Source organism: Thalassophryne amazonica, chromosome 6, assembly GCF_902500255.1.
Source record: "Thalassophryne amazonica chromosome 6, fThaAma1.1, whole genome shotgun sequence".
In the NCBI taxonomy this organism is placed as follows: Eukaryota; Metazoa; Chordata; class Actinopteri; order Batrachoidiformes; family Batrachoididae; genus Thalassophryne; species Thalassophryne amazonica.
The window spans coordinates 86,006,766-86,246,431 of record NC_047108.1 but is presented as its reverse complement, the minus strand read 5'-3'; the positions used below and the strand labels follow the sequence as shown (position 1 = coordinate 86,246,431).

The 239,666-nt window shown below is 41.5% G+C and overlaps 8 protein-coding genes and 1 long non-coding RNA gene across 12 annotated transcripts; 2 read left to right on the top strand and 7 right to left on the bottom strand.

The window, feature by feature from the left end:
- Window positions 1–19,865: 19,865 nt before the first annotated feature.
- LOC117512569 (14-3-3 protein beta/alpha-1-like) lies at window positions 19,866–58,866 on the bottom strand. The gene is made up of 6 exons (XM_034172698.1): window positions 58,554–58,866; window positions 28,480–28,776; window positions 28,241–28,364; window positions 26,720–26,883; window positions 21,643–21,738; window positions 19,866–21,558 (listed from the first exon to the last, which is right to left on the bottom strand). Exons 2-6 carry the CDS (start codon window positions 28,771–28,773, stop codon window positions 21,502–21,504), a joined length of 735 nt encoding a protein of 244 aa, XP_034028589.1. The 5' UTR covers window positions 28,774–28,776; window positions 58,554–58,866; the 3' UTR covers window positions 19,866–21,501.
- Window positions 58,867–69,669: 10,803 nt separating this feature from the next.
- LOC117512559 (small integral membrane protein 4) lies at window positions 69,670–79,301 on the bottom strand. Its single transcript, XM_034172678.1, has 2 exons — window positions 79,039–79,301; window positions 69,670–70,072 (listed from the first exon to the last, which is right to left on the bottom strand). The coding sequence occupies exons 1-2, from the start codon at window positions 79,190–79,192 to the stop codon at window positions 69,981–69,983; spliced, it is 246 nt and encodes an 81-aa protein (XP_034028569.1). The 5' UTR covers window positions 79,193–79,301; the 3' UTR covers window positions 69,670–69,980.
- Window positions 79,302–83,581: 4,280 nt separating this feature from the next.
- Window positions 83,582–101,193, bottom strand: kctd6b (potassium channel tetramerization domain containing 6b). 2 transcript variants are annotated; one of them, XM_034172677.1, is made up of 3 exons: window positions 101,053–101,193; window positions 87,982–88,083; window positions 83,582–85,015 (listed from the first exon to the last, which is right to left on the bottom strand). In XM_034172677.1, exons 2-3 carry the CDS (start codon window positions 88,006–88,008, stop codon window positions 84,329–84,331), a joined length of 714 nt encoding a protein of 237 aa, XP_034028568.1. In that variant the 5' UTR covers window positions 88,009–88,083; window positions 101,053–101,193; the 3' UTR covers window positions 83,582–84,328. The 2 variants fall into 2 exon arrangements, with proteins under 2 accessions (XP_034028568.1, XP_034028567.1); XM_034172676.1 differs by having other exon boundaries at window positions 101,050–101,185.
- A 2,071-nt stretch (window positions 101,194–103,264) lies between these two features.
- Window positions 103,265–111,923, bottom strand: abhd6b (abhydrolase domain containing 6, acylglycerol lipase b). Of its 2 annotated transcripts, XM_034172674.1 has the most exons (9): window positions 111,497–111,923; window positions 111,221–111,352; window positions 109,497–109,653; window positions 109,232–109,345; window positions 108,999–109,131; window positions 107,748–107,905; window positions 103,973–104,027; window positions 103,786–103,886; window positions 103,265–103,595 (listed from the first exon to the last, which is right to left on the bottom strand). In XM_034172674.1, the coding sequence occupies exons 2-9, from the start codon at window positions 111,343–111,345 to the stop codon at window positions 103,416–103,418; spliced, it is 1,023 nt and encodes a 340-aa protein (XP_034028565.1). In that variant the 5' UTR covers window positions 111,346–111,352; window positions 111,497–111,923; the 3' UTR covers window positions 103,265–103,415. The 2 variants fall into 2 exon arrangements, with proteins under 2 accessions (XP_034028565.1, XP_034028566.1); XM_034172675.1 differs by having other exon boundaries at window positions 103,425–103,595; window positions 103,786–103,842; window positions 111,221–111,923.
- A 7,658-nt stretch (window positions 111,924–119,581) lies between these two features.
- slmapb (sarcolemma associated protein b) lies at window positions 119,582–145,112 on the bottom strand. 2 transcript variants are annotated; one of them, XM_034172671.1, is made up of 9 exons: window positions 144,971–145,111; window positions 144,726–144,773; window positions 135,100–135,228; window positions 134,678–134,980; window positions 133,356–133,626; window positions 133,068–133,239; window positions 121,426–121,560; window positions 120,193–120,280; window positions 119,582–119,844 (listed from the first exon to the last, which is right to left on the bottom strand). In XM_034172671.1, the coding sequence occupies exons 2-8, from the start codon at window positions 144,763–144,765 to the stop codon at window positions 120,197–120,199; spliced, it is 1,134 nt and encodes a 377-aa protein (XP_034028562.1). In that variant the 5' UTR covers window positions 144,766–144,773; window positions 144,971–145,111; the 3' UTR covers window positions 119,582–119,844; window positions 120,193–120,196. The 2 variants fall into 2 exon arrangements, with proteins under 2 accessions (XP_034028562.1, XP_034028563.1); XM_034172672.1 differs by lacking the exon at window positions 120,193–120,280 and having other exon boundaries at window positions 144,971–145,112.
- Window positions 144,492–171,369, top strand: LOC117512556 (ceramide synthase 5-like). Its single transcript, XM_034172673.1, has 11 exons — window positions 144,492–144,610; window positions 154,670–154,826; window positions 163,815–163,917; window positions 164,052–164,182; window positions 165,861–165,918; window positions 166,040–166,090; window positions 166,238–166,330; window positions 166,687–166,815; window positions 168,076–168,182; window positions 170,919–171,075; window positions 171,173–171,369. Exons 1-11 carry the CDS (start codon window positions 144,583–144,585, stop codon window positions 171,221–171,223), a joined length of 1,065 nt encoding a protein of 354 aa, XP_034028564.1. The 5' UTR covers window positions 144,492–144,582; the 3' UTR covers window positions 171,224–171,369.
- Window positions 171,370–171,619: 250 nt separating this feature from the next.
- Window positions 171,620–189,053, bottom strand: si:ch73-233m11.2 (NACHT, LRR and PYD domains-containing protein 12). Its single transcript, XM_034172669.1, has 10 exons — window positions 188,901–189,053; window positions 181,238–182,853; window positions 178,540–178,701; window positions 178,262–178,435; window positions 177,978–178,151; window positions 175,513–175,686; window positions 173,652–173,825; window positions 173,191–173,358; window positions 172,384–173,075; window positions 171,620–171,727 (listed from the first exon to the last, which is right to left on the bottom strand). The coding sequence occupies exons 2-9, from the start codon at window positions 182,836–182,838 to the stop codon at window positions 173,006–173,008; spliced, it is 2,697 nt and encodes an 898-aa protein (XP_034028560.1). The 5' UTR covers window positions 182,839–182,853; window positions 188,901–189,053; the 3' UTR covers window positions 171,620–171,727; window positions 172,384–173,005.
- A 1,278-nt stretch (window positions 189,054–190,331) lies between these two features.
- Window positions 190,332–206,367, bottom strand: LOC117512553. The gene is made up of 4 exons (XR_004561326.1): window positions 206,310–206,367; window positions 199,043–199,168; window positions 190,732–190,778; window positions 190,332–190,622 (listed from the first exon to the last, which is right to left on the bottom strand). It is a non-coding gene; the product is annotated as an uncharacterized LOC117512553 (long non-coding RNA).
- Window positions 206,368–207,997: 1,630 nt separating this feature from the next.
- Window positions 207,998–232,049, top strand: abtb1 (ankyrin repeat and BTB (POZ) domain containing 1). The gene is made up of 12 exons (XM_034172668.1): window positions 207,998–208,242; window positions 210,069–210,131; window positions 210,218–210,273; window positions 211,463–211,607; window positions 214,397–214,556; window positions 214,659–214,704; window positions 215,591–215,707; window positions 215,913–216,025; window positions 221,125–221,223; window positions 221,303–221,470; window positions 228,331–228,531; window positions 230,999–232,049. Exons 1-12 carry the CDS (start codon window positions 208,187–208,189, stop codon window positions 231,203–231,205), a joined length of 1,431 nt encoding a protein of 476 aa, XP_034028559.1. The 5' UTR covers window positions 207,998–208,186; the 3' UTR covers window positions 231,206–232,049.
- The last annotated feature ends 7,617 nt before the right edge of the window (window positions 232,050–239,666 follow it).

Genomic DNA, 239,666 nt, shown 5'->3' with positions numbered 1-239,666 from the left:
TTTTTATTACCTAACCCAGCAGGCATAGGGTGTGAGGCAGGGTATGCTAGTCTGTCGCAGGGTCACATATAGAAAGACAAATACATTCACACATGCACTCACAACCACGGTTAATTTAGAATCACCAATTCACCTAACTTGCATGCCTTTTGCAAGCAGGAAGCTGGAGCACATGGAGGGAATCCATGCAAACATGGAGAGAACATGTACATGAGTTATTTGATATTATCATTAGTATTAATATTTTCATGATGAGGGACACTAACTTTAGTTTACGAACCAGAGAAGCGGGAGATATTAAGGTTCCAGTTTACGGCAGAGATCCACGTCATTGTACCAGAAAAAAGGCACATTAGTGATGAATGAACAAAAACTGTGTGAAGTGGTGGACTATTCTCGCAGAAAAAAGTCCCGTTTAGACACTTTAATCAGCAGAAAAGGCAGAAATGGCTTTGATACAGGTTGATGAATAAATTGTGGACGCGGATGCTTCTATATCAGAACCAGCGGCTCCACAATTAACATAGAAAAATTATTTTCCCGTTACATCCTCAAAAGCAACGTCACGGCCCAACTGAAATGTAATTTTTTTTATTAACAGCGTAATGGACTGTTATGCTGTTATAATGCTGGTGAGAACCCTGATAAGCATACCAAACGGCAAATGTCAGCTGTCCCCAGTCGCACACACGCAGATATTTGTTTTTTCTGCATTCTGCTGCAAGCAGGTGCTTTTAATTTTTACATATGCGCAGCAACGGTGGCGAAAGACATCAAAAGCAATATTCTTTTGTCACATGGTAATGACAACAGGACACTTAACTAAACTGGACATAGAGAGGACTTGTGACCTTGCCAGAAAGATGTGTCGGCAGCAATTAATAGTCTCTGGTCCCCTCCCCTCCCGGGGTAATGATGAGGCATTTAGCAGGCTGGCATCTTTGAATAGGTGGCTTGCGCAATTTTGTAGATAACAAGGCTTTAGTGTTATTGATAAACTGGCCTTCGTTCTGGGGCCGCCGTGGCTTGCTGATGCAGGATGACCTTCACCCAACTGAGGAAGGTGCCGCCATCTTGTCTGAAAATATAGATAGAGCTCTACAGGGAGGGTAACATTAGGATTTTACAGCAGGCCACGGAGCAGGTCATTAGAGACCCTGGATGGTTTATGACAAAGGTGGGTGTGGAATCCATTAGCTTAGCAGGGAAATTAGTGCAGAAAATCCACTATGGTGATAGTGCAGTTTATCTGCCAGGGAGGGAAATTCAACAAGTTGAGACTGTGGCATGCTTCCGTAGACGTGTCCATAAAAATCGTACAGGGATATGCTTTGCAAACTTAATACCCATTACTACATTGGACATTGGCTGTTCCAGCAATATCAAAGATTTCGTGTCTGCTATTTACAACTCACCTAGAATGTCTCAAACCTAAACCTACTTCCAGACATCTTATATATGCTACTCTGGAACCACCCCTAAACCCAAACAGACCAACTGTCAACCCCACTGAGGTCCTTTGTCTGGGTCTGATTAACATAAGATCACTATCCTCAAAATCATTGTTGATTAATGATCTAATTATTGAACATCATTTAGACATGACTGGGTTATGTGAAGCCTGGCTTAAACCTACAGCTGTCTTCCCCTGAAATGAGGCATGTCAGACCGGTGTACACATTTAGTCACGTCCCTCGTGACGCAAAGCAAGACGGGGGTGTTGCTTATTTATAAATCTAGGTTTGGCTTATATTTGTGACCCCCAACAGCTAATTACTCATTTGAGCATCTGATTCTCTGCTCTGCCCACGATGCCACGTATTGCCAAGGTCAGAAGAATAAAAATCAGCTGTAGTACTTTGTCACTATATACAGGCCCCCTGGCCCATACCCTGAATTCTTAGATGAATTTGGTGTGTTCACTTCTAACTTGTCAATGAGTGCAGATAACATTCTGATTATTGGTGACTTTAACATTCATATAAATAAGCCTTCTGATCCCCTCTGCAAATCATTTATGGAAATTGTGGCTGCATTATGATTTCAGCAATGCATTCAGGACTCGGCGCACATTAGTGGAAATACCCCGGATTTGGTTCTCACATGTGGTATTGCTGTCACGATTATTGACATCATTCCACTGAGCTGGCCTCCTGCCAGCGAGCAGGAGGCCAGCTCAATGGAACAACAGGTGGCAGACTTCCTGCAATCTAAAGGTATTCAAATGGACTGTAATAACATTGAAGTGTGCCACCCCCTGCCCAGGAGAGAGGATGGAGACAAGCGAGCAGTTATAATGAGGTTTGTCAACAGAAAACATAAAATGGCATTGTTAAAACAGGGATGGAAACTCAAAGGAACAAAAGTATTCATCAATGAACATCTGACCAAAAGAAAAGCAGACATCGCCAGGAAAGCTCGTTTCTTAAAAAAGCAGGGAAAAATTCAACAGACATGGACATCCAACTGCAAAAACATTTATCAAATTGAATGGAACACCAGAACAAGCGAAGGTTATGGTAATCAGGAACATCGAGGAACTGGACAAATACGACCAATAAGGTATGAGGACACAAACACATCACAACACCACGACACAGACCAGAGGAACCTATTCATCTACTACATCATCTACATCTGGAGACAAGAAGGATATAACTCAAAGGATTGCTGATCATGGAAAAGTAGAACTGAGAACATTTAAATACACAGACCACAATGTACTGGACTTGGAGCACGATATAGACCCGGACAATAATTTCTTCTCAAATATCAATGACAGTTGTTGCTATTATACAGATGAACAGTTTAATCGGATCATTAAAACGGATAACAAATTATCAATAATCCATTTCAACAGCAGAAGTCTATATGCAAACTTTAACAACATTAAAGAATATTTAAGTCAATTTAAAAAAATAACATAATTGCTATATCAGAAACATGGATCAATGAAGATAAAGGAATGGATTTTGAACTGGATGGATATGAATTTAACTGTGTAAACAGAAAGAATAAGAGTGGAGGAGGAGTGGCTGTGTATGTGGATAAGAACATGGATTATAAAATAGTAGACAATATGACAACTGTGATCGATAACTTATTAGAATGTATAACTATTGAAATATATGAAGAAAAAAGCAAAAATGTATTAGTCAGCTGTATATATAGAGCACCAGGATCTAGTATTGAAACATTCACTGACTGTATGGGAAAAATGTTCTCAAAAACTAATCAAAAAACTGTGTTCATTTGTGGTGACGTAAATATTGATCTGCTCAATCCAAATAAGCATAAAATAACAGATGAATTTATCAGTATAATGTACAGTATGAGTTTATATCCAAAAATCACCAGGCCAAGCAGAATTACATCCCATAGTGCTACCTTAATTGATAATATATTCAGCAATGATATTGAGAATAACACTGTGAGTGGAATATTAATCAATGACATTAGTGATCATCTACCAGTTTTCATCGTTTATAATAGAAACCATCGGCGGAATCAGCCAGAGGAGAAAATAAAATACAGGCGAGTGCGGACAGAGGAAAACATGAACACACTAAAGAAGGATTTACAGGAGCAAAACTGGGAAAAGGTATACAGTGAAAGTGATGTTGATAGTGCATATGAAACTTTTTTACAAATATTTACATCATTATATGATAAAAATTGTCCAATTAAACAAGACTACAGAAAACAAAAAATCCAAGATCGACCATGGATGACGAAAGGGTTACGAAATGCATGTAATAAGAAAAATACACTGTATAGAGAATTCATAAAACTAAAGACTAAAGAGGCAGAAAATAGATATAAGAAATACAAAAATAGATTAACTAATATTATACGGGTATGTAGGAAGGAATATTATAGTAACATATTATATAATAACAAAAACAATATTAAAGGAATATGGGATATATTAAATAGCATTATCAAAAATGGTAATAAAAACAGAGTTACCCTCAGTATTTCATTGATAATAATGTCAAGAAGGAAAATAAGGATGAGGTAGTCAATGGTTTTAATACTTTTTTGTAAATATTGGACCAAGCTTGGCAGAAAAAATTCCTGATTCCCAACCTGAGGATTGGGATAATAATCTCATAGAAAGAAATCCCTGTTCAATGTTCCTCACAGCAGTGGATGGAAAAGAAACTATAGACATTGTGAATAATTGTAAATATAAAACATCTACCGATTTAAATGAAATTGATATGGTGGTGGTAAAACAGGTCATTGAATGGATTGCAGAACCATTAACATACATCTGTAACTTATTTCAAACCGGTAAATTTCCCAATCAAATGAAAATAACTAAGGTTGTGCCGCTGTATAAGACTGGGGATAGACACCACTTTACAAATTATAGACCTGTTTCTTTGCTTCCACAATTTTCCAAATTATTAGAAAAGTTATTCAATAATAGATTAGACAAATTCATAAATAAATATAAATTAATTACTGATAGTCAATATGGATTCAGAGCACATAGTTCAACATCACTTGCATTAGTAGAATCAGTTGAGGAGATTACAAACGCCATAGACCACAAATTACATTCAGTTGGAATATTTATAGACCTAAAAAAGGCTTTTGATACAATCAATCATGACATATTAATCAATAAACTTGAACAGTATGGGATTAGGGGGTTGGTGTTGCACTGGGTGAGAAGCTACTTAAGTAACAGAAAACAGTTTGTGAAGTTGTGGGAATATACATCATCATGCTTGGACAATGCTTGTGGCGTCCCACAGGGGTCAGTATTGGGTCCAAAACTGTTTCTAATTTATATAAATGATATTGTCAATGTTTCCAAAATATTAAAATTAGTATTATTTGCAGATGACACAAGCATTTTTTGTTCAAGGGGGAGTTGCAGGAGTTACTGAGGAGGATCAGTATAGAAATGGGAAAATTGAAAATATGGTTTGACAGAAACAAATTATCATTAAACTTAAGTAAAACAAAATACATGTTATTTGGCTATTGTAATACAGACATACAGGTTCAGTTACAAGTCGAGGGGGTAGATATTGACAGGGTACATGAAAATAAGTTTCTGGGGGTGATAATAGATGATAAGATAAACTGGAAGACTCATATAAAACATATACAAAGTAAACTGTCAAGAAGCATTTCAGTTCTAAACAAAGCGAAACATATTCTGGACCACAACTCACTCCGCATTCTTTACTGCTCACTGGTTTTACCATATTTACAGTACTGTGCAGAGGTATGGGGTAATACTTACAAAGGTACAACACAATCACTATCAGTAATGCAGAAAAGAGCTATAAGAATTATTCATAATACTGGTTATAGAGATCATACAAATCCACTATTTTTACAATCCAAATTCTTAAAATTCACAGACTTGGTTAATTTTCAAACAGTACAAATCGTGTATAAAGCAATAAACAATTTACTTCCAGCAAATATTAAAAATATGTTTTTTAACAGATCAGGGGATTGCAATCTGAGGGGGAAATTTAATTTAAAGCATCAGTGGGCACGAACAACATTAAAAGGTTTCTGTATTTCTGTCTGTGGGGTGAGGATGTGGAACAGATTGGGAGTGGGGCTCAAGCAATGTCCAAGCATGAACCAGTTCAAACAGCGGTACAAAAATATGTGTTTTTCTAGGTATAGGGAGGAGGACGGGTAATGGGGGTTGGGGTGTTTTTGTTTTTTGCTTCAGCTTGTAAATATATAGTATTTTGTATGTAAGTAGGTATGTGTAGGTGTATATTTATGTTTGCGTATGCGTATATATATATATATATATATATATATATATATATATATATATATATATATATATATATATATATATATATATATATATATTGATATCGGTTTAGGTGTGTAGGAATCTATGTGTATATGTGGCAAAGGGTATTACTGGTTGTGGGGAAGAAGGGGTAGGGATAAATAAGCTGATGCTTCACCCTACCCCTTTTCGGACATGTTGGGTACACAGTAGGAACTTTTTTGTTGTTGTCTTCACTGATCTATCTTGTAATTGTTGTTGTATCAAATGTTCGAAATAAACAGTTTTCATTCATTCATTCATCATGCCTCTTGCTTCACCGGTCTCTGACCACTCACTTATTAGGTTTACAGTTGTACTGCTGTGTTTAGTGGAACAACAGCCTTTTTTATCACTACGGCGATGCATCAACTCCTCAACTACAACTGAACTCAAAGCTAGACTGCCTGATATCTTAGCTTCACGTTTGGCAAATACCCAATCAGTAGACAGTCTTCTGGATAGTTTAAACTCAGTGCACAAAACCACACTCGACATGATTGCGCCACCTCTGTTACAACCAACCCCCCCCCAAAACACAGTTACCTTCAATGACCTCTTGCGTGACCGCAAGCGTAAGGCTAGAGGTCTAGAACAGAAATAGTTCAAAATTAGAAGTATTCCACCTCACGTGGCGTGATGCTATGTTAGACTACTGGCTACAAAATGGGCCTATTACTCTGATTTGATCAACAAAAACAAGCATAACTCAAAATTCTTCTTCAACACGGTGGCAACACTTACACATGGACAACCATGTCACTCTCCTTTTACAGTACACAATTTCCTGGATTACTTTGAGAAGTAAATAGAAGACATTAGGTTGAGCATATTCCAGCATGCCTTAACCTAGCCACTACACCCTGCTATTGAGATGGGTGCCATTACTGAGGTATTACCTAGATTTATAGGATTTCATAGTATCTCACTAGGTGTGCTGACAAAACTCGTAATGTCTACAAAAAGCACAACCTGCTTATTTGATTCTATACCAACAAAATGGTTTAAGGACCTGTGGCTCACTCTTGAGCCGACTGTGCTGGCAATTCTCTCATTAACTTCTGGATCTGTTCCTAAATGTTTCAACTCTGCAGTGATTAAACCATCCATCCATCCATTTTCTTCCGCTTATCCTAGGTTGGGTCGCAGGGGCAGCAGCTCAAGCAAAGCCCGATCCACACACACCTCCCCCGGAGGAGCTGGGGGAGGTGTGTGTGGATCGGGAGGTCTGGGCGGTGATTAAACCATTACTTATGAAATCTAATCTTGACCCTAGTGTATTGAAAAACTATAGGCTGATATCAAATCTATCATTTTGCTTGAAATTCTAGAAAAAGTGGTTTCACGGCAGCTTGTGGACCATCTTACTGAGAATAATCTCTTTGAGCCACTGCAGTCTGCTTTTAGAAAATATCATTCCACAGAGACAGCTCTCACTAAAGTGGTGAATGATGCTCTGCTTGCAATGGATTCAGACACCACTACAGTTCTGGTGCTGTTTGATCTTAGTGCTGCTTTTGATACCATGGATCATCATATTCTACTCGAGAGGCTGGAGAATCGTTTTAGGATTACTGGGAGTGCCCTTGCTTAGTTGACATCATACTTGGCCAGTCGTTCTCACTGTGGTTTATACAATAACAATACCTCTAACCTTAGTGACATGAAATTTGGGGTCTTATGCCCCTGCTTTTCTCCCTTTATATGGCACCCCTTGGGCACATATTGCGGCGTTTTGGGGTTACCTTTCACTGCTATGCTGATACTCAGTTATACATGCCGATAACTGCTGGTAATCTCATCCATATAAAATCCTGAGAAGATTGCCTTGCATCAGTGAGAAGCTGGATGTCTAGCAACTTCCTACTTTTAAACTCTGATAAGACTGAAGTGATGGTTCTTGGTCCAGTGAGACATCGGCATCAATTTGACCAGTCAGCGCTTGGCCTAGGCTTGTGTTCTACCGTATTTTCCGGACTATAAGTCGCACCGGAGTATAAGTCGCACCAGCCACTTTATCCATTATAAAGAAAAATAAACCATAAATAAGTTGCACTGGACTATAAGTCCCATGGACATACAGGTATGTTAACTTAACATGAAAAGTTCAGATGATAATATTGTGACGGCTACCGTTTTCAGATGCATATTTCACCAGTCGTAACTTACAATCTGCAGAGTATGATTTTCTTTTTGGTGGCATTTTTTCGGGCCTTCTCCGTTGTCTAGTTTAGTCGCAGGAACAGTCACACAAGCCTTGAGTGCCCTCTCGTGAGCTGCATTTTACCTACAGATATGTTTGTATTTTGCGGACCACATTGCGAGCCGAACCATGCAGCACCTACCTGCGCAGCTCATGACCACCCAGCGTTGTCGATCCAGCTCCTTCCAAGTGCAGACGCTAATCCTCCGCCGTCGCTCAGTGCTCCCATGCAGCTCTCAGCGTCAACTCTGCTCACACTGATATCCAAGGGTTGAAGCTGTTTTGTTAGCCGTCCTGGAATAAACACCATGTTCGTCTGCTTCAAACCCTATTCACAATCTTCGACGCCAGCTCCTTCCAAGTGCACACACTAATCCTCCGCCGTCGCTCACCCGGTGCTCCCACACAGCTCTCAGCGTCAACTTAAACACTCTGCTCACACTGATATCCAAGGGTTGAAGCTGTTTTGTTCGCCATGCCGGAATAACAGCAAGCACCGTATTCGTCAGCTTCACACGCTGTGGGTGGGGTGAGGAATACGCGCCCAACGTTCTGTTCTCTGATTGGTTATCGCGACCAGCGTGACTTATAGGACGGCCGCCATACTACAGTGTCCATGATGCATTGCATTTCCTTTTCTGGTGGCCATTTTAAAACATAGATCGACTCTGTCACGTAAAATTGTTTTGTTACAGTAAATTAATTGAGATCCTACCGGTATATTTTTCATTTATAAGTCGCACCGGAGTATAGGTCGCACCCCTGGCCAAAACATGTAAAAAAGTGCGACTTATAGTCCGAAAAATACGGTATATCACACTGAAAGTGAGGAACCTTGGGGTAACTTTTGATCCTACATTGTCCTTTGGCCTCCACATCAGAGATATTACAAGGAGTGATTTCTTCCACCTGCGAAATATAGCAACGATTGGTCCCATCCTGTCTATGGCTGATGCTGAGACCCTGATTTATGCGTTTGTCTCTTCTGGATTGGACTACTGCAATATTCTATTTTCTGGTTTAATGCAGTCCAGCATTAGGTGTCTCCAATTGGTTCAAAATGCAGCTGCCAGAGTTTTGACACGAAGCAGAAAGTTTGACCACATTACACCCATTTTGGCATCTCTTCACTGGCTTCCTGTCCCAGCGAGACCAGATTTTAAGGTTCTGCTACTAACCTATAAAATTCTTCATGGATTGGCACCTCCCTACCTAGCTGACCTAATTAAACCCTAAGTACCGGCCCGGGCTTTGTGTTCTCAAGCTGCAGGACTACTTTGTGTCCATAGTGTGAATAAAAAGTCTGCAGGTCACAGAGCTTTCTCTTATCATGCCCCTGTTCTGTGGAATGATCTTCCTGCACCAATAAAACAGTCAGATTCTGGAGAGACTTTCAAGTTCAGACTTAAGACACACTTATTTTCCCTTTCATATGCCTAGCATACTGGCATAGTATGTTTCTATGCTTTTTACTCTTTTAAATTCATTTTATTAGGAAACAGAGCAGACCGTGGCCTCAATTTTATCTAAATTCTGGGTCTTTTAGTGAACCTTGGGGCTAGTGGCAGGCGATCACCTTAGTATTTCTTCTGTTTTTCTTGTTGCTTAATGCTGACAAATTACAGTGTATTTGTTGTCTTTCTGAAGCTTGATTCTGCCTTTTTTTCTTTTCTCTCTGTTTAAGATGCAGCTCCATCCAGAGATGGGTGTGGTGTCTGTTCCAGAAACCATCCTGTGCACCAGCAACATTTCCTGTATGTTTGTTTTGTTAATTGTTTTGTAATTTGTGTCTGTAGCATGGCCCAAGCAGAGGGCCACCCCTTTGAGTCTTGTCTGCTTGAGGTTTCTTCCTCAGAGTTTTTCCTCACAACTGTTGCTCTGGGGGTTGGTAAGGTTAGACCTTACTTGTGGGAAGCGTCTTGAGGCAACTTTGTTGTGATTTGGCGCTATATAAATAAATGAAAATGTAAATGTAAACTGACTAAACCAATTGAACTACAAAAATACAATAAATCAATAACGCCAACAACACTTTTAAACTAACATGAACCACAATAACATTTAAAACCCCAAAACCCTGAACTCCCATGGTGAATTGCAGCACAATGTCCATTGTTTACTGGTTAGCTTAAATTGCTCATTTCTCCAAAAATATCAGTCCTATCAACTTTCTGTTTTCGCAACATTCATCCTTGGCCCAAAATACATAAACATTATAAATATTCCTTTGTATTATTCTGCTTCACATTGACCAATTGATGTCTGAGAAGTACTCATCATATGGAGCAAACGGCCCCTTACTTCAGGCACTTAGGAGCTATTAGCCCATTCAACTCATTTAAAATATGAATCGCTGCTTTCGGGCTTGTAGGAAAGTCCCGGCCACTTGATTAGTTACACTTTAGCCTGTCAGTGGTGAATGTTGCTGTCCCACAGACTGACACAGAAGAAGGGAGCACTGCGCAGACTGGAGCTATGTTGGCTGTATTTATTTATTTGTTCACTTGTTAAACTTCATAGTAACGCTATTTATAGCTCTTTGGACTTTTGTGTGCAGGTCATGTTGAAAGGTTATGTCAATTAAACATAAGCTGCAAAACACTTAAAGAAAGTTTAGTGTTAAGAGTGCGTTATACTAAATTTGACACTTTTTACTGCAAGAAAATATCGGTCTCAAATATCGGTATCACTCTTCAATCCTTGATGGTAATCGGTATCTGCCCTTAAAAATCCATCAGTCGACCCCTACTCTTAGTACAAATCTTTCTTTAAATGTTTTGCAGCATAATTTACAGAAGCTTTCAACATGACCGTCACAGAAAAAGTGCAATGAGCTACAAATAACATGAAGTTGAATAAATGAACAAATAAATAAATATATTCAACACAACTCCAATCTGCACACTGCTTCTGTGGCAATCAGTGGGACAGCAGCCTTCAGCCCTTCTCACATATCAATGGGCCTTTGTGAAGTGGAATAAAATAATTTAAGATTTTTAATGTTTTGTAATCAACTGTAAGAACCACAACTTCAAACAATTTAACTTAAATATGATGCATATTTCTGTTACATTTTATGTTATGCGCAGGTCATAAATGTTTAAAAGATTAAAAACACATTAACATTGGATGCACATAGCATTTCTTCATCACAACTACTTAATTTTTTTTCCTTCAACATCTTTGAGTGGGATTGGTTTTTTGTTTTTTTAACAATGTAGCCCCTTTAACAATGGTCTCATTTGAACACGAGCTAACCTGAACTGATTTTCATTGTTCAACTTTGTTTTTTTTTTAAAGGAGAAAAATGAAAAACATTCTGGATCATAGTTTTTCCACACTTTCATGTTCCATAAACATGAAGCTGTGTGCTGAAGATGATTGTTTGTGATCACTAGCTACTTTGAGCATTTAGCACTAAAGTCCGCTGTTCACACAAATGATCATGTGATCATTTGTAAACAGTTTGTACAGTTTTTAAAACAGTTAAATTTTGTTTTCATGTGAAAATGAGTAAAGCCCCCCCCCCCGTTTAACGCACAACACTTCTCCTCCTAGATCTGTTTGGAAACACGAAGTCTTTCATCTGTAAAACAAAACCACTAATTTCTAAATGTAACACCAGCTGCAGACAGGAAGTGCTCTGGATTATTTAATGAAGGATTCAGATGAAGTTTTTTCTTTCTGCAACTCTGAACTGAAAGACAACAGTCCTGCAGTGGGAGAGATGCTGCTTTCACCTGTGCACTGCAGTGGGGCTTCTCTCCAATGCAGCACACAGCGCAGAACACCAAACTGTTGACTGCCCATCTCTGTTTAAAAAATGTATACATGAAGGCGAACGTGGCGACCAGTGTTGCTACATACAGCACTGCAAAAATAAACTGGCATAATCAGCCCATACAGATACCCGCAAAAATGTTGGATATTGGCGCTGATAATCGGTCGACCAGTATTCCACAGATAGTCCAACTCCTCCAGGATGGCACATCAATACGTGCAGCGTGCTATTGCCAGAAGGTTTGCTGCATCTCCCAGAGCAGTCTCAAGAACATGGAGGAGATTCCAGGAGACAGACAGTTACTCTAAGAGAGTAAGACAGAGCTGCAGATACTCCTTAACCCATTTGCAGGACCGGTATCTGCTCCTTTGTGCAAGGAGGAACAGGATGAGCACTGCCAGAGTCCTAGGAAATGACCTACAGCACGCCATTGGTATGTCTCTGTCCAAACAATCAGAAACAGACTTCATGAGGATGGTCTGAGGTCTTTATGTCCTAAAGTGGGCCCTGTGCTCACATACAGCTCAAATGGAATTTGACATAACACACCAGAATCGGCATTTCTACCTCTGGCACCCTGTGCTTTTCACAGATGACAGCAGGTTCAACCTGAGCACATGCGACAGTTATAAAAGGGTCTGCAGACGCTGTGGAGAACACTATATTTACACATTATATACATATTACGCAGAAATGCCACCTGTGGGTTAGACTCCCACCTGTGGCATTTCTGCGTGGAGTTCGCATGTTCTCCCCATGTTTGCATGGGTTTCCTCCCACATGCAGGTTAGGTGAACTGGAAACTGAATTGTCTCCCTTGCAAAAGAGGTCTCAATGTCAATGGGACTAACCTGGTTAAACAAAGGTTAAACTAATGCGCCTGCAACATCATTCAACATGATGGTGGTGGGTCAGTGACAGTCTGGGGAGGCATATTATTGGGAGGACACACAGATCTCTACAGACTATACAACAGCACTCTGACTGCTATTAGGTATCAGGATGGAACCACTGTCAGACCCTACGCTGGTGTAGTGGGTCCTGGGTTCCTCCTAGTGAACAACAATGCCTGGCCTCATGTGGCAAGAGTATGCAGGTAGTTCCCAGAGGATGAAGGAATTGATACCAATAACTGGCCCCATGCTCATTTGACCTAAATCCAATAGACCACCTCTGGGACATTTTGGTTCATCCGATACCACCAGATAGCACCTCAGACTGTCCAGGAGCTAAGTGATGTCCTGCTCCAGATCTGGGAAGAGATTGTCCAGAACACCAACTGCAGTCTCATTAGGAGGACGCCCCGATGTTGTCAGGCATGCACACAAGGGTCATACAAACAACGGAGTACCATTCTGAGTTACTGCAATGAAATTGTCAAAAATGAACAAGTCTGCCACATCATTTTGATTTTCAGGGTCTCTGAATGATTTTGTTTCCCTTTGAGATCAATGCATTTTCCTTTAATTTTATTTCTGAGCAGTACGAGGTCTGTCCATAAAGTATCGTATCTTTTTATTTATTTTTTTTTAACTATATGGATTTGATTTAAAAGTGAAATCTGTCGGAAAATGGCTGATGTCCAGCTCTTGTGATAACCAGAGAAAGAGCACACGACGGTCTCGTATCCACAGAGCCATCAGCTCAGAAATGGTCCGGTGGCTTGTGCCGTGTCGTCGCAGCTCGGAGCGCGGCGCGCTGAGCATCCTTAAAGGGGTCCTTAAAGCTGTACTACCAGACCTTATTCTCTGTGAAGCCCGTAAAATTTTCACCGAAAGCCAGATAAATTTTTCGAATAGTTTCCAGGTGCCAGTCTCTAACATCTTCTGAAAAAATTGTGATGGAAAAAAACCCAAATCCTTCCGCCATTTCCAGACAATGAAAATCCGACGACGGGGCAGGACCACTCCTTCCACAAGGCGTGCTCACAGGCGAATGACGTCACCGACAGGTGTGGAAAAACTCACGCATGCGCACAAGGGTTCAAGCTTGTCTGACGTGAAAACATATGAATCAAATCCATATAGTTTAAAAAAAAATAAAAAGGTACGATACTTTATGGACAGACCTCGTATATAATGCGAGGCCTGATCCTGGTGTCGCAGACCGAACGTTCTGCCCCTAAAAACTGGTCCGCCCTGCCTCCACTGCACATGCGTCATTTCGGAGCTCTGAGACAGAGTTTCTTCACCCAAAGCGATCAAATGGATTAATAGGATTATTAACCATCAGGTGACAAGGTAAAACCTCTTAAATCATTCTAAAGTCAGTTTTAAGCAGATATGAGGCCGTTTTAAGCAGAAATGAGGTGATACTTGGTGACGCTTTGAAATGACCGACACGCAGTGAACGCATCAGCTAGCAGCTTGTGTAGCTGCAACACTGTGATAGCTTTCTCCATCTTCTATGATGAAATAATGCTGAATTTATGTGGAAATGATTGTTGTACAAAACTTTCAGGTATCTGACACTAAGATAGACGCTGACTGGGGTGCAATTTTAAGCAGAAACAAGGTGATCATCGGTGAACCACGGCTAATTAGTAAAGGCAGGGCAGACCGATTTTTAGGAGGAACTGTTTGGTCTGCGACACTGGCTAACCGGTTTAAGAAGAGTGAGTGAGATGAGAGCGCGAGTATAACGTGGACAGTCAATCAGTGTGCTCTGATTTTAGGAAGTGGCTATTCGCACAGCGGCCGTGTCCATAACTCTCATTTGGCTAGTCGCACAGCAGGCAAGACTGTGGTGGTAAAACTTGTAACTACTTGTATAAACAAACACACTGCATTAAATGAGAGTTATGGACACGGCCGCTGTTCGAATAGGGTCAGCCTTTAACCATCAGAGTCTTGCGGTGCGAATACTGAAATGAGAGTTATGTGGCCGAATAAAAAAAAAAAAAATCATGAAAATCGAAAAATATTAAAGGAGTTATTACATGACATCTTGAATGCAGCATGTTTGTTTATACAAGTAGCTCCAAGTTTTGCCACCAGAGCCTTGCCAATAGCCAAATGAGAGTTATAGACATGGCCGCTGTGTGAATAGCCACGGTCCTGATTTTAATCTGATTTGAACTGGCAGTGTAAACAAGGCTTTGATTTCACACTGACTCCATCCTAAGATCCTAATTGGAGCTCTGCCAGTCAGCGCAAGTCATAGACACCTACTTGCATACATTAATGTGATTTGCAAAAAAAACAAACCTTTAACAAATAATATGAATAAACTGCTCAACCTGTTGAAAAGCCCAGGCCCAAACATGCAACTGACAAAACTGTGAAAAAAGTCCAATTATCTTCCAATTTTGACTTCGAAGGAAATAAGTTTTCCTTAATGCACACCATAATGGAGCTACCATTTTGTGAATTGAACTGAACACTGAATTCCACCAACCAGTCTTAAAATTTGTGTTTACATCAATCAATCAATCAATCAATTTTTTTATATAGCGCCAAATCACAACAAACAGTTGCCCCAAGGCGCTTTATATTGTAAGGCAAGGCCATACAATAATTATGTAAAACCCCAACGGTCAAAACAACCCCCTGTGAGCAAGCACTTGGCTACAGTGGGAAGGAAAAACTCCCTTTTAACAGGAAGAAACCTCCAGCAGAACCAGGCTCAGGGAGGGGCAGTCTTCTGCTGGGACTGGTTGGGGCTGAGGGAGAGAACCAGGAAAAAGACATGCTGTGGAGGGGAGCAGAGATCGATCACTAATGATTAAATGCAGAGTGGTGCATACAGAGCAAAAAACCCCCAGCATAATTAAGGGATGGTTCAGGGTCACCTGATCCAGCCCTAACTATAAGCTTTAGCAAAAAGGAAAGTTTTAAGCCTAATCTTAAAAGTAGAGAGGGTGTCTGTCTCCCTGATCTGAATTGGGAGCTGGTTCCACAGGAGAGGAGCCTGAAAGCTGAAGGCTCTGCCTCCCATTCTACTCTTACAAACCCTAGGAACTACAAGTAAGCCTGCAGTCTGAGAGCGAAGCGCTCTATTGGGGTGATATGGTACTACGAGGTCCCTAAGATAAGATGGGACCTGATTATTCAAAACCTTATAAGTAAGAAGAAGAATTTTAAATTCTATTCTAGAATTAACAGGAAGCCAATGAAGAGAGGCCAATATGGGTGAGATATGCTCTCTCCTTCTAGTCCCCGTCAGTACTCTAGCTGCAGCATTTTGAATTAACTGAAGGCTTTTTAGGGAACTTTTAGGACAACCTGATAATAATGAATTACAATAGTCCAGCCTAGAGGAAATAAATGCATGAATTAGTTTTTCAGCATCACTCTGAGACAAGACCTTTCTGATTTTAGAGATATTGCGTAAATGCAAAAAAGCAGTCCTACATATTTGTTTAATATGCGCATTGAATGACATATCCTGATCAAAAATGACTCCAAGATTTCTCACAGTATTACTAGAGGTCAGGGTAATGCCATCCAGAGTAAGGATCTGGTTAGACACCATGTTTCTAAGATTTGTGGGGCCAAGTACAATAACTTCAGTTTTATCTGAGTTTAAAAGCAGGAAATTAGAGGTCATCCATGTCTTTATGTCTGTAAGACAATCCTGCAGTTTAGCTAATTGGTGTGTGTCCTCTGGCTTCATGGATAGATAAAGCTGGGTATCATCTGCGTAACAATGAAAATTTAAGCAATACCGTCTAATAATACTGCCTAAGGGAAGCATGTATAAAGTGAATAAAATTGGTCCTAGCACAGAACCTTGTGGAACTCCATAATTAACTTTAGTCTGTGAAGAAGATTCCCCATTTACATGAACAAATTGTAATCTATTAGACAAATATGATTCAAACCACCGCAGCGCAGTGCCTTTAATACCTATGGCATGCTCCAATCTCTGTAATAAAATTTTATGGTCAACAGTATCAAAAGCAGCACTGAGGTCCAACAGAACAAGCACAGAGACGAGTCCACTGTCCAAGGCCATAAGAAGATCATTTGTAACCTTCACTAATGCTGTTTCTGTACTATGATGAATTCTAAAACCTGACTGAAACTCTTCAAATAGACCATTCCTCTGCAGATGATCAGTTAGCTGTTTTACAACTACCCTTTCAAGAATTTTTGAGAGAAAAGGAAGGTTGGAGATTGGCCTATAATTAGCTAAGATAGCTGGGTCCAGTGATGGCTTTTTAAGTAATGGTTTAATTACTGCCACCTTAAAAGCCTGTGGTACATAGCCAACTAACAAAGATAGATTGATCATATTTAAGATCGAAGCATTAAATAATGGTAGGGCTTCCTTGAGCAGCCTGGTAGGAATGGGGTCTAATAAACATGTTGATGGTTTGGATGAAGTAACAAATGAAAATAACTCAGACAGAACAATCGGAGAGAAAGAGTCTAACTAAATACCGGCATCACTGAAAGCAGCCAAAGATAACGATACGTCTTTGGGATGGTTATGAGTACTTTTTTCTCTAATAGTTAAAATTTTGTTAGCAAAGAAAGTCATGAAGTCATTACTAGTTAAAGTTAATGGAATACTCAGCTCAATAGAGCTCTGACTGTTTGTCAGCCTGGCTACAATGCTGAAAAGAAACCTGGGGTTGTTCTTATTTTCTTCAATTAGTGATGAGTAGAAAGATGTCCTAGCTTTACGGAGGGCTTTTTTATAGAGCAACAGACTCTTTTTCCAGGCTAAGTGAAGATCTTCTAAATTAGTGAGACGCCATTTCCTCTCCAACTTACGGGTTATCTGCTTTAAGCTGCGAGTTTGTGAGTTATACCACGGAGTCAGGCACTTCTGATTTAAAGCTCTCTTTTTCAGAGCAGCTACAGCATCCAAAGTTGTCTTCAATGAGGATGTAAAACTATTGACGAGATACTCTATCTCCCTTACAGAGTTTAGGTAGCTACTCTGCACTGTGTTGGTATATGGCATTAGAGAACATAAAGAAGGAATCATATCCTTAAACCTAGTTACAGCGCTTTCTGAAAGACTTCTAGTGTAATGAAACTTATTCCCCACTGCTGGGTAGTCCATCAGAGTAAATGTAAATGTTATTAAGAAATGATCAGACAGAAGGGAGTTTTCAGGGAATACTGTTAAGTCTTCTATTTCCATACCATAAGTCAGAACAAGATCTAAGATATGATTAAAGTGGTGGGTGGACTCATTTACTTTTTGAGCAAAGCCAATAGAGTCTAATAATAGATTAAATGCAGTGTTGAGGCTGTCATTCTCAGCATCTGTGTGGATGTTAAAATCGCCCACTATAATTATCTTATCTGAGCTAAGCACTAAGTCAGACAAAAGGTCTGAAAATTCACAGAGAAACTCACAGTGGACGATAGATAATAACAAATAAAACTGGTTTTTGGGACTTCCAATTTGGATGGACAAGACTAAGAGACAAGCTTTCAAATGAATTAAAGCTCTGTCTGGGTTTTTGATTAATTAATAAGCTAGAATGGAAGATTGCTGCTAATCCTCCTCCTCGTCCCGTGCTACGAGCATTCTGACAGTTAGTGTGACTCGGGGGGTGTTGACTCATTTAAACTAACATATTCATCCTGCTGTAACCAGGTTTCTGTTAGGCAGAATAAATCAATATGTTGATCAATTATTATATCATTTACCAACAGGGACTTAGAAGAGAGAGACCTAATGTTTAATAGACCACATTTAACTGTTTTAGTCTGTGGTGCAGTTGAAGGTGCTATATTATTTTTTCTTTTTGAATTTTTATGCTTAAATAGATTTTTGCTGGTTGTTGGTGGTCTGGGAGCAGGCACCGTCTCTACGGGGATGGGGTAATGAGGGGATGGCAGGGGGAGAGAAGCTGCAGAGAGGTGTGTAAGACTACAACTCTGCTTCCTGGTCCCAACCCTGGATAGTCACGGTTTGGAGGATTTAAGAAAATTGGCCAGATTTCTAGAAATGAGAGCTGCTCCATCCAAAGTGGGATGGATGCCGTCTCTCCTAACAAGACCAGGTTTTCCCCAGAAGCTTTGCCAATTATCTATGAAGCCCACCTCATTTTTTGGACACCACTCAGACAGCCAGCAATTCAAGGAGAACAGGCGGCTAAACATGTCACTCCCGGTCCGATTGGGGAGGGGCCCAGAGAAAACTACAGAGTCCGACATTGTCCGACATTACATGACTCAAGAATGGAGTTTGCAGGAGGAGATAAACAGAGTTTGCTTGTTTTCATCGTAATAACTTAATATACTGATCTATCTAATCGAGTGGGAAGGTGGTATGTTTTTATTCATTTATTTGGCCAATTACTGTTCTAAACTATTTGAACAAGAATACTTCGCTTTTCTAAGATGAATCTGCCAAAAACAAAGCCCTTTGAGCAATTCTCAATTCTTGGCTACTGCTGAGAAACAGGTTTTTAAATATTGTCAAGACGGATTAAAAGACACACAAAAAAATTCCGAGTTCTATGATAAAGTTAATACTTCTGCCAAGCACAAATTGCGTAACGTGCCATCATTCACAAATGACAAAACTAAAGTTTCAATAGTTTTACGAAGACACTTCAACTTGATATAAGAAATTAACGACTGACAGTATGTCGGCACGCGCACAAACTAGAAAAAAAAAAAAAACCCGGAACGCTAGCTTCACTAATGTAACGAGTCTCAGGCTTTGCATTATATCCAATTTTGACACTCTGGAATCACTGAAGCAAAATCTTAAAAAATAGTAGAATTTTGTTAGCTTTACTTACAACTTTTAAACAGCCATCCGTTTGACCTCACCTCTGGTGGATTTTTTTTTTTTTTTTTAATTGCCGTTTAACACCTGCTCGTGCCCTCCGCCTACCGCTATTCTAATTGACCTGTGGGGGAGGGAACTATGTTGCAAAGTCACACTCCGCGAAGAAAACTAGTTCACCAAAACTGCTCAAATCATTGAATGTTGTCCTCTGGTGGTCAACACTTAAATACAATCAATCACGTGCGTACCAAATCTCAAACCATAACATTTGGGACGGGGAAAAAAAAAAAAAAAAAAAAAAAAAGAAAAAAAAAAAAAAAAATCCCAGTACTAATTTAATAATAAAAAAGCAGACATTTATTTTAAACGAAACTTTATTTCACTGAATGGTCTTTGACACTTTCCTATTTCTTACTTGTAGTGAAACTAGAATGGTCTTAAACACAAACACAAAGCTAGAATTACACCAACCACTGTTTTATCTCTGTTTCTTTGTTGCTTTTTAGAGCTATTCTACATTTTCACAACCACGTGTGTGCACTGGATAATAGACTGTTACAGAAGCAAATTTTTAGCCAAAAGACTTGTCAGTAAAAACAAAGCAAGTTGAGATACCTGATATACAGACAGGCTTCTTTCCACATTCACTAACTGCATTTTCATCAAGCATAATCATGAACTGACATTTTTCTCCCCCAAAACAGAACATTTTTAAATTAATTTAAGCATTGCCAGAGTAAACTGTCAGCTATAACCTGGAGAAGTGGCTTCAAATTAGATGTGGAATGTAGTGATATGTGGTATTGTGACACTGAGCTTCGTTCCAAAGTGGAATGGGACTTCAGTCGGAATATTCATAGTACACCCGATTTTTGAGGTGATCATTCAGTCACAAGCTTTATAAGGAACCGTCGTGCAACTGGGTAAAAATCTGAAAAGATTTACCAGCTGAAATATGTCCCATTTGAGCCTCTTTTCTGAGAACTGCAACAATCGTATCTGGCTACGCAACTTAAAATTATAAACTGCAAGCAAAAAGCCGGGTACAAAAGGAGAAAACACTTTGCAATACAAAGAAAAATCCTTGACATGTAATATTTTGCAAGCAGGGTTGGTACAATGTGGGAAGACATTTTCAGTTAACACCAGTGAAAGTTTAGGTTTTAAATACATGATCGTCTTGCAAAAATGCACAGAACCACGTGTACATATACACACACTCATACAGTTTGTTTCATTGTACGGAGTTCTAGCAGCACCCAGACAGTGAGCAAATTCTACAAAAACTATACTTCATTCAGATGGAGCTTTTTTCCAAAAACCAAATTCGAAACGCTTGAACAAATCTACCATGAAAAGGCCCTTAAAAACTGACTGTGTACATAATAAAAGGAGCGTTGCACAGAGATGTCAGTGTCACAATACAGCCTGCCTCCTTTCTGTATGAGCCCACAGCAGAATTGCGGTCAGTTACATGCAGAATTTTAGTGTGTCGCAATTTCAACTAGTCCTGTGAAGCAAATTGCCAAAATCTACTGTCACAGTGTTTTGTGGAAATGAACCGTCACTATTTACTGTACTAGAGAACCTGTCAATATGAGGACAAGAAGGGAAAAAAAAAAAAAAAAAAAAAAATCTACTTTTTTGAGAGAAATGATCAAGAATTCAAAACACCCCTCACCACAAATCGTGTACATCTTGACATACATTCACACTGCCTCTCATACCAACGAGAAAACTACACCGACAAAACAACAGCAACATGGACTCACTAGTCAATACAACATGTTACCACCACATGTCTGAATCTGCTAACAACTGAAAATTCCCCTTTCACCTCAGTGACCTGAGAGGGGTACAGAGGCAAAGTAGCCAATCAGGAGCAATTCAGGCTGCTTGTCATACAGAAGGGAGAGGGGCCGATGGAGTGGAGGAGGATGTATATAAGCCGTCTGTGTTTAAGAGTATAGGTGAATCAACAGTGCAAAATCATTAGTTCTCCCCTTCTCCAGTCTCTGCTTCATCTCCCTGGCTTTCCGATGTCCACAGCTGGTAAGAGAGAAAGAAAAGGATCATTTATTTGCTATTTAATGCATCAGTACCAAACAAAATAGAAAAACAAATGTTACTCACAGTCAGGTTGTCCCTTAGTAGTTGCATGATCAGAGTGCTGTCTTTGTAAGAATCCTCATTCAAACTGTCAAGTTCAGCGATGGCGTCATCAAATGCCTGAAATGCAAAGATGGCTTCAAACATCACTGAATATTCCAGCAACATTTTAAGACCAAACCTCAATCATCAATAAAGCTTCAATTCTGTACACAAGCCTTTTGTAAAGATATAACCAATAAAATGCAGTTAAACAGCATGCCTAAATGATTTTTTGGGGAGAGATTGTAATGATAATGCATTTTTCACATGTCCCGTTACAATAATTACTGTGTTGACATCACAATATGATATGTGGACATTTGAGACAGGTGAGCCAATGAAGCAAATAAGTGGGACATCACCATTTTTATAGCCCCTTTGTTTATTAATGTACAGCTTTTTAACTGCACAAGTCCATTTTATTTATGGTATGTTTATGGCAATCCTTTATCACTGAATGGTTCATCAAATATTTTTAATGAAGTCATATCAAGACCATTTCATCTATTTGTTTAATAAGAAGTCTTTGTCCAAGTACATAGGCCATCTCTCCAAAGTATCTACCTATTAATAGCCAAGTGACCTGTGTGTGTGTGTGTGTGTGTGTGTGTGCGTGCATGTGTATGATTTTGATCAAGGACAAGCTGGGGAGAGCTGACACTTGCCGTTTGGTATGTTTATGTATTTTGGTTCAGGAATAAATGCAGTGAAAACAGAAAGTTGATAGGAGCAATATTTTTGGAGAAATTGGGCACCATAGAATCATTTGAGGGTGGGTGACAAAGGGTTAAAATGAAAGCGCATATGCAACTTTCGGGGACAGCTGCATTATCGGCCAGTCACTCCTCTGGTTCATTATTCACATTAAATTTTGCTAAAAACCTACCAACATAACCACTGGGAACCAAAAACACTGCACTTTTCGCAACTGCTTTGGTGATTGCAGCCGAAAACAAAACAGTACAGCATCTTTCTGTGTGAAGTGATGCTGTGTTTGTGTTGCGTAATAGCAGGCTGTCCCCAGAAGTGGTCAAATCTCACGATATCATGCAGGGGTTCCAATGAGACTGCGCTGCCCCATTAGGGATATTAGCTAACAACAGTGAAAAATGGACGTTGATAATTAAATTCTGTACTCGCACGCCATTCCAGTAGGAGGTGGTAAATCATCTATATATTAAAAGCCAAGTTGCCTCTTTGTACGTGTATATAATTTCGATCATGGGCAAACTGGGGAGAGCTGACATTTGCTATTAGATATGTATTTTGGGTCAAGGATGATCGCCATGAAACATAATGTTGTTAAGACTAATATTTTTGAAGAAACTATGGATATTAGCCAACAACACTGAACAATGGACGTTGATAATTACATTCTGGACCCACACGCCATTCCAGCAAGGGATAATAAATCATCTATATATTAAAAGGGAAGGTCTGTGTATGTGTGTGTGTGTGATTTTATTTTGTAAGTTCAATGTAATTACATAAGTGTAAATACATTACAAATACACGGAGGACACAAGAAAGTGAAAACACTTATTTCCATTGTGGTCCATTTAAACTTGTCTTTGTATGCCACCATAATGGAAATGAAATTAATCAAGTTCTAGTTGTAGTTCCAACTTTAATTCATGGAATTCAACAAAAATATTGCATTAGCCATTTAGGAATTGCAGCCAAATGTATAGACCAGTGGCTCACAAACCCAGTCCTCAAGTACCACCTAACTTACGCATTTTCTATCTCCCCTTCCTCTGCCACAAGCTGATTACATCACTCAGGTGTCTGTTTGTACTTGAATGGCTGCACAACAAAACTGGTAAAAACAGGTCGGGCCAATCGCAACCGTTTATCTAAGATGGGGCAAGATCTATACAATGAATTGTTGAGGAGTGCCGAACAGCTACTGTTATAAACAACTAGTTGACATCGAGTCACTCACTCATCTTCATCCGCTTATCCGGGATCGGGTCGCCGAGGAACCAGCCCCAGCAGGGGACCACAGACTTCCCTTTCCCGACCCACATTAACCACCTCTGACTAGGGGATCCCGAGGCATTCCCAGGCCAGTGTGGAGCTGTAATCTCTCCACCTAGTACTGGGTCTTCCCCGGGGTCTCCTCCCAGAAGGACGTGCCAGGAACACCTCCCTAGGGAGGTGCCCAGGGGACATCCTCACCAGATGCCCGAACCATCTCAGCTGGCTCCTTTCAACACGAAGGAGCAGCGGCTCTACTCTGAGTTCCCCACAGATGACTGAGCTTCTCACCCTATCTCTAAAGGAAACACAATCCACCCTCCTAAGGAAACCCATTTCGGCCACTTGTACACGCGATCTAGTTCTTTCGGTTATGACCCAACCCTCATGACTATAGATGAGAGTAGGAAAGAAGATTGACCAGTAGATCGAGAGCTTCACCTTTTGGCTCAGCTCCCTTTTCGTCACAACAGTATGGTAGAGTGAATGCAATACTGTCACTGCTGCGCAGATTCTTCGGCCAATCTCACGCTCCATTGTCACCCCACTCGTGAACAAGACCCCAAGGTACTTGAACTCCTTCACATGGGGCAAGACCGCATTCCCTTCTCGGAGTAGGCAATCCATTGGTTTCCTGCTGAGAACCATGGCCTCAGATATACAGTGGGGCAAAAAAGTATTTAGCCAGCCCCTGATTGTGCAAGTTCTCCTACTTAGAAAGATGAGAGGTCTGTAATTTTCAACATAGGTACACTTCAATTATGAGAGACAAAATGAAAAAAACAAAAAAAAAAAAATCCAAGAAATCACATTGTAGGATTTTTAAAGAATTTATTTGTAAAGTATGGTGGAAAACAAGTATTTGGTCACCCACAAACAAGCAAGATTTCTGGCTCTTACAGACCTGTAACAACTTCTTTGAGAAGCTCTTCTGTCCTCCACCTGTTAGCTGTATTAATGGCAACTGCTGGAACTCGTTATCTGTATAAAAGACACCTATCCACAGCCTCAAACAGTCAAATCAAATAAATTTTATTTATATAGCGCCAAATCACAACAAACAGTTGCCCCAAGGCGCTTTATATTGTAAGGCAAAGCCATACAATAATTACGGAAAAAACCCCAACGGTCAAAACGACCCCCTGTGAGCAAGCACTTGGCGACAGTGGGAAGGAAAAACTCCCTTTTAACAGGAAGAAACCTCCAGCAGAACCAGGCTCAGGGAGGGGCAGTCTTCTGCTGGGACTGGTTGGGGCTGAGGGAGAGAGGCAGGAAAAAGACATACTGTGGAAGAGAGCAGAGATCAATCACTAATGATTAAATGCAGAGTGGTGCATACAGAGCAAAAAGAGAAAGAAACACTGCATCATGGGAACCCCCCAGCAGTCTAAGTCTATAGCAGCATAACTAAGGGATGGTTCAGGGTCACCTGATCCAGCCCTAACTATAAGCGGACTATAAGTCAGACTCCAAAACTCAACAATGGCCAAGACCAAAGAGCTGTCGAAAGACACCAGGAAGAAAATTGTAGATGTGCACCAGGCTGGGAAGAGTGAGTCTACAACAGGCAAGCATGTTGATGTGAATAAATCAACTATGGGAGCAATTGTAAGAAAATGGAAGACATACAAGACCATTAATAATCTCCCTCGATCTGGGGCTCCACGCAAGATGTCATCCCATGCAGTCAAAATGATCATGAGAACGGTGAAGAAAAATCCCAGAACTACACGGAGGAACCTGATGAAGTAACAAAGGCTACACACTATGCAGAGAGGGACTAAAATCCTGCAGTGCCAGGCGTGTCCCCCTGCTTAAGCCAGTATGTGTCCAGGCCCGTCTGAAGTTTGCCTGAGAGCATATGGATGATCCAGAAGAGGATTGGGAGAATATCATGTGGTCAGATGAAACCAGAACAGGACACTTTGGTTAAAAACTCAACTTGTCGTGTTTGGAGGAAGAAGAATGCTGAGTTGCATTCCAAGAACACCATATCTACTGTGAAGCATGGGGATGGAAACATCATGCTTTGGAGCTGTTTTTCTGCAAAGGGGACAGGACGACTGATCTGTGTTAAGGGAAGAATGAACACGGCCATGTATCATGAGATTTTAAGCCAAAACCTCCTTCCATCAGTGAGAGCATTGAAGATACAACGTGGCTGGGTCTTTCAGCATGACAATGATCCCAAACGCACCACTAGGGCAATGAAGGAGTGGCTCCGTAAAAAACACTTGAAGGTCCTGGAGTGGCCAAGCCAGTCTCCAGACCCCATAGAAAATTTGTTAAGGGAGTTGAAAGTCCGTATTGCCCAGCGACAGCCCCAAAACGTCACTGCTCTAGAGGAGATCTGCATGGAGGAATGGGCCAAAATACCAGCTCCAGTGTGTGCAAACCTGGTGAAGACTTACAGGAAACTTTTGACCTCTGTCATTGCCAACAAAGGATATGTTACAAAGTATTGAGATGAACTTTTGTTATTGACCTAATACATATTTTCCACCATAAATTAGAAATAAATTCTTTAAAAATCCTACAATGTGATTTCCTGGATTTTTTTTTTTCTAATTTTGTCTCTCACAGTTGAAATGTACCTATGTTGAAAATTACAGACATCTCTCATCTTTCTAAGTAGGAGAACTTGCACAATCAGGGACTGACTAAATACTTTTTTGTCCCACTGTAGAGATGCTGATCCTCCTCTCAGTCGCTTCACACTCGGCTGCAAACTGATCCAGTGAGTGTTGGAGGTCACAGACCGATGAAGCCAACAGGACCACATCATCTGCAAAAAGCAGCGATGAGACCCTGAGCCCACAAAACTGGAGACTGCCCCTGTAATTGGCACACACTCTAGTTTATTAATTTAATCTAACTCTGCCTGTCAGCAATTACTCTCATGTCCAAAAAGACATTTTACCTGCCCAGAACAAATCGGACAAGCATCAATGTCATGGCCTGAAAAACCAGTGTTATTTAAGTAGGAAAATTATTTCAGAGACCAGACAAAACTTGTTATCTCAACCTGTAACTTGTTGTTTAAACAAATAAATAAAAGTCCAAAGGATTTGGTTCATACCGTTTTAGCCAGATTGCAGGCCTTGTCCGGGTTATTGAGGATTTCATAATAGAACACTGAAAAGTTGAGCGCCAGGCCAAGCCTGATAGGGTGCGTTGGTTGCATCTCCTCCTTGCTAATTTTAAAAGCGCTTTCATAGGCTGACTGGGAATTCTCCACATTACCTGGAACAAGAGAAAGGTGAATGGCACATGTATAGTGTCCCTCAAAAGTATTGGAACACTTGGAATTTCACACATTTTAATTACAAATACAAAAAGTAAAATTTTCTAAAATACGTTTCCTTAAACTCAAACTGAAAGCAAATCTCTATGATATCAATTAATTAAAAATGTCAAAGCCAAGATGATGGGTTGCATAAGTTATGGCACACTTTGGTTTAATACCTGCAAATAATCAGTTTTATTGCCAGTATTCTTCAGACAAGTCAGGGGATGGATACATGACCATCCCCAAGTCACTGACAGGGGTTGGTAAGGTTAGACCTTACTTGTGTGAAGTGCCTTGAGGCAGCTTTGTTGTGATTTGGTGCTACATAAACTAAATAAATTGAAACTGACTGAATATGTCTTGGACTTTATTTACATCAATTATGAAGAAATACAAACAGTATAGCACTCCACAGGGGTGGTGGCCAAGTGGTTAATGCGCTTGGTTTCAGTTCAGAAGGCTCCGGGTTCAAATCCCACCCCTGCCACATTTCTCCATGTAATGTGGAGTTGCGTCAGGAAGGGCATCCGGCGTAAAACCTGTGCCAATTCAACATGTAGATCCACCTTGGATTTGCTGTGGCGACCCCAAGTGCAAACAAGGGAGCAGCCGAAGAGACTTACTTACAAACAGTGTAGCACTCTATAGTAAATTTGTGGTGAGTAGACAGTTCCCAAAAACTGAAGGACTGTGCAAGAAGCAGAAGAATGAGGAAAGCCACCAAGACACCCAAACAACCCAGAAGAAGTTATAGGCTTCTGGGGCTGTGATTAGAGAAATTGTGTATTGTGCATGTTTTGTATCACCAGTTATACAGCTTCATGATGAAGTGGTAAAGAGGAGGATTTTCTTAAAAAGAAAAACTGAAAGTTCAGCTCCAATTTGCCAGAAGGTACATCTGAGATGCAAGCCTGGAATTGATGTATCGGGTGAAAGAAAATCCTCTATCTCCTTCATGTAAATAAAGTCCAAAACATATTCAATGACTTGGAAATGTTCATATATCCATCCCCTGACTTGTCTGAAGAAAACTGGCAAGAAAACTGATCATTTATAGGTATTATACCAAACCCTTCCATTACTTATGCAACCCATCATTTTGGCTTTTATATTAGTAATTAATTTATATTAACTTGTAATGATTTGCTTTCAGTTTGAGCTGAAGGAAAATAATTTTAGAGTTTTATTTTGTGCATTGGAAATGACAAACTAAAATGTGTTAAATACCAAGTGTCCCAATACTGTCGGAGGGCACTGTACAAACAGCTCACACGGGTAAAAGGTTTTCATGTAAACACTCTTTGTACTTACACTGCTTTGAATCCTCCCTTGCAACCTCAGAAAGGTATCTATAATAGTCACCCTTCATTTTCAGATAGAACACCTTGCTTTCAGGAGATGTTGCTTTGGCAATGAGAAATGTATCCAGAAGGTACTAAAAATGATATAATAATTCAGTTTATTGTTAAATAGAACAAACTCTCAAGACGACTGTCTGCCCAGCCCTATGATGTAGAATTGTTTGTGCCACGAAACAGTGAAATACTTACCAACACATCTTCACATATTTCCTGCAGCTCAGCTTCAACCTTCTCTCGGTATTCACGTGCCATCTGCTGTTTTTTGTCATTGCCTTCAGTCTTCTGCTCAATGCTGGAAATGACACGCCAGGATGAACGACGAGCTCCTACCACATTCTTGTAGGCAACCGACAGAAGATTGCGCTCCTCATTAGAAAGCTCTTCGCCGTGCTCTGTCACCGACTTCATGGCTGCAGCCATGTCATCATAGCGCTCGGCCTGCTCAGCAAGCTTAGCCTTCTGTACTAGATCGTGCTTAGCCATTTTCTAGCCTGAGAGAGAGAGAGAGACAGAGAGAGAGAGAGAGATAGATACCGTTAGAAACAAGGTTTGGGAGGGCTACTTTAAAATATACTTCAGTAAAGATGCTAATTACTTGCTGCAAAATAAAATATGTAATTTAATCCCAGTCTCACAAAATTATAGTAATATAATCTAATTACTTTACATTACTTTTGTGCTACTTCAATATCAAATGCACTTAAAGAGGAGATCAACGAAATACATACCATATGAATATTATAGAAGTACATTCTGGAGGACAAATGACATAATCCAGAAAACAAGAACATTTTACACTTTAAATAAATGGAACTATACTCAACAAAAATATAAACGCAACACTTTTGGTTTTGCTCCCATTTTGTATGAGATGAACTCAAAGATCTAAAACTTTTTCCACATACACAATATCACCATTTCCCTCAAATATTGTTCACAAACCAGTCTAAATCTGTGATAGTGAGCACTTCTCCTTTGCTGAGATAATCCATCCCACCTCACAGGTGTGCCATATCAAGATGCTGATTAGACACCATGATTAGTGCACAGGTGTGCCTTAGACTGTCCACAATAAAAGGCCACTCTGAAAGGTGCAGTTTTGTTTTATTGGGGGGGGATACCAGTCAGTATCTGGTGTGACCACCATTTGCCTCATGCAGTGCAACACATCTCCTTCGCATAGAGTTGATCAGGTTGTCAATTGTGGCCTGTGGAATGTTGGTCCACTCCTCTTCAATGGCTGTGCGAAGTTGCGACAACGAACTGGAGTCAGGTCGAGACCCCGATGAGGACGACTAGCATGCAGATGAGCTTCCCTGAGATGGTTTCTGACAGTTTGTGCAGAAATTCTTTGGTTATGCAAACCGATTGTTTCAGCAGCTGTCCGAGTGGCTGGTCTCAGACGATCTTGGAGGTGAACATGCTGGATGTGGAGGTCCTGGGCTGGTGTGGTTACACATGGTCTGCAGTTGTGAGGCTGGTTGGATGTACTGCCAAATTCTCTGAAACGCCTTTGGAGACGGCTTATGGTAGAGAAATGAACATTCAATACACGAGCAACAGCTCTGGTTGACATTCCTGCTCTCAGCATGCCAATTGCACGCTCCCTCAAATCTTGCGACATCTGTGGCATTGTGCTGTGTGATAAAACTGCACCTTTCAGAGTGGCCTTTTATTGTGGGCAGTCTAAGGCACACCTGTGCACTAATCATGGTGTCTAATCAGCATCTTGATATGGCACACCTGTGAGGTGGGATGGATTATCTCAGCAAAGGAGAAGTGCTCACTATCACAGATTTAGACTGGTTTGTGAACAATATTTGAGGGAAATGGTGATATTGTGTATGTGGAAAAAGTTTTAGATCTTTGAGTTCATCTCATACAAAATGGGAGCAAAAACAAAAGTGTTGCGTTTATATTTTTGTTGAGTGTATAATGGAATGGGTATTTTCCAGAGTACAAGTCGCACCTGTTAAAAAAAAAAAAAAAAAAAAAAAGGCTCTTGAAGGAAAAAACATATATAAATCACATCAGAGTATAAATCACACATTTTCTGTTAATTAGGGATTTTTGTGCATTACTGCTGTTTATTCTTTTATTATTAGACTTCAGTTTGCTTAGTACTTTGATTCCTAAGAAAGTCCTATATAAATAGTCATTGTAATTATTATTTATAGCAAATATGGATTTTTTTTTTGGTATATAAGTTGCAGTGAAAAAAAAAGTATTAAAAAAAAAATCTGACATTCTCCGGAAAATGTGGTACTCTATTACAAGCAATCCATTAGTCCACAAGCCTGACTAGAAGTATTTGTCAGCTGGCAGAGGTTATGTAAATCAACCTGTCTGTGTAACTAATAACTCAAGTGTACAGGATGGATTTCACCACACTTTTGTGGAGCGAGTCCTTGTGTCTGTTAAACAGTCAACTACATTTTAAGCAAAATTCAGATCCAATTCAAAATCTTTTTCCATGCTGTAGTAACAATAAAAATGCAGAAAAATGAGTTAGTCCATTGTTTGCATAAGCAACAACTCAGTAATTGTTATCATCTTGTAAGTAAGTCCCTTTGGCTGCTCCCTTGTTTGCACTTGGGGTCGCCACAGCAAATCCAAGGTGGATCGGCACGTTGAATTGGCACAGGTTTTATGCCGGATGCCCTTCCTAACACAACTCCACATTACATGGAGAAATGTGGCAGGGGTGGGATTTGAACCCGGAACCTTCTGCACTGAAACCAAGCGCATTAAACACTTGGCCACCACCCCTGCAATTGTTATCATCTTGCAAGTAAGTCCCTTCGGCTGCTCCCTTGTTTGCACTCGGGGTCGCCACAGCAAATCCAAGGTGGATCTGCATGTTGAACTGGCACAAGTTTTACACAGGATGCCCTTCCTGACGCAACTCCACATTACATGGAGAAATGTGGCAGGGGTGGGATTTGAACCCGGAGCCTTCTGCACTGAAACCAAGTGCATTAACCACTTGGTCTTGTAACTGACCAAATTTAAAACAGCACATAATGATGATTAAGTGATTAGATGGTAGTTAACATTGATGCACCAGATCAAACAAAAAAAGCAACTTTCTTTTACCTATGTGGTATGCCATAGGCATATCTGCCACCTACTGGATGTGGCACCCACCTACATGCAAGTCCAAGCTAATAAACTAAGATAATAAATATGGGGAGAACCATGAGGCTCACTACACGGCCAAATATGGGATGAAATGTATAAGCCACTATGGGAATGTTAAACTTGAATTACAATGTAAATAATCAATTTGCTGCAAACGCACTTTAAATCATCACTTTTTTAATTCCCTCTTATTGTTTAATTGAGTTTGGGCATTTTGTTTGAATCTTTTTATTACCGTTTTATTAATTTGTTACCCTGCGCACTGCCTAAGCAGGATATTGTAATAGATTAACTGACTGACCACCTCCCACATACCCGACCGCTTACAAGATAACTAAAAACGGCTGGATGGATTTTCACCAAACTTTGTGGGAATATTACTTGGGCAAATATCCCAAGATGCAGGGTACGCTCTCCAGACCTTTTCAGTATACCGGTTGTTGTTGTTGTCCATTTGGCTGCTCCAGTTTTGTGTTCGGGGTTGCCACAGCGGATACAACCAGATCTGCATTGACATTTGGCACAAGTTTTACACCGGATGCCCTTCCTGACGCAACTCCAGTGTTACCTGGAGAAACACACACAGCCGCTGGTGTTCCAAAGAGGTCTCCCATCCAAGTACTAACCAGGTCCCGCACTGCTTAGCTTCTGAGATCTGACGGGATCAGGCTGACACAGAGCAGATATCACCCAAGGCAGCGCACCTTGGGTGATAATTGGGGATGGCCTTTTATTGTGGCCACACCTGTGCAATAATCATGCTGTCTAATCAGCATCTTGATATGTCACACCTGTGAAATGGGATGGATTATCTCAGCAAAGGAGAAGTGCTGACTAACACAGATTTAGACATACGAGGTCTGTCCAAAAGTAACGGACCTTTTTATTTTTTTCAAAAACTATATGGATTTGAATCACGTGTGATTGCATCAGCCAGGCAGCACCCCTCTCGTCGGATTTTCATTGTGAGGAAAATGTCTGAACAGCGCTGCATCAAATTTTTCCAGAAACTGTGAGAGACAGCCAGGTGGACACCATTCGGAAAATTCAGATGGCTTTCCTCAGCCGCTGTGGGCCGTCTTTACTCCGGTTGTAATGCTCCTTAATCTGTGTGATGCCCATAAGATCTTCACCGAAAGCCATCTGAATTTTTCCGAATGGTTTCCACCTGGCTGTCTCTCACAGTTTCTGAAAAAATTTTGATGCAGCAAAGCGCCAGTAGCTCAGCAATTTTCCTGACAATGAAAATCCGCCGAGGGGGCTGGACCACTCCTCCCACAAAGCCTGCTCACAGGCGAATGACGCAACCGACAGGCGTGAAAAACTCACGCATGCGCACGAAGGTTCAAGCTTGGCTGACGCAATCACACGTGATTCAAATCCATATTGTTTTTGCAAAAAATTAAAAGGTCGGATAGTTTAACAAACCTCGTATATATATATATATATATATATATATATATATATATATATATATATATATATATATATATATATATATATATATATATATATATATATATATACACACAACAAAAATATAAACGCAACACTTTTGGTTTTGCTCCCATTTTGTATGAGATGAACTCAAAGATCTAAAACTTTTTCCACATACACAATATCACCATTTCCCTCAAATATTGTTCACAAACCAGTCTAAATCTGTGATAGTGAGCACTTCTCCTTTGCTGAGATAATCCATCCCACCTCACAGGTGTGCCATATCAAGATGCTGATTAGACACCATGATTAGTACACAGGTGTGCCTTAGACTGCCCACAATAAAAGGCCACTCTGAAATGTGCCGTTTTGTTTTATTGGGGGGGGATACCAGTCAGTATCTGGTGTGACCACCATTTGCCTCATGCAGTGCAACACATCTCCTTCGCATAGAGTTGATCAGGTTGTCAATTGTGGCCTGTGGAATGTTGGTCCACTCCTCTTCAATGGCTGTGCGAAGTTGCTGGATATTGGCAGGAACTGGTACACGCTGTCGTATACGCCGGTCCAGAGCATCCCAAACATGCTTAATGGGTGACATGTCCGGTGAGTATGCTGGCCATGCAAGAACTGGGACATTTTCAGCTTCCAAGAATTGTGTACAGATCCTTGCAACATGGGGCCGTGCATTATCCTGCTGCAACATGAGGTGATGTTCTTTGATGTATGGCACAACAATGGGCCTCAGGATCTCGTCAAGGTATCTCTGTGCATTCAAAATGCCATCAATAAAATGCACCTGTGTTCTTCGTCCATAACAGACGCCTGCCCGTACCATAACCCCACCGCCACCATGGGCCACTCGATCCACAACATTGACATCAGAAAACCGCTCACCCACACGACGCCACACACGCTGTCTGCCATCTGCCCCGAACAGTGTGAACCAGGATTCATCCGTGAAGAGAACACCTCTCCAACGTGCCAAACGCCAGCGAATGTGAGCATTTGCCCACTCAAGTCGGTTACGACGACGAACTGGAGTCAGGTCGAGACCCCGATGAGGACGACGAGCATGCAGATGAGCTTCCCTGAGACGGTTTCTGACAGTTTGTGCAGAAATTCTTTGGTTATGCAAACTGATTGTTTCAGCAGCTGTCCGACTGGCTGGTCTCAGACGACCTTGGAGGTGAACATGCTGGATGTGGAGGTCCTGGGCTGGTGTGGTTACACGTGATCTGCGGTTGTGAGGCTGGTTGGATGTACTGCCAAATTCTCTGAAACGCCTTTGGAGACGGCTTATGGTAGAGAAATGAACATTCAATACACGAGCAACAGCTCTGGTTGACATTCCTGCTGTCAGCATGCCAATTGCACGCTCCCTCAAATCTTGCGACATCTGTGGCGTTGTGCTGTGTGATAAAACTGCACCTTTCAGAGTGGGCAGTCTAAGGCACACCTGTGCACTAATCATGGTGTCTAATCAGCATCTTGATATGGCACACCTGTGAGGTGGGATGGATTATCTCAGCAAAGGAGAAGTGCTCACTATCACAGATTTAGACTGGTTTGTGAACAATATTTGAGGGAAATGGTGATAGTGTATGTGGTAAAAGATTTAGATCTTTGAGTTCATCTCATACAAAATGGGAGCAAAACCAAAAGTGTTGCATTTATATTTTTGTTGAGTGTATATACACACACACACACACACATATACACCGTATTTTCCGGACTATAAGTCGCACTTTTTTACATGTTTTGGCCTGGGGTGCGACCTATATATGAAAAATGTACCGGTAGGATCTCAATTAATTTACTGTAACAAAACAATTTTACGTGACAGAGTCAATCTATGTTTTAAAATGGCCACCAGAAAAGGAAATGCAATGCATCATGGGCACTGTAGTATGGTGGCCGTCCTATAGGTTATGCTGGTCGCGATAACCAATCAGAGAACAGAACGTTGGACGCGTATTCCTCACCTCACCCACAGTGTGAGAAGCTGACGAACACGGTGCTTGCTGTTATTCCAGCATGGCGAACAAAACAGCTTTAACCCTTGGATATCAGTGTGAGCAGAGTTGACGCTGAGAGCTGCATGGGAGCACTGAGCGACGGCGGAGGATTAGCGTCTGCACTTGGAAGGAGCTGGATCGACACCGCTGGGCGGTCATGAGCTGCGCAGGTAGGTGCTGCATGGTTTGGCTCGCAATGTGGTCCGCAAAATACAAACATATCCGTAGGTAAAATGCAGCTCACGAGAGGGCACTCGAGGCTTGTGTGACTGTTCCTGCGACTTCTGACTACAATAGAAAAATAAAAATTTCAACGTTACTGATAACTTAACAAGATAACGGAGAAGGCCCGAAAAAATGCCACCAAAAAGAAAATCATACTCTGCAGATTACAAGTTAAGACTGGTTAAATATGCATCCGAAAACGGTAGCCGTCACAATATTATCATCTGAACTTTTCATGTTAACATACCTGTATGTCCATGGGATTTATAGTCCAGTGCAACTTATTTATGGTTTATTTTTCTTTATAATGGATAAAGTGGCTGGTGCGACTTATACTCCGGTGCAACTTATAGTCCGTAAAATACGGTACATATACACATACATATACACATATACACATATGCACATATATATACATACATATATATGCAGGGGGCACGGCATTAAAAATCGACATCACTGTGTAAAGGATCTTACCGCGTAGGCTCAGGAACACTTCAGAAAACCATTGTCAGTTCCTCAATACATCTCCAAGTGCAAGTTAAAACTCTACCATGCAAAGTAAAATATCCAGAATATCCAGAAACGCCTCCGCTTTCTCTGGGCCCGAGCTCATTTGAAATGGACAGATGCAAAGTGGAATAGTGTGCTGTGGTCTGATGAGTCCACATTTCAAATTGTTTTTGGAAATCATGGACGTCCTGTACTCCGGACAAAAGAGGAAAAAGACCATCCAGATTGTTACCAGCACAAAGTTCAAAAGCCAGCATCTGTAATGGTATGGCATGGACAACTTACACATTTGTGATAGCACCATCAATACTGAAAGGTACATCCAGGTTTTGGAGCATCCAAGCAACGTCCTTCTCAGGGACATCCTTGCTCATTTCATCAAGACAATGCCAAGCCACATTTTGCACATGTTACAACAGCGTGGCTTCATAGTAAAATAGCACGGTTACTAGACTGGCCTGCCTGCAGTCCAGACCTGTCACCCACTGAAAATGTGTGGCGCATTATGAAGCGCAAATTACGACAACGGAGACCCCGGACTGTTGAATAACTGAAGTCGTACATAAAGAATGGGAAAGAATTCCACCTTCAAAGCTTCAACAATTAGTTCAAACACTCAGAGTGTTGTTAGAAGGAAAGGTCATGCAACACAGTGGTAAACTGCCACTGTCCCAGCTTTTTTGAAACGTGTTGCATCCATCCATTTCAAAATGAGCAAATATTTGCACAAAAACAAAGTATCAGTTTGAACATTAAATATCTTGTCTTTGTGGTGTATTCAACTGAATATAGGTTGAAGAGGATTATACACACACACAAAACAAAAATATAAATGCAACACGTTCGTTTTTGCTCTCATTTTCACGAGCTGAACTCAAAGATCTAAAACATTTTCTGAATCAGAATCAGAAGAAGTTTACTGCCATTGCCAGTGAACATGATTCACAGACAAGGAATTTGCTTCGGTACAATGGTGCAACATTAAGAAGAGATAAAATGCTAAGATAAAATATAACGTGTCAAAATAAGATAAAATATAAAATAAGAAATATGAAAGGCTGTGTGCAACAGAAAAACAGAGAAACAGAAAAAAAAACAGTGCAGTGGGAGGAGTGCAATTAAAAACCAAAGTACACTGTCTAAAGTGACCCGTGATAAAATGATAAAGTGACAGAGTTAAGCTTAAGGTGACTGAGTTATGAGGAGTTCATGAGTCTAACGGCAGAGGGGAATAAACTGTTCATATGGCGGGAGGTTCTGGTCCGGATGGACTGTAGCCTCCTGCCCGAGGGGAGTGGTTTGAATAGACCGTGTGAAGGGTGAGAAGGGTCAGCTGTGATCCGACCTGCTCGGCCCAGAGTCCTGGAGACGTGCAGGTCGTGGAGAGATGGAAGGCTACAGCCGATCATCTTCTCAGCAGAGGCCACTATGCGCTGCAGTCTGTTTCCTTCCCTGGCTGTGGCCCCGGCGTACCACACCGTGATGGAGGAGCAGAGGATGGACTCTGATGGCCGTGTAGAACTGCACCATCAGCTGGACAAGCAGCTTGGCCTTCTTCAGCTGCCGCAGGAAGTACATCCTCTGCTGTGCCTTCTTGATGAGGGAGCTGATGGTTGACTCCCACTTGAGGTCCTGGGTGATGGTGGTGCAGAGGAAGCGGTGACAGACCACAGTGGTGATGGGGCTGTTGGTGAGGCGAGGGGGCTGTGGCTTTCCAGAAGTCCACGATCATCTCCACTGTTTTCTGGGCGTTGAGCTTCAAGTTATTGCTGCTGCACCAGGTCACCAGCCGGTCCACCTCCCTCCTGTAGGCAGACTCATCCCTATCCGAAATGAGTCCGATGAGGGTGGTGTCGTCCACAAACTTGATGAGCTTTACAGAGTCGTGGCTGGAGGTGCAGCAGTTAGTGTAGAGAAAGAAGAGCAGAGGGGAAAGGACACAGTCCTGTGGAGATCCTGTGCTGAGAGCCCGAGTGTTCGAGACATTTTTTCCCAGCCTCACACGCCGACTCCGGTCCATCAGGAAGTCTGTGATCCACCTGCAGGTGGAGTTGGGCACGTGGAGCAGAGAAAGCTTGTCCTGGAGCAAAGCTGGAAGGATGGTGTTGAATGCACAAACAGGATCCTAGCGTAGGTTCCTGGGGAGTCCAGGTGCTGCAGGATAGAGTGCAGGGCCAGGTTTATGGCGTCATCTACAGACCTGTTGGCTCTGTAGGCAAACTGCAGGGGTCCAGGATGGGGTCGGTGATGGACTTCAGGTGGGATAAAACCAGGCGTTCAAAGGTCTTCATGACTACAGACGTGAGAGCCACAGGCCTGTAGTCATTAAGTCCAGTGATGCGTGGTTTCTTGGGGACTGGAACTATGATTGAGGACTTGAAACAGACTGGAACATGGCATGACTCCAGGGAGGTGTTGAAGATCCCCATGAAGACTGGGGCCAGCTCATCAGCGCAGTGTATCAGGGTGGCAGGAGAGACACAGTGTGGGCCCGGGGCCTTACGTGGATTCAGCCTTTTGAAATGTCTCCTCACGTCCTCCTCTTGGACCGAGAGGGCAACAGGGGGAAGGTCCAGAGTGTTTGAATATCCAGTTGTGTGGGGGGTGGGGAGGTGTGAGTCCTTGTCTTCAAAGCGTGAATAGAAGACGATCAGGTCGTTGGCCAGCTTGAGGTCGTCAATAGAACGAGGTGCTTTGGGCTTGTAGTTGGTGATCTCTTTCAACCCCCTCCACACAGAGGCCGAGTCGTTGGCAGAGAACTTTTGCTGCAGACGTGAACTGTACATGGATTTAGCCTTTGCCACCTCCTTGCTAAATCTGTACTTTGCACCTCTGTAGCTGTCTCTGTCTCCTTCTCTGAAAGCCACCTCTTTCTGCTGACGGAGCTGCTGGAGTTTAGGTGTGAACCAGGGCTTGTCATTGTTACATCTCACCCTGGTACGCTGTGGGATGATGCTGTCTTCACAGAAATGAATATATGACGTCACAGTGTCCGTGTAGTCATCCAGCCTGGCCAAGCACGCGCGTAGCTCCTCTACAGCTTCATTGCTCCACACTTTAGACGTCCTCACAACAGGTTTAGAGAGTTTAAGTCTCTGTCTGTACGTGGGTATCAAGTGGACCATCACGTGATCTGAGAGTCCAAAAGCTGCAAGGGCCACCGCGCGGTAGGCACCGCTCACTGTCGTGTAACAATGATCTAACGTGCTCCCTTCTCTGGTCAGGCATTCAACAAACTGTTTGTATTTTGGTAATTCCTGACTGAGATTCCCTTTGTTAAAATCACAGAGAATTATAACAGAGTCCAGAAAGTAACTCTCCACGCTCATAATCTGATCCACGAGCGCTCGCTCAGCCTCGTGCACGTCCGCGCTCGGTGGAATATACACAGAGCAAAGTATGAAAGAGTTAAACTCACGTGGCGAGTAGAACGGTCTGCAGTTTATGAGGAGATATTCCAGAGCGGGACAGCAGTGTTGGGAGATCACAGTCACATCGGAGCACCAGGCATTGTTGATATAGAAGCAGAGTCCTCCCCCTCTAGTTTTTCCACCCGAGAGTGCTCGGTCTCTGTCTGCGCGGAGGGGTTGGAATCCCTCTAGTTGGAGCGCGCAGTCTGGTGTCTGTGCATTTAACGATGTCTCCGTGAAGCACAGTACACAAGATGAGGAGAAATCTCCATTCTTCTTCATCAGCAGTGCCATCTCATCCATCTTCTTGTGGAGTGAGCGGACGTTGGAGAGAAATATCCCAGGTAGGGGCGTGCGCGTGCCCCTTCGTCTGAGGCACACGAGAGCTCCAGCTCGTTTTCCTCACCGCTGTCGTCTCACTTTTTTGGCCAAAAAGTGAACCAGTTCAGCTGCAGGCACTAAAAAAAACTGGCGTAATGTCCATGGGTGATTTGATGTTTAGAAGCTCCTCGCGGGTGTAGGGACATGATGACACACGATTCACGCACAAAAACAGACAAAACAGGGAGCACCAGAATACCAGGGTGCCTTCACGTGGCGCCATATTGGAAGGGCGCCATTTCTACAAACACAAAAGACCTATTTCTCTCAAATAATGTGCACAAATCTGTTTAAATCTGTTAGTGAGCACTTCTCCTTTTCCGAGATAATCCATCCCACCTCACAGGTGCGGCATATCAAGATGCTGATTAGACAGGTGCTGCAAAATTGCCAGCTTGCACTCGGATGAGACGGACGCACTTTTCTCTTCTCCCTCCCTCCTTATCTTTCCTGCTTCTGTGGCGTGTTGTCTGTGAGGCTGCAGCTTTGCTCTTCTGGAAAACGACAAAAATGGATCTGTTAAAGTGGTCTCTGAACGCAATTGACACTGTTTTTACTACAAGACATTCGGGGGCGGAGGACCCGACCTGTCCTGCCAGGACGCATGCGATGGGTTACGTGAAGGACTTGTGGAGGAGATGGCAGGTCATGTGCCTTTACATGCTTTCTGTGGAGGACGTCGAAGATGTGTACATATTCGGCTTGGTGGTGACCGGCTTTCTGATGTGTGGAGCGGGCACTGTGCTGGTCTACCGGAAAATCAAGAAAGTGGAAGCAGCTTTGATTGGTCCTTCCAGGCTGCCCTACATGATTGATTCGATTGGGAAGGCAGTGGCTGCGCAGTCGGCGGGGGTTAACCGCGCGTTGGAAACATCTCGAGCAGAATTGCAGCCCTGGAAACCCTCTCTGACGGTCTGTGAAGACCACATTCTACATTCAGATGCATTGAGAGCCACTCTGTTCTCAGAACTGTGGAATCTTTCAGGCGTCTGCTAATCTGGCTATTCATTTGGCTTCCCCAAATACAGGTGCACTTCAAGGTCACTGTGATAAAACCTCCTCAGAAAATCAACACTTAAGCCTCGCTCCCTGGTCTTCCCCCCTCCCCTCAGCTTCTCCAGCTCTGACGTTGACTGTTCAGGACTGCTCAGACTGCGCAGGGCTGCCCCTCCCCCCTCCAGGATTGTCGGAGAAGGCCGTTGAAGGCGCCAAACAGGCTGCCTCCGGAGTGTTCTGATAAACTGGACCTCTTCAAATCTCGGTTGTCGTCCTGTGTCCTTGTTTTTGTCTGTGTGATTACTGTTTTTCTGTGCTGATAGGGATTTTTTTCCTCATTGCCGCTGTGTAATGCAGCGGCTATGAGGGTTTTTTTTTTTTTCTCCTTTTCCCTCGTGTTTTGCTTTCATATATATGTTTTATGTACCGGGCCGGCCTATGTGTTGTGTGTGTGTTGTTTGTTATGGGTCGGTGTTGGTTTGCTCAGCCCTGCTGTTGACCAAGGCAGGGATGTACATCTGGAGCTGGTCCCCGGGTGCCTAATGGCGACTTCTGCTCCTACTGGCAATTAGGATGGGTTAAATGCAGTAGACACATTTCATTGTGCAGGGAACATGTTCTTCTGTGCATATGACAATAAAATTTCTTTGAATCCTTTGAGACAGCATGATTACTGCACAGGTGTGCCTTAGGCTGGCCACAATAAAAGGCCACTAAAATGTTCAGTTTTATGACACAGCCATAGATGTTGCAAGTTTTGTGGGGGTGTGCAATTGGCATGCTAACTGCAGGAATGTCCATCAGAGCTGTTGCCTATAAATTCAATGTTGATTTCTGTACCATAAGCCATCTCCAAAGGCTTTTCAGAGAATTTGGCAGTAGATCCAACCGGCCTCACAACTACACACCACATGCAACCACATCAGCACAGGATGTTCACCTCCAAGATAATCTAAAACCAGCCACCTGGACAGCTGCTGCAACAATCGGTTTGCACAACTAAGAATTTCTGCACAAACTGTCAGAAACGTCTCAGGGAAGCTCATCTGCATTTTTGTCATCCTTATCAGGGTCTCGACCTGACTGCAGTTCATTGTCGTAACAGAGCTGAGTGGGCAAATGTTTACATCTGATAGCATCTGGCTGCTGATCAACTCTATGAGAAGGAGATGTGTTGCACATGTGTTGCACTGCGTGAGGCAAATGGTGGTCACAGCAGATACTGACTGGCTTTCTGACCTGGGGTCCCTGAATTGAGACAGCAGCGTCAACTTAGACCATGGCACCATTTTGGGTCCAACTGTGCTTAACTTTTTATGTTTTCAACATTTTTTATCAGTTAATCACATACAGCAACACATCCAGGTACAGATGCTATCAAAATCAATATAAAAAATAGTTAAGCTATCAAATTTTCATGAATTTACAATTTATGATGATTTATTTAATTCATTTAAAGCCTGATTTATGCTTCTGTAGCTCTGTATCTCTGCGTCATGACACAGATGTGCGTGACAGTTTTAAAGTTCTCCATCAATAGATTATGCTTTATTCTGGACTAATTTGTCCCTCAACAAGCTTTTTATTCTACAATCATCACCTCAAAATCAAAGGTAAGGTCTACATTTGTACATTTTGGTTTTTAATGGAAATACACTTGGATCGGAAAAGACATTTTATCTGATGTGAGCGAAAAATCTGTCGTACAAAAATATATTACATACGGTGTTTATCACATGGAAAACAATACAAAACTTTGGGACTTTTTTGTCTGGTAATTATGAATATCCGGTTTATACGATGACGGTTTAGGAGAGTTTTACTGTACATGGGACTGAAGAACAAATTTACCTCGCAAAACCTTGACGATGATCCCATCCCACAAGGATGACTTTATTTTCCCAAATTTTTCTTCTGTTCGGATCTGAAAGGAATCTGTACATCATGAAGCCCTTGTTTTGTCTATTTGTGCCTCCAAATGCACAGCAACCCCGCATTTTCAGCAATTAAATACACTCAACAAAAATATAAATGCAACACTTTTGGTTTTGCTCCCATTTTGTATGAGATGAACTCAAAGATCTAAAACTTTTTCCACATACACAATATCACCATTTCCCTCAAATATGGTTCACAAACCAGTCAAAATCTGTGATAGTGAGCACTTCTCCTTTGCTGAGATAATCCATCCCACCTCACAGGTGTGCCATATCAAGATGCTGATTAGACACCATGATTAGTGCACAGGTGTGCCTTAGACTGCCCACAATAAAAGGCCACTCTGAAAGGTGCAGTTTTGTTTTATTGGGGGGGGGATACCAGTCAGTATCTGGTGTGACCACCATTTGCCTCATGCAGTGCAACACATCTCCTTCGCATCATCCGTGAAGAGAACACCTCTCCAACTTGCCAAATGCCAGCGAATGTGAGCATTTGCCCACTCAAGTCAGTTATGATGACGAACTGGAGTCAGGTCAAGACCCCAATGAGGACGACGAGCATGCAGATGAGCTTCCCTGAGACGGTTTCTGACAGTTTGTGCAGAAACTGGTGTGGTTACACGTGGTCTGCGGTTGTGAGGCTGGTTGGATGTACTGCCAAATTCTCTGAAACGCCTTTGGAGACGGCTTACGGTAGAAAAATGAACATTCAATACACGAGCAACAGCTCTGGTTGACATTCCTGCTGTCAGCATGCCAATTGAAAGCTCCCTCAAATCTTGCGACATCTGTGGCATTGTGCTGTGTGATAAAACTGCACCTTTCAGAGTGGCCTTTTATTGTGGGCAGTCTAAGGCACACCTGTGCACTAATCATGGTGTCTAATCAGCATCTTGGTATGGCACACCTGTGAGGTGGGATGGATTATCTCAGCAAAGGAGAAGTGCTCACTATCACAGATTTAGACTGGTTTGTGAACAATATTTGAGGGAAATGGTGATATTGTGTATGTGGAAAAAGTTTTAGATCTTTGAGTTCATCTCATACAAAATGGGAGCAAAACCAAAAGTGTTGCGTTTATATTTTTGTTGAGTGTATATAAAGTGTGTAGTGAGGGGTTTTACAGCCTTAAAACATCTATAATAGTTGTAAAAAATAACACTGACTACTTCGCGGATTCACCTACTGCGGGTTATTTTTAGAATGTAACTCCCGCGATAAACGAGGGACCACTGTATGTGTGTATACACACACTTTAAACATTTGTTATTTACATAAATTATTAAGATCCTATTGTCTTACATGTCTAATAAAGCCCCTCTATCAATAAATCATAATATTTTTATTTACTTCCTTTTATCAGGCATCTGCAGGAGAGAATGGGTGCACGCATACATGAGCTTTAGTGGAAGTTAGTTTTGAGTTAGCGTACATGCTCACTTTCGCCAAATGTCTTTTAATAAAGGTTAAGCCCTCCTCCATTGTAGTCACGTGAGGTTATGTTCATGGTCTCGCGTTGCTGCTGATTCTGATTTACCCGGGTTTTTTCTCCTGACGTGTGGCACGATACAGAAGAGCAGTGCAGTGAAATAAGTGCCTTTGACCTCCTACAGCTAATGTTCTCAGCACTGAGTTAATGACAAAAAGTAAGTGTGTGGTTTGTGTGTCTGTAACATGCAGTTAATGTAAGTTTAGACTGTCTGTTTGTGACTCATTTAGCCACGCTAGCAGTTAGCTTTGAGTTCCGGTCCAGTCGCGGTCCTTATAATGCACACTGAAGCCTGTAAACGAGTGTTTGCATGTTACAGAGTTATCTCTTATGTCCACTACTGGTGGTTGGCTCTCACTGCGGTATTGTATCACTTCCTATTCCGGAGCACAGCGGTGTTTTGCTGTATCTGTTAGCTGTTTAATCTGCGTAGATAGATTGATCTAGATAACGATTTATTTCACAGTGTAATCTTCACGTGCCTTAACTAAAGCACTCTCTCTGCTGAATCACCTCTAAATTATTCACACATTATTCACTTTGTGTGTTTTTAGGAATCCGCTAGCTCAGGGCAGCTATTAGCTCTTAGCTGGTTTAGCATGGCGGCTTCTCCTGTCTCTCCCGCACTTTGCTGCGCTGGGTGTGAAATGTTTGGTTATTCCTCGGCCTCCTTTAGCAGTAACGGTACTTGTAATAAGTGTAGCTTGTTCGTAGCTTTGGAGGCCAGGCTGGGCGAATTGGAGACTTGGCTCCGCACCTTGGAAAATCCTAAAGCTAGCCAGGCCCCTGTAGTTGGTGCAGACCAAGGTAGCTTAGCCGCAGTTAGCTGTCCCCCAGCAGCCAGGAAAGCAGGCCAGCTGGGTAACTGTGAGGAAGAAGCGTAGTTCCAAACAGAAGCCCCCTGTACACCACCAATCCGTTCATATTTCTAACCGTTTTTCCCCACTCGGCGACACACCCACCGAGGAACAAACTCTGGTTATTGGCGACTCTTTTTTGAGAAATGTGAAGTCAGCGACACCAGCAACCATAGTTAAATATCTTCCGGGGGCTAGAGCAGGCGACACTGAAGGAAATTTGAAACTGCTGGCTAAGGCTAAGCGTAAATTTGGTAAGATTGTAATTCACGTCGGCAGTAATGACACCCGGTTACGCCAATCGGAGGGCACTAAAATTAATATTGAATCTGTGTGTAACTTTGCAAAAACAATGTCGGACTCTGTAGTTTTCTCTGGGCCCCTCCCCAATCGGACCGGGAGTAACATGTTTAGCCGCATGTTCACCTTGAATTGCTGGCTGTCTGAGTGGTGTCCAAAAAATGAGGTGGGCTTCATAGATAATTGGCAAAGTTTCTGGGGAAAACCTGGTCTTGTTAGGAAAGACGGCATCCATCCCACTTTGGATGGAGCAGCTCTCATCTCTAGAAATCTGGCCACTTTTATTAAACCCTCCAAATTGTGACTATCCAGGGTTTGGACCAGGAAGCAAAGTTGTAGTCTTACACACCTCTCTGCAGCTTCTCTCTCCCTGCCATCCCCCCAATACCCCATCCCCGTAGAGATGGTGCCTGCTCCTTGACCACCAATAACCAATAAAAATTTATTTAAGCATAAAAATTCAAAAAGAAAAAATAATATAGCACCTTCAACTGCACCACAGACCAAAAGAGTTAAATGTGGTCTATTAAACATTAGGTCTCTCTCTTCTAAGTCCCTGTCAGTAAGTGATATAATAATTGATCAACATATTTATTCTGCCTTACAGAAACCTGGTTACAGCAGGACGATTATGTTAATTTAAATGAGTCAACACCCCCGAGTCACACTAACTGTCAGAATGCTCGAAGCACGGGTCGAGGAGGAGGATTAACAGCAATCTTCCACTCCAGCTTATTAATTAATCAAAGACCCAGACAGAACTTTAATTCATTTGAAAGCTTGACTCTTAGTCTTGTCCATCCAAATTGGAAGTCTCAAAAACCAGTTTTATTTGTTATTATATATCGTCCACCTGCTCATTACTGAGTTTCTCTGTGAATTTTCAGACCATTTGTCTGACTTAGTGCTTAGCTCAGATAATTATAGTGGGTGATTTTAACATCCACACAGATGCTGAGAATGACAGCCTCAACACTGCATTTAATCTATTAGATTCAGTTGGCTTCACTCAAAATGTAAATGAGCCCACCCACCATTTTAACCGCACTTTAGATCTTGTTCTGACATATGGCATAGAAATTCAAGACTTAACAGTATTCCCTGAAAACCCCCTGTTGTCTGATCATTTCTTAATAACAATTACATTTACTTTAATGGACTACCCAGCAGTGGGGAATAAGTTCCATAACAGTAGAAGTCTTTCTGAAAGCGCTGTAGCTAGGTTTAAGGATATGATTCCTTCTTTATGTTCTTCAATGCCATATACCAACACAGTGCAGAGTAGCTACCTAAACTCAGAGTGAGATAGATTATCTTGTCAATAGCTTTACATCCTCATTGAGCACAACTTTGGATGCTGTAGCTCCTCTGAAAAAGAGAGCCTTAAATCATAAATGCTTGACTCCGTGGTATAACCCACAAACTCGCAGCTTAAAGCAGAAAACCCGTAAGCTGGAGAGGAAATGGCGTCTCACTAATTTAGAAGATCTTCATTTAGCCTGGAAAAAGAGTCTGTTGCTCTATAAAAAAGCCCTCCATAAAGCTAGGACATCTTACTATTCATCACTAATTGAAGAAAATAAGAACAACCCCAGGTTTCTTTTCAGCACTGTAGCCAGGCTGACAAAGAGTCAGAGCTCTATTGAACCGAGTATTCCTTTAACTTTAACTAGTAATGACTTCATGACTTTCTTTGCAAATAAAATTTTAACTATTAGAGAAAAAATTATTCATAACCATCCCAAAGACATATCTTTATGTTCGGCTGCCTTCAGTAATGCTGGTATTTAGCTAGACTTTTTCTCTCCGATTGTTCTGTCTGAGTTATTTTCATTAGTTACTTCCTCCAAACCATCAACATGTCTATTAGACCCCATTCCTACCAGGCTGCTCAAGGAAGCCCTACCATTAGTTAATGCTTCGATCTTAAATATGATCAATCTATCTTTATTAGTTGGCTATGTACCACAGGCTTTTAAGGTGGCAGTAATTAAACCATTACTTAAAAAGCAATCACTTGGCCCAGCTATCTTAGCTAAATATAGGCCAATCTCCAACCTTCCTTTTCTCTCAAAAATTCTTGAAAGGGTAGTTGTAAAACAGCTAACTGATCATCTGCAGAGGAATGGTCTATTTGAAGTTTCAGTCAGGTTTTAGAATTCATCACAGTACAGAAACAGCACTAGTGAAGGTTACAAATGATCTTCTTATGGCCTCAGACAGTGGACTCATCTCTGTGCTTGTCCTGTTAGACCTCAGTGCAGCTTTTGATACTGTTGACCATAAAATTTTATTACAGAGATTAGAGCATGCCATAGGTATTAACGGCACTGCAGTGGTTTGAATCATATTTATCTAATAGATTACAATTTGTTCATGTAAATGGGGAGTCTTCTTCACAGACTAAGGTTAATTATAGAGTTCCACAAGGTTCTGTGCTAATTTTATTCACTTTATACATGTTTCCCTTAGGCAGTATTATTAGAAAGCATTGCTTAAATTTTCATTGTTACGCAGATGATACCCAGCTTTATCTATCCATGAAGCCAGAGGACACACACCAATTAGCTAAACTGCAGGATTGTCTTACAGACATAAAGACATGGATGACCTCTAATTTCCTGCTTTTAAACTCAGATAAAACTGAAGTTATTGTACTTGGCCCCACAAATCTTAGAAACATGGTGTCTAACCAGATCCTTACTCTGGATAGCATCACCCTGACCTCCAGTAATACTGTGAGAAATCTTGGAGTCATTTTTGATCAGGATATGTCCTTCAACGCGCATATTAAGCAAATATGTAGGACTGCTGGAACCAGCTCCCAATTCGGATTAGGGAGACAGACACCCTCTCTACTTTTAAAATTAAGCTTAAAACTTTCCTTGTTGAAAAAGCTTATAGTTAGGGCTGGATCAGGTGACCCTGAACCATCCCTTAGTTATGCTGCTATAGACTTAGACTGCTGGGGGTTTTTTGCTCTGTATGCACCACTCTGCTTTTAGTCATTAGTGATTGATCTCTGCTCCCCTCCACAGCATGTCTTTTTCCTGATTCTCTCCCTCAGCCCCAACCAGTCCCAGCAGAAGACTGCCCCTCCCTGAGCCTGGTTCTGATGGAGGTTTCTTCCTGTTAAAAGGGAGTTTTTCCCTTCCCCCTGTCGCCAAGTGCTTGCTCATAGGGGGTCGGTTTGACCGTTGGGTTTTTCTGTAATTATTGTATGGCTTTTGCCTTACAATATAAAGCGCCTTGGGGCAACTGTTTGTTGTAATTTGGCGCTATATAAATAAAATTGATTTAATCTCACGCTATAACGCGTTTACTCTTCGTTATGTTAATGCTGAAATGAGTTACGGTGAAAGTTGTGTCTATATGGTCCTTGTGTTGTAGTCATTTTCTACCACCATTAGATGGTGCCATTTCACTACTTTCTGTAGTGATTTACTGGTTTGGAGTTTACATGCTGTGTGTATACCAATGAGTGACTGCATCTTATTTGTTTCTAATAGTTGAGAGTTGTAATGTTTTGAACTAATTAATATTATTTGGTTTGTTATTTCAGACTCACTTCTTCACTCCATCACCCTCCCTAACTGTAAATATTTCTGAATATGTTCATGAATATTAGTTGGAGTAAAGCCTGCTGAAGGACATACTGGAGTCTGGTGTCTTCATCCCTGTGTTCTGACCGACGCACCATCTTGTCTACAGTTAGCCTCTAAACGAACTAACACCCTGATATCATAGCCTCACTAACATTTGGTCCTTTGAGCCGGATAACTATTTAAGATGGACCCAGTGGAAGAGATGTATCCTACTGTGAGACCTAAGAGACAAACCCGACCTCCCCCTAGACTACAGGACTATGAAGTGGATTATGTGGGATATCAGCAACAAGATTTGCCACTTCCAAGTACAGTAAGAGCACCACCACCCCCTCAAGCGTATCCAGTCCAGGTGACCCCTTCCAGACACCCCTCTCCCGGTGCTCCTACGGGAATGCTGCTCACTCCGAGATTCCTCAGCTAGCCCCAGGTCGCCTCCAGAGAACCGATGTGGAATGGGACAACCTGCCACTGTCTCCAATTACAGCCCTGTACCAGGCCAGTTCCTACCACAATTACCACTTCTCCCAAGGGATCAGAGTAATACAGGAGGAGAATGCGAAGTTGCAACAATCACGGCAGTGGATTCAGGAAGGCATAAAGGAACTGAATGAGGCCCGAAGTGAGATTAAGGAATTAATAGACATCGCCCGCTCATTGAAAACAGAAAGGGCCCAAACCCATAGCCCCCCTCCAACTGCACAGAAACTGTCAAGTTCCATAGTTCCTATTAACTACCCCCTAAAGACAGACCCTCATGAGGAGAATGATTGGCCTCCTCCCCCATGGCCTGAACCTGAGCCAGACCTGCAAAGTAATATGCAGGCCCTTAAGATTGAAGGAGCTAGTAATCAGCTTCTTTACCCTCCCCCTCCTAATGACTCTGTTCATCCTCCTGAATGGCCTCCTTTGCCTCCCCCATGTCCATACCCAGCTCCTGTGAATGCAGAGACCAGGCATCTGGCACCTCAATCAGCTCAACCATGTTCACCGGCTGTTGGGACAACTCCTTGCATGCCCCCTTCTAGCGGTAGCAATCCACCACTTGTATCTGAACCACTGTATAGAGGGCCTAACCCTACCATCCCAAAGTTCATCAATCCAGACCCCAGCGAGTTTGCAAGGCTGCGCATAGCTTTAGAGAACCTGCTTCCAGCCAATGCCACTGAACTTTTCCATTATCAGATACTTGTGGACCACGTTACGCTAGAAGAAGCCAGGCTTATTGCTGATGCTTATTTGAACTCCCCCACCCGATACACTGATACTATGGCAGCCCTCTGTGATAAGTTCAGCCAACCACACCAACTTGCCCTCAGGAGAATAGCTAGCGTCCTTGAGGCCCCTGAAGTTAAGCGTGGCGACATTGCAGCATTCCAGAAGTTCTCCCTTCAGATACAATCCCTAGTAGGCTTACCTCAGACCTTAGGTCCAGCTGGGGAAATTGAACTGAACTGTGGTTCCCATGTGGCTTGCCTACTAAGCAAGCTCCCTGCTGAACAGTGTGCTGACTTCCGCCGACAACAGATTAAGCGGTCAGGAACCAGCCACACCCTCCGTGACCTGTCGGAGTGGCTTCATTATGAGTCATGGTGTCAGGGGTTCAACAGTCCGACTACTACACGAACCAACAAAGAAAGGCCAAGCGTGAGGAATGACAGTCGTTCTGCCAAACAGACAGTGACGGTCCTGCATGGTGCTGATGAGTCCACACCACCCCTTCCCAACAGATGTAAACCAGATAAGGGTAGATTAGGAGTAAAGCATACTGCCCCTACTGTGAGAGTAACGAACATTATCTTAGCCAGTGCGGCGAAGTCGCAAAGCTCTCCAAAGAGCAGCTTAAAGAGTGGAGCCAGGCTAATCAACGCTGCTGGTGCTGTGCATGTGCCCATCTAGATGCTCAATGCACACTGACGAAGTTCTGCAATCTTTGTGAGGGCAAGCACCTCCTAGCTCTCCATGAGATTAACTAAGTCAGAGAAGAGTAACCAAGACATGGCTGCTAAACAAGAGAACTGTCTCGTTAGCTCCACCTCAAACTCTCTCTACCTCGATCGACCAGGTGCAGGGAACAGAGTTATGTTAAAGGTGGTTCCCATCCTTATCCACTATGGGGGACGAACCCTGAACACTTTCACAATCCTAGATGACAGGTCTGAAAGATCAATAATCTTACCAAGGGCAGAAAAAGCTCTGCGCATAAAGGGCATTCCAGAAGACCTTCCACTGCACACTGTAAGGCAGGACATTCAAGTACTTCCTGGATACACAGTGTCTTTCCGTGTCTCCTCAGTTACTAGTCCTCACAATAGCTACAAGACTGACGGTGCTTTTACAGCCAGCGGTCTTAGCCTCGCCCAGGACACTTACCCTATTGAGCGCCTTCAAAAGGAAGTTCAGACACCTCCGTGGCCTTCCCATACCTGCATTCAGAGAAGCTGAGCCATCACTCCTTATCAGCTCAGATCAGCCTCACCTCGTCACACGAGTTGATCCTGTCAGGCTGGGACCACCCGGCCGTCCTGCTGCTGTCCACACGAGAATGGGGTGGACCCTACAAGGTCCGGTCCAGCCCATGGGATGGCCCACAAACTATGTCCAGTGTCTGTTGATCTCCTGCCTTCCCCAGCTGGAAGAGCTATACAAACATGATGAAAGGTTGTGGCAAATGGACTCAGTTCCCTACCGTCCAGAAAGGGAAGTGATACGGTCCAAGCATGACCAGCTGGCAGTGGCTATGCTCGACGCTAAAACTGTCCGCAAAGAAGTAGATGGCATCCAGAGGTATGTTACGCCGCTACTTCTCCATCCAGACATGCCCCGGCTTGTTGCTCCCAAAGACTCTGTCATGCCCTTACTGCGAAGTACTGAGAGACGCCTCTTGAAAGACCCTAAACAAGCTGAGGCCTACACGAAAGAGATACAGAAACTCATTGATGTGGGTGCTGTGCGTGAGGTTAGCCAACAAACCCCCCACCAGGAGGAGTGGTACATCCCCCATCATCTTGTCAACCATAATGGGAAGTCTCGCCTCATATTCAACTGCTCCCACCAGTACCTTGGACAGTCCTTAAACCAGTACTTACTAGCTGGCCCTACCCTCAGGGCTTCTTTACTGGGAGTCCTGCTGAGCTTTCTTGAATGCTCCATAGCAGTAAGTGGGGATATAAAGGGGATGTTCCATCAGTTACACCTCCTCCCTGAGGATCGCCCCTTACTCAGATTCCTGTGGCGAGACCTACAAGTGCACGAACCTGCAAGAGTCTTTGAGTGGCAAGTCCTTCCATTCGGCACGGCCTGCAGCCCGTGCTGCGTGACTTATGCTCTGCAACGCCATGTAGCAGATCCTTGCCAACACGATCATGACCTCAAGGTTTCGGTGGAGAATTATTTCTACGTTGATAATTGTCTCCAAAGCCTGCACACTCCAGATGAAGCTAAGTCACTCGATCGCCTCAGAGCCCTTCTAGCCTCAGCAGGGTTTGATTTGCGCCAGTGGGCCTGCAATGATGCGAATGTCCTGAGCCACTTGCCTCAAGAAGCCAGATCCAAGAGTCTGGACAAATGGTTAGCCCAGGATAACGCCAACCGACAAGAATCTACCCTTGGCCTTAGTTGGAACTGGAGAACTGACTCCTTTGGCTATAAACACAGGCCCATAACCTATGACGTGCCTACCCTCAGAAACATTTGTAAAGTATTGGCCTCCCAATATGATCCCCTGGGGTATCTGTTGCCCTACTTCACCCGAGCAAAGCTTATTATCCGGCAGTTATGGGATAAACAGCGTGGCTGGGATGACATGAATCTCCCCTCAGAGCTCATACAGGCCTGGTCCAGTTGGGAAGCAGAGCTTGAGTGTTTGTCTGTCTTGTCTCTCCCCCGCCCTTACGTTTTCACAGGTGCCAAGCTGGAGGGTGCTACGTATGAGGTTCACATCTTCGCAGATGCCTCAGAAAGAGCCTATGGTGCTGTGGCATACATGAGAACCAAAGATGGAGATGGTCAGGTGCACCCATCTTTCATCCTCGCTCGGTCCCGTGTGGCCCCAAACGTACACATTCCATCCCACGCCTGGAACTTTGTGCGGCGCTGATAGCTGCACAGCTCGCCCATCTCCTCAAGAAGGAACTGACCCTGGCAGTTACCCAGATGGTTTTGTGGTCTGACTCCACAACAGTCAGAACCTGGCTTCAATCCCAGTCGTGTCGCTACAAAGTCTTCGTGGGAGCGAGGGTAGCCGAGGTCCAAGAGCTCACCCAGAGCTGTACCTGGTGCTATGCTGATTCCGCAAACAACCCTGCAGATGACTTGACCCGGGGTAAATCCCTGAGATCACTCACCGAACCTAACCGATGGTCACAAGGACCTCCCTTCCTCCTTCAAGACCCAAATACCTGGCCACAGAAGCCTACTACAGAGCCACAAAAAGACCCATCTGAGCTCTGCAAGGCTACATTTTGTGCCATGACCATTACCTCAAAGTGTATAACACATGGCAGGAGCTAATTGAAGGCAAGGACCAGGAGCTCCATGGGCAGAGCTACTCTGACTCCCCTCCAAGTGCTGAAGAGTATCAGCAAGGACAGACAGTGGTGCTGCTGCAAGCCCAACAACAGTCATTTCCTGAAGATTACATGTTGATGGCAGAAGGGAAATCTGTCTCATCCAAGAGCCGTCTACTTACCTTATCACCCGAATTGGACAAATCCTCCGGTCTAATAAGAGTAGGTGGTCGGTTGCAGCGCTCAGAAGGCCTTAGTAACTCTACCTTGCTCCCAGTTGTCCTTGATCCCTCACATACAGTCACCCGGCTACTTATCCGGAAGTATGACAGTGACCTTCACCATCCTGGTCCAGAGCGAGTCTTTGCCGAATTGCGGAGGTCATTCCGGATCATCAAAGGCAGAGAAACCATTTGCAGGTACCAGCATGCCTGCACTGAATGTCGCCGCTGGAGAGCCCAGCCATCCGTCCCCAAGATGGCAGATCTACCAGCTGCCTGCCTTCGATTGTTCAGGCCAGCCTTCTACTCCACGGGTGTAGACTGTTTTGGGCCGATGCTCGTCAAGGTGGCCAGACATCATGAGAAACGCTGGGGAATAATCCTTAAGTGCTTAACTACCCGGGCAGTCCATCTGGATCTTTGAGGAGCATGGATACAGACGCTTATCTGATGGTGCTACGAAGGTTCATAGAATCCCTGCAGAACCCCTGATGTGGAACCCCTGCAGAGATGTGGTCTGACCAGGGGACCAACTTCAAGGGTGGGGAGCGTGAACTCCAACAGGCCTTCGCCAACATGGCTCCCACTCTACAACAGCTCACACGCCAGCCTCTAAATGAACTAGCACCCTGCTATCATAGCCTCACTAACATGTCTTGTAAATTACTCCAGAGGTGCCATCAGGTTAGAAAAAAACAAACAAACAGTATTTTCACTTTTAGAATTGTTTATTTCTCGCTAGCTTTTACATAATATATGACAGAGGTTATATTTACACACAAATGAAACAGTTTGCAGCTAGGTAGACCAGCCACTGACGTTACGGTGCCGCTCTACTCTGCATGGCTGTCACCACCGCCTTAAAAAAAAAAAGTAACAGAATGTGACTTTTTAACCTCTTAAAATAGGTCAAGGTTAGCCATCTTTGAACTTGTCCAAGGTCTGTGTCCCAAGAATGTTCCCTGTGAATTTGAAAACTAGGAAGTAATAGAACTGGACTTATGCTGAGGGAGGGACGACTGATGGAGCACATTTTTGTGGCAACCACCCACTCCACCAGGTGTTCACTGATCAACATCCCTTTGAGCAGATGGAATCAGTTAATTAGTGAAATCACCTGGTGGAGTGGGTGATTGCCACGAAAACTTGCACCCTCTTGGTCCTTTATGAAATCCGCTTGAGAACGCTGATTTAAGGGAAAACCATTGTATACATGCTTTGTAGACTTTACGAAGGTGTTTGACTACATAAATCGATACGCTTTATATTATAAGCTAATTAAGGACATTAAAGGTAAAGTAGTAGTGAAGCTAGTACTGATCATAATAAGGGATATTTCAGACTTTGTACATGGAGAATGTTGACTTCCATGGGAATTCATGGCTGCCAGGAAATGAAAATTTTTTGACTGAACATTTTCCGTGAGTGGACAGCGAAGTCATCTATGGGGGTCTGGGGGCATGCCCCCCCGGAAATTTAGAAAAAAAATGGTGCAATTTGGTGCATTCTGAGTGCAATTTGGACAGTTTTACTTTGCCTAAAACAGTGCTTTTTGACTCTTATCATACTGCAAAAAATGACTAAAGTGTATTAATTTCATCACAATTTATTTACTATTTTGTATGACAGTATGTGTCCGTAATGTTACCATCCACAAATGGAATGACTGTCTGCAATTCTACACAATTAATCAAATCCTAAGTGTGTCTTACAAAATAAATAAATTATTAGAACCTTTATGCTCTTACCTGGTAAAATAAATAATACACTTAAAGACACTAAAAGACATGATAAGTATTGCCAATGAAAAGTCTTTTTCCCTGTTGTCGAAGCTTATCTCTTCTGCCATGTAGAGCAAATGAAGTTCCTTTAAGTGGCATCCCACTTCCTTGGTCATAAACTCCCACACTTCTGGCAAGTACTGGTCATCAACCCTGTACATCTTCACCTCTCTCCAAAGACTTGGTGTGCGGATGGATGGCATGTGGCCGTAGGCCTTCTCCACATTGAGTAAGTCCACGATACCTACATACTTCAGCACCTCAACCTGCAGTTCTACTGGCAGCAAGTCCATGGCTGTTATTAGATTAAAAAAAATGGAAGTCTATGGTGGCATTCTGCATTCATGTTATCTGTGTGGCACTGCTGAGTTTTCTTTTTTAATCTTTTATTTAATTTGGAGATCACTTTTTGGGGGAAATTGTAAATATATTTAGGTATTGTAAATTAACTGCAGTTGTATTTACTGTCAATTAAGCAACCACTGAAGATATGTGCACTGGGGGTGGGGTTTTTACTTCTTCCCACTCCCTTTCGAACTTTGTTATTTTTTGTTTTGCTTCTTTTTTGATCTTGTTTATGAGCTTTGTTCATTTGATTTGCTTATATTGTGAACAGCCATGATACTGGAATTGACAACTAAGTTCGGAAAAAAAAAAAAAAATTGATTGATTGAACCACCAGATCAACTGAATTTTAAATAAAGCCTTGTGAAATACTGTCACCACAATCCAGCACTTTCAAATGCCACAAGTTTTAATATAAATGATAAAAATCATAACCAATGAACACTTTTACAGTATTAGCATTTTATTTTACTTCAAAATATTTTATTTTACAAAAACTATCTTGTCATTTTTGAATCGATTAAAGAGTAAAAACTTAATAAATCAGTTGTAAGTACTAAAAGAAGTTTTTGTAGAAAGCAATTTAGCCAGAAGGTCGAGAGGGGGAAATGTTGACTTTTTAAGTACTTGAAAGACACTGGACTCATCGAGAGGATTTAGTACTGCTATAATGGACTGATGCAGCAGGTGGCAGCAGTGTGATGCCATTAAGCGCCGTAGAAGAAGAAGAGGGGTAAGTTAGATTTCATCACCGGGACACACGTTTGGAGAGGAGTGCATTTCATGTCAAAATAAAGCTATAATGTGTAAAAACGGAAGGAAATCAATTGTAAGGCCTGAAAGGAGTTTCTGTAGGAAGTATTTTAGCAGTAAAGTCCAGTGAGAGGGGGAAGTGTTGCCTTTTTAAATACTTGAAAGACACGGGACTCAATGAGAGGATTTATGGTTGCTTTAACGGCCTGATACAGTAGGTGGCAGCAGTCCAGCAATAAGGATGCCGGCTGCCATTAAACGCTGTAGAAGAGGGGTGAGTTTGATTTTCTCATAGGGACACCTGGTTTGATAGGAGCGCGTTTCGTGTCGAAATAAAGCCATAAAATATACTTTTTTTTTTAAGTTAGCGGTTTTATACGATATAAACGGAACATGGAAAAAAAATTGGACGGAAATCCATAAACGGAGGTTTTGCTCACGTTTACCTTCAGAAAGCAATGAGCGCGGTGACAGAGTCGCTGCCCAGAACACCACTGCGCGCACACGATCGCTTCCTGTAATGGCGGCCTCCGTGTGGAATAGATTTTAAAGCAAATTCCGTCCTTCTCTCCCATTTTGTGTTGAAATGAAGCAATAAAATATTTTTTTCAGTTAGCGATTATAAATGACGGAATAAACGGAAACAGAAAATAAAAACTGACGGACATCCGTATACAGACGGAGATTTTGCAGCCATGGGCATTTAAGTGTTATTCATACATAGTTAAAAGGAATTAGGCTTCCTATCTGCTCCTGTCAGTTCCTGTTGGCTCCTGTAGGAACAACCTACGCAGTCTTTGCAATTGGGCACCACAGTCTTGTTTGAGGCCGAGCGCTAAAGGGGTAAAACATGATGCATATAATTTCTCCACTTCCGGAGGAAAAAACAAAACAAAACAGCATTTTCAATGAACTTTTGGCTAAATTACACGCAAACAACGTGAAAATACAAAGAAAAAGTGACGATGCGGTGGGAAAACGGACAAGTGTTGTGGTTTGTTTGACACGGAGCACAAACATGTTGAGGCGGTTTTGCAGGTGAGAGAATGTAGCTACTCTGGTTAGCTGTGTAGGCTAACATTTACTGACATGGCCGCTCCCACTCGCTTTGTCTTCCCTTCTCCACTGGGAACTGAAAAAACAAAAAAGAAACACTTTTCGCGACTGCTTCAGTGATTGTAGCCGAAAATAAAACGGTACATCATTTGTCCGTGTGAAGTTATGCTGTGTATATATTGCACAACGGAAGCGGAGGTACCCGTAAGTGGTCAAATCTCGCGTTATCACGCAGGGGTCAAACGAGACTGTGGTGCCCTATACCTGATGGCCAAATTCTGGTAAAAACGATCAATGTCGTCCAGAGCCCAAGATGATGCCTTCATATGTCGTTTTGTCCACAACCTAAAAGATAGTTTGCTGCCAGATAAGACTAAAGCAACTAATAAAACTAGGAAATATTCACATTTAAGATGATGAAATAAATGAAAACGATTCATTATTGATCAAAATAGTTGATTGGCCGTTGTAGCTCTAATATATATGAAGATATGTGCTCTCTTGGCGCAACTTTTTGTTTTTTAGTCATGTGGGCTAGAAAACCGACATAAATTTAATATGAACACTGTGAATTCGGCCCCGTTGGAAGTGGGTCAATCTCACCACACCACTCTCTAACATTAACTGTTAGCTAATCATAACGTTCTCAAAACCTCTCGTCTAACTATATAGTTCATTGATCTTAACCTAATTTTGCGTTAAAATGTTCGATCTCGATTAGGTATTATAAACTGATTTAATGTGTTCCTATTCTGACTTCATTTTACCCTGACGCTACGGACATTTGCTACGTTGGCCGAAGCGGTCATTTTTTTAATGCCCATCCCTAATAATGGCCAAGAGATGACAGAATTCACTCGGTCATTTTAAAACATTCTAGGTAGTTTCTCGAATGTATTAAGTGGTTTGATAAATGGTGTATAATCGGTGTTCATCTGCTCCGATCGCGATAATAGTTAGCTTGCCACTGTCGCCTTAGCCCCGCTAGCTAGGCCAGCAAGACCAACTGAATGTTATTTGGAAACTGGCGTTCTAAATCCGGCGTTTACCGTTTTTGTAAGCGACCAAAAAAAAAATGTGATGGAATGTTTTTCCTTCTATAATTCATTCATTTAAGCAGCTGGAACACGGCCCGCCCAGGATGACGAGCCCGTCGGAACAAAGTGTCATGGAATCCGGGAATCTGCTAACAGTTAACGCCACAGATAACGGTGCAGCTTACAGGCCACACCCCACTAAGCTACAAAATTAAAAATATGATAAGAATAAAGATAAAGCACTCACAGTATGTGCAGATTTCAACCCTGCGTTTTGTCTGGCTGTCTGTGTGTATTTGTGTCTCTGGACGACGCAGCCTCCGTCTCCTTCGGCGTACCGTTCAGGACTCCCGGACTCCTTCCGTTACTCACACTTCTATTTCCTCTCTTCCCACCGACACATCTCCCTTATGTAATGCTACCACGGCCCGTGCATCAAACAAGAAATACATTCAAATGCAAACCTGATTTAAATACATGCACACTCAGTAGGAACGTAAAGGGGACATTTGTTTCTGAATCGAACGCATTCCTCCGCCATCAGGTCGGACTCAAAGTTCAGGCTGATTTGTGATAAAGGTGCTGATGATCAATATTCGGACTTCGGGTCTAATACGATCGGCTACCCCCGTGTCCGTTATTCTCACACTCCTGTTTTGCCATGTTTGCTTTTCCCTGCAGTTTCAAATTTATCTAGGATGTGGAGCTTCCGCTGTCCACCAGATGTCGCTATAACGGTGTGTTTTTTCCCCCCGATAACCTGATCTGAATGACCTGGTATCATTTGGACAGCAAAAATGTAGATAAGTGGGTGAGTGATTCAGTCCTATACAAGGGAGGGATCGCTCTTATTTACCTCCGCCTTTCCCACACATGCGCACACAGACGGTAGGCAGAAAACTCCAAACTCTAATCAGATGCACTGAAAAAACGCACAGGATGACGGCTTCACATTATGTCAACTCTTGATCCCAAAGATCGAACGTGATATTGTGAGGAATTAAATATTAGAAATGATGACCATGAAGGATTTCAAGTTTTTGGAGATGTAGAATTATTTTATCAGTCATCACGTGAGTGATCGCTGTTACCAGCCTGTTGATGCAGATGTTGATGTCTGTATGATCTCTTTCTGCTGTCTGGTTCCGTCTCTGTGGGCTGAGTGCAGCAACAGGACGTGCTTTGAAGTTGAGGAACTTTTTAAACGCGGTCCAAAAAAGACACTCCTGCAGAGTCCGGCCGGTGTGCGTGTCAGGGTCAAACACCTTTAGACACCAAAGAAATGAATGGACACGGGACGCAGCAAATCTTTTGTCAGCTTTGCATGCAAAGGGAAGAGCAGCATTTTTCTGACAGTGCGCATCGTGCATCAGGCTGCAGTTCACCTGACAGTCATTGAATGCAATTCTGCGTGTGCAAGGTTGAAATAAATGATGGGAAAAAAATAACAAGCAAAGGTTTCTCTGTGACCACACACACACACACAAAAACCCACCACAATGAGGCGGCCACTTTAATTAATACCAAGTCAGATTCTGTAGAGAATTGATTTGAGCTGCGATCGCTTCCTGTTCATATTGTTCTGGGAGAAAGTGAAGTTTGCTCTTTAATGTCCTGTTTATTGTCCTTTACAACACTGTTTGTCCTGTTTGTTCCAGAGTAATATACATAAAATGTCTGAAATTGGGTTTGGGTTTATGAAGTTCCACGCAGGTTAAACGTAGCAGACACGGATTATTTGCAATATTTGTTTTAGCAGGTTTTCAGAGTCTCATGCATGCAGTCTCTTATAAATGTTATGAAAGGCATAAAAAATTACGTTTTGGTAGCGTAATGTTCATTTGGAATTGTTGTCATGTGGTTTCTCTCTTGTTAGACTGCAGTGACTCTGGCATGCCAGGGATTATGGGATATCACAATAGGGCGAAGAGAGCACTATACAAGAACGAATGAAGTGTATACAATTTCAATGTGGAAGTAATAAACCATGATCACAAAGCCACAAAGAAGCAAATTTCATCATCTTACTCACTTATGGAAGGAAGCATTGTTTCCCTTTTTTCTCCTGTTTGTGCATTCATAACATTAAGAAACAAATAAATCAAGTATGATTTACATCGTAGCTTAAGACATGGTGTGGACTCAGCATTACACTAAAACACATCTACATTCAGTAAAGAAAATCACAGTTGAAATAACTTATTTTTTCTGGTCATTTTACCAAAAGAAAAGAAAAGAAAAAAATCACTAAATATACTGACTTATGCAATGAAATGTTAATGTCTTTCTCCAGTAAGTCCCTCGATAACCACATCTGTCAGGGATTTTTACTGTATTTTCCAGCTTTTTTTTTTATCATTGGCACAAGAGGCTTCCAATCGTACAACCCCTGGCAAAAATTATGGAATCACCGGCCTCGGAGGATGTTCATTCAGTTGTTTAATTTTGTAGAAAAAAAGCAGATCACAGACATGACACAAAACTAAAGTCATTTCAAATGGCAACTTTCTGGCTTTAAGAAACACTATAAGAAATCAAGAAAAAAAATTGTGGAAGTCAGTAACGGTTACTTTATTAGACCAAGCAGAGGGAAAAAAATATGGACTCAATTCTGAGGAATAAATTATGGAATCACCCTGTAAATTTTCATCCCCAAAACTAACACCTGCATCAAATCAGATCTGCTCGTTAGTTTGCATCTAAAAAGGAGTGATCACACCTTGGAGAGCTGTTGCACCAAGTGGACTGACATGAATCATGGCTCCAACATGAGAGATGTCAATTGAAACAAAGGAGAGGATTATCAAACTCTTAAAAGAGGGAAAATCATCACGCAATGTTGCAAAAGATGTTGGTTGTTCACAGTCAGCTGTGTCTAAACTCTGGACCAAATACAAACAACAAGGGAAGGTTGTTAAAGGCAAACATACTGGTAGACCAAGGAAGACATCAAAGCGTCAAGACAGAAAACATAAAGCAATATGTCTCAAAAATCGAAAATGCACAATAAAACAAATGAATGAATGGGAGGAAACTGGAGTCAACGTCTGTGACCGAACTGTAAGAAACTGCCTAAAGGAAATGGGATTTACATACAGAAAAGCTAAACGAAAGCCATCATTAACACCTAAAAAGAAAAAACAAGGTTACAATGGGCTAAGGAAAAGCAATGGTGGACTGTGGATGACTGGATGAAAGTCATATTCAGTGATGAATCTCTAATCTGCATTGGGCAAGGTGACGATGCTGGAACTTTTGTTTGGTGCTGTTCCAGTGAGATTTATAAAGATGACTGCCTGAAGAGAACATGTAAATTTCCAGTCATTGATGATATGGGGCTGCATGTCAGGTAAAGGCACTGGGGAGATGGCTGTCATTACATCATCAATAAATGCACAAGTTTACGTTGATATTTTGGACACTTTTCTTATCCCATCAACTGAAAGGATGTTTGGGGATGATGAAATCATTTTTCAAGATGATAATGCATCTTGCCATAGAGCAAAAACTGTGAAAATATTCCTTGCAAAAAGACACATAGGGTCAATGTCATGGCCTGCAAATTGTCCGGATCTTAATCCAATTGAAAATCTTTGGTGGAAGTTGAAGAAAATGGTCCATGACAAGGCTCCAACCTGCAAAGCTGATCTGGCAACAGCAATCAGAGAAAGTTGGAGCCAGATTGATGAAGAGTACTGTTTGTCACTCATTAAATCCATGCCTCAGAGACTGCAAGCTGTTATAAAAGCCAGAGGTGGTGCAACAAAATACTAGTGATGTGTTGGAGCGTTCTTTTGTTTTTCATGATTCCATAATTTTTTCCTCAGAATTGAGTGATTCCATATTTTTTTCCCTCTGCTTGGTCTAAAAAAGTAACCGTTACTGACTGCCACAATTTTTTTTTTTCCTGATTTCTTATAGTGTTTCTTAAAGTCAGAAAGTTGCCATTTGAAATGACTTTAGTTTTGTGTCATGTCTGTGCTCTGCTTTTTTCTACAAAATTAAACAACTGAATGAACATCCTCCGAGGCCGGTGATTCCATAATTTTTGCCAGGGGTTGTATTATTGTTTACTGAATGTGGCAAAAATTACTCCCTCCTTGTGGGTGCGCAAGAATGGCTGGCTGCCCACTGCAGCTCTTCTTCTATAGGGCTCTATGGTCAATCCCATACAGCTTTTTTACAGGCAGTAACTCAAAAACAATAAATGTGATAATCTTGTAACTCAACACATGAAAAGAACACATAATGAAGACAAATCCTTATTTTACCCGATGAATGCTGATGGACCGGATTCATCAAAAGAGCAACTTTGTTTTATCAGGTTGCCACTGGGGTGCCAAGACAGGAATTCTGGTATCTTTAAGGTTGAAAAACAGTTTCTACTCAACTGCAGTTAGAGCTATGAATGCCACTGGATCCAAATAGCCAGGCCACATGCTACACTTGAAATGAGTGTAATATTGGTTCAGGGGCAATATCCACTGCCATTGAAGTATCCACAGTTTTGTACATACTTTTCTTTTTTATATATATATGCAATGTCTTTCTGCGACTATGCTCATGTTTTTTTTTCCTTTTTAATTTGCACAATGGATATACCTCTTTCATTCGGTTAAATGTTTATTTTTCTTTTCTTCCCCAGACCTTTCAAGTCTGTGTGTGGTTTACTCAGGTTTGTATTTGCGCCTTACGTTTTGTTGTGCTTGTTACAATGACGATAAAGAATCTGTATCTGTCTTTTACAGAGGGTTTAAAACTGTGATTTACAGAAGTATTTTTTGCTTTTTGTATTTTGAGCATTTTGAGGCAGCAAATCACTTTCTGGAGCAAGTATTTGATTTGCTTCATTCATGAAGAAGCAATGTATCTCAGGAAGCAGTTAATGCTTTAATAACTGATTTTCAGAAGGAATTATTTCATTTAGTGTTTCAAACATTTCAAAGTCATTTTAGAAGCAATTTTATTTTATTTTATTTTTGAAGAGAACAATTAAACACAATGTCAAATCAAAATAACATTATTTTTCTTTTTTACAGAACACATAAAACCATGAACACAGCACAAAATGGACAAATGAATAAAAAGAAAGACAGAGAATAAATAAATAAAATAAAGTACAAAATTACAACTGTAATCATTGAGCATAGGAATCATAAAAATGGGAGTTAAACTGAAAAACTCTGTGGAAAAAAAAAATAGCAGAACAACCTTTAATAGTTAAAGAAATCTTTTCTACACAAAGAAATGACATAAGATCATTAAGCTGTAATGAAACAGGCGGAGGATTGGGTGTAAGATGCAACGTGTCACCAAAAGGGAACTAAAAGCATCATTCATTCATTTTGCCCGTCGCTCCTCTCAGAGCATAGACCGCTGACAACAGTTCACCAGATTCCTCGGTCCTGGGCTGCCCTCTCCAGTTGTTTCCAGGTGTATCCCATCTTCTTTCTGTTTGCCCCAAGGTCCCTAGTTGGTTTCCTCAGGGTATGCCCAATCCATCCCCATCTTCTGTCCCAGATCTCATCTTCGGTTGGCAGTTGGTTGGTACGCTGCCACGGGTCTGAATTGGTGATGGTGTTGGGCCAGTGGATCTGCAGGATTCTTCTCAGGCAGCTGTTGATGAAAGTCTGTACTTTCCTGGTGGTCATCTTTGTTGTCCTCCATGTCTCGGCTCCATACAGCAGCACTGACCTGACGTTGAAGTTAAACAGCCTGATCTTTGTGCAAGCTGATACCACCTTGGAGCTCCATATCGTCTTCAACTGCAAGTATGCTGCCCTCGCTTTGCCGATTCTTGCTCTGACATCTGCATCTGTTCCACCCTGCTTGTCAATGATGCTGCCCAGATATATAAAGGCCTCCACTTCCTCCAGCTCGCTTCCAAGCAGTGTGACTGGGTCCTCACTTTTTGTGTTGATCTTAAGAATGTTGGTCTTGCCCTTATGGATCTTAAGGCCAACTTGTGAAGAGGTAGCGTCCAGCTCTGTTGTCTTGTCCTGCATCTGTTGGTGGCTGTGGGAAAACAGGGCTAGGTCATCAGCGAAGTCCAAGTCTTCAAGCTGATCCCATAGTGTCCATTGGATTCCATTTCTTCTATGTGCTGTTGACCTCTTCATGATCCAATCGATCACCAGGAGGAAGAGAAAAGGCAACAGGAGGCAGCCTTGTCTGACTTCAGTCTTCACCCAAAAGCTGTCTGTGAGCTGTCTACCATGGACCACCAGGCAAGTCATTCCTTCATAGGAGTTCTTGATCAGGCTGACCAGTTGACCAGAACTAAAAGCAAGTATTTCATATTGCAAGGAGGGTATCTTGAGTGGACCAGATGGAACCCCAAATATAGAAATGAGAGGGTCCAATTATATCTGACTACCTAAAACCAAAGATAAAATCAAAAAGAAATCACTCCAAAACTTATAAAAACCAGAAGAACAAAATTGGCAGAGTAAAGGGATGGTAAAGTACAGGTAACACTAATCCCCAAATATTTAAACCCTGATGGGCTGAATATGAAAGTAATACCAGATTGTTTGAGTGACAGGGCTAAAGAATTTACAGGGTAACATTCACTCTTTGATAGACTGATTTTTATAGCCTGAAAATAAAACAAACCTGTGCACCAAAGACAAAACTGGAGAAATACTAATTAATGCATCATATATATATAAAATAAGGTCATCTGTATACTAGGATGCTGTGAAATGAAGGGAGGGATCTTAATGCAATTGAAATAGGCTCTATGACCAAAGTGAAAAGGAGCAGGGAAAGATGACAGCCTTGCCAATCTTTGCAAAATTCAATGGGCAGGACAAATAGATTGACAAATTCATGGTAGGAAACCTTTTTCCATTTGATTTGGAGGAATGGCACACAAACATATATGCCTGGCGTCATAAATGAACCCCACTCGGTCGCTTGAGAGTTAAGTTCCACATTAAGACGTAACAGAGGTCTATAGGATTTGCATGATGTGGCGTCCTTACCCTTCTTCAGTGATATGGATGCTTGGGTAAGAGTTGGGGCAATTCGATTCATTATAGACAGCCAGAAGCAGAGGTGCAAACTTATTCATGAACTTTAAAAAAAAAAAAAAAAAAAAAACAACTCAGTAGAAAACCCATCAGGGCCTGGTGCCTTAATAGTCTGCATATTTTTAATTGAAAGCAGTTTTATCTAAGCATAGGGGTGCATCAAGCCTATCAACAATCAGTTGATAGGCTTATTATAAGAACATAGTAGCAAAAAGAGATTGCATATAAAAAAGAGGGAAAAGTATATACAAAATTGTGGATATTGCACAAAAACAAATATTGCACTCGTGGCATGTGACATGGCTCTTTGGTTCCAGTGGGATTCATAGCTCTAACAGCAGTTGGGTAGAAACTGTTTTTCAATCTATTTGTACTCACTTTAATGGCCCTGTACTGTCACATTAGCCACAATAGCCACATTAGCCTCTAGTGGTGGCAAAGAGGATCCGCTACAGGATGTCGAGCTGCCGTGGGTAATAGGCCACAGGTGAGACTCTGGATGGTGTTGCCTCCTTTATTGGGCATAGCTGGCATTAGCCCGACAACCGGCCTGAATTAGGCTGGACATCCATCTCTCTCTCCTAGTCTGTGATTGGTTGGCGGCCAAGACGCCGATGTCATCGTTAGTCAGACTCACTTTTAGCTCGATAACCGGCCTGAATTGGGCCAGATACTGGCCACCATTTAGGAGTAGGAATTCCGACTCCTAGTGACCCGATAGCCCAAGTACAAATGACCAAAAGGACAGCCGTGCTCGTGCCACACCCCCAAACTTGACCAAAGTAAGTAAGTCCCTTCGGCTGCTCCCTTGTTTGCACTTGGGGTCGCCACAGCAAATCCAAGGTGGATCTGCATGTTGAATTGGCACAGGTTTTACGGCGGATGCCCTTCCTGACACAACTCCACATTACATGGAGAAATGTGGCAGGGGTGGGATTTGAACCTGGAACCTTCTGCACTGAAACCAAGCGCATTAACCACTTGTCCACCACCCCTACCCAAACTTGACCAAAGTGAGGCTGACCAATTCTGACATAAGTGTCTCGGGCGCCAACCAATCACAGGCTAGGCAAGAGAGATAGTTGTCCAGCCTAATTCAGGCTGATTGTCGGGCTACCTCATTTTAGTCAAGTTTGGGGGTGTGGCACGAGTGCTGCTCTCCTATTGGTCATTTGCAAAAAGGATTCCCCGACCTCATTTTTCAAACTTTCCTCAACTAAAACGAACACAACCGCATACTTACTTTTACGACAAAACTGCATGATCTTCTGATGTAATGCACAGCAAACAGTCCGTCAGCCTCAACTATCGCGCCATATTCATTATTACACCTCATGTGACCAGCACCAGGTCAAGCAGGTGTCAAGTCATTATGACACCTGACGCCTAAATGGCGGTCAGTAGCCGGCCCAATTCAGGCTGGCTGTCAGGCTAAGATGGCATCGTAATGATCAGAACAGAAACCGTGACTAACGAAAAACCTCAAAACTGCTTTTACTTGCTATAATCAGTGAGTGCCAGGTAACAAAAATAAATAAATACACAACTGTGCAGGATCTCACTGTAAAGTTCCATGCTGCCATCAGCCGCAGGAAGCAATTTTTTTACACTTTGTGTTTCAAGCTGAAGACTGAAGAATGCTTGCTGCCAAGGTGATGAAGCCACCATCACCAAAGAGTGTACACAAAATACACTTTGGAAAAATACACACTATTCTGGCTTGTATTGCTGCAATGCATCACTACTAGTGTGACTAGATTTGACAAAACGCACAATGATTTTCCTCTTGTTTTGTATCACGTTGGCACACAGAGAAGCAGCAGTAAAAGTTGTGATGTCATGTTACCGTAGCACACAGAAATATTTCTTGATCGCCCAAATGACTCTGTATTTGCCTGATTGCCTGTTGCTACTGTGAGATGTTCCCTTAAAATTTCAATGGTCACATCACCACCAAGGGGATGTAGCGGGTTTTAAATAAGCATCAGATTTCAGTAAATATAAGTATGTAGCAGTAACGTCCTTCACTTAATTTTCTTTCCTTAAATGAATAAGAACCAATTTAACTGGGAATTTCATCAGACTGAAGGAGCTTTTGCCAGATGCCTCTATTTTCATTTCATTTGCTAAACTTCCACCAAATTTAATCCAGATCCAATTTCAACAAATTTAAAAGACACAATCAGATACTTAACAACCCACCAATGTCATGCAATAAACAGACATTTTAGATTTTTGATTGTGCATAACATGTAAGTGCAGATCTCCAGTCAGGAGAGCACAAAGCTTCACCCAGAAAAACTTGCCCCCCACCACTCCCAAATGCAAACTGACAGCACTGCCTTGACTTCCAAACTTCTAGTTTCTTGATGTGTTTCACCTGTGTTTTTAGCTCAGCTGCACACTGCTGCAAAACAAATTAAATTCTGACATAAAACGAACTAGAGAAGCCCTTCAAATGACTTCACATCTACGAAAGCAGCAGAAGATGCTTAACAGGAGAGTTTTGTCTCCATGAAGTGGTGGTATCCACCAAAAGATGAGACTTTCTTTAGAGGGAATTCCCATCACTATCTTGGTGAAAGTAAAAAGGAATCCTCTTAAATGGTCTGAACCTTGACAGCTTCAGCCATGTTATTTCCATGATCATGGTTGGAGGAACATTAACACTTTCAAATTCCCTCAACAGCAAAACACATGGAGCCCTTTCTTGACGATCTACAGCGCACAGACACAGGTGCATTTTGGGCACATTCAACTAGACTGTGCTGTTTCCACAGTGCTTAATCTCAGCTCAAACGGAGGTGCAGAGCACAAAGAGATTGTATTCTAATTAATCATGGGTGTGTTTTGGGCGTAACATGAAGTACAACAATGAGATTGTTATTGCCTTTAAATGTGATTGCTTGGCCCTAGCACACTGCTATTTGGATGGCGGAAACAATAGGTGACAGTGAGAGGTTTTCTGTCAAGGGAATGGATTACACGCACACTAGTCATGTGGAGATTAATCGATACGAATCAGTATCTAGATACAAACGTACGCGATGCAAGGGCATTGATTCATTCAGTGTGCATCGATTCAATTGACGGGTGGAATCATGCTGCATCACTCGCTGCCTGTTTGCACCAATTTCTTCAGAGGCACATTGGAAGGCACCAAGGAAGGTTCGGGACACCGGAGCAACCGTTGCTTTTGAAGTTGTTTATCGAGAAAATGATTATTTCTCTACGTTGATTGCAGACTGCAGCGGGTCTGCTTGAAGCTTGAAGCAATGAAGCAGCGCTTCGACCCGCTGTTAGCTGGTTCTCTGCTTTGCTGGTTTTCAGAAGCAGCAAGTCCACTGGTGTGAGCACCAGCCGATGCATAAACTGAAGTTGTCCACCAGGTAAAGGAAATAATAATACTAATAATGATAATATCCTCTGTTTTATGGGACTAAGTGCACAGCTCCAAAGAGCCGCGCAGATTTCGGTCGGAATTATTAACTTATGAGCGAATCTTCATTTAAATCAAATGACACCTCTTTCCAAACATCGTAATACAAACAATAAACTACAACCGACCAAAACGTTTTTCCCCCCTAAATGAGACGTCCTGCGTTTTTTTTTTTTTATGAATTACATCCTGACGTGCAGTGCAGAGCTCAGCTCAGAGGCTATGGAGCTACATTTGTGCCATTAATATGTGAAAGGAAATGCTTTTGACAAAAACTACAGATTTTGTTTATTTCTATTTATGTGAAGACATCAAGGATCCAATGACTATAAACAGAATTAATTGATTTTCATTTCTGTCCAGAGATCAAGGATCAAGTGACCAATTTCATATTTATTTACTTTAAGACTCAATAAAATGTTGTTGACATAGAAAACTTGTAAAGCCTACTTTTAGTACACAGAAAATTCACAAGAGGAATCGATAAAGGCATCGATATGGATAAAATCTTATCAATACCCATCCCTAATTGTATCGCACCAAATCGCATCTTATAGCATTGTGAGGAATTGATTCGCCATGAAATATATATCAAATCGCATCAAATCAGGAACAGGGGTGAATCGTATTGTCATGTATCCCTGGTACTGTTTCGAGGTGCATACTGAATCGTTGTCAGTGATGAGATTAACATGCCTAACACACAGATCATTTACAGAAGCAGCAATCATCTGCCAAAGCTCCCTGAGGTGAAGTAGGTGAGTGCCTTATAACTGAAACACCTCCTCCTCTGACCACTCAACCTCCTCCATATCCCATCAGGTGCAGACAAACCCCTGCTACTCCCAAAGCCTCCCATTGAAAAAAGCAACAACAAAATAGCAGTCAACAGTTTTACATGTATAAAGAATTTTTACATCTTTTGTTACACACTGACTGACACATAAACCATATTGCATCTCAGTAAGATCAAATGTTTTAAAGCCTCAGTCTCATCCACATGTCAGTTTCAGAGCTTATTATGAAATAAACTCTGCATTTTACAAGTGACTGGTCTCCTTAATAGCATCAAAGATTGTGATGCGGCTGTTTGCATCATATCACGCCATTAAGTCTCATTGAGCCTGCTGGAAGTAGGTGAGGAACCAAGAAGTGTCCACAGATGACAGAGGGTCACGTCAGCATGAACTCTGACCATTGCTCACTTGGCTGCAGATTGATTGAGAACAACCGAACCATCAGCAATCTTCTCCTGGTAACTCTCTTCTGATAATTTTCTTCGATAGACGTCATCTGGAAAAAAAAAGATAAGGGGGAAAGGAAAAGCAATTTTAACAGTTATAGTTGCAGAAGAAGTTAAATTGGGTAGTTGAACAATTAAAATCACTAATGATCAATAGCTCATTTTTCGGATTTTGTCCGTTTTATACATATACAAGGCAAAACTTGGCATGCATTAAGTTCAACTCTTCTGATGACTGTGTTATTTTCTTCCAGGTTATGAGGTAGTTTGTGGTTCATAGCCAAGTTTGAAAGTTCGTGGTAGAGGGAAACTGCAAAAATGGACAAAATCTGGCATCGCGGTGTGATTAAGTACCTGCATAAGAAGGGGTTAAAGCCCAAGGACATTCATGCGGATATGGTTGCTACATTAGGGGATGAAGCTCCCTCCATATCTACAGTGCAGAAGTGGGCAGCTGAATTTAAGAGGGGCAGAAAGAGCCTTGAAGACGACTCAAGGTCTGGGCGGCCTGCAACAGCCACAACCCAGAAAAACATTGACCTTGTTCATGAAATGGTGATGGACGACAGACGATCGACGATTAATCAACTAGCAGATGCTATGGGAATATCCCGTGAGAGAATTGAACACATTCTGCAGGAAGAACTTGGAATGTCAAAGGTGTCAGCTCGGTGGGTGCCACGTCTTCTGACGCTTGATCAGAAACGCACCAGGCTAGTCATGTCAAAGGCAAACTTGGCGCAATTTGAAGAGGATCCAGCCAATTACATGGAACATTTTCTTACCCAGGATGAGTGTTGGATTCACCACTTTGAACCAGAGACAAAAAAAACAATCAATGCAGTGGAAACACCCAAGGTCACCACCTCCAAAGAAGGCCAAGGTCGTTTCGACTGCGGGGAGGGTCATGGTTTCAGTTTTCTGGGATGCCAAGGGCATTGTGTTCGTGGACTATCTTGAAAAGGGACAAACCATAAATGGACAGTACTATTCTAACCTACTGAGACAGTTACGCGAGGCTATCAAAAAGAAGCGACCAGGAAAGCTGACGAAAGGGGTCAACAGTGGCCATGGCCACTATCTATGAGTGTGGATTCGAACTGGTAGATCACCCACCATACTCCCCTGACTTGGCACCCTCGGACTTTCATCTGTTCCCAAACCTGAAAAAAAACTTGACTGGGAAGCACTATCGGAGCAATGATGAGGTGATGGCTGCCATTGAGGACTATTTTGACTCTCAAGATGAAAGCTTCTATGCCAAGGGAATCGAAGCACTCAAGCACCGCTGGAAGACGTGTGCGGAGTTACAGGGAGACCATGTAGAAAAATAACCCTGAATTTGTTCAATTCGACAACTGCATCATAGTCAGCCTTAGAACTTTTCAGCCTACACTCGTAGTTGATTTTGATTATAACGAAGAAAATTCACGGGTCCACCTGAATCCCTTATCAAATCAAATCAAATCAATTTTATTTATATAGCGCCAAATCACAACAAACAGTTGCCCCAAGGCACCTTATATTGTAAGGCAAGGCCATACAATAATTACGGAAAAACCCCAACGGTCAAAACGACCCCCTGTGAGCAAGCACTTGGCAACAGTGGGAAGGAAAAACTCCTTTTAACAGAAGAAACCTCCAGCAGAACCGGCTCAGGGTAGGGGCAGTCTTCTGCTGGGACTGGTTGGGGCTGAGGGATGAGAACCAGGAAAAAGACATGCTTGTGGAGGGGAGCAGAGATCAATCACTAATGATTAAATGCAGAGTGGTGCATACAGAGCAAAAAGAGAAAGAAACACTCAGTGCATCATGGGAACCCCCCAGCAGTCTAAGTCTATAGCAGCATAACTAAGGGATGGTTCAGGGTCACCTGATCCAGCCCTAACTATAAGCTTTAGCAAAAAGGAAAGTTTTGTAGCGGGATGAAAGTCCCGGGTCCCAATTGAAAAGACGTTCCTGCTAGCTTGGCTAACGGGGAGTTCCCCTTTGGCTGACCTGGTAGAGGAACGGTCTTTTGGTGCGAGCCGCGTGGGTTCGATCCCCCACCATCGTCCCGGCCACGAAGGTCCTGCTGCTTCAATCTGGCGTCACGAACAGGATGTGGGTCACAGAGTATGCTAACATGCACCTGTGACTTCGGGACGAAGTCAAAAATGGTGGGGAGATGTGTAGCTGGATGAAAGTCCCGGGTCCCAATTGAAAAGACGTTCCCGCTACCTTGGCTAACGGGGAGTTCCCCTTTGGCTGACCTGGTAGAGGAACGGTCTTTTGGTGCGAGCCGCGTGGGTTCGATCCCCCACCGTCGTCCCGGCCACGAAGGTCCTGCTGCTTCACTTTTAAGCCTAATCTTAAAAGTAGAGAGGGTGTCTGTCTCCCTTATGTGCGAGTTTTACTGAAATACCATGTTTGTAGCTTCACAGTATGCTGCTGTGTTGTCATTCATGTATTACAAGCATTCATCATGAGCAACAAAGCTTCTGGTCACACTGATGCAGTTTGTCTGTCTTAGAAAAAAGTAACCATGACATGAAGCCCACACACACCACAGAGCCAAATAACAACACTATAGACCAATGGTAAGCAGGAAAAGTAATAGGCTGACTGGGTTTCAACATGGTCAAACATCACGCTGCCAGTTGCCCAATTCGGTGATGGAGGCACTGGCCTCTTGCAGGCTGGTTCCTGCCTCTTCTGCTAGAGCAGAAAAGGAGGCTGGTAATCAGCAGTGTTGGGTACATTATTTTAAAAAGCAATTACTTATAGTTACTTCTGCCACAAAGTAACTGTGTTAGTAATTGAGTTTAAGGACCACAATGGAAATAAGTCATTTGAGTTTCTTGTGTTGTCCTTGAAATTCCATGAATTTTATTAGACATATGTTTTAACATGTTTTTGTTTATGTTTTGTACGGAATTTCTAAATCAATCAATCAATTAATCCAGCATTATAACAGTAATTAGTTACTAGGGAAGACATATTTGATCTTAAAATGATCAAATATGTCAATGAATTTGGACCCCCCCTTAATGAAACTTTTAATTCAACTGTATGTTGAATTATTTATAATAACAGAATATTTAATATGTTTAATTAATTAAATGGACAATTAACAGAATAACTTAACAGGAAACATTTTACACTAATCTACATTATATAATGGCTGAGTGGATTCTTGTCATTTGATTGGTGCTTTGTATGTCACATGACATGGATAATTCATTCCATTTACAGTGCAAATTTGGTTCCATACATATGACACCATTGCACACTGCGAATCCCACCCATGCACACACTAGTGGAGGCGGTGTTAAGCTAAACATGGCAGAGTTTGTTTTGCTGAAGGACAACAATTTGAACGAGCTAATTGACAGTGCTAATTCTTCTAACAAACACACACTCTCAAAACAAACAAATCCACTATGTCATAAACCATCTGGAAGCATGAAGAGCTGTTAGGATGAAAAGCTGGACAAATTTCTAATGCAATTTTTCAATGGACTGAAGAAGTACACAAAGTCTTTTTTTTTTTTGAAGTATCACGGGACTATATCATCAGAATTATTTTGAACTATCTAACTGTTTTCCAAGTTGACTGAGAACAATTTGTACTCCTATTTCGAGTTCATGTTGGACTGTTGCTGTCAAAGCAGCAGTGACGCATCGAAATCTAAGTCCCTCTTCTGTTTTTTTATAAATTAATAAAATATCAAATGACAAGGATATATTTTAGCTTTTCTATAAAACAAATAATGAATGCTTTTACATTCTTTCAATGGAACGAATATTTAATTCGGTAACAGATGGAATGTTCCATTCAACTCAGCTTCACCTTGTTGAATGGAACATTCCATATTTCACCTCACAAAATATTCATACCATTGAACTCATAAACATTCATTATTTGTATATGATTTTAATGTTGCTGTAGGACAGTGTGAGACAAGACACCCATCAAATTTAATTATTGTAGATATTATCATTACTATAATAGAACAATCAGAAATAATAGATATTTTAGAACTTTTTATCTGTATTACACCTCAACAGGCCGCAACTGGCCAGCAAATAAATCTAAAATTAAATTATGCTCGTTCACATGTATATTCTTGCCATTTATCTCAATGAGAGAAAATTAACAAATTAATCAGGAAATTAATCTACAGTTCCACTTTAAAACCGCTACGCTGCGTGTGTGTCTGTCTCTGCGTTTGTGTGCGTGAACTCCCGCCCACCCCTGCCTTTGTTTGGTTCCCATGACATTTTACTCTTCCTTAGCCAATCATCATCACTTATGTGGTTGTTCCCCCTAGTGTGCCGAGATAGAGTGGCGACATGAAAAAAACAGTCACGTGACTCATGGTTGAAAATGATGGGTTACTGTGTATTTAGAGGCACAAATAAACACAGCAAGGGCTTCAAGATGTACAGATTCCCTTCAGATCCGAACAGAAGAAAAATTTGGGAAAATAAAGTCAGCTGTGTGGGATGGAAGCGACTTCATTGTCAAAGCTTTGAGAGGTAAATTTATTGTTCAGTCTCATGTACAGTAAAACTCACCTAAACCATTATCATATAAACCAGATATTCACAGTAACTGGGCAACAAAGTCGCAAAGTTTTTATATTGTTTTCCATGTAATAAACATCGTATACAACCCCTGACAAAAATTATGGAATCACCGGCCTTGGAGGATGTTCATTCAGTTGTTTAATTTTGTAGAAAAAAAGCTGATCACAGACATGACACAAAACTAAAGTCATTTCAAATGGCAACTTTCTGGCTTTAAGAAACACTATAAGAAATCAGGAAAAAAAAATTGTGGCAGTCAGTAACGGTTAATTTTTTAGACCAAGCAGAGGAAAAAAATATGGACTCACTCAATTCTGATGAAAAAATTTATGGAATCACCCTGTAAATTTTCATCCCCAAAACTAACACCTGCATCAAATCAGATCTGCTCGTTAGTCTGCATCTAAAAAGGAGTGATCACACCTTGGAGAGCTGTTGCACCAAGTGGACTGACATGAACCATGGCTCCAACACGAGAGATGTCAATTGAAACAAAGGAGAGGATTATCAAACTCTTAAAAGAGGGTAAATCATCACGCAATGTTGCAAAAGATGTTGGTTGTTCTCAGTCAGCTGTGTCTAAACTCTGGACCAAATACAAACAACATGGGAAGGTTGTTAAAGGCAAACATACTGGTAGACCAAGGAAGACATCAAAGCGTCAAGACAGAAAACTTAAAGCAATATGTCTCAAAAATCGAAAATGCACAACAAAACAAATGAGGAACGAATGGGAGGAAACTGGCGTCAACGTCTGTGACCGAACTGTAAGATTTTTTTTCCTGATTTCTTATAGTGCTTCTTAAAGCCAGAAAGTTGCCATTTGAAGTGACTTTAGTTTTGTGTCATGTCTGTGATCTGCTTTTTTTCTACAAAATTAAACAACTGAAAGAACATCCTCCGAGGCCGGTGATTCCATAATTTTTGCCAGGGGTTGTACTCGTAAATATGGCTCACACTGGATAAAATGTCCTGTCCGATCGCAATGTATTTCCATTAAAAACCCCGAGCAGTCTGGACGCGCAGAGGTACAAATTAAAGTTCAGCGCTCTGACACTTGCCAATTTGAGGAAAGTGGGAGAGGAATCATTTAAAAGCTCGACCGTTTATTTTTTTAAAACCGTGTTCAGACTGGGACCTGAAGCCTGACATGCACCTGTTAAATCAGACACAAAAGGCTGTGATTTGACACTTTTCTGCTTTCAACCCTTCATGTGCCATCATATAAGTTTTTACAGTGCGCACACAAATGGATCAGAAAAGTCCGCAACTTTACAGCACAAAGTCTGTAAAAGAGGAGAATGTACAGCTTACCTTTCATTTGGAGGTGATGATTGTAGAAAGAAAAGCTTGTTGAGGGTCAAATCAGTCCAGAATAAAACATAATCCAGAGACAAAACTGTCACGCACAGAGTTACAGCTGTGCAGCTGCATAAATCAGGCTTTAAATTAATTAATCATCATGAATTGTAAATTTATGTAAATTTGAAAGCTTAACTATTTTTATATTTATTTTGATAGTACCTGTGCCTGGATGTGTTGCTGTAAGTGGTTAAATTATTTAAAAAAATGTTGAAAACATTAAAGGTTCATTCAGTAGTTCAGTGCAGTTGGAACCAAAATGGCGCCATGTTCTGAGTTGACGCCACTCTCTCAATCAAGGCACTCTACTCCTAAACTAAAAAGATAACGCTGTTTGTTAATTTAAACAGCAGTATCAGTGTCTGAGAGCTCTTGCACTGAGCACTTCTGATTGGCTCACAGAGATGTAAGTTTTTTTTTTTTTTTTAATACACTGACTGGTTCCCTTCTCCTTTGTGCTCATTTTCACGCATGTTTATTTTTCGCTGCATAAAATTGTGTTCATCAGTAGTTTGGAGCCCAAATGTTACGTGTTTTTCCACTGACATGCAAAATTTAGGACGGAATTTTAGGGCCACATTGAATTTTTTTTTTTGTTGGACTTCGAGAATAAAGTGGTAATATTACGAGAATAAAGTCGTAGTATTACGAGAAAAAAAGTCGTAATATTACGAGAATAAAGTTGTAATTTTACGAGAAAAAAGTTGTAATATTACAAGAAAAAACTCGAAATATCATGACTATTCTCGTAAAAGTACGGCTTTTTTCTTGTAATATTACGACTTTCTTCTTCGTCTTTCGGCTGTTCCCGTTAGGGGTCGCCACAGCAGATCAATCGTTTCCATCTCACCCTGTCCTCTGTATCTTCCTCTGTCACACCAACCACCTGCATGTCCTCTCTCAGCACATCCATGAACCTCCTCTTTCGTCTCCCTCTTCTCCTCCTGCCTGGTGGCTCCATCCTCAGCATCCTTCTCCCTATATACCCTGGGTCCCTCCTCTGCACATGTCCAAACCATCTCAATCTCGCCTCTCTGACTTTGTCTCCAAACCGTCCCACCTGAGCTGTCCCTCTGATATGTTCATTCCTAATCTTGTCCATTCTTGTCACTCCCAAAGAGAATCTCAACATCTTCAGCTCTGCCACCTCCAGCTCTGCCTCCTGTCTTTTTGTTAGTGCCACTGTCTCTAAGCCGTACAACATAGCTGGTCTCACTACTGTCTTGTAAACTTTCCCCTTCACTCTTATTGATATTCTCCGGTCACAAATCACTCCTGCCACCTTTCTCCACCCACTCCACCCTGCCTGCACTCTCTTCTTCACGTCGCTACCACACTCTCCATTACTTTGAACAGTTGACCCCAAATATTTAAACTCCTCTACTTTCACCACTTCTACTCCTTGTAACTGCACTATTCCACTGGGCTCCCTCCCATTCACACACATGCACTCAGTCTTGCTTCTACTGACTTTCATTCCCCTTCTCTCCAAAGCATATCTCCACCTCTCCAGACTAGACTCAACTTGCTCTCTGCTCTTACTACAGATCACAATGTCATCTGCAAACATCATAGGCCATGGGGACTCCTGTCTGATCTCATCTGTCAACCTGTCCATCACCACTGCAAACAAGAAAGGACTCAGAGCTGATCCTTGGTGTAATCCCACCTCCACCTTGAAAGAGTCTGTCATTCCAAATGCCCATCTCACCGCTGTCACACTATTCTTGTACATGTCCTGCACTACCCTAACATACTTCTCTGCCACTCCAGACTTCCACATACAATACCACAGCTCTTCTCTTGGCACCCTATCATAAGCTTTTTCTAAGTCCACAAACACACAATGTAACTCTTTCTGGCCTTCTCTGTACTTCTCCAACAGTATTCTCAGAGCAAACACTGCATCTGTAGTGCTCTTTCTCGGCATGAAACCATACTGCTGCTCGCAGATCTTCACCTGTTTTCTAAGCCTACCTTCTACTACTCTTTCCCATAACTTCATGCTGTGGCTGATCAACTTTATGCCTCTGTAGTTACTGCAGCTCTGCACATCATCCTTGTTCTTGAAAATAGGAACCAGCACACTTCGTCTCCACTCCTCAGGCATCCTCTCACTTTCCAAGATTTTATTAAACAATCTGGTTAGAAACTCTACTGCCATCTCTCCTAGACATTTCCATGCCTCCACTGGAATGTCATCTGGACCAACTGCCTTTCCACTCTTCATCCTCTTCATAGCAGCCCTCACTTCTTCCTTGCTAATCTCTTGTACTTCCTGATTTACTCTCACTACATCATCCAGCCTTTTCTCTCGCTCATTTTCTTTATTCATCAACTCTTCAAAATATTCCCTCCACCTTCTCAGCACACACTCCTCACTTGTCAGCACATTACCATGTGCATCTTTTACCACCCTAACCTGCTGCACATCCTTTCCAGCTCTGTCCCTTTGTCTGGCCAATCGGTACAAGTCCTTTTCTCCTTCCTTACTATTCAACTTCTTGTACAGCTCGCAATATGCCTTTTCCTTTGCTTTTGCCACTTCTCTTCTCGCCTTACGCCACATCTCCTTGTACTCCTGTCTACTTTCTTCATCTCTCCGACTATCCCAAAACTTTTTCGCCAACCTCTTTACGACTTTATTCTCGTAAAATTACAAATTTTGTCTCGTAAAATTACGACTTTATTCTCGAAGTCTTACAAAAAAATTATATGTGGCCCTAAAACGCCGTTGTAAAAATTAACTCAGAACAGCAATAAATAAATAAATAAAATGTCACCGCCATGACGTCTATGACGTCACCGGGCAGCTTTTCGCTTGCCTCCTTTTAGGCGTGCGCGGTGGAGACGGGAACGACCCAGGGCCCCACGTCACATTCTGTTTGGGCCGATGAGCGCCTCTATGGGGACAATATTGTAGCAAATGTGCATTTGTGGATCTGTTTACACACACGCAGATCAAAACACGCATTTGCAAATACTTTTGCTACAATAATGGCCCCCTAGACGACCCCTATAATGAATGAGTGAAGGACACGCGTGAGTCCAACACAAACTTAGCTCATCGTTCCACACTTACAGAATGTCTCTTTTCCTACTCTCACGTTGATCATGAACCACTCGATAACACCTCCGATACAAAAAAAGATGGGAAGGAATCTGAAGGTGCCGAAGCGACGCTTCCCCGGAACAAGGTTCAGCAAATACTTGACGTTTTTATTCCTCCAAAACATTGTAGACACACAGGAGCCGTGCCGATAAAAGTCTAAAATGTAATAAACTCTTATTTATGCAGACATGGTTCAGTCCACTGATGTGTAGTCACCGCCGTCCTTCAAGTGAGTGCGCTCGTTTTCAAACCTGCTGTACAGTCGGGGTGCACCAAACAGGCGGATCGTGAGGAAAAACCATAGGCTGCCCACCTCACCTCAGAGAGGACATAAAACGAACGCACCCAAAAGGAAACTGCCGGACGTAACTTCCGGCTATGCGCGACTATGTAATCGTTTTTTTAATATTTATGTGTATCTTTTATGTTATGTTCTGTGGTTTCACTTTCCCACTGTATTATAGTGACATTTTTTTGGTGTAAAATTTAAACTCAATTAAAGGCGCGTGCATAGTTGTAACTTGAAATAATGGAAGTCAATTGTTCCAGTTGTTTTTGCACTTTATTTTAAAAGGGCCAATTGTTGAGCAAAAGCAGTTCTTTTAGACGTAACAGCTTTCAAATATGTATGAAGACATTTCAAAAGCCAAATGTACAACTAAGTCATTGGAAATGTTTTCAATTACTGATTAATTAAAAAGCACAAATGTTTCAGCCATTATATATATATATATATATATATATATATATATCCATCCATCCATCCATTTTCTTCCGCTTTATCCGGAGTCGGGTCGCGGGGGCAGCAGCTCAAGCAAAGCCACCCAGACCTCCCGATCCACACACGCCTCCCCCAGCTCCTCCAGGGGAACCCCAAGGCGTTCCCAAGCCAGCCGAGAGATGTAGTCCCTCCAGCGTGTCCTGGGTCTTTCCCGGGGCTCAATGGGATGTGCCCGGAACACCTCTCCAGCGAGGCGTCCAGGGGGCATCCGGAAAAGATGCCCGAGCCACCCCAAGTGACTCCTTTCGACGTGGAGGAGCAGCGGCTCAACTCCGAGCTCCTCCCGAGTGACCGAGCTCCTCACCCTATCTCTAAGGGAGTGCCCAGCCACCCTGCGGAGGAAACTCATCTCGGCCGCTTGTATTTGCGATCTCGTTCTTTCGGTCATGAGCCAAATCTCATGACCATAGGTGAGGATCGGAACATAGATCGAGAGCTTTGCCCCCCTACTCAGCTCTCTCTTCACCACGACGGTCCGATACAGCGACCGCATCACTGCAGATGCTGCAGTGATCCGTCTATCGATCTCACGCTCCATCCGTCCCTCACTCGTGAACAAGACCCCAAGATACTTAAACTCCTCCACTTGAGGCAGGACACTCCACCGACCTGAAGAGGGCAAAGCACCTTTTTCCGGTCGAGAACCATGGCCTCAGATTTGGAGGTGCTGATTTTCATCCCAGACGCTTCACACTCGGCTGCAAACCGCCCCAGTGCACGCTGATGGTCCTGATTTGATGAAGCCAACACAACCACATCGTCCGCAAACAGCAGAGACGAGATTATGTGGTTCCCAAACCAGACCCCCTCTACACCCTGGCTGCGCCTAGAAATTCTGTCCATAAAAATAATGAACAGAACCGGTGACAAAGGGCAGCCCTGGCGGAGGCCAACGTGCAATGGAAACAGGTTTGACTTACTACCCGCAATGCGAACCAAGCTCCTGCTGTGGTCGTACAGGGACCGGATAGCCCTTAGCAATGGACCCCGGACCCCGTACTCCCGGAGCAGTCCCCACAGGGTGCCCCGAGGGACACGGTCGAACGCCTTCTCCAGATCCACAAAACACATGTGGACTGGTTGGGCGAACTCCCATGAACCCTCGAGCACCCGATGGAGCGTGTAGAGCTGGTCCAGTGTGCCGCGACCAGGACAAAAACCACACTGCTCCTCCTGAGGCACTCTGAGCACAGTACACATCAACGTGAGGCTGACGCATGGGCTGACGTCAGCGTCTCGGCCACCAACCAATCACAGGCTAGGCTAGGTGTCAGCCTAATTCCTAAACTGCCCAGCAGGCAGTGTTGCCATGGTAACTTTGATAAGTTACTTTATTAGTTACTTTAAACAGTTACATTTTAGTTACTTTATAGTTACTTCATTAGCAGCTGCGGACAACCATAAGAGTAACCATGTTAGATTACTAGTTACTTATTAGTTGCAAGTTATCTGCAGAGCCTAATAAAGTAATTGCATAAAGCTGCAAATGAAGTAACTAATAAAGTATCTTTTTAAAGTAACTGTGGCAACACTGCCAGCAGGTGCTACTGTTCACTAGGTGGCAGCACAGGATGTGAGGTCTTCCTTTTCATGCGAATTCCACAAGGTCTCATTTCACAAACCACACAAAGTTGGATTTTTAGTCTATCCAGATTTTATCTAGCATGATTTAATTTTTCAGATCATATACAGAGGTGGCTTGAAATGTAATTCAAATTGCATTTTTGCAAATGTTTCAATCTGAACGCCTCGGTTGCTCACATAATTTTGAGAGTGTCCTCTGCACCACACTCCATGAACGACGTGGTTCCGGAGAGACAGAACTGAAGTTGATTCCAGGTTTTTTTCCTTGTGGAGTTGGAACAAGTGGAAAAAGTAGAAGAAAATGGTCAAAAACAACAGAGCATAGAGGAGAATAAGCCATTAATGCAGCAGATAACAGAATATTTACAGAGGAATCCTTCAAATGGTGATACAAGCACCAAATTTGGCAAAAGTACACCTTAGATATTACTCTTTTGAAAAAAACGACAAATTTTGAATAGGCGGCCACGCAGGGGTCAATTTAAGAATTACACAGGGGTCAAAATATAAAAATGCTCCAGTCATATTGAAAATTATACCACATTATTTTTCTGATTGTAAAGATTCCAAGAAGGTATAGTTTGGACTATCTATGACTGAATTCTATAGAGTTATGGGGTAAAAACAACAAGAATGGTGACAAAGGTCAGTGTCAGTTTGTACAGGGGTCAAAAATTAGAGTTGCTCCAGTTTTCTTCAAAAGTGATGCAAATTGTTGGTTGAATTAATAGTTTCAAAAAGGAATAATTTGCACCATGTATCATGCTTAGTTATCACATTATGGGGTAACATATGTCACATCATAGAATTCAATGGATGCCAACATTATTTGACCTTTACTTTAGAGACCAAGCATTCAACAGTTAAAACTATTCCATTTATTAATCCAAGTAGCTCAATCAGCAATTTGCACCATTTTTTACTAAAATTGGAGCAACTTTAACTTTTGACACCTGTACAAACTGAAATTGGTCACCATTCTTAAAGGTTTTTACCCCATAACTCCATAACATTCAGTCACAGATAGCCCAAACTATACCTTTTGGAAGCTTTATGATCAGACAAATAATGTGGTATAGTTTTCAATATGATTAGAGCATTTTTATATTTTAATTCTTGTGTAATTCTTCAATTGACCCCTACGCGGCCACCTATTGAAAATTCAAGTGGCCCATCGGTTTTTTCAAAAGAGCAGTGTCTAATGAGAATATGTGCTGGATTTGGTGCTTGTATATGTATGCTCTATGCTTGTATGTGAAGTATTGTTTCAGTTATTTGCTACACTACATGGATGGAACGAGGAAAGTGTCTGCCTGGGCTCCACCTAACTATTTCAGAGACAGCTGTTGTCTATGCTTTTCCTGGGTGAAGTCCATTACCATAGTAATCATTATGGATAAGACTATGTCAGTGTGGACACAGATAAGATCTGGTCTCTCTCTCTCTCTATATATATATATATATAAAATGTGGACAATCAGCAAGGTCTAATTTGAATTGATTTGGACTGGCAGCATAAATGAGGCCTAAGACAGACACTATGTTTCAAAACATTTCAAAGCAACGTTCGTAATCTGTCATTATTAATTTGCAGTGACAATGAAGTTTAGGCACAATCCCAGCCACACATACCATCTTTTATCTCCAGTTTTACTTTCCTGTTCAGGATGACAACAGTTCTTTCTTGTCCTCCTTCAGATGCACAAAGCTCCTTTGGTCTTCTTCTTCTAGGACTGCTCATCAGTGCTGTTTTTCTGACTTCACCAAATGTGATTTCCATGCGATATGAGGCTTTTAATATGAAAAATTTGGTGCATCTTTGGTACAACTTAAAAGGCCTACAATAAATAAAGTATACAAATCTATCATTTAAATTCATCACGTCTCTTGATTCAAAGGAGAATAAGTTTTCCATTTTCATTTTAAATGCTGAATTGACCAATAAAGTGCAACATTCATGGCATAATCTCTCCCATCAAACTCATTTAACCACGACAGAGATCTGTTTTAAACTGTAATATAAATTACATGATGATCTTGATCCATCAATACACAACAGAACTACTTATTATACCGCTATTGCTTATAATAGCACTACTATTATAGTGCTAAACAGTATATAAAACAAGGTCAACCAAAAAACCTAAATGACTGACAAATACACAAGCTGGTTTATTTTGCTCATTAGTGGTAATGAGCCCTGAAATGGAACAGTAACAGTACTTCAAAACGCACATAGCAAATACATACACAAGAAACTCAGACATGCAACAATTACATGGGACTTCCGAAGTAGCACAGCACAAGGACACAAAGAACTATACACACTAATTCTAAAATCTATAGTAACAAAACAGAAATTGGGCAAAAGGTAAACAAAATAAAGGAAATATCCTGAATACTTTGCCCCCCCCAAAAACATGACTTGTGTCCAATGTAGGGTACCAACTAAATCTCCACATTTTACAGTATCTTGTGGTCTTACCTACAAAACTTTGAACCACTAACATGTTAAAATGTTCGATTCAACAGCAACTCAGATTATTGTACACTTTCTTACAATCACATTATTACTGATTTAGGCATAAAAGTATGCAGTGTACTGGAACATTTATATCCACATTTTGGATTACCTTTGGTAGTTTAATAAAATAGTGTCCCCAAATAAATAAAAGCATTCCAAACAGTATTTCTGATCTGGATATATTTCAACTGAAAAATAAATCAACAGCTCATATTTTCTTTTTTGTTCACTGGACCATGAACTACATGGAGCCTGTCAAAATAAGAACAACGAATATTAGGACATCTTCTACTCTACACAGAGATCAAATGTATTCTTGACTGTCATTATTTCTATAATATGATTAAAAACAACTATTTCAACGTTGCAGCTCAGTCTTCCACTTTGTGGGCGGGTCTACAGAAAGTCCAGTGATGCTCCACTGTGTTCTCATTTGCACGCTCGCTCATGTGATGGACACGTGTGTTCCGAATAGTGAATCCTTGCTTCATTATATAGTCCATCAGGTGCACCCTCAGAGACACCTCTTGATGATAGTCACATGGTCCGAAGGTAAATGATACTTGACAGTCTCTGGTGTCCATCATGTGTTTGTTCCACTTGGTGAAGTTGTTGGAAATCCCCTCAAGTAGGGAATGGACCTTAGTAGTTATGGTCAGCTGTGTGATGATCACTGCAACTGGGTTTGAATACTTTGACAGCTTTCGGGTGCTGGAGAGCTCCACTACCTGCTCAAAGATATCAGGTGGGTACAATGGCTTGGGATCGTTAAGGCACTGGATCAAAGGTTCTATCTGATAGAAGTCGGCCTCTTTCCTCAAGAGGTCTGTTTCGGTGAAATCCATGGGGAGGGTGAGCTCAGATGTCCGCAAGAAGTTCAGGATATACCGGAAAAGTGTTCCATCGCGATCAATAAAATAATTCCCCTGAGAATCGCGAGTGGTGGGAAAATCTCCCCGGAACATGGCACCGAGCATGGAGTCTGGATAGCGCTGTAGGGTGGACAAACTAGTCGTATAAAGATGACCTCCCACGTTCAACGTAACAGGAGTAGTCATCTAATGGAAAAAAGAGCAGAGTAAGAATCTCAAGTGTAAACACTTCAGTCCCTTACAGACATGCACATCACACTCATAAAATGCCTCCAAACCTGGTGTAATATTTGAACTCCCCACAGATATATTTTCATTGACATTAGTAATAAGGAGTTACTGTATTAACACTACGGGCAAAATTTTCATGGCTTAAGTGTGTAGACAAATCCATACAGTCACACGGGCAGCAAAGGCATAAGGTTGTTCCAGTCCAATTAAAGTAATTGGAATCGGGCCTAATCAAGGTATTTTTAGTCATCAAATAAGTGTGCATTTCCTCTCACTTTGTTTCACAAGCACACCACAACGGTGCGGTGCACATTTTAAAAGCATGTTAACTCCTCCATAGGGATGGGTATTGCTAAGATTTTAATATATCGATGATATCGATGTCATTATCGCTGTCATTATCGCTTCTGCTTATCGATCCAATTCCTTATCGATACCTCTTGTGAATTTTCTGTGTACTAAAAGTAGGCTTTACAGGTTTTCTATGTCAACAACATTTTATTGAGTCTTAAAGTAAATAACATGATGATACGATTCACCCCTGTTCCCGATTCAATGCGATTTGATATGTATTTCATGGCGATTCAATTCCTCACAATGCGACAAGATGAGATTTGGTGCGATCCAATTAGGGATGGGTATACGAGGTCTGTCCATAAAGTATCGTACCTTTTTATTTTTTATTTTAAACTATATGGATTTGATTCATATGTTTTCACGTCAGACAAGCTTGAACCCTTGTGCGCATGCGTGAGTTTTTCCACGCCTGTCGGTGACGTCATTCGCCTGTGAGCACGCCTTGGGGAAGGAGTGGTCCCGCCCCGTCGTCGGATTTTCATTGTCTGGAAATGGCGGAGTGATTTGGGGGTTTTTTTTCCATCAGAATTTTTTCAGAAGCTGTTTAAGACTGGCACCTGGAAACTATTCGAAAAATTTATCTGGCTTTCGGTGAAAATTTTACGGGCTTCACAGAGAATAAGGTCTGTTAGTACAGCTTTATGGACCCCTTTAAGGACGCTCAGGACGCTCCAAGCTGCGACGACACGGCACAAGCCACCGGACCATTTCTGAGCTGATGGCTCTGTGGATACGAGACCGTCGTGTTGCTTTTCAAGATGATAATGCATCTTGCCATAATTTATTCCTCAGAATTGAGTGAGTCCATATTTTTTTTCCCTCTGCTTGGTATAAAAAAGTAACCGTTACTGACTTCCAAAATTTTTTCCCCTAATTTCTTATAGTGTTTCTTAAAGCCGGAAAGTTGCCATTTGAAATGACTTTAGTTTTGTGTCATGTCTGTGATCTGCTTTTTTTCTACAAAATTAAACAACTGAATGAACATCCTCCGAGGCCGGTGATTCCATAATTATTGCCAGGGGTTGTAGCTTGGCAGATAATTCTGGAGGAAATCACTGAAGAAATTAACAAATTGAAAACATGGTTTGAACGAAACAAATTGTCATTAAACTTAAATAAAACAGGGATGAAGTGGAGGTGTAAGAGTCACTAGGTGTTCACAGGAAACATTTCTATATTTATTTATTTATGTTCACTGTTAGTTGGTTTTATATTGGCCTCTACTGGTGGTTGGCTTTCACTGCGGTATTGTTAGTGTGACTCGGGGGTGTTGACTCTGTGTTTGGCACGATTGGAGAGCAGTTCTTTAATCTGGCATCATGTGGATTATCATTTCTTGAAAGATGATGTATAGAAGTTCCAAGTCTCCAAAAAATACTGTCTTACCTAATGCTTCTAAGTGGACCTCTGGGGCTGAAGTGCAGATTTTGTTGTTTGTGAGATTGCATGCCATACAGAGTAACACCATTTATAGATGTCTTATTAGGGATGTCCCAAAGAGGTTTTTTTTCGCCCCTGATCACAATCCAACTCCCAGTTCAATACTTATTTGCATTGCACAGAGCAGGGGTGGTGGCCAAGTGGTTGGTTTCAGTGCAGGTTTCCAGTTCAGGTAGAGGTCAATTGAACCAGGAGTCAAAATTAAAAGATGCTCCAATCATATTGAAACCTATGCCACATTATTTGCCAGATCATAAAGATTCCAAAAAGGTATGGTTTGGACGGTCTGTAACTGAATTCTATGGAGTTATGGGATAAAAACAGCAAGAATGGTGACAAAGGTCAGTGTCGGTTTGTACAGGAGTCAAAAGTTAAAGTTGCTCCAATTTTGGTAAAAAGTGATGTAAATTACTAGTTGAGTTAAAACAATTTTAAAAATGAATAGTTTGGACCATGTATCATCCTTACTTATCACGTTACGAGGTAACATATGTCACATATCATAGAATCCAATAGACATAGACCTTGTTTGACCTTTACTTTGGAGACCATTTATTAATCCTATTAGCTCAACCAACAATTCTTCAATCACCATTCTTGCTGTTTTTAATCCCGTAACTCCATAGAATTCAGTCACAGATAGTCCAAACTATACCTTTTTGGAATCTTTATGATCAGGCAAATAATGTGGAATATTTTTCAATATGATTGGAGCATCTTTTAATTTTGAAGATGAGCGAGTGATGAAAATGTTTCAACCATAACAACGCATAGCCCGTTTTCTAACCCCTATGTACAATTTTACTTTTTTCGTGCAATGTTGACAAAAGAGAAAATTTCCTGATCAGTCCTTAGATCCACAAGTGTACCAGATTTTAATGGGTTTTCACACTCTTTTACCACATTTCATGAAAACTTGTCCATTAGGGCTATGAGCAAACAAACAAACCAAGAAAACAACAGATATGGGTGAAAACATAACCTCAATGGTGAAGGGCCTGTTTTGTGGAGGGGACTTAAACAATGATGTTGAAGAGCAAAAACTGGACCTGCAGTGGGACCGTGTGCATGTCTGGAAAGGGCTTTTCATTATTCTTTTTAAGTAAACATTTGGCATTTCTTACCCTATGGCCCCAGTCTCCATTATCCATTTGTAGAATTTGATCTCCTTGGCCAGAACCAAAACAGACAGGCTAAGAGTGTGGACTGGATTACTTCAATCTCACCTGTGAAAACAATCATATTAACATGAGTTCTGTCCATGTATGATATGTTCATTAAAAAAGACTCCACAGATTAGATCATAGGTGTCAAACAGATTCCAGAACAGGCTGAGGTGAAGGTTTTCCTTGCAATCACTGACTCCACCAGGTGATTTCATTGATGGTGTGATGTTACTCAGTGAAACCACCCGGTGGAGTGGGTGGGTTGCTTCTGATTTTCAACAGCTGTGTACCAAAGATAAACAGGTAATCATAAAAAAAGCAAACAGGTCATCTTCTTTTGAACAGTTTGCCACATCTTCAAACTTCTTGTAAAATACATCAAAATTAACTTGGCCTGACCACAGTTTGATCACCAAGGAGAGTGAATTAAAAAGGCTTTTGCCACTTTAAACATGATTTACACCAGTTCCAACCAGATATTAGCCAATCAAAAAAATAAATAAATAACTGGTATAAAGTGGATACATATGAGCAAATGATTTTGACTGGTTGACACAATGGATAAACATAAGCAATGATACCACAAGTGAATGGTTTGGGCCTGTGACCAACTTCAAAATTACACGTGGATGGGCCATCACATTTATTTTTCTTATTTTTTAATCTCTCTGCTCTAACCACATGCAAACACCTCAATCTTTGTTTCACAAAAGTTGATTTTCTTCACTCTCTTAGCCTTTATTTTGGTGAGGAACACAAGTACCAAACATTTTGTTACCATATGGCTAATATCAGGTGCGCCTGAATGAAAATGACCATGAACATGCACAAGCATGTGCTTTAGAACATGGACGTTATCAAAAGCTGATACTTATTAATGTGTGTACGACGCTGGTAGACCTGTTCAAAATGTCAAATGTTACAAAATCTTTTGGGCCACATGTTGTTCCACATGTTGAAAATGTGTCACTCCGGAGGACCTCAATCTTATCTGATTGAGTTCAAATTTGGCCTGCACCTATAAGTGAAACAAAAACATGTGGCCCGAAGTTTCTCACAACTTTTTTCACTATGTAATATGAACAGCCCTAACGACCGGCATCCGCCTGTGTGTTAAATCCAGATTTTGTTGCTTATTTATTTATTTTTTTTAACTTGCACACATACTGCCCACCATACATTTGGCTTGCAAACAGTCAGCACGTCACCTTTTAAACATACAAATAAAGACTTACCCCCATAATTATTTTTTGGCAGCAAGTCTTTTAAGTAAATAATCATAAGTGATTAATCTCCAAGGAAATTTCTCAGCCATTTTTTGTTTGTTTGTTGTGGACACTTGAAATGGAGGTGATGTCATAGCCAGATTAGGTGTACAATACACTGTGTTCTCTGCTGAATGAAAGCGGTATTGCATTCCCACGAACAACTGAATTTGAGTTATATTAATTCTGGACTTTAACAATCAATTTTGGTATCATAAAATTAAGTTTTGTGATATCGTAAGTACACTCAAAGCCTTATAATGGTGAACAGTCAACAATAAATGGTGAACACTATTTAACAGAGTGCAATCGGATATTAACTGATCACATAGAAGTACAGGCGTAAATGCAGTTAAAATGCACCGAGGAGAGACTGTAAATCCGATCGGCCAAATCACGTCCTGGGGTGGTGAGGGAGTTTCCAATTAGCAAACAACTACATAAGTGGGGCAAAATGGTCATTGGGAGCCTCTGATCCAAATTTAATTGCTGAGCAGAAGCCTCTCATCTCTTTTGTGTAACACTGACTGCAGTCTTCTACCTACAAAAATCTAAATTTTAACTGTGCATACCTGTGGCAGGCTTCCTTTGGACAGTGGTAGTACTAGTGCAACAAGGGCAATTCAACGGTAACGGAATTACAATCTGAGCTAATTAGTCATGGTTAGATGCCATATGTCCAGCTTTTGCTGCTGTTGTAATTCCGTTACCACAGAATTGCCCACATGGTGAAATATGGGTACTGCCTTAGCCTTTGCCAGTTGCTGGGATCCTTAATACTGAGGCACGTCTCTGCTGGATCATACCCAAAGCAATGAGGCACACAGCCAAAATGGCATGAAATCAAAGCAGCTGCATCAATATGCATGCTCCCTTGCTTTCATCCATTTTCATTTCGGCTGATAAAGATTTCTTTAAGAAAGCACAGTAGCATGGAAAACGAAATAATGCAGCACCCAGCAGTTCACGGGAGGTGTCTTGAGTTGGGGTGGGGGAGTAGCTGTGCAAATCAGAGGCAGTGATGTGAGCTGCAGAGAAGGACTGCATCTCAATCTGATTGCAATGTGGTCAGCAGTGACACAATACAATGTTGTTGTTTGCCTTTCAGCTGGTCCTGTTTGTTCAGGGTTGTCACAGCGGATGGAGCACAGATCCACATTGAGGTTTCCCACCCAATGACCTTCCTGACACAAGTGCAGTTTCACCTACACACATTGCAATGCCAAGTGTAAATGAGCCTACACATATTTGTGTATTGAGAAGAATTTCTAAATGGGAAAACAAACTCTTGTACTGTGGAATATTTTGCCATGTGCTTGATATTTGTGGGCTGTGAAGCTTTTCTGTCCACTTAATAATAACCTTTATTTAACCAGATAGAAGCCCACTGAGATCAAAACCTCTTTCACAGGGGTGACCTGGCCAAGAAAGGCAGCAGATTAACACCATCATGAGAACATTAATGACTAAGGGTGTAACAATATATGTATTTGTATTGAACCGTTTCAGTACAGGACGTATGGTTCAGTACAGGGCTGTGCACGGGTGAGTTCGCGTTGAGTGTGTTTACCATAATTTCTGGACTATAGAGCACACCTGAATATTAGCCGCAACCACCAATTTTAAAAAGAAAAAAGAAATTGCACATAAATACGAGTCGCACTTGTCTATAAGCCATGGGTCTCCACATTGTAACATGAGATATTTACACAGAAAGATGTTAGAAAGATTTTTAAACTTTTAATTAAATGTGTACTGTAATGCATTTTTTCCCTGAAGTGTTACACGCAAATACTGACGCACACATCATCCAGCGCACGGTGTCCCTGCTCCACATGGAGAACTGAGTAATTTTCTAATTTTTTCTTGACATTTTGTCACGTGTGCAGCCAGTATCACATGGAGGCTGTGGTAAATGAGACGTTATTGAGGCGTTGTGACTTTTTTGATTTGTTGCGCAAAGACAGAGAACCGGTGGGGAAGAAGGGGGGAGAAGACTCCACTCCGCTAACTGACCTGATGGCGCAAAGCGCCACAGAGCGAATTTTCTTCACTAAAACGCACAGGTAAGACCTTATATTTACACTGTGTGTGTGTGTGTGTGTGAGAGAGAAAGAGAATTCACACCACACGAGGAGCGCAGCTTTCAGGAAATCAACTGACAGTATCAGCTGACATATTTGTTGTTTGTTTGAGAACATTTTATTTAACTTTCAATTATTTTATTTTCCTATTTGTATAATGTTACAACAATAAGCAAATTTAGGTTTTGCATTTTGTTCCCACACTGTACTGAAAATGAACCGAACCGTGACCTCAAAACCAAGGTACATATCGAACTGTGACTTTTGTGTATTGTTACACCCCTATTAATGACAAATAAAATACAATCATCTTGGTCATAATAAAATGTGTGCCTGTGCAACACCTGCAGATAAACTATACAGCTGATCCCATATTGAAATCACTACACCACTCAATGGCAGATGTGCAGTGATGATTACTTCTGCAGATTTTCATTCCAGTCACAACAGCAGGTTTAAATGGCACTTCTTGAAAAAAAAAAAAGTCAAGACAACATCAAAGCTAGTAATGTGATATTAAAAATAAACAATCATCATCATAATCATAAAAACCTGCACACCTTTGCAGCATAACTGCCTATTTGTGCTTAATTAAAGAATAAAATATTTAGAATTCTATCAAGTTTGTGTTGCGGGTGACCTTCATCCACCTCCCAAGCAGTTTGTGGCTGCGTGTGCATGTCCTCCGGAGTATAGGAGAGCCTGGCACAGAGCGATCGCACCATGTCACACAGCCTGGCACGGCGCCATCACGTTTGCCACACAGCCTGGCACGGTACCATCGCGTAATAGTACAGCCTCGCACGGAGTGATCACCCCGCGTCACACAGCCTGGCATGGCACCATCACGTTCACCATACAGCCTGGCACAGCACGTTCGTGTGATCCATGACGAACTACCTGTTTCTGATAGCAACAGAGATGGTGGACGAGGCCATGGATCCAGCACTGGAGACAGTTTGGTTTCATGCCCTCTTTCGGTCCCGTGATCGTGAATGTTTCATTTTCACACTCATGCGTTCTTGATGCGCAGGCTTTTCAGTGATGGAAAAGGGGCATGATTATTTGTCCACCTTTTCCCAACGATTTGTGACTTTTTGACTTTTTCTCCTTTGTTCTGCTGTCGTCGTGTGACTGGGCCTTTATGACTCAACTAAAACCGCATTGCTTTTATTTTGAAACCTGTTTTTTTTTTTTTTTTTTTTTGTTCTCGGAAATGATGAATCCAATCAATGTGCATCGCACCTCAAAAATGTCCGCTCATGCCAAAAAGAGAGAGGAGGATGCTGAATGCCAAATTTTGATTAAGTTTAACAAATCCAGGTACAGGTCCTCTCTCACTGATGACGGCTGTCGGCTCTGCTTCACATCTCCACCTCAGACATTCAGCCTGACTGACACACTTGTTAAAGATCAACAGAGACTAGATTTCTCTCACTGAATAAGAAAAAAAGAACTGAAAAACACTAAAGTGTAAAAACTGGTAGAAAATACAAATGTAGTCATGCAAAGACATGATACGAACTAGTGTATTGGGACACTTTTCTTTTTTTTCTGCACAGTTCAGTGACAATGATATTGTGACTTGTCTTTAATATCTGGTTTATGACAACTGATGTGATGTCTTTAGAAAGCCAAGAACCTCCTTGTTCCAACAGCAAGTTTCAGTTTCAACAGTATATTAAACTCAAAATATACAGAGCAGCTGTCAATCAAGCTGAAAAGCGAGCAAAGAGAGAGTATAATAAACTGAGGAAAGATATTTTGGACAACTCACTTAGCTCAAATTGGTGGGGTATAGTGAATTCACTTTCAGTGAGAAGTGGCTAAACAGACATCCCCGTCATTGTACACCAGAGTATCCCCCGTATCACGGCAAGTGAAAAGGCCAACATCTTCTGCCAAACCTTTGCGGAGAAGTGTACTTTGCCTGAGGCATCTGTGCAACCTCTGCCACAGTGCTCATTTCCAACATCTTTTTGTTTGCCTATGTGCACTTCAAACCCAAAGATGTTAAGAACATCCTGCGCAACCTGGACCCCAGAAAGGCATCAGGACCGGATGAAATACCTACAAGGGTCCTCAGAGCACAGCAGAACTGGCCAGTCCCTCAGTCGTCTCTTCCAACTCCTCTTCTCCCGTGGAATGTTCCCAAAACAATGGAAAACTGCCAGAGTGATCCCAATTCACAAAAGAGGCTCAAAATCAGACCCAACTAAATACCGTCCCATATCTCTGCTCTCTTTCATCAGCAAAGTGAGGGAATCCTTGGTTCATAAACAACTCCAGGGCTACCTCCTCCGCCATGACCTCATCTCCAATCAACAGTACGGATTCAGACCGAACCACAGCACAGCCGACCTCCTCACGGTTTTGTCCCAGACATGGAACAACATCCTGGACAAAGGAGAAATGTACATTGTTGCACGAGACATAAATGGCGCATTCGACCAGGCCTTTGTGCTAAGCTTGCGACCAAGGGTATAAATGGACAATTACATCTCTGGCTAAGGAACTACCTCCAAGGAGGTCCATCCAAGTTGTGCTCTCCGGGCAGTCCTCATCACCTCATCCAATCAATGCATCAGGTCCCCAGGGATCCATTATTCTCGATCTTCATAGATGATGTTGTGGAACAATGTGAAAATAACATCTTTCTCTATGCAGACTATTCTACCATCTACACCCCAGTAACATCACTGAATGGTCCCAAGGTGGCTGTATCCCTAAACAAGGACCTGGAAAACATCTGCAGGTGGGCTGATATCTGGAGGGTCACTAGGGATGGGTATCGAGAACCGGTTCCTTTCGGGAATCATTAAACGAGTCGATCCACCGACATCAATAAGGTTTTTGCTTAACGATTCTGTTATCGGTCCTTCAGAGTGGCCGTTGTTTTGGGGGGTGTTTGTCAGGAAAATGATCATTTCTCTACATTGATTACAGACCCTGCAGCGGGTCCCTAATCAACTTTTCTGCAGTGCGGCTTTGCTTTGAACCTTGAACCAATCGAAGCAGTGCTTCACAGATTGAAGCAGTGCTTTGATCTATTGCTTCGTTTATTTTTTCTTTCGCTTAATTTTCCCCCGCTAAAACCCTAAAGAGCATATGTCTGTGAGTATTATTTACCTTTTTTATGTTAAACTGACCTGATATGGTCTTCTGAAACAGTTGACAGATGTATTTTATATCTTAAAAATGGGAGCGATGCTAATGAGTTAGCATGTCTATGGCATTTTCAATGTTAAAAGTTAGCATTAAGCAGTTGCTGCTGTCATCACGTTTGGGTGCATTTGTTTTCAAATTATAATATTTTTTAAATTTATTTTTGTTTATATATTAATAATCTAATGATTATTATATACAATATATACTTATTATATACAATTTTAGAGAAAGAGACAAAAAGAACCCGAATAGAAACACAACAGAAAATATAAAACCAACAATGAACATACATAAACAAATACATACATACAGAAATAAATGTTTCCTGTGAACACCTAGTGACTCTTACACCTCCACTTCACCTCTGTCTTATTTAAGTTTAATGACAGTTTGTTTTGGTCAAACCATATTTTCAATGTGTTAATTTCTTCAGTGATTTCCTCAAGAACTATCTGCCAAGCTTGAAAACTGCTGCATCCTAGGAAGAGCAGAATACTACTGGAATGAATTTGAATAAGGAAAGTTTTTTTCTCACCTAAATGGATACTGCACTCACTGCAGTTTATTGTCTGGAATAGTCCCAGATTGCATTTCAGAGCTTCTAGAATTCAAACATTTTCGTGCACGTGGTGTTGGGGGTAATTTTGGGTTTCAGCTTTTTTTGTTTTTCAGCACTTTCATCCCTGAATGTGTCAATCGTGAGTCACTTTTGTGCTGATTAAAGTCACTAACTGGGACTCCTGTCTTCTTGTGAGAAAGAAACGAGAATCGTCCTCCGTTCTGTTCACACAGCTCCAAACGCTGCGTGGCTCTCTGCCGAATCAAGTTAGAACGATAGAATCCAGTCAGAATTAATAAATACAAAGTGAAACACCGTTTTGTTTATTTTTCTTTATGTCCAGAGATCAAGGATACAGTGACAAATTTCATATTTATTTACTTTAAGACTCAATGAAATACATAGAAAACCTGTAAAGCCTACTTTTAGTACAAAATTCACAAGAGGTATCGATAATGGAATCGATAAGGAATCGGATCGATAAGCAGAATCGATAATGGCATCGATATCGATAAAATCTTATCAATACCCATCCCTAAGGGTCACAATTGATCCTAGCAAATGCAATGCCATGGTCCTGTCCGGACAGAGAGCTCCATCCTGCCCAGATCTGTTCTTTGGGACAACCACAATTGACCTCACCGAGCAGATGGATATCCTGGGACTCTGGATCAACAAGAAACTACTATGAACCAACACCTGTCAAACATCTGCAAACGTGCTGGACAGCGTCTTGGAGCACTGCGGAAGCTGGCCAACAACCTCAACACCAAAGACAGGGGCAACTTCTCCAAGACCCATATCAGGAGTGTTATGGAGTACTCCTGACTTGCCTGGATGAATGCCTCACAGACCACTCTTAAGCCTGGTTCACATGACAGGATTTTAAAATTATCTGTAGGTTTCCAAAACCTGAGAGACCACACACGTGAAGATAAAAAATCATGGCTCTAACAGGTTTGGTCGTACAGTGTGTGGTGTGCAGCCACACAGTAAGGACAACACCACACACGAACAGATTTCAAACACTAACATTTACAGTTCAGACAGGAAATCTTGCAAAATCTTTCGAGATTAAACGTGACTTCAGAGTACACAAACGGAGGTACTTTGTGGACTATTTACAACAGAGTGAAAAAACGATACAAAAAAAAAAGAAAAAGAAAAGGTGCTCTTTAAAGGAGTGGAGACAGCGCAACCACCTGACTTTCTGGTAAGTCAGAACAGCTGTTTTGATTTTATTTTCCGCTCCGTGCGTCCGTCATCTCGCTTTCTGATTGGCTGTACGTCACATTCAGCAGGCATTAGGTCTCTCTCTTCTAAGTCCCTGTTAGTAAATGATATAATAATTGATCAACATATTGATTTATTCTGCCTTACAGAAACCTGGTTACAGCAGGATGAATATGTTAGTTTAAATGAGTCAACACCCCCGAGTCACACTAGCTGCCAGAATGCTCGTAGCACGGGCCGAGGCGGAGGATTAGCAGCAATCTTCCATTCCAGTTTATTAATTAATCAAAAACCCAGACAGAGCTTTAATTCATTTGAAAGCTTGACTCTTAGTCTTGTCCATCCAAATTGGAAGTCCCAAAAACCAGTTTTATTTGTTATTATCTATCGTCCACCTGGTCGTTACTGTGAGTTTCTCTGTGAATTTTCAGACCTTTTGTCTGACTTAGTGCTTAGCTCAGATAAGATAATTATAGTGGGCGATTTTAACATCCACACAGATGCTGAGAATGACAGCCTCAACACTGCATTTAATCTATTATTAGACTCAATTGGCTTTGCTTAAAATGTAAATGAGTCCACCCACCACTTTAATCATATCTTAGATCTTGTTCTGACTTATGGTATGGAAATTGAAGACTTAACAGTATTCCCTGAAAACTCCCTTCTGTCTGATCATTTCTTAATAACATTTACATTTACTCTGATGGACTACCCAGCAGTGGGGAATAAGTTGTTTTTCAGAAAGTGCTGTAACTAGGTTTAAGGATATGATTCCTTCTTTATGTTCTCTAATGCCATATACCAACACAGTGCAGAGTAGCTACCTAAACTCTGTAAGTGAGATAGAGTATCTCGTCAATAGTTTTACATCCTCATTGAAGACAACTTTGGATGCTGTAACTGCTCTGAAAAAGAGAGCTTTAAATCAGAAGTGCCTGACTCCGTGGTATAACTCACAAACTCGCAGCTTAAAGCAGATAACCCGTAAGTTGGAGAGGAAATGGCGTCTCACTAATTTAGAAGATCTTCATTTAGCCTGGAAAAAGAGTCTGTTGCTCTATAAAAAAAAGCCCTCCGTAAAGCTAGGACATCTTACTACTCATCACTAATTGAAGAAAATAAGAACCCCAGGTTTCTTTTCAGCACTGTAGCCAGGCTGACAAAGAGTCAGAGCTCTATTGAGCCGAGTATTCCTTTAACTTTAACTAGTAATGACTTCATGACTTTCTTTGCTAATAAAATTTTAACTATTAGAGAAAAATTACTCATAACCATCCCAAAGACGTATCGTTATCTTTGGCTGCTTTCAGTGATGCCGGTATTTGGTTAGACTCTTTCTCTCAGATTGTTCTGAGTTATTTTCATTAGTTACTTCATCCAAACCATCAACATGTCTATTAGACCCCATTCCTACCAGGCTGCTCAAGGAAGCCCTACCATTATTTAATGCTTCGATCTTAAATATGATCAATCTATCGTTATTAGTTGGCTATGTACCACAGGCTTTTAAGGTGGCAGTAATTAAACCATTACTTAAAAAGCCATCACTTGACCCAGCTATCTTAGCTAATTATAGGCCAATCTCCAACCTTCCTTTTCTCAAAAATTCTTGAAAGGGTAGTTGTAAAACAGCTAACTGATCATCTGCAGAGGAATGGTCTATTTGAAGAGTTTCAGTCAGGTTTAAGAATTCATCATAGTACAGAAACAGCTTTAGTGAAGGTTACAAATGATCTTCTTATGGTCTCAGACAATGGACTCATCTCTGTGCTCGTTCTGTTAGACCTCAGTGCTGCTTTTGATACTGTTGACCATAAAATTTTATTACAGAGATTAGAGCATGCCATAGGTATTAAAGGCACTGCGCTGCGGTGGTTTGAATCATATTTATCTAATAGATTACAATTTGTTCATGTAAATGGGGAATCTTCTTCACAGGGTAAGGTTAATTATGGAGTTCCACAAGGTTCTGTGCTAGGACCAATTTTATTCACTTTATACATGCTTCCCTTAGGCAGTATTATTAGACGGCATTGCTTAAATTTTCATTGTTACGCAGATGATACCCAGCTTTATCTATCCATGAAGCCAGAGGACACACACCAATTAGCTAAACTGCAGGATTGTCTTACAGACATAAAGACATGGATGACCTCTAATTTCCTGCTTTTAAACTCAGACAAAACTGAAGTTATTGTACTTGGCCCCACAAATCTTAGAAACATGGTGTCTAACCAGATCCTTACTCTGGATGGCATTACCCTGACCTCTAGTAATACTGTGAGAAATCTTGGAGTCATTTTTGATCAGGATATGTCATTCAAAGCGCATATTAAACAAATATGTAGGACTGCTTTTTTGCATTTACGCAATATCTCTAAAATTAGAAAGGTCTTGTCTCAGAGTGATGCTGAAAAACTAATTCATGCATTTATTTCCTCTAGGCTGGACTATTGTAATTCATTATTATCAGGTTGTCCTAAAAGTTCCCTGAAAAGCCTTCAGTTAATTCAAAATGCTGCAGCCAGAGTACTAACGGGGACTAGAAGGAGAGAGCATATCTCACCCATATTGGCCTCTCTTCATTGGCTTCCTGTTAATTCTAGAATAGAATTTAAAATTCTTCTTCTTACTTATAAGGTTTTGAATAATCAGGTCCCATCTTATCTTAGCGACCTCGTAGTACCATATCACCCCAATAGAGCGCTTCGCTCTCAGACTGCAGGCTTACTTGTAGTTCCTAGGGTTTGTAAGAGTAGAATGGGAGGCAGAGCCTACAGCTTTCAGGCTCCTCTCCTGTGGAACCAGCTCCCAATTCGGATCAGAGAGACAGACACCCTCTCTACTTTTAAGATTAGGCTTACAACTTTACTTTTTGCTAAAGCTTATAGTTAGGGCTGGATCAGGTGACCCTGAACCATCCCTTAGTTATGCTGCTATAGACTTAGACTGCTGGGGGGTTCTTTCTCTTTTTGCTCTGTATGCACCACTCTGCATTTAATCATTAGTGATTGATCTCTGCTCCCCTCCACAGCATGTCTTTTTCCTGGTTCTTTCCCTCAGCCCCAACCAGTCCCAGCAGAAGACCAGCCCCCCCCTGAGCCTGGTTCTGCTGGAGGTTTCTTCCTGTTAAAAGGGAGTTTTTCCTTCCCACTGTAGCCAAGTGCTTGCTCACAAGGGGTCGTTTTGACCGTTGGGGTTTTACGTAATTATTGTATGGCCTTGCCTTACACTATAAAGCGCCTTGGGGCAACTGTTTGTTGTGATTTGGCGCTATATAAATAAAATTGATTGATTGATTGATATCGGACCAAAAAAAAATCCAACATGTTGAATATCCCTGATTTGCGATCGGAGCCCTCCTGACATCCTTCCGAGCAGATCAGAGCGCTCTTAACAGACCACACACGGCAGGAATATCTGATAAGATTATCTTTAGCGTCATCACGATTGTCGGGGCGTCCTTAAGATTGTCAGAAGGGGAAGATCGAGTCCGATATCGGCCTAATTATCTTGCCGTGTGAACCCAGCCTTAGACAACATCCATAAAAAAAGCCCTGAAAATCATAGGTGTAGATGAGGACACTGCCCAAAGTAATCATGCCATCAGCAAGCTGAGCCATCGCAGAACAGTCGCAGCAACAACCGTATTATACAAGATGCACACTCTGAACTGTCCAGAATGTCTTGAAACATTGCTACCCCCACCTGACCTCCCAAGCCGAACCACCCGGAGGGCGCCATCAAGCCACGCCTTGAAAACCCCAAGTCCCACACTAAACGCCTTGACAGGAGCTTTCTTCACTCTGCAATTACCACCTGGAACTACCCCCCCCTTGCTGTAGTTGGAGATATCACATCAAACAATGTTCAAGCCTTCAAGAAGAGACTGAAGAAACACCTCCTCAACATGAGACTGTAATCCCCCCATTGCTTAAGGACACTCAAATTTACACCTACATCGGAGATTTTTTGACTCCTGAGTTGCTGCAGATCAGTGATATGGTCTCTGAATGTGAGATTCTTAAATCCTGTATCTGCATAAGCTTAATTTTAAAAATGTGTTTTGCTGTCAATGTGACTGAAAAGGATCGCAAGTGTAATGAGTCAGAAATGTTTGTTCACTATTGTCTTGGAAAATTTGTAAGGTAGCCTCTTTTTTCATCGCATAATCAGAACATCTATCAGTTTGTCAAAACAATGCTATTTACTGTTTTTTTTTTAATATATAAGAATGAAATTATTATTCTGCAGACTTGAGTTTAGCCTTTTGGCCCGGCGCTCGACAATATTTTCTGTTTTCCATTTGGCCCTTTGCAAAAAATAATTGCCCACCCCTGGTATAAAGTAATGTATAATCAGCATTTGTTCACTTATTTAGCAGCAGTGCAAGTGAACGAGCCCAGTCTGCGGTCAGTGAAGCTAGCTAACGTATGACAGAGGACTTGAGCTTTATCTTCACAAACACCAAACTACGACCGTACACCTCTTAACGTAAGCATCACCGATAGTGTGCACGAGTCATTCTAGCTTTATACCACTTTCTTGGACAACAGAAAGAAAGAAAAAACAATCTAGTAGACAGTTCAGCTAATGGCTAACCACTAGCTAGCAAGCTAATAGAGCTTTGGCCCGTTATCGATTAGTGCTGACGCCAGAGGTTAAAACAGACACACTTCGGGAAAACGACACAGACTTCAAAACGAATTCTAACCAGCTTTGTTGACTTCCTACGTGGTCGATTAATCAATAAAGTCCGGCCTACGTGTGGCGGTGGACGGCGTCGGTGCAGCAGGTACTGAAGAAGAAGGAAGGGGGCAGCTGTGCTCCGCTGCAGCAAATCTACGCACACGGGAAGGGAGAGGAGGTGCTGCTCCTCTGCATTCACGCCTCCAAAAAAGAGAGTGGAAAAAAAATCGTTTATAATTTGTCATTTGTTTCATCTGAACAGAAGTCGGTCTTTTCACATCACTCAAATTCAAATAAATCTATAAATAAATTTAATACAAATTTTGCTGGAGTGACTCAGATTTTCTCCCAGTGCTCCCATTATATGATTTGGTTGATGATTTGTTTTATACGACGGAGTTTTAGGGCCACATTGAATTTTTTTTTTTTTTTTTTTTGGACTTCGAGAATAAAGTCGTAATATTAGGAGAAAAAAGTCGTAATATTATGAGAATAAAGTCGTAATTTTAAGACTTCGAGAATAAAGTCGTAATTTTACGAGAAAAAAGTCGTAATATTACAAGAAAAAAAGTCGAAATATTATATTATGACTTTATTCTCGTAATATTATGACTTTGTTCTCGTAAAATTACGAATTTATTCTCATAATATTACGACTTTATTCTCGAAGTCTAAAATAAATTTTTTATGTGGCCCTAAAACGCCGTCGTAGGTTTTAATAAGTGCAACTGAGAGAAAAAAAAATTCCAAGAGTGGGTGAGTGAGCTGCATTCCAGTCATTCTGAATGACGTCACACCCAAGGTGTTCCAGTTTGAGAAGGGTTCAGAATATCTGAAGTCTACGGCCTTGTCCACCCACAAATGTAACTTTGAAGCGAAACGTCCTCACATCAAGCAACCCAGTCCAGTCGAAGATTCAAGCTTTTCTACGTTCCCTAATCTTTTTCTTTGTCGTTTTCAAAAAGTGTTCCATAAACACAGCACTGTTTCAACAAGTATCTCGGTTCACATTTGTTCAAACTGTCTGACAATGCTGTAGTACAGGCCTGTATGTGACATTGTAATGCTTCCACAAAAAAAAAAAAAAAAAACGATGTGTAGCATGTGCATAACCAGCATAAGGAGCCAATCAATGTGGCAATAAAAGCTAGAACTTTACAAAGCAGCACAGCGTGTTTAAATCTGACCTGTTACATCCTTTCAGCCAGATTCATCATCACAGCCTGCCAAAAACCAGTTACCCACATAAGACACCCTTGTTTTGAAAGATGATGTCTGGAAATGTGTTAATTCCTTATCATGGGAATTACTTGCGCATAAATGCCATGTTTTTAAAGAAATCCTTTGGTGTTTACTCCAGGTGCGTTTCTCACCCAGGCAGGACGACGCAGCCGCTTTCGTCTCCCAACAACAACAAGAAAGAATAACTTGTTTTAAAAGCTGAAAGTCTTTCCTGCAATTATTTTATTAGTCACAACAGACTCAGCGTTCTTCACACCTATCCTTCATCTCTTCAGTACTCTGCTAGAGACAAAAATAAATCCCATAAAGGATCCACCACGACAAAAAAGTATGTTAAATTACACTATTGACAACAACAACTTGTCATTCATTTTGAGAGTGGCTGAATGTAGAAAGGCAGGGCTATGACATCATGACTGTGCACCATTATTCACTTTGATGCAATTCCCCCCTACACTTTGAACTCATCCATCATTCTTACCGCACACCCCATTGGCGCCACCCTGTCCTCATACACATCCTACACACTTACATACTAACACTCCTGACTCACTACACCATAGCTCACCACGTCCTCCCTCAGTACACAAACATAAGAGTTTTCTAAATGCTCAAACACACAAAGAAATTCCACCTGGTTTTCTCTGTAGTTGCTCATCAACATTCTCAAAGCAAACATTGCATCTGTAGTGCTCTTTCTCAGCATGGAAGGATGGTGGGCACAAATCTTCATCTCTCTCTTCTTAAGATAGCTTCCACTGGTCTTTTGTGCCAAATCCTAATGTGGATATATCATGGATCCTCTGTGGCCACCCTAAGCAACTACAGGGCAGCCAAAAGATGAAAAAATAAAAGGCCATAATAGCTAGCTAATCCATAATCTAGGGTGGGCATAAAAAGAGTTCTGCATACAAGATTTTGGAAATGTAAATATTGTATTGTTGAAAAACTGCCATATCTTGCGATTTTAAAGGAAGAGAAAAGTGAATGGGAAAAAACATGTTTATTAATGTTTATAATTATTAAAATCTAATCAGCTGTTCCCCAATCTACGTAAGATCCATTTTTTTCCTCAAAATTATACATTGAATACATTGGTTATTTTTGTTTCACCAGACCTTTAAGGTGTGTTATGTACAATGAAAAAAATCATGAAGACTTTTTGGTGCCACCCCTGGAGTCCTGCTGTGAGATAATGAAATCTAACATGAGTTTGGCAGTGCGACATGGACGCTCCATCGCCACGGAGTGGCCACAGTTTTCCAGGAGATCCACTCTGCATTCAGGCAAAATCTCAGCAATGACCGTGGTTCCTGAGACATCTGCCACCTGGAAAAATACGGATCAGTTATCATATTGGTGTGGTACATTCTCATGTGGTGATGGACCATAGTCACCACCATAAGAATACACAGGTCTATGAAACTTTATGAATAATTAAGAAGTGTAGATGCCAGGTACACACTCTGAACCTTTGCAGATTGGTACTAATATGATACAAATATCACATTTACTGTACCTGGTCTTGTTTTCCCCAGATCACTTGTAATGGTGATGAGATTAAATGTAAATGCTCCTGTAAGGCATATCTTGATTTCTCTTGCACAATCTCCATAAATACTGAAAGAATGAATGAAATTTAATTTTAGCCAACAGCGACTATACTACTACCATTATAAGAAAATGTGAGAGTAAATTCAATATACCTTGTTGGTAAAATTTGTTGTGAGGCTGGCGGACATCAACCAATCCTTGCAGAATCTATGAAAGCACATGTACAGTATAAACAGTAGGAAAATAACCAAATATTATTGCCTGACCCAGATACAGATGTAACTAATTTGGTCTTTATGAAACATGTCAGGAATTGCTGGTAATATGTTCTTAATTTTGATGCCAAATTATTTATAAAATGCAAGTTTCAATGGGGTGTACAGGAAGCCTCTGTTAAAGTAAGTAAAGTAAGTCTAAGGTGAGGGACAAAAACATCCCATCCACAACTCAAATGTTGATAATTCAGGCATGCACATAACTGATACTCATGGTGTTTTTGTGCGTGCTAAAAATAAATGATGCGCAGCAGAAAACACAAGGGAAGTGCTTCATAGAAGGCAGATTGTAGGAAAAGTGTTTCCCTCTGTGTGCTGTCTGCTGTGCATCAATGATTTTTAGCACACATGAGCATGACGAGTACCAGTTATGTGCACCCCTGATAATAATAATAACCTTTATTTAACCAGATAGAAATTCCATTGAGATCGAAACCTCTTTTACAAGGATGACCTGGCCAAGAAAGGCAACAGCACATGTCATAATGGACAGGTTAAAGTCAACATGAGAACATTGGTGATAAATAAAATACAATCATCTTGGTCATAACATTGCACATGATATAAAGTTTCAAACAGATTTTGATTTAGAAACATAGGCATTGCGCAAAAGAATCCCATTCGCGATCTCGTAAAATAGACTGTAAGGTATTCAAGGAATCAGTCTGGACAGTTTCAATTCGGATTGGAGAACATTCCAATTGGAGGGAGCTGAGAAACTACAGGCCTACTGATTCAAGAGAACGGATCTCAGCCTTAAATTACTCGGAGGACTTAAATTTCTGCTGTTGAAAAATTCTTGTTTTGGTCTTTGACAGCAAATAAATGGCCCGTCGCAGTAACTTAGTATAGGCGTATATTGGCCCAAACTTTCTCTTTGATCTCATTGAACATTTTTCCTGCACCTTTCCAAAAGAACCAAGGTTTGGTCCAGGTTATTCTCATGAACAGTGTTGCCACAGTTACTTTGAAAAAGTAATCCGATTACTGATTACTCCTTTAAAAAGTAACTTAGTTACTTTACTGATTACTTAATTGGAAAAGTAACTAAGTTAGATTACTAGTTACTTTTTTAGTTACTTTCCCCAGCTACCGACAACAACCCTTTGCCACCTCAACATGACAACGATACCTGTTTTGCCAAAACTCACTTTACAGTCACCCTTTCTTGACTTCAATGAAAATAAATACTTTTTATAAAACAAGTATTTATTTATTTTATAAAAAGTAAAATAAAGACCTCTTTCTTGACCTCATATTTAACTGTTGATAGCACTGTAACAGTAAAACTTGCAATTTCTAGCCTACATTGTTTATAAATGTAACTATTAAATTCTTTCTAACATTTTTCTAACATTTAAATTCTCTCTAAACATTTTACTTGTCGAAATTATTATTATTTTAAGCAATATTAGTAGTTGTAGTAAAAAAACGGCTTCAAAACTGGACCTTTAATCTAGGGGTGTTGTGGGGGGGCAGATCCCTGCCCCACGCCCCTATTCCCACTGGATTCGCCCCTGCTTTGGCGTTTGAGCACAAAGAATGGATAACATTTATTTCTGCAGAAAACATGACCAGATTTATAGGTAAAAAAGTTTTATTGAGTTTTCACATCATGTGGTCCTCAGAAAGAGAGTTTAGATGCATTTGAGTGGAAAATAGTGTTAGTTGTTGACGCGTCGCGGAGGATCATCTGTTTTTAGCAGCAGATACGGAGCGGCTCAGCTCAGAATTCTAAATAAAGGAGGAAAAAAATAAAATGTCTTTGTAAAGCTCAGTGCAGGTGTGCTGTTGTCACCGCGCTTTAAGAGGTGAGGACGAGTCGCACAACCCCTGGCAATAATTATGGAATCACCGGCCTCGGAGGATGTTCATTCAGTTGTTTAATTTTGTAGAAAAAAAGCAGATCACAGACATGACACAAAACTAAAGTCATTTCAAATGGCAACTTTCTGGCTGTAAGAAACACTATAAGAAATCAGGAAAAAAAATTGTGGCAGTCAGTAACGGTTACTTTTTTAGACCAAGCAGAGGGAAAAAATATGGATTCACTCAATTCTGAGGAATAAATTATGGAATCACCCTGTAAATTTTCATCCCCAAAACTAACACCTGCATCAAATCAGATCTGCTCGTTAGTCTGCATCTAAAAAGGAGTGATCACACCTTGGAGAGCTGTTGCACCAAGTGGACTGACATGAATCATGGCTCCAACACGACAGATGTCAATTGAAACAAAGGAGAGGATTATCAAACTCTTAAAAGAGAGTAAATCATCACGCAATGTTGCAAAAGATGTTGGTTGTTCACAGTCAGCTGTGTCTAAACTCTGGACCAAATACAAACAACATGGGAAGGTTGTTAAAGGCAAACATACTGGTAGACCAAGGAAGACATCAAAGTGTCAAGACAGAAAACTTAAAGCAATATGTCTCAAAAATCGAAAATGCACAACAAAACAAATGAGGAACGAATGGGAGGAAACTGGAGTCAACGTCTGTGACCGAACTGTAAGAAACCGCCTAAAGGAAATGGGATTTACATACAGAAAAGCTAAACGAAAGCCATCATTAACACCTAAACAGAAAAAAAACAAGGTTACAATGGGCTAAGGAAAAGCAATCGTGGACTGTGGATGACTGGATGAAAGTCATATTCAGTGATGAATCTCGAATCTGCATTGGGCAAGGTGGTGATGCTGGAACTTTTGTTTGGTGCCGTTCCAATAAGATTCATAAAGATGACTGCCTGAAGAGAACATGTAAATTTCCACAGTCACTGATGATATGGGGCTGCATGTCAGGTAAACGCACTGGGGAGAAGGCTGTCATTACATCATCAATAAATGCACAACTTTATGTTGATACATAGCTGCTGCAATAAACCGCGGATGAAAAGCTCACAGCTCGCTTAAAGTGGGCAGTTCAGTCGAACCCCGACCTCCTGCCCACGGACCAAGTTTAATGCAGCTATCGACCCACAATGCAAAAATAACAGTAACGCACAGTGACTTGGAGAAGTAACTTTAATCTGATTACTGGTTTGGAAAGATTAACGCGTTAGATTACTCGTTACTAAAAAAAGTGGTCAGATTAGAGTAACCCGTTACTTAGTAACGCGTAACCAGCATCACTGCTCATGAATTGTTTGTAGTTATACATACAAAAAAATAATGCATCATCATGTGTGTATAATTCATGGAATCATCAGCAAGGCTCTGTGATCAAGTTTCCACAAAATAAATAAATGAATAAATAACAATGGCAGATCTTATGACTAAAAAAAAAGGTGCCAAACCCGCTGCCATGGGACAAGTCAGGATAGCAATAGAACAAGTGGGTCTGTCCTACTTGTCCAGTAGGACCTGAAAATGCTTAATGTTGATGCCTGCAAAGAATCACATTATATTGTCTCTCTTTAGGTTTATGGTGATTTAATGGAGAAGGGAACTGGTTTGGTATATTTGAGAATAATTTAATTTGTCACCAACATCAAGATGACAACAATCAAGGCAAAAGTCTACTTGTGCGGTGGATTAATTGCAGCAAAGCGGGTCATGCACCGTAGGAAACATTCATGAAACATACACATTTTGTGACATTTATGGAAGTTAACTGCCCACAAAGTGAATTTCACAAAGTGTGGAGCTGACCTGCTGAGGGATCTTAAAACGGACATGGGAACAAAGTCTGAACATGTCCTCCATCTCCTCAGGTGTAGTTGGCATCAGTAGGATGTTTACTGTGAAGTTGCTCTGCTCCAGGTCTTGCAAATGATTGTCAAATTTGCTCTCACATGGATGCCTTATACCTGTGTGTTAAAACCAGTGCTTTTTGATAAGTCACAATCCATTATACACAGTTTAAAAATAAACTTAGCATAAAATATGTAGAGCAAACTGCAAATGAATGTCCAAATAGAGGGAGATGTATTTGTTATATGATGACTGTCTTGTGAGTCATTAAATTCAATCATTCTAAGTATCCTTTCAAGAAAAGAATTTAGGAACAAAATGGAATGACTGAACCAAGAAACCATGTTATGTATGCAAGCTGTTGGTTCTATGGCAATGGATTTACAATGACAGCAAAGTCTGCATTTGTCAGATTGTTATGGCCAAAGCAAATGGTCACCCCTCTGAGTCTGGTCTGCTTGAAGTTTCTTCCTATAATCAAAAGAACTGCCTTAGGGAGTTTACCACTCTTGCCAATGTGTTTGCTCAGGGGGTGGGTAAAATTAGACCTTATGTTTGTGAAGCGCCTTCAGGGGATGTATGTTGTGATTTTGCAGTATAAATGAATTGAATTGAACTGAATGAAGGTCCAAGTCTTTCAGGTTCAGGTGCTTCCTGTCTTCCTGTATGGTTGCAAGACTTGGCTGCTAACCAGTGAACCTATGGTGAAGACTAGACATCTTTGGTTCAAGGCCTCTCTGGAGGATCCTTGGGTACTGCTGGCAACAGCTTGTTTAACAAGCTGTTGCTTGGGGACACTCAAATGAGGAGTAACACTTGCATGTTGAGGTGACATCAGCTGTGACATTTTGGCCCTGTTGTGTGTTTCCCTGGCCATGAACCAGCACAATTTCTGGCTTGCTTGGTGGAAATTTGTTTCAGTGGGAGTAGGGGTCACACGAGTCTACCAGAGCAAATCAAATATAAGCTCTCAGGTTTTTCTAGTTACCTTATTGATACCCACATATTTTGCTTTGAGCAGTTTGTCTCTCATATGAAACAAAGGAAAAAAGGTGAGCAAAGCACTCAGGGGGTTGACTGAAAACAATGTTTTAATCCGCGTAATGTTTCAAAAAGTGATCTCTTCCTTTAAATGCCAAACGTGGTCAGTTGACACTGTGCTTGGAGGGTGGCATGGTGTGAAAACGCAGCACACACACAGTTACTGACCATCTGGACAAATGAGCGTCAAGCTACAGACTTCTAAAGGATAGTAGGCCGCATAAACCCCAGCTACATGTCCGCCCATGGATGTTCCAACCAGATGGAAGGGTTTCCTGTTTAAGTAAATGGTTTCCACAAACTGCAAAGAAACCGGGATACAAACAGAGTGTCAGTGGAATGATTTAGCTACCTGGTAAATCCAGACATCTATTTTAATTACTCTCTCTACTTCATGGTACCTGATGGATTCTTGTGACCTGCCCCTGAATGGAGTAATCATCTGTGCTGGTGCGTGTTGTTCCCTCATGGCCGGGCATGTCCACACAGATAATATGCAGATGTTTTGGGAGATACTATGACAAACAATGGAACATGAGCTCAGTACAAAATCATTATTTGTGCACTTTCCACTTAAAAATGACTAAAACAAGTCGAGCTACAATCATTCTGAAGCCCTTTAAAGATTAAGCATCCTGTAACTTATAATGCTTCTAATCCTTTGACCTTTACAACAGTGAGCCAGCTGTCCTTGTGAGCAGAGAAGCCATGCAGCATTAATATAGAAGGTCTGACTCCTGGCTTTCCTCTGCAGGAATAACAGAAGCAGTAGCCTCCGCAATCTGCATAATGGATCTGCAAGCCCAGAGTCCTCCGCCAGTACCTGTACATCGACATAGACATGAATACTGGAACTTAAATTTGAACACTAGCACTGCGCACGTAGAGCGCAAACCTCCGCCAACACTAGTTTCCAATTCCACAAATTTTTACCTTGGAAAACATTTTCAAGATCAAAGTCCTGTTAGAAGTGGCTTTTCATAAGATAAAATATAATCCAAAATATAGATCAAAAGGGCTTTTCAATGTTAAAAAAAATCAAATATCTGCTAAATCCACAATACGGATTAGATGCGGATCAAATTTGATCTATTTATTGAGTGTCAATTTGCACCTCATTGTCACAAATAAGAGTGATTGACGCACTTTTTATTAAGATATTATCCAAAATGTACATCAAATGGGCTTTTCAATATTAAATTCCAATGTCTGCGAAATCCACAATCCAGATCAGACTTGGTCAGGAAATAGTGAGTGCCAGTCTGCACCTCACTTTCAAATATTAGAGTGATTGGGGCACGTTTGATTAAGATATGTAAAATATACATTAATGGGGTTTTCAATATTAAATTCAAATGTCCACAAAATCCACAATCCAGATCAGATCCGGATCAAACTTTTTCAGGCAATATGTGAGTGCCAATCTGCACCTCACTTTCAAATATGAGAGTGATTCGGGCATGTTTGATTAAGACATAATGAAAATATACATTAAATGGGCTTTTCAATATTAAATTCAAATGTTTACAAAATCTACAATCCGGATCAGATCCAGATCAGACTTTGTCGGGAAATAGTGAATGCCAGTCTGCACCTCACTTTCAAATATGAGAGTGATTAGGGCATGTTTGCTTAAGACATAGTGTAAAGTAAGTCCCTTTGGCTGCTCTCTTGTTTTCACTCAGGGTTGCCACAGCACATCCAAGGTGGATCTGCATGTTGATTTGCCACAAGTTTTACACCAGATGCCCTTCCTGACACAACACCACATTACATGGAGAAATGTAGTGGGGGGACCTTCCACACGGGAACCAAGCACACTAACCACTTGGCCACCACCCCTGCGATTAAGTTATGATGTAAAATTTCCATTAAATGGGGTTTCAATGTTAAATTTACATGGCCACAAAATCTGTAATCTGGATCAGATCCAGATCAAACTTTGCCAGTCGATAAAGGAAACCATCCTACATAAATCTCTCAAATATGAAAGAAATTTTTTTTTGAAAATTCGTTCAATGTTAAAGACAGGGATTTTTTCCTGACTTTGCCTTATAACCTATGAACTTAAAAAGTGAATCACTTCTTGCCTATCAGGATATGAATCTTCAGTAAAAAAAAAAAAAAAAAAAAAAATTCATAACGATATATGAAAAACTGTGGGCTTCAGGCTGTTCACAAACAAACAAACGGGAGCAAATATTACCTCTGCCTTTGACATGATTTTCTTTTTGCTCATTGAACAGCCATGTATGTACCTACAACAATAACAGTTTAGATTTTTTTTTCCCCATTTTTGCATGTATATACACTATGAGCTGGAAATATGCTTGGTGAACTGGAAAGTATGTGAACCGGTGTTGGACTAATATATCAAATGTATACTTTACCAGTAATATATTTTAATGAGAGCTGACGGCCAGAGAAGGAAAGAAGCAAAAAATGCTAAGATGGGAATAGCCAGTGTTCCCCCAGCAATGAGAATCAGGTTCATCACATCGAGATTGGCCGCCATCGCTCACCTGAGACTCAAAAAATACACACATGCATATGTCACAAGCACAAAATGTTGGTAAAAGGGCACAATGATTATTACACACCCATGCATTAAACAGTAATCTGAGTCATAATTTGTTTTAATTTCAGCTATGTTTCCAAAAACTTACGTTCAAGCTTTTTTCTTCTTTGCCGCCTTTCACGCGTAGGAACAAGTGACCTCTGAATCAGGCCCCAGGCGGCTGAGCGTTTTTGTAATAAAAAAATAAAATTAAGATTATAAATGTGGAAATTACAAATAACTGATCTTTCCCAAATTAATAAAAAAAGTTCTGTGATTTTGGAGTGCAGTTGTGGTTGTGGTATGTATGTCATCTGTATAAACTCATTGATTGTTACTCATCAGTGGGTGGGGGGGGGATCAGGCCAGAACATCATTTGGTCAATCTTTTAAAGTGAACGTACATGCTGGACTTAGACTGCAATGAATCAGGACACTCAGTGAAAAATTTTATACAATAAAACATTTCAAAATACTAAAGAAAAATGTACACACTTTTTTCTAACATATCAAAGGATCAACAAAATATTTGTAACATAAAATTATTGTCCAAACAGCCAGCTGCAGTAAATTGAGGACAAAAATCCCACACTGTAAATACTTTTACCCACATGTAATAAATTATAGCACTTATACTTGTATCTCTAGCCAAATTGGTAGAATAGTGACAACAGTTTACCCTGTTAAAATGAAGCAATCTTTCTTATTTTGTAAGTATCATTTAAAAGGGGTTGTATATTGTCTGGGAAAAAAGATATATTCACATCGTATAGGATTTGGAGTATACAGTGGTGTGAAAAAGTGTTTGCCCCTGTGAGCTTTTACATGTTAGAATTTCTTTAAGGACATCCAAAAAAAAAAAAAAAAATCAGGCTTTGTATGCTAAAATTTGTAAAATTTTGCCCTTCAAACTTTGAAAGAAATAGAAATCTAAAAGCCAAAATGATGATGTGTATAAGTAAGTGCCCCTTTTAGTATATCACATGTAAACCATCACTTTTACATGCAGTTTTCTTTGGACAAGTCAGGGGATGGATACATGAAGATTCCCAAGACACTGATTATGTCTTTGACTTTACATGAATTATGAAGAAATACAAACAGCATGGTACTCTATGGTAAATTTGTGTGGAGTAGACAGTTCTCAAAAACTGAGTGATGTATAAGAAGATTAGTGACGAAAGCCACCAAGACCTCTGCAGCTGTGATTGGAGAAATTGTACACACTGCCAGTTCTGAGTTTTTCATCACCAGTTATACAGCTTCATGATGAAGTGGCATAGAGAAGGTTTTATTTAAATAAAAAAAAAACTTTGAAAGTTCAGCTAAAATTTGCCAGAAGGCACATCAGAGATTCAAGCATAGATTTGATCTGTTTTGTTGAAAGAAAATCTTCACTGTGCAACTCCACTATTGGCGGCTACCAGGCACCCAAACCGGCTGGACCCACAATGCAGACTCCCAGACTAGGCCTTGGTGTAAGAGAAATCATCGTCTTTATTCCAGGCTTAGGTTCAGTGCACAGGTAATCAAACAGCGGAGTAGAGGTACAAACAGGGTTAGGCAGATACGCAGTCATGATCAAGCAGGGTTCGGTGGCACGAGCAAACACAGTTATCCGGGATGAGGCAAAAGGCACAGACAAAAAGCACAGAGCAGAATACGGTACACGGCAAGGTGAAACAGGACTGAATACAAAGGCTGGAATGTGTACAAAAGACAACAAACTGGCAGTAAGCTGTGAGACTGTGAGGGTTTAAATAAGGAGCAAAAAAATCAGGGTGATGTGAAGCAGGTGTGTGGAAGTCTCTGGAAGGGGGCATGACCAGGGGAGACAAAGATTGTGCACAGTGCAAGATAGTGAAGGAAGGAAAGCACAGAGTGGAGCAATGTAAGCGACAAAGACACGTGAGCAGGTGCAAAAGCGGGAGTGAATGAAAATACAAAGCAGACAGAATCAAACACAAGGCAGGTGCAGTGATGTGAAGTGAGAACATAATCAGATGGGCCAAAGGAAAAAACAGAGAACCGAGATCAAACAGACAACTAGGACCGAATATGATATAATTATGAAGCGAATCAGGACAGAGCATAAACATGAGAATAAATCAGAGAATAATAATAAGAAAAATAAACACAACAAAACTAGACAGGAACTGACTCATGAGTGAAGTATAAAATAAAAGATAACCAGATGACAAAACAAGCAAGGATTAATTAATTAACAGAAAGCAAAACCCGACATAGCAGCATAACTGATAATACAAATGAGACAAGCAAAATAAGTGATAAACTAACGATCAATAATGCAAACACAAACCTGCTGAAGAAAACTAGAACAGAACTGAACTTATGGTATAGCCAAAGTATAAAAGAAACAAAGAAACAAAGTGGCAAAGCAAAAATGGAACATAGATTTGATAGACATGATGAAAATAACCAACTAATAAAACAAAGCAGGAGAAGATGGTGATGAAAAGAAAGGGGGTTAAAATAGAATCAAAGCCCTGCTCAGGGTCAAAATGTGACAACTATGAAGACATGAGTGGTGATGCATGAAGAATTAAGGCAGTTCTGATGGCAAAAGGGGGTCCAACCTGGTACCAGCAAATTGTATCTAATAAAGCAGCCGGTGAGTGTAGCATTACTTTTGACTCCATGATAAAAAAAAAACATACCGCTGGGTGTCATGAGAGAGGCAACCGATGGAGCTGCTGTTCTTATTATGTTTGTCCCATAAACTGATGTGGAAGTGCTGAACTTTTATATATAAAAATTACTCTCCAAAGGCTGCATGTATTCCTGTTTTGTTCATTAAAATGATTAATTAAAGGGTCATTTTAACTTTTGCAAATCATTCATGCTTCACTGCTGTTTTCCACCACTTATTTTTCATCTTTTAAATAAGAAAAAGGGATATTTTTAACCATGAAGCTTTTTCCTCTCTCTATATTATGTTGTTTATAAAAGTTTGTTTGTAGAATTGAACTGTTAATATTAATCTTGTATGGGCGGCATGGTGGCCAACTCACTTTCAAGAAAGAGAAGGATCCTGGTTCAAGACCACCTGTGCTCATTCTCCATGTAATGTGGAGTTGTGCCAGGAAGGGCATCCAGTGTAAAACTTGTGCCAAATCCATATTGATCATATAATCCATAACGGCTCTGCTGTTGGGACACCAGGGGTCAAAAAGGGAGAAGCTGAAAGAGCTTACAGTCATTTTGTAGGTATTTATCATTCTGTAGGTTTTATATTCTGTTAATTGCTAGTAAGTTGGTATTTATTGCATTGATATAAATTGAAATAAGATAATTAAACTAATATGTACATTAGCAATATATCAATCCAAAGGCTGTTGTAAAAGTAACACCTACTGCGTTGTAGTACTATCACTCTGCTGCATCTCTGCTTCACTACCATGACCTACTTACAAACTAGAGCAGAATAAAATGGTTGCACAACTCTGGACATAGTCCCGTCTTCTGTGGGAATTATTTTTACATTGTGGTGCTTATAGGATGGAGAGGTCATGCTATATTTGCTCTTTGTCCCACATGCAATGAATTAACCAGGTTGGACGGACTGGAGCCGCTTGTCACATAAACAATTACATGATGTTGAATGTGATACTCAACAGCAAATCCTGCTGCAAAGAAATAACACAGCCAAAATGCTGCCAGATAGATATCACTGTTAAAGTGACCACCACCACCAAAGGACAGAGGGAACTGTTGGCTATGTGATCTCTGTGACTGTGCACCCGGCAGCTTAAACAGCAAGAAGCAGAGTTCGGCATCATTTTGAGGGGAAATGGAGGTGAAAAACCTTTGTTTTTAATTGATTTTTTGTCCTTGTATCTCTTTCTTTAAAATGAAAAGATATTTACTATGCTTTTTTAAAAAAAATCCAGAATCTACTGTATAACATCACAAAGATGTACCGGTACATACATCTACTCATTCTCTCCTGTTGGATTCTGAATGTAAAAACTACTGCATATTCAGCTATGGAATTTTAGGTTCTGATAGATACAGGTGTGGACCAGTGATCCTTGTATTTCTGGTCATGTTGACATCTTTAACAAAATGAACATAAAACAAGGACAGACAAGTCTAACAAGTTGTTTGTGAAGCTATGTTGCTCATCTCAGGGTCCTGGTGACCACTAAGGCTGCCGTTGCTAGTCCTTGTGGTACTCTTATGCAACTTCAGGTTGAATTTGAGAATTTTTTTTAATGCTGCAATTTTCTTTGGGAGTAATGAGGATGAACAGGATTAGGAATGAACATATCAGAAGGACAGGGCAGGCAGGATGGTTTAGGGACAAAGTCAGAGGCAAGACTGAGATAGTTGGTACATGTAAAGAGGAGGGATCCAGGGTATATAGGGAGAAAGATGCTGAGGATGGAGCTACAACCCCTGGCAAAAATTATGGAATCACCGGCCTCGGAGGATGTTCATTCAGTTGTTTAATTTTGTAGAAAAAAAGCAGATCACAGACATGACACAAAACTAAAGTCATTTCAAATGGCAACTTTCTGGCTTTAAGAAACACTATAAGAAATCAGGAAAAAAAAATTGTGGCAGTCAGTAACGGTTACTTTTGTAGACCAAGCAGACAAAAAATATGGAATCACTCAATTCAGAGGAAAAAATTATGGAATCATGAAAAACAAAAGAACACTCCAACGCATCACTAGTATTTTGTTGCACCACCTCTGGCTTTTATAACAGCTTGCAGTCTCTGAAGCATGGCCTTAATGAGTGACAAACAGTACTCTTCATCAATCTGGCTCCAACTTTCTGTGATTGCTGTTGCCAGATCAGCTCTGCAGGTTGGAGCCTCGTCATGGACCATTTTCTTCAACTTCCAAAGATTTTCAATTGGATTAAGAGCCGGACTATTTGCAGGTCATGACATTGACCCTATGTGTCATTTTGCAAGGAATGTTTTCACAGTTTTTGCTCTATGGCAAGATGCATTATCATCTTGAGAAATTTTTTCATCATCCCCAAACATCCTTTCAATTGATGGGATAAGAAAAGTGTCCAAAATATCAACGTAGACTTGTGCATTTGATGATGTAATGACAGCCATCTCCCCAGTGCCTTTACCTGACATGCAGCCCCATATCATCAATGACTGTGGAAATATACATGTTCTCTTCAGGCAGTCATCTTTATAAATCTCATTGGAACGGCACCAAACAAAAGTTCCAGCATCATCACCTTGCCCAATGCAGATTTGAGATTCATCACTAAATATGACTTTCATCCAGTCATCCACAGTCCACGATTGCTTTTCCTTAGCCCAATGTAACCTTGTTTTTTTCTCTTTAGGTGTTAATGATGGCTTTCGTTTAGCTTTTCTGTATGTAAATCCCATTTCCTTTAGGCGGTTTCTTACAGTTCGGTCACAGACGTTGACTCCAGTTTCCTCCCATTCGTTCATTTGTTTTGTTGTGCATTTTCGATTTTTGAGACATATTGCTTTAAGTTTTCTGTTTTGATGCTTTGATGTCTTCCTTGGTCTACCAGTATGTTTGCCTTTAACAACCTTCCCATGTTGTTTGTATTTGGTCCAGAGTTTAGACACAGCTGACTATGAACAACCAACATCTTTTGCAACATTGTGTGATGATTTACCCTCTTTTAAGAGTTTGATAATCCTCTCCTTTGTTTCAATTGACATCTCTCATGTTGGAGCCATGATTCATGTCAGTCCACTTGGTGCAACAGCTCTCCAAGGTGTGATCACTCCTTTTTAGATGCAGACTAACGAGCAGATCTGATTTGATGCAGGTGTTAGTTTTGGGGATGAAAATTTACAGGGTGATTCCATAATTTATTCCTCAGAATTGAGTGATTCCATATTTTTTTCCCTCTGCTTGGTCTAAAAAAGTAACCGTTACTGACTACCACAATTTTTTCTTCCTGATTTCTTATGGTGTTTCTTAAAGCCAGAAAGTTGCCATTTGAAATGACTTTAGTTTTGTGTCATGTCTGATCTGCTTTTTTTTTTTTCTACAAAATTAAACAACTGAATGAACATCCTCCGAGGCCGGTGATTCCACAATTTTTGCCAGGGGTTGTACTGGGCAAGAGGTGAAGAGGGAGGCCAAAGGGGCGGTTTATAGATGTGATGAAGGAGTACATTGAAGTGGTTAGTGTGGCATAGGAAGGTGCAAAGGACAGGGTGAGATGGATATGTATGATCTACTGAAAGAATATGATTAAATCATCAACCCGGGAACTGTAATTTGTTTTTGTGAAATTGAGGAAAAAAAAATTTTTTTTTTTTTTTTTTAACCGCAACGGTGGAGAGCAGGGTATTGTTTTTCCACTGGCATGCATACGGACAACATAAATAAAAAATGGATGGATGGATTTCTTTCAAAGTTGGTGGGACTATTGCTTTGATATCAAGAGATGATTAAATTATGAAGCAGTCTGGTCAAGGTCAAAGAAATTATGGTACAAAATACACCTTTTTAGTACATCTCAAAAACCAAAAAAACCCAGATGGATCATTAGGTTTTTGTGTGGTTTGGTCAATAGGTAAAGATTTAAAAAAAAACAAAAAAAAAACTATATATATATATCAACCAAGAAGTCTAAATGCATGATCTAAAGCATACATTGATCAATAGAATATTTATTGATTGGTATGATGTCAAAATGACGACATGATGAACTCATACATAGTCAAACACCACAAGAGACATTTATATAGTGACGTGTCGAGTGCACATAGGCTTTGCCTTTCTGATGCCTTTCTTTGTTGGAATTGAAATATCTGGATAATTTAAATGATGTTTTGTTGATTTAATAATGAAGGTGGGAAAAAGACAATGTTTGTTTTCTTATCAAAATACTGGAGTGCCTACATATGTTGTACGATACAGTGCATACAGAGAGTATTCACAGCACTTCACTTGTCCACATTTTGTTAGTCTTATTCCAAAATAGAGTAAATTAATTTTTCCCCCTTAGAATTCTACTCACAACACCCCATAATGACATGAAACTAATTCTTGCAAATTTATTAAAAATGAAAAAAAAAAAAAAAAAAAACTATGAAATCACCTGTACGTAAGTATTCACACCCTTTGCTCAATACTTTGTTGATGCAGTTTTGGTAGCAATTACAGCCACAAGTCTTCTTGAATATGATGGCACAAGCTTGGTACACCTATTTTTGGGCAGTTTTGCCCATTCCTCTTTGCAGTACCTCACAAACTATGTTGGATGGGGAACATGCACAGGCATTTTTAGATCTCCCAGAGATGTTCAATCAGCTGCCCATATTTGGGCATGCACTAACTGAACTGTCACATAAACTGTCTAAACTAAACAAAAACCACCAACTATTAAGGCTATTCCTGACCAGTGTGTCAAAAGACATACGGGCCAGGGAATTGAAACAACCACATGAATCTCTTTAATAATAGCCTAAATGATGACAGGAGGAGACAAAATAAATGCATCTATTGTACGTGCATAAATTCTCAGCATTTTGCGGGTGCAGACTGGGAAGGAGAAATTAGTCCCACGCAGGGTTCTATGTGGGACCTTATATGTAGACAGGTGTGTGTGTCTTTCGAATCAACTGAATTTACCCTAGGTGGACTCCAATTAAGCTGTAGAAACATCAAGGATGATCAGTGGAAATAGGATGCACCTGAGCAGCCCTTTCCATATAACCCTGTCCTCTGTATATTCATCTGTCACACCAACCACCTGCATGTCCTCCCTCACTACATCCATAAACCTCCTCTTTGGCCTTTTTCTCCTGCCTGGTGGCTCCATCCTCCTCCCTACTCTGCACATCTCCAAATGATCTCAATCTCGCTTCTGACTGTCTCCAAACCAACCCACCATAGCCACAAGTTGGTTGTTGTTCGCATCCTGTACTTAACGTTCTTGAAATAGAGCAATATCACCACCTGGTGGGAATTTACCATTAATGCAGGTACCATACAGTTTTGCCAGTGTGCCAATGAATTCACCATGTATTGAGTCAGGATGGTATTGTTGATTCAGTCCTTCAAGCAGATCAGAATCCTGTGTAAGCAGAGACTGTGTGCCTTGTAGCATTTTCACCTGTATTACTACATATTCTGTAAATCTGCTTGTAAGTTAGTAAATAAAAACTGACCAAATTGCATCAACATAATAAACACACAAACATAAGTTTTCACACAAATCTGTCACTTTTATTGACACAGCCGCCATCTAAAATAGAACATCTAACAGTGCAAGTTAAGAGCACTCCAACAGTGCAGATATGACACGGAGGCAATTACTGTTTCAGTGTGGAGAAATGTGAAGACAAATATGGATTTTTTTGTGAGTGTGCACTTGGTTAAGTGGCGCTCAGCTTCTGAAAAGCACGGCAACGGTCACGACTGTCAACGCGGCAGCGGCAGCCAGAGGCCCCCACATCATCCACGGCTTCTGAAAGAAGTGGTGAGACAGAAAAGAAAACATGAGCATTGCCGCGTGACGATGTCCCCCTCAGGCTGCTCACCATTAAAAGCAGTGCGGCAAACAGACGTTAAAAGCAGCGCTTTCAGATGAAGGCAAGTCTATCTGAGACCATCGAGAGAAACCGTTTTAAAGCACTTGCAATCCAAACAACACAGATGCTAGCTGTTCGCACTGTGTGATCAGAAGGGTTAGGTTTTTTTGGGGGAGGTTCTCAGAGGAGGACACTGGGGAATGAATAGATTAAGTCATGCAGTGATCGAAAAGACAAGGATGAGCATGAGATATGTAGGCCGACTTGACAGGAGTAATGTGTACCTTACTACCACAATGCGCCGAAGCACCAATACAGCAAAGCCAGGATAAGACCGATGACTATGGCTTGAACAGGCAGCAATATGGACGTCTACAGAAGGGAAGGGATATTATAGTAATCAACTGCAGTTGGGTGGACGCCCTTCAGTCAGTACTTCACTACTGTAAATAGTGTTTACACAGAGAGGTACACAGGATGTCAAGGTCTAAAAAGCAGCAGTAAAACATTGTGGATGAGTACAGGAGTGCAGAAAACAAAGGTTTATATCAGCCATTCCCAGACTTAGGTGTACTGCAGCCCACTTTGAAATCTGAGGCCCACCCAAACCTTTAATCACATTCTGCCTGCCCAACTCCCAAAAATGATGTGTTCCATCAATTATGATTCCCACACCAGAGACAAGATATAAGACATGTGGCGCATTTTTAAATACCGTTTCATTCTTATTAATCAGAAATAATTGAATGTCATTTTATACATTACTACAAATATGAAGATTACTTATTCGTTTAGGTTTAATAAGCACTCATGCTCTGCCTCCAGCAGCTTCGCGCCACACCAGAGGTCCGCGGCCCACATGCTGGGGATCACTGATGTAATGTGAATCCATCATAAGTTTCAAAGTTGTGATAAAATAAACATATTGCCAAATCTGACACTGCAAAGTTCATGCTGCCAAACACAACACACGTCAAGATAACTAAATTATTACCGCCACAAACTGACAGGAGGGTCAAGGCTGTGCTTGTTGGTGAGGTTAATCCCCCCCACAGAGAATATGTGATCACCCCTTCCTGTTTGATTATGGACACTGCATTTCCAAAAGCAGTGGGTGAATTTTGTCTCACTTGGTTATTGGGAACAGCTGATCATAAAATGTGAAATCTTTAGTGGCTACACAAACAAAATGTTTAAAATACTCCCCAAAACCAGGAATCTGAAACCCCAATTGGAGAGTTAATTAGATTAATTAGGGCCACAATGGAAATAAGTGCTTCATTCATTTAGAGAAGAATGTTTGTGATATGATGTTAACAGCAGTATTTGCTCTATAAATGCAGATTAGCAAAGTGATGTCTATCAGTATTGAAGGGTGTAAAAAAAACAAACAAAAAAAAACCCCAAAAACAAACAAAAAATTTCATACCACTCAACATATTTAAAAATAATCATATGCAATATAGGTCGAAAAAACAAACAGAAAACAATGCTTCTTTCTCGCTAAGCGGACTCACATTTGTTCCTTTCTCCTGTAGGTCCTTCATATTGGCTTTACACTCCTGGAGCTCTTCTGAAAGCAACAGTTTTTCCTGCTCGCTCTTCTCGTATTTTTCCTGCAGCTCAGACAGCGACGCCTTAGTGTCCTCATTCTGTGCAAAACACAGTACATGTCATTAATGGAAGAAAGAAAAAAAAAAAAAAAAAAAAGGCATGATAACATTCTGTCACTTTGGTTTTGAGTAAAAATCTGGTGAGAAACCAGGCTTTTCTGGGGAAGGAGGTGCTGTGATCTTCTAGAGGAACTTTAATCACAGGAGATTTATAAAGGGGGCACTAATTAAATTATGTTCATACAGCTGAAACTGATGTATGGATAACTGGCCTTTTTTTTCCTATGGAGCTAGTGGTGTCTAAACTGTTCATTCACTCGTTTTCAGAGCAGAGGCGTCACGGTTCAAGATCACCCCTGTCAATGTTCCATGTAAAATGGTAAGAGGACTGCATTTATATAGAGCTTTTCCGCATCAGAAGCTCAATGCGCTTTACAATAATGCCTCACATTCACCCTGATGTCAGGGTGCTGCCTTTCAAGGCGCTCACTACACATTGGAAGCAACTAGGGGATTAAGGACTTTGCCCAAGGGCCCTTAGTGATTTTTCAGTCAGGCTGGGATTTGAACCAAGGATCCTCTGGTCTCAAGCCCAACGCTTAACCACTAGACCATCACCTCTCCCTTGTAATCTGGAGCTGTGTCAGGAAGGGCACCTGGCATAAAACTGTGCCATATCAACATACAGATCCATAACAGATCTGCTGTCATGACACCAAGTTTAAAAAAAAAAAAAAAAAAGGTACAAATTTAAAGAACTTACCAGAGGTCTTGAAGGTCTGAGTCCTTATGGGTGTTTTGGTGGTGCTAGGATAAACATGAAGGGGGATATACTGCACATACATCCAATACATCTGATATGAGGTCTGCTGCAATGGCTTAACCGTGTCGTTAGGCCTGTCGCAATAACTGACAGACTTATTGTTTGATATACAAGGATGAACATGATCATTTTGCTGGCCTCAATATGTCGCCCTTTACATGCACGTTTGTTGCCGCCAACATTCCAGTGAGTTGTACTGCTTCTTTTGTCCCTCTTTAGCCTGCTGTTGGCAGGAGGCAGTGCCTGTGGGATCAGTCCACTCTGTGTGCAAAGTGCGCTGCCCACTCATATGCGCACACACACAGTAAACAGTGTGCCGCAGTAAAACAGCCAGCTGAGTCGACTGCACAATTATATCCAGAAAGGTTTGAAGAATACAAGGACTTGGTTTCAAAGCCTAATTCCACAGCTCCAGTGTGGGAACATTTTTGAGTGAAGTGGAATGAGCAAGGAGGACTCAACCAGAACAAGCCAGTGTGCCAACCTTTCTTGAAAGCAGTGGTAGTGAAAACAGGAAATACAACCAACCCAAAAAGGCACCTTAAACATCACCATCCCATCCCGTTTTCCCAACTGGGAACAAAAACTCCAGATGATGTGGAACCCTCCCCTACTGCTAGTTTGCTATTAAGAATTCATTTAGTTGGGAAAATATTGGCCAGGATCCATTTGAGCAGGTTGAATCAGCACCTGGAGCAAGATTTGCTTCCTGAAAGTCAGTGTGGATTCAGGCAAGACTGCAGTACAGTGGACATGATCATTGCTGCACCCAATTACAAGACAAGTGTCAAGAGCAGAACATCGATCTATATACACCACTGTTGTAGACTTGACTAAAGTCATTCCTGTGAATGGCTCTGGAAGATTATGGCCACATTTGGTTGCCTGTAACGTTCATTTCCCTGGTCAGGCAGTTCCATGATGGCATGAACACTAGTGTACAAGAAGAAGGCATGTACTCCCAGTCCTTCCCTTTATCCAATGAAGTAAAGCAAGGCTGTGTGCTAGCACCCACGCTCTTCAGCATCATGTTCTCAGCCATGTTGACAGACTCCTTCCGTTACAGAGGTCGTGTTGGCATCAGATACAGAACAGATGGAAATCTGTTTAACCTGCAGAGGCTGCACGCCAAAACCAAAGTTCAGGAATTTACAGCTGGTGTCTTTGCCGATCACTATGCAAAGAAAGTCTTTTGCTGAAGGTCCTCTGACAGGACATCAGTATGAGTAGTTTTCACAGATGGTGAGCAGTTTTCTCAACATCCTCCTCTCCGACATCTTCATCACAGACTCCAGTTCCACCCCTAGAACAGAGCCAGCTCTCCTGATGAGCCTGTTTGTGTCGTGACGTTGAAGACCACCTGCATCATATTTCTGCAGACATTGAAAGATCTGAGCCTCCTGAACAAGTACAGTCGGCTCTGACCTTTCTTACATACACCATCTGTGTTTACTGTCTAGTCCAGTTTGTTGTCTGTGTGGACACCCAGGTACTTGTAGTAGTCCACAATGTCCACCTCATTTCCATTAATGGAAACTGGATTTGGGCGGGTCTTTCGTCTTCTGAAGCCCACCACCAGCTCCTTCATCTTAGATAAGTTGAGCTGCAGGTGGTTGAGTCCACACCACTCTACAAACCTGTCCACCACACTCCTGTACTCAACCTCCTGGTCACTGCTGATGCAGCCCACAATGGCAGAGTCATCTGAAAACTTCTCCAGGTGGCAGGACTGTGACAAGTCTGAGGTGTAGAGTGTGAACAGGAAGGGAGACAGGACCATCCCCTGTGGTGCCCCCGTGCTGCTCCTGATGGTGTCGGATGTAATGTCTCGGAGCCTCACATACTGTGGGGTGCACCGTGAGGTAGTTTGTAAAAGGAGGGTGGACATTTCAGCAAGACAATGATCCCAAACACACAGCCAAGGAAACTCTCAGTTGGTTTCAGGGAATGAAAATAAAGCTGCTAGAGTGGCCCAGCCAATCACCTGACTTCAATCCAATAGAAAATCCATGGAGAGAACTAAATATCAGCGTTCAGAGAAGAGGTCTACGGAAACTTAGAAATTTGAAGACTGTTTATGTGGAAGAATGGGCCAAAATTACACCTGAGCAATGCATGTGACTAGTTTGTCACATGACAGATTGTGACAGAGTTGTAGTGTTACACACGTCTCTGCAGCTTCTCTTCCCCTGCCATCCCCTCATTACCCCATCCCCGTAGAGACGGTGCCTGCTCCCAGACCACCAATAACCAGCAAAAATCTATTTAAGCATAAAAATTCAAAAAGAAAAATATAGCACCTTCAACTGCACCACAGACTAAAACAGTTAAATGTGGTCTATTAAACATTAGGTCTCTCTCTTCTAAGTCCTTGTTAGTAAATGATATAATTGATCAACATATTGATTTATTCTGCCTTACAGAAACCTGGTTACAGCAGGATGAATATGTTAGTTTAAATGAGTCAACACCCCCGAGTCACACTAACTGCCAGAACGCTCGTAGCACGGGCCGAGGGGGAGGATTAGCAGCAATCTTCCATTCCAGCTTATTAATTAATCCAAAACCCAGACAGAGCTTTAATTCATTTGAAAGCTTGACTCTTAATCTTGTCCATCCAAATTGGAAGTCCCAAAAAACAGTTTTATTTGTTATTATCTATCGTCCACCTGGTCGTTACTGTGAGTTTCTCTGTGACTTTTCAGACCTTTTGTCTGACTTAGTGCTTAGCTCAGATAAGATAATTATAGTGGGCGATTTTAACATCCACACAGATGCTGAGAATGACAGCTTCAACACTGCATTTAATCTATTATTAGACTCAACTGGCTTTGCTCAAAATGTAAATGAGTCCACCCACCACTTTAATCATATCTTAGATCTTGTTCTGACTTATGGTATGGAAATTGAAGACTTAACAGTATTCCCTGAAAACTCCCTTCTGTCTGATCATTTCTTAATATTTACATTTACTCTGATGGACTACCCAGCAGTGGGGAATAAGTTTCATTTCACTAGAAGTCTTTCAGAAAGCGCTGTAACTAGGTTTAAGGATATGATTCCTTCTTTATGTTCTCTAATACCACATACCAACACAGTGCAGAGTAGCTACCTAAACTCTGAGTGAGATAGAGTATCTCGTCAATAGTTTTACATCCTCATTGAAGACAACTTTGGATGCTGTAGCTCCTCTGAAAAAGAGCCTTAAATCAGAAGTGCCTGACTCCGTGGTATAACTCACAAACTTGCAGCTTAAAGCAGATAACCCGTAAGTTGGAGAGGAAATGGCGTCTCACTAATTTAGAAGATCTTCACTTAGCCTGGAAAAAGAGTCTGTTGCTCTATAAAAAAGCCCTCCGTAAAGATCAGAAAGAAAGACATCTTACTACTCATCACTAATTGAAGAAAATAAGAACAACCCCAGGTTTCTTTTCAGCACTGTAGCCAGGCTGACAGAGTCAGAGCTCTATTGAGCCGAGTATTCCTTTAACTAGTAATGACTTCATGACTTTCTTTACTAATAAAATTTTAACTATTAGAGAAAAAAATTACTCATAACCATCCCAAAGACATATCGTTATCTTTGGCTGCTTTCAGTGATGCCGGTATTTGGTTAGACTCTTTCTCTCCGATTGTTCTGTCTGAGTTATTTTCATTAGTTACTTCCTCCAAACCATCAACATGTCTATTAGACCCCATTCCTACCAGGCTGCTCAAGGAAGCCCTACCATTAATTAATGCTTCGATCTTAAATATGATCAATCTACCTTTATTAGTTGGCTATGTACCACAGGCTTTTAAGGTGGCAGTAATTAAACCATTACTTAAAAAGCCATCACTTGACCCAGCTATCTTAGCTAATTATAGGCCAATCTCCAACCTTCCTTTTCTCTCAAAAATTCCTGAAAGGGTAGTTGTAAAACAGCTAACTGATCATCTGCAGAGGAATGGTCTATTTGAAGAGTTTCAGTCAGGTTTTAGAATTCATCATAGTACAGAAACAGCATTAGTGAAGGTTACAAATGATCTTCTTATGGCCTCAGACAGTGGACTCATCTCTGTGCTTGTTCTGTTACACCTCAGTGCTGCTTTTGATACTGTTGACCATAAAATTTTATTACAGCGATTAGAGCATGCCATAAGTATTAAAGGCACTGCGGTGGTTTGAATCATATTTATCTAATAGATTACAATTTGTTCATATAAATGGGCAATCTTCACAGACTCAGGTTAATTATGGAGTTCCACAAGGTTCTGTGCTAGGACCAATTTTATTCACTTTATACATGCTTCCCTTAGGCAGTATTATTAGACAGCATTGCTTAAATTTTCATTGTTAAGCAGATGATACTCAGCTTTATCTATCCATGAAGCCAGAGGACACACACCAATTAGCTAAACTGCAGGATTGTCTTACAGACAAAGACATGGATGACCTCTAATTTCCTGCTTTTAAACTCATAAAACTGAAGTTATTGTACTTGGCCCCACAAATCTTAGAAACATGGTGTCTAACCAGATCCTTACTCTGGATGCCATTACCCTGACCTCTAGTAATACTGTGAGAAATCTTGGAGTCATTTTTGATCAGGATATCATTCACTGCGCATATTAAACAAATATGTAGGACTGCTTTTTTGCATTTGCGCAATATCTCTAAATTAATTTAATTAATTAATTTCTAATTAGAAAGGTCTTGTCTCAGGGTGATGCTGAAAAACTAATTCATGCATTTATTTCCTCTAGGCTGGACTATTGTAATTCATTATTATCAGGTTGTCCTAAAAGTTCCCTGAAAAGCCTTCAGTTAATTCAAAATGCTGCAGCTAGAGTACTGACAGGGACTAGAAGGAGAGAGCATATCTCACCCATATTGGCCTCTCTTCATTGGCTTCCTGTTAATTCTAGAATAGAATTTAAAATTCTTCTTCTTACTTGTAAGGTTTTGAATAATCAGGTCCCATCTTATCTTAGGGACCTCATAGTACCATATCACCCCAATAGAGCGCTTCGCTCTCAGACTGCAGGCTTACTTGTAGTTCCTAGGGTTTGTAAGAGTAGAATGGGAGGCAGAGCCTTCAGCTTTCAGGCTCCTCTCCTGTGGAACCAGCTCCCAGTTCGGATCAGGGAGACAGACACCCTCTCTACTTTTAAGATTAGGCTTAAAACTTTCCTTTTTGCTAAAGCTTATAGTTAGGGCTGGATCAGGTGACCCTGAACCATCCCTTAGTTATGCTGCTATAGATGTAGACTTCTGGGGGTTCCCATGATGCACTGAGTGTTTCTTTCTCTTTTTGCTCTGTATGCACCACTCTGCATTTAATCATTAGTGATTGATCTCTGCTGCCTTCCACAGCATGTCTTTTTCCTGATTCTCTCCCCTCAGCCCCAACCAGTCCCAGCAGAAGACTGCCCCTCCCTGAGCCTGGTTCTGCTGGCGGTTTCTTCCTGTTAAAAGGGAGTTTTTCCTTCCCACTGTCGCTAAGTGCTTGCTCACAGGGGGTCGTTTTGACCGTTGGGGTTTTTCTGTAATTATTGTATGGCTTTGCCTTACAATATAAAGTGCCTTGGGGCAACTTTGTTGTGATTTGGCGCTATATAAATAAAAATGATTTGATTGTTAATACACAGTCTGACATGCAGAAAAGCCAAGACTTGTTCTCTAGAGCCTGTGATGAGTTTGGCCTCACGATCAGTATTAAGACCAAAGTTATGTACCAACAGCCCCCTACACAGATTCATGCATCACGATCAGTGACCAAAAGCTTGCGTCGGCAGACAAATTTGTCCACCTAGACAGCACGCTGTCACGAAACGCCAACATTGATGAAGAGGTTGCCTATAGAATTGCTAGAGTCAGCTCTGCCTTTGGCAGACTCAGTGAGAAAGTGCGGGAGAGAAGAAGAATCGCCGAACAAACCAAGCTCCAAGTGTATAGAGTGGTTGTGAGTCCTCCTTTGCTTTATGCCTGCGAGACAGTTGGCACAGAAGGCAGCGAAAATCCTTCCACATGCATTCTTTCAGAAAACTGCTGAATATCAAGTGGAGTAACAAAGTTCCAGACACAGAGGTGCTCCAGAGGGCTGAGATGGAGAGCATTCATGCCATACTAAAGTGCTACCAGCTCAGGTGGGCCGGTCATGAATGTCGCATGACAGAAACACCTCCCTTAAAAAAAAAAAGAAGAAAAAAAAAACAACTACATTACGGACAACACTCACAGAGGTCAACATAAGCAAAGACACACTGAAAGCCTCTTAAGTGCTTCAATATCAGCCCCATTTCCTGCACAAAACCGGTCCCCCTGATGTTCCTTGGTCCACACTGAAGGGGCAGTTTTTGAGGCAAGACGTGTGGAGTCTCCAAAAAAAAAAAAAAAAAAACAAAAAAAAAAAAAAAAAACGACAGCAGCGGAAGAGCAGTGACAGCACTTGTTCTCATCCAGGCCCCCTGACAATTATTTTTCCCCAGTGCAATAGACACTTTAAAAAGGTGAGGACCGGCCTGATCAGCCATCTCTGCACCCACATCCCCAAGTGATGATAAGTCACGGTCAGCTTCACTAGTGAAGGACAAACAACAAGGATGCATTTGCCTGATAATGCAAGTGTAAACAAGACAGCATAATGTAGGGATGGGTATCTTCTTTTCAGGTATCATTAAATGATTCGATCCTATCGAGCCGATCTATGGCGTTTTCAATGTTAAAGTTAGCATCTCAGCACGTTTGTGTGCTTTTGTTAATGGCTCAGCATTTGTTGTATTTTTAAATGTATTATTTATATATCAATAATAGCAGAAACAACAATAGTAATAGTAACTAATAATGCTACAATACAATTTTAGAGAAAGACAAAAAACCTGATAAAACAAAACAGAAAAGATAAAACCAACTAACAATGAACATAAATAAATAACTTTCCTGTGAACACCTCGTGACTCTTACACCACCATTTCATCCCTGTTTTATTTAAGTTAATGACAATTTGTTTCCGTCAAACCATATTTTCAATTTGTTAATTTCTTCAGTGATTTCCTCCAGAACTATCTGCCAAGCTAGAAAACTGCTGCATCCTAGTAAGAGCAGAATACTACTGGAATGAATTTGAATAAGTTGGGCTTTTTCCCCCCTCGCCAAAATGGATGCTGCACTCACTGCAGTTTATTGTCTGGAATAGTCCCAGATTGCATTTCAGAGATTCTAGAATTCATTTAATGCGGGTAATTCTGGGTTTCAGCTTTGTTTTTCACCACTTTCATCCCTGAATATGTCAATCGTGAGTCACTTTTGTGCGGATTAAAGTTACTAACTGGGACTCCTGTCTTGTTGCGAGAAAGAAACAAGAATCGTCCCCCGTTCTGTTCACACAGCTCCAAACGCTGCGCGGTCTCTGCCGAGTCAAGTTACAAAGACGAGTCCAGTCAGAATTAATAACTTCAATGAGAAATGCCGTTTAAATCGACTGACACCTCTTTCCAAACGTAATACAAACAGACTGCAATCGATCAAAACGTTTTTTTTTTCCTTCCAATATGAGATGTCCTGCGCTGATGTGCAGCAGCCGGCTGAGCTCAGAGGTATGGCGAGACATTCATGCTAAAATGTCTGAAAGGAAATGCTTTTGACAAAAACTACAGATTTTGTTCATTTTTATTTGTCCAGAGATCAAGGATCCAGTGACCAATTTAAAACACTGGCATAGAAAATCTGTAAAGCCTACTTTTAGTACACAGAAAATTCACAAGAGGTATCAATAAGGGAATCAGATCAATAAGCGGAATCGATAGATAAAATTTTAATCACTACCCATCCCTACCGTAATGTGGCGCACAGTCAAACACTGTTATTCATTTTGTAGCTAAAGAGATGCAGCCAGTCAACACAGGTGGAAAAACCAGTATTTGAAAAGATGTATTATGCTTTACATTAGTGGCATAAAATGGTCTTAATATAATGTCGACAATAATATTGCAATATTATCGATTATGATATTTTCTTAGGCAATATATCGCCCAGCAAATTTTGTTATGTCAGGCCTACATGCTGTAACTCCACCATAAAAACCAGTATAAACCCATAAACCTGGTCTATGAAGGTTTGGGCAAGGCATGGAGTCTATTGGAGCTCCTGGCATGAACTAAATTGAAATCCATTGGCAAACTGACAACTGCTACATTAAATATATAGAAGTAACTCAGCTTTTTTGTTTAATCCATCACTGCTGTACAAAAAAGAAAATTCTGCACACTGGACTCAATTTAGTCTTAAAAAACACAAAATAATTTATATGGGTCTAATGTTTATCGCTATTATCAACTAGCATAAAATTAATCATGTAGCACCCAACACCCTTTTCCACAGGGCCCTGTTCTACTACAATCGATTGCCCATAAGTACAAAAATGGGATGAAAAGGCTTACTCTGGCTTGCCTACTAGGCTGGCTTATAAAGTGCAGATCTGGCAACTAACTGGCTTCACTCTGGGCATCAAGAATCAGCCTCAATGCTTGTGCAGCTGTAAATCTTAGTACTCTAGGTCTGTTGGCCATGCTGTTGCAAAACAGTAAGATATAATGATTAGGGTTGGCAAATTATAATACCACCTGAAGCTATAATGTCGAAACTCTCAATCTTCCTGGGGTCATAAGTCACCCCGCAAGTTGGATTATACTTGCCACAGGGATCGGCCTATCCTTACAAAATTCTAGGAACGAATAGATTGACAAATTCACTCACTCATCTTAAACTGCTTAGTCCAATTAAGGGCCGTGGGGGGCTGGAGCTTATCCCAGCAGCCATAGAGTGTGAGGTGGGGTACACCCTGGACAGGACACCAGTCTGTCGTAGGGCCACATATAGACAAACACATTCACACCCGCACACACACCTACAGACAATTTAAAGTCTCCAACCCACCTAACCTGCGTGTCTTCAGATGTGGGACAAAGCCGGAGCACCTGGAGAGAACTCACGCAAACCCCACACAGAAAGGCCACAGGTGGGAATCAAACCCATGACCTTCTCACGGTGAGGCAACAGTGCTAACCACTAAGTCACCGTGCTGCCGATTGACAAATTCCTAGCAGGAAACTTTTTTCTGATTAAAATTAGAGAAATGGTGCACAAAAATATAGGCCCAGGGTCATAAATGACCCCACTTGGTCGCCTGAGGGTTAAAGACGTTCGAAAATGATTTAAGCTGTTAAGAATACAAACCTCTGGAAGTTACCACTCACCAGTGACGATCTTGAGAACTGGAATTAAATTTTTGAATGGTTTGACTCAAATTTCAAAACTTGCGCTGATGGTGGCTGTAAATACTATGAGGTCTGTTAGAAAAGTATCCGACCTTTTTTTTTTTCAAAAACCTGATGGATCTGAATCACGTGTGCTTGCATGAGCCAAACTTGAACCTTCGTGCGCATGCGCGATTTTTTTCACGCCTGTCGATTGCATCATTTGCTTGTAAGCAGCCTTTGTGTGAGGATGGGTGGATTCTCTCGTTTTTTCTTTGCAAGGAAATGACGGAACGACTGGAGCAGCGCGACTGCATCAAATTTTGCCAGAAACTGGGCAACGTCAACCATTCAGAAGATTCAGACGGCTTTCAGTGGCTTTTCAGTCGTGTGACTATCCAAGAAATTGTGGACAAGCTGGACATGTTACAGCATGTCCTGTGAGGCTTCATCACAGGGGCGCTGTTGCTGTGCCATCAGCTTCGTGCCGATGAATTTCGCTGCCACTCTTTTCATGGCAAAATCTTCTTTCACAGTGGAAAGTGCCAAAAGAGTGCTGATGCCCACCTCTTCTGCAATTTCTCGGATAATCACATGACGGTCCCACATCACCACAGCGTTCAATTTGGAAATGATCCGGTCGTTTCAGCGTGTTGATGCCGATTGGAGCACGGCGCGCCCTCCACCGTTGTGCGGCTGTCTTTAAACCGGATGTACTGTTCCTTAATCTGTGTGATGCCCAGAGGATCGTCACCGAAAGCCATCTGAATAATCCGAATGGTTTCCACCTGGCTATTGCCCAGTTTGTGGCAAAATTTGATGCAGTCGTGCTGCTCCAGTCGTGCCGCCATTTTCCTTGAAATGAAAATCCGCCGAGCGCACTGCACGTCCTCACACAAAGGCTGCTTACAAGCAAATAATACAACCAACAGGCGTTGAAAAAAAAAAAAAAAAAAAAGAAATCACGCATGCACATGAAGGTTCAAGGTTTGCTCATGCAAGCACACGTGATTCAAATCCATCAGGTTTTTGAAAAAAAAAATTTAAAAAGGTCGGATACTTTTCTAACAGACCTCGTACATACGCCAAATTTGCTCAAGATTGACAAAAGATGGATCAAGAATTTACTATGATGCTTCAAAATGTGCCCCGAATTGCAATTCATGATGAAACGGGAAGGACCGGCACTCTGTGGAATAGCCCCATAAGACAGTGTGATGGGATCTCTATCCCCAAAAATACAGAGTAACGCTGTTGCACCTCTGGGGAAGGTATGGCGATATCAGGGTGTTTGTCTAGGGGGTGCTTGCATTTTGCTAATGTTTAACATGTAACAAATGGGGCCGTGTGACATCAGCGGAAATCAATATACCCTTCAAGGGATCCTGTCACCTGGACTATCCAACCCAGTCACTGCTTTGTGTAGCACAAGGGGCCATGTAATCAGAAATACGACATGGCCAAGTAAGGACTGATTGTGGGATACCTCTCTCTGCAGAGCCGAGCTACAGCTGTTTGCTTCATCCAGCTGCCTTTGCAGCTCAGCGCTCTTCTGTTGGTGCTGGAGCTGCAGAGCTGCCATTCTCTTCTCCAGCTCCTGCTGAGCTCTCTCCAGGGCTTTAAAGTTATTATTCAGCTCAGCATTCTGGGCACGTGAACTACCAGAAACAAGAAAACAGAGCAGAATAGAAGGAAAAATGGCAAGCAGAGTGAAGTTAGCTTACAGAGACAGCGCTTATGAATAGTGCTTATTAAGACTGCATAGTGCACTGACCTGGCAAAATCCCTCTCAAGTTGTTGGTGTTTCTGCAGCGTGGCTTCTTTCTCAGTGTGCAGTGCTGCACATTCATTCTGTAGGTTGCATCTCTCTTTCTGGTGAGCCTTGAAGAGTTCGTCATTCTCGGCCCTGATGGAAGCACACTCGCTCTGCAGACTGCTCTTTTCCTTCTGATGTTTGTTCAGCGTGTCCTGTAGTTCAGACTGCAGGACAGCGTTCTCCTTCTGAAGGCAGTTACATTCCATCTGCATGGACTGCAGTTCGTTGGCTGTGGAGAACAATTTGAAGTTTTGCGTACACTGTCAGGCATTTAGCATTCTTTTAGGAATACAAAGTCTCAAGCCATTTTAGGAATTCTGTGAAGGCACATGTCAAGACAAATATTTTTGCACATTTTCTGTTGGCTAAGGACAGCAAGGACACATGAGTGCATAAAAGAAAAGTACATCAAATCACTGGGTTATTATGTATAGTGGAGCAGCTTAGCTAAAACTTCCATAACAATTGTTCATTTTGTGAAAAGCATGAAATTTGGCACCCATATTCTAAATTAACCGATGCTTATTTTCAGATGTGGAGGCATCCTGGAGCTGACCTCCAATGACCTACAGGGGACAAAGAATTACTCAGGGGTCAAAATTTCAAAGTGTTCCAATCATATTGAAAGGTATATCATATTATTTGTCTGATCATAAAGATCCCTAAAAAGGTATAGTTTAGACTATCTATGACTGAACGTTTGGAGTTATGGGGTAAAAACAGCAAAAAGGATGACACAGGTCAATTGCAATTTGTACAAGGGTCAAACATACAAGTTACGCTAATTTTGGTAAAAAAAAAGAAAAGTGATGCAAATTATTGCTCGAGTTAACAGGGTTTTAAAAATGAATACTTCGCGTCATCTGTCATGCTTAGTTATCATATATCATAGAATCCAATGGATGTCAACCTTGTTTGACCTTTACTTTGGAGGAGACCAAACATTCACCACAGACAAAACTATTCCATTTATTAATCCTATTAGTTCAACCGATAATTTGCACTAATTTATTACCAAAATTCACGCAACTTTAACAGAAGCATATTGCATAATATGCAGCAGAAAGCATTGTAAACATTATGCTGTGCACTACTGTCAGATGCAATAACTCTTAACTGAAATATTAAGTATAGCAAAACTGCCATGATAAACTATCACTGACAATGTATCACAGCTTTTAAAATTTATTTGAAAATACTTCAAATGTAATGACAAATTTTATAAAGCCATTTGTTTTTGTAAAAAAAAAAAATAATTATGTGCAACAACACTGTCATACCTTGTATTTCTGCTGTTTTCTGCCATTGCTTGCTCTGTTGCTGCAGATCATGCTGCAGATTGTCAATTTCCCGCTCATATTTGTTGGCAGTCTGACGCCATTTATCCAGGTCTTTGGAGACAGTCACCAGCTCACTTTGGACAGCAGTGACATCACGGCCCCGCTCTGCCACAGCTGCATCCAGCGCACGCTTCAGTGACCTCACCTCATCTTGTGCACTTTGCAGCTCATCACGTGAACTGGATGACATGTCAATCTGCTGTCTGAGAATGCCCATTTCATCTTGGAGCTGCCTCAGCTGGCCTGTTTGGAAATGGATAAACAGTATATATGCATATGCAATATTTCCAGAGATGAACACTGTGCATTCTACAAATGACAAATGATGATATACTCTCAAATTCATTTGTTTTGATTGGTACCTTGCAGCTCCGTGCATCTGTGCTTCTCAGTATTAGCCAGCTCCTGGGCATCTCGAAGTTCTTCATTCAAACGCTGGATCATTTTTTCTGCATCACCAGTTGACCCAATGGTTGACCGGGTTAAGTCATCTAAGTGTACAAAAAAAAAAAAAAAAAAAAAACCCACAAAACTGTTATTCAACACAAAGGATGCATTTTATTAAAGTAGCCATAGTGTACATTCAGTGTTTAGCCATATTTTTACAATTAAATATGGTTGGGGTTTCATAGTACAGTAAACAGTGAAAGTCCCATAATTCTATGACTATGCATTACGCAATGCTTCTACATAAGAAAAACGCTGGCATAACATGGTTCATTTTAAATGTCTGACATATGTCACATTAATTTCTCTAAACTCTGCTTGCAAGGGGATCCCAGGATCTCCTTGCAGCAGTTTTTGAAAAAAAATTTATTAGCAAAGAAATTCAAGTTCAATTTTTTTTTCATTTATGACTTTGTAACTGATACACTGTAAACAATGCATTATTGGATTATACCTGTTACTTCTAGCTATGATCGTTCCATTTTCATATACAGTTGTGCTCAAAAGTTTACATGCCCTGGCAGAATGTTTGCTTTTTTGGCCATTTTTCAGACAATATGAATGCTAACAAAAACTTTTGTCACTCATGGTTAGTGGTTGGGTGAAGTCTTTTTATTGTCAAACAACTGTTTATTCTGTTTAAATCATAATAACAGAAACTACCCAAATAACCCTAATCCAAAGTTTACATATCCCTGTTCTTAATACCATGTATTTGCCCCTTTAACATCATTGACAGCTGGGAGTCTTTTGTGGTAGTTGTGGATGAGGCTCTCTGATGGTAAAGCTGCCATGGAATGTGTTTTGGACTTTATTTACATCAATTATGAATAAATACAAACGCAGCCGGTCTGCTCTGTGTCAGCCTGATCCCATCAGATCTCAGAAGCTAAGCAGTGCAGGACCTGGTTAGTACTTGGATGGTAGACCTCTTTGGAACACCAGCGGCTGCGTGTGTTTCTCCAGGTAAACCTGGAGTTGTGTCAGGAAGGGCATCTGGCGTAAAACTTGTGCCAAATACCAATGCGGATCTGGCTGAATCCGCTGTGGCGACCCCAAACACAAAACAGGAGCAGCCGAATGAATAACAACATGAATAAATACAAACAGTATGGCACTCTATGGTAAATCCGTATGAGTAGACAGTTCTCAAAAACTGAGTTACTGTGCAAGAAGAGTGCGGAAAGCCACCATGACACCCAGACAACGTTATTGGCTTATGTGGCTGTGATTGGAGAAATTGTGCACAGTAAAAAATGAGCGCACACTCAGTAAAAATGTGGCAAGAGCACAAACACAAAAGCCTATAGGCTCTGACATCCATTGGTATGTTGTACTTATGATATGACTCCCTCTTGGGGGGGGGGGGGGGGGGGGTATACCTTGCACCACATAGATTACTTCCCCAGCCAGGAGTGGTACCCTACCAGTTTATAGCTGGGCAGAATAGGACAGTGCAGATGACCTGTCTTCTCCAAGTAAATGACAAGTAGCATGACTGGGAATCAAACAGTTCTACATACTGGCAGCCCAACTTTTCCCATCTGCTGTACTAGCACCTGACATGGGGCTACCGACCTCCATCTAGCTGTGATTGTGCCGTTTTCATGGAGGTGCAGAACTTGCAGGTGCAGTGAAAAATGAGCTCAGAGTAAGTTAACAATGCAACAGGAGGAGAGAGAAAAAAACAAACTACTTGGGACATACCACCTAGGTGACATTGGGGTATGTGTTTAAGTTAATATCTTTAAAAAAAAAAAAACAAGATACTTGGTGACAGATTAATTTCTACATATAATGACCTCTTTAAAACTGGCAGAGCTCAATGTGTGAAGTTGATTAGAGTCATCAAAATAGACAGAAATCCTCTTGAACAAAGCTGAAACTGTTAGACAGTAATAAAGTCCATTTTGAATGTTACCCTAACAATTTCAAGTTATGCTCATTAAATCTGTTTCAACGCCATGATTTAACTAGGCCTAACACAAGTGCTGATTTCCCAAGACATTAAACTGGGCCAGTTACAGAAACAAATTGTGAACCCAGAAATAGGTGCAGTTGCAATGTGTCTTTTTTTTGGTTTAAATCCAAGCTTTCACTCTGTCTGTTATACCCAAACTAGTGTTCAGCACAGTTTTGTTTAAGTTAGTGTAACCAGGGCCCAGAGAAATTGTATTGGTCAAGGCTGTCAACAGTTGTGTGTGCTGGATGTGGAAATGAGCTCTGTAAATATTTTTAAACTTTGGAATGTCCAGTGAATATCTTTATCCCCTCGTCTGCCGTGGCTGGGAAAAGAGATGACCTCAGAACCAGCAGGGGCGACAACAAGAGCAGGCGGGTCAACCATGTGCTATAAATGGGCCCCATAAGAGAAGTATTAGATGATGCAACACCACATGTCGAAATGAAATCTGTCGTTTCATTGTGTCTCCGTGCTCCCTTAACTAAAGTGTACAAATACACATTTTGATGGCAATTTTGAGGGATGGAACAAATAAACACTCATGGAGAGACTGACGGAGGCTGGTGCCACCATTCAATCTGGCCACATGATCACAAACCGAGCCGCGTGGTGCCAGAGGGACTGATCTGTGTGGGGTCGCTGTGTGTTTAATATATGAGCACGAGTTAGAATGTGCGAAGGCTCCTCATTAATCTGTGGAGAGACAAATGTCGGCTGAAATGAGGATGAGAAAAACAGACAAAGAGATCAGGGTTATCTTTAGTGACATTAGCTACTGTGCCACAGAATGACACTTGGCAAAATAACAGTGGTTAGCCTTTGTATAAAAATACGGAGCAACATTCTGCCTCAAGTAACTTAAAAAAAAAAAAAAATCCCTGAAGGTCTTTTTTTAGCTCAGGTCCTGCAGGCTAAATCCGTCAAGGCCCATCCTTGCTGCAGTCAATTTCCTTTCCAATGAAAGTGAAAGATCAGAACGTTTGTGCCACTTTCATTAAACGTCTACAGTATGCAATACATTTCTGCAAGACAGCTGAAGAAACACTACAATGTGATGGTATTCAATGAAACAAAATGTTGTTTATGTCATCAAAATTGATAAATGCTTATCAAATCATAATGACCAACTTTTTTATTTGTTCTCCTATTTAGGAATTTTTTTTCCCCCCAGGGTCATTCACGTAAACTTCAGTTCTGCACAAGTCTCCAAGGTCTTTACACAACAGCATGTTCAATGTCCTTAGGTGAACCACCAGCACTGGAATACAATGGACCACTTCAGAGATGTCTGCTTCTGAGTGCAGTGCAATGCATTTTGTTCCAGCGTTTATCCAAACACAGCTCCTGTGTAACCGGAGTCAGATGAGGACAGCTTTGCAGAGGAGTACTCGCTCAGATAAGGTTGTAGAGCCATCCTGTTTCCGCGCAGTCTCTACCATCAGAATGAACCCGATGGATTTACCCTTCCCAGATCAGGCAACTGTAGTGAGAATCGAACCTGGGTCTCCCAGCTCACAGTGTAACTGCTGTCCCCGCTAACCACCTGCTCCGGTGCTGATGACATAGTGATCACAGTTATAGTTGTGATTATGGATGGGTATTGATAAGATTTTATTGATATTGATGCCATTACCGATTCCGCTTATCGATCCGATTCCTTATCAATACCTCTTGTGAATTTTCTGTGTACTAAAAGTAGGCTTTACAGGCTTTCTATGTCAACAACATTTTACTGAGTCTTAAACTAAATAAATATGAAATTGGTCACTGGATCCTTGATCTCTGGACAGAAAGAAATAAAATCTGTAGTTTGTGTCAAAAGCCTTTCCTTTCAGACATTAATGGCACAAATTTAACTCCATACTTCTAAGCTGAGCTCAGCCGGCTGCATGTGCAATTCCATGTAATTCATAAAGAAAACAGGATGTCTCATTTTGGGAGGTGTCATTGGATTTAAAACAATGATTCGCTTTGAAGTTATTAATTCCGACCGGACTCTAACTGGACTCTGTAGAGAGCGGTGCAGCGTTTGGAGCTGTGCGAATGGAGCTGAGGACGATTCTCGTTTCTTGCTCACAAGACAAGAGTCCCAGTTAGTGACTTTAATCCGCACAAAGGTGACTCACGATTTACATTTTTAAATGGCTTTGAGTGGGGTTAAGAAGCAGACTTACTGCTTCTGAAAAGCAGTGACCCAATGAAGCAGCACGTCGGAGCACTACTTCATTGGTTCAAGCTTCAAGCAGAGCCGTACTGCAGAAGCGGTTGATGACAGACCCGCTACAGCATCTGTAATCAACGTAGAGAAATGATCATTTTCCTGATAAACACCTTCAAAAACAGCAGCCACTCTGGAGGACCGATAAGGGAATCGGTAAGCAAAATGCCGGTGGATCGAATCTTTTAACAATTCTCGAAAAAAACTGGTTCTCGATACCCATCCCTAGTTGTGATACTTACACAGGAGAAGAAAAATGCTAAAATATTCTAAGAAATGGAGTACACTTTTGGCTTCCTGCAAAGTTTGGATACATCTGTACCATAATTCAGTATGCATGCATGTGAGGCACTCAGAAGCTGACATCTCTGATATGGTCGACATCCAATGGTACCAATCTGGATGTTGAAATCAGGATCCAGAAACTTGTAGCCCCTGACGTTTTGAGCAAGAGTGCTCTGAGAGCACAATATCCCCTACTGGCAAATGCTGCTTTGGTACAAGTGCTTGCTACATTCTTATAACATTTGTTGGTATGCGATTGTTGATTTCAGAATGCATGTTTCGTGAAATTCCTCCTAAAAATGTGAGAGGCGTTGACTTCAGAATGCAGGCAACCACTCATGAAACTGACAAAGTTTAAGTTTGTTAATCAAGGGCCATAACTCTAGTAAAATGGGCCCAAATTACCAAGGACTTGTACCAAATTTCACAAAATTCCTGTTAAAAGTGTGATAGACGATTTCAGAAAGCTTCTACCCTTTCTGGGACGGACAGGCAGACAGACAAAAACCACCACAGCATAATCCCCTTTGGGTCTTCAGCCAGCAGGAGATAAAAATTGAAGAACAGTGATCCATTTTCACCACGGTCCATGGGGGCCGATGTGGTTCTTGTAACTGGGCCTGTCATTCAATCAATTTCAATCAATCAATTTTTTTATATAGCGCCAAATCACAACAAACAGTTGCCCCAAGGTGCTTTATATTGTAAGGCAAGGCCATACAATAATTATGTAAAACCCCAACGGTCAAAACGACCCCCTGTGAGCAAGCACTTGGCTACAGTGGGAAGGAAAAACTCCCTTTTAACAGGAAGAAACCTCCAGCAGAACCAGGCTCAGGGAGGGGCAGTCTTCTGCTGGGACTGGTTGGGGCTGAGGGAGAGAACCAGGAAAAAGACATGCTGTGGAGGGGAGCAGAGATCGATCACTAATGATTAAATGCAGAGTGGTGCATACAGAGCAAAAAGAGAAAGAAACAGTGCATCATGGGAACCCCCCAGCAGTCTACGTCTATAGCAGCATAACTAAGGGATGGTTCAGGGTCACCTGATCCAGCCCTAACTATAAGCTTTAGCAAAAAGGAAAGTTTTAAGCCTAATCTTAAAAGTAGAGAGGGTGTCTGTCTCCCTGATCTGAATTGGGAGCTGGTTCCACAGGAGAGGAGCCTGAAAGCTGAAGGCTCTGCCTCCCATTCTACTCTTACAAACCCTAGGAACTACAAGTAAGCCTGCAGTCTGAGAGTGAAGCGCTCTATTGGGGTGATATGGTACTACGAGGTCCCTAAGATAAGATGGGACCTGATTATTCAAAACCTTATAAGTAAGAAGAAGAATTTTAAATTCTATTCTAGAATTAACAGGAAGCCAATGAAGAGAGGCCAATATGGGTGAGATATGCTCTCTCCTAGTCCCCGTCAGTACTCTAGCTGCAGCATTTTGAATTAACTGAAGGCTTTTTAGGGAACTTTTAGGACAACCTGATAATAATGAATTACAGTAGTCCAGCCTAGAGGAAATAAATGCATGAATTAGTTTTTCAGCATCACTCTGAGACAAGACCTTTCTGATTTTAGAGATATTGCGTAAATGCAAAAAAGCAGTCCTACATATTTGTTTAATATGCGCTTTGAATGACATATCCTGATCAAAAATGACTCCAAGATTTCTCACAGTATTACTAGGGGTCAGGGTAATGCCATCCACAGTAAGGATCTGGTTAGACACCATGTTTCTAAGATTTGTGGGGCCAAGTACAATAACTTCAGTTTTATCTGAGTTTAAAAGCAGGAAATTAGAGGTCCTCCATGTCTATGTCTGTAAGACAATCCTGCAGTTTAGCTAATTGGTGTGTGTCCTCTGGCTTCATGGATAGATAAAGCTGGGTATCATCTGCGTAACAATGAAAATTTAAGCAATACCGTCTAATAATACTGCCTAAGGGAAGCATTTATAAAGTGAATAAAATTGGTCCTAGCACAGAACCTTGTGGAACTCCATAATTAACTTTAGTCTGTGAAGAAGATTCCCTATTTACATGAACAAATTGTAATCTATTAGACAAATATGATTCAAACCACCGCAGCGCAGTGCCTTTAATACCTATGGCATGCTCTAATCTCTGTAATAAAATTCTATGGTCATTGGCAGCAGTTGCATTGAAATCACTCACTCAACTGAGTGTCACCTTTGGTACATTCATCAATCACAGCGTGAAGCGGTGAGTAAGAAGTCTCCCTCACTGAGATATCACTCACTACAAGACAGACAACTGAGTCTGAGCCTCACATTATGGACAATCACCATTCCATCAGTATGGCCGCCGGAATGACCAGAGCAAAAGTCGTTTTATACACCCATTGAGATCTGGTCATTTCCAGATCTACGATCCTCAGCAGTTACAGACACTCCAATGTGGAGCTAGTCAAAATCCCTCAACAGCAGAATATGGTCAAACTTGATGACAGAAAGGATGTACTAGTTGCCCAACGCCACATGAGCTGTCTCATGTTTGAACAAGGACAGTTGTGTCAACACGACACCAGCTGCCACTCAAGAGACAAGACCCCAAGTGCTCTCTGGTGGTTTTGTGTTTTCCAGAGATGATGCTTCACCCACCCCCTTCACAACACTTGTCCCCCACCAGCAGAAAGCTGGAGTAGAGTTACTCCCACAGAGTGTGGAAACAAGAGACGATCTTTGTGCTGGTGCTAAGCTTTGCAAAGTGTCTTACGGTGGTTGACCGACCAATCCTGAAAAAATTCCGTAGGCTGGAGGACCATCTACAGTTTCCACATGCAGTTTAATGTCATGCCCAGGCCAGGGTGGGTGACACTACAGACAAAAATTTGTATATTATAGAGCAGGGGTGGCCAAGTTCGGTCCTCAAGGGTCACATTCCTGACACTCTTAGTTGTCTCCCTGCTCCAACACACCTGAATCCAATGAAAGACTCGTTAGCAGACTTTTAATGAGCCTTTCATTGGATTCAGGTGTGTTGGAGCAGGGAGACAACTAAGAGTGTCAGGAATGTGGCTCTCGAGTACTGGACTTGGCCACCCCTGTTATAGTGTGTCTCCATTCATAGGAACAAAAGCCTGTATCTCCAGAGTTGTCACAGACGTCTTCTCCTACTTGTCTGCTTCATTCATGGTCAGTTTTGTTTTTGAGAACAGCCTACTATACACCATTTACCCTACAGTGATATAGTGTCACTGTCGACTGAACAAAAACAGGTGCAGCCGAAAGAAAGATCAACAAGTCATGTAGAGATTTGAATTTCCAAAAAATTTTGGAAATTTTGACAAGCTTAAACTAATGTTTAATGTCAAATATTTAAATATGTAAAAATGCAAGGGTGCCCTTTTTCTTGGCACTATCTTTCTCAGATTGCTGAAAGAAAACCGGCTGTAAAAATGATGTTTGGTTGTACCATACTAAAGGATGACAATACTCACCCTTACCAATATTTTGGCTTTAATGTTTTTATTTACTTGATATCATGTTGTAGTGATTTAAAGTGCAAAATGTTTAAACATTTTAACAGGAAGTTTCAATGCTAAAATTTAATGTCATCAAAAATTAATAAAAGCCCAAGAGTTCCCTTTTCATGCCACTCTATCTTCGTGTATCCAGGTCAAGTTTTGGCTTTGATATTTTTTATTTTAGTTACTTAATATTATGTTGTAGTGAGTTGTTTTCACTGTGAAACAAAAGTTAACAAGAAGCTCAATTCTAAAATTTGATGTCATAAAAAAAAAAAAAAAAATGAATAAAAGCCCAAGAACTCCCTTTTTATTCCACTCTATCTAGCTAGCTTCATGTATCCAGCTCTGGTTTTGGCGTTGATATTTTTATTTTGGCCGTGGCCATTCGCACGGCGGCCATGTCCATAACTCTCATTTGGCTATTCGCACGGCAAGACTCTGGTGGCAAAACTCGGAACTACTTGTATAAACAAACATACTGCATTCAAGATGTCATAACTCCTTTAATATTTTTCGATTTTGATGATTTTTTTTTTATTATTCTGCCGTGTCCATAACTCATTTCACTATTTGCACGCCAAGAATGGTGGCAAAACTTGGAGCTACTTGTATAAACAAGTATACTGTGTTCAAGATGTCTTAACTCCTTTAATATTTTTCGATTTTGATTTTTTTTTATTTATTATTATTATTCGGCCGTGTCCGTAACTCTCATTTCACTATTCGCACGGCAAGACTCTGGTGGCAAAAGGCCAACCCCATTCGAATGGTGGCCATGTTCATAACTCTCATTTAATGCAGTATGTTCGTTTATACAAGTAGTTCCAAGTTTTGCCACCAGAGTCTTGCAGTGCGAATAGCCAAATGAGTTACAAACACGGCGGCCGTGCGAATAGTCACTTCCTGTTATTTTAGTTACTTAATATTATGTTGCAGTGAGTTGTTTTCACTGCGAAACAAAAGTGCATTTTAACAAGAAGCTAAATTCTAAAATTTGATGTCATAAAAAAAATTAATAAAAGCCCAAGAGTTCCTTTTTTTTATTCCACTCTATCTAGCTAGCTAGCTTCATGTACCCAGCTCAGGTTTTGGCTTTGATATTTTTATCTTAGTTACTTAATATTACGTTGCAGTGAGTTGTTTTCATTGTGAAACAAAAGCGTATTTTAACAAGCTTAAATTCTAAAATTTAATGTCATAAAATGTTGTTAAAATACATATAAGCCCTAGGGTGGGCTGTCACCTGTGTTGCACATTCTGTCTGTGGGCCTCACCCTAAATGTCAGAGCTACCACGAACATTAGTCAGCTGATGTGCTCTTGGTGCACAGACTCCATCTTCTAATAAGCTGTTGACACCAGAGACATCAGCCTCTAAAAAAGGCCACGTAAATCCAGCTCTCTCCACACTCGACTGTCCTTATGGGTCCTGGCTGTTTTTCGTGTGACTCATGTTCTTCTCTTCACGTAGCATTTGGGGTAAGATCTGCTGTGTCATGTCAGAGCAATTCAAACAGCAACGCTATGCCAAGTCATTCATTGCATTTCTCTGTATAAATATTCACAAAATGAGTAGAAAATGCAGCTGGGTTACCTTTAATCAGTGACAGATCATTCAGCTCTTTGTCATCCATTTGCTTATCTGTAAAATAGTATAATTATGTACTATGTTGCCAGATAGAAAGATATACAAGTAAATTAGGCTCTGTTAACATTTCACTTAAATAGTCCATGTAAATAAAGCCAGTTATTTAGTTGTTTTTACTCTCATAAGTGTGGAGAAATTCCCTTTGTAAAAAGAATGTACTTTAAAGGTTGAAACAAAGCAGTAGATATTACCTTAAGAGGTCCAGGAGCACAGTGTTCTGCTTGCTGTGACTCCAGCCGTCCCTGACATGAAGAACTGTTCTCCAGCTATCAGATTCTTTTTGTCAGATGTTAAATGGAACAGTCCAAACCGTGGGGGGGAGACACACGGGTGATGACAAACACTGGGTATCGGACCTCCCTGTTATCGCTGCACTGCAGACTGACAATCAACAATCAGGACAAGTAACTAGACAAGTACTTTATGTTAAAAATGCTACACGAGAAGCAGATTTGATCCATGTCTTCTAAACAATGACACCCCCTTGTTTTTGCTGAAAGTCCTTTGTCCCTCCACACGAGGTCATCCACCCTAGTAGGGCGTCTCAGAAAGTGCAGCTGCATACTGACACAGAAAGGTTTTGTTTGTGGGTCTGAGCTGCTCTCTGACCACATGGTACTGATGGAAAAAAAAAAAATCTGTATGATGAATCAGAATACAAATTGCTGTTCATTCATCACACGCCTCCTCTCTCTGTGTGGAGTTTATGAATTATTGGATGAAGAAAAATCTCCTGCCCCATGTGTCACACTTCTTGCTCCTGTAGCTTTGATCACATGCAGTGATAATACGGCTGCATCTGAGGAAAATGTACTTCACAATTAAAGGGGCGATGTAAGTCTTTAATAATCTGTTGGACAGAAAAATATTTGCTGTGTAAATGTTTGACTGGATGGCTTTCAACAATAATAGGACTTGTTTTTCCTCATGCATTCCTGCTCGCTCGCTCTCTCTCTTAGGTCCAGTTTGCTCCATTAAATTGCAGAAATTCACTGTTTACTGGCATGCCGATAGACTGATTTCAGCGGCAGATCCGGGGGTCATTTGAGTACCTCATTGCCGGTGTCGCTAACCAAACGGTCCCCCCTAAAAATCGGTCCGCATTTTGCATCTGTGCATGCGTCATTAGCTGCGGTTCACAGATTAAAACTTTTTCTGCTTCAAACTGCACTCCAGTCATCATCTATCTCAGTGACAAATATATGAAGCTTTTGTACAACAATCATTTCCACAGAAATTCAGCATTATTTCATCATAAAAAGACAGAGGAAGCGATCAGAGTGCCACAGCTACAAGAGCTGCTAGCTGATGCGTTCACTGTGTGTCGGCCATTTCAAAGAGTCCCTGAATTTTGCAGAATTTCTGCTTAAAACGGCCTCGTTTATGCTTAAAACTGACTTTAGAATGATTTTTAGAGGTTTTACCTTGTCATCTGATGGTTAATAATTCCATTAATCCATTTGATTGCTTTGGGTGAAGAGACTCTGTCTTAAGCCTGGTTCACACGACAGGATTTGAAAATTATCTTTAGGTTTCCAAAACCTGAGAAACCACACACGTGAAGATAAAAATCATAGCTCTAACAGGTTTGGTCGTACAGTGTGTGGTGTTCAGCCACACGGCAAGGACAACACCACCACATACAAACAGATTTCACGCACGGACATTCACAGCTCAGACAGGAAATCTTGCAAACTCTCTCGAGATTAAACGTGACCTCAGAGTAAACAAACGGAGGTACTTTGTGGACTATTTACAACAGAAGGAAAAAACGATACAAAAAGAAAAAGAAAAGGCATTCTTTAAAGGAGTGGGGACAGCGCGACCACCGGACTTTCTGGTAAGTCAGAACAGCTGTTTTGATTTTATTTTCCGCTCCGTGCATCCGTCACCTCGCTTTCTGATTAGCTGAACGTCACATTCAGCAGGCTGCGTGCTCATTTTGGTCGGAGGACACAACACACACTGTGATATCGGGCCAAGAAAATCCAACATGTTGAATATCCCCGATTTACGATCTGAGCGCTCCTGACGTCCTTGCGAGCAGATCAGAGCGCTCTTAACACATCACACACGACAGGAATACGAGATTATCTTTAGCATCATCATGATTGTCGGGGCGTCCTTAAGATTGTCGGAAAGGGAAGATCGGGTCCGATATTGGCCTAATTATCCTGCCGTGTGAACCCGGCCTTAGACGAGCGGCAGAGCTCTGAAATGACGCATGCGCAGATGCAAAAGGCAGACCAATTTTTAGGGGCGGACCGTTCAGTCTGCAACACTAGGCCCCTTCATGGACCAAACAACTGCCAAATGCTCTGTATGAGACCTTAGTGCAGTGGATAACTGAAAAAAATCCTTCAAATGGTGATGCAAGCACCAAATTTGGCACAAATACGCCTTAGACATTACCCATTTGAAAAGGCAGGTTGTCCACTTGAATTTTCAATAGACAGCCAGGTAGGGAATTACACAGGAGTCACAATTAAAAAAAATGCTCCAGTTATATGGAAAACTATATCACATTATTTGTCTGATCACAGAAATTCCAAAAAGGTATAGTTTGGACTATCTGTGACTGAATGTTATGGAGTTATGGGGTAAAAACAGCAAGAACGGTGTCAAAGGTTGATACCAGTTTGTACAGGGGTCAAAAGTTAAAGTTGCTCTAATTTTGAAAAAAAAAAAGCAAATTATTGGCTGAGTTAATAGGGTTTTTTTTTTTAAGGAATAGTTTGCATTTGTCATGCTTAGTTATCATGTTACAGGGTAACATATGTCACGTCATAGGAATCCAATGGGCATCGACATGGTTTAACCTTGACTTTTCAGACGAAGCATTCAACACAGTCAAAACTATTCCATTTATTTATTCTATTAGCTCAACCAATCATTTACACCACTTTTTTTTTTTACCAAAATTGGAGCAACTTTAACTTTTTAACCCCTGTGCAAACTGAAATTGTCGTTTTTCACCATTTTTGCTGTTTTTACCCTATAACTCCATAACATTCAGTCGTAGATGGTCCAAACTATTCCCTTTTGAAATCTTTATGCTCAGACAAATAATATGAAATACTTTTCAATATGATTGGAGCATTTTTAAATTTGGACCCCTGTGAAATTCTTCAATTGACCTCTATCTGGCCGCCTATTGAAAATTCAAGTGGACAGTCTGCTTTTTCAAAAGAGTAATGTCTAAGGAGTATTTGTGCCAAATTTGGTGCTTAAATCACCATTTCAAGGATTCCTCTGTAAATATTCTGTTGCACTGCCTCTATTCAGCAACAAGTGACAGCTAGATGCATTTGTACCAGACCATGTTTCAGGTATAGCAAGGGTGTTCACTTTTTTAGCCACAGACATTTCAATTGTTCTTTGTTACTTGTCATTATAATGTCATAGCGTCACTTTCAAGATTGTACAATACAAGTTCCAATTAATAAAAAAAAAAAAACAGGTTATAAAGTATCATATCGTTTCATATCACTGCAGAGTGCAATGAAGTTGCGGACATATACGATCCACAATTATGGCCGTCGGGTGTGTATGTGCGCCGTTACTTTGAGGCACGTAAACCAAAAATTAACAGCGTCCGCTCAGCCTGTGGACCAGAGGCTGGTAACGCTACCCAGAGGAAATGCTCTGAAATTGTATCTGTACCTGTAGCTTCACTGGAGAATAATGGCTACGCAGATCCTGATGAATAAATGTCAGGGATTAATATTGTATCATATAATGCGCGAGGTCTGTGTGTTGGGCACAGTGTAGCAGACAGAGCGCGTCGCTTTGTGGTGGATAAACTGTTGAAGTCTTGTGATGTACTGTGTGTGCAAGAGACTTTTTTAGCTAGGCAGGATTTGGAGAAACTGAATTGCTTACATAAAGATTTTTATGGTGCAGGTGAATCCACTACCGACCTGAGCACCAGGATAATAAGGGGGAGGATAGCCGGTGGTGTTGCAATATTATGGCACAAAAAATATGATCAGGTGGTTAGTGTGGTTAGACTGGATGTGGACTGGGCCATGGGGATAAAGTTCACCTGTGGAGATAGGAATTTTATTGTGCTGAATATATACACACCATATGAGTATCGTGAAAATGAGGATGAATTTCTTAATAGATTGTCTTTTATTATGTCCTTCATACAAGATAATGCATCTACTTGTTTCTTTATTGTGGGTGATTTAAATGCAGATGTCTCTGACAACTCCTTTGTATTTGCTAAACATTTACTACACTTTTGTTGTAATAATGGTCTGATTTTTTCTAGTAAAGTGCTTCTGCCTGATGATAGTTACACCTATATCAGTGATGCGTGGCACACAACCTCATGGTTAGATCATTGCATCTGTACGGCTGATGCTCATGATTCTATTCAGGCCATTAAGGTCAGTTATGAATTTGCTACTACTGATCATGTACCTTTCACTTTTTTTGTGAATATGAATAATATACATGCCCTTTTGCCTGTGGATGAAAATACAGATAAGAGTAGAATAGCATGGCCTAATCTGTCTGAGAAAGATCTGTTTGATTACTGTGAACAGACAAACAACTTGCTCAGTAATGTGTATCTACCTAGAGATGCCATTTCATGCTTTGATATGAATTGTAAGGACCCTCAACATGGTATTGAGTTATGTGCTATGTATGAGAGTGTTCTGAAGGCTCTCCTCACCTCTAGCAAGCCGCTGTATGGAACTAGCTCACACAGGATCAGGCCAGGCTGGAATGGCTGTGTGGGAGAGTTGTATGCAGAGGCCAGAAGTGTTTTTAAAGCATGGGTTGACTCAGGTAAACCTAGATATGGTCCTTTATTTGAGTGTAAAAAACAGGCAAATGCAAACTTTAAATATGCTTTAAGATATATAAAGAGAAATTAAAATATCATGAGGTCTGACTCACTTGCAAGGAAGTTACAAGAAAAAAATGCCAAGGATTTTTGGAAAGAAATTAAGAAAATAAATAGCTGTAAAACATCAATACCAACCAATATTGATGGTGTTAGTGATGTGAAAGGAATCACTAAGTTATGGCAGGAGCACTACAGTGAGTTATTCAACTGTGTTAAAAGCAACACCTTTGTAGTGGGTAACATACATAGTAGTGAGGATGGGATTGTCTTTCCACAGGAAATATATAATGCAGTTATGACACTAAAGGACAACAGGGCATGTGGTATGGATAAGATATCTACTGAGCATTTGAAATATGCCAGTAGGAAACTCTGTCCATTACTTTCTATGTGTTTTACTGTTTTTTTTATTCATGGTCTTTTACCTAATTCAATGTTATCTATCATACTAGTACCCATCATTAAAGATAAAGCTGGTAAGATCAATTCTATGGAGAACTATCGACCTATAGCTTTATCTAGTATTTTGTCAAAGGTCTTAGAAAGGATATTATTGAATAGGTTGGAGGAGTTTGCTTTGACCTCTGACAACCAATTTGGTTTTAAATCTAAACATGGCACTGATATGTGCATTTTTGCACTAAAGGAGATTTTAGATTTGTATAACAGACACAATACCACATTATTTATGTTTTATTGATGCCTCAAAGGCATTTGATCGTGTTAATCATGAGAAGTTGTTTCATAAGTTACACAACAGAGGAGTACCAAAATACCTAATTAGAATACTTGTCTATTGGTATGGGCATCAGTCAGTGTATGTGAAATGGGGTAACACTATGTCTGATGCATTTAATGTTGGTAATGGAGTCAGGCAGGGAAGTGTATTGTCCCCTTACCTCTTTAACATCTATATGGATGAACTGTTAAACAGCTGTAAAACAGGATGTATGGTTGGTGACCACATAATTAATCACCTGATGTATGCAGATGATTTGGTGGTCTTCTGTCCATACAGTGCTGGTCTTCAGCAGTTATTAAGGATATGTTCCCAGTATGGGTATGACTTTGACATTAAATATAATGCCAGAAACAGTAATATCATGATTGTTAGAAGTAAGGCAGATAAGAAGTTGATGACTCCTGACTTCTTCCTGTCTGGCACAGCTCTTAACATAAGTAATGAGGTTAAATACTTGGGGCATTTCATACAAGATGACCTGTCTGATGCCCGTGACATTTATAGACAGTATTGTATGATGTATGCACAAGCAAATATGCTGATCAGAAAATTTGGTATGTGTTCATTTTCTGTAAAAATAGCACTTCTTAGAGCCTTCTGTATCCCAATGTACACTGCCCATTTGTGGCGGCGATATAAAAAAAGCAGTTTACAGAAACTTTATGTGGCATACAATGATGGTATGAGGTTACTGCTCAAAGTGCCTAGATGGAGTAGCGCTAGCCATTTGTTTGTAAATACTGATGTCCTGCTGTGCTCAGGAATTTTATGTATAGCTGTATGTGTAGACTTACAATGTCATGCAACAGCATAATTGTAATGCTAGTGAATCCTGCAGTGAGTACAGTCAGATTCACTTCAAGATTATGGACTCATTGGTGTCACAGTTTATATGTGACTTTTTGAATAATGTCATGTACTGTAGTTTCTTTTTTTTAGATCTTAACTTATTTATTTATACTTTTTCTGTATGATTGTATATGTTTTTATGGACCTTTTGTGTCTGGAATAAAGATTGATGATGAGGATATCTTTTCTGTGGTTGTATTTTGTGGTGAAATATGCACCACATTGCAGGAAATGGCAACTAAAAATTTCAAATGTTCTTTGGTTGCATTAGACTCATTCACAAATCTATGCCCCCCCCTTTACAAAATCCTGGATCTGTCCCTGGTATAACTTCATAAATGCCTGGTGGGTCATGCATACTGACACACCGATTTCACAGGATTCTCATATACAGTAGTATGCATGACTGCAGTCTTGTTTACGATCAATCTTTGTGTTACAGATAATCAGTTTGCTCCAGTAAATGGAATAATTTTTGAGACATACTTACAGTATATAGTATGCAATGTCTCTCTCTCTCTCTCTCTCTCTCTCTCTCTGTCTGTCTCTCTCTCTCTCTCTTCTTTATGTTCATTGTATTACAGACACCCAGTTTAAACTATTAAATATTATAACTTTATAAATGACTGGTCCATGTGTAAACTTCTGTAACATTGTAGTTCGGTGTACTGCGGTTGCTGGATATACCAAATGAACTTTTGAATGAATGGAGTGAATTCATACTGCTAAATGTAATTTTACTTCAAGGACGAAGCTCTATTATTGGAGCTTGGAGAAAAGACCTGCCATGTTACAACCCCTGGCAAAAATTATGGAATCACCGGCCTCGGAGGATGTTCATTCAGTTGTTTAATTTTGTAGAAAAAAAGCAGATCACAGACATGACACAAAACTAAAGTCATTTCAAATGGCAACTTTCTGGCTTTAAGAAACACTATAGAAATCTAGAAAAAAAATTGTGGCAGTCAGTAACGGTTACTTTTTTAGACCAAGCAGACGGAAAAAAATATTGAATCACTCAATTCTGAGGAAAAAATTATGGCATCACCCTGTAAATTTTCATCCCCAAAACTAACACTTGCATCAAATCAGATCTGCTCGTTAGTCTGCATCTAAAAAGGAGTGATCACACCTTGGAGAGCTGTTACACCAAGTGGACTGACATGAATCATGGCTCCAACACAAGAAATGTCAATTGAAACAAAGGAGAGGATTATCAAACTCTTAAAAGAGGGTAAATCATCACGCAATATTGCAAAAGATGTTTGTTGTTCACAGTCAGGTTGTGTCTAAACTCTGGACCAATGCAAACAACATGGGAAGGTTGTTAAAGGCAAACATACTGGTAGACCAAGGAAGACATCAAGCGTCAAGACAGAAACTTAAAGCAATATGTCTCAAAAAATCAAAAATTCACAACAAAACAAATGAGAACGAATGGGAGGAAAACTGGAGTCAACGTCTGTGACCGAACTGTAAGAAACCGCCTAAAGGAAATGGATTTACATACAGAAAAGCTAAACGAAGCCATCATTAACACCTAAAGAGAAAAAAAACAAGGGTACAATGGGCTAAGGAAAACAATCGTGGACTGTGGATGACTGGATGAAAGTCATATTCAGTGATGAATCTCGAATCTGCATTGGGCAAGGTGATGAGCTGGAACTTTTGTTTGGTGCCATTCCAATGAGATTTATAAAGATGACTGCCTGAAGAGAACATGTAAATTTCCACAGTCATTGATGATATGGGGCTGCATGTCAGGTAAAGGCACTGGGGAGATGGCTGTCATTACATCATCAATAAATGCACAAGTTTACATTGATATTTTGGACACTTTCTTATCCCATCAATTGAAAAGATGTTGGGGATGATGAAATCATTTTCAAGATGATAATGCATCTTGCCATAGAGCAAAAACTGTGAAACATTCCTTGCAAAAAGACACATAGGGTCAATGTCATGGCCTGCAAATAGTCCGGATCTTAATCCAATTGAAAATCTTTGGTGGAAGTTGAAGAAAATGGTCCATGACAAGGCTCCAACCTGCAAAGCTGATCTGGCAACAGCAATCAGAGAAAGTTGGAGCCAGATTGATGAAGAGTACTGTTTGTCACTCATTAAGTCCATGCGTCAGAGACTGCAAGCTGTTATACAACCCCTGGCAAAATTATGGAATCACCGGCCTCAGAGGATGTTCATTCAGTTGTTTAATTTTGTAGAAAAAAAGCAGATCACAGACATGAACACAAAACTAAAGTCATTTCAATGGCAACTTTCTGGCTTTAAGAAACACTATAAGAAATCAGGAAAAAAAATTGTGGCAGTCAGTAACGGTTACTTTTTTAGACCAAGCAGAGGGAACAAAATATGGAATCACTCAATTCTGAGGAAAAAATTATGGAATCATGAAAAACAAAAGAACGCTCCAACACATCACTAGTATTTTGTTGCACCACCTCTGGCTTTTATAACAGCTTGCAGTTATTCAAAGTTACAGTAGAAACACAGGCCTGGATTCTGAAGAACTTCTCTCTGGCTGGAGATCCATCTGTTCAGAACCCCGAACAATAGACTAAAGCAGTTGTTATTAAGCACAACAAAGGTAGACCTTATTTCGCAAAATCCTTCCTTTATTGGTCCCCGTAGGCATTCAAGGGAGATCCCACCCACTGCCCATAACCCACGCGATAACGGGACATATGATTTATATTGTAACTTGAATCTCTTGTTCCAATGGTAAAACTGGTTCAACCCAGTTCGACATGCACGTTTAGACAAATAACAGACTAAAATGATGTCAAACTAGAATATAATCAGTTAGTAAAGTCTACTTAATACCAAAACAAATAGCAAGAAAACAAAATAACAAGATCATAGATAACTACACAATATACATACGCCACACACACACACACCACACACACATATAAAATATACACACATCTGAGATTAATCTGATTCCAGACCTCTTGTACCAGGGGCGCTTATTTAAATGCTTGCAGTAGAAAGCAGCAGCCAGCAGATAGAGCCAACTAAACTGTCAATGCTTTGACCAGGGTTTTTTTTTCTTTCTTTCTTCCTTTTCTTTTTCTTTTTCTTCTTTTTTTAATTGCTTCAAAATTATTCAGTGGTTCACAAAGCCACCTGAACCATGTGAAAAATTAGGTTTTCTGAATGAATATTACAGTTCTGAGACTGAATTCAAAGGTTTTCTGACAAAACACACACTAAGTAACATGGCTATTTCAGTCCAAAACACAGCTGCATGTTGGTTAATGTGGTGTTTCCCAACAAGTAACTTATTAGCAGTCTAGTTTTCAGACCTGGAGCTCAAAGAAGAGTAATGTTTGAGGGACGAGGGACAGTTATCTTTGCAACGGCTTCTAATTTTTAGTTTCCTACTTTACATGTCCTCTATGGCTTCCTTTATTTCAGCTTGGATTTGGAGTGAAACATTTTGGCTCCCAGAAAATGTTTCATGGGCAGACTTGGAGCATCCTCCGCCCGGCGTGGAGTACCCTCGGGTGGAACACATAGCGTGCGCCCTACCTCTGGCTCTCGCAATGTTTCTATTGAGGATCTTTTTTGAAAGGTAAATTTGTATCACTACATGATCAAATTTAATGAACATATTTGTAAAAACAGACTGAAACAACTCTTGGTTTTCTTGATTAACAAGAAAAATGTAGAGCTGCTGTGCTCACAAGTACACTAATAAAATTAAATTCAGCTGTAGTTCATAAATGATTTCACTCAGATTCACAGATTGTGAGGGACTCTTTCCACACTTTGCCTCCTCATACCACATTTAATGACAGTGTGTATCATTACATTATATTTTGTTTGAAAAATATATAATAGATAATAAAAATATTTTGCAAGTTTTTATTTTAAATTGTCAAATTGCAAGATTCTATTTTAGAATGCTTCAAACAAAATGAAAGGTGATGAAAATAATGTTTAGTGATGTTCCGCTTCCTATGAGGCTGTGATGAAAGCGTACGCTCGGCTACATGTTTTCAAAATCCAGTGGAGTTTTCCATGGCCTATCTATCTATCCGTGGTAAAAATTTCATCAAAATCTGTGCAGTAGTTTTAACGTAATCCTGCTAACAGACAGACAGATATAAATAAATAAATGATGATTTTATTATGTCCTTGGCAGACGTATTAATGTCTAATACTAACTGAATAGCTAATAATTTAAACCTGAGTAAAATAGTAACTAAAGAGAATATTAATGGAATGTAATCTGAAAAACTACTGGAATATAAAGATAATGTTGTGTGGGCCACTGAAGAGGAGGTACTGCTGGCCCACCACCACCAGAGGGTAATGTTGTGTGGGCCACTGAAGAGGAGGTACTGCTGGCCCACCACCACCAGAGGGCGCCCTGCCTGGAGTGCGGGCTCCAGGCACCAGAGGGCGCTGCCGCCTCACAGGAGCAGCCGGGGTGACAGCTGTCACTTATCACCTATGACAGCTGTCACCAATCATCTGATCCTCAGTGGTATATCAGCAAGACGACATCTCCACCTCTTTGCCGAGATATCGCTCTATCAAGGAGGTAAAGTGCTCAGCCAACTGTGTTGTCTTCCTGACATTAATACTTTGTTACTTTGTGCGTTGGATAGCAGACATTTCTTCCGACGAGAGGTGGAGGTGGTTTTCCCACCATACGTGTTGCTGGGTGCAAACGCACCCACATTTAACTGTTTTTGTTCCTCGCCAACAGTACCAGATCCGACAAGCGGAGGCAGTGGCCACCTGGGAGTTCGGGACTTGGCGGCTCCAGTATTCCCGGGGCTCGGTGGCAGAGGAAATCGTGTGGTTCCGGTTCTGCTTTGGACAGACGTCTCTTATCTTCGAGCCTGCCCACGTGACACATTTTGTGAATTGACTTCTTTGTCTACTATTGTAATCTGCTGTGTTTGTTGTGCTTATTCACAACAGTAAAGTGTTGTTATTTGACTTCCTCCATTGTCCGTTCATTTGCGCCCCCCTGTTGTGGGTCCGTGTTCCTACACTCTCACAACAGGATATCTCGGCCATCGTCATGGACCCCGAGGGGCGTCAACCGGCTGTTGAACGGCCAATGGAAGAGCAGGGCGCACAGGCGTCTGCAGGAGGAATGATCGGTGAGTTGCAGCGAATCCTCACCGCTTTTACGGCTCGGTTGGATCTAATGACCGAGCAGAACGTCCTCCTTAACCGCAGGGTGGAGGCTCTCGCCGCGCAGGTGGAAGCGCGCCCTCAGGGCGCTGCTGCGGCTCCCCCTCCTGTCGATCCTGTGCGCAACAGTGACGTTCCACAGGTCGTTCAACGACCCCTCCCACCTTCCCCTGAAGCATACATAAGCCCTCCAGAGCCGTACGGGGGTTGTGTGGAGATGTGCGCGGACTTTCTTATGCAGTGTTCGCTCGTCTTCACACAACGTCCCGTCATGTACGCGACTGATGCTAGTAAGATAGCTTATGTGATTAATCTGCTTCGCGGTGAGGCACACGCTTGGGCTAAAGCGCTCTGGGAGCTTCAGCCGTGCTGCTGTCAATGAGACAGGGGCGCCGGAGCGCAGCTGCTTATGCAGTCGACTTCCGCATCGCGGCTGCGAGGTCCGGCTGGAATAGCGCTGCCCTCCGTGCCGCCTTCGTAAACGGACTGTCGTTGGTCCTGAAGGAGCATCTGGTGGCCAAGGACGAACCGCGGGATTTAGACGGGCTTATTGATCTCGTTATACGATTAGACAATCGGTTAGAAGAACGCCGTCGGGAACGAGACGAAGGGCGTGGCCGGGCACGCGCCGTCCCTCTCCCTTCCGGTTCCGACCGAGTTCCGCCCTCCCCACGCTCCACGGCCTCTACGCTCCGTGTGGTTACAGCTCCCCCTGCTGATGAAGCTATGGACACGAGCAGGGCCACATTTAGGCCACCAGATAGACAGAGGAGGCTGGTCCGCGGAGCGTGCTTTGTTTGTTGCTCAATAGAGCATCAAGTGAGGGACTGCCCTGAGCGGTTAAACACCAACGCCCACCCCTAGAAACTGGGCTAGGGGTGGGCCAAGACATTCACGTGGGACATACCCATATTGCCACACGACTCCCAGTTACAATCCTTTATGAGGATTTAACCCTGCAGGCCCCAGCACTGGTGGACACGGGCTCTGAAGGGAATCTGCTAGACAGCAGATGGGCCAGGGAGGCAGGGCTCCCTCTGGTGGCGCTTACTTCACCTGTGCAGGTGCGGGCACTAGATGGCTCCCTACTCCCTCTAATCACACATAAGACACCACCAGTAACTCTGGTGGTGTCAGGGAACCACCGGGAGGAGATTGAGTTTTTTGTGACTCCTGCCACCTCCCCTGTGATTCTCGGGTTCCCCTGGATGTTAAAACACAATCCCCGGATCGATTGGCCGTCCGGGGTAGTGGTTCAGTGGAGCGAGACCTGCCATCGGGTATGTTTAGGTTCCTCGGTTCCTCCCGGTTCCCAGGCTAGGGAGGAGGTCAGAGTCCCGCCCAATCTTGGGACGGTGCCGGTGGAGTACCATGACCTTGTGGATGTGTTCAGTAAGGATCTGGCGCTCACCCTTCCCCCGCACCATCCGTACGATTGTGCCATTGATTTGGTTCCAGGCGTTGAGTTCCCGTCCAGCAGGCTGTACAACCTCTCACGACCTGAGCGCGAATCAATGGAGACCTACATCCGGGACTCTTTAGCCGCCGGGTTGATCCGTAATTCCACCTCCCCAATGGGTGCAGGTTTCTTTTTTGTGGGCAAAAAAGACGGCGGACTTCGTCCATGCATTGATTATAGGGGGCTGAACGAAATCACGGTTCGTAACCGATACCCGTTGCCCTTGTTGGATTCAGTGTTCATGCCCCTGCATGGAGCCCAGATATTCACTAAGCTAGATCTTAGAAATGCGTATCACCTGGTTCGGATCCGGAAGGGAGACGAGTGGAAGACGGCATTTAACACCCCCTTAGGTCACTTTGAGTACCTGGTCATGCCGTTCGGCCTTACAAACGCCCCCGCGACGTTCCAAGCATTAGTTAATGATGTCTTGTGGGATTTCCTGCACCGATTCGTCTTCGTATATCTAGACGATATACTCATCTTTTCTCCGGATCCTGAGACTCATGTCCGGCATGTACGTCAGGTCCTGCAGCGGTTGTTGGAGAACCGGCTGTTTGTGAAGGGCGAGAAGTGTGAGTTTCACCGCACTTCTTTGTCCTTCCTGGGGTTTATCATCTCCCCCAACTCCGTCGCTCCTGATCCGGCCAAGGTTGCGGCGGTGAGAGACTGGCCCCAACCCACCAGCCATAGGAAGCTGCAACAGTTCCTCGGCTTTGCAAATTTCTACAGGAGGTTCATTAAGGGCTACAGTCAGGTAGTTAGCCCCCTGACAGCCCTGACCTCTCCAAAAGTCCCCTTCACCTGGTCGGATCGGTGTGATGCCGCGTTCAAGGAGTTGAAACGGCGCTTCTCGTCTGCACCCGTTCTGGTGCAGCCCGATCCTAGTCGCCAGTTTGTGGTTGAAGTGGACGCCTCGGACTCAGGGATAGGAGCTGTGCTTTCCCAGAGCGGAGAGGCCGATAAGGTCCTTCACCCGTGTGCCTATTTTTCCCGCAGGTTGACCCCGGCCGAATGGAACTATGACGTCGGCAATCGAGAACTCCTTGCAGTGAAAGAGGCTCTTGAAGAGTGGAGACATCTGTTGGAGGGAACGTCCGTGCCATTCACGGTTTTCACTGACCACCGGAACCTGGAGTATATCAGGACCGCCAAGTGGCTGAACCCCAGGCAAGCCCGCTGGTCACTGTTCTTCGGCCGTTTTGACTTCCGGATTACCTACCGCCCCGGGACCAAAAACCAGAGATCGGATGCCTTGTCCCGGGTGCATGAAGACGAAGTCAAAACGGAGTTGTCGGATCCACCGGAACCCATCATCCCGGAGTCCGCTATCGTGGCCACCCTCACCTGGGACGTAGAGAAAACCATCGGGGAGGCCCTGGCACGGAGCCCGGATCCCGGAACTGGGCCGAAGAACAAACTTTACATCCCACCAGAGGCCAGGGCTGCAGTCCTGGACTTCTGTCATGGCTCCAAGTTCTCCTGTCATCCGGGGGTGCGTAGAACCGTGGCAGTTGTTCGGCAGCGCTTCTGGTGGGCGTCCTTGGAGGCCGACGTCCGGGATTATATCCAGGCCTGCACCACCTGCGCCAGGGGCAAGGCTGACCACCGCAGGGCATCGGGACTGCTCCAGCCGCTGCCTGTGCCTCATCGCCCCTGGTCCCACATCGGCCTGGATTTTGTCACGGGCCTCCCACCGTCCCAGGGCAACACCACCATCCTCACGATAGTGGACCGATTCTCCAAGGCGGCCCACTTCGTGGCCCTCCCGAAGCTCCCGACTGCCCAGGAGACAGCGGACCTCCTGGTCCACCACGTCGTCCGGCTGCATGGGATTCCAACAGACATCGTGTCCGATCGTGGTCCCCATTTCTCCTCGCAAGTCTGGAGGAGCTTCTGCCGGGAACTGGGGGCCACGGTGAGTCTCTCGTCCGGGTATCATCCTCAGACCAACGGGCAAGCAGAACGGGTCAATCAGGAGGTGGAACAGGCCCTGCGCTGCGTGACGGCCGCGCACCCGGCGGCCTGGAGTACCCATTTGGCCTGGATCGAGTATGCCCATAACAGCCAGGTGTCTTCAGCCACCGGCCTCTCCCCTTTTGAGGTGTGTCTGGGGTACCAGCCCCCGTTGTTTCCGGTGGTTGAGGGAGAGGTCGGTGTGCCCTCGGTCCAGGCCCACCTGCGGAAGTGCCGTCGGGTGTGGCGCGCCGCCCGTTCTGCTTTGCTAAAGGCCCGGATGAGGGCAAAAGCCCATGCAGACCGTCGGCGGACCCCGGCCCCTGCGTATCGGCCAGGGCAGGAGGTGTGGTTGTCGACAAAGGACATTCCCCTCAAAGTGGACTCCCCTAAACTGCAGGATCGTTACATCGGTCCCTTCAAGATCCTCAAGATCATCAGTCCAGCCGCAGTGAGGCTTCAGCTTCCGGCCTCACTGCGGATCCATCCTGTTTTCCATGTGTCCCGGATAAAGCCGCATCACACCTCACCCCTCTGTGCTCCGGGTCCGGCACCGCCTCCTGCCCGGATCATCGATGGCGAGCCGGCTTGGACTGTGCGCCGGCTCTTGGATGTCCGTAGGATGGGCCGGGGCTTCCAGTATTTGGTGGACTGGGAGGGGTACGGACCCGAAGAACGCTCCTGGGTGAGGAGGAGCTTCATCCTGGACCCGGCCCTCCTGGCCGATTTCTACCGCCGCCACCCGGACAAGCCTGGTCGGGCGCCAGGAGGCGCCCGTTGAGGGGGGGGGTCCTGTTGTGTGGGCGCTGAAGAGGAGGTACTGCTGGCCCACCACCACCAGAGGGCGCCCTGCCTGGAGTGCGGGCTCCAGGCACCAGAGGGCGCTGCCGCCTCACAGGAGCAGCCGGGGTGACAGCTGTCACTTATCACCTATGACAGCTGTCGCCAATCATCTGATCCTCAGTGGTATATCAGCAAGACGACATCTCCACCTCTTTGCCGAGATATCGCTCTATCAAGGAGGTAAAGTGCTCAGCCGACTGTGTTGTCTTCCTGACATTAATACTTTGTTACTTTGTGCGTTGGATAGCAGACATTTCTTCCGACGAGAGGTGGAGGTGGTTTTCCCACCATACGTGTTGCTGGGTGCAAACGCACCCACATTTAACTGTTTTTGTTCCTTGCCAGCAGTACCAGATCCGACAAGCGGAGGCAGTGGCCACCTGGGAGTTCGGGACTTGGCGGCTCCAGTATTCCCGGGGCTCGGTGGCAGAGGAAATCGTGTGGTTCCGGTTCTGCTTTGGACAGACGTCTCTTATCTTCGAGCCTGCCCACGTGACACATTTTGTGAATTGACTTCTTTGTCTACTATTGTAATCTGCTGTGTTTGTTGTGCTCATTCACAACAGTAAAGTGTTGTTATTTGACTTCCTCCATTGTCCGTTCATTTGCGCCCCCCTGTTGTGGGTCCGTGTTCCTACACTTTCACAACAGATAACTCAGTTTAGAACTATTAAAATGTTAGCTGAATATGAAACTACCAACATAAAAATAATAGAATGTGCAGCTGAGAGAACATAAAGATTTCTGAAAAGCTGAACATAAAACTATTACCAAATATGAAGTTAACATAAAAGACAGCTGAATGTATAAATAAGTGAATATACAGCAGGTAAAATAAGTATTGAACATGTCACCATTTTCTGAGAATATATAAAAAATCTATTTCTGAGTAATTGAAAAACTCTGATCATTATGTATTCATTCTGCAGAGGGGGGAGGAGTTATACAGTCTGATTGCCACAGATATGAAGGACCTGGTGTTCTGTGGTGCACCTCGGTAGCCTCAGTCTTTTGCTGAAGGTGCTCTGACAGGACATCAGTATGAGTAGTTTTCACAGATGGTGAGCAGTTTTCTCAACATCCTCCTCTCCGACATCTTCATCACAGACTCCAGTTCCACCCCCAGGACAGAGCCAGCTCTCCTGTTGAGCTTGGTGAGTCTGTGTCGTGATGTTGAAGACCACCTGCATCATATTTCTGCAGACATTGAAAGATCTGAGCCTCCTGAACAAGTACAGACGGCTCTGACCTTTCTTACACACACCATCTGTGTTTACTGTCCAGTCCAGTTTGTTGTCTGTGTGGACACCCAGGTACTTGTAGTAGTCCACAATGTCCACCTCAGTTCCATTAATGGAAACTGGATTTGGGTGGGTCCTTCGTCTTCTGAAGCCCACCACCAACTCCTTTATCTTAGATAAGTTGAGCTGCAGGTGGTTGAGTCCACACCACTCTACAAACCTGTCCACCACACTCCTGTACTCAACCTCCTGGTCACTGCTGATGCAGCCCACAATGGCAGAGTCATCTGAAAACTTCTCCAGGTGGCAGGACTGTGACAAGTCTGAGGTGTAGAGTGTGAACAGGAAGGGAGACAGGACCATCCCCTGTGGTGCCCCCGTGCTGCTCCTGATGGTGTCGGATGTAATGTCTCGGAGCCTCACATACTGTGGGGTGCACCGTGAGGTAGTTTGTAAAACAAGGGTGGACATTTCAGCAAGACAATGATCCCAAACACACAGCCAAGGAAACTCTCAGTTGGTTTCAGAGAATGAAAATAAAGCTGCTAGAGTGGCCCAGCCAATCACCTGACTTCAATCCATATAGAAAATCCATGGAGAGAACTAAAGATCAGCGTTCAGAGAAGAGGTCCACGGAAACTTCGAAATTTGAAGACTGTTTATGTGGAAGAATGGGCCAAAATTACACCTGAGCAATGCATGTGACTAGTTTCTCGGTACAGGAGGCATCTCGGGGCTGTCATTACCAAGAAAGGCTTTTGGACAAAGTATTAAATTTCAGTAAGCGTGTTCAATATTCTTTCCCTGTGTCATTCCATTTTATTACACATACTTAATTTCTGTTCTTATGTGTTTTGGTTTCTTGGCATCTGTGAATTACTTGGGTTGTCATCGACGTGGTGAAAATTTCACATCAGTAGCACCTTTAGAAATATATTTACTGAGAAAAATGGTGACATGTTCAGTACTTATTTTACCCACTGTACATCTCACTCAATATAAATGTAACTGTATTTAAAATTTTAATGATTATAAGCTAACTGGAAAGCAAACAGAACATAAAACCAACTGAATCTGACAGAATATAAACTACTTGAAAGGCTATGTACAGTTCAGCTAATTGAAAAAGCTGTTTGAATCTAAAATTAATATACAGTGAATATACCTGAAACATTAATGGCATCTAAAACAGAGTATGATGCTAATTAAATAAACTTAAGAGAATATAAAGCTAAGAAAATGTAAAGGTAACTAACTAAAACTGGCAGAATATATATGCCAATAAGGGAGTATGAAAAGCTATCTGAATCTAAACAATGCAAATCCCAATTAACATAAAAGAACCAAAAACAAAAGATAATTAATTTACAGTCTTGTGAGTGTACTTGTATCTCTAAAGCACAAAGGTCACAAAGTGTGTCACAATCTGAAAATGAAACTATTTAAAAAACACTTCAACCTTAACAAAACCCCAGAAAAGTTTGATATTTTTTCTCGATATAGTACCTCAATTATTAATTGTCATTCATTAACTGTACTTCTATTCATTCAGTCTTTTTCTTGTTCAGATAAGAAAGGTGTACAAAAATATGTGACTTTTGAGTTTGAGTGTGAACACTGGTCAAGTCAACACGATGGTTCTTGTTACACACATCAGGATTTTCAGTATTTTTGTCTCCAGATTTCTCACATGACACTTCGGGAGCCTATTTTTAGACTAGGTGCTACATTCCCCACGATTCCTTCAAACATTTTTTCCCCCTACAGCTTCTCTTTGCTCACATTCTCTCCAAGACACACATACGTGTCAAACATTAAATTGTGTGCACTGAAAAAACATGGCATGTCAGTGAAGGCAGGCTGTTTGCCTGATCATGTCTTATCTGTTTTTGTATGATTCAATATCCAGGTTCCTGGCCAAACCATGTGCCCGCATTCTTCATATTCACGCTGGAGTATGCCGTCAAGCTCAGCCCAATGCCATCCTGGAGAGGGTTTATTTATCCAAAACGGTACATAAGATTGTGTTGTACTCAAATTCATTAAATATGTGCATGATGGAAAATTGATAGTTTGTGCTGCAATACAGAACATCATGTAGAAACTATTGAAACAACTTACTCATTACTGTGTTGTACTGTCCTAGTATCCGGACACGAGGGAACTGGAGAAACTATCCAAGCAGATGGACTGGGATATAATGAAGATACAGAGGTGGTTTCGCAAGCGTCGGAATCAAGACAAGCCCAGTACTGAGAAGAAGTTCTGTGAAAGCATGTAGGTATAATGTAAAAACAAAAAGTAAGTCCCTTTAGCAGACCAGCCAAACGAGGGAAACTAATCCAGAAATTTTTTTTGGTGGTATTTTCTTGTTAATGCTCAGCATCTGTGCTGGATCATTCAATCATCCTAAGATAAAGAAGATGTGAGTTTATGCTCATGTCAATTTTTACTATTAAGGTCATTTTCAATGCCATGAAGGTTAAAGGCCATACCCCCAATTTTTTTAAATTTTGCTATACATTTTTGCAGGCTAAAATTGATACAATGCTTACCTTCACAAAAACACTAAAAACAGATTATGAATGTTTTAAATCAAAATTGTGTTACGTTTGGAGCCTTAGACTCTGTAGGAGGCCTATTTATGCTGCCGCTTAGTCTGATCTTGTCATGTCTTGACATGTACTGTATGTTCTTGGTATTCCAGGTTATTTGCAGCTGCTTCCAAAACCTAACTATTTTGTTCCAGTTAAAAGTTATGTAGTCCTGCTGCTTGCATATACCACTGGCACCACTGGTTTGCCCCCCCCAATAATTCTGCCAATAATGTGAATAGCGACAGACATATTGTGGATCTCAACTGCAGTTTTGCTCTGAGAATGTCTCAATATTGCATAACTGAGCAAAGTGATGAATGTGTGTGTTTGGTGATCCACCAATGCTGAATCACCCTTCACAAACAGGATTTTCAGTTTTTCAAATAAACATTTATTTGTAAAACCCCACACACAAGTTACAAATCAGAAATTTGTGTTTGTGGATCACAAAGCACGTGTACAAATCAAAGGATATTTGTAAATCACCCTCTCTGCATTTGCAAGTATTAATGAGACAAATTTACTCCAAAAATTTAGGTTTACTAACTATTTATTACGGCCACTCTTAAAACTTCACATACAACTAAGTTTCTCGGGCTATATCTTTTACTTAATTTTATCGAATGGTTATGACCTCTGTGTTAAATTAGCAATAAATCTTTGACATAGACGATTTGTGTAAGGTTGATTCCATGCATTGTCTTGAGCACCATTTCAATGAATTCAGTTTGTATACCTATGTGCAAGTTTACGGAACTTGCAATCATTCAAAGCGATATATGTGTGCACATGATACCACATTTTAGAGGAGCACTGGGTGACTAAAACATATACCTTGATATTTATAAAGCAATTCACTATATATTGTTCATTTTGACGACATTTTGTGGAGCTCCTCCAACCTTTACCCCAGCCCCCCCTCAGCCCCCCAACAAAAATTTTCTGCCGCCACCACTGATTCAAACGCCAGCAAAATCAAAATGTTTTTAAACTTCTTTTTAGCTACTTCAGCTTCTCCTGTTTTTTTCACTCGGGGTCATCACAGCAGATCCAAAGTGGACCTGCATATTCATTTGGAATACGTATGTTTTACAGCAGATGCCCTTCCTGACACAACTCCACACTGGAGAAGGGGCAGGGGTGGTTTTGAACAATCGCCAGCAGAGAGGTGGTGCATGAGTATGTGTGATGGTATGATGGCACTTGAAAGACGGTGAGCTATGTCTGGGAAGGGCGAAGCTACAGGAAAGTCTGGTGGAGGCCTGACGTGCAAATGGGGCGTCTGAGCTCAGTATGGCTCTATCTTACACACACTGTTTGACTTTCATATAACATTCTAATCTCTGTTTCCACTTTAGGTGGCGATTTACGTTTTACCTGCTGATTTTCATCTTTTCTTTATCTCATTTATTGGTGGTGAGTTCAGACATGATACTACATGCTTTTCTGTAATACAGTTTTGTTTCAGTAATTGAAATAAAGTTGTTTATTCCTCATATCACAGTAAGGTTTTTTGTTGTTGTTATTTGTGTTCCAGTCACCGTGGATGTGGGACCTCAAACAGTGCTGGTTCAACTATCCCTTTCAGGTTAATATTTTTTAATAATTGAACAATCATCATTCTCAGCTGCTTGTTGCACTCTGAGGTGATTATGATCTGTTCATACCATAATGTTGGCAGCTCTCTCTGGGAGTGTATTTGTTCAAGGTGTTTCTGTGTCACTCCTTTCCAAAGCCTCTGACTTCTGGGCAGTTCTACCATTATATAGTTGAACTGGCTTTCTATTGGTCTCTCATGTTTTCCCAGTTCACTGACATCAAACGCAAGGTGAGCCAACAACACCCCCCCACCCCCCAAAAAACTCAGCGCAACACTTAAAAAATTATTCATTTCTCCTTTTATTTATATATTGCTGCACATTTTATGGTAAATGTCCTATAATTACTGTTGTGTGATGCAGTTGTGCTAATGTGGTCAAGTAAAAAAAGAGAGGTTTGGTGGTTTGATGTTTTGATGCCTCAGAGATAACTTTTTTGAATAAGAACGTGACATTTATTCCATAGCCAGCAGTTTCTTTCTTATTGTTCTCTCTCCAGCTGAATGTAATTTGTGTATTTCAGATAGTTGTCACATCATCTGTCCCTCTTGCATTGTGTCATTTATCTTCATTCCATCGCTGACAGGATTTCAGTGTCATGCTTGTCCACCACGTCGCCACCATCATCCTCATCACCTTCTCCTACACCAACAACATGCTCAGAGCAGGAACTTTGGTCATGTGTGTGCACGATGTTTCAGACATCTTCCTCGAGGTCAGTGCACAGAGCGATGTATTTTTTGGCAAAGGTCAGTGTCACATGGGTCAAAGGTCAAAATTTAGGTTTGTCTTTCCGTCTGTTCCCCGACTCCTCCCAGGTCCTTTGTCTTTCAGTCAGAACCGCCCTGACAGGGTTTGTTTTTCAAATGTCAAAGAAATTGGGGTCAAAGGTCAACCCCTCTCCTTGATGTCCACCAAACATGGCACACATATGTAGGTGGGTTCTCAAATTGCCCAGCCAAGATGAAATTTACCAAAGGTCAACATTTAGGTTTTTCACTCTGATTTGCATCAAATTTGGCAATCATATGGGTGTGGGTTCTGGAATTGCCAGCAAGGTCAAATTTGCCAAAGGTCAGTCATTGGGGTCAAGGTTATTGGGGCAAAGGTCAAAATTTATGTTTTTCACTCTGATTTTTCTCAAATTTGGCACTCATATGGATGTGGGTTCTGGAATTGCCAGTGAGATCAAATTTGCCAAAGGTCAATCATTGGGGTCATGGTCACGTCTTCCTGCTTGTTCACTGGCCTCCTCCTCCCAGGTCCTTCTGGTGATTTGTACCAAACTTGGTAGGCCAGTAAAAGCTGGTCTGAAGAGTGCTGTAATAAATAAATAAATAAATGAACTGGCAAAGCTCAAGGTCAAAGAATTTGAATTTGCAATCTTATTTGGACCAAATGTGGCATACGCAGGATGGGTTTCAGAATTGCCCTGTCAAGTTCAGCCAGAGGTCAATCATTTGGGTGATGTTCAAGGTCACTGAGGTTAAATGTCAGATTGCCATGGTTGCCACCTTCTTCTATGGGTGCTATTAGTTTAGCAATAAATTCTGTCACCCTGCAAATAATTATACCCCCACCTAGTCTCACCAAGAAGAAGAAGAAGAAGAAGAAAAAAACATCAGGAACTTATGTTGTCAACCACTTTTCAGCTTCACAATGCACATCAGCCCATTTTGTGCGTTGTGAAGCTGAAAAGTGGTTGACAAATTGAGTTAAACCCAGACTGGGTTCAATTCAATTTGTCCAGGTAGAAAAGCAGAACCAGAAGATGAGTGTTGTCCCACACCTTTGTACCAAATGATGGTAAACAATTTATATACTGGGAACATAGGACCCAACATCACGTCAGCTTCTGCTGTAACCTACAAATACTGTCTGACAGCAGAACACCTCTTATGACTGAGATTGTACTGACAATATGCCAGTGATTTTGAAACACAGTGAATCATTAATCTCTCATTTGTTCCCAAAGGCTGGCAAACTGGCTAACTACGCCAAGTACCAGAGGCTATGTGATGGCCTGTTTGTGATGTTCAGCGTAACATTTTTCCTCACTCGACTCATCATCTATCCCTTCTGGTGAGAGAACTGATTTCTTGTATTTGTAGGAAATAAACTTTTCAAATATTTACTTAGGTCCTTGTCTTGATTTTTTTTTAAATGGTACACGGTCTAAAACGTATAGCACAAGTTGTATATGGGGCATGTAAAAACTCCTCCGTTATTTACACATATAATCTGAGTGCACAGTAAAGTGCATCGTGCAAAGCGGTTGTATTTAAACTGTTAATCATGGGTGTGTTTTGGAGATAATCTTTGAATGAATGAGTTTATTCAGCACACACACATACTTAACAAAAAAACTCCTAAAACAAAAACTCAAATAATTTCACAATTTTGTGTGGCCGAAAGGCTGTAGGCAGAAGCAAAAGCTTATAAATACCACCCCTTTTACCATTAATCTATCTATCTATCTATCTATATATATACACACACACACTCCTAACAACAAATACAAAAAATAAAACAAAACAAAAAAAACAAGCAGACAGTATAGATTAATCAGTGAGTGAACTAAAATTTCTCAACACAACAGAACAATTTCAATTCAGTTCAGTAGTTTGGACTATCTATGACTTTTTACAGTAGCTGCTCTCAAATTATAGCTGGACTCCTAACTAAACTAAAAGTTTATTTTTAACTTTATACATGATTTGTATTGTGACATAATCAACCAACTACCAGAATTTCAAAATATGCAAACAGACAAATAGTGGGTTTGTTGTGTGGATTTGCTTTATTATACCAATGTGATTATCATCTGTCATTCCATTGAAGAGCAGGATGTAGTGGAACCTGGTGTATTGCTGTGTAGATTGCTGATTTAGAAGATAACAGAAGTGAGATGTTTTCTGGCAATGGAACAGATCTGGGATGAGGATCAGGACCTCCAAATCTGAGACCATGGTCCTCTGTTGGAAAAAGGTGGATTGTCCCTACTGAGTCAGGGCAGACTTATTGCACGAATTGAAGGCAAGGCTTGTGATTTATCAGTTGATTTACACGCCTATCCTCACTATGTTCATGAAGTTGGGGTAATGACTAAAATAACAAGGCTGCAGATGCAAGCAGTGGAATTGAGATTCTTCCCTTGGGTATCTTGGCTTACCCTCAGGGACAAAGTGAGAAGCCTTAATATGTGGGAGGGACTCAGGAGTAGAGCTACTGGTTCTTTCCATGGAAAGGAGCCAGCTGAGGTGGTTCAGGCATATATATGGTGAGGACGCCCCCTGGTCATCTTCTTCGGTAGGTTTTCCAGGCATGTGTGACTGGGAAGAGGTCCCGGGGAAGACCCAGAACAAGATGGAAGGATTATATTTCAGAGATAGCTTGGACATGCCCTAGAACCCACCAGGAAGAATTAGAGGACTTGGCTTAAGCTAGGGAAGTGTGACATGAGCTACTTGGTTTCCTGCCACATGACCTGTATTTATTTTGATGAATGAAGATGAGGAGTCTGAGTACAACTGCACATCCCTGTGTGTACAAGCAGTGTCTTGAACCCACCAGTGTAAGGCTTATCTGAATATTGTGGCATATAAATACAAGAAAAGCACTACGCTTGAATTTAGAACAAGTTGTTTCTAGTCTCTGATGTAATTGCTTTCTGCTACCTCATGATAGCAATGTGCACGACCACAACTCATTTTAACACCAAGAGGCACAGATGAGCAATAGTACACTTGGTAGTTAACGAAGGTGGTTGCCAGGTGAGGAAGTGACAGTGTAGTTGCTTGGAAACTAGCAATGACCATTGCACTGCATCATAAAAGATTAGATTTAGCTTGTCCTCTCTAACCAGTCATCAATTTTGACCTAATCGGTACCATGTAAGGTGACAAAAAGACACTTAGAATCCAGCCTCAGTGCATCATGTCCTACACAAAAATGTATTACAGCCATCACAGGGTGGCAGCTGTAGCCAGGTAGGGGTCAATGAAGAATTACACAGAGGTCAAAATGTAAAATGCTCCAATCATGTTGAAAACTATACCACATTATTTGTCTGATCATAACGATTCCAAAAAGGTATATTTGGACTATCTGCGAAGGAATGTTCTGGAGTTATGGGGTAAAAACAGCAAAAATGGCGACAAAGGTCAGTTTCAGTTTGTACAGGGGTCAAAAAGTTAAAGTTGCTCCATGATGCAAGTTATTGGTTGAAATAAAACAATTTATAAATTAAATAGTTTTGACTGTGTTGAATGTTTGGTGTCCAAATAAAGGTCAACAAGGTCGATGTCCATTGGATTCTATGACCTGTGACATATGTTACCCCGTAACATGATAAGCATGACAGATGGTGCAAATTATTCCTTTATAGAACTCTATTAACCCAAACAATAATTTGCATCATTTTTAAGTGAAATTGGAGCAACTTTTCACCCCAATACAAACTGAAACTGACCTTTGTCACCATTTGTGTTGTTTTTACCTCATAAATCCAGAACATTCAGTCATAGATAGTCCAAACTATACCTCTTTGGAATCGTTATGATCAGACATATAATACGGTATAGTTTTTCAACATGACTGGAGGATTTATACCTGTGTGCAATTTTTCATTGTCCTCCAGCTGGCTACAGCTGCCACCCTGGGATGGTTATCATACATTTTTGAGGCTGGATTCTAAGTGTCAGTTCGTCACCTTGGAGGTTTGGCCCATGGACTATTACACTGAACTGTTGCCAGTGAAGATTATTGTAATACTCTACTGTGAGCTGTGGTAACCTCTGTATGGGATGTTTGCTGTAGGATTGTTCACAGCGTTTTGTTTGAAAGTTGGAGGATAATTGGCCCGTACCGTTCCTGGTGGCTCTTCAGCGGGCTGCTGTTGGTCCTGCAAGCTCTTCACATCATCTGGTTCTATGTCATTGCTGGCATTGCTGTCAAAGCTATTTCCAGAGGAAAGGTTGGTCTTTTTTGCTTTGTGTCAGATTCATTTGTCTTATATTTGTTTATCCAGATGTCGGTACACTGGTGTTTCTTTTTAATGCTTCATTTTCCAGGTGTCAAAGGATGACCGCAGTGATGTCGAGAGCAGCTCAGATACAAGCTGACTGAAGTAAAACCTTCAACAATATCAATAAAATCAAAGGACAACAACGACACCAGTGACCTCAAAGGATCATTTTGATGTTTGAGCCCAAAATATGGAAGTATGAAACACCTCACGTTTTTGGGAACATTTTCTAAACTTTACAACTGAAAAGAAGAAGGTAAAAGCACTTCCTTTTTCATGGATTCCACTTTCCATTCATGTTCATCACGTCAGGTCTGGTAGCATGCACTAGCACCACCTGTAGCCACATCCACCAAACCACAGAACCACCTTGGGTCCTGGATGGCAACCACCAAGGCACACAACTGTAGCCAGGTAAAACATGAGGATATCCATTTTGCCTTCTCCAGCCATTGGGGTCCTCAACGCTGAGGCACCAGCATGCAGGATAATGCACGTGCTACTCCCCATCTTGGTTTCCCTACATAACCTTTCCTTTGACACAAAGGCATTCCAATGGTACCCAAGTATACTTCAAAGAGACGTAGCATCTAGTTGTCACCTGACGTTACTGGTTAAGGGCCCTGTCCCACTGGCGTTTAGGAGGATTTGCGGATGGAATGCGCACAAAAGTGGCCCACATCCACCAAACAACCGCAGTAACCGTGTAACATTCCTGTATGAGTCGGCTGCCATCTGAACACGTCCGTGATCATCCGCAGAGGCACGCATGTCCACAGCCAGGATTTTTCAGCGGCTCAAAAATCCTGCTGCGGATGAGATCCACATCACTGCCTGAACACATACTGAAGACATACGCAGGACAAACACAACCAACGCGCCGCATATCCCCTGTCATCCGCTGATATCTGCAACCGACGGGTTGGCACGGCTTGGCGCCGGACTGGGACAGCATGCAAAACAGATACGACGCGTGCCCAGCACGGCCACATCACGGTCGCAAATGGTATGTCGCGCATGCAAACAGAGTGGGCACGGATGGAGCGAGTGCATCATAGCTGCTGTGCCCCTCATGGGGGCGCCTCCGCGGTCGCCTTCGCTTCTGTTCCCTGTTATATCCGCTTTTCTTCCTCATGTATTCGCTGATCCACCCCGGGACATTTGTCATTTCCGCCCACCTTTGTTGCGGACGCTCAGCTTTTGTCTCCTCATTTCATGCACAAATCCTCCTAAACGCCAGTGGGACAGGGCCCTAACATCCAATTCTCACAACCATAGTAATAGAGGACACTCCAGGACTGTGATTCATTCTAGTACAGCATTAAAATCAGCTTACTGACGTGTAACATGTATCACACATCTATGTTTTAGTCTGAAACATCAAAATGGCCACGATGATCATTTAATGGAGAAACACAAAACCACTTAGATTAGAAAATATTCTTTTACTATGAATTTAAGCTTTCTTTTTTTTTAAACAGAGACAGAACCTGATACACAGAACTTTACAGGAGAATAGAAATAGTATTTCTGTGTTTTCAGTAAAAAGCTCAGGAAGAACATTTTTTGCATCAATCTACAGATTTAAGAATAATGTTATATTGAAATATTTCACATATCGTACAAAGAAGATGTATCTGTCTTACTAAAGATGCTGTTTTCTCTCAGTAAAAGGCAAATAAGCTCACAACAGAATGTCTCTTAAAAATACATAACATGAAATATTTCTGAATAAAGTATTTATTTAATCAAACTCTTGTGGTAAATGTACATATTGTAAGACAAACACGGCAGCATATCATCAGTGAATTTCTCCTCTGTGAGATCAACAGTTTATCTTATCTTCACACAGTGGGATGAATGGACAGTCTCAGCTTCTTCAGTATCTTATTTTACTACATTCATCCAGTATTTCCAAGGCTTCTTCAGAAAAGTCGTTGTACTTCAGGCTGAAAGAGTTGGAGGTGAATAGGATACTTAGGCATTGCTTTAAAAGAGAAACTTTGCAACTGTCAATAAGAGTTGGGATATTCTCCAACAATACAAAACACTGATTTTACTCACGTCATCTCCAGCATGTTGCTGCTGTCCTGCATGACATGGACAAGTTGTTGGACAGACGCATCGGTCAATGAGTTGTTTCTCATTTCCACGTTCTTCAAATACTTACTGGCTCTTATGGCAGCACACACATCCTCAACACAAGCGTCGGTCAAACCGGTCATTTCGACACTGCAGTGGAGAAGATGCAGATTTATGCTTGTACATTAATTTTGGATTTAGATTAGACAGAACTTTATTGATCCCTTGGGAAGACTCCCTCAGGGGAATTGAGGCTCCAGCAGCATTGTACAGCAGCACACAGGGTAAGAAGCACACAGTGTGTGTGTGTGTGTGTGTGTGTGTGTGTGTGTGTGTGTGTGTGTGTGTGTGTTTGCAAATATAAATACAAATACACAATACATACAATAAATACCAGACATACTGATCAATACTATTCTGTGTTTTCTTATTTTTTGACTTACTCCAGTTCCTCTAAAAGACAGCTCGGATGTGCTATAGCATCCCAAAGATGTTTGACCCCTTGGTCTCCTACTTTATTTAGTCCCACAGATAAGGACTTCAGTGGAAATGTCCGACTTCTGAGCAATAAGCCAAGTTCCTTGAAGATTAACTGGGTTAATTTGCACCGTACCAGGCTGCAGCATGGAACAAACACACAATAAAATTGTCAGAATTGTACAACCCCAATTCCAATGAAGTTGGGACGTTGTGTAAAATGTAAATAAAAACAGAATATAATGATTTGCTAATCCTCTTCAACCTATATTCAGTTGAATACACCACAAAGACAAGATATTTAATGTTCAAACTGATAAACTTTATTGTTTTTGTGCAAATATTTGCTCATTTTGAAATGGATGCCTGCAACATGTTTCAAAAAAGCTGGGATAGTGGTATGTTTACCACTGTGTTACATCACCTTTCCTTCTAACAACACTCAATAAGCGTTTGAGAACTGAGGACACGAATTGTTGAAGCTTTGTAGGTGGAATTTTTTCCCGTTCTTGCTTGATGTACGACTTCAGTTGTTCAACAGTCTGTTGTATTTTGCGCTTCATAATGTTTCACACATTTTCAATGGGCGACAGGTCTGGACTGCAGGCAGGCCAGTCTAGTACCTGCACTCTTTTACTATGAAACCACGCTGTTGTAACACGTGCAGAATGTGGCTTGGCATTGTCTTGCTGAAATAAGCAGAGACGTCCCTGAAAAAGACATTGCTTGGATGGCAGCATGTGTTGCTCCAAAACATGGATGTACCTTTCAGCATTGATGGTGCCATCACAGATGTGTAAGTTGCCCATGCCACAGGCACTAACACACCCCCATACCATCACAGATGCTGGCTTTTGAACTTAGCGCTGGTAACAATCTGGATGGTCTTTTTCCTCTTTTGTCTGGAGGACACAACGTCCATGATTTCCAAAAACAATTTGAAATGTGGATTCATCACACCACAGCACACTTTTCCACTTTGCGTCTGTCCATTACAAATGAGCTCGGGCCCAGAGAAGGCGGCGGTGTTTCTGGATGTTGTTGATATATGACTTTCGCATTGCATGGTAGAGTTTTAACTTGCACTTGTATATGTAGCAATGAACTGTGTTAACTGACAGTGATTTCCTGAAGTGTTCCTAAGCCCACGTGGTAAGATCCTTTACACAGTGATGTCAGTTTTTAATGCAGTGCCGCCTGAGGGATCGAAGGTCACGGGCATTCAATGTTGGTTTTCGGCCTTGCCGCTTACATGTGGAAAGTTCTCCACATTCTCTGAATCTTCTGATTATATTATGGACTGTAGATGATGGAAACCCTAAATTCCTTGCAATTGAACATTGAGAAACATTGTTTTTAAACTGTTGGACTATTTTTTCCCCGCAGTCGTTCACAAAGTGGTGATCCTTGCCCCATCTTTGCTTGTAAATGGCTGAGCCTTTTGGGGATGCACCTTTTATACCCAATCATGACACTCACTTGTTTCCAATTAGGTGTTCTTTGAGCATTCATCAACTTTCCCAGTCTTTTGTTGCCCCGTCCTAACTTTTTTGAAATGTGTTGCAGGCATCTATTTCAAAATGAGCAAATATTTGCACAAAAACAACAAAATCTATCAGTTTGAGCATTAAATATCTTGTCTTTGTGGTGTCTTCAACTGAATATAGGTTGAACAGGATTTGCAAATCATTGAATTCTGTTTTTATTTACATTTTACACAACGTCCCAGCTTCATTGGAATTGGGGTTGTATTTACAAAGCATTGTATTGTGAATTAATAGAGGCTTTGTTATGTGACACTTTAACAATGACAACTGAAAAGACTACCCAAGTTTCACAATTTGACATGTGGGTGTGCCGAGGGCTTGGCAGAGAAGCATCGCCCCCTCCTGGCCCAAATCATTCACTGACAGATCCAGTTCCAGCAGTGAGCAGTGCTCCGACTGCAAGGACTCCATCAAATGTGGGCAACAGCCACCTGTCAGCTGATTATCAAACAATCTGAGAATAATAATTAAAAATAAGAGCAGTAAATTGCTTAGTGGTTAGCATTGTTCAATCGATCAATTTACATTTATTTATAAAGCGCTTTACAGTAAAAACACAGATTCAGAAAAATAAAAATAACACACAACAAAGTAAAAACAGCACATAAAAACAGAACATGTCACCTCCCCACTAGGTGTTAAAAGCCAGCTTAAATAAAGAAGTTTTTAATTTAGATTTTAAAAGTGCTAGGTCAGAAATAGTGCGCAAGTCGAGAGGTAGCTTGTTCCACAGTCTGGGGCCAGCTACTGCAAAAACACGATCGCCCCAGAGTTTGTATTTTGACCTTGGAACATCTAAGTAAAGCTGACCAGACACCTGTAATGTCCTACTGTAACTGTGCAGAGTTGAAATTTCAGACAGGTAAGGAGGTGCGAGGCCATTAATAGCTTTAAAAACAAACATTAAAATATTAAAATCAAGCATATCCCAGCAGTCATAGGGTGTGAGGTGGGGTACACCCTGGAGAAGATGCCAGTTTATCACAGGGCCACATACAGATGTGCTCAAAGGTTTACATACCCTGGCAGAATGTTATTTTATTTTTTCCATTTTTTGGCCATTTTTCAAGGAATATGAATGATAACACAAAAACTTATCATATATGTTCTCTGAAGAATGGCCAAAAAAAAAAAATAAATCTGTCAGGGTATGTAAACGTTTGAGCACAACTGTATAGACAGACAAACAAATTTAGAGTCACCAATTCACATAATATGTCCAAATCTATCTTTGGCAATTGGAAGAAGCTGGAGCACCTGGAGGGAACCCATGCGAATAGCGGGGAACATGCACACTCCATACTGAAAGGACCAGGTGGGACTCGATCCCACAACCTTCTTGCTGTGAGGCAACAGTGCTAACCACTAAGGCACTGTGCCTTCATATACTAAACAGTATTTGGATCATCGATTAATTTGATGGGGTTTCGACACGATTAATTGATTAATCGGATTAGCGGGGAATTTTTTAAAAATGTGCCATGGAAACAAATTTTCTCTCCTTCCGTCACTTTATTTAACAACAGAACATTATTTGAAAACTTAAAATACTTGAAAATAAACAAATCATCAAATGTCCCTTGGCTGTTGAAATATAAAATAATAAAGAATAAAATAGTTTATAATAAAGAACAAAAATAATTATTTCAAATGACATTGCTTTATCAAAGTGCTGAGTTGCCATAAAACAAAAATGAAATATATAAATATTTTAAAATATATGGTGAAAAAATAGGTATTTTTGTTGCTGCAAATGACACGTGACTCATGTCTCTTTCTCTAAAATTGTATTGTAGCATTATTAGTTATTATTACTATTATTATTGTTGCTATTATTATTAATATATAAATAAAAATAAATTAAAAAATATTATAATTTGTAAGATATTTGACTCTTTTACGACAACAAACGCTGAGCCATTAATTATTATACAGAAAACAAATGCACAAACATGCTGAAAAGCCAGCAGCTTCATGCTACCTTTAACATCGAAAACGCCATAGACATGCTAGCATCGGCGTTAGCATAAAATACATCTATCAACTGTTTCAGAAGACCATAACAGGTCAGTTTAACATAAAAAACGTAAATATTCCTCACAGACATATGCTCTTTAGGGTTTTAGTGGAGAAAAATTAAGATAAAGCGAAAACAAATCAATCAATCAATCAATCAATTTTTTTTATATAGCGCCAAATCACAACAAACAGTTGCCCCAAGGCGCTTTATATTGTAAGGCAAGGCCATACAATAATTATGTAAAACCCCAACGGTCAAAACGACCCCCTGTGAGCAAGCACTTGGCTACAGTGGGAAGGAAAAACTCCCTTTTAACAGGAAGAAACCTCCAGCAGAACCAGGCTCAGGGAGGTGCATGCACAAATGAAACCAACGAAGCAGCAGCTCGAAGCACTATTTCATTGGTTCAAGATTCAAAGCAAAACTTGGTTGATTATACGGAAGAAACGAAACATTTGCAGTAAAACAAAGTTATTTAGCAAGTGATCGATGACTAAATTAGTTGACAACTATTTTAATAATCGATTTTAATCAATTAACTCGATTAGTTGTTTCAGCTCTACCAACAGACATATCGTTATGTCACACAGCTGTACATGGAACAATATTAGCTGGGATTTCTTTTAATTAATTTCATACTAAACAATGAATCACACATACAATTGAGGTATTATTCATCAGTTAAAATAACTGGTAGTTTTCATCTTATATTGAAACAGACTTACATGAGGCTCTCCAGTTTACAGTTTGGATGTTGCAGGGATTTGGATAAAGCCTTCACCCCACCGTCGCCAATGTTATTGCATGTCAGGTTGACTTTTCGCAGTTGTGACTGGCCAGAACACAAAGCTGCTGACAAAACATCCATGGATGCTGCAGTCAACTTGCAGGAGTGTAGCCTTTTAATGAACAAAAACAGATTAATTTTTTTTTTTTTTTAACAAAATAAGACACTCTGAAGATACGGTTACATATTTTGCAATAATGGTACATTATACATAATACATACTCAAGCTCCTGTAGTTTGCATTGAGGACTGTGCAGTACTTGACACAGTTTTGTGAAACCTTGGTCCCCAATCTCATTAAACATCATGTTCAGCACACATAACTGAGAGGTTCCAGAGGTGAGGGCAGATCTCAAATCTTCACAGCACTCCTCTGTCAGTTCACATGCTTGAACACTTTGTAAATCAATATCAAATCAAATCAATATTGTGCAGTATGTTCTCTGAGAAAATGTGCTACTAGCAAAGACATTGCTGAAAGTGTCCCTGGCTGATCTTACTTTAATTTGTGGAGCTTGCAGTCTCTGAGTCCAGTGCAGAGGATTTTGAGCTTTGCATCACCCAGGTGGGAAGAGGAGAGATCCAGATCCTTGGTGATTCCTTTACTGAGAGCTGAAGCCACATGAGCGACAGCACCGCTACTTAAAGAGCTGCTTGATAATCTGTGTGGGACACCACAGAGCAAACCTCATGTTGCATAGAGTTAATGTTGTACAGGGAGCCATGGAGCACCAGTCATAGCTCAGTGGGTAGCAAAGGTGCCTCTTGGATGCCGTTTGTTGGAAGTGTAGCCCCCGCAAGAATTTCAGTAGCCCCAGCAGAAAACCCAATGTTCATATTTTAGGGTCCCTTCACACATAGTGCGAATTTGTTCGAATTGCGCATTAAGTGAGCATGAAGCAGGAATCGTGTGCAAATCGTGTAATGTCATAGCTGCTTCCAGCGCCTCGTACACCTGTTACTACAACTATTTGCGCACACCAGCAGCTGAAACACAGAGTGTGTGCTGTGAGAGCCCATCGAACCCTCTCGCGGCATGTGTCGGCCAAATTCCAGGTGACACGCATGAACATCTAACACCGCTCGCTTGGCACTTTGAAAATGTGTGGCCATTCTCACTCTTGGCACGACAACAGTCTGCAAACAATCATTGTCGTACTGGCAGTGAAATTTATCTAAGTGCCCCACAAGTGTGGCTTTGGTGTGTGCGCTCAAAACTGACAGGAGGTGTGGCTGCCCACTGAAGCAGCTGTGGAGATCTGTCATTCTGGACATCCCAGCTGGACAGTACTGGTTTTGGGCGGACTTGGACTAACAAGTGAGCACTGTGACGTGTGTGTGTATGTTTGCTGTCATCAAGTGGACATAAATAAAAACATATATCACTGTGGCGCATGGTGCGTACATGGACAGGCTGCCCCCAGCTTGAAACAGACCGTTAGATCATAACACGCAGCAGGTGATCTGACTGTCACGTCACCCATGTGAGCTGTGTTCCACATGACGCTGTGTCCTGCGGCACGCCGTCCACAAGACATGCATGTCAGCAGGACACACGCGCGGGCCGGCAGGACACGCACCAACAGATGTGGACATGAATGAGACGAGTGAACTGCTTCTCATTCATGTCATTTCATAACTGTGCGTCAGTGACCATGGGTCATCTACAGAGGAAGACAGATCATATTTGTACTGCCTGCTTTGCGATGTTTTTATATGGTGCATCATTTTTATATATTTTTTAAATACATCCATGTGCTTCCTGATATGAGACAGTTTCCAACACGTGTCACAGGCCAGTGATGGTAGCTCACTGGTAAAGTGTCTGACTAGCAATCAGAGCTTTTTGGAAGGTGCGGGGTCATCCCATGGGTGACATTTACTTTTTTTTTTTCCTTTTTACATCGCGCAGCAGCTGGCAAAAGCTGCTGGGAAAAGCTGTTGTGTTCCCGCGTGCACAAACCGTCACACCAGCATCGTGCCCGTCGGAGCGATGTTTCGTGGTACTCATAATTCGAACTGTTTGGTGCCGTTTCGCCGTATTGGACCAAACTTCGCACTATGTGTGAAGGGGCCCTTAGACGGGGAAGATGGTTGGTTTGAAAGAGTAGCCTAGGAAGCCATCGTTGTTATATCTCACCTCTAAACAGAGGTGAGATACAGCCTCTCTCCCACCGTTAAATTCATCCTTTCATCTATACCACAGAGACTCAAAGATGACTAAAGAAAATGGACTGTAAGTTTTACAGGAACTTCATCAAAGGATGCCAATCCTGTGGTTGCATACTTAATGTCTGTATTTTTTATTTCACAAAATGAAAGCTTTTTTGTTATTGTTGTTCAGTAACTTTGGACATTTCATTAAATACATTTATTACACAGAATTGATTAATTTGCATTTATTTATGAACTTATCTTAAATTCTGTACTTAAAATACTTGGGTGCTAGTAATTCTGACCAGAACTGATTCTACGTGAGCTCAGTGGATAAGCAGTTGGGCTACCAATATGTAAACCTGGGTTCAGTTCCTAGTCATGGTACCTGTCTGTGTCATTGTAAAAGACACATCATGAGGTGATGGTCTAGTGGTTAAGGTGTTGGGCTTGACTCCAGAAGATCATGGGTTCAAATCCTCACCTGACTGGAAAATCACTAAGGGCCCTTGGACAAGGCCTTTAATCCCCTATTGCTCCCGGTGTGCAGTGAGCGCCTTGTATGGCAGCACCCTGACATCTGTGTGAATGTGAGGCATAATTGTAAAGTGCTTTGAGCATCTGATGAAGATGGAAAAGCGCTATATAAATGCAATCCATTTATCTGCATCATGTCAGCTCACCCAGCTGTCATGGGTAGTGGCCTTGGCTGGGGATGGACTAGCATCCAGTCTAAGGAGAGTAGGCTCTCATCTGCTGCATGCTATGGAATTCAAAGATGAGCACCGCCACCAATGAGCCCCAGGTTTAGAATTACGGGTTAGAGTAGAAAAATAGCTGGTGGTATTTGGCTCTGTGTGCATGCACAATAGCTGATATGTCATACAAGGTATGTCCTGGTTAGGCCAAGACTAAAATAAATCTGTCAGCATGATTGTTCAAATTACAAAGTGGTTCTGTAGCATGTTTATTTGGGCCCAATGAATTCTCCAACAGATGCCAAGGCAGACTGTTTTTGCTTACTATTTTTAACACATTACTTACATTATCTTGTGTGACACGCTCATAGCTGGAGCCAGAATCAATGCTTTCTCCTCAGTGAAATCCCTTGCACCGTATAGATTCAACTGTTCCATCTGTCCGAGGCATAGCACGACGTAATTCAGTGCCACACAGTCAGTGAAGCTCAGATCCCCGTAGCTCATGCCAATACGTGCTGAGGAGATGATGATTTCTTTCACCAGACTTTTATTCTGACTTTGAAGAAGTAAATGGAAGCAGTGGAGATGTTCCTCCATGGAGTATCCCCGTAGTATCTTGTGTGAGCTGCTTTTAAACCAGGTTTTGAAATCCACAATCCGGTCAGAGCTGAACTCCCCCATGAGGGTCTCTAATGGCCTTCGCTGAATTGGTTCAGAGAGTCCAGACAAGAAGAAGTCAACAAACTTTACATGGCCTTCATGCTTTTGTAATATGCTCTCCATACCTTCACACAATGACTTGTCCAAAAATAAAGAGACAGCCAAGAGGAACTCCTGAAATAGTCGTGATTGGAAGGAGAAAACCCTTTCACTTGAGTTGAGATCAGTGTCAACATATAAGAAAGCATCCACTGAGAATGGAGGGGCAAGAAATTGCTGAAAGCCAAAGGACTTCATTTCCTCTATGGTGCAGGTCGAACACTGGTGAATCAAGCAATGAGAAGCCATCCTACCAAGAGCCATTACCAGCTCTCTGGCATACGTTACTTTCTTTGAGAACATCTGAATCAGGTAAAAGAGGATCTCGATGCACAGTTGAGATAATGTTTCAGGCAATGTTTTTCCTGCATCCATCAGAGACTTGTAGATGGAACAAACTGTCCAACAAAATCTGGGGGAGGAACAAAAATCGTAAAAACCTACTGTTCTCTCAAAGTTTGCCAATGCTTTGTTGGCAGCAGCTGGCTCAGGAAAAAATGCAGTAAAGAAAGCCTCCCTTTGGGGCTTCTGAAATCCAAAAAGTTCTAAGGTGGTGTCACTCTGGAAGCAGAAAGATTCCATCAGCCTGGTTGCCACCACAAATATAGCACCTTTTAGCAATGAACCATGAAGCAGACTGGCCACTAAACAGGACACAGAAACTGGCTGACTCGGGTTGGAACACAAGTTGTGGACGGATGGGTCCAGGAGGTGACTGTACTGGTCTAGCTCATCAAACATGAACAACACATTCTCAGGTTTCTGCAGAATTATGGGCATGGATTCTTCAGTGACATGACTGTGATGGTGCAACAACATCTCCAAATTAAGGCTCTCATGAAGAGAATTTAATTCCCTGAATCGGAAATGGAAGACATAAGAAAAGTTTTGAAAGTCTTCACCTTTTGCCCAATCCACAGCTAGCTTCCACAAAGCTGTTGTTTTACCTGTTCCTTCTGACCCGAGCAGTATAACCGTTTTGATTTGATCAGCAAGAAGAATTTGGATGGCACGATTAAGGGACAGCAAGTCATCTTCAACATTCTCGTCCTTCAGCTTTGCTCCAAAGGTCAACAGGTTGATGTACTTATTGTTACGTATCACCTCGATAGGCTCCTGGCCTCCAAGAAGAGAGGACGTGTCCTTTGACTTCAGCATATGAGCCAGCAAAGCATCTTTGTCCATTGTGGAAAATGACTGCTACGAGAATACAGAAACATGACACACATTTAGGAAGTTAGGAAGGCTCATCACACCACTTGCAGATAATAAAGTTGCTCCATACGTAGGCACATTGATAATACAAATTCTATCTGTATATAGTAACTGTGTTAATTTTCCCATCGGGTTAGGGTTTTCCCATAGCCATCTGTCTGTGGCATCTTAAGTTATGACCAAGTGGCAACACTTGAGCTCCCATTTTGAACCTATTGCGTAAATTATTTTATGCAATAGGATGGTCTAGGAGGTGATGGTCTAGTGGTTAAGGTGTTGGGCTTGAGTCCAGAAGATAATGGGTTCAAATCCCCACCTGACTGGAAAATCACTAAGGGCCCTTGGGCAAGGCCTTTAATCCCCTATTGCTCCCGGTGTGTAGTGAGCGCCTTGTATGGCAGCACCCTGACATCGGGGTGAATGTGAGGCATAATTGTAAAGCTCTTTGAGCGTCTGATGCAGATGGAAAAGCGCTATATAAATGCAGTCCATTTATCATAAATTATTTTTCTTGAAGTTCCTTGGCTGGCTGCTTGAGGCTGGCTCCAAAACAGCAAACTCCCATAGAAACCCATTTTAAAACGTCCAACTTTAGAGTAGAAATAAACATGTTTACAGCCTGGTACGAAAAACAGTTTTGGTCTCGATAGATAGTTTCCTCCTCCTTGACAACTGTACGGTGGGTGATTTTTTTTTTTTGTAAGTTATTAGTTTAAGACATTTTAATTAATAAAATTCTGTATAATTGTGGGCGTGGTCTCTTTGAGTGACAGCGACCATGTGCATTGACTCCTCCCCTCATAGTGTCCAACCGAAGTGGAGTTACTCACTTTTGTGTCTGAGTTTGGAGTATTTTATTACAAACGCTTGGAATAATACTACTTGTTATGCAGTAAAACGGCCTAACGGAAGACGTCCCTATTGCAATAGTGGTTGCTGCTGACTTTACATCGAGCACCCTCTGGTGGCCATTTCTGGCTGACGAAAACATCACCGACCTCAATACAAATACATGTAATTTGGTCACTTTTCAAAGGGGTCAGACTCGTCAATAAAGTCAATTTAATGTACAATGGTTCATTTCAGGTCAGCTTACATCCAAAATACCATCCTCTGGTATTTTGGATGTTCTTCCGTTTAAACTGTTTGTGAATGTATTTGACTCCATCGGGCCCTACATTGCTAAAATGTTTAATATATCTTTGTCGAGTGGTGTGTTTCCCTGTTATTTTAAACATGCCATTGTGGAACCACAGTTAAAGAAAGCTGGATTGGATTCTACAGAGCTCAAGAACTTTAGGCCAATATCTAAAACCCCTTTCTTGGCCAAAGTCTTGGAAAAGGTAGTCTGTGCTCAATTGAGATCATTTTTGCAGGCTAACAACATCCATGACACTTTTCAATCTGGGTACCGTGAGTTTCATTCTACTGAAACAGCCCTGTTGAAGGTGTCTAGTGACATGATGATGGCAGCTGACACTGGCAAATGTTCTGTGCTGATTCTGTTTGATCTGTCTTCGGCGTTTGATACCGTTGACCATGGCATTCTGATAAACAGATTGCGGGATTTGGTTGGAATGTCAGGTTGTGTTTTAGAGTGGTTTACCTCTTACCTGACTGGTAGAACTTTTAGTGTGACGGTGGGCAATGCAGTGTCGGAATCTGCAGATCTTCTGTGGGGTGTGCCACAGGGATCGGTCTTGGGACCTGTTTTGTTCTCGTTGTATCTCCTTCCTCTCAGCAAGCTGATCCAGCAGTTCAGTGATGTGTCCTATCATTTGTATGCCGATGATCTGCAGCTGTACTGCTCTTTTAAGACAACTGAGCCACAGAAACTCTGCTCTCTCACAAATTGTTTGGCCAAAATTAAGGAATGGCTCACTGAGAACAGTCTGCAGTTAAATTCCAATAAGACTGAGACTCTGATTGTAGCACCAGATAGTGCTGTACCTGGAATTAAGCAGCATCTCGGTAGCCTAAGCTGCACGGTCAAAAGCAGCCTGCGTAACCTGGGTGTCATTTTGGATGGAGGGATGTCTTTGGAGCAGCACACAAATTACCTAGTTAAGAACTGTTTTTTCCAAATTCGGAACATCTCTAAGCTCCGTAAGATGGTGACTTTAAAAGAGCTTGAGATGATTGTTCATGCGTTCGTCTCATCGCGTTTGGATTATTGTAACAGTCTCTTCACCTGTCTGAATAAGAAGGAGTTGGCCCGCCTGCAGGTTGTGCAAAATTCTGCTGCGCGCCTGCTTACCCGCACCCGCAGGAGGGACCATATTACTCCTATTCTTAATACTTTGCATTGGCTGCCTGTCTCCTACAGGATTCATTACAAAATCCTGGTATTGACTTTTAGAGCTCTGCATGGACAGGCACCGGAGTACATCAGGGACCTGATCCAGCCTTATGCTTCCTCCAGGAGTCTCAGGTCGTCCAATCAGAACCTGTTGATGGTTCCTCGGACCCGTTTTAAAACTCGCGGGGACAGATCTTTTAAAGTGGTGGCGCCTAGCCTCTGGAATGAGCTTCCCTGTGCCCTTCATTCTCTGGATTGTATAGATACTTTTAGAAGGCAACTAAAGACGCATTTCTTTAAGTTAGCTTTTTAGCCTAATTGTTGTGTGTTGGGGGGTTTGGCTGGATATTTTTGTGTTGTTTTCTTTTCTTTGCTCTCCAGGTGGTATGCAAACTGGTTTTTGTCTGTGGAGAAGGTGCTGGCAGAAGAGTCCTTCACCCTCATCAGCATTATTAGCTGCACTTGTGGAGGATGTTTACGTGCAGGCCTAATGACTCGCAGCACCTGTGGAAGATGCTCACGTGCAAACTTAAAGACTTTCAGCTGAAGCAGATAATGAGATGGCGTTCTGCATTTAAGCCATGAGTGATTCAAGCAGAATTGCTGTGAACTCGACCTTGTGACGTTCGTTTGTGAGACGCTGAGGACCGCGCCAGGGTTTGACACATCATGCCTGTGAAGGAGGACGGGTGAGGGACACATGCTGTCAGCACACATCAGAGGTGATTATTGTCTGAATGATCGTTAATAGTAATTTGGCATTTTGTTACGCAGTATATTGGAACATTGATGAGAATTGTGCAGTTTGCTTCTCACTGCCGTGGCGTACGGAATGATGATCCTCCACCTGTTGTGAGAGGCTGCTCATTTACATAAAGCTTAAATTCAGACCTGAATGTGTTGCTGATAGTGTGTGCCTCTGAAGGATATTTGCTGTAGCTCTGTTGACTTACCTCACCTTTTCCATCCTTCACAGAGTCAGTTTGTCGTGTCCACCTGGGGGGTGTTTGGCGGTGAATCCGAGTCCAGAAGCGCCGGGCTTCGATCCTTTTGGGCGCTGGAGAGCGCGCCGTCCTTCACTCCGCCAGACAAACCAAATATTTATGTTGTACACCAAGTATTGCACAGGAGGGGAAATAAAATCGTTTTGTTTTTGGAACTGCTTTCTGGTTATTTAGCGCTGGGTTCGGTCAGACGTTGGTCCGCTCCTCAACCCGCGTCTGCACATAACACTAATATTGTATTTTATTGTTTTCGTATGTTATTTTTAGATTATTTTTGTATGCCATGTGCAGCGCTTTGTGACCCTGGTCTGTGAAAGGCGCTTTATAAATAAAGCTTACTTACTTACTTACACTTTTCAAAGGGGTCAGACTCATCAATAAAGTCAATTTAATGTACAATGGTTAATTTCAGGTCAGCTTGGTGTATAAATCTCATCGTTTCAGGCAGTGAGAGCTATCAGCTGTCTGTTTGAAGCAAGTTAGAGACAAAACAAAACCAGCTGATTTCAATAGACAATCAATGCAGGCCCGAGGTGGTTTTCTTCGGCCGGCCAGTCACGGAAGTACGAAATCTCACCTTTGGATTGGCCACTTCATGATGCATGCACTGCATGACTAATTAGAAAATATGCAGTGGATAAATTTGAGCGTCCATGCCAAAGTAAACTGTTATGAAAACCACCGCGCAGTCTCCCAAAATATGAATTAATAAACATCCAAACCAAGGTTAGCTGTTAGTTGCTTGTTTGGACTGGGGGGGGGGGGGGCGTGTTCAGGCTTTTTTTTTGTCACCACGAGGCCACCCACGCTCCACTCCTTTATGCATCACGAATCATAGCCCCACAACCAAATGGTCCCCCCTAAAAATGGGTCCGCCTTTTGCATCTGCGCATGTGGCATTAGCCGTGGTTCACGGACTAAAATCTAATTTCTGCTTCAAACTGCACTCCAGTCATCATCTATCTCAGCGACAGACATCTGAAGCTTTTGTACAACAATCATTTCCACATAAAGTCAGCATTATTTCATCATAAAAGGCGGCGGAAGTGGTCAGAGCACTGCGGTTAAATGAGCTGCTAGCTGATGCGTTCACTGCGCGTCGGTTAGTTCAAAGCATCACGGAATTTCGCAGAGTTTCTGTTTAAAACAGCCTTGTTTCTGCTTAAAACTGACTTTAGAATGATTTAAGAGGTTTTACCTTCATCATCTGATGGTTAATAATCCCATTAATCCATTTGATCGCTTTTGGATGAAGAGACTCCGTCTCAGACGTGCTGCTGTGGTCCAAAATGACATGTGCAGATGCAAAAGGGGGACCAATTTTTAAGGGTGGACCATTCGGTCTGCGACACTGGTGTTCTGATGAGATCTGCGGTCTTGTTGAATTGTGCATCCTGATGCATAAATCGACAGTTCTGCATCCCGACAATATTGTGCTGTAATACAGCGTGAACATGAAAATTTGAACTTTTTAAAATTGAAGACACTTACTGCTGTTGTATTTTTGTGTAAAGACAAAACCTATGTACGTTTCCTTCAGTGGGGGAACACAACTCCACGCATGAATGTTCTGTTGAGTTGTGCGTCCCGACAATTTTGCGCTGTAAATACAGTATGGACATGCAAATTTTACGTTTTTAAAATTGAATAGACATGTATTGCTGTTGTATTTTCATTCCTTGGTTGCTCGGTCGGGGAGTTCAATGTGGTAAAGAGAGGCACCTTCAACCTGATTGGGGGAAATGTGAACGGGGGAGGTGTGAAAGTCTGGGTAGAGAGAACGGAGGGTTGGCTTCTCGACAGGAATGACATCTTGTCAGGATACCGGCCCTGAATTGGGCCAGATACTAGCCTCTCTATCCTAGCTTGTGATTGGTTGACGTCAGCCTCCGTTTAATGTGGCGGAAGCATTGCTTGCCTATTGGTCGTTTAGGAGTGGGAATTCCAGCACTGCTCTCCTATTGGTTATTGAGGAGTGGGAATTCCAGCGCTGCTCTCCTATTGGTTGTTTAGGAGTGGGAATTCCAGCGCTGCTCTCCTGTTGGTTGTTTAGGAGCAAGGTTGGGTAGGATTACTTTGAAATGTAATCCAAAAGTAATCAGATTACAAGTAATCCAAATGTATGTACATACATAGATGTAATCCACATGTATTATTTCAAAGTAATCCTACCTAACCTTGTTTAGGAGTGGGAATTCCCACTCCAAAATGGAGGCCAGTATCTGGCCCAATTCAGGGCCGGTCATCAGGCTACGCGAAACAGTGTGGGCGGGGCTGTCAACATGGACATGCCCAGAAAAGGGGGTCATTTCGGCTGTTAAAAAATGGGTCACATCACGCAGGCTCTGGTTATGACGCACTGCACAATGTCAGCTGTATGAGTGGTGGAACATGATTTTATTTTATTTGTATAATAATGTAAAAACAAGAACACATTTTAACATACAGGGTAACACACAAAAGCGACAAGTCCACTTCGATTGTGGCCCAATAAACATTTGAACCTTCAACCTTTGAAGTGAATGCCCTTGGTTCAAATCCCTGTCATGTTTAGCGTGTCGTTTCAAACTACATATGGAAAGAAAAGCACCACATGCAAACAGAATTCCAAATTACCAATACGGGTACGTACGGATATGCCAGTGTTTGAAGTATTTACAAAACATTATTTCCTAACTTCAAACATACATTACATTCTTACAGTTTTTAAAATACCAAAGTAGCATTACCTCAGATTCAGATAGTTTTGGACCCTCAAACGTTCGACGAATGTGTCAAGACAGAATCACTTCCTAACAATAAAATTTGGCAACAGATCACCATTTGAAAGCAGGAAGTATTAGATGAGCTTTTTCACCCTGAGTACTGTCTTACAGACTCACAGCAGCAGCAGACATGTTTTAATATCATGAAGAGGATATTGTTCCGTGACCAGAAGAGCACTTTGGCTATTTGTCTGGAACATGCTGTTATGGGAGCACGAGAGAGTGATGTGGGGTGTCTTGGCGTCTTGGGTGACGCGCGGGGGAGGGGTCTGAGGGGTTATGGTTAGGATTAGGGGAAGGAAGAAGGTTGAGGTTATGGTTAGGGGAAGGGGTAGGGTTACAAATAGCAAAATAAAAAAAAGTCACGAAAATATTAAAAACCCAGTGACTCGCTAAAGTGGATCACGTGATGGCGTCATCACGCTCATGTCAAAGGTCAAGGGCATAGAATAGTCTAGCCCCACAACCTAGGTAGGCCTAAATTACCAATAGGGGAGCAGCGCTTGCGCCCCTCCAAAGTGATGCTGATGTCGGCGTCTTCAGCCGCCAACCAATCACAGGCTAGGAGAAGGAAGCCAGTATCTGGCCTAATTCAGACTGGTTGTTGGGCTAAGAATAGTCTTAAAATCACTCTTTTTGCAATAGCTTTGTAACAAACTGAGCTAGATAAATAATTTTAAATACAAATGAATCAGCAAACACAATACCATCTGCTGATCAAAATGGCGTCATAATGACATCACCTTAAGTTATTGTCAAAAATGTGTTTTTTGGTGATAATTTCTTGTCACATGACATCATTTGTTGGCATGATACCATAATGTCCAGTTCTAAAGGTCACCAGTAAATAGTGATTTGTGATAAAACTTGCCCTTATTTTTTATTATTACTAAATATTCAAGACTCATCTGTTCTCCCTAAATAAAATTAAATGAATCTTTGTGAAACAAATCTTGAATATTTACAGTTTGTAGTGACTAATGATCCTGGTCCATATGATCATTAAGTGTACATGTCGGTTTATAAAGCCCTGGTCCCACCGAATAATGAATGATGAACAATGAGCCATGTAGAATGTTTTTTTTTTTGGTACAAGTCCAGTGAGTATTTTTTATTCATATCTTTTGATTATGATTTGTTGTGATCAGCTGAATAATAATTTTCGCTGCTCTTGTGTTTCCACTATTTGCCAACGTATGCATGAGGACATGACTAGGGACTATGTATTACTGAATGCTTTTTAACATCTTGGTCATTTTTTTGATGTGAATCATGATTTTATTGTGCTTTGGACAGGGTGTCTTCTCTGTGTTCAGGGTTTTGCTCACGGACACTTCATCACACAAGAGTATTCAGTGATCAAGCCATGGACCAGATGTTACGAAGCAACACCTCAGAGTTGGATAACTGTTTAATTATTGAGTGAATGAATATGAATGATCATGCAGCTAATTTTAAACAGAGAAAGTGGGAATTAATGATAAATTCAACACAATGGGAAAAATAATAAGTTCCCACATTTGGCCAATTAAGTCAGTTAGCAGAGTAAAGCTAGCGTGATAAAGCCGTTTTCCAGGACCATCATGTGTTTCTTGGATTAGCTGTGTGATACATTTTGGGTTTCCAAAATCTTGATGAGAAGTGAAGCAGGTTTTCATTGCTGGTAGTTGTTTACATGGCGGTCTGCTAGGAAGACAACAACAGAAAAATAAATCCACACATGCGCGACAGGCTGTTATGCTAATTCTGCTGTTGGCAGCGACAATCGTGTCCTCGTATGAGAGACAATACTTACCACTGTTAGGTCATTTCTGGATTCTGACAGTTAGGGGCTGTTCAAATCTGTGAATGAGAGAACACACTATTAGCATAGTGGGAAATTAATACAGTTTTATGTAAAAGTTTGGGCACCCTTGATGATTTCCATGATTTTCCTTTATAAATCATTGGTTGTTTGGATCAGCAACTTCAGTTAAATATATCCAGTGTTGCCGGTAACGCGTTACTCTAATCTGACTTTTTTTAGTAACGAGTAATCTAACGCGTTAATCTTTCTAAATCAGTAATCAGATTAAAGTTACTTCTCCATGTCACTGTGCGTTACTATTATTTTTCATTGTGGGTCGATAGCAGCATTAAACTTGGTCTGTGGGCAGGAGGTCGGGGTTCGACTGAACTGCCCACTTTAAGTGAGCTGTGAGCTTTTCATCCATGCTTTTTTGCAGCTGCTCAACTCGTCCTCACCTCTTAAAGCGCGGTGATCAGCACACCTGCACTGAGCTTTACAAAGACATTTTTATACTTTTTTTCCTCCTTTATTTAGAATTCTGAGCTGAGCCGCTCTGTATCTGGTCATTAAAAACAGCTGATCCTCGGCGACGCGTCAACAACTAACACTATTTTCCACTCAAATGCACCTAAACTCTCTTTCTGAGGACCACATGATGTGAAAACACAACAAAACTTTCTTACCTGTAAATCTGGTCATGTTTTCTGCATAAATAAATGTAATCCATTCTTTGTGCTCAAACGCCAAAGCAGGGGCGAATCCAGATGGAATGGGGGTGTGGGGCAAGGATGTGCCCCCCCTCACAACACCCCTAGATTAAAGGTCCAGTTTTGAAGCCGTTTTTTACTACAACTACTAATATTGCTTAAAATAATAATAATTTCGACAAGTAAAATGTTTAGAGAGAATTTAAATGTTAGAAAAATGTTAGAATTTAATAGTTACATTTATAAAAAATGTAGGTTCGAAATTGCAAGTTTTACTGTTACAGTGCTGTCAACAGTTAAATATGAGGTCAAGAAAGAGGTCTTTATTTTACTTTTTATAAAACAAGTATTTATTTTCATTGAAGTCAAGAAAGGGTGACTATAAAGTGAATTTTGGCAAAACAGGTATCATTGTCATGTTGAGGTGGCAGAGGGTTGTTGTCGGCAGCTGGGAAAAGTAACTAAAAAAGTAACTAGTAATCTAATTTAGTTACTTTTACAATTGAGTAATCAGTAAAGTAACTAAGTTACTTTTTCAAGGAGTAATCAGTAATCAGTAATCAGATTGCTTTTTCAAAGTAACTGTGGCAACACTGAATATATCCTATAACAGACAAACACAGTGATATCTGAGAAGTGAAATGAAGTTTCTAGGATTTACAGAAAGTGTGCAATATTCTTTAAACAAAATTAGACAGCTGCATAAATTTGGGCACCCCAACAGAAAAAAATACATCAATATTTAGTAGATCCTCCTTTTGCAGATATTAGAGCCTCTAAATGCTTCCTATAGATTCCAATGAGAGTCTAGATTCTGGTTGAAGGTATTTTGGACCATTCTTCTTTACAAAACATCTCAGGTTTGTTGGTTTCCATGGCATGGACAGCTCGCTTAAAATCACACAACAGATTTTCAATAATCTTCAGGTCTGGGGACTGAGATGGCCCTTCCAGAATGTTGTACTTGTTCCTATGCATGATTGCCTTAGTAGATTTTGAGCAGTGTTTAGGGTCGTTGTCTTGTTGAAAGATCCAGCCCCGGTGCAACTTCAACTTTGTCACTGATTCATGAACATTGTTCTCAAGAATCCGCTGATATTGACTGGAATCCATGTGACCCTCAACTTTAACAAGATTCCCAGTACCTGCACTGGCCACACAGCATGATGGAACCACCTCCAAATTTTACTGTAGATAGCAAGCATTTTTCTTGGAATTCTGTGGTCTTTTTTTGCATACCGCCCATTGTTATGTCCAAATAACTCAGTTTCATCAGTCCACAGCACCTTATTCCAAAATGAAGCTGGCTTGTCCAAATGTGCTTTATCATATCTCAAGCGACTCTGTTTGTGGCGTGTACGCCTAATAGGCTTCTTCTGCATTACAGCATCTCTCTGTGCAAAGTGCGCTGTATAGTTGAACGATGCACAGAGACACTATCTGCAGCAAGATCATGTTGTAGGTCTTTGGAGCAGGTCTGTGGGTTGACTATGACTGTTCTCACCATCCTTCGCTTCAGCTTATCTGAGATTTTTCTTGGCCTGCCACTTCAGACCTTAACTAGTACTGTGCCTACGGTCTTCCATTTCCTCACTATGTTCCTCTCAGTGGAAACTGACTGAATCTCTGAGATAGCTTTTTGTATCCTTCCCCTAAACCATGATGTTGAACAGTCTTTGTTTTCAGGTAATTTGAGAGTTGTTTAGAGGCTCCCACGTAGCCACCCATTAGAAGAGAGGGGAAACATTTGCAAATGGCCACCTTAAATACCCTTTCTCGTGATTGGATTCACCTGTGTAAGGAGGTCAAGGGTCAATGAGCTTACCAAACCAATTTTGTGTTCCAATAATTAGTGCTAAATGTATTTAAATCAATAAAATGACAAGGGTGCCCAAATTTATGCACCTGCTTAATTTTGTTTAAATAATTATTATACACTTTCTGTAAATACTAGAAACTTCATTTCACTTATCAAATATCAGTGTGTTTGTCTGCTATGATATATTTAACTGAAATTTCTGATCCAGACAACCAATGATTTATAAAGGAAAATCATGAAAATTATCAGGGGTGCCCAAACATTTGCATACAACTGTATGTGGCCAAAATAAATTCTGAGGTTATGCTGCAAAATTAGTTTTTTTTTTCTCCACTTAAAGGCCCCAAATAAAGGGGAAATCCAGTAGTTTTCAATCTAGGCTCTATATTAGATGTGTTGAGTTTCATCTTTTCACTCAGGTTAAAAACAGTATTAATTGGTGCAGTACTGATTTAGAACTGTAATACTGTCATGGGTTCAAAAGCTTACATACATGCATACATCTTCAACTGCTTATACGGGATCAGGTTGCAGGGCAACAGCTCAAGCAGGGGACCCCAAACTTTCCTTTCCTGGGTCACATTAACCACCTCTGACTGGAGGATCCTGAGGCGTTCTACCTATTCACCCAATCTCTCCACCTAGTCCTGGGTCTTCCCTGGGGTCTCCTCCCAGCTGAACTTACCATCATCCTTACCAGATGCCCGAACTACCTCAGCTGGCTCCTTTCAATGCAAAGGAGCAGCAGCTCTACTTGAACCTCCTCACAAATACTGAGCTTCTCACCCTATCACTAAGGGAGACACCAGCCACCTTCCTGAGGAAACCCCTTTTGGCCGTTTGTACCCGCGATCTAGTTCTTTTGATCATGATCACACCCTGCGATTTTGCAAGTTCTCCCACTTAGAAATCATGGAGGGGTCTGAAATTTTCATCTTAGGTGCATGTCCACTGTGAGAGACATAATCTAAAAAAAATAAAATCTGGAAATCACAATGTATGATTTTTTTAATAATTTCTTTGTATGTTACTGCTGCAAATAAGTATTTGAACACCTGTGAAAATCAATGTTAATATTTGGTACAGTAGCCTTTGTTTGCAATTACAGAGGTCAAACGTTTCCTGTAGTTTTTCACCAGGTTTGCACACACTGCAGCAGGGATTTTGGTCCACACAGATCTTCTCCACATCTTTCAGGTTTGGAGTTTCAACTCCCTCCAAAGATTTTCTACTGAGTTCAGGTCTGGAGACTGGCCAGGCCACTCCAGGACCTTGAAATGCTTCTTACAGAGCCCCTCCTTAGTTGCCCTGGCTGTGTGTTTGGGGTCATTGTCATGCTGGAAGACCCAGCCAAGACCCATCTTCAATGCTGTTACTGAGGGAAGGAGGTTGTTTGCCAAAATCTCGCAATACACGACCCCATCCATCCTCCCCTCAATACGGTGCAGTCGTCCTGTCCCCTTTGCAGAAGAGCACCCCCAGAGTATGATGTTTCCACCCCCATGCTTCACGGTTGGGATGGTTTTCTTGGGGTTGTTCTCATCCTCTAAACATGGTAAGTGGAGTTGATTCCAAAAAGCTCTATTCTGGTCTCATCTGACCACATGACCTTCTCCCATGCCTCCTCTGGATCATCCAGATGGTCACCGGTGAACTTCAAACAGGCCTGGACATGTACTGGCTTGAGGAGGGGGACCTTGCTGCCCTGCAGGATTTTAAACCATGACAGCATCATGTGTTACTAATGTAATCTTTGTGACTGTGGTCCCAGATCTCTTCAGGTCATTGACCAGGTCCTCCTGTGTAGTTCTGAGCTTTCTCAGAATCATCCTTACCCCACAAAGTGAGATCTTGCATGGAATCCCAGACCGAGGGAGACTGGCAGTCATCTTGTGTTTCTTCCACTTTCTAATAAATAATCATAACAATTGTTGTCTTCTACCAAGCTGCTTGCCTGTTGTCCTGTAGTCCATCCCAGCCTTGTGCAGGTCTACAGTTATGTCCCTGGTGTCCTTAGACAGCTCTTTGGTCTTGGCTACGGAGGACAGGTTGGAGTGTGATTGATTGAGTGTGTGAACAGGTGCCTTTTATACAGGTAACAAGTTCAAACAGGTGCAATTAATACAGGTAAAGAGTGCAGAATGAGAGGACTTCTTAAAGAAAAATTAACAGGTCTGGGTGAGCCAGAATTCTTGCTTGATGGTAGGTGTTCAAATACAGAGTATGCTAACATGCACCTGTGACTTCGGGACAAAGTCAAAAATGGTGGGGAGATGTGTAGCGGGATGAAAGTCCCGGGTCCCAATTGAAAAGACATTCCCGCTAGCTTGGCTAACGGGGAGTTCCCCTTTGGCTGACCTGGTAGAGGAACGGTCTTTTGGTGCGAGCCGCGTGGGTTCGATCCCCCACCGTCGTCCTGGCCACGAAGGTCCTGCTGCTTCATTACTACTGTGAAATTTAGCGAGCAGGTGAGAGAAGCACTGGTTGGAGGGGAAACAATTTTGGACAACTGGAAAAGTACTGCAGATGTGGACTAGATGTGGCAGCTAGGACAGTACTGGGTATGACATCTGGACAGTGGAAGGAAGACAAGAAGACTTGGTGGTGGAACGAAGAGGTCCAGGAAAGAATAAGGAGAAAGAGGTTGGCGAAAAAGTTTTGGGATAGGCGGAGAGATGAAGTAAGTAGACAGGAGTACAAGGAGATGCGGTGTAAGGCGAAAAGAGAAGTAGCAAAAGTGAAAGAAAAGGCATATTGCGAGCTGTACAAGAAGTTGAATAGTAAGAAAGGAGAAAAGGACTTGCACCGATTGGCCAGACAATGGGACAGAGCTGGAAAGGATATGCAGCAGATTAGGCTGGCAAAAGATGCACATGGTAATGTGCTGACAAGTGAGGAGTGTGTGCTGAGAAGTTGGAGGGAATATTTTGGACAGCTGAAGAATAAAGAAAATGAGTGAGAGAAAAGGCTGGATGATGTGGTGAGAGTAAATCAGGAAGTACAAGAGATTAGTAAGGAAGAAGTGAGGGCTGCTATGAAGAGGATGAAGAGTGGAAAGGCAGTTGGTCCAGATGACATTCCAGTGGTGGCATGGAAATGTCTAGGAGAGATGGCAGTAGAGTTTCTAACCAGATTGTTTAATAAAATCTTGGAAAGTGAGAGAATACCTGAGAAGTGGAGACGAAGTGTGCTGGTTCCTATTTTCAAGAACAAGGATGATGTGCAGAGCTGCAGTAACTACAGAGGCATAAAGTTGATCAGCCACAGCATGAAGTTATGGGAAAGAGTAGTAGAAGGTAGGCTTAGAAAACAGGTGAAGATCTGCGAGCAGCAGTATGGTTTCATGCCGAGAAAGAGCACTACAGATGCAGTGTTTGCTCTGAGAATACTGTTGGAGAAGTACAGAGAAGGCCAGAAAGAGTTACATTGTGTGTTTGTGGACTTAGAAAAAGCTTATGATAGGGTGCCAAGAGAAGAGCTGTGGTATTGTATGTGGAAGTCTGGAGTGGCAGAGAAGTATGTTAGGATAGTGCAGGACATGTACAAGAATAGTGTGACAGCGGTGAGATGGGCATTTGGAATGACAGACTCTTTCAAGGTGGAGGTGGGATTACACCAAGGATCAGCTCTGAGTCCTTTCTTGTTTGCAGTGGTGATGGACAGGTTGACAGATGAGATCAGACAGGAGTCCCCATGGACTATGATGTTTGCAGATGACATTGTGATCTGTAGTAAGAGCAGAGAGCAAGTTGAGTCTAGTCTGGAGAGGTGGAGATATGCTTTGGAGAGAAGGGGAATGAAAGTCAGTAGAAGCAAGACTGAGTGCATGTGTGTGAATGGGAGGGAGCCCAGTGGAATAGTGCAGTTACAAGGAGTAGAAGTGGTGAAAGTAGAGGAGTTTAAATATTTGGGGTCAACTGTTCAAAGTAATGGAGAGTGTGGTAGCGACGTGAAGAAGAGAGTGCAGGCAGGGTGGAGTGGGTGGAGAAGGGTGGCAGGAGTGATTTGTGACCGGAGAATTAGCAATTAGCAAATTGCTGCAATGCACCATGGGAGTCTGGGTGGTTTAAATGTTTTTATTGTGGTTCATGTTAGTTGTATGTATGTTGTTATTGATTTATTGTGATTTTGTCGTTCAATTGGTTCAATTAGTCAGTTTAGTTAAGTTATGTTTTGTCGTTCAATTATGTTGCAGTTAACATGAGTAAGTTTAGTCTCATGTTGATGTCACAGTGACGTGTATTGTGTTTGATTGCCACTTTGTGTGTAAAATTAGAAGCACACCCATAGGCAAACACATGCGTGCGTGCGTGCAACTTTGATCACAGACAAACTGTGGACAGCTCACATTTGCCATTTGGTATGCTTATGTATTTTGGGTCATGGATGAACGCCACCAAAACAGAACACTGATAGAACTAGCAGTTTTAGAGAAGCTACGAATATTAGCCAATGTTGCTAAGAACATTTTGGCCTCACACGCCTTTCCAGCAGGGGGCAGCAAATCATCTTTTTATTAAAAGCGTGAGTTTATTTAGTAAGTTCAATGTAAGTGCATATAATTGTAAATACGTAAAAAATACATGGATGACAAGAAAATGAAACACTTATTTCCATTGTGGTCCATTTAAAAATCAAATGACAAAAAAACAGAAGTAAAAATGATAATAATGAACATAATAATAGTGTGTGTATATGATCACAATAACCTAAAAAATTTATAAATACATTAAGACAGAAAATTAACACAAAAAAGTACGTAATTAACAGGAAATAAACCGGTTGAGCTTCCCTTCTAAAAAGTGTTGAGGTCTAAGGTTCTAAACACTGGACTCACACACCATTCCAAAAAAAAAAAAGAGGGGAGATACTTTAACTATGAGTTAATTTCCATCTACAGTCTCTGGGCAATTGAAGTAAACAGTATGTCAACAGTGACGAGCAAATCGTATCTCTTACCATTACAAAATTCATATTAATGCATCAGCTGAGGAAACATGCCATCACAGCTGGAAAGATCTTTTGAAACTGCTGATAGGCTATTTTACAAATATTTATTGAGAAAACATAATGAAAATACTGTGGTCTACAATAAATATTGTTAGTATGATTGGGCAGCTTAAAAAGAGTCAGAGCCTGGAAATTTTTTTTACTTAATTTTTTTTTTTTCTTAAATATTGGAAGATAATGTGCTGTTGGTCTTGGCGGAGGTATTCACTTTAATAAATGTCTTATTAATTTTTCACATAGGAGGCCTCATCATGCAAAATCAAACACTCAGATGTGATGATTGTTGTGACTAACTGTCATACCTGCCATATCTTGGATCAGCATGCTTGGTGGCAAACTGTAAGCAGCTCCATTATGAGACACCAGTCACTAAGACTGGATCTTGTCTTTGTCATCGCTCACTGGTGTTGTTTTGTCATGTTGCCACTTTTCTTTCATGCACAGTTTTCAGGTGACCAACCATTTTGACAGGTATCTCACACAGGTATCGGTCAAGTGTAATTAATTCAGTTCTGTTGAATTTCATGCTATTTGAACAAAAGCAGTGATATGAAAACTTTTTGATTTGTGCTTCTTGTTATATAGCGTCTCTTTTTGCACGCAATATTTTACTGATCTATAGCACCTATGAACAAATAAAGTGGTTAATCCGGTTTGCGCAGATCTCTTCCACAATACTAATATGCATCTCTTTAGGAAAACTATATAAATGAACAAGCACTAAATCCATTGTTGCCATTGACTTTGTACATATAAGATATGGTGTAAATGCTTCTGTCACCTGTTTCTGCACAGCAAGGGTTTCATTCTGCAGACTGCGGATCATCCTGTTGATGTCAGCTATTTCGATTTTGGTTCTACGCAGCTCGTTACCGTACAGGTCAGCCTCAGCAGACATCTGGTCAATCTGGTGCAGACACAGAGCAAAGAGTAGAACAAAAGAATGACAATGACACATTCACTGCAATTGTTCCAAGTGATTTCTGCATTAAAACTGCTTAACAGTTCACTTTTTTCTTATATAAAGGAACATACATGATTGGCTATTTTATTATAGATGATGTTTGTGCAGATTAATACACTACAAGCCTAGGTGCCCCAAGTGACCATTGGCTCCACATTTTTATCCAGAAAAATATTTCAGGGGTTAAATAGTATAGTAACAAAATCTAATGTGCTAAATACTTCTAAATTTGAAATATTTTAAAGTTTGGTGTATGTCACATTTTTTTTGTTTAATTCCACTTTATTTGAACATTTATTTACCCCGTGTTATGGTTAAGCAATATTTTAGAGAAGTGCTTTTCCATCAAAATGAAGTCTAAACAGGTCCATATTTACATTCATTCATTCATAATTTTCTAATCTAGACCAAGGGTGTATTTACATTCATAAGTGGGAAATTAATTTGAATGTTCGCAGATTGCTCAAATTGACATCTTGGCAATCCCTTGGTAAGACTGTCTCTTGGTCGATTCCCGGATGGGATGGTGGAATTTTACATCCAGGGTTGATGTAGAGACACCTGTGCATGGGTTTGCTTAACACGGGGATGTCATTACACATCAACAAACACACGTTCCTTAGTAGAGAAGCTTGAATCTTCGACTGGACTGGGTTGCTTGACGCGAGGACGTTTCGCTTCAAATCACAGAAGCTTCCTCAGCTAAAATTCTTGCTCTGGAAGTCTGACTTCTGCCTGACTCTTGTAGAGAAGAATAAAACAGAAGCCAACAAAAGCTGGAGTTTTAAACCTAACCCGACCCCTCCTACTGAGAGGCAGACTGCTATAGGCTAGTGACTAAACAATAGCTCTAATTAGCAACTATTGTGCTCTAGTTAGCACACCTAATGACAGGACAGCTGTCCCTCTAATGATGGGATGGATGCCTTTCTGATGGCTCCCTTGATGACGTGAATGAGGACAAGGAAGTTAAAATATTAGCCAGAGAGAAGAAATGGTTTGAGAGAGGAGTCAAGGAGGCATTCTTTGTGAAACGTTTGAAACCCAGCCTTAACCGGGGAGGGGGTCTGAGACACACTTTATCCCCTGTTTACAATGGGGTACTCAGGTCAAAGGAGTTTCAGTCGTTTGTTCATGGTAATGAGTCATTCACACACAGTAGCTCTGGTTAGTAAAAAACGTGTACTAAAGGATTCAGTGGGGTCCGGTACACAGCAAGGCAGTCAAAGATGAGCAAACAAATCCAAAACATCAGGTGTAAGGCATGGTCGGTACAAACAGGCACGAGGTTGAAACATAACATGGCAGCAGGACTTGGAAACATAGAACACAGAGCTGGAAGTGATGGCACAAGACACAACGATCTGGTGGAGAACGAGTGCAACCAGTGGAGCTTAAATGCACCCAGGTGATGAGCTACAGATTAGAAACAGGTGTGTGGAAAGATCAAGAACAGGGTGTGGCCCAGGGTGTGACGCCCCCCACCAAGCATCAAGAGAGACGGACAAGAGAGATAGGAACAGACAAAGCCCAAGCAGGAAAAACCCAGCAAGAGAAATCACACACTGAAACAACAAGCAAAACTAAACAAAACCAGACAAAACATGATATAACAAGTCCAGATCATGACATACCTCAGCCTTCATCTGCCTTCACAGCCATTTGGTTACAAACAGTCACCTCCTCCGCCTGATATGATGTTGATGACATGTTTCACCAGAGCCCCGTTTGCTGTCTCATGTTCAGGGTTCATGATGGGCCCTACATGGTTAACCTAGTGGCCATGGGGCACACAAGGTCCCCACAGTATTACACTCAAAAAGGGAATCCCATGCTTTTTTCACTACCCAGGTGTCACCAATGCGGTCGAGGGGTTGGATTTTCTCTTACTTTATTTTTTTTTTTTTTATATAGCGCCAAATCACAACAAACAGTTGCCCCAAGGCGCTTTATATTGTAAGGCAAGGCCATACAATAATTATGTAAAACCCCAAACGGTCAAAACGACCCCTGTGAGCAAGCACTTGGCTACAGTGGGAAGGAAAAACTCCCTTTTAACAGGAAGAAACCTCCAGCAGAACCAGGCTCAGGGAGGGGCAGTCTTCTGCTGGGACTGGTTGGGGCTGAGGGAGAGAACCAGGAAAAAGACATGCTGTGGAGGGGAGCAGAGATCGATCACTAATGATTAAATGCAGAGTGGTGCATACAGAGCAAAAAGAGAAAGAAACAGTGCATCATGGGAACCCCCCAGCAGTCTACGTCTATAGCAGCATAACTAAGGGATGGTTCAGGGTCACCCGATCCAGCCCTAACTATAAGCTTTAGCAAAAAGGAAAGTTTTAAGCCTAATCTTAAAAGTAGAGAGGGTGTCTGTCTCCCTGATCTGAATTGGGAGCTGGTTCCACAGGAGAGGAGCCTGAAAGCTGAAGGCTCTGCCTCCCATTCTACTCTTACAAACCCTAGGAACTACAAGTAAGCCTGCAGTCTGAGAGCGAAGCGCTCTATTGGGGTGATATGGTACTACGAGGTCCCTAAGATAAGATGGGACCTGATTATTCAAAACCTTATAAGTAAGAAGAAGAATTTTAAATTCTATTCTAGAATTAACAGGAAGCCAATGAAGAGAGGCCAATATGGGTGAGATATGCTCTCTCCTTCTAGTCCCCATCAGTACTCTAGCTGCAGCATTTTGAATTAACTGAAGGCTTTTTAGGGAACTTTTAGGACAACCTGATAATAATGAATTACAATAGTCCAGCCTAGAGGAAATAAATGCATGAATTAGTTTTTCAGCATCACTCTGAGACAAGACCTTTCTGATTTTAGAGATATTGCGTAAATGCAAAAAAGCAGTCCTACATATTTGTTTAATATGCGCTTTGAATGACATATCCTGATCAAAAATGACTCCAAGATTTCTCACAGTATTACTAGAGGCCAGGGCAATGCCATCCAGAGTAAGGACCTGGTTAGACACCATGTTTCTAAGATTTGTGGGGCCAAGTACAATAACTTCAGTTTTATCTGAGTTTAAAAGCAGGAAATTAGAGGTCATCCATGTCTTTATGTCTGTAAGACAATCCTGCAGTTTAGCTAATTGGTGTGTGTCCTCTGGCTTCATGGATAGATAAAGCTGGGTATCATCTGCGTAACAATGAAAATTTAAGCAATACCGTCTAATAATACTACCTAAGGGAAGCATGTATAAAGTGAATAAAATTGGTCCTAGCACAGAACCTTGTGGAACTCCATAATTAACCCTAGTCTGTGAAGAAGATTCCCCATGTACATGAACAAATTGTAATCTATTAGACAAATATGATTCAAACCACTGCAGCGCAGTGCCTTTAATACCTATGGCATGCTCTAATCTCTGTAATAAAATTTTATGGTCAACAGTATCAAAAGCAGCACTGAGGTCTAACAGAACAAGCACAGAGATGAGTCCACTGTCTGAGGCCATAAGAAGATCATTTGTAACCTTCACTAATGCTGTTTCTGTACTATGATGAATTCTAAAACCTGACTGAAACTCTTCAAATAGACCATTCCTCTGCAGATGATCAGTTAGCTGTTTTACAACTACCCTTTCAAGAATTTTTGAGAGAAAAGGAAGGTTGGAGATTGACCTATAATTAGCTAAGATAGCTGGGTCAAGTGATGGCTTTTTAAGTAATGGTTTAATTACTGCCACCTTAAAAGCCTGTGGTACATAGCCAACTAACAAAGATAGATTGATCATATTTAAGATCGAAGCATTAAATAATGGTAGGGCTTCCTTGAGCAGCCTGGTAGGAATGGGGTCTAATAAACATGTTGATGGTTTGGATGAAGTAACTAATGAAAATAACTCAGACAGAACAATCGGAGAGAATGAGTCTAACCAAATACCGGCATCACTGAAAGCAGCCAAAGATAACGATACGTCTTTGGGATGGTTATGAGTAATTTTTTCTCTAATAGTTAAAATTTTGTTAGCAAAGAAAGTCATGAAGTCATTACTAGTTAAAGTTAATGGAATACTCAGCTCAATAGAGCTCTGACTCTTTGTCAGCCTGGCTACAGTGCTGAAAAGAAACCTGGAGTTGTTCTTATTTTCTTCAATTAGTGATGAGTAGAAAGATGTCCTAGCTTTACGGAGGGCTTTTTTATAGAGCAACAGACTCTTTTTCCAGGCTAAGTGAAGATCTTCTAAATTAGTGAGACGCCATTTCCTCTCCAACTTACGGGTTATCTGCTTTAAGCTACGAGTTTGTGAGTTATACCACGGAGTCAGGCACTTCTGATTTAAAGCTCTCTTTTTCAGAGGAGCTACAGCATCCAAAGTTGTCTTCAATGAGGATGTAAAACTGTTGACGAGATACTCTATCTCACTTACAGAGTTTAGGTAGCTACTCTGCACTGTGTTGGTATATGGCATTAGAGAACATAAAGAAGGAATCATATCCTTAAACCTAGTTACAGCGCTTTCTGAAAGACTTCTAGTGTAATGAAACTTATTCCCCACTGCTGGGTAGTCCATCAGAGTAAATGTAAATGTTATTAAGAAATGATCAGACAGCAGGGAGTTTTCAGGGAATACTGTTAAGTCTTCTATTTCCATAAGTCAGAACAAGATCTAAGATATGATTAAAGTGGTGGGTGGACTCATTTACTTTTTGAGCAAAGCCAATAGAGTCTAATAATAGATTAAATGCAGTGTTGAGGCTGTCATTCTCAGCATCTGTGTGGATGTTAAAATCGCCCACTATAATTATCTTATCTGAGCTAAGCACTAAGTCAGACAAAAGGTCTGAAAATTCACAGAGAAACTCACAGTAACGACCAGGTGGACGATAGATAATAACAAATAAAACTGGTTTTTGGGACTTCCAATTTGGATGGACAAGACTAAGAGTCAAGCTTTCAAATGAATTAAAGCTCTGTCTGGGTTTTTGATTAATTAATAAGCTGGAATGGAAGATTGCTGCTAATCCTCCGCCTCGGCCCATGCTACGAGCATTCTGACAGTTAGTGTGACTCGGGGGTGTTGACTCATTTAAACTAACATATTCATCCTGCTGTAACCAGGTTTCTGTAAGGCAGAATAAATATGCTGATCAATTATTATATCATTTACCAACAGGGACTTAGAAGAGAGAGACCTAATGTTTAATAGACCACATTTAACTGTTTTAGTCTGTGGTGCAGTTGAAGGTGCTATATTATTTTTTCTTTTGAATTTTTATGCTTAAATAGATTTTTGCTGGTTATTGGTAGTCTGGGAGCAGGCAACGTCTCTACGGGGATGGGGTAATGAGGGGATGGCAGGGGGAGAGAAGCTGCAGAGAGGTGTGTAATACTACAACTCTGCTTCATGGTCCCAACCCTGGATAGTCACGGTTTGGAGGATTTAAGAAAATTGGCCAGATTTCTAGAAATGAGAGCTGCTCCATCCAAAGTGGGATGGATGCCGTCTCTCCTAACAAGACCAGGTTTTCCCCAGAAGCTTTGCCAATTATCTATGAAGCCCACCTCATTTTTTGGACACCACTCTTTGACACCTGATGCTCAAATACCCATTGCCTCTGTAGTTACTGCAGCTCTGCACATCACCCTTGTTCTTAAAATTCAGAACCAGCACACTTCGTCTCCACTCCTCAGGGATCTTCTCACTTTCCAAGATGTTATTAAACAATCTGGTTATAAATTCTACTGTCATCTCTCCAAGACATTTCCATGCCTCCATTGGAATGTCATGTGGACCAACTACCTTTCCACTCTTCATCCTTTTCATAACTGCTTTCACTTCATCCTTACATATCCCTTGTACTTCCTGATTAACTCTCTCCACATCATCCAGCTTTTTCTCTCTTATTTTCTTCATTCATCAGCTCCTCAAAATATTCCCTCCACCTTTGCAACACACTCTCCCCGCTTGTCAGCACATTACCATCTGCATCCTTTACCACCCTAACATGCTGGACATCCTTTCCAGCTCTGTCCCTTTGTCTGGCCAATTGGTACAAGTCCTTTTCTCTTTCCTTACTATTCAACTTTTTGTACTGTATGCCTTTTCCTTAGCTTTTGGTACTTCTCTTTTCACCTTACGCCAGATCTCCTTGTACTCCTGTCTACTTTCTTCATCTCTCTGACTATCCCAATTCTGTTTCGCCAACCGCTTTCTCCTTATGCTTTCCTGGACATCTTTGTTCCACCACCAAGTCTTCTTGTCTTCCTTCCGTTGTCCAGATGTAACACCCAGTACCTTCCTAGCTGTCTCCCTCACCACATCTGCAGTAAAAAAATTGTTTCCCCTCCATCCAGTGCCTCTCTTACCTGTTCATTGAATTTTACACAACAGTCTTTCTCCTTCAGCTTCCACTGTCTGATCCTTTGTTGAGCTCTCACTCTGTTCTTGTTCACCTCTAAAGTTATCTTACAAACCGCCATCCTATGCTGTTTAGCTCCACTCTCTCCTGTCACCACCACAGTCTCAAATTTTTGTTTTTTAGCTTGCACAGCGTTGTTGACGTTGTTGACAGTTATACATGCCAATAACTGCTGGTAATCTCATCCACATAAAATCCTTAGAAGACTGCTTTGGATCTGTGAAAAATTGGATGGCTAGCAATTTCCTACTTTTAAACTCTGACAAGACTGCAATGATGGTTCTTGGTCCAATGAGACATCGGCGTCAAATTGATCAGCTAACGCTTGGCCTAGGCATCACTGTTTGTGAAGGTGTGTGTGCGTGTTTGTGTGGGTGTGCAGTTTATTTTAAGTGTGGCGCACAGCATTGTTCGCAACCCCTCCCCCCCGCCCTTCTTGTTTTTCTGCACCGGAGCAGTGTTGCCAGATATGAAATATGAAACTATCGTACCAAAACCTCAAAATTATCGTATTTTGGGAGAAATTATCGTACACAAACAAAACGCATACAACGTAGCTATTTTAGCGTTTTTTTTTTTAATTTACAAAGAATTTTATGTCACATTTTTAAACAGTAATTATATTAATGGGGAAACTATGGCACAAAAAGAACGCAAATGCACAAGCAAATGCCCTACCAGACTGTGAAGTAACACAAACATGTGTTAATTACCAGACTAGAAAGAGTCGAATTCAACCTCGAGGTCGCTGTCGTCATCCGATGCCATGGCCACTTGTGCAGATTTTGTTGAACACAGAAAAAATGTTGACACCTCCATAAGGAACTTGAACTTTTTTTTATTTTTCTTGTATATCTCTTTGCTCTTGTGTTTTGTTCGTTTGTTATTGCATTTGTTGAAATACAGTTTCGAAAAAAAAAAAAAAAGATGTTGGTTGGGGAATCTTCCTGTCCTGTCCTGCACAGATTGGATGGGAACTCATTACTTTGTATGAGAGGGGGCGGGCTTTCAAATGACTGTCCCGGCAGCCCAAAGCCAGCAGCAGCCCTGTGTGTGGTGTGTCTTTGATGCCGCCTGAGTGCAACGCCTGCAAAATGATTCTTGGGTGTCAGAGAGCGATGCGTGTTTGGGCAACCAACTGAAATTATCGTACATATTGGGTTTTTTCCCATTATAGATCGTACATCGTACAGATGGCAAAACTATCGTACAAATACGATAATTATCGTACATCTGGCAACACTGCACCGGAGCCACCCATCCTCTGCGCTCCGGGACCTCCCACTTTACAAATGAAGCACTGCCTGCCACGAGATGCGCTTTGTTTACGTCCATGTGAGAAGAACGTGAGCCAATGAAATTGCAACATGGGTAACCCTGTCACTCTGGCACGTCGAAAACACAAAACGTGACGACTAAAATTATAGTATCGAGTTCGCAAAAAAATAGTGAATGATTTTGTTATATAAACAAAAATGCTAAATATTGGTAGGGACTATTTTGCCAACCCAAAATATTGGTTGTGACTTGTCCCTATGGTCCATATGCAAACCTACGCCCCTGCCCACTACAATGTTTCAAATTGTTAAATGCCAAGATGGTTTGTACATTTAATCCTGTTGGAAGGGGAAAGGGAGGGGGAAAAAAAAAGAAAGCGCCCGGCTTCAGCCAATCAGAATGCCTCTCTCGAGAACGATCCAATCAGAGTGAGGCTTACTAAGGGGGATTTAGATTTGGCCAACAGTAAATGTAAAAATGCGTGTTTTTTTCCCTTTTCTTTTTTTTAATCTTTATTTCTCATGATAATACTGATAACGTTATTGTGGCCTTCCTTTTTGTTCGTTTACTGTTTGTTATTGCATTTGTTGAAATAAAGTTTTGAGGAAAAAAACTTCTTTACATTATTACAATATGGCTATTTTACAATATTGTAAAAAAAGAGAAATAATCGGAGACAGGACAATTATGAATTAGCCTGTCATTACTTTGAGGTTCTGCAACAATTTTTCAATTTCAAATTATTATTTGATGATTTATGCACAGCGACATCGAACATTTTGGTGGTTCTGCCCAACCAAGAGAGACCACTGCAGCTTCTGAGCACTGATCAGATCAGTGCGAGCGGTAGAGGATGAAAAACGTTGTTTTCCGCTTCCATGTGATGACGTAGGCTGCATTCACGTAGCCTCCGATTTTTAACAATCACCTTTGCACCGCAGCGCATGTGTTCATAAATATTTATTTTTCTTTACTTGAACACATCTAATATTTGTAATTTTTCAATAAAATGAAACACGTCATGCCTGTAATGTACATAAACTGACAATACACAAGTCTGAAAAACTTTGTTGTTTTGACTGAACGCAGAACTGTACATGAAGGACGCACATCAGTCACGTGACTGTCTGACCACTTCCTCCTCCTCCGTCAAAACAAACAGCGTATCGTGACAGATCGTCAGCTATAACAGAAAGCTTCACCGGTCTTTTTTCTCACCGCCGATCTACCAAACCAAAGTGTCAGTGTGTCTCCTGTCCGTTAGACAGGCCGTCTCAATGAATCACAGAGGACACAAAACACCGCGGTCACCATGGATGCGTACGATTTGTTTACGAGTTGCAAAAAAGGCGACATCTGTCGAGTCAGGTAACAGATCCTCTGACGGCTTATTATGGGATTGTACAGATGCTGCTGGATTGCTAAATTCTCCTCTCAAACATTATGTTAAACGTTCCCGTTTTCTTTGGCCTCATTTCAGTGCAGGAGGAGCGCAGTTAAAACAGGCTAACTGTCAAACTGTAAACGTTTCTGATCATCCAGCCGAAAACTGCTGCATGTATATATATATATATATATATATATATATATGGAAAAGTATAGAGAAGGTCAGAAGGAGTTGCATTGTGTGTTTGTGGATTCAGAGAAAGCTTATGACAGGGTGTGAAGATAAGAGTTGTGGTTTTGTATGAGGAAGTATGTGAGGGTAGTGCAGGACATGTACAAGGATAGTGTGAAAGTGGTGAGATGTGCAGTAGGCATGACTGATTCATCCAAGGTGGAGGTGGGATTACACCAAGGATCACCTCTGAGTCCTTTCTTGTCTGCAGTGGTGATTAACAGGTTGACTGATGAGCTCAGACAGGAGTCCCCATGGACTATGATGCTTGCAGATGACATTGTGATCTGCAGTGAGAGTAGAGAGCAGGTTGAATTTAGTCTGGAGAGGTGGAGATATGCTCTGGAGAGAAGGGGAATGAAAGTCAGTAGGAGCAAGACTTGAGTACTTGTGTGTGAATGAGAGGGAGCCCAGTGGAATAGTGCAGTTACAAGGAGTAGAAGCGGTGAAAGTACATGAGTTTAAATACTTGGGGTCAACTGTCCAAAGTAATGGAGAGTGTGGTGAAGGAGAGAGTACAGGCAGGGTGGAGTGGGTGGAGAAAGGTGGCAGGAGTGATTTGTGACAGAAGAATAACGGCAAGAGTGAAGGAGAAAGTCTACAAGGACTGTCTTGTAGACTTTAGTGAGACCAGCTATGTTGTACGGCTTAGAGACGGTGGCACTAACAAAAGGACAGGAGGCAGAGCTGAAGACGCTGAGATTCTCTTTGGGAGTGATGAGAATGGACAAGATTAGGAATGAACGGTGCATACACAAAATACAAAAGCTCACACCCTTACTGAAAAAAGACAAAAGCTCACATCACAAAAATTTTAATTATTTTGTTTATTATACACAACCATTTACATATCACATTAGACTTATCACATGATATTATACATATCAAATATCACAAATTCTAGATATCACATGCAATCCAACAAATTCATTCCAGTTGGATGCAGTGCCCCAATGCACTGAGGAACATTTATCTGTTTAAAAAATGTGACCTTTTGTCTTTTTTCATTAAGGGTGTGAGCTTATGTCTTGTGAGCTTTTGTCATGGAATCAGAATGAACATATCAGAGCGACAGCTCAGGTGGGATGGAATGGAGATAAAATCAGAAAGGTGAGACTGAGATGGTTTGGACATGTGCAGAGGAGGGACCCAGGGTATAAAGGGAGAAAGATGCTGAGGATGGAGCCGCCCGGCAGGAGGAGAAGAGGGAGGTCAAAGAGGAGGTTTATGGATGTGCTGATGGAGGACATGCAGGTGGTTGGTGTGACAGAGGAAGATACAGAGGACAGGGTGAGATGGAATTGATTGATCTGCTGTGGTGACCCCTAACGGGAGCAGGCGAAAGAAGATGTTTTTACAGAGTTACTTGCAGAAATTTTGCACATTCACTCACTCATTTGTTGGTTCCATTTATGCTGTGGTTGCCCTGGTGATCACAGGAAATACTTCCATATCTGTTACAGTTTTTGGCAAATTAGGATGATTCTACAAAATCTTCAGCTTCATGATAATAAGCTGAAGAAGGCATGTTTTTTGGTGGTTTTCATTTGCACACACTACGTTCTTTTTTTCTCAGATACCTCGTTGAACAGAGAGATGTTGACCTCAATGTAAGAGATAACTGGGACAGCACCCCTTTGTAAGTCCAACACTGGCTGTTTATTCTTTGACTAACATGGTGTCATGGTCTTAACCACTTCAAATGTCTACGCTCACGTTCCTCAGGTATTATGCTTGTCTCTGCGGTCACGAGGAGCTGGTCCAGTATTTGTTGGCTAGTGGTAAGGCTGAAATTTAGGCTGGATTTCATACATACTTGCATGAAGACAGTCAGGACTACAACAACTGACATTTGGCATTAATGACCTTGACCTTCACACAAATGATTGACTCCTGGCTGACCTTTCAGTTCTGGAGTCTCCCCAAGTGTGTGCTACATGTGGTCCAAATTGTGGTGAAAAATCAAATTCCTTGAGCTTGTCTTTTCCCAATCTAGTCTTAAAGGACAATTTTGCAAATAGCAATTTTGATGTCACCTGGACAATTCCAGTGCCCACCTCTACATGTGTGCCATGTTTGGTTGACATTGGAGTGGGAATAAAAATCAACCTTTTAAGTGCAATTTTGACCTTTGACCCTATGACCTTGACCAGCATTGATTGACCTTAAAAATTCCAGAACTCTCCTCCATTTTATGACTTCAATAAATGATTATTTACATAATCGATTAATCTGTCAATTACTTTTCTCGATTAATCGATGAGTTGTTTGGTGCATAAAATGTCAGGAAAAAAAAGAAAAAGTGGATCAGTGTCTCCCAAAACCCAAGATAATGTCCTTAAATGTGTTTTTTTTTTTGTCCACAACCCAAAAATATTTGGTTTATTGAGGTGTAAAGAAACTAGAAAATGTTCACATTTAAGAAGCTGAAATGAGTGAATTTGGACTTGAAAAAATAAATTACATAGTGTTTTAGCAATTATAAAAATAGGTGGCAGTTAATTTAATAGCCAATTAATCATCAATTAATTGATTATTTGTTACAGATGTACTCCATATGTGTGCCAAGTTCGATGTAAATCAGACTGAAAATTTAGAAATTTGACCTTTGACCCCATTATCTTGACCACTAATGATCGACCTTTGGCAAATTTCACCTTATCTGGACAATTGCAGGACCACCCTCCGCCCTCCACCCCCTCACTGTATGTCCGGCCAGTTTGGCGGATATCAGAATGAAAAGTTTTGACCATTGATCCCAATGACTTTGACTTTTGCCAAAATAACAACAACAACCTCATCCACATCTCAAGTTTAACAGAAATTGGACAAGGAATAGGGGATCAAACAGACAAACATCTGTGCTATAGTGTGATCTTGTGTCGATCCTTTCTGTTTGTTGCCTTAATCCAGCATCATAATGCTACACTTTCCTCAACATTCCTCCCCCCTCCCTGACTTTCCATGCAGGTGCCAAGTGTGAAGCCAACACGTTTGATGGCGAACGGTGTATGTACGGGTCCCTGACTGACTCTGTTCGACGCCTCCTCAAGGATTATAAATGCGTCAGTGCACGTGCTATGCAGCGAGAGGATTTTAGCTACTTTCTGCACACGTAAGGGTCAGCTACGTGTTGTCGGTTCACACAAGTGATCCATGAAACCCCATCGTCTTCACACAGGGTCATTCTCCTCAACTGTTCCAGTAGTTTCAGTGAATGGAAACAGGAACATGAGTAGACTAAACTACAGTAGCACAGTATTATGCAGTACTTGTACAGACTCTGCACCACATGCACGGGCCCAGCTGTGGACAGGCCCATAAGTATTTGGATAGTGACACAGTATTTGCAATTTAGTTTCTGTACACCACCACAATGAAGTTTAATGGGGGTGGCGAGTTAAATCTTCTTAACCATTTAGGAATTCCAGCCATTTTTCTACACATTCCCTCCAATAAGTCATTGGATGAACTAAATTCAAGGATTATTTTGAATACAGATAATCACTTTTACAGCCAGAGTTCTTTAGACAAGACAGGGGATGGAACATTTTCAAGTCCATACATACACTCAACAAAAATATAAACGCAACACTTTTGGTTTTGCTCCCATTTTGTATGAGATGAACTCAAAGATCTAAAACTTTTTCCACATACACAATATCACCATTTCCCTCAAATATTGTTCACAAACCAGTCTAAATCTGTGATAGTGAGCACTTCTCCTTTGCTGAGATAATCCATCCCACCTCACAGGTGTGCCATATCAAGATGCTGATTAGACACCATGATTAGTGCACAGGTGTGCCTTAGACTGTCCACAATAAAAGGCCACTCTGAAAGGTACAGTTTTGTTTTATTGGAGGGGGATACCAGTCAGTATCTGGTGTGACCACCATTTGCCTCATGCAGTGCAACACATCTCCTTCGCATAGAGTTGATCAGGTTGTCAATTGTGGCCTGTGGAATGTTGGTCCACTCCTCTTCCATGGCTGTGCGAAGTTGCTGGATATTGGCAGGAACTGGTACACGCTGTCGTATACGCCGGTCCAGAGCATCCCAAACATGCTCAATGGGTGACATGTCCGGTGAGTATGCCGGCCATGCAAGTTCTGGGACATTTTCAGCTTCCAAGAATTGTGTACAGATCCTTGCAACATGGGGCCGTGCATTATCCTGCTGCAACATGAGGTGATGTTCTTGGATGTATGGCACAACAATGGGCCTCAGGATCTCGTCACGGTATCTCTGTGCATTCAAAATGCCATCAATAAAATGCACCTGTGTTCTTTGTCCATAACAGACGCCTGCGCATACCATAACCCCACCACCACCATGGGCCACTCAATCCACAACACTGACATCAGAAAACCGCTCACCCACACGACGCCACACACGCTGTCTGCCATCTGCCCTGAACAGTGTGAACCGGGATTCATCCGTGAAGAGAACACCTCTCCAACGTGCCAAACGCCAGCGAATGTGAGCATTTGCCCACTCAAGTCGGTTACGACGACAAACTGGAGTCAGGTCGAGACCCCGATGAGGACGACGAGCATGCAGATGAGCTTCCCTGAGACGGTTTCTGACAGTTTGTGCAGAAATTGTTTGGTTATGCAAACCGATTGTTTCAGCTGCTGTCCGAGTGGCTGGTCTCAGACGATGTTGGAGGTGAACATGCTGGATGTGGAGGTCCTGGGCTGGTGTGGTTACACGTGGTCTGCGGTTGTGAGGCTGGTTGGATGTACTGCCAAATTCTCTGAAACGCCTTTGGAGACGCCTTATGGAAGAGAAATGAACATTCAGTACATGAGCAACAGCTCTGGTTGACATTCCTGCTGTCAGCATGCCAATTGCACGCTCCCTCAAATCTTACAACATCTGTGGCATTTTGCTGTGTGATAAAACTGCACCTTTCAGAGTGGCCTTTTATTGTGGACAGTCTAAGGCACACCTGTGCACTAATCATGGTGTCTAATCAGCATCTTGGTATGGCACACCTATGAGGTGGGATGGATTATCTCAGCAAAGGAGAAGTGCTCACTATCACAGATTTAGACTGGTTTGTGAACAATATTTGAGGGAAATGGTGATATTGTGTATGTGGAAAAAGTTTTAGATCTTTGAGTTCATCTCATACAAAATGGGAGCAAAACCAAAAGTGTTGCGTTTATATTTTTGTTAAGTGTAATCTAGTCTCCTCACTGATAGAGAAGGTGACTAGTGAGGGAAGCCACCAAAACAACCCTGACAATTCTGAAGCAGTTATATGCTTCTGCGGATGTGACTGGAGAAATTCCATATCACCCCTCACAGCTTCATGGTGGAGTGAAGCAATGAAGGGTTACAAGAAAACAGATCTACTATTCCAAAGCAGACATAGGTTTAAGTCTTCTAGCAAACTCTGTAAAATTTTGTGTCTTTTTAAGAAAATATTTCTCTGTGTTGCTCTACCATGAAGCTGTGTAACTGATGATGCAACAGACAGTTGCATTATGCACAGTTTCTCCAATCACAGCCACACACACGCTTATAATGTCTTCATAGCTGTCATGGGTGTCTTGGTGGCTTCCCTCACTCATCCCATTTTACATGGTCACTGAGTTCTTGAGGACTGCTTAGTTTAGATAGATTTACCATACAGTACCACAACATTTGTGTTTCTTAATGCTTGACTTAAATGAAGTCCAAGACATTTTCAGTGACTTGGAAATTCTCATGTATCCATCCTGTGACTTTTTCAAGAAAACTGGCTGTAAAATGATGGTTTGTATTGACAATAATCCGCACATTTAGTGTTTTCAGAGGCAAAATTGAAAAAAAAAATTGTCACTCTCAACTACTTATGGGCCTAATGTATTCAATAAAAATAAATAAGCACATAAATTAATTTATGTGCTTTAGGTTATTGGAACAAGGTTACTACAGTGATGTGACGTTCCTGGTTCATGGACAGACATTTCCAGCTCACCGCTGTGTCCTCAGTGTACGTTCAGCGTACTTTTCAGTGATGTTTGAGACCAAATGGAAAGGAAAGAATTTGATCACCCTCAAACACCCTCTGGTAAGACTTCTGCTTGGTGTTTGTTTGATTTTACAGTCATTCTAAATGACATTTGGCATTTGTTTATTATAGTAATATAGATAAAAGCTGTGTTGATTTCAGATTAACCCTGCAGCCTTTGGTGCCATTCTGCAGTATTTCTATACAGGTGGGTGTGTGTGTGTGTTTGATTGAGCTGTAAATACTCAGGATTGGGGTTTTTTTCAGTCTTAGGGCAATTTTCATTAAAAAAAGAAGAGGAAAAGTAAACCCTATTTCATCATAAAATAACAGTCACCCCTACGATAGACTGGCGTCCTGTCCCAAGATGTACAGTCACTTGCCCAGTTCTGGATCATTGCCATTTCCAGATCACTGCTGTAGTATTTACCGTTTCTCGTAATCAGCGCGAATAAGCTAATACTTGGTACCAATGAAAAGACTGATGTTTTGTCTGCAAACGAGCACAAGCTCGAGCGGATCCAGCCATCTTTGTGATAATAGAGGAATCAAAACATCCTGGTCTTGGTGGTGTGTGCACATTTTCTGACTCACTCATTCCTGCAAGTTTGAAAGTAACGATCTCTAAGACATAGAAAAGGTGAGTTAGCCATTCAGTGTTTTTGGTTATAGAGTGGGAAAATACTTACTTGGGTAGAAAATGTCAGTGTGTTATGTCTTGCTGTTTAATTGCTGCACGCATTTATCGCTGACGTGATATAATAAACAGGGGTATGTAAACTTTGGATCAGGGTCATTTGGGTAGTTCTCTTGTCATTTTGATTTAAAAATAGGAAACACAGTTGTTTGACAATAAATGGCTTCACCCAACCACTAACCATGACTGAAAAAAAGTTTTTGTGTATTCTCTGAAAAAATGGCCAAAAATAAAAAAATTCTGCCTGGGTATGTAATCGTTTGAGCACAACTGTATGTAATCCTGTTGTTATCAGATATATTTCTTAGAAATGTTTGAGTGTTGAGTTGAACCTTTAGAGGCTTGTGGGGTCTTTGATGAAGATGTCTTTTAAAATGTGGTCTCGTCGATGTTGTAGGACGTATGGATATTGACGTTAGTCTTGTGGAGGACTGCAGACGACTCGCCAAACAGTGCAAAATGGCAGATCTCATCGATGAACTGGAGAATAAATGTAAACAGGTGTATGAATTTGGTAAGGCTTAAGTCTTGTTTATATTAGAAATGCATATTGTGTCCTGAAATGTACAAGATGTGTCATAAAGAGAGGCTGGAGTGACTCTGGTGGGATAAAAATTCACGCTAGGCACAAATTCTGTTTGGATAAATGGGCTAAACAAACATCTGTTTTCATACTGTTGAACTCTTTGTTTGTCTTTTTACTCCCTTGTGCTGACTAGTGTCCAACAAACCGGGAATCTGTGTGAAAGTGTTGACCCTAGAGCCTCACAGCTGTCAGCTTCAGGAGGACATGGCTCAGCTGGCGAATTCTGCACTTCCCACGGAGCTGGAAGTACGGACATAACACAGAAATAAATCAGGCTCGTACACAGTACAACACTTTGACTTAAAAACAAACAAAAAAATTAAGTTGCGTTATATGGCAGCTTGACGATTTAATAGAACATTAAAAGTGTTTTTGGAAACCGTATTTTTAGAGTGTTAACATCTTGATGTAATGTTGTAATCATAATGAAATTATTTAGTCCACATAGTGATGAAAGTTTTCTGGGAATTATGGGATTTCCCAATCTGGAGTGTACTGATATTTATACATTGTTGTGTCGGCATGGAGTGTTCGTCTACTGACAGAAAATCTGAAAATACTAGCAGGGTTAGCATATGGGGTCAGTCGTTAGCATTATTCAGTCACACTAACCACAGTTATTGCTAGCATTACAGCATATACATTGCTAACTGTTTTAATGCTAACACTAGGTTGAAATTAGCATACGCCTGTAATGCTTGACTGCAAATACTCATGCGTAATGAAATATGGTGATGCTAACTGTGGTTAGCATTTCTTTTATTATAGCCTGTCAGGTCTGAAAAAAGGACTTAATGGCTGTACGGCCTTTCAAATTTTGCAAAACTGACAAAATTGAGTTTTCACCAAAATCCAAGCATTATAATTTCAGTATTTTTGAAACATGTTGCAAAATTGCAGCTTATTTTAATGAAGAGAACATGTTTACCTGGGGGGAATTTCATCACAAATATTTTATTTTCCTATTAATGCTGCTTGCAGGACGACATGCATGTGCACATGCATAAGGTTTTGAAATGATCATACATTACCTTTGACCTGGTGTGATGCACATTCATGGGACGTGCCCGAAAACATCTGTATGATGTGTTGTGAATCACCTCATAAGTGTTGTCTGGTTTCAAAAACAGCGTTTTTGGATTTGTAAGTGTTTATTTCTTGCTAACTTTTACAGAATCGGCACAGCAGGGACGGTATTGCATTCCTTATCGTACTGTTCTGACAAAAAGGGAGTTGAGCAGAAAGACGAAGCGCACGATCTACTGGTTAGTTGTCATTCCTACTCTCACCTCTGGTAGGTAATGAGGGTTGGGTCATGAACAGAAGAATTAGATTGTGGGTACAAGTGGCCGAAATGGGTTTGGAGGGTGGCTGGTGTCTCCCTTAGAGTTAGGGTTAGAAGCTCAGTCATTGGTGAGGAGCTTGGAGTATAGCCACTGCTCCATTGTGTGGAGAGGAGCCAGCTTAGGTGTTTCGGGCATCTGGTAAGGATGCCTCCTGGGCACCTCCCTAGGGACGTGTTCCAGGGACGTCCAGCTGGGAGGAGACCCCAGGGAAGATCCAGGACTAGGTGATAAGATTATATCTCCACACTGGCCTGGGAAGGCCTTGGGATCCCCCAGTCAGAGGTGGTTAATGTGGCCCAGGAAAGGGAAGTTTGGAGTCCGCTACTTGAGCGGTTGGCCCCACGACCCAATCCCGGATAAGCGGTTGAAGATGAGTGAGTGGGTGAGTGAACTTTTACAACATATATGAGAAACACATTAGATTTTTATAGAAATACACTGTTTCCGAGTGTTTTCCTCCATGTTGAATGTATTTTATTTGAGAAAGCAGTCCGCAGATGTCACCGTGCACCTCTGCTCTGATTGGCAGTTGCCACGTGCTTCCCAGCATCTTTTGTGCAAGTCGGCGGAAGCCCCCCTGTGGTCTATGATGTCACTAGACTGTACGGGTCGCTACCATAAGTAGTTCAAGGCTGTCTGTTCTTTTGACATCTTTCCCTTCAAGGGATCTATTCATTAACTTTTTCTTGACAATTATCATATTAGTAATTTTGAAAATATTATGAATCCCCTATTTAAAGGCTAATAAATAAAATTCTAGTGGTGGTAAAAAAAAATTTTTTGTGTGACTTAAATTTTAAAAATTTGAAAAGCCGTACAGCATTAATGAATTAAATATGTACATTAGTTGCACATGATCAGAATACTCGTATGTCCAGCAAAAATAATTTTGTTATGTTTCTACTTGAGGAACTGCGGTCATCAGGAAACTTACAAAAATCTACTTGCATATTCAGATCATGTGCAACCAATGTACATATTTATATCATGTACATTCAACAGACTTTTTTCATTAAGTAGTCATGCAAAAAAGCAATAACCACTCAAATCTACTCTACATCCAGTAATCTAGTAATTCTAGAAAAATTTTAATCACTGAATGCAGCAAACATTTGGTTCAGTGATCATTACTGTACATCCCCAGCAAACAAAATGTTAGGGGTGTGTATAGGAATCACTGTGTTCCTCTATAAGTTTTGTATGTGCAACTCTGAAACCGGTTGGTGGATTTCAATGAAACTCCACACATTAAACCTATTTAGGACTTTAGTGAGCACAGTATGGAGAAAGCAATTTCCATGGGGTCCAATGGACCCCAAAAGTCCTGAATAGGGTTAATATTACACCATGTGAACATGTGCTTGAAGCAAAAGTGTTCTGGTCTGTCATCTTGAATGTGAGATCATTTTTTTTTTAATATCCACCATATTGGTCAGTTATACTGTTGGATTTACGTGACTTAAATACTGTATGTACATCAGTTGCACATGGTCAGAATGTGTCCAAATAACATCATATGGTTATGTTTTTAACATAAGAATACGAGGGCTGTCAATAAAGTAACGGTCCTTTTTATTTTTTTCAAAAACTATATGGATTTCATTCATATGTTTTTACGTCAGACATGCTTGAACCCTCGTGCGCATGCGTGAGTTTTTCCACGCCTGTCGGTGACGTCATTCGCCTGTGAGCACTCCTTGTGGGAGGAGTCGTCCAGCCCCTCGTCGGAATTCCTTTATCTGAGAAGTTGCTGAGAGACTGGCGCGTTGTTTGATCAAAATTTTTTCTAAACCTGTGAGACACATCGAAGTGGACACGGTTCGAAAAATTAAGCTGGTTTTCAGTTAAAATTTTAACAGCTGATGAGAGATTTTGAGGTGATTCTGTCGCTTTAAGGACTTTTCACGGTGCGAGACGTCGTGCAGCGCTCTCAGGCAGCGTCATCAGCCTGTTCAAGCTGAAAACCTCCACATTTCAGGCTCTATTGATCCAGGACGTCGTGAGAGAACAGAGAAGTTTCAGAAGAAGTCGGTTTCAGCATTTTATCCGGATATTCCACTGTTAAAGGAGATTTTTTTAATGAAAGACGTGTGGACGGATCCGCGCGTCGGGACGCAGCCGACGCGGTGCTGCGGCACAGGAAAAACACCTCCGTGTTGATAACCATTTGTAAAATCCAGGCGGCTTTTGATGGCTTTCAGTGGAGTGAGTATATGAGAAATTGTTTAACAGCAGGACATGTTCCAACTTGTCCTTAAGGCTTTCAACAGAGGTGTTTTTCCTGTGGCGGAGCGTCGCGGCGGCTGCGTCCCGATGCGCGGACCCGTCCGCACGTCTTTCATTAAAAAAATCTCCTTTAACAGTGGAATATCCGGATAAAATGCTGAAACCGACTTCTTCTGAAACTTCTCTGTTCTCTCACGACGTCCTGGATCAATAGAGCCTGAAATGTGGAGGTTTTCAGCTTGAAACAGGCTGACGACGCCGCCTGAGAGCGCTGAGCGACGTCTCGCACCGTGAAAAGTCCTTAAAGCGACAGTATCACCTCAAAATCTCTCATCAGCCGTTAAAATTTTCACTGAAAACCAGCTTAATTTTTCGAACCGTGTCCACTTCGATGTGTCTCACAGGTTTAGAAAAAATTTTGATCAAACAACGCGCCAGTCTCTCAGCAACTTCTCAGACAAAGGAATTCCGACGAGGGGCTGGACGACTCCTCCCACAAGGAGTGCTCACAGGCGAATGACGTCACCGACAGGCGTGGAAAAACTCACGCATGCGCACGAGGGTTCAAGCATGTCTGACGTAAAAACATATGAATGAAATCCATATAGTTTTTGAAAAAAATAAAAAGGACCGTAACTTTATTGACAGCCCTCGTATGATGTTATTTGGACACATTCTGGTCATGTGCAACTGATGTACATATTTAGGGCATGTTTCCTTTTTTCAGTTTATGTAAGAGACTTGTTGGCCTCTTCTTCGGCCTGTTGGGGCAAAGAAGGGCCCAGTTGGTAGTGTGAGCCGTGTTAAGACTAAAGGGTCGGTGGTTTGAATCTGGCTCCCAACCAGTCAGAAATCTGCATGTTGCTGTTGTGTCCTTGGGCAAGAGACTTTACCCACCTTGCCTGTGTGTTGATGACGTGATGGTCGGAGGGGCCGTAGGCGCAGAATGGCAGCCACGCTTCCGTCAGTTTGCCCCAGGGCAGCTGTGGCTACACTAGTAGCTTACCACCACCAATATGTGTGAATGTGCGATTGAATGAATAATGCAACTTGTAAAGCGATTTGGGTGTCTTGAAAAGCGCTCTATAAACAGGGGTGCACATAACCAGTACTCATCGTGCTCGTGTGTGCTAAATATTGATGCACAGCAGAGGGAAACACTTTTCCTATAATCTGGCATTGCTTTCCTCTTATAAAGCGCTTTCCTGGTGTTTTCTGCTGCGCATCATTTATTTTTAGCACGCACAAGCACCATGAGTACCAGTTATGTGCATGCCTGCCTATAAGTCCATTAAGTCATTATTATTATTATTATTGAACACAGGGGGTGGTATCATTTTGTGAACTCCATTACAGATCTCTACTTTTTTCAGCAATGATTTGATTTAATGATATAAAAAAATCTCATAATTTACTCAGAATTCTGTTCAATTCAGTTAAACTTGAAGCTTCAAAAAATGTCCAGCTCTGCAACACTACAAAAGCAAACAAACAAACAAGACAGTTTAGTCATCAAATAGGAGAAGGATGAGAATAAAATGTCAAAAGGGGATATTTTTGGAGTGTAATCAGATTTCTGATTGATGTGTTAACTTTTGGAACTCAGTGCAGTTAGATTTTCTACCATTAATGCGTCAACATTCCCCTGACCTTCACATTTGTGTACGGCATCACATTAATGTGAGGTATGTCACACCATGTTTATTTTAATAAACCTGGATAACATTTTTAATGAGCATTTCTTTTCTGTGTCTCTCTCTTTTGTCCCCTGAGGTTGGTTTTGGAGCACTTCCTTTTCACAGAACTGACAGTTTAAATGTTTACCCTGATATCTGCTTCAGAGTCGATGGTTACAATTTCTTATGCCATAAGGTACCAACCTCAAAGCTTTGAAAATATTTCTCGCTTTCGGCTTCCGACACTTGTGTTCACTAATATTTGCTGTGTGTAGGTATTTTTCTGTGGACGCAGCGATTACTTCAGAGCCTTACTGGAGGATCACTTCAGTGAGGGAGAGACGCTGCAGTCACAGCCCAGCACACCAGTGCTTACCCTGCACAACATCTCACACGAAATCTTTATCCACATCCTTTATTACATCTACAGCGACGACACAGAGGTGCGTGCACACTTTGCCTGAAGTAATGAAGTGTACTCGGGGTTTTGGTACCATTTTAGTCTTAAAGAGACTAAACAAGAGTCCAGCTTCAGTACACTATGGCCATCATGAAAATATATGGTGGCCATCCCAGGGTGGAAGCAATAGCCAAGTAGGGGTCAATGAAGGATTACATCTAGGCAGTGGTGGGCATAGTTCCACTAATCTGCTAACTGCTAATTATCGAAGATAATGTTTTCATTATTGGATTAGCTTTTCAGATAACTTTGAAAACCATTATCGGACTCATTATCTTCAGATAAGTTTTGGTCCAATAATTTTTAGACCGCTAACATATGGTTAACAAAGCTGAATAGTTACAAACATTTATAAAATCTAAAATCAGTTGAGTACCTACCTGTTAAATGTTTTGTAGTAAATGTGCAGTTCTATCCTCCACAAACAGAGGAGAGCTGGTTCTAGAAGAAAGCGCTCTATCCTCTGCAGGCAAAGGAGAACTGGTCACAGAAAAGAAAAAAAGCTAATTTCTTTAGACCCCATACTGATATACCGGCAATATCACCCAAGTCATCCAGGGGCATGCAGTTTTAACTTATGGTTAAAATTTTAACCAAACTAATTTCGGACAACTTATTTAAATTAACGTCATGTCTGAAGTTTTATAAAGTGAAAATATCAGATATATGTTTTAGTTTAAAGTAATGCACTAATTTTGAAGGTTTTAGTGTGGACATGCTGTGCCTAGCAGAAGTGCATTATGGGTAATGTCAGTACATTCACGACAGAAGAAATGCATTTGAGATGCTCTGATCAGGCTCCACACGGACAACAGCATTAAACCCTTTGTATATTGTGCCTAAAACTCTCATGAATATATTCTCTGGGTTTATAGACGTTGTTATTGTGTTTGTTTTATGTAAAAATGCCAGGAGAAGCTCAGATTGCTTCTAATTATTTTCAATTGGAATCATTGCAATCGATTCCTTTTTGCTATTTAGAGTCCTACTTATGTCAAACACTGTGTCATCTTTGTTCCAGAGTAATATATATAAGATGGTTGAAATTCAGTTTGTGTTTATTAAATTCCACGCATATTAAATGTAGCAGACACGGATTATCTGGAATTTTGTTTTGGCAAGTTTTCTCTACTGCCATCTACTGGCCAGTAGTGTTCATGGCAGTATTCACCCTAAAGCTTGGCAAACACTGTACAATATTTTCAATCATTGTACTCGGCTCCAGCTGAAACTGTACGACAAAACTGCACGGTGTAAAAGTTCAGCGCGCACAATTTATGTTCTCACACTATACGGCCTGGGGCTCTGATGCGATCTGACTGCTCACATTGTACGTTCAAAAACCACACGTCGGACTCGTGTTTCTAGAAGCAAAATGTAAACAGAAGCTTTTTTTTTTCAAACTTTAGTTACATTTCTTATTTTTACAAAAACTTGATGGGAGACATCAAAGTTTAAAAAAAAAACAAGACAAGATTTTGCATGAGTTGAAGAAAGGGAGGAAAAAGAAACAGAAGCTTCTCTCCCAAAGAGATGATCACTGTTTAAAATTTATGCTCTCTCCAATTCTGCATCGGTGTTTGCACATGCACAGTGCAGGAGGTTGGGCGCGTGTAGCGCTTCAGCAGCAGGATACCCTCACGACGGCCGACCAGAATATCAAACAGGATTGATTTTCATCTGACCATACGATTGCCGATCAGGAGGTGGTCGTGAGAGGTTAAACGCAGCTCGTTACTCCATGTATACTATACGATGCAGGATGCGCAATTAAGCTGAAACTCGGCACAATCCAAAAGATTCTTGCACGAGTGAAATATCGGCTGAAAAAGGGCCAAAATTCGCACAGTGTAAGCCCAGCTTACGTACTGAGCATCTGGGCACCAGTAGATCATGGCAGTGTTCTTGTTACGGTCTGGGACCGGGTTGCGTGTTAGACCCAAGAGCAGGAGCAGTAAGGCAGACACAGGAGGAGTAACCAAAAGTTTATTGAACCAAACAAGAGACTGCACAGTGGAGGGACAAAAGAGGATGGACCAAGAGGACTGGATGGATGAGACTGACAGGACCACGAGACCAGGACAGGAGCCAGTGAAGTGAGCATGTGGCGCTGCTGGGACTGTGGGGGGAAAGTGAGAGGGCAGGTGAGATTATGGAGTGCATATGGGCACACATCTGGAAGTGAAAATAAATCTAAACTAAATAGTTCAGAGGTTCAGTTCATTCAGGTTTTTAGTTCAGAAGCTAGTCTCAGTTCATTCCAGGTTGGAGTTAGATCAAAAGTGCAGTTCATTCAGGAGTCCAGTTCAGATCACAGTCTTTGTTCATTCAGGATCTTAGTTTGACATGACACACCCTAAAGGTGGGCACATGTGGCAGACTGAGTCAGATGACAGCTCCAAGTTCCAGGCTTAGATGCATGCAGCAATTTGGCAGCTCACATTCTCTGGGAAACTGCACTCAGAGAACCACAGTTACATAAACTCAGAACTTAGCGGCTGCGTGTTGATCACTCCCGCCTGTCAACAGATTAGATCATACTGTAACTGAACGGTTCAACACGTGAAATAACAAAATGACTGCGCACTGTACCTAGACAGTGCAGAAGTGCGCCAACCCAAACTACAGATTAAACATTGATGTTCACAGAACTCCATAAAGAGGAACGAACTCTGAGCAGCATACCTTCTGAACACTACGCAGCGTGGAGATGAACGGACTCTGATAAGTAACAGCTGCGCGTGATTACACACCAGACAGAATTACGGAATATGTCCATGTTAAAGCCAGAAACAAAAGCGTGACGTGGAAAAACCCATATGAATTAAGTGCCAAAGCTCACACTGCAGGAAAAGAAATGATTGATAACGGCATAATTAGAAACTTGGAATAACACGGCAGGAAAAACACAACATGTAACACAGAGTCTGGAAACTCGAGAGGAAAAAACACGGCGGGTTACAGACTGCGCCTGAAAGCACCAGTGAAAAACACAGACGGTTACTGTTGTGGACATGAGAGCCCACAGAGGTGGAGTTGCAACAAGAGCGGAGACTTCAGCCCGAAAAAACTCTGCAGGGAAAAAGTCAAGGAGCTCAGGGACTTGCTTCAGGAAAACAGAAGAGTGACATTAGCTCCAACGTGGCGACGGAACGGCAAACAAAATGCACTATGAGAAAAACAGAAGCTTGCGATGGCTTGGCACAGCTGGGAACCCATGGCAACACGGTTCTAACCAGGAGAAACGCGTAGGTTCTTCAGGTGGTGTGAGGAAAGATTCTGGCCCCGAACCCATGACAGGTTCGGGGTTAAACCTGGAGCGCTGATGAGTGTCAGCTGTGAGCTGACACTCATCACAGTGTAGATACAGCTCAGCTGTGAGATGTCGCTCTGTCGATTCCATGTGCCGTCTTGACAGATGGGGTGGGGCCCACGTGCCTTCTGGCAGCGGGGAGCAGAGCCCTGACGTTACACACAGCGAAAAACACCCAGCCAAATCAACAGCAGCTCCACCTCAGCTTCACCTGAAAACACACAGAGGCCAGCAGACCAGGGGCAAACCACAACAGTTCTATTTATTTTGACACCGGTTATATCAGATGGTTATCTAATTACAACTAGGCTTTTTTTGAAAATGCCTTTTTTTTTTTTTTTTTTTTTTACAAATAAAAAAATTGCATATTTTACAAAAGCACATTTATCTGTAAACACCAACACACGACACACCTCACATTAACATGTTTGTTTACATAGAATGAATGAGTCAACAAATCAGTGTTAGCAGAGGCACATTTTACCCATAGTCTCATCTGTCTGTTTGTTACAAAACTTAAGAATTAGTGCATTATTTAAAATTAAAAGATAATGTGTTATATTTTAACTTTGTACAAATGACAGAATTGACATTAATGGAGTTATTCTGTCAGTATTATTTTTATTTATAAACCAAACCATAAGTCAGCACTGCTTTATTTTCCAAGACCTCCGCCTCAGGGCAACGCTGTTATTGAGTAGAGAGTTGAGCTTCGCTGCTCCTCTGAGCTGCTTCACTGCTGGAAGCTATGTAATAAACAGGAGCTTCCAGCAGTGGGCAGGATGCACAAAGACAGAAGTGCTGACTCATTGTTTGGGTCTGTGGTCGCTTTTGATGCTACCTGAAGTGATCGTGGTGCTAAAACTCAAAATCAGCTTGTTAGTAGTTGCAAGTGTACCGGAGACAATACTGGAAATTATCGGTTATCTGTAGCTTCCGATAAATGTTTGGGTAATTTATCGGTTTAGCTTTATAAAAGATAACTTTTCAGTTAGCTGGTTATCTGTTATCGAAGCAATTTTTTTGGTTAGCTGTGCCCACCACTGCATCTAGGTCAACAATTAAAAATGCTCCAGTCATATTGAAAAGTCTTTTTTTTTTTTTTTCCCCTCAACACATCCAGGATCTGTTTAAAATGAGGGGGTCCAGTTAGGATTTGAGAGAAACATTAGTATTTGAGAAGTCAAAGATTCAAACTACTGTAAAAAAAATCGTTGCATTTCTGTTAAAGTTAACATTGCCCTGATAACATTAAATTATCTGGTACCCTAGTTGGCTTTAATAGGCTCTCTCTCTCTCTCTCTCTCTCTCTACATATATATATATATATACACTCAACAAAAATATAAACGCAACACTTTTGGTTTTGCTCCCATTTTGTATGAGATGAACTCAAAGATCTAAAACTTTTTCCACATACACAATATCACCATTTCCCTCAAATATTGTTCACAAACCAGTCTAAATCTGTGATAGTGAGCACTTCTCCTTTGCTGAGATAATCCATCCCACCTCACAGGTGTGTCATATCAAGATGCTGATTAGACACCATGATTAGTGCACAGGTTTGCCTTAGACTGCCCACAATAAAAGGCCACTCTGAAAGGTGCAGTTTTGTTTTATTGGGGGGGGGGGGGGGGGGGATACCAGTCAGTATCTGGTGTGACCACCATTTGCCTCATGCAGTGCAACACATCTCCTTCGCATAGAGTTGATCAGGTTGTCAATTGTGGCCTATGGAATGTTGGTCCACTCCTCTTCCATGGCTGTGCGAAGTTGCTGGATATTGGCAGGAACTGGTACACGCTGTCGTATACGCCGGTCCAGAGCATCCCAAACATGCTCAATGGGTGACATGTCCGGTGAGTATGCCGGCCATGCAAGAACTGGGACATTTTCAGCTTCCAAGAATTGTGTACAGATCCTTGCAACATGGGGCCGTGCATTATCCTGCTGCAACATGAGGTGATGTTCTTGGATGTATGGCACAACAATGGGCCTCAGGATCTCGTCACGGTATCTCTGTGCATTCAAAATGCCATCAATAAAATGCACCTGTGTTCTTCGTCCATAACAGACGCCTGCGCATACCATAACCCCACAGCCACCAAGGGCCACTCGATCCAACATTGACATCAGAAAACTGCTCACCCACACGACGCCACACACGCTGTCTGCCATCTGCCCTGAACAGTGTGAACCAGGATTCATCCGTGAAGAGAACACCTCTCCAACGTGCCAAACGCCAGCGAATGTGAGCATTTGCCCACTGAAGTCGGTGACGATGACGAACTGGAGTCAGGTCGAGACCCCGATGAGGACGACGAGCATGCAGATGAGCTTCCCTGAGATGGTTTCTGACAGTTTGTGCAGAAATTCTTTGGTTATGCAAACCAATTGTTTCAGCAGCTGTCCGAGTGGCTGGTCTCAGACGATCTTGGAGGTGAACATGCTGGATGTGGAGGTCCTGGGCTGGTGTGGTTACACGTGGTCTGCGGTTGTGAGGCTGATTGGATGTACTGCCAAATTCTCTGAAACGCCTTTGGAGACGGCTTATGGTAGAGAAATGAACATTCAATACATGAGCAACAGCTCTGGTTGACATTCCTGCTGTCAGCAGGCCAATTGCACGCTCCCTCAAATCTTGCGACATCTGTGGCATTGTGCTGTGTGATAAAACTGCACCTTTCAGAGTGGCCTTTTATTGTGGGCAGTCTAAGGCACACCTGTGCATTAATCATGGTGTCTAACCAGCATCTTGATATGGCACACCTGTGAGGTGGGATGGATTATCTCAGCAAAGGAGAAGTGCTCACTATCACAGATTTAGACTGGTTTGTGAACAATATTTGACGGAAATGGTGATATTGTGTATGTGGAAAAAGTTTTAGATCTTTGAGTTCATCTCATCTCATCTCATACAAAATGGGAGCAAAACCAGTGTTGCATTTATATTTTTGTTGAGTGTATATATATGTATGTATACATTTTACTTTTTATGGTAAAAGGGGTGGGCATTTATAAGTTTTTTTCTTCTGTACACATGCTTTCGTTCACATGGGTTCACTGTTAAATTGTCCTATTTATGAGTTTTTTGTGGTAAGCTTTTGAGTTTTTGTAGTATATACATATAAAAGCATTGGGCCAAAAATTTGTCTATTACTAGTTGAACTACTTTATCCTTGAGTGATGTTCTGCTATGTTTGGTCTAAATTGGATACAGGACTGAAAACAACAGCCCCACATGTGCTATCATGTGCAGGTGTAATAAGTAAATTTAGAAACTGGTGTTGTATAACAGTTGTAAGTATTACTTGACGGTCCAGTAAGTGCTTCTGAATGCAGCAGATCCTCCTTGTCCCCGCAAAATAATGAAAAATATAAGGAAATGATTTTCACATAGCCATCGGAGAATAATGCATGCTTTGGGTGATTTTTTTTTTTTTTTTTTTTTCCCTGTCACACATTCAATGCAGACAAATTAAACTGCACAGTTAATGCCCCTGAACGCTCTGTCTGACTCTGTCCAGTTAACCATGGAGTGCGTGTTCGACGTGCTGTGTGTTGCTGACATGTACTTGTTACCTGGCCTGAAGCGTCTGTGTGGGAAGACGCTCGCCAACGCTATAAGCGAGGACAGCGTTCTGCACATGAGGAAGATGGCCAGACTCTTCCGACTCTCTCGGCTGGAGGATCAGTGCACAGAGTTCATGGCCAAAATCATTGAGCGCGTGAGTGTCTGCATCATCACTGGAGGGGGCTCTGTTGTGACTGTAACCTTTTCAATTCAAGAGTCTTTTATACGATATAAATGAAATGCTAATTCAGTTTTTTTCCTCTGAGAAATTTTTTTATAAAGGCGTTTAACTTCAAAAAAAAAAAAGGAAAAAAAATCAACCAAACTGACATTAGCTGCTGTATTATTCGCTCCCATTTGTAACGAGTGAAATGATATTTAATTTTTTTTTCTGTATAGGTAATTAATTATATATAAAATTGCTCAAATCTGCACATGCACTGGAAGGAATGATAACAGTTGATCTATGCATCAATCCAGCAATAAAATAAAATAAAATAAAAATGGAAACATGGGTTGGTGCCCCACTTCACCACATCCATTTTTATTTTTATTTTATCAAAAACACCTACAAATTTACTTTCAAAAATGCTGTAACATTAGCAAGTTAGCTGAAACAGCTTCTTTTTTTCTTAGTCACCACAGCAGATACAACACAGACCTAAATGTTCTGGCACAAGTTTTAAAACAGAAATTTACATTAAGAAAGACATGGATGGTCTTAAACTGGGAACACCTCACTGTGTAAAACAGCACACTAAATGCTTTTTGCATACCCTTTTTTGTATTTAGGGAAATATCTATCTACAGTTGGGAAAATAAGTATTTGATATACTGTCGATTTTGCACGTTTCCCCCCCATACAAAGAATGTAGAGGTCTATAATTTGTATTGTAGCTACACTTCAACTGTGAGAGACAGAATCTAAAAAGAAATCTAGAAAATCACATTGTAGGACTTTTAAGTAATTAATTTGCATTTTATTGCATGAAATAAATATTTGATCACCTATCAACCAGCAAGAATTCTGGCTCTCACAGACCTGTTAGTTTTTCTTTAAGAAGCCCTCCTCTTCTGCACTCTTTACCTGTATTAATTACACCTGTTTGAACTCATTACCTGTATAAATCACACCTGTCCACACACTCAGTCAATCACACTTCAACCTATCCACCATGGCCAAGACCAAAGAGCTGTCTAAGGACACCGGGGACAGAATTGTAGACCTGCACAAGGCTGGGATGGACTACAGGACAACTGGCAAGCAGCTTGGTGAGAAGACAACTGTTGGCTTAATTATTACAAAATGGAAGAAACAAAAGATGACTCTCAGTCTTCCTCAGTCTGGGGCTCCATGCAAGATCTCATCTTGTGGGGTAAGGATGATTCTAAGAAAGTTCAGGAATCAGCCCAGAACTACTCGGAAGGACCTGGTCAGTGATCTGAAGAGAACTGGGACCACAGTCACAAAGATTACATTTGTAACACACAATGCCATCATGGTTTGAAATCACAGCAAGGTCCCCCTGCTCAGGCCAGCACATGCCCAGGCCCGTTTGAATTTTGCCACTGACCCTCTGGATGATCCAGAGGAGGAATGGGAGAAGGTCATGTAGTCAGATGAGATCAAAATAGAGGTTTTTCGCATCAACTCCACTTGCTGTGTTTGGAGGATGAGAACAACCCCAAGAACACCATCTTAACCGTGAAGCATGGGGGTGGAAACATCATTTTTGGGGGTGCTTTTTTGCAAAGGGGACAGGACGACTGCACTGTATTGAAGGGAGGATGGATGGGGTCATGTATCACGAGATTTTGGCAAACAACCTCCTTCCCTCGGTAAGAGCATTGAAAATGGGTCATGGCTGGGTCTTCCAGCATAACAATGACCTGAAACACACAGCCAGGACAGCTAAGGAGGGGCTCTGTAAGAAGCATTTCAAGGACCTGAAGTGGCCTGGCCAGTCTCCAGACCTGAACTCAATAGAAAATCTTTGGAGGGAGCTGAAACTCAGTGTTGCCCAATGATGGCCCCAAAGCCTGAAAGATCTGGAGAAGATCTGTATGGAGGAGTGGACCAAAATCCCTGCTGCAGTGTGGGCAAACTTGGTCAAGAACTACAGGAAACGTCTGACCTCCGTAATTGCAAACAAGGTTTCTGTACCAAGTATTAAGGTCTGTTTTTCTATTGTATGTGTCCAGCAGACACAAAGTCCAGGTTACTGACATATTGGGAATGTTTTGTGTTGCAAAACTAGCTGCCAGTAAGGTACTGTACATTAAACCGCATGTAGGAGGTTGGCAGCAGAAGAGTGCAGTGCACAAGATGGAGTGTGGAGTTGGAGCAAGTCTGTGAGGTAGGACGGGGCCTGGCCATGAGGGGCTTTATCATGGAGGGTGAGGAGAAATATTTTGAACTGGAAGTACTATGGGAGCCAGTGAAGGTTCTGGAGGACAGGTAGTTTATGTGTTCACAGGAGCAGGTATACGGGTGAGCAGACAAACAGCAAAAGATGTAAAGTCACTCTTTCATGTCAATTTTATGTCATTCTTTTAATGCCGTTCTGTTTACTTTGGTGGCTGATGTGGGTTGTTTGGTCTCACCCTCCTGTCTGTCACAGCTAGTGGAGAAGGCTGAGTTTGCTGAGATGATCAAAGAGGACGCCGCGTCAGTGGAGGAACGGCAGGAGACAGACTCCGTCCCACTGGTGGATGACATCCGTTACCACATTTACAGTAACGTCCAGACGTACAGCGCCATCGAGGAGGCCAGACAGAAGGTGGCTGCCTTAGAGGAGCTGCTGCTTAGCATTAATATCGACTGCTAAGCTGAGCATGATTGTTAAGGAGACTCGCTAGGAGAGGGAACATCTGACATAAAAAAGTAAGATGTAAATAAGAAAAACATATATGTATGTTGGTAGGTTTGATATGCTACAAAATGTGTTTTCAGAGATGCTGGTATTGAAGTGTTTCAAGGTTTTCATGTGAGACACACCAAATCAAAACATAAATCTTGGCTATCAAGTATGAAATTTGTTGCAAGGTTTGTGAAATTCAAGGTTTTTTTTTGTGTGTGCATGTGTGTGTAATTCTATATGATATATCAACAACACATGTATGAATTATTTTATGTTTAGGAACATGTTGTTGAAGGTTAGATGTGCTTTTAACCTACTTTAAAATACAAATCCCTCCCAATAAGACTAGCACAGATTTTATACAATTTATGAAATCACAAGAAATGTTATTTTTTATGTTAAATAAGGCCAATTAAGTCAATTTAAGAAAAAAGAATGCTCACTCAGAACATATATTTTTAAAGTTGTCCTTTTTTAAAAAACTGAACATTTGCACGCAAATACTTTGTTATACAGTAACCCCTTGGTGTTTATAAAAGTACTTCATTATATTTAAATGGTATATAAATGTACCATATTTTATATGCACTGGCAGTTTAGCAGTGCAGCTTTTTCTTTTGGATTGTTTTGTTGTACACTTTACTAGAAAGCCTCCCAATAAGACATATAACAATTCCTCTAGTGTGAACGTGAACAGATGTTCTTACCCACCTCTAAAATGTTACTGCACTTATGCAGTCTAGAATATAAAGCTGCAAAGAATCATTCTTCCAAAGGTAAACATGATGAACTGGTGGCTTTTTTTTCCTTATACGAGGTCTGTGAGAAAACTATCCGACCTTTTTATTTTTTTTCAAAAACTATATGGATTTGAATCATGTGCGCTTGCATCAGACAAGCTTGAACCTTCGTGCGCATGCGTGAGTTTTTTCACGCCTGTCGGTTGCGTCATTCGCCTGTGGGCAGGCTTTGAGTGAGCACTGGTCCACCCCTCTCGTCGGATTTTTATTGTTTAGGAATGGCGGAGCGACTGCCGCTTTGTTCCATGAAAATTTTTTCAGAAACTCTGCCAGACAGCCAGATAGAAACCATTTGGAAGATTCAGATGGCTTTCGGCAAAGATTCTATCGGTATCACATGGATTAAGGACCATTAAAACTGGATTAAAAATGGCCCACAGTGGCGGAGGGCGCACCGCGCCCCGAGCGTCCATCGACAGGCTGAAACGAGCAGATCACTTCCAAATTTAAGGCTCTTTTGATGCAGGACGTCGTGTGACTAGCAGAGAAGTTTCAGAAGAGGTCGGGATCAGCACTTTATCGGCACATTCCACTGTTAAAGGAGATTTTGTAATGAAAGACGTGCGGACGGATTCGTGCGTCGGGATGCAGCCGCTCATGGTGTGGGACAAACAACACCTCCGTGTTGGAAACCATTCGTAAGATTCAGACAGCTTTCGGTGGCTTTTCATTCGAGTGAGTATCCGAGACATTGTTTAACAGCTGGGCATGTTCCAACTTGTCCTGTGAGACTTCCAACACGGAGATGTTGTTTGTCCCGCGCCATGAGCGGCTGCGTCCCGATGCGCGAATCCGTCCGCACATCTTTCATCACAAAATCTCCTTTAACAGTGGAATGTGCCGATAAAGTGCTGATCCCGACCTCTTCTGAAGCTTCTCTGCTAGTCACACGACGTCCTGCATCAACAGAGCCTTAAATTTGGAAGTGATCTGCTCGTTCCAGCCTGTTGATGGCCGCTCGGGGCGCGGTGCGCCCTCCACCGCCGTGGGCCGTTTTTAATCCAGTTTTAATGGTCCTTAATCCGTGTGATACTGATAGAATCTTCACCGAAAGCCATCTGAATCTTCCAAATGGTTTCCATCTGGCTGTCTGGCAGAGTTTCTGAAAACATTTTCATGGAACAAAGCGGCAGTCGCTCCGCCATTCCTAAACAATAAAAATCCGACGAGGGGGGTGGACCCGTGCTCACCCAAAGCCTGCCCACAGGCGAATGACGCAACCGACAGGCGTGAAAAAACTCACGCATGCGCACGAAGGTTCAAGCTTGTCTGATGCAAGCGCACATATAGTTTTTGAAAAAAAGGTCGGATACTTTTCTAACAGACCTCGTATTCCTATGTGAGGTCACATATGAAAAGCAGAGAAATATTCACTTCCTGTCTTCCTGAAAACTGATACAGTTCAATTTGTTTTAGGTGCAGTTGCACCATCTACCCTGGCTAAAATCATTCAAAGTCAGATTTTTCCTACCTCACATATTCAGTTTTTTATTTTAAAAAAATATGTTGTAATGTTGACTTCATTTTCATGTAAAGTTATTTAAAATTAATAATAATAATTAATCATTTTTTCTACATTATGACAGGTTTTCAGTCACCAGTTTTTATGCACCAAGATGAAGCCCTCTTCAAACAGCATGGAAGTTTCCAGGAATTGATGAATTTACTTTTAAAATTTCTGAATGACTAATCAGCATAATTTAGAGGCAACTGGGGAACCTTTAGCTGTCTCCAGTGACCAACTTGGAGACAGTGCTTTCTTACATTTGAGAGCATTAAATGCAAGAATTAAGCCATGGGATCGGTGCTAAAATTTTGGATCTCCACGAGTCTGGTCCCTCCTTAGGAGCCCTCTCAAAAAGATTGAAGGTACCATGAGCAACTGTATAGTTTGTTGTACAGACCATACAGACTTTACATTATTGATGAAGGAAGCCAAAATGACTTAATCAAATTAAATTAATAGTCAAATTAACAAATGTTTGTTCTAAAAGTCTTGTAGAACCTCAGAATCATGATAAACTGAGGCCTTGTTGGCATCATACAGAAATGTGACAGTGCCAACATTAATAGAGTATTCCATCACCGTGACCTGAAAGGGTGATGACCAAGGAGGAGGCTGTAAATCCAAATTTACATTAAACAACCAGTTCTTTGGGCCATGGTGATGGACGGCTTTCTTAAAGGTGGAAGATGTCTAATTTCTATCTGATGACTCAAACACCTTCACCAGTTCTTTAGTTGTGATTCTGAGGTTCTGTAGACCTCTAGAACAAACATTTGGTAGTTCCTGGGTGTTAATCTGGACCTTCTTCCTGAATGATTTAAAGTCTGTATGGTCCTAGGCTTATTAAATTTTTGTAGGAGAGACCATATATTTGCTCATGGTCCCATGAATCTTCTTGAGATGGGTCCTAAGAATGAACTAGACTGGCAGAAGTGACAGATTGTGTGTGTGTGTGTTACTGCTTTAAAAACACCCCCCAAAACTTAAATGTAGCCATTGATTTCACAATTAGTCCTGGATTATACCCATTAGTTCTTCAGAAGCTTTTAAAAGGAAGTCAGTCAATTTCTGGAATCTTTATGCAGTTTAAAGAGGTGTTCATCTCGATGTATGTAAGACCCACTGAAAATCTGACTTGGCAAAGAAAAGGTGTAATAAATATCTCTTGTGAGTCTTGAAACAAAAAGTTCTGTGACAGTAAAGCAGGCATTATAATTGATGTAACACATTAAAAATGGAATAAGGGAAAATTGCGTTTGAATATGTTTAGCTACGGTGTGTCTGCAATGGTAGTTAAAATGTCTTTATTCAACATATCTTCATTTGTGTTGGTAAAATATTTTTGTTTCCTAAAGAGTCTATAAATGTCTTTCTGCTGTGTTTGTATTTATCAAGAAAATAATGCTTCAGGATTTATTTAGAGTGGAATAAAGATGGAAAGTGAAGCTCTTTGTGCATTTACATCTGATTTATTTAACAAATAGAAGAAAAATTCTTTAATTTTAGTTGAGTTAAAGTGTAGATCTAACTTGTACCTACAGATGGCGCCATTTCTTACTCCGACATGTTGGCGAGCTGCCTCTCTGTGACAGAATAGCTGTTTCTTCTTACTTTATCAGTCTTTGTGAGATACAAAATGAACCGTAGTTCCAGACCTTTGAAGTCATGGGAACATTTTCCCAGCAGTTAAACAGTTCAAACGTCACATTTGTCACAAACTCACAAAAGGTGTGGAGGGCCGTAAATACTGCAGTGCTGCTCCATGTGTTCAGTGATTTAATTGCACTGGTGGGTTTGTTTTGGTGTTTGTAATTGCGGGTCTCTCTGGCTTCCTTTACTCGCCTTCCAAAGACTTGAAGCTAAGGGGGAAGCTCTACATCTCTGTAATGGAGGTCTGAGGTTCAGAAAAAGTGGTTTGAATCCCATCAGGGATTCACTGTGGAGCAAAGGTGCCGTTAAAACGTGCTTTAAAACAGTGTTCAATGAAAAATTGTTGAATATTTGTCCAGTGTGCTGAAATCATTTCTATTTCTTGTACTCTTAGTTGTTTTCCTTTTTGACTGCTCACAAAGTCAGTATTAATAAAAATACCCAAATAGGCCTAGTCCACTGCAAAAACTGGCCCTCTCAAAATTCAAGGCTTCAAGGATTCAAAGGAATTTTATTGTCATATGCACAGAAGAACATGTTCCCTGCACAATGAAATGTGTCTACTGCATTTAACCCAACCTAATTGCCAGTAGGAGCAGAAGTCGCCATTAGGCGCCCGGGGACCAGTTCCAGATGTACATCCCTGCCTTGGTCAACAGCAGGGCTGAGCAAACCAACACCGACCCATAACAAACAACACACACACAACACATAGGCCGGCCCGGTACATAAACATATATTGAAAAGCAAAACACGAGGGAAAAGGAGAAAAAAAAAAAAAACCCTCATAGCCGCTGCGTTACACAGCAGCAATGAGGAAAAAAATCCCCATCAGCACAGAAAAACAATAATCACACAGACAAAAACAAGGACGACAACCGAGATTTGAAAAGTATTGAAAAGATTTGAAAAATAACACAAATAATCCAAAATTGTCTTGTATTAAGAAAAAAATTCTGCCAGTGGGGTAAGAAAAATTTACTTGGTTACAATTCTCAAAACACTGAATAATCAAAATGTACCTGAAAACTAGACAGAATTCTTATTCTAAGATTAGCCTCTGTCTTAAAATAAGGAAATAATCTTGTTCCTTTGCTTGGATGATTTGAAATCCGCTGCCTTTCCTTATTACGGGTTAAATACAGCTTATATTACCTGGAAAACTTAACACGAGATAGATTTTCCCAAACAAGACATTTTTTCTTATGTAAAAAAGTGCTTGGCAAGATATTTTTTTAAAACAAGTCTCTTTTTTTACTTTCTTATATTTCACTTTTTTCAGTATCAAGACTATTTTTCTTCTATTCGAGTCATTTGAATAACAGAATTTCCTACAATTTAAGGGTAAATCATTTACAAAAATAACCTGTAATAACTTTAACTAATTATTATTTTGGCTTTGGATTTTGACTGTGTTTGATTTGCAACATGCCCTGACTTGAAGAATGACTGCTTATTTCCAAGAACTGAGAACTCTCTTAGGATTCTTTAAGTTTCAGTTTGCATCAAATGATCTGTAGCAGAGACCCATGGATCACGGTTCAGTTTCAAGGAAAGAGGTTGAGAGGCTGTTCTCTTCCTGCATAGCGACCAGAAACACAGACAAGGCACCCAGGACAGAGATCCAACAGGAACCAACACGGTCCAAAACAAACCAGCACTACCTTCCTCTTCAAGGCTTTGAATAAATATAACTTGTATGCTGGGATAGCTCCAGGATTTTGTAAAAAGTGTGGGGGTGGTGGGGATTTGAACAAGTCTGGCATGATCAAGAGATTGTGCTTCTCTGGGGGAGGGGAAGGGGTCTAAATTTGTTTTTATTTTTAGGTGCCATTTCCTGCATTTTGGTGCATATTTCACAACATACAACTGATTTGAAAAGATACTTTATAACCTGTTTTTGTAATTATTATTCATTTAAACTTCTAATCTTGACTGTGATTCTATGACTTTATGATGAAAAGTAAAAGAGAACATCTGAAATGTCTGTGGCTAATAAAGTGAACACCCTTGCTACACCTTGCTGAATCGCGGTCTGGTACAAACGAGTCTAGCTGTGTGACTTGTTGCTGAATAGAGGGTTCAGAAACTTTTACCTGTCAGTAACGGCATTATAGTCAAGTCGAATGTCCTTGTCCATGTCCATGAAAAGAGGGGCATGCAAAGAGGGGATCTGTCCCTGTCAACATGTTGTCTAAACATTCTTTTTCACCTAGTTCCCTGTGTTAATGACATGTTTTAAATTTGTAGTTTTGTTTCTTAAAGTCCGTTTGGACTTTTACTGCTTAGATTTCATCTCTATTAGTTGGCTATGACTAATGGTACAACTAGTTTCAGCTCTGTTCAACACTACCTGCACCAAAACCTGAACCTCGAGGGTATGAACCCTTCTAATGACAGGGTAGCTGTCCCTCCTAACGATGCGACTGACGCATCTCCTGACGGCTCACCTGACAACGTGAATGACTCATTACCATGAACAAAAGACTGAAACTGCTTTGACCTGAGTACCCCATTGTAAACAGGGGACAAAGTGTGTCTCAGACCCCTTCCCCGTTTAAGGCTGGGTTTCAATTGTTTCACATACACTGCCTCCTTCACCCCTCTCTCAAAGCATTTCTTCTCTGTCTAAGATTTTAACTTCCTTGTCCTCAAACGTGTGGTTAGTGTCTTTAAGGTGGAGATGAACTGCAGACTGAGGTCCACTGGCACCCTCTCTGTGGTGCTGGTTAGGTTTAAAACTCCAGCTTTTGTGGCTCCTGTTTGTTCTTCTCTACGAGGGTCAAGACAGAAGTCAGACTACCAGAGCAAGAATTTTAACTGAGGAAGCTTCTGCGATTTGAAGCGAAACGTCCTCGCGTCAAGCCACCCAGTCCAGTTGAAGATTCAAGCTTCTCTACTATGGAAACCACCTGGACAACTGAGAGCCTTCACAGAAACATTTAGCTCCAAGTATTTACACTCCTCTACGTTCAACAACTCCACTTATTCTAACCTCACCATTTCACCGCCTTTTGTCTTACAAACACATTTACTCTTACCTGCTCTTACTGACTTTCATTCCCCCTTTCTCCAGTGTATATCTCTACTTCTGCAGGCTTGCCTCAACCTGCCCCCTACTCTCACTGCAGATCACAGTCATCTGCAAACACCACATTACACAGAGACTCAGGTCAGATGTTGTCTGCCAACTTGTTGTAGCGGGATGAAAGTCCCGGGTCCCAATTGAAAAGATGTTCCCGCTAGCTTGGCTAATGGGGAGTTCCCCTTTGGCTGACCTGGTAGAGGAACGGTCTTTTGTGCGAGCCGCGTGGGTTCAATCCCCACCGTCGTCCCAACCACGAAGGTCCTCCTGCTTCAATCTGGCGTCACGAACAGGATGTGGATCACAGAGTATGCTAACATGCACCTGTGACTTCGGGACGAAGTCAAAAATGGTGGGGAGATGTGTAGCGGGATGAAAGTCCCGGGTCCCAATTGAGAAGACGTTCCCGCTAGCTTGGCTAACGGGGAGTTTCCCATTGGCTGACCTGGTAGAGGAACGGTCTTTTGTGCGGGCCGCGTGGGTTCGATCCCCACCGTCGTTCCGGCCACGAAGGTCCTGCTGTTTCATTGTGATTCACGAACAAGACAGGGGCAACATGTTATGGATGTAATTTGGAAGTAGGTGTGGTTAAAGTTGCATGTATCTTGAAATGAGGTTGTCTGTCAGTGTCTTTCATTTCCAAAGCCGAGGGTGTGATGGCCATCAAGGCCACCGCTGGTTGTTAATAATAGTGGATGTTGCATTTCTGACCACGTCTCTGTGCGTGACCTTCCAATAGGAAACACCAGACATACCTCACTGCTGCTGTCACTGCATGTATCCCAATTTACTATTAGTTAAGGATTACCACTACAGTGTGTGGTAAGCCCAAAGCCAGGGACTTACCTTAAAGGGACAGTGTGTAGAATTTAGCTGTGCTTATATCCATCTATGCATTAGTGTACAATTAACTGCAAGAATAAATGAATGTATTTTCATGAGTTTAAAATGAGTCCATATCTACAAGGGAGCAGACCTCCTCTTGACGGTCACCATGTTGCAGCACTATGTTGATACAGCAAACAAAAATGGACATTCTTTCTTCATTTGTCCCATTTTTCCAGCGTGGCCGAAGAATAAAGAGAACAGAAGAGGAATCCATGTTTGCTCCCCTGTACACTGTACACAGAACCCTCATTTTTTTGTGAACTGGAGGATCCAACCCAGTCTCATGTTTTTTTTCATGCTCCCATCACGAAATGAGTCAAATTTTCTTTTTTTTCTTTTTTATAACTCACTATTACTAACCCTACTCCTACCCCCAACCCTAACCTTAATCATAACCTAGTCTTACTCCTTCCCCCACCCTAACCATAACCACCCCCCTGCTTCACTTTTAATTTTGTGCAGCCATCACGGAATGAATTACAATGAATTTGTGCTGCT

Excerpts from the sequence above, each read along its gene's own strand:
- LOC117512569 (XM_034172698.1), bottom strand. The coding sequence starts at position 28,773 with ATGGCTAAGCACGATCTAGTACAGAAGGCTAAGCTTGCTGAGCAGGCC. Across the intron at positions 26,884-28,240 it reads AAGGGAGGATTCAAAGCAGT|GTAATGTGGAGAATTCCCAG; the intron begins GTAAGTACAAAG and ends CTCTTGTTCCAG. Across the intron at positions 21,739-26,719 it reads CCTGCAATCTGGCTAAAACG|GCATTTGATGACGCCATCGC; the intron begins GTATGAACCAAA and ends TTTGCATTTCAG.
- LOC117512559 (XM_034172678.1), bottom strand. The coding sequence starts at position 79,192 with ATGTTTTGGAGGAATAAAAACGTCAAGTATTTGCTGAACCTTGTTCCG. Across the intron at positions 70,073-79,038 it reads AGTAGGAAAAGAGACATTCT|ATGACGTCTATCGAAGAAAA; the intron begins GTAAGTGTGGAA and ends TTTTTTTTCCAG.
- kctd6b (XM_034172677.1), bottom strand. The coding sequence starts at position 88,008 with ATGGATAATGGAGACTGGGGCCATAGG. Across the intron at positions 85,016-87,981 it reads ATGGAGACTGGGGCCATAGG|ATGACTACTCCTGTTACGTT; the intron begins GTAAGAAATGCC and ends TTTTTCCATTAG.
- abhd6b (XM_034172674.1), bottom strand. The coding sequence starts at position 111,345 with ATGGCGGCCAATCTCGATGTGATGAACCTGATTCTCATTGCTGGGGGA. Across the intron at positions 107,906-108,998 it reads GACGCTCATTTGTCCAGATG|GTATAAGGCATCCATGTGAG; the intron begins GTCAGTAACTGT and ends TTTAACACACAG. Across the intron at positions 103,596-103,785 it reads TCTGGGGAAAACAAGACCAG|GTGGCAGATGTCTCAGGAAC; the intron begins GTACAGTAAATG and ends GTATTTTTCCAG.
- LOC117512556 (XM_034172673.1), top strand. The coding sequence starts at position 144,583 with ATGTTCTTCTCTTCACGTAGCATTTGGG. Across the intron at positions 154,827-163,814 it reads TTGAGGATCTTTTTTGAAAG|GTTCCTGGCCAAACCATGTG; the intron begins GTAAATTTGTAT and ends TTCAATATCCAG. Across the intron at positions 171,076-171,172 it reads AAGCTATTTCCAGAGGAAAG|GTGTCAAAGGATGACCGCAG; the intron begins GTTGGTCTTTTT and ends TTCATTTTCCAG.
- slmapb (XM_034172671.1), bottom strand. The coding sequence starts at position 144,765 with ATGGATGACAAAGAGCTGAATGATCTGTCACTGATTAAAG. Across the intron at positions 135,229-144,725 it reads TGATCTGTCACTGATTAAAG|ATGACTTAACCCGGTCAACC; the intron begins GTAACCCAGCTG and ends TTGTACACTTAG. Across the intron at positions 133,627-134,677 it reads GAAAACAGCAGAAATACAAG|CCAACGAACTGCAGTCCATG; the intron begins GTATGACAGTGT and ends TGTTCTCCACAG.
- si:ch73-233m11.2 (XM_034172669.1), bottom strand. The coding sequence starts at position 182,838 with ATGGACAAAGATGCTTTGCTGGCTCATATGCTGAAGTCAAAGGACACG. Across the intron at positions 178,152-178,261 it reads TGCAAACTACAGGAGCTTGA|GCTACACTCCTGCAAGTTGA; the intron begins GTATGTATTATG and ends GTTCATTAAAAG. Across the intron at positions 173,359-173,651 it reads TGTCTTTTAGAGGAACTGGA|TGTCGAAATGACCGGTTTGA; the intron begins GTAAGTCAAAAA and ends TCTCCACTGCAG.
- abtb1 (XM_034172668.1), top strand. The coding sequence starts at position 208,187 with ATGGATGCGTACGATTTGTTTACGAGTTGCAAAAAAGGCGACATCTGT. Across the intron at positions 210,274-211,462 it reads CCAGTATTTGTTGGCTAGTG|GTGCCAAGTGTGAAGCCAAC; the intron begins GTAAGGCTGAAA and ends CTTTCCATGCAG. Across the intron at positions 221,224-221,302 it reads ACAATTTCTTATGCCATAAG|GTATTTTTCTGTGGACGCAG; the intron begins GTACCAACCTCA and ends TGCTGTGTGTAG.